Source organism: Haemorhous mexicanus, chromosome 1 (assembly GCF_027477595.1).
Source record: "Haemorhous mexicanus isolate bHaeMex1 chromosome 1, bHaeMex1.pri, whole genome shotgun sequence".
Lineage (NCBI taxonomy): Eukaryota > Metazoa > Chordata > Aves > Passeriformes > Fringillidae > Haemorhous > Haemorhous mexicanus.
In genome coordinates, this window is record NC_082341.1 from 43,298,796 (window position 1) to 43,568,163 (window position 269,368).

The following is a 269,368-nucleotide window of genomic DNA, read 5'->3' on the forward strand; positions in this document are numbered from 1 at the left end:
CACCACACGCGTGTCTAAAACGGGAAAATGGCAGCGGCTGGTGGCGATTATCGCTGGCAAGCAACCCTTAGGCACACCGGGTTGCGGGACAATGGACTCAAAACCTTCCTGCAGGTGTAGAGCAGGTGCCCTCGGGGGTATGGTGGTGCGCGGGAAGAAGCGACTCTGCTGTGTCAAACTTCCTCGGGGTGCCGGGCTTAACCCCTTCAGGGCTTTTCTTCCATGGAAAGGAGCGACAGGGCGAGAGGTCCTGCCAGAGGCAGTTTAGATCGGATATTGGGGAAAATTTCTTCTTGGAAAGGGTAGTCAAGCATTGGAACAGGCTGCTCAGGGAAAGCGGGATCACTGTCCCGGGAGTGTTCACAAAAACATGTAGATGTGGCACATAAGGATGGGGTGATGTGATGCCCTGGCAATGCTGGGATAATGGGTGGAATCGATGATCTTAGAGGCCTTTCCCACCCGGAATGATCCCATCACTCTATGACTGTGTGCTCTGAGCCAGTGGCTGGGCCGTGTGAGGGCGAGCCAGCAGCAGTGTTTATGGGAAGTGGAATTATTAGTGTAGCCAGGGAAAGTTCCTGGTAAAATTAAAATGGATGGGTCAGACAGAGGGTTCTGGGCAGCCTGACACAGGGATGGTACCTGTGACACTGTGGCTTTGGTGTGGTCTGGCTTTCATCAGTATTCAGAATTGATTCACCCTTTTCTGGGCAGGGACCCAGCACAGCCAAGAGTGCACTAGTTAGGATAGTGAAGCGGTATGAACCCAGGATTCCCCTCTGGTTTCAGCAGAAATCCCTTTTGATAAAGACACATGAGCTGTCAGCATGGTCAACTGGAATCTGTCCTTGCTTCTCTTTACCCCACTACTCCCTCTTCTCCCCCACTTTGCTATGTGTGTGTGGGGGTGTTGCACTTGAGGCGTGTAACTGGGCTATTTTGGTGTTCACACCCAAAAGTGTGACCCAGAAACTTACCAGTAGCTTTCACACGCATTCCTTGTCCTGAATTTACTTCTTGTTCTTTCAAGAAGTAGCCACATAGTGTGTCCAGAAATGCATCTCCCAAGTTTACAGTCCTACTGACATTCCCTCTGAAGCTGGGTAGTCATCTCTGCTATCACAGTGATCACTACATCTTTTTGCTCTCTCTCTGGCATCAAGAACAGCATCAGGGATGTTGCAAAATTTCATACAGATGTGTTTTCTAATGGAGTCCATTGTGCTGCTGCTCTGACAGAGACCTTTATAGCAGGAGAGCAGGAGAAACAAAGGGTCTAAAAATGATAAAGGTGTTGGTCCCGATTTCTGAGCACTGTGGCAACCCTGCAGTGGTGCTAACCTGACCAAAAGTCCACAGGAAGTAGCAAAATTCTATTTCCCCCCATTTTAGAGATCTAGAATCAAGGCACATTGTAAGATCAAGTAACTTGCCAAGCCATGGCAGATGTTCCCAACCAGAAAAGAGGACTCCCTTGATCCTAGAGAGCCTTGTTGCTGCAGCATGATGATTTTCTCATGTAGCATCCTGCACAGTTGAGGTGATACAGAATTTCCTGCACCAGGAACTTGAAAGTAATACACGGGGGCACAGATTTCTGGGAGAAAAGTTTCAGTTATGTACTTTTCCCCTTTTTATCATGATGCAAAATCAACCTGTTGTTGTTGTTGCTGTCGTTGTTTTGTTGGGGTTTTTTTAACATTGTTTTTGTTTTGTTTTGTTTTTTTTTTAGTTGCATGCAGCTTGTCATGGTGCTAAAGAGGCATGAACTCCTCAGGTTTGTGTGTGTAAGGGGGAGTGGGTGTAGCAAGGTGGCTGCAGCTCTGAGTGCAATCAGATGGCAGACTGCCTGCTCTAATCAGTGGGACAAGAATTCAAGTGGCTTCTGAACATAGCAGTAAAAGGCTTTCTGCACAGCAGTGGAAATGGCTGCCACTTTTTTTGGAGGAAAGGAAGAGCACCCATTACAAAAAGCTTTCCCACCAGTCTGCTGCCTTGGGTAGTCCTTGGAACTTCAGAAAGTGGAAACACCACTTTTGAACTGTCAGCCTTCACAGAGAGTCACCTGGGTTTCACCTGATCAGTTTGGAGAGAAACTGATCAGGTGAAACTTTGCAATGAAATTGGAAAAAACAAAAAAGAGAGGGTGGGAGTGCAGCCAGCTGATGGTTAGCAGTGAATGCTGCAAGCAAACATGCAGCTGGGCTGACAATTATCATTCATATAGCTCTCTAATTGCTGAAATTGTCTCTGGTGTAGTGCAGCTCCTTTGCTCAGGACTGCAGGTACAAATAAGACCTTGCTGTGAAGGGGGACAGGTGTTGCTATAAACTCTATTTTTCTTGTGGTAAAAGTGGCACTTTCTATAAATAAAAGGGAAAAAAAAGATAATGTGAGAAGTGTAAACTTATCCTAGGAATCTTCCAGCTCATCCTTCCCAAAAAAAAATCCCCCACAAAAAAAACCCAAAACCAAACCAAAACAACAACAAAACCCCAAACAAACAAAAAACCAAACAACCAAAAGCAAACAAACAAACAAAATTAAGTAGAACACTACAGTGTTCATCATGGTAAAATCTTTGTATAGAAAGGTTTTACCTTAGGGTAATAAGCACTTAGCAGTGTATTAGTGCTTTTCTCAAATCTCTTGCAGACTTAGTTTCCACTACAAACTAAAAATGCAACTCATCCCAGTATCTATCTCAAGAATTATAGATGTTAATGTGTTTTGGGCTAATAGGAGTTTTCTGTCACTTTTTTGGTTTTTGAATTGGATTTGAGATAAAAAGCAAGGCAGGGTTGTAGTTGGCAGTAAATACATTTTAGATCATTGGTTATCTCAGAAGGACAAGATGTAATTTATTTTAAAGCAGTTTTCAGAATTTAAAATGATCCATCAAAAGGCATTAGAAGTTAAAATTTGCATAAAAAATCTGCAGGAGAAATTGATGGCAGTTCAGCCTAAAGGCAGAATGGCCTTGCTAAAACCCTAAGTAGATAAAACAGGAGAAAAAAAAAAACATTTCAGAGATATATTCATATATTTAATGAGGTTACCCTGCACAAAGTCCACAGTATTTTATTGCAGAGGGTAGCTTGGAGCAATGAAAATAACATCCAAAGCCTCTTTAGAAAGCCTTTACCATATGGCCAGCTTTGTCATCTGTGCATCCTACACCAACTCATCACACTGGTATGTGTCTTACATGCTGAGATCTGTACATTCTGAAGGAGATTTCCAATTGATTTTTCAATACCATGAAGGTATCTTTCCTAGTACTTGAGGGCTGCTACAGAATTGCTGACTCATATCAACCACTGATAATGATTTGTTTTTAAGTAAGAGCATTTATAATCTGGATTATGTGAAGTAAACAGAAAGATCTGCAGCAGCTGGGGTTCTAAAGACACTTATATAGACCATGTACACACATGAAAATGACTGATGGTTTATATAGCTCAGCATACAAGAGCCTGTGGATCTCTGCATTTTACTTGATGCCACATTATAGAATCACCTTGTAACACCTCTGGAAATGAAGAGCTCTTACTGCCCCATTCTATGGAACCATTAACACTTCAAAAATTAGTTTAGTCAAAGATGACATGTACCAGAAGGACAATTTATCTGATTCCTAATTTTTCTTGCTGAAAGCTTTCTTTTATTCAGTCTGGGAAATTATAAAGAAAAGGCTGAACTTTTCCTCAACTGTGCATGACATCCCTTAATTCAGGTCCCAGAGTGATGTAATACTCTTTACATGGTGAGAGTACCATCATGCCTCTGAGGAAGGATCTCAAATCACTTTTCAAGTAATAAAGTCCCCCAGTACTATTGCAAGATATTTATGATACATGGCAGTGACCTTCATTTTACAGAGGTGCAGACCATTTCAAAATCTTGGGTAAGAAAACAAAATGAGATACTGGAGGAGGAAAGAACACGTAGTCATTGATTTTTCAGTCTTGTGCTTTAACAGCTAGAAAATGCTCCTCCTGAGAACAGGGAAGGAAGAGAATAGGGGGGAAGTGGGAATAAGAAACTAGAGGTGTTGTATGTAAGAATTAAGAGTCATTGGCAGAATGGTGTATGACATAAGGGGAGATCACAGCAGTTTCCAGATGAAATACACTCACAGAGGGAGAGACGTGCAGCCTGACAGGGTAAGCTCTCAAATGAAGTGTCAGCCATTACATGGAAATGTGGATTTGAGATCTATCAGTTTGGACATCTCCAGACAATTTATCCCCATGACCAAGTAATACTGGCTGCTGCTCAGTGTCTGATCAGCTGAAGAAATCTTTACAAGCAAGTGTGAATGATGGCACTGCAGGATAGAGATGGGGCAGAACTGAATGTGCTGGGGAGGCAGCTCCATACATCTTGGCTATCCCACTGCCTTCATTTAAGAGTACAAAATCATAAATCAAAGCTGATCCTATGGAAGTTACCTCTAAAGGAGAATCAGGGAGCTCAACAATGTTACCTGCAAACTCATTTAAAACTACGTATTTCTTAACCAAAACCCCTTGCTCACAGGGGAAGGTTTCCAAAATATTCAGCAATATTTTGGCCCCAAACAGGTTCTTCAGGAACTAGCAACAAGAATGTTTTCAATTCAGTGAGAGTACAACTCATCCAAAGTTGTGCCTTTTGGACAATCCCACAGAGATTATTTTTTGTCAAATTTTCTCCTTAGTTTTTAACAAGTCATATCCTTCAAACACAGAAAATACTGATCTAATTTCTTCACTTACATACTAAATATTTCAATGGACAGTGCAATCCACCACCATTCTGTTCTTGTGCATCTTCTTTTATTTAAAAAAAAAGGTGGCTTCAATATTCTTTTGGTAAAAAACAATTCTATCACACATGGGTGATCTGTGTGAGGATGAAGTTTCAAATAACTGCTTGTCAAAAAATCAGGCCATGCAAAATTTCATTTGGAAAATGTGCCACACAGAGTTGGATACTGCAAGTGAGATTTAAAAACACAAATGAAACAAAATAAGAATTCCCAAACAGAAGAGCTTATAAAATTGAATAGCCAGAATACATCCTGTTTGAAAGCCAGCCAGACATTTTGGATTAAGTTGGCATGTTTTAAGACATGCAGTCCTGATGGATCATGCTCTCCAAGCCAGATCTCTTTACAGCTATGGTCTGAACACTTTGTAACAGCTGGATTTGTCAGGCTTTTCAAAAGTTACTATTACACAGATTGAGTGGGCTTGTTTGGGTGTCCATGTTACATTAGAAATGCCCATGCTTTAGGTCAGGCATCTCTTGAAACACTTTGTTACCCTTCCCTTGGAATATGGAAGTTGAAAGCAGGCAGCCTTGTGGCAGAGAGAGAAATAAAGACAACTGCAAAACTGTGTTGTTTTTATTTTAAACATGCAAAATACAGTTCATGCATCTGCAATTTTGAAAAATCTCTCAGTTCATAGCAGATTAAACCAAAGACATTTTGGCTATCGACTCTCAATAAATATTTCAAAATGCTTTACAGTGTAAATATAAGAAATTTAGCAAAATTTCAACAAACCTGTATAAAAACCAGATACAGATAACTTTTTATTTCAAGGCAACATGCTGTAATGTAAAGAGTTCACTTTTTTTTCTGGATTTTTTTTCTCATAAAAAGGTTTCAACAATACAACTGCTTAACAGATTTAAGCCTTTAGGCTACACATGCAAAAAAAAAAAAAAAGTATTTTAGTTAAAAATCACCAAAACGTGCTATTTTTTTGTTTCATTTTTTAAATACAGTAGTTGTAGACAGTAGCATTTTTCTTTTTTAATTTTGTAAAAGAGTGCAGGCAGGTTCATGGAGCTAGTGTCCTGGAAGACTCGTACTCTGACATACATTTTGGTTTTATCCCTTTGCCATTGTAATAGTCCACGACTTGGTTTGGAACTTCAGCCAAAACGCTTTTTGCTAGAGCAGCTGGGGATGCCTGCAGGAAATGGTAGAAAACACAAGCATTAACCTGGCTCTCTGCTAGAAGTGCCATGGGTTTTAGAGGCATTGGTGCCATGAGAAAGGGAGGAAGTATGGTACAGAAATGGAAGGCAAAAAAGACTTAAAGTGAATCACACAGTTGCTAGAAACTCATTTTATGAGTCAGTTTGGGTATGGAGCTGTAGCTGCCTCAAAGTATGCTAAAGCTAAAAATGCTCTGTGTGACTTCAGGTCCATTTGGACTATTTTCAGTTCAGGGCAACTGAACTTCCCTGCACTCTGGGAGAGCCCCATATCACAGTAAAAAGCTGCAAAGACTTCATTCATCAGTGTTCAGCAAAGGACCCCACAGAACTCCAAGCTGAACATGAATGGACAACACTGTGAAAGGGAGGCCTTCATCACCATTCTGTTCCTCAGAATCTGGCATGATGTTTTAATGGCTGGGAAAGTTTTTAATTCAATAAAAAATACTTTGTGTTTATTGGAATTAAACCATGGTTACAAGAAAGCTTCAATCCTAGGCTTGGTGGAGGCTTTAGAGCTCTTCCTGCAATGTAAAAATGGTAGGTGTCCACCAGACTAAGAACTGATGACCCTGAAAGGTAGGGACAGATATAGAGATGGGCACTGGCTTTCCCCCCAGGCAGGGAGGAGGGCTCCCCCTCAGTGCAATGAGAAACCCTGCCCTCCATCAGCCACACAGAGTCACTGCCTCACACCCTGAAATGCTTCATTTTAAGCAGAGGGGCCTGTGGATGTGGGCAATCATTACCTGCATGTGTTGCATGGACATTCCTCAGCCCCTGAAGTCAGCAGTGACAAAGCTGGACTCATTCTCCCATGCACCCTCTTGCCCCATGTTTTGGATTTTCTTGTTTTTAAGTGTTTGGGTAGAGCTGGTTCCAAGTCCTCAGGAGCCAGACTTCTTGGCCATGTTTCCTTTGAGCCCACCACAGAAATGCAGTAAAAATGCAAACACTTAAATGTCCTTTTGAGAGGTTTGAATTGATATATTTATTTCCAGAGGGTGCAGACTGCATCTCAGATGATGCATGGGAACTCAACTGGTGGCTGGATCACATTTCTTCTGCACATCAAGTACTTTTTCCAAAATTAATGAACACTTTCTGCCTCACTGTCTGTAGTGTTATCAACCAAGTTGCAAAACTCCCATGTCACAAAGCAGTTGTATTGACTATTTTTTTACCTACTCTGTTTCATGGAGTGGCATCCTTATCCTTAGAGAGTCTTAAAATTTGGCTTACATAGAATGTAAATGGTAATCTATTTGCAGACACACTAATCCAAGGGTGAAGAAAACTCCAGACTATTAGAAATTTCAGTATCAAATATTATAATACTTCAAATACAAAGATAATTCTGGCAAAACCAGAAACAGCTGGGGTTTTTTTCCCCCTGTATTGTTGCATTTTGACTCATGTATGGGATTAGTAACAAATAAGATTAACTGCTGTGACATTTATATCAAAATATTTGTGCAGTCAAAAAAGCCTGGAACACTTCTGCATGAACAAACTGGCAAAGCATAGAGCATACTTTTTGTGTCAGTGCAGCAAGTGTTCTAAGGTGTTACACAGTAACAGAACCCATTCACTTTAATCCTGAAAAGGGAAATGCACGGTTTTCCAGAGTTGCCCTATTCTTGCCTAAACCTGTTTTATACAACCATGAAATGATTTGGGTTTGAAGGGACCTTAAAGTTCATCTAGTTCCAACTAAAATAATCAGAAAATACCCCTTGGAATCACACAAATGGCTGATTTCTACAATACTATTGAAAATTACTGTTTTTTTAAATCCCCTTCCCAGTGTGTCAAAGCTGTACATACCTTAGCCTGCCTCTGTGCTATCTTACCAAAAATACAACCCTACAGAGAGGTAAAAACAGGGAGTGTGGGAAGAGCCCTGAGCCAGTGCTGCACATACAAGCTGTAGCAGTCTGGAAACTTCACTCTGCTCTGTCTTTAAAAATGCTGGGCATGAGCATTGCCATCAGCTTCTCTGGATCTGTGTAGTTCACATGGTCTGAACTTTGGGCCAACAGCATTCACTGCATCGTCCTCCCTCCACCACTTCTGTCTTCTGATGCCACATCCATTCCTCCTGAAGGAAGGCTCAGCCCTTCAGAACAGGCTCTGTCCGGGCTCAGATGCACAGCTGAATCACTGCCACTTCAGGAGCTCTCAATTGAAAAGCCTTTTATTGAGGTTCAGACAAAAACATTTACTGTGCCCACATGCTCACAGGCAATATGTGCCCCACCCAGGATTGCCCTGGGGTAGCTGGCTTGACCAGTACTTCAGTCTGAGCATGGGCAACTGTTGCTTTACTGAGTTTCATCATGCCAGTGATGTCTCTTGGTCCTGGGGCTCTTTCTAGCAGGGAATATCCCAAAAATAGGCTTGGGGTTGGTTCCCTCTCTGATGATATGGACCACCTGTACCTTACATACTTTTTGTGGTGGTAAAGCACTCTCATTTGTGAATCACATGGTGCAAAGCAGCATTTTCATCAGTGAGAATTTACACTCAGTAGCTTCTAAGATAAAACACAGACCCAGTTCATCAGTGTTGTGAAAAGATTGCCTTTGCTGGGTCTTTACCACAGATGGGACATTAAATTAATGTTTTACTGTAACATTTTCTCCACTGCTTGAAGAGCATTCTAGCAATAAGCACCTCAGATGAATAGTTATCAATTGGTAGCTGATACACAACAGTCAGATCAGTCTGCAGCAGGAAAACAATCCCCTGTGTTTCCATAATTGGTGTGTATTACAAATGACTGTTGGTTCAGTTCTATAGCTTCACAATGCTTAACCTTTAACTAGAACACATAGTGCAAAACATTGCTCCTTGCAGTGATTATGAGCTCTGTTTTCCACACTCCTTTGTGATGTATGTTATTAAGACACAGCTGTTAACCTTTCTGATTAAATACAAGGCAGAATGGAATACAAGCTACCTGTGGCATCAGATTTGTGCCCAGTAAATATATCATACATCCCAAAGACAGAAAATTTCATTTATTAAAATATGACTGTGAATGCATTGAGGTAGGTGATTCTCTTCAACTGCATTTCAGTGATGGAGCATCACTGTTTTACAGTTTCAGGTGAAGGACACTCACATTACTGGGGTGGGGATGATTACGGAGAGAAAAAAGTCATTTGGAATCAGGGAAAATATGTTTCCTTTGTTTGTAATGTTCCCTTTTAGCAAAGGGCATATGTCACCCACTATACAATGGGACATATTTTAAGTGTTAATAGATACCTTGATTTTATCAAGCCTCTACAATTACAGGATTTGCCAAGTGTCACTACAGTTGCTATTATTATTTTGATGGCTTTAAAGATACTCTTTAAAGAAAGAGTTAAAGAGCTTAGATGTTTTACTGAAGAACTTCTGCTGCACTGTATCGTGTAGGAGATGAAACCCCTATAATAGAGCCTGCTGTCTACACTGAGTCTTAAGCCAGTAAAACATTGATGTGGGTATAAGATTTTAGGTATGTGAATAACTAATTGAAATGTGTTAAATGCCTGTGTTAGTGCTGTGCAAGCTCAGAACCTTCTCTGAAGTCAAACTTATAAAATAAAAGTGATTTGTTCAATAGTTATTTTTACAACTTCTTTCTCCCCCCTTCCATTTTCTCAAAGGGAAAGGTTTTGCACAGATTATTTTTGATCTCTTTGGATAGATATGAGATTTTGAGTTCCAAGCTGACCTGAGAATAGAAGTAATGAGAAAAAATATTGCTTGAGTTGACTCCAGGGGAATTTGGTTTACTCTTCTAGCAAAACAAAAAAATATATGCTCATGCGTAACTTTTTCTTCTCTCCTTTTGTCATTAACATATATAATATGGATTTAGGAATTAATAAATACTTGATTTATCAGAAAAACCTATGAACCTTACACAATTTGATTTTTAATCTTTCTAAAAAGATTTTTCAACTTTTTTTTCTACTTAATAAATTAACACAAGGTACATTGACAAAAGGAATAGGATTTTTACCTAAACATGTATTTTCCATAAAACTGTCAAAAGTAATATGCTGATGTATGTAAATTCTTCTGTTTGGTCAGAGCTGATCTGACAAAAATCTCCCAAATGGGTTAAATCTGCATTTCCTCTGTGGGGAAAAATAAATTTGAATCAAAACATCACACTCATTTCTCCTATGAAAAATTATTTCACTAGCTGATATAGGGTCTTTTGTTAGTGCTAAATAAGCAAGGAAGATGTGAATGTCACTCTGTTGAAAGAGAGATTATTTGGGATATGACAATGAAGAAATTCAACCAGAAGTGACTATTTTTATGAACACCCATCCATTATACTGACATTTTTTGAAAAGCTGAAAGATCACAATAAACAGACTAAATATCAGGTTGCATAAGATATATTAACTTTTCTGATAGAGCAAATACAAATCTATCTCTATACCTATATTATCTTTGCTACTGAAAGAGGGAGAAAAATATCACTATTTAACAGGAAGAATACATAAAGATTGCTTTCCTCTCCCAATACCAGGGAAGTTAATCTAAATCAGCTAAAAAGAATATATACTTATCATTTGACCAGTGCTGGCAATAACAATGCCACAGATTCAGTCACAAGTTAACATCAGGGGCACAATTTATTTAAAGCCCAGAACTGCCACTGTCAGCATTAATCTATTGAATCCAGGATGGTTTTAGCTTCATTATTAAAAAAAAAAAAAAAAAAAAAAAAAGTGAAACTAAAAATAACAAATGTAGCTGGCTTTGCCAGTTCCTTGCAGGAACATGTTTTCACCTAATTAAAAGTAGCTCTCCCACTATCCCATAAATAACTCAGCTCTGGACACTTTTCCAATGACTACAGTGCAGCACTATACACTTGTGATTATATGCTGAAGGAATCAGAAGCTCTGAGGTGGTTGTGCTCATACTTTGATTCAGCACGTAGGTGGCTGTGTGCCCCTGTCAGCACAGAAATGTGAGTGTCTACAACTCAGTAGTCAATCTGCAGCTATGTGGCATGGTGGCACCAAACTAATAGCATGAGTTTTCCCTCCTCTGTGCATCCATGGCTTACATAAAGCTAAAAGGAAAATAAGGAACAAGTTTGTTTCTCTTGCTCCTCAGTAGAGTTTGTGAAAGTAAGAAGTGTGTCTAGATCTAAAGCAAATAGTGCAACATTGCATTTTGAAATCAGAAAAAAAGAACAACCCATGCAAAGAGAAAAATGAAGGTATTTTGAAGTAGCAAACAGAAAAAAAGCTCATGTGGTGACAAAAATCCCAGAAAAACTAAAAGAGAAGCTAAATTTAAAAAGAAATGTAAGTAGTGCGAACCATATGCAGATGAAAACCAGCCCAGAGTTGAGAACTTGGCTGTGACATATCCAAATCTAAGGATCTCTAGTGTATGGGAGCAGATTGAAAAGAGCAATCTCATGAGGAGAATGAGTCAGTTGCACTGTGAGGTAAAGAAATTCTCAAGTTGAATAATGAGGATATCCTTCCTAGACAGAGCAAAAAAACAGCCTTGAGAACCAAATAAATGTAACAGAAGTGAGAGGAAAGAAGAGAGAGAATGATGGAAAAAGAGAAGGAAAGGGATGGGATCAGCGTTGCAGAGGAACATAATGCATGTCTCCACATGCAGGAAAAGGGCTCTGAAAAACCCCTCTGGGTGTGGGAAAGCTCCTTCTGCTGGTGAATGCTGTGCCTACCCTGCTGCTGAAAAGTCCCTGGAACAGATGGTACAGTGTAGGCCAGGTGACTGAGAAGAAAAGTTCATGACCAAAGCTTTACTTTAGATTCGGCAATTTAATGCTGGTTCTGTTCCTTTCTTTCCTACAGAGTGTCTTCTACACCATACTGGCTTCAGTCAGGAACAGCTGGCTGAGGGCAGAGGGAAGCTCCCAGTAATGCCACTTTCTTGCCAGTGTTCTTGTACAGAATTTGGGAAAGGGTTTGGTGGTAACCAGGATGCTGTGGATGGATTGCCCTGCATTTGAGAACTCAGGGACCAAACCTCAATAAAGAAAAAGTCTCCTGGGGAACACTGTGAGGACAAATTCAAAGCCTTTTCATCTGCCTGTGGTAATGAAGGAATGGAAAGCAGAATACAGTAGTCCTAATAGAACAGATGCAAAAGAGAATGGAAAACAGACACCATGAAAAATCAGGCAGGGAAAGTAACCAAATTAAATCAAGGAGGAAGTGGAAGCAAGACTGGCACCACAAAACGCACAGGGATTGTGCCTCATCTTTTCCTTTCCCACCCTCACCAGCTCACTAATGGAGCACATTCTGATTCCTTTTTTTTTCCACTATTTCTGACACAAGAATGCCACAGACTTACTCAACACTTCGCGCATATGCAGAGTTAAGCCCAGCCTCATGAATCATTCACCATACCCATTCACCCTTCTGTGGCAAGGATGGAAAAAACCAGCTTACATGTTTGAAGTTCCTAAACGGCACAAACTGGACAATGTCTCGAAGCACAGGCTCGCCCTTGGGAGACCTCAGGATGCCGTCATCGCCGTCCAGCATCTGCATGTCACTGAAATCAGCGTTGCCCACCCCGACGATGATGACGGACATGGGGAGGTGGGAGGCGTGGACGATGGCCTCTCTGGTGTCAGCCATGTCTGTGATGACGCCGTCCGTCAGGATCAGCAGGATGAAGTATTGCTGAAGGTGTTGGACAAGAAGTGAAAAATTATGGCATTCATTAATAGTCCAAAGCTGCTTAACCTTTGAAGTTAAAAAGTATAAAAGTGTTTCTGGTAACTCACTCATGGATCTTTTTAGAGAGAAAAGAGCCTTTATATTGACTATACAGAATTTTCCATTCCAAGCTCTTCAGCTACTAATTTCTCCTCTGCAGAGTAAAGGGGTCCCTGAGGAGAGCAAGGCAGGAATATATCCATCTTCATACTGAGCCCTGAAGAGAGGTTTTCTCATTCTCTAGTGGACAGCAAGCAATTTGGTAAGCTTGTAATTTCTTTCCCAAATCTCCAAAGCCCACTGAACTGGGAGCATGAGCTATGACATGGTAATGGTGAAGAGTGGCTCTTACTTGGATCCTTTATTAATTGTTGGGCAGCTGGAGTCATTTATAAGAAATTTATAGTGCATTAATAGGAAAAGTGAACAAATCATAGGATTTGGTCACTCTGCATGAACAATACTAACACACTAAACATTAATAATATTTATGTCTATACAGTGGTATAAACTCAAAGTGTTCCAATCATCTTGTCCTGCCACAAATAAAACAAAACATGCAGGGAGAAAACATCTTCTTGAACACTCATACTATAAACTGTTTTTCAGATAGAAAGGGGAAAGCTTAGGTATAAAATAAAAGAACTTATTCAGTAAGGCATATTAGATCAGAAACAGCACTGGGAATAGAGTGAGCCGCTTTATAGGACCTTAACCCACCTTTAGGATTAGATGGGTATGGAAATTCAAACACAGCAATTCCCCATTTTAGGACTGGGACCGTAAATACTATCAAAGTTCTGGAAACAACAGTGGAATCACAGAATCATGGAATGATTTGGACTGGAAGGGACCTTAAAGATCATGTAGGCTGAACAGATGATGAAGGGGACATGTTCCACTAGACCAGGTTGCTCAGAGCTCCATCCAACCTGTCCTTGAACACTTCCAGGGATGGGGTAACGTTAGCTTCTCCAGGCAACCTGTTCCAGTGTCACACCACTCTCACAGTAAAGAGAGTTTTTCTACTATCTAATCTAAAGATGTCCTCTTTCAGTTTGAAGCCATTACGCTTTCTTCTGTCACTACATGCTCTTGTAAATATCAGTCACAAGCCCAGACTCAAGAACAAAAATATTTGGTAGCTGCTGCCCTAATAGGACTTTAAAAAGGCCCTGCACATGAAGAGAGCTTAGAGTAAGCTCTAGGCCAGGTGCTCATGCACATGCCAGTGCACAGCTCTATTCTGTTCTGTACTTTGGCACTTTTTGTGCTGCAGTGCACAGTGTCTCTCTTATATCCTTTAGTCCTTTACAGCTCTGCTTTTGTAAATGGCTCAGACCTACTTGCTCACATATCCCCTCCATTTCTCTTGTTCTAACTTTCTCTCATTCTGTGTCCAAGGCAGGATCAAAATAAACTTTAAGCGTCTAAAGGGTGTACATTTAAAATGTGATCTATATGTAAGTCTTTTAGCCCAAGAAATCTGTCCTGGGGTTTTTATCAGGTGCAGGCTAACAGATTTGTCTTTCATTTTCTAAAAGGCACAAATTACTTCATCAGTAATACCAAGCTGAAAACTGTATCCCTACCATTTTCAAATGAATAGTTGGAAAAGTTCCCTCAGTGAACAGAAAAATTTTAGTACAGCCTGTGCAGATGACATGAAAATGGATAGTCTGAATTGGGAATCATTTGAACTCATTCATGGTACAACCAAGACTTTTAGGGCTTCAATGCTCAATTTTTGTAACCTTAGTAGTGCCATTTCTATTTCCACAGTGAAGAACGGGGTGTGCTACAATGAAGCAGCACTAAAAGCAGGAAATAGATCAGTGGGGAAAGAGTTTAAAGCTGTGACAATCAAAGCTAGAAAGACTGGATACACTGTTCCAGCTGACACAGGTTTAAGCTGCCTTCTGTGAAGGCAGTTAATAAAAACTGTGAAGGCACAATCTGCATTAAAAGACCTTGATAGCCTACAAGAGATCCATCATAAGACAAGGAAAAAGGGCAAACACAGGGGTTTTTTTCCCTTACTGAGGCCTCCTTGGTGTTGGTCTCCTCTGATGCAGATTTTGCCACTTTCTGGATGATGGGAGCAATGTTTGTCGGTCCGTACAGCTGCAGCTTGGGAAGGCAACTCTGATAAGCTTCCACAACACCTTGTATTCCTGGCATGAAAAACCAAAAAAAAAAAAAAAAAGAAAAAGAAATGTGGAGCACATTGCTAATATCAGGCTTGTTCAAAATGTAAATGAAAGGTGGGTTCTTAATGAACAAATTAAAAATACTACATGATAAGCAAGGACCAGAATCTTAAAATAATTTCCAGGAATCTATCTCTAGCTGTCTTAAAGCTAGTTTGTAATATATAATTATTATACCATGCTTTTCCTTCCCAGTAGCTTTTAATGTCTGCTTTTCAGGTATGAGCTTGCAATGCCATAGCTTCCATTCTTCTCGCTTTAAGATATGATAGCTTCCTGATCAACAACTAAAATTCATGATGAAAATCTAAACACACATTAAGAAACACTTCAACAATTCTTTCTCCTCTTCAGATAAATAATTTTGTTTATCATAGCTGTTGCCAACAAATTTATCCTTTGTACTTATGCCCTAAAGCGGTTTAGAAATTCAAAACATCTTTTCACTCTCCTATGCTAAGAAAATAATTTCTCAGGTTTAATTTGCATAATCACTCATAGGTTGAATTTGACTATGACCAAAAGCTGTGAAACTTTGGAAGAAACAGCAGGATGCTTTGCAGCCTACAGAAAAAATGAGCTTCAGCTGAGAAATTTTGATGGAGAACTAGCTATTTTTGGCTTTTTCATTTCAGGATATATAGTCAGACCAGAGAGCAAAGAGTTCTTTGCTGACACACTTGACAGATCACAGAATGGAAATTGGTATTTTCAATCATTGAGAAGAAGGATTTCTTGAAGTGATGCACATTAGCCTCCCCATTCAGAACTCCCAGCTTACCAGACCTAAAGGATTAGTGGTCTAATGTTGGAAAGAAAGCGATAGACTGAAAAGCTGTGCAAAGGATGCTGAGAAATGAAATGGTTTCGGAAAGATCCTAAGCCAGTTTCAGTTTGCACAGAGACTCGCTCACTCATGAGATTTTTTACCCAACCATATTAACAGGATAGATGGGTGCAGACTTTTTGCTAACAAATGACAGGGAGTTGTAATTGTTTTATAATGACACACATACACTCCTATGAGAAAGTGGTGGAGAACACAGTTTTCTCTCTTTGGAGACAGCTACAGATATATTTTTCCATTGCAGTGCCAAAAAAAAAAAAAGTGCCAACAAACAAAAGAACTTGCTCCAATTATAGCCGCATTGGCTGAAATGTAAAATAGTGTTACAAAATGTCTCTTGGTAATTCCAGTGACTAAATTACATATTGCAAAACTGACCTTTTGGTAACTCCCAATTTTAAACTTGCTAAGGATTTCAATACCTGTACATAATGGTGTTGCATGAAGGCCTCATAAATCTTCCCTAAGATGATGACAAGATATACTGTACTTCTTATGCAGTAAAATAATGTAAGATAAACCTTACTCCCTGCATTCCACAGAGATTTAGTGTTGTTCATGTCAGAAAGTTGCTCTCATCTTAGAAAGAGACACATTCTAGAAACATAATTTTTTATTTGATTTCTCAGATTAATATATTTTAGAAATATCTACTGTCCATCCAAACCCAACTCAACAGGATATGTGAGTGGATTACTTTGTAGCTTGACATTCTTGTCCTCCTTTATCTTTGGCACATGTGCACTGTTTTCACAACTCAAATCACATTTTTATTTGGAATCCACTTTCAGCATCTCCAATGAAATACAGTGTATGCATACATATATGGGTTTAAGACAGATGTGCAGAAACCTTCATTCAGACTAGAGGTTTTTGCCTACTTTCTTCCTCAGGTAATAAACTAAGTATTAATTAAAAGACTATAAAAATAATATACTATAAATATACCTAATATAATACTAAAAATACTAAAATTTTCAAGAATGGAAATGGCAACAGGTGAGGATACCAATATTTTATGAATTCTAGTGCTCTTCATCTCAATATACAGTCCCTGTATGTAGAGTGATGCTTCACACTACCTTGTGCCAGCAAAAAATCTGCTTCCACAGAGAAAAGGATTTCATTCCTCATAGGAAAAATAGACACACACTTTTTATATCGCATCCAACAGCTGGTTTTTTGTTTGAAACTAGATACTCTTAAGCAATTGTACTTTATTTGCTGGCAAGTATGCTAGATATTACAAGGTAAAATAGTGTAATCACTAAGCACTTTATCTCCTTCTCACTCTTGCATCCTTTCTCCACATGACTTGCTGATGTTACTGTTCTCTGTGACACCTAATAACAGTGAGAGCATCTAGCAAACATCACAGAACCAACAAGCACCCATGACAGGCAGATGAGCACGCTGCAGCAGACGATTAAACAACACATTTTCTGGTTCGTCTCCTCTTCTTGCTTTCACCCAGGTTGATATAATTTAAAAAGGTATCCTTTAAAACAAACAAGTGCTTTTAACATTTTGCAGATACAGGTGCAAATGCTGCAAAATTTCTTCCCTGGCATTCTTTCATGCTGCAAAGATTTTTTAATGTTTTCTTAGGCCTAGACCTCTTTTCAGGTGATGGGCTAACCTATCAGATAACTGAGTCTTATGCAAAGATACAAAAAAAGTTTAAATTATTAAGTGACATAAGCCAAGCCTCACAGAGCAGCTCCTTCCTGGGTTTTTAACCTGATTTTTTTACCCACTTTCATTTCCATTGTTGCATTTAGTTTTGCACACAGAGTGTGGTTTAGACAGTAAATCCCTTGCTTACAGAGGGCTTTTCTGTCTAAACTCTACTGCTGGCACCAACTAGATGTGGCAGCCTTTTCAATCAATAAAAATCATTATATACCAATGCCAGTGTGATAAAAGAGTTAGCCTTGAACTCAAAAGAAGCAGCAAGGGTGGGGGATAAAAATAAGTGTTCTTTGCATAGACTGCTGGAGCTTTTCTCTGTAGTTTGCAGAGGGTCACAAATATCCTGCAGTTGGATTGAGAAACAAAGCTTTTTTTGAGCACTACACACATAAATATGTTATCACCTAATGCTGACCACTGTTAACTGTTTTAATGACACATTATTAAATCCGATGGTCCAGATGAAATTCTGAGGTCTCTTTGCTTCCCCACCTCATCCCCACACTGAAGTCTCAACATCTGGCTTACAAGCTTACAGGCATTTCTAGATGCATACATGTAACTGCTGCTTCTTTTGTCTCCTTAAAAGCACTGTAAAAAGCTGTGTGAGCACATCAGGCAGCTGTAGGATTTATGCCCAATTGCATCTCAAGTATATGACCTGCAAAGGCCGGGACAGTCCAACAATTCAAGTGCAACAACAAAGCAGGAATGCCAACTGAACCAAAAACAGGTCTTGCATTTAAGATGCATGAACTCTGAATTGTTTTAATGTCTCTTTCCCTTGAATTGCTTGTCCTCTCTTCTTTTCCTCACTTCTTTTCTCTGCATCTTAGTTCTCATCCTGAACATGTTTGCTGCCCATGCCCAAAAGAAAGCCACTAATAAGCCTGAAAAGGGCTAAAAGGAGCAGCTAGAAAATTTGAACAGGAAGAGCATTTTGAAATATCCAGTTCAGTATTTGGATGGAAGCAGAAGGATAAGGGAGAATACCAACCGGTGGATTTTAGTCAGCAATGACCACCCAAGCAAGACTCTTAACTGTTACTGGGTTTAGAGGTCATTTTCCTGTTATTGTCTTTTGAAAAATGTGTGAGTTGTGGCAGGAGATTTTAAAAAGACAGCATCAGTCACTGCAGATCTCACTTGTAAATACAAGACATAGAGCAACATGTGCTACATAAATCTGGCCTCTGATTACCAAGGATTAATGACTTTTGGTAGAACATAGCAATATCTTACACTGTAGCCTCCTGCTACATTTGTTCTCAGGAAAGTAGGTTTCTTTCTACTACAATGGTCATCAGCTGCCTCCCTGCCCTTGACTTGCAGCAGGCTATAGGTCTGGTCAAAGAGTTGGCTCTGAACTGAGGGAATTTTTGATCACAGACGTTCACAGCCTGCTTTTTCATATCCTGTCTTTCTCAGCAGCACAACCTATGATGTTGAGGTAGCTGATGATTTTAAATTAGTCTAGTTCTCAGAAATGCAAGTGATTCCAGGAAGTCCAAGTGCTGAATGTCCACCTACTTTTCAGGAAATTATTGTATGGCACTTTCCAAGATTTCTAAAGTTAAGCTCAGTGGTTTGGAGCCTGTCAGGTCCCCAAATCCTAGCTGCCCTCTTTAATAAAACCCCTTTGAATAATATTCAGGTGATGCAGTAAAAAAATGCACATTTTTTTGCACACAGCAATACTGTCTGTCTGGCAGTCTGTCCTACTGTGTTACCTGCACATTCTGGGTTGTCTTCATTGAAATTGATTGCAAAGTCATGAGAGACCTGCAGACAAATGGAAAGAAGACTGTTGTCAGAAAAATTATTCCAAGAAGACTTGTGGTTAAACACTCTTGACATTTTTTCTGTGCTAAACTGGAAACCTTTCAAGCTTTCAGCCATTAAGTGTGAAATACAGTCCCAGCTGGAGCTCCCTGCAGAACCAAAGTAGCAAAACTGGAATCAAACTTGTCAATAACAACAACAACAAAACAAAAAAAGACACGTTGAAAACCCACCCAAACACATTAAAAAATCCTATAAACATGGTGTTAGGATTGGGCTATCAATGCTGGGCACAGAAGAGGAATCTGTTGCTGAGGCCATTTAAATGCCAGCTCTCCCTGGCTCAGCATCTCAGACTGCAGGAGAGAGAAAGCAGGTTGTGATACAGCAGTGACTGCAGAAACTCAGCTCACTTATGCATCCTGACCTCGCTGTATGAACAGTTCCTCATCTAAGGCCAAGGAATACTGGGAAAGTAATTCTACAGAGAAATCAAGGATCCACTGTGTAATAGTAATGTAAAAAGTGTAAGGAGTCTAACTTGGTTAAAATGTTAGATTAGTCTGGGGCATAATAAATAATAATAAAAAAAAATTCTGAAGACTCTTTGGTTTTCCTTGCATGTGGTGAATATTCTAATCTCTGTCTCTCTCTGTCTCTCAATCTGTCTATCATTAAATCCTACAAAGGTGTTATTTAAAAGAACTCACTGTGAATACAACAAAGTAGCTGATTTTCTAACAAAACAAAGTATTTGTCTTTGGTGCCCTGGGAAAATAACACAAGACTTTTGTATGCCTAAATAATGCTAGGCACTGTAAGTCTCCAGTTCCAGAATTCCTCTTTAAGGTTTATTCTTAAACCTGCATTTTTCTTTTTCAGATTCCTTTTTACCTCTTTCTTTGATCACTGAAAAGTCTTGATTCATTTTAATCTCTTTGGGTCTGAAGCCTAGCCTCTTGATTCTGTTTGTCTTAATTTTTCTTGAATGAAAAAGCTCAGATTTTGCCTCACAATGAATAATATGTGAATATACAAATTTATATATATATATGTATATATGTATTTGACTTGCAAAGAGTGGCTGAGAGTTTAGCAGACAATTTGCATAATTTAAAGTTGAATTTAGGTGCATCATCCCAGATTTAAGAAGGCATTTATATAACTGCAATTATACACATTTAAAGCCTTGTAGATCTCTGTAGGATCTTCAAAAGTGCCAGCAGTCCAAATGATATGGAAAGAAACTTCCTGTACAATGGAGCCAGGATTATTTGCAGGAAGAGATTTAGTTTTTGGATGTTGCTGTTTCATTTGCTAGTTTAGATGTCTTCACAGCAGGGTATGGAAATTGGTCTATGACTAAGGGTCCCATACATCAAATTTGTGATTGCAGAGAAGCATCTGTGGAAGTGAAGTGGTATAAGTTGGCTAATTACTGCCAAAGAGAATTCTTCATGGAGAAATGGAATTTCCCCATCATATGCTAGTCTTGCTTACCACAGTCATGCCTGCCAATTTTAAGAGGTTAAATAAAGCAGTACTTCTACCATAATGGGAAAAGACTGAAGCAAAACCTCACTGAGAAGTCTGCAGTTGCCTCGGCCCAGCCAGGCATTCAGCATGCCTACACCAAGCATCAGTCTTAGAGAGGGTTTTACCTGGTCCATTCAGTCTGTCTTACTTGGCCATGGAAGATAATGCAGGAAGTCACTATTTCTGATCCTCATTGAGCAGCACAGAAGATCAGGGCTGCCAGATACACTTCAGAGGTGCTCCAGAGCCCTTCTGCCTGGCTGCTCTGGATGTCTCTCAGTGCACTTTGCCCAGCTGGCATCTGCCAGTCTTATGACCAGCTGCAGGCCAAAGGTAATCTATTTTCTCATTGATATTTTTTGTTGTTGTTCATTAGCCTTTCTCTTTCCTTTAGGGTTTCAGTATTTTGCATTAACTGAGTTAGAAAAGCAGGAAGCATGTTAATATATTGCAGACTGATTCTTCCAACACTATGCCTCTTCAGTGATTTTATTTCTTTATTCCAAATGCATTTGAAATTATACCTAAAGGAAAATACGAATCTTTTCAAAAGCTATGAATACAGTATGTCAATCTTACATGCAAGCATGATTTGGTTGCTTTTGTTGCCATACCTCTTTCAGAATCACAAAATGCAAACAATTATCTGGTTCAGAGCTATGGCACCCAGGCTATTATTTAACAGACAACAGTTTACACCAATAAGGAAAGCCCAAGTCTAGTCAGAGTGCACAATGATCCAAAAAATAATACTGTCTGAGCATCAGCTGCTATCCCCCTAAAGCAAATGGCCCTCATACATTGTCATCCTGATTCACAGAGGTGTTAAAATGCACCCTGAAGGCAGCACAGGAAACACAATGAATGTGCAGAAGCACTGGCTTGTTTCCTATGCTCTTTGAGTAATATATCACAATTTAAACAAGATTTAAGTAAATGTGAAGGAGAGAAATTTTTTGTGCAGCTCAGTGATGGTTCACAAACAGGAAATCATCACTCAAGGCAAGGCAACAGCAGCTATGTTTTAAGCAGAGCTTCTCCAAGTGCTCAGAACTCATTCCCCACTCTGTTAAGCAAAGCCAAGTGTGCTTCCACCTGCCCCTTTGCAGTCTTCCCTGTGGTGGCCAGAACTCAAGAGTGTCCATACCAGCAGAGACTTCAGACTTATACCATGTACTGAAGGTCTTACTAAACTTGGGCTGCTACCTGATAGGAGTCCATGTAAAGCTCATCCATGTCAAAAGGTGGTTTGGATCAGACATTCAATGCTTTTGCTTTCTAAACAGTGCAAGGTGATGAGTTTCCCTCCCTTTTTTCTTTTTTTTTTCCTCCTTTTTTTTTCTTATCCTAATTAAACATGCAAGGGCTTTGTGACTGAAGGGCAAACCATGCTGATGACAGAGAACCAAAAGCTGGTATACTCAATGGCAATTTTCTGATATTGAATGACACAACCCTTGAATGACCCTCCTAGAACTGATAAACTAATGACAAACAGGAGGCAAAAGTTTGAACACCTAAGATGCTGAAGACTGAGAAATCCTCAGTGGAAAAAAGAAGACACTTGGCTGTTCAGAAGCAGGCATGTTTATATAATTTACTAGGATGGTTTGTAGTGTGGATTGATGTAACAGTCAGGAAATCCTGGAATGTGTCAAGTCACACAAATACAAGAATGGCTGCCTTACATCAGTACCCGGAACAGAGAATTTTGCCAAGAACTGCAGAGCACAATCTGTGGTGGAAATCAGCCTTACATTAAGGAATGTTCTCACAAAACCCTGAGTGTTTTGTGACTGGACTAAGTTTTTGTAACCCTGGACTAAGTTTCAAATATGAAGCTGACCCTCTGCTCAGCCCTCCTCTCCTAACATTGATCCATAAAATCAACCCATAAAAGGGAAGGAGAGAGAAATGCTGAGCTGATTACATGGGATCAGCCTGGTGTTACTTGGGCTGCTGCACAGAACTGCACTCAAAGCCTTTAGCTGAAGACATTCACTTGCACTTGTATGAATCTTTTGCCTCTGCAGGGCTCCAGATACATTCTTTAGCAGATACCATCATGGATGTGGCATTATTAAACTACAGGAACTTCCTACACCAGGAACACACTATTTCACAGGTAACTCCTTCAAGGTTTTTAATAAGCAAATTAACTAGCTCTACCATACATTATGATACAGATTACAGTGACAGCATTTCTGAGGATATGACAATTAAATAAACAGTACAGAATAGTTTTGCTAAGACAGGTTACAGAAATGTTGTTTTTTACCACTGTACAATGCCTCCTCCACTGTCTGTACATTTACAGTGACAAACACCTGCAATTTTCCATCAATGTGATGGCTCCCGTGAGACTCTTGGAAGAATCATAATGATATTTCCACATGCTTATGGCCGCATTTGTAGAAAAAATGACATTGATTTAACATAGCAGGTAACTTGTTTCCCTCATATTGGGATGAGATCAAATTCATCCTCATAGCATGGTCCTTGCTAAAAATGTTCATAATTTAGGCTGAAAGGAAAGGAGATCTTCCTAGTTGATGAGAAGTTTTGAGATTTCCTAAAAAAAATATTTATGAATTCAGATAGAAACCTCAAATCACAAACAAAAATCCTACCTTGGATTCTGAAAAATAATAAATTCCCCAACATTGATAACACAAATTACTGGAAAGCCTTTGAACTATGCAAAGGCATTTTATTTAAGTTTCATTGACACTTGTTATTCTAGTTTGGCCTACACATTTTTTAAACCCTTTTAACTGAATTTCCATTTTTTAAAATAAGAAACTATGGTTTTTATTTTCAAATGCTGAATATGGATGCCTGAATTCTGAAAATTAATAACCCCTTTTCCCCCCCTTCTCTAGATTGTTGAATTCGTTGAAATTAACCTTCATGTCCCAAACAGCTCCAGCTTTTCTCTATGGTGATGGCACTAGGAGTATTTGACAAACAATCTGACAAATTCAGATTTTTAGGAGTGCTTTCTTAAAAATTTAAATAGACATTGTCAAAAATCCATGAACAGTAGATGCATACAAGTGTAAATGCCAAAATACACTATGTTGGACACTTATCTGTGAATAAATTGAATGCTATTAAGCTACTGTCATTCAGAAAACTAAATATGAAATGCCTGCATATTTTGCAGAAGCTTAAGGCACTAATGAATTTCAAGTACTTTTGGTCAAAAGCTATTATTTTCAGAATGCTCATTAATCAAATAGCTTGGGAGCTGGAAAGCTTGTGTTTCTCACTAAGATACATTGTTCATATTTCTGCTTGGCAAAGCTGGGCCATTTATTTCCCTTTATACTTCATTTTTGTACATGCTGCCCAAGTTTCCATGTCTAAATCCAACTTGCATGGATAAGAAGATAATTCTGTTTTGTCCCTTGGTCTGCTACACATCCTTTTTATTTTGTCAGGTTTGCATAGATTTTAGCCATCAATCTCCTGAAAAGGGCAGGAATCATAAAGACCACAGCACTCTCAAGTCCCTCACCTGTCCAACAAACCAGTGCAGGTTAGGGCTGTAAAGATGCTGCCCTGTGTCTGTAACTGCAGTGAGTTTGTCTCCAGCACACATTCACGGCAGAAGCACGGAATGAAGCTTTCACTAAAAATACAGAAATAACCAGGACTCACTTAAAACAAATTGCAAGTTGTTTAGTATCTATTCAGGTGTCAGCTGCAATTCTCCTTCAGGAAACAGGCCTTCATTAGTGGCAATCCACCTGTCAAGGGGCTGACACAATTTGAACTTGCTTTCCATTTTAACAGTAAGTTCTGAGCTGCTGTGTGGTTTTTCATCTCCTTTGAGTCCTGCCTGCTAAGAAGTCAGTGTGTGTGGTCTGTTTTCTTTCCTCTTCTTCACTTTGACCTTTCACAGTCTGAGTCCATATTATCTACCACCTCTTCACTTTACATCAGACTTCTCAGATGCTTCCTTTCATTGCAAAAAAAAAAAACAACCCAAAACCACCAAAACAAAACAAAACAAAACAAATTCTGGAAGTTTGTATGATAGAAACTCACTCTCAAGGGAAATATTTCTCTCAGAGCTTTACTTAGATCAAGGAGCAGGGTGATGTGTTTGTCAGGTCTTGGTGGAAGAAGCTCACATTGTTGAATATTAGATGAAAGATCTCTAGGCTGATGAGGAATGATGTATATGGCATGTCTTGCTTCCTTCACTTCCACAGATTCTTTAGGCCACTAAGAAACTGCTGGTTTTCTACTATCAGCTGAAGTGTGTCATTTGGAGACGAACTGAGGGAAAATAAAGTCAACACAACATAGCAGCGTGCTCTTGAAATGGAAATTCTGTAGAAAACATATATAAAACCAAGATTTAAAGGGATAGAACATCAAGAGATTTATGAAGAGCCTGAAGAGATAGACACTGACATAGCTGAGGAACGAAGCTGTTTTTTAGTTTGTATGGGGGCTCCGTGGTTACTTAGGAACCTTGGCAGTGGGAGTAATTTCTTCCATAGCCCTATTTCAATTGGTTGTCTACTGAAAGAAATAAAAGACCAGATGCTGGAGTGCAGAGACCAACATGCTAAGAGCAGGTTAGATCACTTAATTAGGACTGGAGGCTTGAAAACACACCCTCTAAATTAATGAGAAGCTGGTTTACCCACATGATGAGGTCAGAACTTAGAAGTTCTCATAATGATTCAACTAAAATTTGAAGATGTAAAATTGTTACAGTAGTGGCACTGCTCTCCTTTAGTAAAACAAATGTATGGTATGTATGACTTGTAGTACCTGTGACTGAAAACATGAAAAGGTCATTTGAATAGCACAGGATCTGCACTGTTGCTGTGGTGTCTAGCATGTTGCCATATTTTGCAGCAGGAAATAAGAGATTAAGGAAGAAACTTGGGAGCACTTTTTTTCTACAGTCTCTGTTACTTTTAATTTTATCTGATTCTTCTCCATTTCCTATGCATCTTTGCAATGTTCCACATCAAAACCTAATCATTGTTGGCTTTGAATTTACTTTATACCAGTGTAGACTAAATTACTGAAGGATTTTCACGTTCATTGGTCTTGACTGAATACTGCATCATGATGAAGGTGACTCTTCACTCTTGAAGGACATATCTTTCAATTCAGAAGTGCAGTCAAAACCAAGCAGGGACTCAAAAGTATTGATATAGTTTATTTTAGGAAGGCAGATACTTTTATGGACTATGTAGAGTATCACAGGGAGGGAGGGGTTGAACTTCAGCAGAGATGACTGTTAACTCCTCATGCAGTTCCAGCTGGATGTGCCCATGACAGACACCAAGCTGATTATTGGTCCCCATCTGTGTCACAGAAGAGTAAGTCCCCTGCAAAGTGGTTCTTGTCTTCTTCAAAGTTTCACTATGTTTGTGAGCTGATGTCATGTCATTTTGTCTTTGTCACTTTCTGTCACAAGTTTCCATAGCAGAAATGAAAGATGTTGTTCTGGCCTTCACCTGCATCTCCATTTACTTTGGGACTTGTTTTACTTAGTCACACATATGCAATCCACAGGAAAGCTCACACTACAGGATAAGACTCTTCATTCATTCATGGACTACTAAGTTCAGTGCAGTTCTCTGAGTTTCTTAAGGGCATTTGTCAGGAAATTATCCAAACACTAATTCTGCCAAAGCAGAAAATCAATTGGTGCTTGTGATTGCAGGAACAATTGGTTACACAGACCCCTGAAGTTACTTTTTGGCAAGACATCTGTTTTCCAGCTAGCCCCTGAAATGTGCTCTCACAATCAGGTGAGAAGGATGATACTGGAGTCTAACCAAACTGCTATGTTGCCAATAGGCTCGTGTGACCTGAAGCATCAGTGCTACCAGCTCATCATTTTGGCTGAGAAGAGCAGCTTTGTGCTGGGACCTTTACCTGTCACCAGGAAACCACTGAAAAGACTTCAACTGACACAGTAACACCTTCCTTCAAGCAGTCCTTAGATAAGGATGGCTCTCTATGACTGGGAAATGTGTAAGTTTTCCCCCACACACCGGTGGTCACCTCACAGATGCTGGAACAACCAGGCCCTGACACACAACCTTAAATAACAGTGATGGTTGTCAGCTGCTGCAGTTGGAACAAACATACAATAGACACAGATGTTCTGAGCTCATAATACCACATTAAATGTATATCAAAGCTCTGGAAGACATTTTTGACTTTGGAAAGCACTAACACTGGTGTTACCCTTGAGGAACAAAGCAAGGCAAAACACCTTGCCAGGCACAGACAAGCTGAGAAAGCAATGTTATTAAAACATACATTAACTCACCTTAGACATCTGTTTGCACGACATGTATCAAATTTGCTGTACATCACTACTGTTATTCTTCTGCAGGTATCAAGCCTAAAAGCCGTGAGGAACACACTGGTGCATTTTTTTTCATCTGCTGATTCATGCCTTATAATGCTGAATGCACACAATCCCTCTCAGAAATTCTTACCTGGCTAGTGTTCACCTCCCTACCTCAGCCACAGCCCAGACACACAACCCAGAGCAGGGCACACAGGGACACTGGATGAAGTCTGCATGATTAGGTGGCTGATACTTCTCCTTTTCAGACAGTATCTGAGTTACAGAGTGCCCACCAAGATTTTGGTTACTTATCTATGCTGAACAACTCTTCTGCCCACACAAGCTCTGTGAAACAAAGGATTTGAATTTCTACTTATTTCTTCTTGGGCCTTTCTCCTCAGTTGGATGCTCCTTCTTTTACTTTACTGTCTTCACTCCAAGACTATGATGGCATATTTATGTTCACAATTGCAGCATCACTGCAGATCACTATCTTTTCTTTGTTTGGTTTTCTTTTTGTCTTGTTTATAAATACCACTTCTCTCTAGCATGCCTACATGCTCTTGTATTTCTCTTCCTGGTATTGACTGTGTCCACCATAACATGGAATTTTGCCAAATTCTTCTCAGGTCTTAATTTTCAGGAAGATGTTTGGCAAGGGATGCTCAAAACATCATTTCTCCTCTCAGCATCCACTAACAAAGCTTTGCCAATACCATCAAATATTTTGGGTATCATCAAACAATTATTTTAAGTCTAGCCCTGTCTGATTTCTGGTTTCAGTGAGGCATCACTGGATGAGAAACCCAAATGGAAGAAAACAGGCAGAGGAGTTGTTCCTGTTTGCCACTGCCTTACCTGTCACCATTTCTCCCTTATTTTGTGTCTCATAACTCAAGGAAATTAGAAAATTACACTTAGGCACTTACTTTGTATTCTGGGGGTATTCTTGCTCCAAATCCAAAGGCTGGGAACATTTTGTCACTGGAAAAGAATGAAAAAAATATATAAGTACCCATAGAGAAATATTGTTATAATAAACATTTATTCCTCTGTATGCATTCACGAGAAATGCAAAGCCTCACAACAGCACAGAAGTGGCTTTTAAGTCAAGTGATGGCAGAGTGGAAGGGAAGGGTGGATTGGAGAAGTAGGGTTGTGTACTGAACAGATTAGGGGGAGTGTGTTATGGAAGATTTTTCTGGTGAGCTCCTAGTATTTTTGGGCAGTTAAAATCACTTGGAGAATACTGAGAGATCAGGATTTCTTGTACTACCCCCACAAATGCAATAACAAGTGTTATTACCCACTCCTTTGAATTACCTGGCTGAAACAAGGGAGTTTGTTGACTGAACAGCCTGTAACAACATTTATTTCATATAGATATGGATGTGCTCCCCCAGCTCAGAAAATGAGTCTAACGAAGATAAGACTCAGATTAAAAGTGTTTACAAATTCGGGTTCTCACAGTTGTCCAGTCGCTCTCAAAAGGGACTTCCTAAAATATCAGAAAGGGGCAATTTCATGCTCCCAAACCTGCAGGTTCTGTAAAGCTTTCCACCTGCATCTTTAGCAGTTCCTCTAAAACATGAGATTATTTTAAATAGGCATAGATTGACTGATAACCTGCCAAAATTCCTTGGCATGGTCAGTTTGCTTTCAGACACTACAGCAAGGTTATTTTACCCCAGTTAGACATGCAAGAGAAAAAATACCTGATTCAAAGGACCTGGAAACTTCAAGGCTGTTAATACCCTTTCAGAAATGCAATAATGTCTCACACAGCCCACATGCTGTCAAGCTGCCTCTTCCCAGATGGCAAAGTGGAAAACAACAAGCTGCAAGGAATGTCTTGTCCCTGAGTCAGCAAAGCACTTGATCATACACTTGAGGTTAACAATTCACTCAAACACATGCTTAATTCCAGACATATCCTGAAGTCTCACTGATGTCACTGAACTGTACTCCAGTCCTCTGATGAATCAGACTAACCTTACCCTAGTCTCCCTACAGGGTTTCATGGCCCTTGGAAAAGTTGAGTTCCAACTACCATGACTGGAACTTTTAAAAATTCCCAGGAGAGGCCAGCAGCTTTAATATTTTTGGTGTAGTTCAAGAGATGGCCACTCCAAGTCTCAACTGAATAATTCACATCCCAGACCTACTCCAAAAAGATAATAGCACCCATTAAAGCTGCTCGGTTCTTCTGTCTGGCATAGGCTGTTAAAGGCACCATGATATTTCTGACACAACCTAAAGAAAAGCTTAAAAGAAAGCAGAACTGTATCCCCTCTGCTGCATAAATCTTGGGAGCACAGTTCTGTGTACCATATGTTACACCGTGTGACAGTGGATCTTGGAAAGGAAGACTAGCATCATTTGCATGGTAAGGAAACATTTTTTTTCCCAAGAGATGTCAGAAACGAAGTAGCTGCTGACATTCTATGCTAACCAGCTGCTGATAGCATTCTCTTTGATTAAACACTCCTGGAAGAGGGAAAGCCCTTACAAATGGATGCAGGGAATTCAGGCACACACTTTGAGGGCAAGAAATAAGAAACCATTAGAAAAGAAACTGAGAGGGGGGAAAAAAATCTTGTTTTACATCAATGATTAAGCATGGCTGGATTAGAAAATCAAACTCTGTGGAGCTGCAGTTAATTGATTTGGGGCAAGAACAAACAAGGACTAAAAAAGAATTTTACTTAGAATTTTACTTAGGTAGAACATAAGTGTCTAAGTTCAACTTTGGCAGCAGTTATACAACTGTGAGATGCCTGAACCCATCCAGTGCCTGAATTCTGCTGCAGTGTTTCTGGAGTGTAAACAAGTGTAGGCACTCTTGTACCTACAGTTCCATCTTCTGTTCCACAGCAATAAGTCATTCCTCCAGCAGCCTGGATTCTCCTTCTGGTGGCGAGACTCCCACATTCCCAGTCACACAGTGGCACAGCCCCCACTGTTATTCTGCACCCAGAATACCTTACCTCCACAGTCAGGACACTTGTCTTTATGTTTGAACCTCCCACATCTCCTTTTTGAGTAAGTGGAGCCATTACAATGTGAAAGAGTGAAACAGGATCATGTAGCCCCTCAGGATGGGGCTCCATATGGCTGCTTTTTAGAGTGTCCTGGGGTCTTCTGTGCTTAGTACTTTCTGTTGTCTCAGCCAGAATAGCTCCACACTCTCATTAGGTAGCTCACCAGAATTCAGGTCAGATACCTCAGGTAATCTGATTCAAGCTGCTGGGACCAAGAAGTTAAGTCTCACGTGCTATTGGAGCTTGATTTTTAAGGTAAGAAGGGAAACTTTGGACACTTATGACATCCCTTGCATAAAAAAGATCATCATGTCACCCCCTGGCCACACCTCAAAAATTTAGTCTGATAGCTTTCAGAATAAAAATAAGATTTAAATGTATGTATTTAAATGCACTCCCCTTCTATTACACAAAACAAGGTGTTTAGCTCTCTTTACTCTTTAGAAAATGAGCAGTTTAATGGCTCAGTGGTGTTTTACAATATAACCTCCTCTAGTCTTCCCATCCACCCTTCACTTGATCATATGAGAAACAAATCCAACAGCTAAGCCTGCTGCTCTCATTCTGCTCATCCTGCACTACTGAGACACAGCAGGGAAAAAGTGACCCAGAAGGGCAGACAAGAACTCTCTCACTTCCAGGATAATCCTTTTATGGTGGGACAGAGCTGCTCTAAAAGACCCAGGGCTATCAGGGCAGCATGCACAAGAAAGCAGAGCAGCTTCCCAGCTTCTGGAAGCTATGTCAAGGATTAGGCCATTCAGGGTCTTAAACTACAGCAGAAAATGAAAAGAAGGTTTTCTCCTGCCTCAGGGGTGAATCACATGCATCAGAGACTCCAGCCCTGTTTCCTAGCCTGGCATTTCAGTAGGAAAGGGATCTGCTCTAATGACTTTTCTTTGTAATTTAAACTCACTCAAAAGAAGAAAAGTGAGAACCAGTTTTCTTTTTCTTCACAGTGCTTGCTCAGACATTTGGGTGTCACTTATAGGAAGATATAGGCCTGTGACCCTGGCTGAAGCAATGGGACACAGCCATGTGACAGACATGATCTGTGAGCACCCTCCCTGGTGCAGCACTGGCTCCTGCCAACCAGCACCCCCAGAAACTTCCCAGGGACAATGCTGGGTCTCATACCTCAGACCAAACCTCCGGGTTTTGGCTTTTGCATTTTTCAGACTCCGTGCTGCTTTGGTGTGCAGTTCTGAGCTTCATATTGGGATGGTAAGTTCTCTTTGCAGAGTGGGTGGAAAAAACAATTCCTTCTCTTGCTGGGGAGCAAGGACAACTGATCTGAGTTTCAGGCCCAAGAGCACAAACAGCGGTGGAATGAAGAGAGAAAAACAAGAAGGATGGGACTTCATAATCTAAAGCTATTTTTGGACAATTAACTCCAATTTGCTAATGGACCAGAACTTATAAAAGTGAGAGGCCTTGTGACTGATCATCCCTTTTTGTGACCATTTTGGGTTCATCTTGGGTGTAGCCCTGGCTGGGCTCTTGTACTGCTCAAGCTGTATCCATTGAGGCCTTTTAATAAATCCTTACTTTATTCTTTAACTCTGTCTAGCCTCTGTTCTAGGTCAGCCTTCACAGGGCATCAGGTCCAGCTGTGCCTGACACTGCTCCCAAATGCAGTTTGGGCATCACCAGTCTGTGATGGGAGGAAGAAAGCTGACACACAAGGACATGGGCAGTGTCATGTCCTTGGCCTCAGGCAACCTCAGGACCTTTGACTTGTTTTGTTTAAAGGTGGCCAGGGTGCCCTTGGCACACAAAAGGAAACTGCCTGCACCGCCCTGCTGAGGGCAGATTGATAAAGGGAAAGGACAGGAGAGAAACATGCAACTGGAAAAAAAAGCTGGCTCTATGGAACCTGAAACTTACAGAATCAAGTAAGAAAAAGAGGACTGTGACTTGGCAGAATCTTCACAAAATTATTCCGTCATGTCTACTTCACCTTTTGTATTTTCTTTGTTTTACATAGGTTCCCTTGAAAATTTAAATGTGGCATAACTTTCAAAAAGCTGAAGTACTTGACATGAAGATCAAAAAAGCAAAAGTATCAGATTCTGAATTTTATACCCAGTTATTTAAGGACCATGAGCAGTCATGCAAGCATAGATGTATATGACTTCTGATACTTTTTCAGTCAAACATGCATATATTACTGAAAGGTACCCAAGACTGAGCAGATCTATGGCATTGCTTAAATTGTTTGAATATTTCAAACGATTTCTGTATTTTCTTTGGAACTGCTGTTAATCCCTGTAAGCTGTTATGATTCAGAATTTACTGGCAGCAAGCCCTTGTCAGATAAGTGCTAAATAATATACTCAGAAACATGATTCATTCATATGCTCTAGAAAAGAAACAATTCAGCTTGCAGTCTTCCAGTCAGCCTGAAAGAAAAATCAGGGAGAGGGTTCAGATTCAGTGTTCATATTGATCAATGTAAATAAATGCATACAGAAATTAATTGTCAGGGCTCCAAGGCTGCAGTCTTCTGAACAGAAATACAACCAGCTAGAAAAAAGTTTAGTCAGTAACCTCAACTATAGCATAACACAATAGCAGAAAATAATATCTGAAAATATCCCATATTGTCCTTTTGGGACATTGCTCAGTTTTAAACAGCCATCCTTCAAGCTATCTACTGGAAGCAGAGCAAGAGCAATGACAAATCAAAACACTAATGGGGGCAGAGAGAAGAGAGATTTCAGTGAGCTGTGCTGCACCTACAGGAAAAGAGATGAATAGAGGTTATATGGTTTTGTAAATCAGTAAAAGTGATACAGATAATGATCCTATTTTCTATTTCACTAGGAAGCCTAGTGCTGCAGGAAGGAAAGAAATATGCTTATTATAAAGAGACAAAATAAAGAACATTTCAAAATCCTGTCTCATTAACCACTGGTGCCTTCTGACATGGAGTATCATTGAAACCAGGATATTACTTTTTTTCTGAAAAAGATTTGCTATTCCTATTAATGAGATGGAGAAAAACCTTCTACTAGGTAAAATTAATTAGTCAGACATTAAAGACATTTTGAACCTCCTCAGAAGCCTCAGGGGCAGACGATACTTGAGATATTCAGCAGTGCAGCAATACCTGGATTCAAAAAGGTTGCCAGGACTATGCTCTCTGAAAATCAGTTGCTTTCAAAGATCGAAATTTGGAATCTGGGTTTTTAATTGTATGGAGAAAAGAGGCCTAAGCCATTCTACATTAATTCTGAATTTATTAATTCTGAAAGATTAACTCCTAGCTAGCCACTTGCACAACTTGTTCAGGACTAATTTTATTGGATCCCATTGAAGCCCCTTGGTATGTAGCTACAGCTGTCCTTAAGCTTATTCCCCTGAATTCAATGCAGCATTGGTATGGATGCTACTTAACCGACCTTGGAGACCATCAGCATGAAAACCTGCTCACTCTATGCTAGAACAACACAGTAGCACAAAACAGTACTAATGATGCAGTGAATGGAGGGAAGGAAAAAACATGGAGTGAGGAGAGAGAAACACTAAGAGCTCACTTTTAGTTGCAAATACCTGAGAATCTGAAATTTACAGCTTGCAAGGAGAATACCAGACCTGAATCCCTTGATATTAAGCTGTCAATTGTAATTTTGATCTTAGGTCAGATCAGAACTACCAGGGAGATATTTTAAAAGTACTGGAGGCAGCAAAATCAATTATTATGCCTTTAATTTTCAATTCCAGTCTTAAAAGAATAAACTGTGGATCTTCTCTGCTTGACATACTTTTTTCATTATGAAATCAGATCATTTTCCTCTGTTAGTAAGAAATTTCAAATTGACAAAATTAAAAAGGGAGGTGTGTAACACATGTAATTGAAAAATGTGTGAATGTGAGGAGAGAAGGAAGGAGGGGAAAAGGGCACAGAAAGAGGAAGGGGGAGAACAGCCCAGAAAAGGTAAAGGAAAAGATAGAAGAGAAAACAGCAAACACCACAAACAAAATAGAGCTATCTCTAAACTCAATTAAAATTGTAATCTTTCATGTTCAGGGAGTGAACTGGAAGACTGCAAGCTGAATTGTTTCTTTTCTAAAGCATATGAATGAATCATGTTTCTGAGTATATTATTTAGTACTTATCTGACAAGGGCTTGATGCCAGTAAATTCTGAATCATTACAGCTTACAGGGATTAACAGCAGTTCCAAAGAATACAGAATACAGAAATCATTTGAAATATTCAAACATTTTCAGCTCCTGCTTTGCAAGCAGAGGTGGGCAAATAAAGGACATGATCTGGCATGGGGGTTGGAATGAGATGATCCTTAAGGATCATCCCTTGCAACCCAAGCCATCCCATGATTCTATGATCAAATAGGGCTAAATAAAACCATTTCAGTTGAAGGGACCAGAGCCAATCCATTTCACCACTTGTAGTCTTGCACAGCCACCTGTGCTCCTCCAGGATGCAGATCCAGGTTGTGGTCCAGCGCTCAGCCTGCCCCAGTCAGAATCAGAAAGACCACAGGAGTTCAGCAGTTGCAGTGTTTTCACCCACTGACCTGGATTCTTCCCTAAGGAGTTGCTCGTCTGGTTTGATGCAACCACATCCCTGGTTTTGGCCAGGTTACTGCGTGTTGCATCAAGCTTGCTCTGTGCCTAACACAGCTTGGCATTCAGTCCATAATGCACAGTGATTTCCAGTGGAGTAGCAAGGATGATTATCATACATCTTGGTCACAAAAGAGGTCTGGGAGCATGCAAATCAGTGGTAAATCACTGCAACAGTACATCATTGTCTGGGCTGCCACAGAGATGTTACGTCATTGGGTGCAAAATCCTGACATTAAAATTCACTCACTGTCCTTAATTACAGCTCTCAGGCACATTAGGGGAGCTGGAATCTGCTGAATACTGAGAAATAGATGCTGTCATGTAATTGTGTTTCAAAAATACGAAGCAATGCCTGTCTCACCTGAGGGAGAAATAGTTAATGAAGCAGGGGAATACAAATTCCCTGAAGCTAACCACCAAAAGGCATCAACTCATGAAATAACTAACAAAGCCAAATCCAGGTACAATGGATTTAAACTTCCCCTTCTTAACATTAAAAGAATCGCAAAAGAAGCTTGCAGGGTAAAAATATCAAGTAAACTCAGAAATTCCTAGGTTGGGGAATACACACAGAAAAAAAAAAGTCATTAGAGCTCTAGGGAGGAGTAAGTTAAGCAAAAGGAAATGGCAGCGAGATCTATCACTTGCTAGAAGGGTAGCCTAATAAAATAACATACTCAGGAAGGTGAGACAAAATGTCAAGCTTCCCTGCAAGGTAACAAATAAATTGCAATGACCTGATTTATACCTACATGAATGACCCAATTCAGTAAAATGCATCTTGAAAAAGAAATGAGACTCTACAACTGGAAATAAACTAGGAAAGGAGATGCTGCAAGAGGCTACAACGAGTTGTCTTTAATTTCTCAAACCAGCCAGTTTTCAGACAGTCTTGTATTTTAAGGGATTGGCATATGTCTCTAAACCTTCCAAAACCCTAACTCTATATAGAGTGATTTGGCTTATCTGTGGGATTATGTATAGAAAACTGTACCATCACTGAAAAGGTAATTCTCACACAAACTGTGATCCCAGGAGTTTAAAATCCAACAGGTCTTGAAGGCGACACTGCAGGCAGGAGGCTGAATTCCATCAGGTTATGAAGAGCCCCAGGCTGAGCAGTGAGGGGCCCCTGTCCTCCTGAACCACAAGTGTGGCTTACAGTGCGTACTGCACTAGGCAACCACAAGAACAAAAGCTTTGCCATCATATATGTACATAATTCTGTCCTTTCTTACAAATTACATTGAAAAGGGTTGGTAAGAGATCTTGCTCTGCAACTATTTTATATCAGAAAATATCTGTCCATAAGGGGTGTGCTGGGAAGAGGGGATCCCAGGACAGCAATGGCGCGCATATATATATATATATATATATATATATATATATATATATATATATATGTATATGTATATACAGAGAGCTGTTGGGAGAGGAATTTCTCATCAAATGCTCTCAAGTTACAAATGAACTTTCTAGGATGAGCAGGATAAAACCTTTATAGAGATGATACAGCAACTTAATGTGATCAAATGAGCTCTTGATGTAATTTTACCCAAACTGTAATGATATTAAGTCAAAATGAAGAACACGAAGAAAATAAGTTACAGCAATACCATAACTGAAGTGTACTGATGACTACACACATTCAGCAAGGCATCACGGAATATGCAGGAGGAAATGGGCTACTATCTTCTGTTCATCTGATGATTTGGAATCTCTGACCAAGGTCAATTTCACAATAATTTCGAGGTGATATTAAGACAATAAATGCAACCTAATTCACAAGAATTGTCTAGCTTTAACTGAGATTAATTGGACACATAAAATTTTTAAGGTCAACTCAGGCGTTGTTGAGTGTGTTCATTTACCCCACAGATGGGTTTCCAAATGTGAATAATTCTCAGCTCTACCCTACTATAATGGAGTGGATTACTAAACTAGTTACCTCCTTAACAATGCAAGGAGGGAAGTCATGCTTTCGAAATTGTGGAAAGGATTGCATTGACTAAAGGTGAACTAAATCGATATCAAATGGCATCAGTGAAAATGACAACAGAATTGCTCCTTTACTCATGCATATTTACTTATTGTTTACACAGATGTCTAGCTTCTACAGCAGTAGGTGGAATGCAATGTTTGCAAGGCTTTACATGTCATGTAGTTTTCTTCAGAAAGGACTTCTGACAGAGAAATCCCTACAGTACCAGTTTGCACAACTGCAGAAAAGTGTCAAGTACTGCACTGACCAATGCTCTTCACAGGAGATTTCAAGCTGAGCTGAGAAATAGTACAGCCTGCACAGAAAAGCCATGTAGAAAGTTCAGATTTTCAGGTCTCTACCAGCTGACAGAATGCAGCAGGAGTCTGAAAAGCATTTGGAGGAAGCTGCAGCTAAGCAGTTTCGTAACAAAAGAAACTTTGAAGGGACTGCTTGTGACTGGTGCACTGGCATAGGGACTGAGTTCCTGGAAGAAAAGGCACAAAGAAGAACACTTGGCAATGGGAAAGGCAGAGCTGCAAGAATTGTCAGGATCTGCCCAGATGAGGGCCTGCATGGATGTGTATAAATTTGTGGAGGTGTGTTTAAATACATGCACACACCCCCACCCATCTGCATGTATGCACATCTGCAAAAGAAGCCATTATGAAGTCCTCTTCCTAAATAGTTGGTGTATGAGACTAATTCTCCTGTACTGATTCTTGGGATAAAAGTAGTGATTGTGGAAACTCCTTGGTGATGTGGGAACCCTTATGTGGCAGAAGTCTACAAAGGACAGGTTCCGCAAGGTCAAATACTGAATATATGTTTGCATTCATTATGTAATTGTGCCAGTCTGGGTCCTCAGCTCTTAAATCCAAGGATTTTCACTGCAGTTTGAAAATGGAAACTATCAGTGATTCCTTTTTGCCAGCGCAGTTCTAGACCTGGGTTATCCAAACACTTCAGGATATGTTTACCTGAGCTTGTTGACAAAAATAAATGACAAGTTTTTCTGTATAGGTTACTGTTTCTCAATTCTTCTTTTGTTGTATGTCTATGCAAATTTGGTCCTATTAAAGCACTAAATAAAAAGACTCATATCTTTTCCCTGAAGATTTTTAAACTTGTTTAGATATGCTAATCAGGTTTTTTGCTAAACAGCCTAGAGAAATGTTGTTTCTGTAATTAAAGTGATAAAGAGAGATGCTTAATAATTAAGCATATTTTTATTTATTGATCTGCATGAGTAGATAAAATTTTAACATCTACAGCTCTATGTAGGAGGTTCATGAAATATTTAATGTCAGATATAGTGCCAGTAATTCTAGGCATCATTCTTTTGCCTCAGTTTTAATGAACCACTCTTGTACTACTATCACAATCAAAGCAAGTTGCTGTTCTTCTCTTTGTGTCTGGCAAAATTACCTCAAGTTATTTAAGACAGATCCTTCCAGTTGAGGCAGCTTTCTGAGTCTTCATCCACAAACCCAGACAGCTTCAGGATGAAGTGACCTGTTAAGTGAGTCTTAATAAGGGGGATAAGCTTCTGATTACTAAAGAAAGGCGTAAACTCTGGGATCTCTCTCCACTTAAAGCCTTAATTGTAACCACAGTATTTAAGTATGGAATGATATTTGTATTTGGGACTAATTGCACTTAGATTTACATATGATTTCCATAACATGTACTGTGTTACAAATCCCTTGTTCTCTTTCTCTTCCCTAACTGCCCTCTGCTGGTACCTCAGGAAAAATATTTCTGGGACAGTTGGAACTCCTCAGGCTTGTGTTTTTTTCACTTAGATCTACACCAAAAGCATCATACTGGGCTGGGAACCCTGGTCCTTTTATTTTCTCCTTTCTTTTTTTTTTTCCTTCTAAAATTTGAAGTGTAGTTTACAGAGAAGGAAGGGCTTACATACAGTTTTCAATCATAGTGAACATCCTTGCTCAGGCCTAAACTATGAAAAAGAAACCATAAAGAACAATTTTTGCATTTAATCAGCATCTGCTGCAATTCATTGTTTGCAGAAGGTAATGATCCAACTCAGACTGACTTCAGGAGTTTCATGTCTTTTGTGGAATGTGGCCTGGCTTGTAAATTTTCATTCTTTAAGTATTTTGTAGAGATCTACACATAAATAATTCCTGCCCTTTGCAAGAATAATGTACTCTTTGCTCATTAGTGGTCTTTGGGGAGGGTGCTAGTCAGGTATGTTTTACACCAGCAGTTTATTTGTTAACATATGATCTCAGTGTGAATGTCACTTTCAAGGAGTTACTTGAGGATTGAGAGTTAAGGAGACTATTTGCCTGAATGAAAAGAAAACATTAGTGTCAGGAAACAGAGTTTATCTTCCACGTGTTTCAAGGGATCTTCAAACTGAAGAAAAATCTGCAGTATCTTTAAGAGTGAATGAATTAGCAGAGAGATTTAAAATAATTAAGAATTAAAGACTATTCTGAAATAGATTTTGAATAAAAAGAAGATAAACTTGACAGTATTTTACAAAACTGTGTGGTCGAATACATGGAATCATGCTTTGAGTGCCTAGATAAGAATGGGGATGGACCATCAAGAATGGGAAGTTCCACAAATATCCAGTGCAGTGAATGCTTTTGCATTTGATAATGCAGTAAAAGCATTTGATAAAGTACATCTAATCTTGTCTTTTTCAATGAATGAGTATTGATTTGACCACACAAAAACTGATTCTCCTACTTGTTTGTGAATGATTTTTATTAATCCAATGAAGAATCTGAATGTATGCACAAACATAAGACTAGGTGTAGGAAAAAAAATCAAAAATATCAGCCAGGTAAATGGGAGGCAGTGGGCATTTGTGTGGGGGGCAAACAATTAATAATAAAGTTCAAATTCATAAAACTCTTAATTCCATTTTAGTGCCATCTATACTTTGCATAATACCTCAGGATTTGCTTGAATGAATTCAATGGGATTAGATAATAAGCTTGAGTGTCTTGCTGATTCAGAACAGAAGTTTTAATGCAAAGATAAAATTTAATGTAATTTGATGAGATTCTTAATAAGCACAAGCAAAAGAAAAACTACTAACTGCAGAAATCAGATATCAAAGTGAGGAGCAGATTTGCAAGACCTGCCATGGGCTTCACCCACAATAACATCATTAAAACCTGCAATAATGTAAAATCATTTAGGAAGTATTTCAGCCTTTAGCGTTGTGTACAAGGAAAATATTTATCCTTGCAAACAAGCTATTTACAGTCCCATTCCAGCCCATTTTTCCTTTGATAGAAACAGCAATCACTGCAGAATGAAAGATGAGCTACACTCATGGCTACTTGCTTGTATTCCAGCACCAGTAAAACAAATCATTAAGATCAAAGCACCAGCCATTTTAATAAACTGTGAGCACTGTTGTTATTGTGGCTTATGGCTTTGCTCTGCACAGAGGGAAGATGTAAACAGCACAAAAAACCTTTTTCTTTAACTGAATGGCTCTGTATTAACACAGAATATTGTACATGCATAAGTATATTTAATAGCTCTGTGTTATATGCATACCCATATATTAATATACACACAACTAGATCTCTAGTTTTATTTACAAAGAGGTAGTTCAGGTCCTGACTTGCAGTCAGGACATGGCCAGACGTTATGCTGGGGCAAAAGGGGAAAGCAAATGTTCCCTGATTGCTCAGTTTAGCCATAGGCTTCTCTGGCTTCCAAATAGGCGTTGCTGTTCCATGCCAAGCAGGATGCAGTTTTATCATACAAATTGAAAACTTTGGGGAAAAGCTGCCATGCAGAACAAGACTTATTCAAAATTATTATATAACTTAAGAGAGCTTCATGGCTTTTATAAGATTTTAGTCACAGATACTTTATTTCAATTGTTGAATTCGTTCGCCTTTCCTCATATCTGGGTGTTCAACCAGCAAAGACAGCTGCCACCCACCCTTTGAAAACAGCATTCTCTTCAGGGGGTCTCCACCAGGCTCCAAAACAAATGGGTGGCCAAAACCATTGCTCAAGCAGAGTTGTTGAAGGTTAGAAGCCCTAAGCCAGCACAGAGAGTTGGGTTTAATCCCATCTGCCTTAAGTAAACCTGCTAACTCATTGTGCAAATCATGTAGAGGGAATATACATATATACAGTAGTGAGCAACTGATTTTTCAGGATCCTGGCTAGGCTGGTATTGCTGGTCACCAGAAAACATTTAATTTGACTTCTGATACAGAGAACTCAATACAGGAATTACTGAGGTGAAACAATAAACATTAAATGATACAGAAGCAGATCTTTTAATATTAAGCACTTCAGTGCCCAATGATTTTGTATCATTTTCCATTGTTTTGCTATGATAAAAAAGGTGGACTGGACTTGCAAAATTTCAAGATAAAATCATACCAGTGATGTAACTTTTAATATAAAAGAAAGCTTCTGAAAATATTTAAACAGAAATACGTATTTCTCACTTATTACTTCACGAGGTTGTTTTTAAATATTCATGAGTCATTTATCTTAAAATAAATTCTTCTCCATGAAGCTGTCTGCTTATTTTCAAGTTTTTAATGTGTTTTCCCCCTTTCCAGTATGTCTAACTGCATTTTAGAACCTAATTCCTTAAAACTAATGAATATTTCTCCTTCCTTTATGATCCACTGCTGCTGTTGCTTAGCCACTGGTTATATCACCTGCACACTCTATCTTCACTCTTATGAAAAATGTTGTTGTAGCCTGAAACAATGCTACCATATAGATAAAGTATCAAGTATTTTGTGCAGGTGAATAGCTCTTCCATTTCCCTTATCATGATCAGATTGGCCTATTCCTACAGGACTGCAGCAATTCTACAATCAGGACAATAATCAGTGTCTCTCTCATTCTCTGAATATTGCTGATAAAAGAATGAATTCTATTCTTTCACGCTTAACTATGCAAAACGGTGCTACTCATTTAACTGCTTCAGGAATCTCTGAACCATATGGATGGATAAAAGTGCTCTTGGATGAGCAGGTTTTATTCCACTGTACCTAGAGATGTGAGGCAACACTTAATTTGGAGCATTAATTGCTTAGAGGTGCATTATGTTAGGCTGATATGTACAGAAACCGAGATCATGAGAAGATTTGGCTTGACTGATCGAACTAGCTAGAGTTTATAAAAGAAAAATTTGCATTTTGGGTGTAGCCTCTCTATACATTACTTGCCAATCCAATTCCTCCCAACATACAAATAAATTTCAATGTTTCTAATGAAGAAAGTATTTTAATTAATAACCATCTGGGTTTTTATTTTTACAACTAAAAAAACCAGTCTGCTTATACAAGTAGCAAAAGTACTTAGAATTCTACAACTCTGCTATTGGAATACAAAAAGTATTGCAAAAACCAGATTTTACTTTACTCATCTATTCTTTCATTTGATGCAAATACATTAATCCTGAGACCAAGGTAAAATCACTCTATTTTTCTTGGTTTGGACTGAAATCAGCCAGTTCTGCCTATTGGAGATAATTGATGGGTACAAACTATAAAACTTCACATAAGAGCACTACTATTGTGTGATCTTATATTTTAATCTTAGTAAATACATGCCCCCAAGCAAATGATGACACTCTGGCTCTAAACAGCCCTTAGGTTTAGCAAGTCTGTTTCTTTTTACCTCTGGCTTGTCTTAATATGAAAACAGATGTCCTGCTCCATTATCTGAAGCACAACTGGACTCACTGGAGCAGTTACGGCTCTGTGCCACATTTCAGATTTTTACTGAATTTGCATTTTTTTAACTGCATATACAGAAGATTTCCTTTGTAGATTATATTTGCTCAGATATACAAAGGCGGCAACTTAACAAAAAAAAAGGTCGATACAGAACCTGTAGATCATGTTGCATGAAGACTTGCTCCTCCTAATTTCTTTCCTTCTTTTGAAAAATTTTAAATTCTCTTTTCCAATTTACTGGATTCAAAACGTTCAAGTATAAAGAAAAGGTCCTCACTTAAGATTTTGATCAGAAAGCACTGACCATGTTGAATCAACTTGTCCATGGGAATAAATTCATAGTGCCACAGCCTGAGAACATGTGCAGATCAAACTTGTGCCCAAAAGGTGACATCTACATGGGAAAACAACTGGCTTTTGTTCAGCCCTAGAGCATAACTCATAGACCCTCAGATGTGCTGATTAGCATCAGTAGGCATTTTCTGCAGCACAATAGAACGGAATGATGCTGATGATTTCATTTAAAAAATAACTGCCTGTTTTTTTGGTACCGATTGAAATATACTTATTGAGACAAAAATCCTGATATGGAGTTAATATTTCTGTATAGAAGGGACTGTGCCACTTAACTATTTAATTTTCTAAAAAAACCCCACAACTTAAGTGATAAAATCAAGAATTCTATGTGAATAAATCAGCCCATTTTACGCCTTTCTCTATTTTTCGAAGTTTATCAATGTTCTGAATTATTGCTAGTAATTATTAAATTACTGCATAATCATTGGGGAATTCTCAGCTCACTTAAAATAAAATATTAATTTTCTCAGACTCATTGACTAAATCTGACCATCAAATTCTTACAGAACTCATATGAGAGTAGTATTTTTGTAATTCTTTGAGAAGACATTTCATTACCATGCAAATGGAAGTGCCTCTGAGCAGGCTAGTTGGTATATGCAACAAGTAACATGCAAATCATAGTCTGAAGTCACTCCACAATTTATACAGAAAGTTTAACTCAAATTTGACTGCAAATACCATTGTTTTCTTGAGATCTGGTATTTACATATGGCAAAGTGGTGGGTGGATATATATCAAATGTGCAAATGTTAGAAAGAGCAGCTGTGTAAGGTACTGTGTCTCACCACCAGAGAAAGAACTTTTAAAGGAAATGCACTTGGTAATTCAATTAATAATGGGCAATTAATTTGATAGAAGCAGGCAGCCTATTTGAAAGCAACAGAATTATGTAATGTAATCAAAGCATATTTGGTCCAATTACTTGCATTTGTTTGTTTATTTAAAGGCATGTTGTGTACACACACTACCTTTCAACATTTATTTTAGAAGAGGGTGCAGTGTTCAGTAGGCCAGGAGAACACTGAAAAAAGACCACGGGTTTACTTCTAAAAATAGATATCATCAATAAGCAGTCTAGGCAACTACAAATTCAGTTTCAAAGCCAATGTCTCAGGAACACTTTTCAGTAGAATAGGGCACAGACTCCCAAGTGTATCAGAAAGGATGCTGCCAGCATCTGCAAAACTGGCTCCAAGCTGGTAATCTTGAACACATGAACAATCCACCTTAACATGTAATTTTAACATGCGAATACAAACCTGAAACTTAACACACAAATCAGCCAAACAGCCAAGAACTGTGACTTTCTTTATCGTGAAACTAATCCAAACCCAGAGTCACGCTCAAAAGCAGGTTAAGGTAGACTAATCTTTCTGTCATTCTCCATAAGTGCCTAAACATGGAGCCTCTGCAGCCAGCCGCAGGCAGTCATTAATTTCACACTGTGAAAACACTTTCTAAAGACAACTCTGTAGGCAGACGTGGTTATTTACCTGTCATAGTCTTGGCAAATCTCCCCAACAGCTACCAAAGCTTTCAGGTACTCGTTGGGCTGATAGGGGTGGATGTAGTGCAGCGAGCAGCTGTTCCTGGGGTCGCCGTTGGACGCAGTGAAATCTATAGCTACCTGCAAAAGAAGAGAAGTCAATGCGCTGCAGAGCTCTTCTGAGCATAAACACACCTACAGGAACTATATATCTTTACCAGAAATAATCTGCTGCAGCAAAGAGACAGTGGCCTCACAGCAAAGGTCATTTTACAGCGCACTAAATCAAATTGGAATTAGGATTCTACATGTAAATATATGCAGAAGCAGATGACAGTTTATAAAATAAGAGATAATAGAACGAAAATAGCATAATTGGTAAAAAATTACCTGCATTGCTATTCTATGGGGAAAATTATGTTCTAATACAAATGAATCAAATTAACTATCTCTAGGTTCTCATACTTAATTAAATTATTCCAGCTCAGGTGACATTCAGGACATAAGTGCTTTGCAACAAAAATGTCTGTAGAGAGTTACAAGTCCTACTAAAACCATAAATTAGAATTCCAATTAGGGACATTTCTTAGCTATTTTAATTGTTACTGTGGCCGTAGTAGTAAATATTGCTTGTCTGGTATTTTTTCTCTTCAAAACATCTAAGCATTAAAAATTAACCCTCCCAATTTCACAGTTGATAGCAAGCTTAAACGTGAGCTGCAGGGTAAAAAATAAGGCTTGAATCCTGCAAAGATTTTTTGTTGTTGTTTTGGAAAAACCTTAGAGAAGATTGTGGGCAGTAGTCAATGCAAAAGCAAGCATTAATGAATCATCTTAAAATTATTTTCTCCCTTTTAAAATGCTCTTAATATGTCTCACTGAAGGTAGGCTCTGACATGCATCATCCTTTGTTGTGGATCAGAAAGTCCTCTGCTGAATTCGTGATGCTGCTTTATAGGAATTCCTAAAAGGAGCAACAAGAATCCCAAGGGTTTTACAGAAGGAACAAAGCCATTTATAAAATGTTCATGTGTCCAATAACCTATTTCTCTAAAAAACCCATTACACCTGAATATTCAATAGACAAATGCAGCAAGTTCAGATTTCAGTTTTACAGTGTAGCTCAAAGGTAAGAAAGGGTCTTGATAAAGGCTGCAAAAAGAACTCTGAAGGCACAGCTTGCTTTTGCAAATGTTCAGCTTCCCCAGCTGCAGCCTCTGCTTGGCACAGGGAACACTACTTTATGCAGCTTCAAAATGAAAATGAAACATGACATTTTCATGCTTCCTCTAAAAAAATTACACAGCCCTTCTGAAACTTATTTTTGTTGCTAAAAATTTAAAGGGAAATATACTAGGTCAACCCAACACAGATTTCCTCCATTGCTTCTGATTTTTCACCTCTGTTTTTTAGCTGAAGAAACTAACCTCTAGTAGGCTTGGAAATCCCTTTTTTGCCATGAACCCCTGGCACCTCTCCACATCCAGTCAGGAGAGAGAAGAGCTTTTTGGCTTGCAAGTAAGAGTAATCTTTCAACTCTGCTTCCTACTCACTGCTCAGGCACCGAAGCACTGAGTTTGTTTTCCACATAGATCTTTTTCCAAATATGGTATCTGCATTTAACTTGAATAAATCAATGGAGAGACTCTCATGACTTCACTTTTGAGGGCACATAACTGAGGAACACTACACATATTTAACTGAGGAAGAAAACAACACTAGTGGTTTGTGAAACCCAAGAGAAATCCATGGATGCTTGTATGAACTAGCTTAGTTTTGGGAAATTTTTTGTAAAAAATCTTATTCAAGGTATGCATGTTTTCTTAAAAATAAGTATATTTTCTCTGATAATAATTCAACCTTAATTTGATGACAGAAGGCACAAAAGTGCCACTGTATGACAGGGAAACAAAGAGGATTACTGTAAAATTGTTTAAAGTAGGTGTTTTTACTGACAATCCTAAATACTAAAACACATTAACAAGACTTTAGTGACACCTCAAACAGATAAGTCTCCCTTTATGGCTAACTGCTTTGGAAATGAAATCAAGAATATGGAGTAGGAATAAGGAGTGGGTTTCATAAGCTTGGAAAAAAGCCTGTGGCTAGTGTTTGGGAAAGCAAAAAAAAAACAACTTCCCTGAACAAGCTTCCTTTTGGAAATGGTCCTTGTAGTAGAGGTCTGCTGATAAGTAAAAAAAATATCCTAATTTCCTATGATGAAGAATTTATGAATATTTGTACTTGGAAGCAGCATGCTTCTTGAATTTGATCCAAATCTCTGTTTGACTCCCACAAGGAGGACTTATAAAAGAGATGACCGCTGTAAATTGCCACGATTCCAAAATAACAATGCAGAGCTCTTCTCCTTTAGCATTACCCAACAGGACCAAGGTCTTGTGCAAATACATTGGATAAGGATTTGTAAAAATAAGGTAATATATGACAAAAGTTATGTTAATATCACAATTGAGCTTATCTTTTGGGCAGTAAATTAGGAATCTTTCTTATCGTGTGTGCATTTGATTTTATCAGTGTATCTTTAAATGTATCAGTTCAAGTGTAGCAGTTATCTTCCCTCAGCTAAATAAGAGCATAACAGAGCAATACCTACACTCAGTACCAGCTTCTTTTTTTATCCTCAGACTTGTAAAAGGGTGATTTTCACTACACTCCAAACGTCCTACAGAGCTGGGACCTCCTGCTAGATCTGTCAGCAGCAAATCAGGTTGCCCAACACCGTGACCTGCCTGAGAAAATATCTGTCCAATAAATCTTTCTATTACAGTTCTTTTATGCATGTTACACATGCTTTCTGCTGTATTTCCTGAAGTGATGAAAATGTCTTCTGACTTCAGACCCATTTGCGCTGCCAAGCTCTGAACATTTCTTCTGCAGCAGGGTTCACTGTCTGATAAGAGATACAGTGTTTGGCAATAAAACTGGCATAAAAATAGAGGGCTGGAATCAGCACTATTGATCTCTGTAGATGAAAGCTTCTTAATAACTGGTTGTAAAGCGAAGGAAAAGTTTACTTTCATTGTACAGAGATGTTCTTTCTAACTACAAACCGTGTTTCTACAATCAAGATACAAAGTGTCCCGGGAATGCACAGCATGATGTTACCAAGGCTTCCATTAGTGCCTTAAATTAGCAGGTACATCACACTACAGCTTTTTGTTATCAAATGTGTGCCTAGCATCCCAGTTTCCCTCCCTCAGCAAGGGCCCTTTCAAATCACAATTGTGTCATACTGCCTGTACACAGCCCGAGCTCAACAGAAATGCCATTAATATTGGGACAGTGACAAGAACAATACACGTACCAGGAGAGTTTCAAACAATCCCAAATCTACTACAGTTGGGAAAAAATGGAAATCTGGGAAAGTCCAAGGAATAGGCCTCCTCTGCTTCAGTGGTCTGAATTAATCAGATTAGGACTATGTGAAGAGGAGATTACATGATGCATGCAGAAAGCAAGGGAGAATGGAATATCTCCCCAGCAGGCTGCACCCTTTTGTTTCAGTGACCACTGGAGAATTCATTTTGCCAAACAACAACACATCTCACAACCAGTCTGTGCTGAGGACTGCTGGAAGAAGAGTGGAGGAAAATATGTGGAGATCCAGTTTGTGATGATGCTGAGGTAGAACCACTGGGTTATGCATGCAGACAGCCATAGGTACAGAGATGTCACAGTGGCTTACCCTGGTCCCTGCAGGTCGAAAATTGATAGTGATGAGCTTACACAATACTGTGGATTTACCATTAAGGGCAACAGTAATTCAGGGATCTCTGTGGCTGACAGTATGATGACTCTTCCACTTCTTTTATGTCCTCACTGCCCATCCTTGAAGATGAGCTTACTCAAGCTTTCTGTAACCAATTGTTTGTTTCATTTTAGTAAAATGAAATACAGTAAAACACAGTAGAAGCCACTATCCACTTTAAGCCATTTGCCCTATCACTTTCAAACTTGTGTGTCACAGCCTACTAATAGGAAACCTGTGACAAGTAAATAAAAGACAAGCAAATTGCCATAACCCTTCCTTGTGTTAAGAAATTGCTCTCCCACTGGGAAACAGTTATGAAGAATCAGAGTTTGAAAAGCTGTAACTTAATATGTAAATCCCTAGATACTTTCTAATGGTGGCAGTGCTCCTGTTCTTGAGCTGGAGTTGTGGGAAATGCATATTAACTGGTTTTTGCACGTGCCTAACCAAATGTCCTTATTAGAAAAGGCTTTCAAATGTAACATGAAGGCATTAATGTCTTTCTGATAATGACCTTGAATGCATTTGATAATTGAGTTTTTCCAGTCATATTTTAGGGAGGAAATGTCAGAAAAGATAAGTTAAAGTGGTTTCCAGTGACTGGGAAGTTTCAGAAAAATGTGAAGGAGAAATGTGCATTGCTGGTATGTGGGGATAAAAGAAGAGGTAAGGCAGAGAAGTAATTACACAGTATGCTTTACATGAGAGAAGACAATTATAAAGATCTTAGTCCACTGCAGAAGGTATTTTCTTCAAAACCAAAACAGAGTCCTCAGTTCTGGGTGTTATCCAATGACTTTGTGATGAGTATGGGCAAAGTCCATGTTTAACACTTCAAAAAGCTAATCTGTATACAAGAAGACAATCCACTACTGTCTATAGCTGCTGCTAGAACTTTCTGGTACAATAAAAAAAAAAATTTCTTTTTTGTCAAATCTTTTTGGAAAATGAAGGGTTGTCTGGAAAATGTGAAATGTCAGTAGCATCCAGTTTCTGCTACTTTATATATGGGAGCATAAATAGGGCAGGATGCTACAGGAAAAGAAAAGATCTCCAGAAGAAGAATATTACCTTTGTGCATTAGATTTTAGCCCTTTAACTGGCATAAATTAGAAATCACATAAACCAGACTGGAACTGAGCCACAATCTGTATTTCTATGCTACAGGAAAAACTGATATATTCATTATTACATTATAGTTAATTCATATTACATTATATTAAGTATATTAATTTTTAGATACATGATACAAAAAAAGATCAAACCCACACATCATTTAATGTTTCTAAATTTATTAACTGGAAATACAAGAAACTGTATTTCTGTTTATGAAGAGGCCTGCAAATCCTTGTACACCCTGTTCCTTGAACTGAATAGCTTCTGAGTACACTCTAAATTAGAGCTGTGTCCCCCTGTAGTGCCATCTTACTTGGTAGCTATGGCTGAGATATGAAACACCAGTATTTACCCCAGGCTGACAGAGAAAAGTCCCTGGCTGCATCTCTCTGTGTGTGACTTTCAGTATGGCACCATTTCAGGGGAAACAACTTGCTTTAGCAGAGAACTTATTCTGGAAAAGAAGGCTGGCCCTCAATACATTTTGCAAGAAGAACTTAATAATTTACCAAGGAATGGCATGTAAGAATCATTTCTCTGAAAGTAATGAATTGGTATCTAAGGGGATTCCTTTTCTTCAAAACAAGTTAGAGAAGTAAGACACTTACTGTAAACTGTATTTGGCAGCCTCCCATGATATAATCTAAGAAAGAATGCATCTTGTGTATCTGCAGACAAGAAAGCAAGACATTTAACTTAGCTATGCACTGATAAAACATAGAAGAACTGCCTGAAAAAAATTAAATTGGAAGGAGGATAGGGACCAACTGAAAATAAGGTAAAGGAGGAATCATTAAATACAGTTTGAGACAGAAACAAAGCCATAAACAGAAAAAAAAAGTAAATTCTAAACCTATAGAAAGGAAAGCAAAAAAGAACCAACATCTCAGTGGGAAGTCAGGGAAAATTTTGCTATTTGTTTAGGAGAAACAAGAGCAGTGGTGTAGATATAATGGAAGTATTACAAGGGATACACGCAAAGTTGGAGAGCATTTAGGTGTTAGAGTTTAGTATTGTCTTTTCCGTTGTACAAGGGCAGGGATAGGGCAAGAGGAATGAAACGAGAGTTGAGGACAGTCAACTTGCTTCTGAGATTCGAGTCCTTGCCTTTACTTTTTGTAGGGAATAGTTCCCTTTGCTATTCTACAGGCAGTTCCACAGTGTTTCAAGCACCATTAAATTGTATCACTGAGAGCTTAGTAAAGAAACAGTCAAAGAGCAAAACATATATTTACCTTGCACTGGTTAAGGATGACAATGCCTGAGTTCTTGTAGTTCTTCTTCTTTGCTTTGTACTTGGGGTTAATGCATTCCCATTGTACCTGTGAAAAAAATAGCAGTCATTCTCTGCAGGAAAATTTTATGCACAGATTGAATAATTAACAAAAACTGCACTGCCCAATTTCCACAGTTGACTAAATCATTAACAGATAATGGTGCACAGAGAGGAAAAAAAAAAAAGAAAACTGTTAACTATGTAGAGAATAGTTAATAGAAAAAGGCCCAGGGCAAACATCAGTCTTTGAACATATACATGTGGACATGGCACTGAGGGAGACATCCAGATTAATTTGTTGTCATCTTCCAGTCTTGTAGTTTGAGGTGTTACATAAGTAAGATTGAGGATCTTTTGAGAAAACAAAAAAAAGAAGGAACTTAATACAAATGAAAATACTGGAGAGAGTAACCAGATGCATTGTATTAACTACAAAACTGTTGTCACAGTTACACTGGGTTTTGTGTTAAACTCATGATTATAAAAATTCTGGTCAGCAATCATCTCACTTTCTCCTTTAAGTCTGATAGCAAAATAAAAAGTTTAGCAAACCAGTAAAATGTTCACAAAGATGCAGCTAACTAATGATACATTTGAAATTTATCCCTAAGAATATATTAAAATAGCTTTTTGATTTTTTTCATAGTTTTATTTACAAATAATCAATTTTACAGCACAAGTGCCTTACCTTGTTACTGAAATACATCTCGTTATTCTTATAACATGTCTCAGGTTCTTAATCATTTCCACTTGAAATGCCTTCCTCTGGCATCATTCTTCTTCAGGCAGAGTGATAAGGCCAAGCTTTTAGACCCTCCCCTCTAATGTTACAGAGTTATTCATGCTTGTTACTGCAGGAGTGAAATGTACATTTGTACATGCAAGTGCCTATTGGCATTTGTATATACACATTTTTATCTCTAATATGCTGTTAATGTGGTTAATGACATGACTATTTCCCTTCAGGGAGCTGTTCTCAAGTGTGGAGACAAAGCATGTGATTCTGGGTAACAGAAAGAAATACAATTCCAAAAGGAAGCAGAATGATCTATTATCTAAAAACCTCTATTATGACATTTTGAAATGAAACATGTCTTAAGCGTAACAGTGTTTTGCCTACAATGAAAACCTGCCTTAGTGTTACAATTCTTTGTCTACAGCGATGTACATACGTGATATATTTTAACAAAGTGTTAGAGCACCAAAAACTATTTTTACTTTGTGCTCAGCCCCAGAAATTTCATCAAGCTTCAAACCACTGTCTAACAGCAATTTTTTGGATGTCTCTGAAGTATTCCAGACTCAGAGATTTTGTCAAACATCGAAAAAAAGGAAGGCAAAACATATGGCTTTGGAGCAATATGAGACCATTTCTGCACAGGGGAGGAGAGGTATCTTCATCACTGTGAAATGGAGACAGGTGACAGAGTAAGAATAGGAAAAGACAAAAAAACTGTTCCAACTGCAAGCAGCACATCTGCTTGCTCTCCCAGCTAGCCTACAGCTCAGTTATTTCTCTTGTTGAAACAAGTTTTCCAGCTGAGAAGAAGGGCAGATACTGACCCTCGTGTTCAGGGGGAATCCTCTGTAAACGTTTTTTCTCTGCTCAAGAGAAGCAGTCAGGCTCAAGAAATAAAATCCCTTTTCTCCCAGCAAAGAGAGTGCTCTGTAACACAACACTGGAGTGCAATAAGCTCATATTTGGGTCTGAAAGCAAGGCAAAAACACTGCCTAATCTTGATAGGTTGCTGTCAGGTTTAACACACAGTTGTCTGCACCCTTACTCAGAGCATTTCTACCGAGAAATCATGCTGTCTGTATTTCACAAACTGTAATATATCAAATAGAAAGAAAAAATAGGAGACAGGATTTGCATTCCTCCCTTTGACACTGAAGTACACTGGAGAGGTGCATTAGCTTTCCCCTGAACATCCAAGGTGAACATCCTTAATTCTAGCATCCTCCTCCAAAATGAATATTTTTTCAATGTGCATATTTAAACCAGGCCTGACCTATATCAAGCCATATACTATGCAAATAATTTCTCTTCTTAGGAAAAGAATTACTTAAGCCTGAAAAAAGAAATTTCCATGGTATTTTTATGGAAGAAATTTATAACAAATAATACCAAAGTGGCATAGAACATAACTTTAAGAGAGAAAAGACTATCTCAGGTTCCCTTTGCTAACTGTAAAATGAAATTATGAATGTTCACCTACTTTGCAAAGCATTTTGAGATGTATGGATAATAATCTCAGTAACTACCTAAAGCTCATTAAAATATTCTATGTGCAAGTCACTAACATTATTGGTTTATGTGGATAATGCAGGAAAGGATAGAACAGACCTGAAAATTTACAGAAAGTAGGAAAACAAAAAGAAAGAACAATTTTGCACTTATTAAATCTATTGATGATAGTATAAAGAAAGGAAGGGAAGAAGAGAGGAGAGAGAAGACATTTCCCAGTTCATAGGCTTAAAAAAGCCAGTAAGACTGTTTTACACAAAGCTCAGTCTTCACTTACCCACCAAGACCCATTTCTGGATCCTTGGCAATTCCCACAGTTGAAGCTAAACATTTCCTTCAAATGATGCTAACAAGCATCATTTGAAGGAAATTCCCTATACAGGTCTTACTGTTTATCCAGCTTTTGTAATGAGAACAGAGTTCAGAACACAGCTCTAAGCAGGTAAGTAATAACGAGAAACAATTCTCAAATATTTTGCTTGCACTGTTGAGGCCAACCTCAATTTCCAGTCTGTTCCTACATTCCCAGTATTGATTTGGTATCTGACATTGTTTTTCATCGATCCATTTTTGCTCTTAAATTAACTTTTCAGTGGAGATGAAACTAATGCAATAGTCTGCAATCTGACACTAATGGTAAACATTGTGAAGTTTGGATTCGTCATTCTGAAAGTCACTTAGCATTTCCCTCCAAATGCCTGACAGCTCTGGGCTATGCAAGCTCTCTCCCTATCAAACAACACAGAGAATCCAAAACAGAAAGCAACCTGGTTTTAAACTACCTACTGTTAATTTAAGTAATGTTGCAAATGTTGGGCTACAAGACTAAACTGTGCTGGTGTTTCTTTTATAGACTTAAATTTAAACCACTGTGTGGAGAATTCCTGAGCAAACTCCATTCAGCTATTCTTCACCGTCAGTGAGCTAATGCTGACACTTGGAAGGTCCCAATCCTCTTGTGCCTGTGATGAGGAGACACAGACCCCTCAGTGGGAGATGTTACTCTGCACTGAAGGAAACTGTCTTTCCAAACACCCTTACTCCTTCTCTCACAAAACCTTCAGAAGAGAGAGAAAAGCAAACAATGCAACCACTTATGCCACACACCAGCAAATGGAAGTGGGGCTGGCTAAATGAAGGCAACCATTGTAGAAGCAAAATTTGGAGAGTATGTGGCACAAGCTATTCAGAGAAAGGACTGAAGGTGTCAGGAGAGTTTCATGATCCCCAAGACAAATGACAGCAGATGCTTTCTCTGGGACAGTGCTAGCACACCAGGACATTGGGTAGGCCTGTGAGGAATGGGCTAGAGAGCTTTCATTGCTTGTTGTATGCTTGTGGCATAGCTTGTGCTAGCAGTAAAATGTTTTCTTGCCTTCCCTGCACTTTGGTTTCTCTCTTCTTCCTTCCTGTTCAGCTGCTGCAATGAATTGCACAGTTTGTGAATGACAAAGGAGGCACTGCAGTCTAATGGATGGGGCAAAACCCCCAGTCGATAGCAGGACACATTATATCCTGCACTGTCTCTTTCTGATGCCTCAAAAAACCAAATACTTTTGTGTGAACTGAGTCTCCTCCCACATGGAAGGCTGCTTTATTCCTGCCATCCCTTCAGGCAAGAGGACAAGATTGTTTTGTGGTTTTTTATTTTCTTTTATTTTTTTCTTTTATTTTTATTTACTTTCTGTCTCAGAAATATATCCACCAGGAGGGAAGAGCTACCTTTAATCACTATCAGAGGTTTCCTCTGGAAACTTGCCCCCAAGGAATGAAGTGGAAATTAAAGCATTCCTCGTTTCCCCAGCCAAGCCCCCAGCATCCCCTGTGCTTCTGAGGCCGTACCAATGGTTGCCTCCTCACAGGGATTTGGCAGGTGCCTGGTGTGGCTGCACCCTCTGCTGCCCTGCCTGGGGCCAGGAGCAGCTGCTGATGTTGCAGACAGTCCTGGGTGAACTGGGCTGTCTCCTGGTAAAACTGGAATTGTCCATAGGTGTCCCTAATCTTGGCCCATTACCAAGAGCTTAAAGGTCTCACCATGCAGAGTCATCTGAAGAGCTACCAGATGGAAAAGCCCTCCCAAATAACACCCTGAACCTGTGGGAATGTCAGTGGAGATGAGAAGTACAGCAGGGTTTCTTCCTCCTCTTTCCTTTTGTGTGTGTGCAAATGCACACGTGTCCATTTTTTATGTAATACAGGAACAGATTTTTCCCTTACATAACTCCCGTGCTGCATGGGGATCCAGGTGATTTCTCTGACTTTTTTTCCTCTCAAATCCCTCTGGCTTTATTGCCTTGATTAAAGAAACCCAAAAAAGTGGGTTTTTTTCTCATTAGCAGAGGATTCCTCCTTTCAACTAGGATAAGCTTTAATAGGATTTACATTTATGTAATCTCAAGCTTCTTCTTGTCCTGTTTAGATATGCTTGATAGATTAATAATAAAACACTTTAGAAGCTGCCACTGTACACACATGTTAAAAACATATATTATATGTATTTTTGGAAGAAATCTTAAGACAATATAAACTCAGAGTACCTATTAATATTTTACTTAAAAAGATAAGGATGGGGTTATTCTTACTGTGAGGTTTTTTTATTTCTGTCAAGATTATGGTGAAAGAGTAAATAATAAAGTTTGGAATGGTGGAAAGTGTTAAGAAAAGATCTAGAAACCACACAATTACACATTGGAAAAGACTCTTAAATTCATTGTGTACGACTTTTAACCCAGCACCACCAATTTGAGCATTAAACCGTGGCTCATGCAAGGGATGCTTCAGATGTGCACTTGAACAAGAGGATGTCTTTGTGCCATTTTCTATTGGTGGTCAGTATGAAAACAGGCTAGGTGTCAGAACATAACAGTCTATGACCATAAGGTACAGAAACACATAAAGTTGTTATCCTGAGGTTGTTCATGATTGGAAAGTCTCCTTAAAACAGAAGACCAGTAAGTGTTCCCAGAATTCAGTCCTCTCAGTCATGGAGAAGCAGCTAACACACTGGAGGAGTCGTAATTCAGGATTTTGAAATCTCACCCAAGACATAACATGTTCAGAAAAGAAATTCATAAACAATTTATGCCACTTCTGATCAAAACAAGTGCTCTCATTCAGGTAAGGAATTTTCTCTTCTCTTCACACAATCCTGGTTCAACCACTCAGAAGATACCAGTGCTAGATTCACAGCATTTATCTAAATGATGCCTGGTCTCAGACATGCATTTCTGAGAAATCTCACAGCCAAGGCAGGCCAGTAAGCTCATCTGAGGCTGACACTCAAAACTTGGGATAATCAGTACACAGCCCAGGGATGGAACAGTCTTAGAAGCACCGCCAGCTCCTGTAAGTAAGCAGGTGACACATATCCATTCTGTCCATCTCAAGCAGTTCTGTAGCAGTTGATAGACTGGCTACAAGACAAAAATATCTTTACTTTTAGAGGGGGAGGTTGAAGAATGGGTCAGAATGCTAAGTTCTTTCTGAAGGATGAACTATGTAAAATTAAAAGGCAGCTTCAACATCATTGTCAGCTTCTCCAGAGATGAGGTGAGCTGGTGAAATGGTGAGAAGCACTAGCAGCTCACACCACACAGTCCATGCTGCTCACCAGCATTGTGGTACTCCCACTCTGACTGCTTAATGCATCTGTGACAACTTGTGCTGCTGATTCCAGCCAACACAGACATTGCTGATGGGCAGAGATGGAGATCTGTGCCACTGCTGCAGCCTCCTTCCAAACCACACAGATTCACAGCTGAAGCTTAATCAAAGTTCCTGGATCCCCTATCAGTGATGAATATTCCTTCCAATTCTCTCCAGTTTCCTGGGAAAGTGAAAAACTCTGGCTGACAATCACTAGGGCGTTTTGATCATCTTTTGACAGAACTATAGCAGTGTACTGTAGCTGGCTGTAAAGTCTACTGCACAAAAGAAAATATAACCAGAACAAGAAGCTTCACTGCATCTCCTTAGCAACTCAAATGGGGATGCCAGACCTGAGCCCTACTCTTTACTCTGGCTTCCACAGCATCTGAGAGGAAGTTCCAGGCTTTGGCCCTCATCTTTGACACTAGACGCTCACTGCTGTGATACAATGGGAAAGAATGTCAACACCAGGGGCTGGAGGATGTAGTTTTATTCCTCTGACTGAAGGGAGTACTACGTGGAAAACAATATCTTCTGGTCTGAGGCTATGAAGGTGTCTCTTCTAGGAACAAAGAGCTATGTTCAACCTACTCATCTCCCCACCCACATGTAATTACATTTCTGTGATATGGCCTTCCTTATCAGGAATAGCTAGCAACACATCTGCTCGAAGATGAAATACCTTTCTTCTCTGTAATTTTCTCAAGGTGCACTGTAACCTCTTTGTTCAAAGTAAACACTCCACTGCACATGCTTTTTCTTTAGGGAGGCTAAAACTAAAGAAAAGAACTGACAACTGCTAATCACCGTACTTAATGTTGCACAAAGGATGGTGGCATAAACTATGCACTAAGATGTTTTTATGGGGTCCACAGACAATGGAGTATATTGCCTTTAGCAGCAATAGTTCTTTCTGCAGAATAGAGAAAAATGAGATGGGATGAGGGAGGGACAGTGAGAGAGTGAAAGGGAAATTGCATTCTGGCTCCAGCCAAGTGATGTGGCTTCCCACATGACTGACCTCTCCTGTACAACATGGGATGACAGTATTGTTTTCCATAAGTACCTCATCTCCACCAGGACCTGCTCCAACTCCTACTGCTTGTTCTTGTCTGTTGTGCTATTAGTGCTCACCAAACCCTGACTTCATCAGGGGCAAGAGCCATCTAGCATGTGCATTTATATTTTTTGACCACTACTTATCAGCCACTTGAATGACTAATACTTACTATCTTATCCACTCAGTCTTGTTTTCATCTAGAATAGGCTACAAAACAAGGATTAGCAAAGAGGAGAAAGGAAACTGCATCCCACCTTAGTGGCAACTGTGTCCCGTGAGAATTAGTTATAGCAACAGCAGAGTTTTGCAGGTGCAAGCCCACAGAATAACTTCACAGCCACAACAGAATGAGAGGAACAGGGAAGAAAAAAGGCACAATTCCTAGGGCATGTGCAGGAAGATTGCAGGTGAAAGGCTACAGGTGAAAGACAACCTGCAGAATGGCAAATGGCAGGCCCATAGCAAGAGTAAGATTCAGGCACTTAAATCACAGAGCAAAATTAAAACATTTTGGGACAGCACTCTCATTCTGCAGTGACAACCTAGAACAAGAACTGACAAATGGCTGCATTAACTTCTTATGCCTCTGAAAGAGTAATCATCCTTTTTGCTAGCTGAGGATGAAAAAAAGCATACTACTTCTCCATCATAATAAAGAATACATCTTTTATCTTGCAGAGCCATTCCTGGCATTCTGCTCTGCAAGGCTCTTGTTTTGGCCAACAAGCTGTCTCCTGGGAAGGACCATAATGTGGTTTTAAGAAATTTACATTGAAAATACACACCCTTTACCACTCTCACACAGGTATTTAGGTACCTGAGACAGGTACCCGAAACACAGGTATTTGTATGCAAATTTGGAGTGTTGTCACACCACTGGCCTTTTTGTTTGGTAAAAGTTTTGATCCTCTGACTTGATTTGAGAGAGCAAACAGGGTTTCATCTACACTCAGGTTGTGTTCAGAAGTTATTATAATGGACTAATATATGGCTGATGCATATCAGCAGTATTTTACACACATGAGCACCATTTGCCAGACTTTAGTGTATTCTAAGAATTTCGACAGAAAACATCTAGAAGAGCCACAAATGTTTCTTGACCTATGGCATAGACTGACTGCTTACCACTTATAAAACACCTTCTGCCTCTGTGTTAGATTTTTGCTAACACATTATAAACAGAACCTTAATAAAAAGCCCAGATAAAGCTTATTAGGCATTTGTGTTTGGGGTTGAGATTGCAACAACAGTGGAACAATGAATAAAAATTATCTGCAGGATCGACGTTTTTAACTCCCCCTCAGAGAATTTATCAAAACTAATACCTTTAGAAGTAAGTAATAATATAAAATTACAATTTCTGGAATTAGACATGCCAAATCACTTATCATTTTAAGTAATTACTATCAACTGCAATTTGAAAAGATCAGGCTGACATAAAGAAGTGAAATTATTGATAAGCTAACAATTTAATTTTCCTTCATGGCTGTAAATCACGAAATACTTAGAAAACCAATTAGTTTCATCATGATGGGTTCTAGTTAAAGCTGGCAACAATGAATGCAGCACGTGAGAAATGGAGAAAGATGAAGAATGACATTCACTCAATAGAGGCCTTTAGGCCAGCAGGGAAATGCTTTGAGGAACCAGAATGGGCATTTGCTTTGCAGCACAGCACCTCATGGAAACCATGTGCTTGGGCTCAAAGGAAATAAATCTTAGCAGAAAGGAATGCCTGTGGAATAGGAACTAGGAAAAAAACCTTAAAGTATTTCAGGCATGAACATACAGGAACAAATTATTTTTATGTTTTCAGATTACTGTGCCCAGGTAATGTAAAACCTGTGGGAGAGATCAACACAACTAAATTCTGGGAAATGATGAGGCAATGCCACCGATTTATGACAGGATTGTCTGGGGAAGACTGGTCTACAAAGATTACATACTGAGATTGCTCAGGTGGTTTCCACTTACCTGTCTTCCCTCCATAGCTCCTCGCATTTCCTTGAAAGTCGAGCTAAACTCGCCAATGAAGTCATGCTTTCCATTGGAATCCCAGTCCCAAACTATGCACTGGGGAGACAAAGAGGAACAGAACAAATGAGCACATTTTCCTTCAGACAGAAAAGAGATTTTATTGAAAAACACTGCAGGAGAAAATATGATGTACACTGGGTGGAGTGTTTTATCTAAAACAAAATCACAAGACATATTAAAACCCTATTCTTGATCTAATCAAAATAAAACGGCAAGTGGAATCTCAACACAGCTTGCTGCTGATAGTTCTGTGTTATGGAGTTAGCCTAATGAAGCATGTATTTCAGAAACAAAGGATTTCTTGTCTGCATCATTTTTCTAGGTGTGAAAATACAGGATTATGTGTATTTGCATATTCATGGTCAAATGGTGTCCCAGCTTACCTTGTTGATGTGCTGTACAAACACAAATAAATATTCAAAACCCTGTTTGCCTTGGGCAAACATTACTTTTCTCATTTTTACAGTCAGTGAAGGTGAGACAATAGTTATAGACATCATTTTTTGAAATGGCTTTGAAATTACACACATCAGTGTTTGGCGCCCATATCTTGGCTGTTTCCCAGTGTTGCTCAACAGTGACTATACAAACCAAACCTCACTGGTAGTCTTGCCTAAATTCATGCATAAAGATGAATATCTCAATGAGTTTAGCTTTGAGAATTTTATTTTACAGATTTTTCTAAATACAACTCAGCTAGCCGAGACAGAAGCACATAGCAATAACTACATGCTTTGCTAAATTGCAATTTTAAAACTGCTCCAAGGACAACAAAGGGGCTCACAGCTTTAAAGAACAAAATCCCAAATTCAGCCTTATGTTCTCTCTAGATAAAGGTCACATGCACTGACTGAATCAGGAGGCCTTTACTGAAAATGTCCTGCTAAAAAATACCTTTTAGGGCTTTTTTAAAAGCAGAAATGTGTCAAAGCCATCTGCCCTGTCACATGAGGAGCACGCTGTTTTAGCACTATCAGATGGTTCTGAGGGTAACAACGGTGGGTTTTATCTGCCTTCTTTGTCTCAAAGAGGCTCAGTACTTTTGACCCAGCACTGGTGGTCAGACAACACAAGAGGAAGAGCAAGGTTTGCTCCTCAAAGACCCCTCAAGCCAATTGAAGTTAGCTTGGTCCAAAGGGGTACTGAGTTCATTCAGAAGGAAAGTGAAATCATTGGGTGTCCACTGGATTTTGATTTTTAAATATTTTTTTAAAAAAAACCACTTTATTAAAACAGACTTCCCTGTCTACCAGTTATGCTTTCTAACCAGCCCGAATAATCCAGCCAAGGCTGGTAGGTGGACAGTCCCTTTTGAGGGTGTGGGAAAGACTCTAAAAAGCTTGAGATTTGGACCATCCTATCATCTCCTCACCTCCTATTTTAACTGGCTTATTTTTTTCTTTTTTAAATGCTGGAATACCAGACTAGAGGAAGATCTCCAGATATGTGAAAATATTTTACTCTAAGAATTGGAGATACTTCTTTTAGCAGCTTTGACATTTAGAGGGTGGGTAGATGGAAAAAAAGGGAAGTTCCTGCATGTGTTTGTTTATAGGCTAAATTTCATACAAGAGCAATCAAATGAAAGTGGGTTTCTGATTCTGATAGTGGTAAGAGTGCCTGGAAAAAAACTAGACACAGTATTTTCAACACTAACAGTCCCAGAGTATTTGTTTGGATTAAATCTTCCCTAAAAATTACGCACTGTTTCATATCAACAGAAATTTTTAGATAAGCTGGTAACAAGAAATAAGTCCAAGAAAAACTAGTTTAATTTACAAAAAAAAATCCTGAAACTGATTGTTTCATAGACCCATGAAAATTTCATTTTTTCTGTGAAATTTCTTGATAATATAAAAGGCTTATTTTTTATTGAAATTACTTTATAAATATTCAATAAAGAATGGATTTCACAGGTGAAGTATAACTTAAAATTATTTTTTTCTGTAATGGTTGCAAAAGCTATTTAAGATCTTAGAAGTAATACTAAATAAAAAGATTTGTCAAAATGCCATAGTAAATTGCTATAAATGTGCAAAAAGTGTAGTTTTAGTAATGCTGGGACCTTTGAAAACAGTGTTTTTGAAAAAATTACGATTTCACAAAGAAAAGGAAAAAAAAAGAACCCTTATTATGAAATTATCCAACCAGATTTCTTTTTCAGGTTCTGTCTTTAAACTCAATTGTAGCATAAATACAAGAACGAACCCAAGGTTATTAGAATCCTCCAGGAAAAGGTACTTTGAAAAATTTCTATTAGGGTGCTGACTTTTACAGAGAGGGAGAACTCTGAGTGCTTATTTGTGGTTAGAACTTTGAGTGGAGAAGAGCAAACTTAGATTCCATATAAAATGTCCACTCAACAGGGATCCAACTGCTTTTTCTTTCAAGCTGGAGGTCTTCTAACTTTAGTTTTCAGAAAGCCAGATGGTACTTTAATCTTCATATTGGCTTAATGGAAAAGGCAAACAATTACAGTATTATCTCAGTGCCATTTGTTCAATTACAGCTAAGGGAGAAAGGGGATTCCTGCCTGTACATCCATTATGACTTCTTTTTTTTTCCCCCCAAGTTTCACATCTGGCTTTAGAAATTAATTGCTACTGTCTGAAAAACATGTACACAGTAATGATCCTGCATTTCAAATGTATGTGAAAAGCATTTCTGAAACATAGAAATAATGAGGTCCAGACATTTTTATAAAAATCCACTTAGACAAATCAAATAAGCAGGGAAGGATCTTTGCAAATAATCCATAATCCATAATCAGGTAAAGACCACAGATGATAACCAAAGCATTATTTCCCTATGAAATACTTCAAAGGGTTTTTTGGTCTCTCTTCAAATCAAATCCTCCACAACGTAAATCATACTTTACCTGTAGGCAAACCTTAATGTGTTCTTTGGGTCTCTGCTGCTAGAGGTTGCTTAAGTAGATGATTAACAGTATACCTACACCCTATTAAAAGTCTCATTAACTTAAGGAGGCTTTCCATACACTTAGTTTGAATGCTGGGAAATCAATGTTCAGATAACTGGTGAAAGAATTCAGTCTCCTACCTACAGCTTACAAGCTCAAATACAGAGAATAAAAACCTCTGCTAATGCTGCATGGTGATGGAATAGCACTGACCGGAATTATGAAGAACATCTTTCCAGTCAGTGTATTCCATCATCCTGCCTGATCCTATCTTCCTCCTCAAAATACCCACTGAATGCAGGGAGAGGGAACCCTATGCTATCCTTAATAGAGCTAAGCAATAGACTGAGTTAAAATGACATCAGAGGATCCCTGCTGGGTATCCACATCTTCATTCCTTCAGCTTTTCTCTTAAATAGTGCAAAATGAAAGATTTCTGTCCAGGCTGAAATTGGACCCTTCACTGGAGGAAGGTCCATTTTAAAAAGAAAAAGATATCTCAGGGGGATGCTGACGGAAATTTTCCCTGGTTTAATTTCACATTTTTTACCAAGATTAGATTTTGCCAATACTCTCGCTACAAAGGGCATTCAAGAAAGATTGCATTGGCACTGGAGCTCCAACAGCAGAGGATTCTCTGGCTGATTTTCCTAATGCTTCCCAGTAGATGACAGCTAGAATAATTCCTGCTACCTTTGCATGAGCAAGAACTCACTTGCATGATTTTTGATTTTATTGAGACTTTTCCCAAGTGTTGATACTACAGCCAACAAAATGCCAGTACAATTGTCGTAAAATAATTCTTCCCATAGTCATCATCCCAGCTAGCTTTAACTACAAGAACTAAGTAAGAGAAAAGTCTGGCTACAGTAAGCATGTGCTTGTGTGTCTGCAGAAACTGAGGTTATTTTCCTCATACAGCTTCTGAGAAATGCTTAAAGTGATTTGTCCCCATTGGATTTTCACAATGAGAGAACTATTACATACAGCACCTTTGCGTGGAGAAAGGCAATGGAGAAATGTGGAATTCAACGGTGCAATTTATGAACAAGCCCCAGACATGCTCTGAAGGTTAGTTTCTAAAAGACTGGCAGTGAGTCTCCTGACTAAATCCTAGCAGGAGGCAGCTGACAGCCAGACTGTGGAAATGTACTTGAAAATAATCCATTCAAGTTTCCCTCAGCTAGCCAGACACTTCAGATTATAGCATGCACAAAGCCAGTAAAAAAACCTGAAAATTTTCCATCTTGCCAGCTTGAGTTTCTCCAGCTCTGTGTGTATGTTCAAAGTCCAACTATGAAATGTTAGCGCGGCTTGTGCTGGTACTGCCTTGCCGCTTAGCTGGAGAGGAAGAGTGTTAGACAGCCCTCCTGACAAGCTAAGAGCTTACTTCACTTAAAACACTTGGATAACTTGTGACCGAAAGATACTGGCTTGGGTGGGAGAGAAAACCAAATCCTTGGCCCACTCTCCAGCTGCTCCATGCCAGCAGAAGTGTCAGACAGACAGAAAGGCAGCAGCCTCCAGCAGTCACAGTCAAGTCCCTTGAATAGGAGGCTCCCTACCCTGATCTGGCTCTGATCTAGTTCATCTGTTGCATCAAAAAGGAGACTTTTCGCTGTGTTTTTACTTCAGTATGTGTCCCCTGACCCTCAGTAAGGGGTGGAAGGGATACCTTTCAAGGAAGAAAACTCTCTTTGTCTATTAATTGCCTGTTGTGCCTAGCTACATGTTAGGGTAACAGTTTAGCCACAAAGCGGCTAAAATTCTGAACAGAAACTGCCTTGGATGGCTCTTCCTTGCATTTTTGTGAAACAAGGTGTGTTGTGGCTGGGCAAGAAGGAGAATGCTCGCTGTTGGATTTGAATGGAATGACTTACAGCCCAGTCAGCCCTAAATTTTTTACCAATTAACTCTAAACTAAAATAACACCGCAGTAATTTTTATAGGTAGAGTTTATATGACACTATGTTCCAAAGAAATGAGGTCTTAAGATAACATCAGTGACCTGCTCTACTTCTTGTAGCCTTCTGAACTGCAGGAGGTATGTGGTGGCAAAAGGCTAAAAGCAACTACTTTGGTTCATCCTCTAGTATGAGTGAAAACTTAAAAAAACCAATCCTAACCAAACAGAAACCCAAACACACAAAAAAAACACCCCCCCAAAATGCCCAACCTGCCACCCCACACCCCCCTCCTCCCCTCAAACCCCTCACCAGACAGAGAAGGTGAAAAAAAACTCAGAAAAAAATTTGATTATCAAAATGATCTTTCTGGAACAGTTTGTCTCCAATTAGGGTTATCAGTACTTAATAGTGAAGCAAATATCCTACTGTACCTCCCTAAATTATCCATACCCGACTTGGAAAACTTTAAAAAATGTCTTTTTTGTAGGAATACCTTTATCCACTACTTACCCAGTCTCCCCACCTGGGTATCAGAAGAACTATGTAAAACCTTCAGCATAAAAGAAAACACTTCAAGTTATCCTGTTTGTCTAGTTGTGATGTTCCAAAGCCAAATTCTGCATTATAAATGTCACAGTACAGAAATTTGTTTTTTTCTGATGTATGTGAAATAACCCACTCTTTTCTCCATCCAGGTTGGTCATCACAGTTTTATCTTATCAGTAGTTGGGCTTCTCCAGAAAGTGAAAATAAACTTTTAAAGTCTCATTTACAATTTCCTCTGAAGTTGGCTTCCAGTGAGAATAGAGTGAAGCAACTGAAATGAACCAATGTTTCTTGCGAGTCTCTCACTGGCTGAAATAAAACCTGCTTCAGAGAACTGTAGATAAAATATTTTAATTTTTTCTTCTCAGAGAGATTAGCTCAATTCTTCAAACTAAAGTACTCAAAACCCCCTGAACTAATGGAGGAAAAAAAGTTCATATATTATGCTGCTAGAATACAGAATTCCGTTTAGCTGAAGTAGAAGCAAATTTCCAAGTCTTCTTCTTGACTACAGAGCCCCATTTTTTTTGAAAACCACATCTTCTCTTCTTCTGAGCCAGAATGAACTGACACCAGTTCAGTCCACCAGCACAGCTGAGTTTGCTCCTTAATCATTAGGTGAAACACTGGCTCCATTGCAGGCAATGACACTTTTCATATCATCTTCAACAAGTGCCAAGATTTCATTAACACCTTTGTGCCTCCTGTACATAGATGGTGGCAATTGAGATGTTAAAAGTTTACAGTGTTTATATAGTGCTCTACTGGAGTCAGGTCCTTTGCCTGTTAGACAAGGACACTTGAGACACAAACTCATTGATAGCTTCTTTTTGGTCAATGGCAAGAGATCCTGCACTGCCTTTGACATGCTGCAGTAATTATAGCAGCCAAGACAGACCCAAAGCACAAAGAAAATAATCTGCTTATGTATATAAACACATGGGAAGTTTGATTTTAAAATTATTTGCCTGGAGAGAAGAGTGAAGGGAAGGAGAATTCTTATTTTTCTACGAAACGAGGCAGGTACTCTGACTCAAAATCCAAGTCAGTGAGTCATTTTTGTTGACAGCTGTGATATGACACCTGCCTGAGTCTATTTCTGTTCTTGAAAAGTAAAACCAGAGACCATTTACAGAACCACTTTCACTGAACCAGCCTCTCTACACCAGCACTAGAGGTTTAAGTACATCAGCAGTGGCTCAGCAATGACAGGAATCCTCACAGTTGGATATTGCCCTTTCTTGACAGCTCACAGCACGTAAGGATCATCAGGGTCATTTCCAAACCAATTACTTAAAACCACAGCTTGTTGATTACCCTTATTTGTATTACAAGGGTGCCTAGGAGCCTCAAATACAGATCTTTCAGTGCTGACTAATGAAGCCCACAGATATTTCTCTGAAACAGAAATATGCTACAATAAGTTAAATTATGTGAGGGAGAAGGTATAACTGGATTTTCAGTGACTCTTTAGGTTTTTCATGGTGAAAACAAACAAGCTTCTACTTAACAGTCACAGTTAGGTTTATGCAACAACATCCTCAGTATATTTACAAGCAATCATACAGTAGTTAACAGGTTCAGCATGGACACAAATGCATGCACACTTCCATTTCTGCAGATAAGACCTACATACAGATCTGTGTAATTGTATTACTCTTTCTTTATATTCAAGAATTCCATGTTAATAACAGTTTTTTGAGAATGTCCATCCAAAAACACCCCTAGCAAGTGATTATGCAACACAGAAATTGGGCAAGTTTTTTAGTATCCTGCTTCTGGTCATGAAGACTTAATTGTCCAACAATTGTGAACATGCTGGAGCACTTTTTAAGTAAGTATAAAATGGTGACTTTCCATGTCAATCAACCAGATTTAAGTTTTTGAGACTGTCTTTGGCCACGTAGTCCAAAACATCATGCGCAACATTTTTTTCAGTTATGATAAACAAATAGCAAAAAGTAGCAAGAGCAAAAAACTTCTGCAAATACTCCCCTGAGGCTCCTGTTGTGAGATTATCAACATGCCTCCTGCAGTTTTCTCCATGAATATCCCTTCTTCTAGCTTGCAATCTGTTCTGTCCTTATGCAAAAGAATATTTCTAAACTTTTGTGAGAGATGATAAACTAGCATACTGACTCAGCAGTGCCTCCTCCCATTAGATGTATTTGAGATTTCTGCTCATCAAAGCTACAAACAATTAATTCCCTACATAGCAAAAAAGGGCATTTACTCATTGGCAGCCCTCTCTGGGTTACCTTTTGGAGAAGCTGAAAGCACAGCAGTGAAATTCACCATAATTCATATCTGCATATCTAAAAGCTCTCAGACAGAACAAAATTCTATCCAGTTTCCACTATCTACTTTCAGCTCCTAAAAAAAGCTTGTTAGCTTTATCTTGCCCTCTGAAAAGCAGCAGATAAAAATCAGCCATTGCCTTGTATATCAAGCAGGAAAGGAAGATGGTGATACTTGGCACAAAGAGTACAAAATGCTCTTCCACACCAGAGCAGCATCAACCTGTCCCCAAACACCAGTTGTAATAACGATGAGTGTTTACAGAAAGTAACTGATTACAGTGTTTGTTCTGTTGTCAGTCAGTGGGGGACTTAATGACACATCTCTTGGATATCATTACAAAAGAATGTTTAAACATTCAGGCAAACAGGTTTAATGGCCCAGAACTGGCCACACTATTCAGTGGATGATAACACAGTGGAGGTGGGTCTTCCAGTTATGGGTGGGTTCTAAAATGAAGACCATTAGAGATTTCAAACATAGAAAGTTTTTAGTATAAAGTGGAGAAGAAATCAATTGAGAAACATGAAGCAATTCTAAATGTTTATTAAAATAATATTCTAAACCATGTTTCCTATTGAAAACCAAGAGATATAGTTAGAGACAGAGCACAGGTCATTATAACAGAAATGGGTAAAAAAACCTGAGGGATCAATGTTAAAGGTTAAACCTAAGCTTAATTTAAGGGTAAAGGTCTGAGTATAAAGTTCACAGTTCCTTATCTCATAGTCACATATTTGATTTTTTAAATCCTTGTGAAATTACTAATGAATACTTTGCACTTCTTTTAGCAGTCATCTCCAAGTGTAAAGAGCCTCATTTCTGAGCTGGGTTTCTTTTTTTCATTTGATTTATTTCCTTTTTTTTTTTTTTATTGTCTGTGCTTCAGCTAGTGCTTTCACACAGATGCACTGATGCTCCAAGGTGAGTCCTCCATACAACACCTCGCAATTAGTGCACAGAACACACAGTTAGAAACAAATCCACCAGGCCTTTTCAGCACTGTTTTAGTTTTCTGTCCAGAGTTTTATTTTATTTCCTATGCTGTGTTTAGTGTTAAATTCATCTCCCTGCACTGAAACAATCTCCATGAAGAATCTAAATATCTGCAAAGCCACAAGCACCCAAAGCAATGTATTATCAAAGATTTCCAGTAAAGAGTTAAATTAAGATCATGACATGGTGTCTGGATCTTCCAAAAACATCATGTATCAGCTAAAGAGAAGATATTTTCCTGTTTCTTGGAAGCTTGTGAACCTGCCAAAACTGTAAAATGGCAACAGTTGACAAATGCAGTATTTTTTATGTCACTGCTCACGTTTTTGTGGGATTTTTGTACACAAAAATTTAATAAGCTGGTTTCCTGTTTTGTTCTTGTACTGAGTAGAAAATAACATTTTAACAGAGTACATTAGAATGCCTATTTAAATTTACGCAGACTTCCTTTCCTGTTTGTATTTCCCTTGCATCCATTCAAGTATTTAATAAGTGTTCTCCATAACTACGAGTTCTTAGTAGCTGCTCTATATTTTCCAGGTTTATCTCTTTCCAAAACAATGGATGTGACACTTGGTACAAGCAAGCAAGTTGTATGGGGGGGTGGGAACGTGAGGGTGAGCATCCTGGGAAAACTGGCACAGGAGAAGCATTTGCTCTTGCATTTGTCTATCAGGTTTGTTTCCAACATCTCAGGGAGAAACAGGCTGAAAACCTGAAGTGCTCAGCATCCTGGTTACCCTACATGATTGGCAAACCTGAGGGTGTGGCCATATATGAACACAGCAGCCTCTTCTGTAAGATCATGGTATAAGGATAGAGGCATGGAAGGAAAGGAGAAAAACAGTGGCAGAAAATTTGCTGTGGAAAATAGAACCACTGAGGTTTCCACATGGGTGAAGTGATCTAGAAATCAGATGAAAGCTTAAGCCTAATGAGGTAATTGAGCGCTTTGCTGTAGCATCTAGGGAGGCCAGATTCTTCCCCTATGAAGAAGATGAGGCACTGTGAAATATACATATATACTATAATGTAATATATTATAATTCTATATTAATGAAAGAATATAGAATTATTTTATCAAATATGATATATAGAGAATATTATAGATATTATACCTATACATCTAATATATATAATATATAAATGTATATGTACATATACATGTATATATGCATAAAACATACATATTCTATAATACACATTATAGAATATATAGGCATTCCAAATCAACAATTAAAATAGTACTTTAATCTTGCCTTGTATGAGTCCTTGCTTTTTATGAGTTCCTGCTTTTTATCAAGGAAACATGATGTTTAAACACTGACTCATAAGGAAACTCAGCTACATACATTGGAACTAAAAGAAGGAATCTGACAGCTTTCTGTAGAGCGTAACAATATTACTAAGACACAAATAGTCTGCTGCACGCAGAGTGCCCCAGAAAGTAGTTGCTCTAAATCACTATTGTGATTTTCTTCTGCCCAATATACAAAGCAAAGCATGCACAAACAGTAATTAATTTGATTAATTTTTTCTCCCTTCCTCTTCTGAAACGTCTAAAAACAGATTATGATTTTTTGGTGAAATTATATCTTTATTTGGAAGAGTTTCTATGCTTATCCTGTTTCTAACTCAAGAGCAATATGTTCCGACTTAGGCAAAGGTTTGAAGTTTGGTATTAAACAACCTCAAAAAAGTTCTGACATTTTCACAACACAGCAAAATGAAGAGCCCGAAATGCCCAGAATCATTGATGAGAAGCCCAACATCGAAATTTTCAGGAAGGAAATACTCATTCAAATTCTATTTCTTCGCATGTTTTCCAGTGACAATAAGAGGTGATGTTGTTTAATTTTAGGTTTATTTTTGGGTTTTCTCTTTTTCCATTGCATTATCAGATTTCTAACAGCTATGTGGCAGTTTTGAAAATAAACCTGTATCTAACCACCTTTCATTCCTTCAAAATAAGCAAAGAAAGTGACACATGGCTATCATCAGTGGCATTTGAATAAGGTGGCAGAGATATACCTTCATCCTAGTCCAAAAAGATAGGATTTTGGCAAAAGATACCAGTGAAGTCAGACATTCACTTTACTTGGGTGAATCCTTAGGTAACAGGGTTACAGGGTGGGCTCTCCCGCTCAGGGAAAACCCTCTATGTAGAGGATGGGATCGAAGCTCGCTGCAAAAATTTTCTACTGCAACTCCAAGTGCTGCTGCTGCATCTGTGATGTGCCAGAATACTTTTTTCAAAGGACAAGAGAGCTGACCCTGTTTCCTGGCCTGATTCCAGCAGAAGCAATTAAATTTCTGCCATCTCAACAACCCCTGCAGTTCAGGCTGGCACAGAGTTATTTGCTGCTTCCTGCCCCAAGGTGTTGCCAAGCACTGATGCCAGCTCCTGAGTCAATTCTGCTAAGGGCTGCCCAGCAGCAGCGTGTGAAGCCTTGCTCACGTGCAAGACTTTGCAATTACTGTGTTGAAAGCACCTAAGATCATCCCTGCTTGTTGTTCCACCATCATCTCTCAGCAGCTGAAGAAAATCTAGCTCGTTTTTGTTATTGAAAATGATTAACTATTGAAGAGCAACTTAAAAACCATATACTTCCACGGCATAACAGCATAGAAGCATAGCAGGATAAAATGAAAACATTTGTACAAATCCACCCATATTAAGTTTTCTCCTCTGCATTTCAAATCTGTTCTCAGGGTGTCCAGGAGCAATGAGAATAAATCAAAGAAAATGTCTGATTCCATGAGGAATTCCTGTAAAGATGAACCCCATACATTTCAGTATGCCTGCTCTCAAGTTACAACTACCCACTAACACACCCCAGACTGAAGAACACAAAAAATAGTGGGGTTACCATCCTCGACTATTTTATAGCATATAAACCCAGCAAACAGTTTTGGAAAAAAGCAGCAGTGCCTGTTTCCTGGGTTTAGCAGAGGGCTCCTGTGTTTTGAAGATGCCAAGGAATGCTGCATTTTGGAAAAGCAAGAACTTCCCTAAGAGTGGAGCTGGCACTCTAAACCTAGACTTTCAATAGCGGATCTCTGTGTTTGTACTCCAAATAAGTGGTAGGAAGTAGCAGTGCTCAGCTATGTAAGTAGCTTCTCTGAATACGCAATCAGGATTGCATAATTTACAAAATTATACCAAAAAATAACTGAAGGTGAATAAAAAGAGCTCTGGTTAAAACTGAGCTGGTAATTCATTCCCTAATGTTAACATTATGTCAGATTAATGTGCAATTTCCTTTGCGTTTGGGAAAATCACGTAGGTGCGGACATGCTCTCATTACTCTGCTAGGTGAATTACGAAGCTGTCATTAAAATAATTACCAATGGAAAAAGAAGGGGAATCAAACATTTACTTCAATGTAATTATAAACCCTATTTCCTGCTAATGTGGGTAATTTATCTCACTACTATTAAAGGAAGTAGAGTAAAACATGTGCCTGTATCAATACCCTATTAAACAACGATCACATATCAGTGGAAGAGAGACCCTACACAGAGCAGAATATTCAGGCAGAAAGAAGTGGTTACTCCCTCTGCTCTGCAGATAGTCTCTGAAGACTACCCACAACAAAAAGTAATTCAAAAAAAGATGCAAGTCATAAATACCTTAATTCATCCTATGAAACAACTGCAACAGGAACTAACAGGATTTTCTTATTTTCTCTATTTCACCATGTTTCTTTTCCCAAACAGTGTGGTATGTTTGACCATTGTCTCTGTACAGGTTGCTACTTCTTATTTTCATTTATTTAGGTAAAGCACAAATGCACTTTATTTTTAACAACTATGAAAAGGTGGAAGAAAAACTTATGAAAACCATGTCAAAATCCACATATTAAAAGTAATATTAATAAAGAATTTGTAGCAGAACACTTGGTAGATGGGCACTCTTCCATACTAGGAAATAGGTTTCTCTATAAAACAGGAGAAGAGAAAACAAAATAGATCAGAAAGACACAAGAGAACTACACTAATCAGTTAATCATTCTGATTTTACACCGCTAATAAAAAAATATCTCCCAGATTCAAACTCAGTTTACAGGGTATGAGCTTTCTTTATTGGTGATGTGTGCACAGGGACTGATATTTGCCATGAGGGGTCTTAGCAAGTTCCAGAGAACTTGGTATCATAAAGAGCTACAGAGAATAGTGTACTGAGCTTTACTGGATGCCTCTGACAAGTCACCAGTGCAAAGATTACTGGTGCAGTGACTGCATTTCCAAGGAAAATAGTGGTAAGTTTAAGGTCTTATTATGGTAGCTGAAATAAAGCATCTTTTCTTAAAATGCAATGCCTTCTACAAATAACTGGTGATTGTTATCCTTCCCATTTCTGTGTTTTTCAGTGCTTCATTTCTGTGAGCCACATTATCTCAAACCACTTGTATAAGGCTCTGGACTGCAGGTGGCACCATTATGTCATTATGAAATGAAACAACATCATTCCTGAGACAGGTAGGCAGAACAGAGTCCTCCAACCTAATTAGGGACCTACTCTGTGAATATGAGGTGTGCAATCTAATACTAGTCCTATACACATAAAGGAAAAACAATTCTCTCTAAGGTGAAGATTAGGAGGTATCATCTGATGCACACTGCCAACATTAGCTGAAGTAAATGGAGCTGTATAATTTACACCAGCTGAGAATGTCCCATTGACCTTCAATGGCCTTTGGATAGGGCCCTCGGAAGGAACACTTGAGGGAAAAACCCCAAACTCCAAGCAAAGTAGTGTGAGAACTCTAAAGCAGCTGCTCAGGAGTAAAGCAGATGCTACACTGCAGTAAATTCTGATATGCACTGGATGAAATGAAGAGCAGATATAATGATGGAAAAACCAACCTGTGATACTTTCAAGAATGTTACTGGAATGGAAAATGTTGCTTACATGCTCCTGAGAAAATTGCATAAATTTTATATTCATGTATTCCAAAAGGAGTGAGCAGTGTACCAGGAACCCATCTGGTACACAACTCCCATCCTCCTAGAAGTTAACTCTGTCCTATGAACAGATAACAAGAAGTTTCTGGTGGATCTAGCAGGAAGCCAGAGATTGGCTTCACAGAGCTACTTAGAAAGAGAAGGAACTCTGCAGTCAGAATAGACTTTTCTTTGCCTTTCACATGCATACACAGAAATATTTCCAATTAGTGATGACTCTGCTGTGTACAAAGACACTGATTCCCAGAGGACTTCTGCTGAGCACTCAAAAGATGTTCCTCTTGCTGGTAAGGAGATCAGAATGCAACGTGTAGAGCCCACAAAAGCACTCACTTCCACTAGGTGTGCACCAGCATGTCAGCAATTCACTGCATTGTCTTTCTGCTGTACTATGGGGAAAAGTTTTTAAGTCAGTAATAGCTGTCAATCTCCTGGCAAACTAGCCCCCACCTACCAGTTTGATCAGTTATTCCAAAGCCACACAAACTGTCCCTGGCAGACCTCCTCTGGATGAAGAAAAAGTGTTTCTGCTTAGCAGTCAGTCAGTTAACAGTCAAGATACTGTTGGTGAGGCTGAATAGTCAGTGGGGATTCACAAGTGGAAAGATGAAATCAAGGGTAGAATATCTCAGGAAATACAGAGAGAAATTGGTAAATAACCTTTCATATGAACAGGCCTGAGAGTACTCAAGGCTCAGAGAAATCTGTCTTCCAGGAAAACTAACATTATTTAGGATAGAACTTTCTTCAATATTTGTCATACACTTTGCTTTCTGACTGCACCCAGAGTACTTTTAGGCTTAATTCCAATAGTGTATAAAGAGTTGGCATGGTCATTAATGGAGATTCAAATTATTGAAAAGAGGTCTTGGACTTGAAAGTGGATTTGCTCATTTTTGAAGTCATAATTTCATTTCAGTATTGCACCGTGCAAGTGCGAGCTTGCACTCGCCGACATTTGAACAAAGATGTCAACTTGTTACACATCATTAAATTCTCATCATTATACTGCTGCATTTAGTTGGGAAACATATGTACAAAATGCCTCATATTCTGAAAATTACCTCTGTGTACCTAAGCACAAAGCTCAGTGTCTGGAACTCCTAGAGTAATTTTGGGCCAGGAGTTAACTTCTGTGGATTTGTTCCACTCATCTATTAAAACAAAGTACCAATAATCAGGCTGGCTAGGTACTTTTTCCAGATATGTTAATGAGGGTTCCAAGCAGGACCTGTTGCTCCTCTTAAAGGGATTAATTTTTATTAAGACTTGTTGTATTCTCTGGTATATAATTCTAATTCCTGTCCTTAGACAACAGCCTGGATATCCTGCATATCTCTAAGATCCTGCCTGCTACACCTGTCCTAGTAAATAAGAAAATCTTTTCTAATGAAAGCATGGGAAAAACGTTTTTCTCTCCCTGGAGGATTTTCAGAATTTCAGAAAACTCTCTCCTCCTGTATCAGGACAAACCCAAGACTGCTAATATTTCTTTTAGGGATGGAGGGAAGGAATAGAAGATAGTGTTTCTGGCCGGTGGCTAAGGGTCTTTTACATTTTGAATTCTTGCTCCATCATTTTCCCCACTTTTTAGGCATGGGCTTTATCCACTGTTATAGAAACTATTCCAGGCTTCTGCTCTGTGCTTCTCTCTTGTTCTTCTCTGTTGAAGCTGCTTTGTTTTGCATAAATCTTTAAATATTTATTAAGGCAAGGTTTTGAACCTGAGTTTCCCACTTCAAAGAGAAGCATTTAAATATCATATGATGGCATCAGCCTTTCTCTTGTTCACTCCCCCCCATTTTAATTATACAATGTGGATCTGCTTCAACAGAAAAGACTGGGAAAGCCAGCTTGCAATTAGTCAATAACTGAATGACTTGTATTCAAATGGCTTCTCCACATCTCAGCCAGCTGCTCTGGGCTGGGGACTCTCGCAGTGCTGATTGCTTCCTCCCTTTCTTTCTCTTTGTTATTCTAAACAGAATTTCCCATCCTGCTTAAAATATTTCTCAAGGAAAACTTTTGTCAAAATAGGAGTTTTTCCACGAATTTCCAGATGCAGTTAAATCAATCTTTTCTGGTAAAATTCTCTTAACCTATGGAAAACATCTATTGATGCTTGGCAGCCATCATGAGTGTTAGGCACAAGCGGCAGTGAGCCCTGGTTCTACCACTGATGAAATCTCAGTCAAGTTATTTCTGTACACATTATCGCTCTTCCCATCCACTGGAACTAGGAAAAATATGGACTTAAGGTGCAGAACTGCTTGGCTATGTAACCTGAGTGACAGTGTCCCTGCATTAAACTAGAAATTTGCTGCAACTTGCCCCAAGCATTCTAACATTTTGAACTTGACCTCCTGGAAGTTTAGTCAAATATAGTTTTGTGACTATATCTCAACTGACATATAAAACTGAGTCATTGTATATATGAAACAATTTCAGAACCTGGTCATAAGGTAAGCAATAGTATTTAAAAATGTTATGCTTTTGATTTAGTTCTATAACTTGCTGAGATCTAATTCTTTTTTTTTTTTTTTTTTTGACAAGGGTGCTTTGCAGTGCTACCTGAGTTAAAGACAGGGTTTAGGTTTTGCTTTCTCTAGTTTTGCTCAGGCTGGTCATATTGTATTAAACCAGCTCAAACACCACATATATACAAAATAATTAATTTCAAAATCTTTCAAAGGAATGCTCTGAATAAATGCTCAATATTAAAACTATGAAGTAAATGTGTTATGAAAAGAATTGTTAGTTCCACACATTGGAACTGTCAAATAAAGAAATACATTGAATGAATGCACAATAGAGTAGGAAAGAAGAGGAATGGCTTCTTTCAGTGGTTATAACTATAATCTTCCATTCACTTACAGAAAAATGGCTATTTTTTTATTAGTGTAACATACTAGCAAGAGCTGCAAAACCTAATGCAGTTAACATAATTCTCTTTAAGAGATGTGCTCTTCACTGTGTTAGAAGGTCCTGTCTTTCAGAAGAACTAAAAGACACCATAGGAATTGATCAAACATGGCAATCAACTGGCCCCTACCAGGAAATATGATCTCTGCCTCTGTTTTGTAAAATTTAACAAGTCAGTCAATTTAACAGACAGTTGAGTTCAGAGGGAGCCTAGATGTATATCTAGACAAAATAATAAAGTTGAGATAAAGAACTAACTTCACAAATAAAAAAATTTCATTGGAGACTTGTGATTTTGATTCTTCCAGTTAAGTCTCTTCAAGAGATTTTTCAGAGAAAAGTACTGAGAACAAACCCCCTTGAAAAATCAAATCTTCCTAGACTGCCTCGGGTTAGGTACATAAAAATAATTGGTACTTTTTAAAAATCCCAGGCAAAAATCCCTGGTGAATTTCAGTTAAAAGCACTTGAATCAGGCTTAACGTCACACAGTTTCAGTTTACTTCCAGTTTAGGGACAGGGCTGGAAGATAAAAACTTCTTTCATGTTTACTCTCTAGTTCTACATATTCATCTAAGAGAAATACTGTTGAAAAGGTCTTTTGAATTAAAAATATTAAGGTTCCTTCCAGGCTAAATTTTCCTATGGTTTTGTATCCATCTATGGGCATCTAGATCCAAAACAGCAACAGAAGACCACATCATTGCGCTCACTTTTCCAGGGGTACTCCAGAGGCTTGGGGAGATCTATTATCCAAATACTCAGTACAAACCCAGGCCTGAAGAGCACCTGCAATTTCATTCCACCTCAGAAAGCCTTTCCATGGTTTAAGTCACTACACTGATATGCTTTATTCATGCTATTAATACAGTAGATAAAATATCTAAGGAATTCTAAGGGGCTTTGGAAGTAAATGCAGTGTTAATAAAATCTTGAGGAAAAAATATGCTTAAGGAGTGACAATATCACACTGGCTAACCATGATGTCAGAACTGAAACATGGATAGAAATGGATAGAAAAAATGTTAAGGTATTATTCCTGAGTATTACAATACATTATCATTTTTGGATATCTGATTGTCCTTCTTCAGTTATCAGTGGAGAAACAAAAATAAAACAGCAAGTGATGCTCAGACATGTATTTGCTTTAAAGTAGGTTTGATACATAATTCAATGTAATATAGGAGTAAGGTGAGATAGAGATATTAGAACCAAGTATTTCTTGACAGATCGAATTTCACCTGTCTTTCATTACCTGAGATGTGATAACCATTGTCAACAACTGAGCAATGCATGAAACAATTAACCCCTTTTTGGAAATCACTATGAAGCAATGGAAATGCCAAAGGAAAAGGAGATTCACATCATCTCTCATAAAAAAATAAAAAACACTCGAAAAAGGGAGTCTCGCTGAAATGTCTCTCTCTGTGAGTTACGTATGAGAAAGAGGAAAGAGCAAAGGAAAAGGTGGGCTAAAGAGCACTACAAAATCAAAAACAAAGCTGTAAAATTCTTTTGGTTTAACAGGAAATAACTTGAAAGTATGAGCAAGGATACTGCCTGCTGCTTGAGTGCTGTGTTCAGAGTGAGAGGACTTGCACATTTTCTGTGTTAAAGAGCCTAAAACCAAGGCTTAATCAGAAACATCCCTGAGTTCTGAAACAAATGTCCATCTCTGAGATGCATAAGATTAGCATGGCCAATGAGAACAACTTTTCACTAATTGCAATGCAATTAACAAGCTAGAAAGAAAGCTTATGAAAGAAAAATAGTGACCATTTAATTAAAAGTATGTTTTTTAATTGGAGCAAAGAGGAAAGAGGGAAAATAAGTTGATAGCTTGTTGTTTTGGGTTTTTTTTCCATCAACTACTACATCTTTTTTATAGATATAATCACTCAGGTCTGGAACAGGAAAAGGCACTAAGGAATTATTATTAGCATGGTAATGTCACATGAAAAATTGATTTTCAAGGAGGAGAAGCTTTAGGAAATTTGTTTAGCCTTTACAAAATCAATGTGTAAAAGAGTCAATGTGTAAAAGAAGTCATCTCTTTTTGTAAGCAATCATTTTTATAAACTCCAAGCACAATTAATTTCAATATACCAGCCTGTTCATTGAATAAAATCATTCATGCCTAAATATAGTTATATTTCTCCATTGCAAGAAAAGAAGGTAAATGGAACATGCAGTTGCTCCTTGTAGTGCTGTAACATTCATTTTAGTAACACTCTCCTCTAGATGAAAAGAGTATTTTATCACAAAGCCAATGACTGTGTAACATCTTGACTAATTTTCAGAATTTACAAGGTAATTTAAGATTCCCAGAATATAATCAAGATACATCATTTACAAATTATACAAGGTAGAAAATTGAAATGATTAATCAACAGCCCCTTTTCATACATGACAGCTGGGAGGTGCAGATCTTACTTACATGAAATGTATTCTTCCAAAATATGGTTTTCAGCAAACCATGAGGGGGCTTGGATCAAGCACCTGAACAGCAAAGATGCTGAATTCACACTGCCTGTTCCTCAGGAACATCACCCTGAGCTCAGCACTATCCAGTTTCCTGGAACTGAACTGTGGAAAGTGCTACTTTGACTGGAGGTTGCAAAATATATTTCAGCAAATTGCTCTGTTTGATCCAAACTGATAAAAACAATACATACATAAATATAATAATATTTTTTTTTAAAAAAATAGTAATGGGCTTTAATTCCAGATTTAAAATTTAAAGCAAGAGAAGAAAATTTATCTATGAAATGCTGTCTTGAGTAGCAAAAAATAACATTTTGTTTGGGGGGCACTTCTTTTGATTAAGAGTCTGCTACAATTGTGATAAATTCAAATTGTTTTATGTGAACCAAGCAGCATGTTTTGGGGAAACAAGTTGAGATGAAAATCCTGACCAACTTTAGTCCTCTGTATTTATGCTTGTTTAGCAAGAGGTATCTTCAGCATTAAGACAGTATAACCAGAGGGATGGGTGAAAAAGGGATCTGAAAAAAAGATGGGTAAAAATCTGCCAGTATCCTGAGGTTTTCCTTCAGCACAGCATTATGTTGGCATAAACAGGCTATTCACTGAGTGCCCTTGTGGGATTGCTGTTGCAGGACTCTTACTGCAGACTTGCACAGATGCTTCTCTTTCTCCATGGACAGCAAGTGGAAACATGTGCATCTAAAAGTCACAAAAGGATCCTGGCACCCCTGGATTTCGTGGAAACTTTCCAGGGGTGCAATTCAGGGCAGTATTTTTTAAAAATTATCAGCAATTCTGATTGTTTTTGACAAGCAAAACTTGTGCAATATTGAGCTATTGGAGCAATGGATATCCCAAGGGCAGCAGAAATTAATGGACAGATGAATAAGGAAGGTGAAGGAAGGAAGTCTTTCCTGGCAACAGTTTATGGAATAGTGATTACAAAAAGTGCATATTTTCATTTTTGTTAGTCCTGGAAAACAAATGACTAAGGGAAGCTTTCAGTATGAAAAATATGCCTATATTTTGTAGAAATCACTGGAATCTGTAGTGTTGGGGTTGTGAAGGACCCCTGCACCTGCAATTGGGGGACATATATCCTAAATCTAAAATACCAGAAGAACTGACTTCACTACCAGCATCTGCTAATGCTGCACCCTTTGAAACAGAAATATTGAAAAAGTAAATGAAACAAACAAACAAAACCAAACCAAACCAAAACAACCAAACAACCCCCCCCCACCCTAACAAAACCAAACCTAAAAGAAACCACAGGCAAACTTCTGCATGCCTTTTAAGATGAAAGAGAGCTTAAATGTAATGCCCTGTAGTGAAAACACTTGTTTTTACAAAAAACCTCAGCTTTTTGCCTATGAAGGAATGCTAGTCTATACAAGAACTGACAAATGAGTGTCCTTCTTCAGCTTAATTCTTTTCCCCAAACTTCACTTTTACATCCTAAGCTTCTCTGAATATCCAACCTGCAACTAATCTTCATCTTAAATTTGGTGGCAAGCCTGTCCCTGGGCACAGGGCAGTGACAGTGACAAAGTGGTGATCAGAATGATGGTTTGCCTTCTGTAGGAATGAAGGAAATTAACAGCCAAAGGAATCAGCACAAGAAGCTGTAGAGAAGACAGATCAGGCTCTTATTTCTGTATCATTAAAGATCAAAGGAAAGAACTCAAATGTCAACAACTTTACAAGTACATGCTTAATGCTCTGAGCAGCCAGGAAAATGGGAGCAAGTCAGACTAGGACAGCATGCAGGGAACATCACATTACCAGGATCCTGTATTTTACTTCTGCAGGTCACCTTAAAGCTATGTAGTGTTGAGGATTTAAAGCTCTTAAGGAGATTAAGAGTTCAAGAGCTGTGAACAAACAAATTTAGGCTACTAAAATCACAATTCTATATTTCAAAATGTGCATGAGATGATTATGAGTATGAGTTAGTGATTTTTAATTATTTTGTGCAAGTCTTGCATATTCATAAGTCTGCCTGGAGAAACACACACTGCATTCTGATGAAGAATGCCATTATCTCTCACTCTCAACATAGCCTCAGCATAGCACAAGACAAGGTTTCAGGGGCAGGACATGACACTGCAGCAGGCTCACAGTTTCAAATATCCACAGGAACACGGGGGACTGATCCTTCCCACAGCCTCAGTTCTGACCACGTGTGGCACCTTCTGCTGCCCAGTCTGCTTCACCTCTGTCCTGCCCAGGGCTGGTAGGCTTTCATCTGCCCCAGTTCCTCATTCCCAGCATGGCATGGGGATTGGCTGGAGCCAAACCATGCTTCTGCTTCCCCACCTCAGCCAGCGTCTGCCAAATGTCAGAGCTGGGGCATCCAAGGCTCCCAGGAGAGGGGTGAGGGAGGGAGGAGGTGAGAGCTGTAGCACAGGGATCCCACACTCAGGAGGAAGCTGGAAGGCATTTAGGCTTTGTTACCATGCCCAGGAGAACCAGAAGGTGAAGCCCCCCATGGCTGGATCCTGCCTCTCCCCAGACACCTCAAAGTGGCTTAGAGCACACACCTAGAGAGGAAGGACACACCTTCCACACAGGTATCTCTGTCAGATAATCTGGTTGTGTCCTTTCACCTTTCCTTCTTAGTGGCAGTATCATGAAACATTTGGGTGATAACTTTCAGCACTGCTTGGATCAACATAACTAATTTATTAATAACATTTATCATCAATCTGAAGCAATGTTCACCCAACCCCCCTCTCCCAGTTCCATTTTATTAACGCATAATACTTGAGGTATTATGAAAAAATACTCTTGAAATCTGAAAATTGGCAATATTTTACTCCCGTATTTTATCTTAGTCAAAAACTGAGGACTCATTTCTGGCATGACTCTACTAAAGCATTTTTTTCCAATATTTTGAAGTGCAAGGGTCTGAAACACTACTGTCTGTCTGAGAGGACAATTGGGTCTCCCTAATGTGAGTAGCCTACTTCTCAATTAGCCTGTAAAAATAAACCTGCCTTTCCAGACATTAGTCACCAGACTCTCAGATGTTTTGCTTGCAACTAGAAATGAATTCATTAAAAAAACAGAAGTAGCTGATATCAAACAGGGATTCTGTTGAAGGGCAGTATTTTTATGAAAAATGTATAAGCTGATATGTACAAGAAAGGAAGGCAGCAGAGGGCTGTGCATGTGTAACCAGGGTCACTATTTGAATCAGGATGAGTATTTGAAGGCACACACAGAATTCCCTATTCTACTGCTGCTGCCACAAAATAGTAAAGAACTAGACTGGCTTATCTGGCTTATCTATGTGTTTGTACAAAGCAAATGAGACATAATTCAGTCCTAAATAATCCATTTACCTTCTCATAAAATTTTACTGGAGCAGAAAAAAAAACCTTGCAGCATGACCTACTAGCAGTATGCACATCACCTTGCTATAAATATGCAGTGTCTCAGATAATGAAGCCCTAACCATTTAAAGGTTTTTCAAATGAAAATCAGTGAAAAATTAAGCTTAAATTTCATTTTGAAAGCTACAAGCATTCATCATGAGAAAATAATAAAAGTACGTGGTACCAGTACATCTTTCTGTCAGATGCTAGTGAGCACCCAGAGAAAGGGATATTCCTCTTTACTTCATCACATTTTCACAGTTATTGGCAGTGAACAACTTTGCACTCTTGTGAAGCTGGAAAGAGCATATAATAGATGCTGGTAAAAGCCAGCCAGAAAGCAATAAACACTCATGAATTTGTCTACTCCAATTTTTAGCAGATTGACAGATTTTGGCCTCGCAACATCCTTTGACAAAACATCCTCTGTCCCATCACTGAATTGTGCTGTATAAAAAGAGAAATACCTTTGTGCCTGGTCATAGTGATTTTCACATTCATGCGCCCTGAGGACAAATAATCAAACCATTCCTTCATCATTTCCCCTAAGTCATACATGACTTCAGAGCTACCTCTCTAACTTTTCCTACTATAGGAAAAAAACTGCTATCAGCAAATCCTGGAATTTCTCAGAAATAAAATCAATAAGGAGATGCAATAGCCACTCTAGGCTAGTAATGTAATGGTCAACAGTGTAAGAGGTGATTAGTAGATCTAAACAAACCTTAGGCATTTGATATCTAGAGTTGTTTCAGAGATCAACTGCTGATGCTGCTGCTGTTCCTATACTGTAACTTCAGACCAAGGCAATTTGGAGTGCATGGGGCAGGCCAGCCACAGCCTTTTATAACCTCTCTTCTGAAAGAGGCTAGGAGATCTGACAGCCTTACTGTTACTGCTGAGGAATGATTTCTAGCATCACTCACCTCCTCTTCCACTCAAGGATATATGGGCAATTAATGTGCTTTTCAGAAGAGGAAGGATTAGTATGTTTGTGGAAGGAAACACTGTCACTTTGCTAATCTCAGGCAAAGCAGATACAGTGGCTGTCATGCTCAGGACACGAAACATCTCTATGGTCATAAAGCAGTCTTATGCTCAAAGCAGCTTGCACATCCTTTGAGGTGTTCTGTGGCAGCAATGAGATAAATACACCAAGCTTTGAGCAATTCTGTTGAGCAAAACTTCTATGAATAGCATGGTGGCAACAGCTAAAAGGAAAGGTGTTGGATTCACATTCTCTGAACCTGAGAGAAGCAGTGAGAGAAGCAGAGAAGAGAATGATCAAAGCAATTCCTATCTCACTTGCTGCTCCTGTGTTTGTGCACAAGTGGAATGCATTATGGAAGATGGTTTACCTGAAGGGATTTGGTAATTGGATTCTGGTGTGAGTGTTTTGTTTTCTTGACCAATCTCTGCAAGTTGTGTCCTGATGGTCGGTCAGGAGACAGTCACGAGATTCTGTTCAGTTGAGTTCTTGCTCAGTTTCAGTTTAGACATAGTGAAATATAGTATAGAATAATACAGTATAATAAAGTAATTAATTAGCCTTCTGAATCAATGGAGTCGGATGCATCGTTCTTGCCAGACATTGGGGTCGCCTTGCTTTTCCCATAGAAAGGGGAAAGGATGGCTGCACCTCAGCTGGCAGGTCGGAGAGGGCCCTGAAGAACACAAGAGCTGGGGCTGGCACAGTGGCAGCTCAGCAGAGGAGGGGCCAGGAGAACACCCATCCTCCCAGGCTTCCTGAAGGACACAGCTGAGCCATTGCTCCTGGTGAGCAGGCCATCAAAATAACTCCAGTGTCCCCAGTGAGCAAGCAGCTCTTGATTTCTCTTTGTCTGAGGAGCACTGGGATGGAAGTGTCCCAAAGGAACTTTATCCTAACATCAAATCCTGCTCAAAGCTCTGAGCTAGTGATAGCAAACACTGGCAAAATTTCCCTGGCATGCTTTAGCAGCTGTAACACACTAACAGAGCAACAGCTACCCTTAAACACACTGAAGTCTCTAGTCCCAAGAGCTGTGGTTTCCTCCAGTATTACCAGAAGGAGGGCTGTTTTTTTTTTTTCCATGGAATCCTGTAGAGCCCTGCCATTGAGTAATTTCAAAATTTTTGGGAGAACCAGCACACATGAAACCATGCTTAATTTAGGGTAACTAAATTAGATTTGGTATGGCAGATAAAGCAGTTTTTATTGCAAAACATAACTAGCTATGTCAGGTGCATATACATTATACACGTGTACTCACACATGACAGAATGTGTATAACATCTAGCTGGGAGAAAACATGTTTTGGTAAACTAAAAATGCAGACCTAAATTTTAACAGAATGAGTGTTAGATGAGATCCCTGGGTACAGAAGGGCTAAATACATATTTTTAATGTGAGACTTAGTTCATACTTTTCAAGCAACCACTGTGTAATAAGACATCTTCTAAAATATTTGCATTTAGACACACTTGATACCTATTTCTGCCCTTGTTATGTCTTGAATATCACAAACAACCTATATTTAAGCCCCTGAAGATACTATTTCTAATATTTTTTTAAGAAATGTATTATTTTGCCTAAGATTTGCCTCTGCTAGGTTCTCTGAGATACTAAAATTTAAAATACACATATATTGTTATCTGCACCATGTAGCCATTTTCACATGGCAGTATGTTAACCCATAAACTATCAAATTCAATTTATAGGTAGAATTTTAAGGTAATCTTTCTGTTTAAAGTATGTAGTTCATTGCAACAACTACATTTATTACAAGATTTTACAACAAGGAATTTCTGTGAGTGTCTAATTTCCAATTTACACAGTAAAAAATAAAACTGGAAAGAAACCAAAGGCCTTTGTGAGTTGATTATATGTCAGCCAATGTGAGGCTATAAGAGACTGAAATGAGATTGCCTAGAAATTGCCTTCCCTATTTTTTCAAATCTCAGCAGAAAAAAAAGAAAAAAAAAAGAAAAAAAAAAGAATAAGAAAAACTGGTTAGACTTCCATTTTTAATATCACAGGATGGTGTAAGTCACACAGTAAAATGTCCTGTAGACACAAAGGCATGAAAATGATGGATTTTCTTTAAGATACGCAAGACTTGAAATTCTCTCACTACAGCATTCTGCTGCTTTACAAGGTTACAGCCATGCCCAATCCTGATCTGGTTTAGTGACAGCAGAGCTTCATTCTATTGTTGTAATTCAAAATGGTAACACTTGTTTCTGAACTTTTACAGGAAGCAGCTCTGAGCTAATTCTGGGGTCTGTAAGGATGTTCAGTGCACTGTCCACACAGAGATATGAAAATTGGGAAGAATGTAGAGGTCATTTAATTAATTGGCATCCCATATGCCCACCCTCCAGTATGGAATTGTCCTCATTACCAGGGCTGTGCTTTGTTTCATTTTAAATGGTCCCAGGGATGGGATTTAGTGCTCTATCAGCTATTCCCCTGTGAGGGAACCAGATCCCTGATTTGGATTACAGTCAGCAGCACGCAGAGGAGCCTCTGCTTCATTTCAGAGGATTAAAACTTGGTTTCAAAGATAAAGAACCCTTCAAAATGTTTCTCATACTGATGACTTACATAGAAAAGCTGTAGAAGCCTATATTTATTCATCTTGGGATGGAACCATGGAGGCAGTAGGCAATTTGAAGGAAGCTCACAAGAAATGCAACGTACAAATTATTTTGAGGCAATCCTCTTATTTGTAAAAGAGAAACAGAGAAAACACTCTTCAGATCTCCTAATCCAGACAAACATAGTCACACAATATATTTTTTAATTTTTTGTCATCTCTGCCCTTGTTTCAGACTATGAATTCTTCTTCTAATGTCAGGGGGAAATTTAATTTCTCCCCAAAAGGTCATGGAACTGGTGGTTCTGGTAAGGAACAGGAAGTAAAAATCTCTTCACAGGGTGAACTCTGAAATTTTGTCTGTCAGAGTCATCCAAGGTTGGGAGAAATACTCCTGTCCCTTGCTGCCCTGCCCATTTTATTTAAATATACCAGCTCTTCAGCCTCCTACCAACTTCTGCCACCCTTTTCAGCACCCAGGCCCTTGGAGATGTGAATATCACCTCTTTTCTTTATAACCACAGTGTGTCAGATGATCTCTCCTTGTGCAATTCACTTGGACCCTTAATTATTGCGACAACACTTGTTATTTAGAGAGCTCTTTCATCTTCAAAGCATGTCACAAACATCAATTAACCCATATCTAGATTAATTATTGTGACAATTCATTTGCTATATATCCAGCAATTCACTGGAGTTCACTTCAATGGAGAACAAACTAGTGGCTATTAAAGTCATGGAATGAGTTCACTTGACTCCAATAGATATGGGATCAAGCTCATTTCTTGAGTCTATTTCTCTCTCCTAAATCTTGACTGCAACATGGTATTTTCTTCCCCAACAACTTCAGCTGCTTTATCAAGAATACAACTAAGGAACAGCAAGAGGAAAAAAAAGAATCTGTAAGATGAGATCACACACACATAGAATTAATCAGTTTTGGTTTTGGGGTCATATCAAATCCTTTACTCCACCTGCACAGGGTTTATGAAGATTGATCAGGTCAGTCCTTGACACACGCGGACAATTCAGGGTTCCAAACACACTGCTACAATTAGTGAATTCAGGAGGCACTCATATCATAAGCCAATTGCAGGGTAACCCAAACAGACAACAGGGAGAGTGGCTGCAGCAAATTCCCCACAGTCACTGTAAACCTTAGGAAATAGGCTCCTAAAGTTTTTAATAATCATTGTAGTGTCTGTGGTAGCACTTCTTTCTCTCATGTAGAGAAAGCAAGGGGAATATGAAAGAAAAAGGAAAAGAAACATGCACTAGAAATGAAGGTTTAATGGTATTTATGCAAGGAGGTCTCAGACACTGCCTTTCACAGTGTGTTATTCAATTTTATAACAACTCTCAAAGTAATGCATCATTCTCTCTGAAGACTGTATTAAGACTCCTATGCCCATGAAGCAATATGCACTTAAACAAATATTTCTCTTAGTTTATTAAATATGCACCACATCCTAATATTTAAGCCTAATTTTTTTTTTCTTTTCAGCACCAAGAAGGAACTTTTTACTATCCAAAATTATCAGCTGCACACTTAGCTGTAGAAGAACTTCACTGAAAATTCACATGATAACATCCTTGAAGTGGCTAACAAATAAATAAACAAATAAATATTATTCGGTCTATAAAGAAAGAGTGGTATTCTCCAAGAGTGAGGCAATAATTCTACAGATTCCAGGAAAATGCTTTGACCTAATGAAAAGGAAACAACTTACTGAAAAAGAAATTTGAAGGTATCTTTTGATTCATACTAAAGGCATGTAAAGGTTGAGTCTCCCTTCTTTATTTTTGAACATTTTCTACAAGGACTGCATTTGCAAACACCTCTTCTATAACATCAGGGTAAGCAAGCAAGGAATGATTGGCTCCACTGGCATTAATTTGGTGAGTAAATTGAAGGGAAAATGTAGAACTGCTTAGTTAATCAAGTATGACTGAAATCACCCAATCAAGAAAATAAACAGCAAATCTAGCCTGTGCTGTAATTTGTTCTTGGTGCCACTCTCTTTCTACATGGAATTGAAAGCCCAAATAAAACAGCAACAAGAAATGAGCCTTCTCTTAGGGAACAGTGTAAAATCCTTCAGTTCATGCCTTTCTAATCATCATTTGACACTGCTTGAATTGCCTTTTAAGCCACATGCTTTATAAAAATCCTGCAGAAACTATTGCTGTTGACCACAAACTGTATCTTTCCATACTACTGCTTCAAACACTCTGACAGCTAAACTGTGAAAGAATAAAAGCACTAATGGATATGTCTGACTATATTATTCCTTGTATTTTAAGCTTTACTTGGTCTCCTTCACAGGTTCTGCTCAGTTACTTTCACTGGTGGCTTTCAGAGATGCTGAGGGTTTATTTTACATCTTATAATACACCTATATAAGCAGAGCAGTAGTCAAGTATTAAAAGTCACTGAAAACTTATTGATCTAGAGAACACAGCAGCAAAAATTCAGAGAATATAAAAATATTCACTGCTATTCACTTTTCCTTAGATCATAATGGAGCAGACAATCTATAAGAAGCAATTTCTTCCCCCAATGATCCATCATTTTGCATGAAAGAGTCAACACTTTTAAGAAATCAGAAGGAAACAGAAGGTTACAACTCTCTGAAGAACACCCAACATTCCACCCCCAAAAATGCAATAGCAGACACTGGGGAAGTGATTGTTATATTAAGAACAAATTCTCATGTAATGATTTTAATTAATAAAATGAAAATCAAGTGATTATCTATTTGCATCCAGAACAATGTCAAGATCCTTTTTGTAAGCTGTGGAGCTTCTTCTATTAATATTGTAATGAGGTTTACATTATATAATAGTATCAACAAGGCAGAAACAGCACTGCATAGATTACTAATTTAAGCAAAGTGCAAGTCTCTCAAGAAGACCTTGTTAACAATGACCTACCAACAAAAAAAAGTAGAAAATTCATGGTCTGTGAAAATTCACATTGGAAAGTGACTTATTAAGATCTTAATATGGAAATAAATTGAAAATGACCTTTAAAGTCCTGAGTGCACCTTGCTAGGACTAAGAACATCATAGGTACACCGGGGCTTACAAGCACATGGAAGCAGACTTCTCTGCAGAAACCAAACACTGCCTGTGCTAAGACACAGCTACTCCAACAAATCAGATGGACAGAGCCAAGGGAGTCAAATGGACATTAAAGAAAATAGAGAAGAATGGCAGAAGCAACTTTAACCTCATTAGAAGTGCACAGGAAGAGGCAACCTTCCCATAGTTGCCAAAAGAAAGAAGCAGTACTGTCTGGGGGCTTCAGGCTGCAAAGAGCCCTTGATACACACAGAGAGGCCTCGTAGCCTAGTGTATGGAACAGCCCTGGCAACTGTGGCTGCGTGTCCCACTCACAGCTGCACCAATTTCACTGTGATCAGCACCTGTAGTCTGGGTCACGCAGGGAGGAAGCAGTAAACAAGCTGACAGCAATGATATAATTGCAACAGACAGATTTTTGAAAGGTAGAAAAATATCTAATGGACATGCTTCCTCTGAAAATTTCCCCTATGTAGGTGGAAGATGGAAAGGGCTTTCTATACAGATATGACATGTGCTTCCCACTCTTCTAGCAGCTTATCAGTTCACCTCAGAAACATTTTTATTCCAGTTTTTTTTTTTCCTCAGTTCCTACTTTTCCTTGTGAACAGAACTTTTTTTGAGGAGGTTCTCCATACAACCTCAGCAGGGGGTAGAATTATTGTGTGTCATATGCCCTGTTTGGCCTTTGCCTAACAAGCACCTTGTTAGGAGTTTATTTCCAAGTATTATAGCACCTAATGCCAAAATAAAAAGAGACTACTTTTCTGTATACATTCCCAGGACTTCTCTAGAGAAAGAAGAACCCTGCAACTATTAGAATGGGTGGGCAGTAGATGATCTCTGCCAGAAGGTAGCTACAATACAATCTTGTATTTCAGATAAACCATTGATGGCAACATAACTCACGTGCTGAAACCAGATTTGAATGCCAAAGTTTCACAATTTACAGGACTTTCAGCAGAACAGACTAGGATAAACCTGCCCTCAGAAGGAGTACAATCCTCACTAAGATTTGTCAGTAGTCACTTTTGTGATTTGGAAACCTTTACATATCAGAAAAGCAATGCACTACTTTTGGATCTAAGAGGCATTTTGTTCACTTCAATGCATACACTAATTGTCTGTCCTGTTAGCATTAAAAGAAGGTATGACTGGCACTGAAGCATGACCAGACTTCTTGGATGGTTTCACTGTCTGGGAAGAAAAGCTCAGTAGGTTCATAAATCTAATATATACTTTTCAAAATAAAACCTAGAGCAGCAATAATTGTAATAAAGTTTTACAAGATGTCCTGAGAGGAATAAAATGTTCATTATGCTCTGCACCACAACTAAATAAAGCAAAATTAGTTTTTTTCTTTAAAAGCCCAAAAGGAATTAAAATTAACAGACTTTTAAAGAGTGATAGCAAAAGACTTTTGGCAGACCCTAACTATTGGTTGCTTTGATTTTAGTGACCTTGCTCATCTTATCTTTCTAAACAGACATTTTAAACCAGAAAGTTTCAAATGCTCAGACAGTATAAAGACTGCTTTGTGTGCAAGACTTATGAAGAGCAAACTTCCTGTAAGTTGAATGACTTCCTGTGAGTTGTTTAAGGGTACTTTTCCCATGTTAATCCTCACTCCCCATTTCAAAAATCTGAAAACTAAGCTTAGTAGCCATGTGAATTCAGTGGCAGAGATGAAAGGCCAGGACTTCAGGCTTCCAAACACCCTACAGAGGTAAACCAAAGGCAGGCACAATTGCAAGGTGTCTGCAGCTGAGAATTTCCACAAGCTGACAGCTCCCTCTGAGCCCTTCTGGTGCCTCTTTAAGCCTTAACTCCCATTATGCTTTCAGAGTATGTTAAAAACTAACAGCAGGAAGAGACACCAAACTACCCAGCCTTATGCAATTACTGCTCACAGTGATCAAACAGCCTTGGCAAGAAGCTGGTGCTCAGCAAGGCAGCTGGAATACACTAAATCTCCCCCACGTTAAATAAGGCACAGGGAACTCTTCCAACACTTAGCAGTGACATATTGCTGTATACTTTATGAAGTGAAACAAAAGCAACTGAAGTCAAAATTTCCAAAATATGGTAATGCAAAGAGTGGAATGCTTAGTCAATCAGAGTAAATCAAAGTATAAACATTCATACTGTGCTATAGCAGTCACAGACACTTCATCTCTCTAATTCTTATCATTTTCACTCTTCTGTCCTAGCTGCCATCCAGTTCCTAGGTTATAGACCATCTGAAAAGAAGCAAATAATTATCTGACAAGTATTATATGCTATCTCTCAAATACAAGTGATTTGGGTGGCTGCTCTACCATAACAGTCTTATCTTACACTCACCAAAAGTTATAAAAGGCCTGAATTTGAAATAAGGATCAAGCTTTTTTGTTATTTTACAGCCATAATTAGTTTTTAAATATTCCTGTGCTCATGAATGATCTGATGCACATCTTAGTACTTTTACCTTTTCTGCAAATGGCTGAACTGTAGCCTCAGGCAAATACTCAGATATCTAAAGCAAGGCTGCAAACATTTGCATACACAAACGAAAGCCACGAAAAATTCTCCCAAAAAGAGGGAAAAAAGACTGTCTTGAAAATTCTCAGTAGATTCATAAGACCTGTCTTGCTCTGGTTTTCTTCTTTAGCTATTCTTTCACTGACTTTCCCTGTATCTTCTCTACAGGCAGTCCTAAGGGACTACTCCTGTTCCTCTTCACTTCTCCCATTTCAGCCTGTCCTTTGGCAGCTTGTCTGCAAACAATTTTGGCTACTGTCTCTGCTCATAGCTCAAAAGACCACCTTTATTTCCAGACCCATTTTCTTCTGCCCACACTGAAATCTGAGCCTTTCTTATACCTTCTCCCCTCAATTTCAGAGATAAGAGCATTTTTCTCCCTGCGGAACCTCATTTCTCTACCCTTATGGACTTGCCACTTGTTCTCACATCCTAGACTTCATATTTTGTTTGCTTCTCTTCCTAGGCTTTCTCACCTAAGTGATTTAAAGACCACATGTACACAATGTGATGAAGGCAGTGCTGTGCTAATTCTGCTTTTCATTTCAGTAGCAGAAATCTGATCCATCTCTTGACTCAAATTTATTTGTTGTTCCATAATAACAGGGCTAATTTTGTGAAACCAAGCATTCATAAGACAGCTTTTTTACCCTTTCCACACATCTGTGGAAAGGGTAAAAAAGTTACAGTGAAGATGTGCACTGTAACATATCCTCACCAGCATTTTATTTTTTCCATCTGCACAGTACAACCTGCAGTAAGTAAGGAGTGAAAAATGACAAGACCCATTCTCCAGGGTTTTGCAGCTATAATGATGAAAGAAGAAATGTTTGCAAGGACAAAATAAAATTCTATTAAGTAATTTGATATAGTAAGAAAAAAAAATAGTCATACTTTTGGGTCCAATATCCTTCCATCAGGTCTAAAAGTCTGAATAGACACTGTGCACCAGTGCTCTTTGTTTGATGTTTTTAAATTTAGCATTAGCCTTCAACCTGGTCAGAAGATAAAAACAATTGGATAAAGACTTGATTAAGGCTAAATTAGCCAAAAGATGATTTTTTCTACACAAAGCTCCAGGTTCCCAATTACCTGTCTTTCCGCCAACTAGAAACACTTCCATTACTATGGCACATGTCTTTTTGTGGCCATCCTATTCTTCAAGTATAATAAAAAATCTCCTATTACAGTGTTTCTTTTACAGAAGGCCTCCAGATACAGAAGTGAGGAAATAGTAGTTAAAATTGTGGTCAGGTTGCCTCTTCCCCTGAGCATACTTTCACCAGTTAAATGATGTTGGATTTAAATTATCCAACTGATTGGGAAAAACAGCCCCATATTTTTTGAGGTTACTGTAAGAAATATAGAGCATCATTTACTGATTACAGTGGATTACCACTTCTCTACATCCTTAATTTGATTATGGTAATCATAATGCAGCTGTGTGATCATCTTTTCCATCAAAGAAAAGGCAAGTGCAGAATAGCAATCTACGGTTGAAAAAGAGAGACCAACTTTTGTTTTCTATGAGTAAAACCATTAAAAAAGTAGGAATTACTTCTGACCTTTAGCCTGCGATCCTGGTCTCCACTGCACAGAGAATTTACAGACACTTTAAAAGTCTTCCATGCTGGATTTAAGTTATTCATCACAACCTGTAAGTGAAAAGAAGAAAGAGAAACCTTAACATTTCCACATCTCTCAGCAGAATGCTAACAAGAGCCACAATTCTCAATACAGTACATTCACCAGCAAGAGAAGAAAGCAGAGCTCAGCTGGAGTCTTCAGAACCACATCCAATGAGATATGAGCCCTTGAGCAACTGGCAGTTTCCAACACTCCTCCTCTGCAAAGCCCCTAAAAGGTGCAGGAGTGGGAAGTGGACCCATACACACCCACAGAGGATGCTACAGACATTGCTCCAGCACTGTCACGCCTCAGTGGGAGATAATTGACAAGGGAAAGGGTGCAGAACTGAACTGGAAGCAATGGAAGACATGCAGGACTGGGCAATGGGGATGGGCAACATCAATTTACAGGTAAATTGTTTGCCTTGCTAGGAAAACTCTGTGGAATCCATAAGAGGTTTATAACCCCTAACACCTGCCACAGCTCCATCCTATAAACATAAATGCTGTTTTTTAAGACAGTGCCAGTCATTACCATGGAGCAGTAATGTCACTGGGTGATAAGAAACAAAGCACCCAGACTACATCCCCTGAGAGGATGTGGGGAAGAAGCCACATAGTATTAAGGGGAAAATATGATACAGTCTGTAGCCTGGTTTTGGCTAAATCTAATATTTATATCTCCTGACCTTCCAACAGAGTATCTGCCAGGTTAATTAGGTTTGGACCTTTGGCTTCACCTTCCTTTACTGCAAGTTGCATAAGTCAAGACCTGATACCCATTAGTTAATGACACTAGAGTGTAACACTAAGAAGTGTTTTGTAAGTGTGAGTGTTTGCACACCTACATTTAAAACCACTTCCCTTTGTGACATGAGAAGCATAAACTATGCCTTCTGACAGCCCATCTGTGCCCTTGGAAAGTGAATTCAACTCTATTCCTTACCTCAGTCCTGTGAACAAGTTGTTGGGTTGCATCATCGTTCACCCGAAAAATCTCCAGAAAAGGATCAGATTTGCTGAAAAAATCCTAAAAGAAAATACAGGATAAGTTACTCTTGAGGCTTCTATTTCTTTGAGCTTTTCAGGCACAATACACTGGGTTCTTCCCTGACTGCTAATGAAAAGGAAGAGTAGTTTTAGTGAGACCTCTTGGTGTTTCTCAGCAATACTTCATTCTTGTCCTTGTCTCACAAGGATTCCTGTGGTACTGTTGTTGTTCTCAGTTTGACTATTTAATCATGGCATGCAAAACTGTAAAATGTCATTTAACAACCTCTTCCCTTCTTACAACCAGCCCAGTTTCCTGAGTATTAGCTCTGTCATCAACCTAGCTTGTTTCTTTTTTCCTCCACACCTGTTAGATCTTTTGACACCAGTTTTCTAATGCATTGCACTTTGAAGTACATTCGACACTGGGGTTGAATTTCACACTGTTCACCTACCCTCTCAAACCAGAAATTATTGGCCAAGACATTGTGCTGCTACCAACTAACACAAATAGTGTCACAATGGATTAGAGGTGGTTAGAGAAGCAAGTCCTCCTCAGGGTGTGGTAACATGGTCCATGCTAAGATGACAATCAGAGCAGTGCAATGCAAGAAATAACTTGGTATCTCTAGGCAAATCTGTGACAGACACCAAGGTTCACATTCACACGCTGCAGAACACCTTCTCCTGGTCTTGTATCCAGCTAACAACCCTGAACTTTCTTACACAGACCTAAATTAAGTTGCTTTTTATAGTGCTGCTTCAGTTTGGTCACAGGATCTTTTGTTTCAACATCTCATTTATTCTGGACATGCTGGCTGGGGGGGAGAAGAGTAACTGGCTGCAAACCCAGGAGGGAAAAAACTTCAAATTTCTAACTGTGCTATGCTGAAAAAGTAGGGTTTAAAAGGACTAAGTCCATTTCCTATAGTTTCAAGTCCCCTCTTAATTTTCTTCTTTAAAAGAGTCACATGACTAACTTTGTGCATAGAAATATTATTCTTCCATATAGGCCATATGCAAAACCACAGACCCCATGTCAATTTGGGGAAGTGAGAAAGTCTGTTCAGTATCCAAGTGTTTCTATGATAGTGTAAAAATTATTATATATAATTCTACTAATTTCTCCTCACCAAATGTCCACCATACCTATTTTTTATTAGCTGCAAGGCCATTGGTTTGGGAACAACTTTGGATAAGATGCTAGCCAAAGTCTAGCAAAAATTAAAATTATTTTTTAGGGCATTTTTACAATCCACAAATTCAAAAAAAACAAAGAATTCAGGGCTTTGAAAAGGGACACCTGAATTTGAATGTCTGGAGAAGAAAATGAATTTCTACAGACCACAAAGCCTTGAGCAAGGCTCAAGGAACCTAAAGTCTTGTCATCCCCTAAAAATGACATAATTTTGTGTTGATAGTGTTGTTTTGTCATTGATCTGCTTCTTCACTTTCTAGAGAAAACTTAGTGGCGCATTTAACAGCTGAAACACATGAAGATTTATTTGTCAAATCCTGTCATGGGGAGCATGTAACAACAAAGCTATATGTTTGGCTATTAATTCCAGCTATATAGTAAACATGACATTTTATGTCAAACTCTGTAAAACCAGTGCAAAATTCAACCAAGTAACTCTAGAGTTTGCCTCAAGGCCCTGATGTAGATTTAGTATCTGGACACTACTCAAAATTTGAAACTTCTAGGACATCGGGGGTCTTGGTGATCAAATTCTGCCAGGTTACCAGTGTATAGCAAAGAGAACAAGCAGAGGGAGAGGGTGCTCGTTTAATCATGGCGACACAAAAATCCAGAGTGCATAGGGTTAAAAAAGGCTGAGCTGCCTCTTCTCACACATAAGCATTCTGATGGAAGCTGGGTAAAAGCATAATGTTCAGAGTTTCTTTATCAAACACAAATTGATAAGTTATTTGAAAGAAAGTACCTCAAAATGATACATCCAAAGAATGCACCCTGGTGTGTAAAGAATTCAGAAAGGAAGCCAAGATTTCATTTAAAGCTCAAAGTACAGCATCATTCCTAGCTGAGTATCATAAAGGTACAACAGCACATCAACACAAAGGAAATAATTTCTGGTTTTAACTACCAAGATAATACCACATAAAAGGAAAGATTTTAATGGTGTGGTGGATTGTTTATATTGCTACCCCTCCAATGCAAAAACAAGACCTAATTACTATCAGAATTGAGGTACAAACAAAAAAATCTTTCTGTATTGGAAGTGCTTTGCAATAAGTAGAAAAGATAAGCTGAAGAAACATTTGCTTTCACAATTAACTTTTTTGGGTTGTTATGCTGAATCTAATAGCTTTGCATTATCCCCCAAGAATATCCTCTGAAAGAAGAATAGCTGCAATATATGGTGCTATTTTAATAATATTTAAATGATTAATGTAATACATTTGCTGGTGGTATAATGCACATTGTTCTTTCAGTATGTGTAGCAGTTACACAGTAATAACACAAGTACATGGCCTAGACTTAAAAAAATTAGATATATCTGTTTCTAAGCACCTAGTCTGACACATTTTTAGTAGATTCGTTTTCAGAGCCCAACAATTTTCAAAATTCAGGATTGGGGATCAAGTAAAAGGTCCCTTAAAAAACGGCTGAGGCACCCAAAAGATTAAAATTTTGAATACTATCCACCAGGGCATTTGATGAGAGTTTTTTTGGTAGTAGTTTAATACCAGGGAACTATATAAAAAAGCAATAATAGCTCATATTTTGCAGATATTTGCTGGATAATCTTTCCCAAAGAATGGTAACTGCTTCTCTCAGAACAGGAGAAGCAGTTTCCCTGCCTCAGTGCTCATAATTTATTATAGCTATCATAAAAAATGTAGCTGCTTGTTATAGTAATTGTGACACAGCTATTAATGCAATAAAACCTTTCCAAAAGTTATTGTTCCACAGTGAAGTGTTCTCAGTGGATCTCTTGAAACAAAGATGAGCCATTTGAGCTGACAGGGCTTCAATAAAACATGAAAAAGCAGTTATACCTTCCAAATAAGCACTGTAATAAAAAAATATAACCATTATTTCTGCTAAAGTCAGTTAACTAAAGGAAACTTTCATATCCATAATTTTCCAAATTTTTCACTGAATGTTTCAGCCACTCCAGTAGGAAAAAATTATTAGGCTTTGTTCTGTAGCTTCTCTATAATTCTTGCAGTTTTACGTCAGGAGAGTAATAAACATGCAACAAACATATGCTACTTGTATAAATATTATCAACAAATTCTGTTTAATTTTCCAAAAAGGTGTTGTTCATATTTTTCCTTAGTGTAGGAAATACCTACAGAGGCTTCCTCTCTTTTTCAGGAGACTCCAAAGCCAGTCTCAACCCTCAGTTTTTTTCTCTGATATTACATCTCTACTCAGGTGTTCACTTCTCTGAGTGGGGAGAGGCATGCAAAACCATGCTTGGAATTTTACAAAATTGGTTCTTCTCAATACTTTGATGTTTATTTTCCTTTTTGTCATATCAGAGCACTCATTCTTTTTCACCAATGGCTGAATTGTGAAATTGAAGTAATTTCAAACCTTAAAAATAATTACCAATAGTGCCTTGCATCTAATGATGTCCCAGTTCATGGTAAGCTGTACACTTTTCTTGTAGAGGAAGTAAATCAAGTTTCAGCCAGGTATTGAGCTACATCTTTAGCTGGAGGAAATTGAAAGACTTCTTTCAATGCAATAGATTTCCAGAGATTTTCATCAGTTGAAGACAGGAGTTTGGATTCAGATAAGACATGATGAGTCACTGCTTGACTTGCACACTGCATCATCCAAGAATTCTTTATTAGATGAAGCCCACCTTGACTGTACATGTTAAAATGGCAAGACTGACCACACTGTTGCAATATTTCAGACTGATCCTTCTCACTTTATCCCCATAAAGTGTTTCAATCACTCTCTAAAACTTTTGCTCAGACAACACTGACCTGGCTCAGAATTGCACTCTGGCAGTATCCTTTTAATTAATATCAACAAGAGCTAGAAGCAATCATAATATTTAAAGCAGATTGCATTTTGCATTTGTGGAAAGCAGCAACTAAGTGGAGTCCTATTATGTTGCTTATGTTCTTTCGTTTTTCCTAGATGTGAGAGCATGTGGAACAGGAAGAAACTTTTGTGCAAGTTTGGGAATTACCTCTAAAGATATCTGTCTAAAGAAAGGTTGTTGATTTTACATTTTGACACCTAAATAAATTATGCAACTCAAAACCACTCAGACTCTAGCAACTCTTAAAGAGGAAAGTAATTTATCTTTCAGATGAGAAGCAAATTCAGGTCCTGATCATTTATGATTGTTAATGACCCTGAGCACAGTAAAATTTTTTAGATTTAACAAAGTTTATTTTAAAGTTATGTGCCAGTACTATTCATCTTTCAGTGTACTTTCTGCTTGCCTGAGATTTTCCAGTAGTTTCAAGTGAAAATATTTTTCATAAGTTACAACCCGATTTTTTTAATCTGATGTATCCAAAAGTAGTCTCACTGATTTTATTTTAGGCTACTCTCACATCAGATGTTTACAAGAACACACTTGGGGACTCACCATCCTAAAACTTTTTATAGTTCTGCCATTTCCTTCTAATTAGAAGCACCTTCATGTATAAGAAGGGACTATATACCTCAAAGTATTCTATGCCTGCTGTTACACTGAAATGACAGAGAGTGGTACAAGCAGACATCAGGTTTTCTTGGGCTGTGAGTTGAGATGCTTACTATATGTAAATTGATGAACAATAACAGATATTTTCAGAAAGAGGTATTCCTTAAAATGTTGAATAGTGTTTGAGTCAGTGGGAAATTTTCTTCCTAGAGAAGGAAAAATTTTTAAACAAATAAGTAAGTCTTTTTCTCACGTTCAATATACTTTTTGTTGAACAAAATGTGTATCATGACTGAGCTGTTATGAAGTTTTCTAGCTGTATTTTAGGAAACTTCAATGATAACATCATTGACTACTCACGGAAAGTTCACTTCTCTAAACACTTCTGATCTATGGCATTTTACATAATTAAATTGTCTTGGTTGTAGTGTAATTAACTTGTCTTGATTTTAATTAGATTTCCTTGAGGTTTTTTTTTTAATTACTTGCAACCCGAGGAAAGCCTCATTGTGAGCATCCATCTGAAAACCCTGATGTGTTTAATAACACAGGGTAAAAAAATATCTGCCATGGAAAATCTCATCAAATTATATTTGCAGGCTTTCTTATATCTTTCAGAAAGGTTAATATCGAGCAGCTTACCTTGTCATCCAATTTCCGTGCGCTGAATGAAAGTTCAACGTAGTCATCGTTGCCAGACAATTCCTCAGCGATCACCTAAATGGAAAGCTGCATTTGAGTTGTGCATGGTGTAATGGAAGGGGAGAACTATGCCATTTTTCAGTGTGTGAAGACTGCAGACCCCATTTAGGAAACTGAAGTGCGGAACAAGTTAATGTGTTTCTCTTTGCCGTCAGGAAGGACATCACCTGGGTCAGCCCACAAACCTGATTCATGCAACTGTGCCTTGTCAATCACCTGCCAATGGAAAGACACCCACATCCACCAGGGATCCCTTTCCTCTGAGTGCTCCTCCTCAGAGTGGAAAACAGAGAATTCCACAATCCCCCAGTGTCCAAATGGACAAAAATGCTCTACAAGGGCTGTATTACTTGGGTCTGAAGCCCAATTATTTTTATGCCACTTCAGCATCATTAGGCAAGATAAATGAAAAAAGAAGTGAAGTCACCTGGAATTAGCTGTCATGAAAGACACATTAACAGCAGGAGAGCTCCTCTGATATAACTTTTTTGCAATAGCCACATTAGCAAAACAATTTACCATAGATGGAGTCAGAAGCAAGTAATCCTAATACAATGTAGTCTGATTCTTTAAGATTGTGTAGGCTATATCAATAATGATGCCAGTCACGGGGCTGTGCAATGTTATAAAAAAACCCAACAGAACCAACTAAACCAGTTTCCTAAGTAAGCCATTAAAATGCCTCAGGGGAGAGAAGGCACAAACCAAACATGGCATATTTCACTGAAAAATATTCTCCGAAACAAACCACATTATATTCTATTTGACAGTTTTAAAACTTTTCCCCCAGTGTAAATGTTCTCCCCATCAATTAAATCTTCAAAATAACTTATTTCCTGGGTGTTTCATGTTCATGACCACACACATCGCAGCCATGCCAGCTTCCCAGATTAGCTCTGGCTGTCTCCACCACTTGAAGTCCTTGAGGAGCTGCTGGGAAAACCCAAAAATTTGCCAAACTGGCTTGGCAGCAGCTACTGACTGCACCCCAAAACATCAACCATCAGAGATGCGTATGGGATGCCATATGAATCTTGTGAACCTACGTCAGAAAGGGCAGCAGCTGCCAGAGGCAAGAGACACAAAAGAAGGAGAGGTAGGAGGCCTGCAACACCACCCTAAAGAAGATCCAGGAGGAGGCATGGAGAAGGCCATGCTGTGGGGACACAGCTGGAGATTCACTCAGAAGGAGGTGCTCCGTGCTGGAGGAGGCACCTCTTTGTACATCCTCAGGTAAGACACATCCTGGAGCAGAGATGCCCCTGAAGGGTGTGTGCAAGTCCAGAGCAGAACTAAGAAAATGAGGAAAAAAACCCTCCAAGAGCAGCAAAAAGAATCACTATTTTCTGATCCTGACCTATGTCACTTGGCACCTGATCACAGGGACTGAGCACAACATGAAGCGAAGGCAAAGGGAGTGAAGACTATGAAGGAGGCAGGAGAGGTGTCAGAAGTGGAGTTGAGTACAGGAGAGGGGCAGGAAAAGTATTTTCCCTAGGAGTTTTTTTTTTTTTTAATATTTATTTCTCAGTAGTTAAAAGTTTACTTTGACTGGCAGTTCATTAAATTAAGTAAATTCCCTGAGCTGAGACAATTCTGCCTGTGACACCTCCCAGCAGTGAGCTGTGGTGTTTCTCCAAACAAAATACTCACATGCAGCCACCCAGGGGCACAGATGCTTAACTGGGCATTAAAGTACCATCACACAGGCACATATGTGGTGTGTCACCTCCTCCAGGCAAACATCAGCTTGGTGATGAAATTTGACCCATGGAGTCTGACACATTGCTCTTCCACGTAATTTGATGGCTTCCGAGATCTGGTTAAGCTGTGTGTGACCAACTGTGCTCTGGGATTTGCACACCAAATTTCATAAAGTATTTTTAACTGAAAATAATGAACCTGCCCTTGTAAAGGTTTACAGACCTCCAGCTGGAGAAGCAGAACAATGTTCTGTTTGCTTCCCACAGCCATATTATAAGACTGTGATATTACACAGTCAAAAGGCTAATAAAATTCCAGCAAAACTTGCTAAGATAGGAACTTTCAAAATACTATGAAAAACTCATAATTCACTACACTGAATAAGTTAGGAAACTAGTATTTCTAACTTCCATGCTTGACAGACACCTGGTATGTCCCCAGGTCCAGAAATAATGAACATTAATCAGTTTTTAATTATTCTGTTGAGACAAAAAAACTTTTCACAGACTTTTTTTTGGTCTGGGTTCAGTTTTCTCCCGTTCAAGTCAACTTGCACTTTAGAAATGCTGGACAGGAGCCAAAGCACATAAATAAGGTCCATATTTCATAGTTATAATCCAGTATGAGGCCAGCAGGGACTATTAACTCATTTTCTCTCATCTTCTGTTGATCACAGTGATTTAATTTTTGCCAGAACACTCCCCTAACAAGCCTTATAATTTTAGTTCTACTACAGCATTTGTGTTTTCACAAGACTAAACAACTTTGTGTTCCTCAAAGAAGAACAGAAGGGAGGTCCAGAGCACCACAGGGATGGGTGAGATGAAGTATGCCCAGATCATCTCAGCAGGCAAACCATATGAAGTTATTTAGGGAACAAAACTTTCTCCTGGTCCTATTCAGCCAGATGAGTGGGGAACTCCTTTCCAACCCCAAATCAAAATCAAGTTTACTGTATGCATTTAAGCAAGTCAATTCCCAGCCAAGCACATAGGAAAACATCTAAGAAATCAAACTCCCTGGGCTCTCAAATAACTACCTCAGAGTCTGCTGTCTCTTTTGCAGCTGAAGGCAGAAAAAAAAAAAAATCCAGACAATCAAGCCAGAAGAAAACCATCTGGCAAATCACACATTAAGGAAAAAAGTCCTTCTCAATCTCATGAGGCAACAGAGCAGATACCCCCAAAGCAGAGTATTTTATTATAGCCTTAATGCAGAGCTGCAAAAGTCACATGCCTGCCAGGTTCAGCGCAGACAAGATTGATCTCCCAAGCAAGCCAGCACAGAGAAAGATGAAAGAGAGGTAATACATTGATTTCAAATTTCAAGATACACATGGGGCTATGACAATACAGTCCTTAGCTGCATTACAACACATCTAAAACTAATCTCATCAACCTTTTTTTTTTCCTTGAGAAACTGGAAAAAGCCTAAGGGAAAAGAAAGATGAGGTTCCTTTATGTGTCAAATCAGGTACAAATTAATTTCTGAAGGTTCTAGTCATTCAACTAAAAGTATTCAAGCAGAAGAAGTTACTTGCTGTCATCCAGTGCCCTAAAAGTAGTTGACAGTAAGTATTATGGCTTTTTTACAAATCATACATTATTTGCTGCTTTTTCCTTAAAACAAGCATTTTTCAGAAACAGTGCAAATTGTCAAATAAACAATTGAAATACATTTCTCAATCAAGGGTTGTTCTGGTGGCTTAGCAGCATGCTTTTGAGAGAATAAGCCACTTTAGATATTTCTAAATAACAGGAAAACAAAAGCATGTTTAAGACTCACTTACTGTTATAGATGACTTTCCTGCTGTGTTGCCATGTTTGAGTAAGGACTTGGAGAGCTTCCTCTGAGAAACAATCTGCAGGAAAACAAAAACAAGGGGAAAAATAATTAGAATCTGTAGTAAATACATGGTTTTTTGTGATTTCAGTTTTATGTTGCTTTCTTTTTTCCTTTTATATCAAGGTACTTTCTCAATCCATGATCAGAGTTAACACAGAGTAAGACCACAACCAACAAGAAAGGTCCCCAGGAGGCCTGCACAGGATGCAATGGAAGGACAAGAAAAGCATTTGGAGTCAAGCAGAATGGGGAGGACACAATTCACTGCATTGAACAGAATAATGAGAAACACATAGATTTTCCTCAAGTATTGCAGTGATGGTGACAGAGGACAGAAGCAAGGTTTAACTGGACTAAAAATACAATAAGAAGGGAGCTGTAAACAGCAAATCTATCAGAGACACCTCCAAAACTCAACTCATTAATTTTTATTGGAAACTGAAGTCCATTTACAAGGAGAAGGAATTAATTTTATCTCAACATGTCAGCAACTCTAAATTCAGAGCAGAAGTAAGCAAGCTGTCCCACATTTCAGTTCCAAAATTGTCTCCTTTGCTTACCACATACCAGACCTCCCCTAGAACTCAGCATTATAAATGAACTTGGTCATCAACCAAATTGTAAATATGCTACAAATAAATGGCATCAGAGGGACAATGACAAAAGATTTTATTTGCCATATCAATAATAATGAGCATTCCCTTAAAATTTTGAAACATTTAAAACCAGACCAGTAAAAGTATTAGAAAAGGAAGAAACCTTACAATAATGCAGAACTGCTAAGCTACAGTGATGCTCCAGTGTGTTAGTCACCAGTAAAGTTAATGCTATATTAATTTATTTATTTATGAAGTGGAAACTTCAAAATGTAGACTGATGTAAAGGTAATTCAAACCACTGCTTAGAAGTCATAGTGTTATTTGTAATCTGAAAAAAAAATGTAGTACAGTTGTGCTGTGCAGATGCTGAGCAAAAGATTGTATCCTAAGAAAAACCTAACCTCTTGAATGTGGCCTTTATCCTAGAAGCAGTCCTTTCCACCTTCCACATCCAACAGTACTTGGATAACTTCATCCAAACAGCTGATCTAAATGATCCACAAATAGACATCTTTGGCAAATATGCCAAAATATTAGTTGCAAAAGAAAGGCAGTAACCAAGTGAAAAGGAGAGTTCCAGACTCTTCATGAGCGTCCTGGGCATCATAGAAACTTCAGCAATAAACCACAACAGTAGGTAATGGCCAGAGCTGAAATGCTCTGAGTAATGCAAAGTTGCAGCCAGCCACAAAATGTGCTGTGAGATAGGAGTGAATGGGATGCACATTTTAGCCTAACATCAACATGTTTGTCCTGCCCATCAATTTGCTGAATTGAGCAGAGAATCAAAGCTGCATGTCAGATTATCCTCAGCTACAATTGTAGTAGAAGCAGCAAGACAGAAGAAAGTTTTAAACAGGCTTTAAATGTGAGACAGGAGAACCACCAAATGACAGGACAGCACATCTGGAATCACTGTGACCAGTTTCTTGTTCCTATTGCAGCTATACCTGACAGGGGTATGTCTAATCAGTTCTTAAAGAACTTAAAGTGAAACACTCTCCTCTGGAAATTTATTGTATTAATTATCCTTATGTAAATATATTTTCCTAACAGTTAATCTGATTCTCTGCAGTTTAACTCCGTTATTTCTATCGAATGCACCATGAATAGGTAAAACAATCCTTTTCCCTTTTTCAGGCAATCCTTGTATCTGAAGACTATTACCAACTCCCTACAGTCTGAGTTTGTCCTATCTTTCCTTCTTGACCACATTTCCTAACTCTCAAACTGTTCTCTGTACTCTCTGATGAACCTTCATGGACTTGCTCAAAAACACTTTTAAAATAATGCTCAAAATTGGGCATAATAGCCCTGGTCCTTCCCCTGAGAAGCAAGAAGAGCTTCTCATTGCAAGGCTGAGACACTCCAGAATTACATTTGCCTTATTTTAAGAACACCATGATACTGTTAACTAATGTTCATAATAGGACCATTTCAGATTGCCAGCTGCAGTTTTGCAGCTGGCTATTACTTAAATGAATAATTTAGCACTCCTTTTTGGACTGCTTTCCATAACGCTGTCTCTTGCCAACATCTCACTCAATTTTCCAAACTAACTTTTGGATTTCAACTCTAGTGTTGGTCAGTGGCAACAATAGACAGGACTACAAGTAAGATGACAATATTACTAGCAGCTCTTTTTCTTCCCTAGAATCTTGGAAATGCTGTTTATGGTGACCTTTTAAGTCATCCATACATTTATCTCCTTGCCAGCTAAATAGGGTCAAGCTCAAATCACCGCACTCCTGTGAACTGGGAAGTGCAATTCAAAAAATATTGTTTGAGATTCTCAGATAGGAGGTAATACAGAAATATGACTGATTATTCTTAATATATAATTAAACTATGGGTTCTGTAGCAGCCAGACAATGAATTATGGCAGCTGAGGAGCAGAGCCTATTTATCTCCATGGCCAAAGATGCTCAGGCAACTTTGTAAAATACATTAAGCTAAGAAAACTTTTTGTGTGGTGGTGTTCACAGGGGTCCCAAGAAAAGGGAAGAGACGAGGATCTGAATCCGTGTTTCAGAAGGCTTGATTTATTATTTTATGATATATATAATATTAAAACTATACTAAAAGAAGAAAGGATTTCATCCGAAGGCTTGCAAGCAAAGGAAAAAGAATGGAATAATAACAAAAGCTCATGACTCTGACAGTCCGAACCAGCTGACTGTGATTGGCCATAATTAGAAACAACCACCATGGACCCATCAAAGATGCACCTGTTGCTGTTGCTTTCCACAGCAGCAGATAATCATTGCTTACATTTTGCTCCTGAGGCCTCTCAGCTTCTCAGGAGAAAAAGATCCTAAGGAAAGGATTTTTCATAAAATGTGTCTGTGACACTTTTCAGACTTCTTACATATACACAGCCATGGTATGAGATAGAACTTGGGTGGGAACCTGTCCTAGAGTAGCCTCTTTAGAAACAGCAGGACTTCTACCCCTGAGCTAGCCAAACTTTTCCAGCTCCCTTTGCTGCTTTCTGAAGGGCCACAGCTTTCAGGAGGCATTGCACAGCTCAGGAGCTCCTGTGCAGGTGGCAGATAGACAGCTCGAAGTTCCAGAAAGGATAATTTATTCTGACATGCTCATTAGTAGGCTGCATTAATGATGCTCAATCTCTAAGCCAGAAGCATCATTCTGACCCAGTAAGCACTCTGCATATGTAAATATGTGTATTTGGGTGCAAGTGTTTACCAGTTGTTAATTAAGTGGCCACTAAAACCAATCCTCCATCTGGCAACAATGTGCCAACATCGTTGCTTCAAATTGTAGCTGTAATTGCAATAACCATAAAGGAGCCTGTTTTCCATAGCAGCAATTTGACTCTTTTGTTCATGCACTGTACAAAATGGGTCTCACTGGTTTAAAGAACCACTTCTGTGGAACCTGCCATTAATTACCTATCATATTTTTGTTAATGTCTCAATGGTAATCTTCTTCTGAACATTATTATACAAAGCATTTGCTGACCTGATTTTCAGACAGCAAGTCCTAAACAATGATAACTTGAGGGAATAGCAAGCATTAGTCTTAGTTCAGAGTTACAGAGGCAGCTGCGTTGGCAAAATGTCTTACAAGAAGGTAATTGACCACAGGTCTTTGATTTGTCAGGAGTCTTTGGCTTGACTCCGACTTCAAAACCTTGCAATTTAAAACTTCTGCTTCAGAGAAAATAAAGGGGTTTCCCAAAACTGATGTGAAGAAGTGCAGAAAGTAAATATCTCTCTTCCTTCTAGAACACAAATAATAGAACCTAGTTCAGCCCTAGAAAACCTCGTTGCAATTCGAGAACATGTATTTTCACAACATTTTATTAGAAATATGACCTACCAGTCAGAAAATGGATGTAGAAAACAGTCCTTGTTCATGCTGAAATAGAGTTAATTTTCTTAGTAGCTGATACAGTGCTGTGTTTCAGATTTAGTATGAGAATAATGTTAACACACTGATGTTGTGGTTGTTGCTAAGTAATGCTTACTCCATATCAAGGATTTTCAGTTTCCCATGTTCTGCCAGAGAGGAGGTGCACAAAAAGCCAGCAGGGAAGATAGCCAGGATGGCTGACCTGAACTAGCCAAAAAGATATTTTATAAAACAGACTGCCATGGTCAATATAAAAAACTGGGGAGAGTTGGCTCAGAGCTGCTGATTGCTGCTAAGGGATGGGCTGGGCATCAGTCAGCAGGTGGTAAGTGACTGTACTATGCATCACTTCTTTCTCTTGGGTTTAAAATTTTATTTTGTTTCAATTGTTTAACTGCTTTTATCTCAAGACATGAAGTTAACCTTTTCTTTCTGATTCTCCTCCCCACTGTGGCAGGCACAGGTGTTAGCAAGCAGTTGCATGGTGCTTTAGTTGCCAGCTAGGGTTAAACAACAACAATCCTTTTTAGTGCTCAGTGTGGAGGGCTCATATCTTAGAGGTTTAAAAGGTGAGACACTTAGAGAAGTGAAGTCAAGTTCATTTTCAGCTACATACAAACTATTACCCAGTTCTGGCCTAAGAGCACCACATGTCCAGTAAAAACATCATACTAATGTTTGCACTAGGTGGAAATAAGAACACAAAAGCCACTGCTCTGTTTCTGAGAGAGAGCATATGCACATCAAGTTACTCCTATTAATCAGATATGCAATCATCTCAACAGAACATCATGTCAGCTAGATTTCTGAAGTGATAAGGGATGTCAGCCCTGTTGTAAGATGGGAGCAAGAAATTCCCTTGAAGATGATCCTAATTTTCCTTATTTCATACAAGCCCTTACAGGTTAAGGACAGACGCTCAATATTGTAGAGAAATCTGGACTTACATCGCCATTTGATCCTATTTCCAATTTAAAATATCTAAAATAGGCTTTGCACTTTTTTTTTTCTTCATCATTTTAAAAGTATGAACAGATGCACGTCTCTAGATAAAAGCACCAAGGCGCTGACACCAGCTGTGTACCGAGCACTGCTCAGCAATCACTCAGAGACAAGGACTCTGATGAAGGTTTCCTCTCTCCTGTGCCTGAGTCGTGACTAATCAGCACTGTGTAAGATGAGCTGTGAAATATAATGACTTGTTTTACCTGGCTTGTTTAAGAAACTTTTAAAATGTCTTTCTCTAGGCGGTCCTTTTTTAACCAAATATAGGGATAACTTTTAATAATATCATGCAGAATTCCCTATGCTCATAAATTGAGCCAACAACAAGTTTTCAATATAGGTTTTTAACCAAGTTATTTCAACAGCACTGATTCAGCTTTGCAAGGTGCCACCCTGAGCCAGAGCTCAAGTGTCTCAAATTCTTTATTTGGACTGTCCTCTTCTGCACGTTGGACTTTCTTACATGAACCCCAAGTTTAGCTATTTACACAGAAAGATTAAGCACAAATTTCCCTCAATCACAACAGTATACAACTTGAAGAAGTCTTTGTATCTCTTCCTTGCTAGCAGGGATAGCCTGAGAAAGAACTTTTATTTCCTAGCACCTCTGTGTTAATTCTTCTCCCAGATGTCTTATTCCTCCTACATGTACTTTCATAGTTGTTCTATTTTCTTCTAGCCAACCTAACTTTTTTCAGGACTGCAAAAAGAGCACCTAGTCACAGTTTATTAGCATTCTTCCCTTTATCCAAATGCCTTTTTCACAGACTGAATCTTCATTATCAAATATATTTAAGTGCTGAGCCCTTGGTGGTAAACACACTTCAAGCCTGGAGAAGGAATTTCCCACCAAACAGCAGTGGTACATACAGGAACACAGTATTCTCCAACAACATCCTCTAGAACCATGTTGATATATATCAAGGAAAGAAAAGTAGCCATCATACTTTCAAAAAAAACTTCTCAAATCTTGCACCAGCCCTCGTGCTGTGTCTTAACCCCAGCCAGCAGCCAAGCCCCACACAGTCACTGCTTTACTCCACCCCAGGGAGATTCAAGAGAGAATGAGAAGAGTAAAAGTGGTAAAACTCCCGGGCTGAGACAACAGCAGTTTAATAGGTAACTATTGGAACTAGCAACTGCTATCTTGTCAAGTTTGAGTGGGGATTTTAACATATACAATCAAACTAACTTGACTGTATTCACAAAATCCTTTTAATCCTCAATGCACAGCAAAAGAAGGATCCTGTGGGACATAAACATATCAAAAGTATTTGCCAGTTATGCTACAGGCTCTTTTAAGCTCTTCCCTTCTAGTATAAAAGTAAAACCTTTAAAGCACCTTCTACACTGCTAAAAAGTCTCCCAAAGGAAGGACAGCAATACTTTCATGATATTGCTGTAAGTGGAATGATGCAACCAGAGTGGCAAGACAAACAACTGAAGATTTAACACTTGTAAAATATATTCTGAAGCTTGTAAATTTAAATATTAGTCCATTCAAATCAGATACTGTAAGTTTCTAAACACCCAAAAATATAATGTCAGATCTTAACGGCATTTCACCTGTGCAGGTGAATCATGAATGACCAATTTTAAGGACGGGCAGCAGAAGTATCTCTACCTCACAGTGTAAAAACTCTCTCCCTCTTCACACATTCCTCTTCAGCCGGGTTTGTGTTAAAGCAAGGTTTATACAAATCTGATGTGCTTGTGTTTATCTTGCCATCTATCCCCCAGCTGTTTTTGAGCCCACCTAATAGTTCTCATGAACAGAGTTGCAGATGCACCAAGCACACAACATTTCAACAACGAAGAGAGACCAGACATTATATAAATGTCAGAGACTGTATTCCACTCTCATTGAAAAAAAAAAGGTTTTGGGGAATTGGTCACAGACACTGAGAAATCCCTTCAGGTGATCAAGCTCAGATGTATAAGTCCACAGAGAAGAAAGTTTCATTCTAACTGCTCACAAAATTCTTGTTCCTTCATAGATCCAGTTTTAATGCTATAATCATCCTCTCTGTACATATGATTCTTTCTGTACCAAGCTCATCACTCTTCAAGATTTCTTTTGTTTGCTATAGTATTGTTCAGCTCAGAGTCTATTTACAGCTGAATTATACCTCTCCTTGTCTTTGTTAAAGATCTGTACCTGAAAATAGTCAATCAAAACAGAACACAGAAGAAGAGATATGCCTATCACAAGAGGCATAATGTTATTACAGGAAATATCTTATCAATAGCTTAAAAGGTCTTTGAATTTAATTAGTGTGTAGAGTAGCAGCCCTTTTAGAATTAGTCACAATAATATCTCATTATAATAGCAAACTAAATTCAAATTACTCTTCTAAAGACTGCTACAGTAATTCATACAAAAAGATAAAGCATGTGAAAACAAAGCAGTACAAACTGTACATGAAATTCTATTAACTATGGCAAGATTCATCTAGAAAATCTTACAGCCTCAAAGATCATGCTGCAATGGTAAACCAAGAGTTTCCTGGGGATAACTGAGGTTCTGAAAGGGTTAGGCAAAGTTAGGGAGAGTGCTGCATTCATTATTTGCCGCTGCTCTGAGTCAGCGCTGGTAGAAAATGACATTCACATCTAATAAAGTACATTATTCATCCCACTAATGAATTGAGCAACTTCATTTGGAAGGAATCAAAGACCAAGTATTTAAAGGTACCTAGATACCTAAGGAGGTCCACAGACATCTAATGAGATTCAGGAATTCAAATACCTTGAAAAAAGCTGGTCATATGTCTTTTGAACCACAGAAGCAGTCAACAGTCTATTAAACAAATATTCTCATGCAAACTGTTTCAGTTTAATTAATTCAGGTGCAATCATGACTCTTTTAGCCTTTCTCTAATTCAAGAGCAAGGGGATTTGCAATGGCTGAAATTGAACTAATAATCAGTCAGCTTTTTCAAGTGCATAATCTGCTAATGGCATATATTAAGAAAAACACACGAGAAACAATTATATTCATTACTGAGAAGGAAGATTTTCAATCCAATTTGTACACAAATGTGTGTATGGGTAATATTAAATATCAGAATAATCCTTGAAAATGTTCTTGACACAAAAAGATTTACATCTCTGCAGCTTTCTTCTGCTACTAGTTGAGCAAATAAGAGAGTAACAATATTTTAACAGTTCTATAAATTGAAAGAAACTAAACAAGGGATAAAATCCCAAATTTGAAAATAACAAAGGCCAGCCACAGTAAGTAATAGAAGTAAAGCCACAAAGGCTATTCCCATAAAATATGTCACAGAGAATAACCAACCCACAGAGCTGGGGTGGTTCACAGCATTTAAGAAATCAAAATTTCACTGGCTCCCATAACTTAATGATGTTGCATGAGCAGTAATTGAGAATGTCTTGGCAATGTTTGTTTAGTTATCACCAGAAAATGGTTATTCATTGAAATAGTTGTGAGCTCTTAAAAAACAGACTAAAATTTCTGGGTGAAACTTCAGAGAAAAAAAGTCTTTCTAGGCCAACCCCCTGATAATTACTGTGTGGTTAAGAAATTAACTTTGGTTATTAGAATGTTTGAGCCCTTACTGTACTTTATGATGCAATTTCAATGTTCTATAAAATTTATGGAATATAAATCTGAATTATTCCAATAAGAGAGCTTCAGAAGCTCATGACATATAAAGGCACTAACAAATAAACAGAACAGGACCTGGATTTGGGGTTTTGCTGTCCATTTTAGGTTCATTTTCAACAGCAGCCCTCACAGGTTTGTGCTGTGCATTGGTACCTGGAAAGGTGTGGATAACACACCAGGGTTTGGTGACTGCTGAGCAGGGCAGGCACGGCATCAGCACTGGCTCTCAACATCATCAAGGAGCTGAATGTGGGCAAGGTCCTGAGAGGCCAGCTCACCAAAAAAACCAAATTCCGTACCATGCACCCCAGCCAAGGTCAAATCACCACAAAATCCCAGTTGAAAACCATGAAAATCACACTGTTAAATTTCTGACTGTGCTTTTCCATCTAATAATTTTTCCCCATTGCTTTTTTTCATGTACATGAAACTCTGACCTATTAAACAAAAATCAATCTATCTACTGACACTCAAAACAATTACAGATTTTGTGAGCAACCAAAAAGCAACAGAAGTACAAAACCCTCAGGTACTAGGTGAGGATTGAGTTGGAGATTATTAGTCTCAGAGAGAGGAGGGCATCAACACTTTACCTAGGCACAGGGAAGTGGAAAGAAAAAAAAAAGAGGAAAGAGGGAAGAATCTACTCTCCAAAGTTACAGACATCTGTAAAACCATGACAAGGCACAAACTGATTCACAGCATCTAAAGCACCTGTAAGAAAGTAAGAGGTCACCTCTATAGAGTGGTGGCCCAAGATGGCAATTAAAATATTACTATTTGTGATTTCACTGCTTATCACTACAAAGCTGTTGGATGGGTGCCTCTGCTTGCCAGTGCCTAAGCAAAGAACAGCAACTATTTAGAGTGAATCAAAGAGTTAGAAGATTAGTGGGCAGATGCACAGCCTGATGGAGCATCCCAAGCCATTTCTGCTGGAGCAGAAAACACAATGCCAAACCACTGCTCTACCCCAACATTCCCACTCCAAACAATGAGAGCTGTCATTTACAGCAGCAGCTCAAGAAGCCTGGTATTACTGCCTTCCTCTCTAAGCAAGACCAGCTAAAACTAAGCCATACCTGCTCTGGTTATTTTTCCTTTGTAAATTCAGGCTTTCTTTTGCCACTTGAAGGCTATTAAAAGTAATTGCATATAGGAGTGAGGGTTCACTATACCTCTGCTTATGCGCAGGAAGCCACCACTACTGTGAGGATGCCAAACATTGGGACAAAGCCCAGAGATGCTGTGATAACTCCCTCCTTGGAGACATTCAAGAGTGGACTGGAGAAGCCCCTGAGCAATCTGCTCTAATCTGTTTTGAGCGGCAGATTGAACTGGAGACCCCAGGGATCCCTCCTCACTTAAATTACTTCATGATATGAACAGGAAGAGCACACACTCCCAAATGTCTATCACATTTCCTTGCATGGTACTTCAAGTAAACCCCACTAAGGATTTGCTCCAGAGACACGACCTGGAGCAAAGCATCCAGTTTTGGGTCTCCAGAGGAGGGCCATGAAGAGAGGATCAGAGGGGTGGAACATCTCTGCTTGGGGAGACAGGCTGAGACAGCTGGGGTTGTTCAGCCTGGAGAAGAGAAGGTTCTGAGAAGAGCATACAGCACCTTCCTCTACCTAAAGGGCACCACAAGAGAGCTGCAGAGGGACTATTTACAAGGGCATGGAGTGACAGGACAAGGACTGATGTCTTTAAAGTGAAAGAGGGTAGATTTAGACTAGATGTTAGGATGTAATTTCACTATGTGGGTAGTGAGGCACTTAATAGGTTGCCCAGAGATTGCTGGAAGTGTTCAATGCCAGGCTGGGTGAGGCTTGGAGCAACCTGGTCTAGTAGAAGGTGTCCCTGCCCATGGCATGGGAGTTGGAATTAGATGGTCTTTAAGGACGCTTCCAACCAAACCCTGCTGGGATTCTATGAATCTAATTTCACAAATATGTTTCCAATTAAGAATAATCTTTTTGAGGTTACAAGCAAAACATGGTACAGTTTCCTTGATTAAATAGCTCCTGTATGACTGTAAAACTTAATTGTTGAGCCCTGGTATTAATAGATATTAGCTTTATGCATTTAATTTGAAATTAAACAAAAAATTTAAAATAATGACATATTTTAAAAAATTATAGATTTTATTTTTGCACCTTAGCCTACCATTTAAAATGTCTCTTTATTTAAACAGTACAACACAAACAACTTAACTGCTTGGAGTATGGTACATTCTCTTGATGTGAAGTTCCTTGAAAAACTCTGTTTTATAAACTATGTGCAATTGCATTGCAGACCATATTTTAAGACCATGCTGCTAACTGAGATGAATTTGTTTTCACTTTCAACTTTCCTGCCTTCTCTAATATTTTAGGGTTTGTTTGATCTGGTTATCATTCTGACTGTAGAGAACATACTTGTTAACATTCTGCCAATCTGCACATTACCAGGACACTCAAGAAGCTGGGAAACTGGAATGTAGAAAGAGCCTTTCTCAGTACCAGGAACAGACTTTTAGTTCTTAAAAACACATCAAAAAAATCCCTCCTAAACACCTCACACTAAGCCTGCTCCTGTCAAACCCTTCAAGAGATAATCTGCTATTGTTTTGTCTCGAAGGGAAACTTTTGAGTGTGATGGACAAAACAAATAGCTTTGAGGAAATGTTTCTATTTAGCTTGAAGTTTATGTAATTACACTAATCAGGTACCTACCCACAACTAGTTGTTCTACAATGCTAAAATGTTGTGGCATAAGAAATTCCTGTTGATGAATCTGCTCTTCACATCCAGGTATGACTGACTGCATGCCAGGATGTTGCTAACCACAGTATTTTACCAGGAGAGGCACAGAATTGACTTGTCCTGGCAAGAGCAGTACAAATAAATCTTGCAGAAAATCCAGTGGGATGTCTCTAGACACTATATGGCTCAGATCTAACAGCCTACAAGTCATTGCCCTCATCACTCTCATGGAATACAAAATTATTAGAGCACTTGGAAGGAGATTATGGAAACCTTCCAAAGAAATGCATTTTTTCATCATTCGCATCCAGGACCCCAAATTTGTGACAAACCTGTACCTATTGGGTAGGCTACATGAAATACTGAGATCAGAATAAAGATAAAATTCACTCTCTGTGAGCTTACTGTTTACCCGTGCTATTGTCTTTCCCAGCATTTATTATTCATATTAATTTTGGTTTTGATAGAAGTATTACATGATTTGGGTAAACATGCAGATTTGCCACACATCTAAGTGATGATCTACAAACAGATACAGGTAGCACTGAATCTTAGAGATCAACTATTATCTAGAAGAGAGCAATAGAAGTTGGCACTTGGCACTTCTATGGGGGGGAATGGGATTTCTAGGCATCAGTCTTTCAGACTATGCCTAGAAATCTACAGCCTTCCTGGATGTCTCAGTAAGACCTACTTACACTGGGAAAGTGAGTTGGGAGGCAGACACATACTCTCACACAAAATTCTTTTTTATTCAGGCATTAAAATTATGTAGACAACAAATTAATGCCAAATTGTCTCAAGAAAAGCCATGGGTCTACTATCAGCACAAAAAGAATACTGTAATTACACCATACAGCTAATCAACAGTGTAAGCTCCATGTGTACAGCCTGTGCTGTAGGATTGTTAACTCTGGAGTCTTCATAAAGGCTTGGATGACAATTCCAGTGCTACTATTCTGGAATTTCCTAAATCAGTTTTCAATTCTATAAAGGCAAAAAACTAGAAAAGGGGGAGGAAGGAACACCACCAAAAAAAGACTAAATATGAGATCAGAGTCCTCCAAGCTACATTACTGTGAAGAGAATTCAGTTATTTTTTCTTGGTTACCATTGAAATTACGCTGCAAACAACCCAGCTGTGTGCTATTTATAGCCATCAAATCATTATAAAGACATTTATGCTACAGGCAGCAGCAGTGACATTTTCCCCCCCTTCTTTTTCAAGCCAATTAAGCAAGAAGAACATTATAATAACATTTTGCTTTGTTCCCCATTCCCCTTGGTGTTATAGGATAGCTTATTTTCATTGATCAAAACCACAAGAATTCTGTCAAAAGGAACAGTGCACTGTAAATATCCTAAATACCAACATCTTTATTTTAGCTTCCAATTTAGTAAATGCATATATTTCATATTATTTCTCTTGCAGAGAGGACTTTTCCTCATCCAGCAGGTTAGGCCTAATAGCTGTGGGAAGAAAATCAAAGTGATTCCTGTGTGGTGGGGCTGAGTGAGGAGCAACAAAAGGTGAGAAAACAGGGAACCAAAGCTTTGCAGCATTTTCCATGACACGCTGTCCCATTCATAATACAAACTTATGTGGAAGCACTGCAAAGGAAAATCTAAACAAAAGTACTTCCTGCTCTCGGCACACAGCATGGAGGACAAATTTACACTCAGCTTAGTGAAATTTGGCATTGCCATTATGGAGAGAGCAGAAATCTGTGCTACAAAACCCTGCAAAAACTCTGTCAGTCTGAAATAAACAGTTATGCCTGGAACACTGCAGTGTGCCACCAGTCAGCAGCATGGGAATTCACCACAGAGTTGGCTTTGATGACATCTAGATATCGATCTTATGGGTAGGACTCATCACCCTTAAATTTAGTAATCAGAAAAGTTAAGTATCTCCCCTAAGCCAGCTGTCTAGACTCTCTTGACAATAGATGAGGAAGGACAGGTATCTCCTGAAGACAATTTATCCTAATCTAGGATAGGTGTCTCAGGCAGAATGAATCAATGGTTGGAACTGTCTGTTTCTTTCCATTGAACTTAAGATGGAAATCAGAAGAGTAACTCAGTCTAGACACCTAACTTTTGGATGACTGAGAGTCAGGGAGATGAATCCAACCCTATCTCTCTATTTGCCACATCACCAGGCACTACCCTATGTGAATAAAGTATATTTCTAAATGTTTCTTGGACTTTGAACTTGCTTTAAATCCCATGCAATATTAGGAACAATAACTTTCTCCAAAATCAGTCTATTTTCCAATGCCCAATGAGCATGGGCTTTCAGTGTCCAAGGCCAATCACTGATTTTCTATTGGCTGACTTGAAGCTGCACTACAGCAGTAAAACAAACCAGCAGAAGTTCTCAATTATCCCATTCCAAGCACCAATTAAGAATTTTGCCACAAATCTCGCCTATCAGTCACTCAACAAAGAACATATTTCACATAAATAAAAAAAGGAGCAACAAGGGGGACTAGCACTTACTTGTCCGAGCGTGCACTCCATGCCACCGAGGAAATCTGCTTCCTTCAGCCCATTGTGATTGCTGCTAATGTCATGGACCTCAAACCGCAATCGCTGCACCTCTTCAAAATAGAAGTCCACCGTGAACAGCTTGGAGAAGACGGGATTTATACAGGTTCGGATCACTTCTGTCCTGTCAACCTGCCACATCAAAAAGAGGTCACATGAGCGGCTTCTCTTTCTACCAGTGATGGACAGCCACGAGCTCCTAAAACACACTTTGCTCACTGTCCTGCATTGCCACGCAAATTGTATTCTATTTGCCATCTGTATGGCAGTTGTCTTCTGTTAAGTGGGCAGTTTTCCTTATCTCTTCCATAAACCAATCCTTCCTCTGGGGAGGGGGGGGGGACATCTGCTGATAACAGGCTACTGAATGTCACTGCATGACTGATAAGAACTACAGCATCCCATTGTGAGATGCTCTGCCCAGAGGGAGGAGCCAAGCATTCCTAACTGGATATAATCTTGAGATTCTGGAACACCAGCGTGGCTTCTCCACTGGATTTCCTGGAGGAACAGCTGCCTCTTCAACTGGATCTTCAGAGGAAGACTACACCCGTCTACAGGATCCCTGCTCCAACAGAACCACACCTGACACTCCAGGAGCACTGCAGCCATAATTCCAATTGGACTGCTACCAACACCCTGACCAAAAGGGTGCCAGGTTGTATTCTGACTCTGTCAGTGTTGTTTTGGTTGTTTATTTTGTCTTTTTATTTTCTTCCCTAATAAAGAACTGTTATTTATGCTCCCGTATTTTTGCCTGAGAACCCCTTAGTTTCAAATTTATAACAATTTGGAGGGAGAGGGTTTACATTTTTCCATTTCAGGGGAGGCTCCTGTGTTCCTTAACAGACACCTGTCTTTCCAAACTAAGACACTCATTTACTAGGACTGACAGCGGGGACTCTGGCCATGGACAGTCCTGTTTGTACTGTCAGCAGCAGCTACCCTTTCTGTGCTGGGCTGACCACAAACACAAGACCACCTTCCTTTGCCTCTCCCTTCCAGCAAGTCTTTGGGAGAATAACTGGGAAATAAACTATAGAATAACTACAGAATTTATATCTCCAGCAGTACCCATCCATCACTACAAAACAGCAGCAGAGTGATAACATTTCATCAAACTAAATGGAAAAGAGTGCAACACCACCAGTAATTACTAATTTCAGATAATTTGCGTGATTAAGGAGTGCAGAAATGGATCCAAAGCAACAGCTTTTCTTTAAAATACATAAATTTTTCCATCCTGCTAAGTTGCATCACAAGAATCTGATGGGTTATACACTGTTTATTCCTACCTCTGAGTCTTAAAACTTCTAAAGAAACATCATTAAATCTATATTGCTATTTCTTAAAAAAATTGCTCATAGATTACTTTCTGGTTCTCTTAAGATGTCGTACTTGGGCTTCCTATTTTTGATATAGGCATTTGTTATTTTTCATTATGATGCATCATTGGTGACAACATAAGCAATGAAGCAATTTCCTTTTTTCCACTCTCTTTGCCCTGGCACAGAAAAATCTTAATAATTCTGTAAGATTAAAGGAACTGATCCTGAAATGAAGTAGGACTCGGGCACATCAGTGACTAGATAGGAGTGGCTGGTATGCCATGGAACAGACAAATTAAATTGCTCAGAGGAAGAGTGATGAGATCCTTTGTCTGATTCCTGATCAGGAACATCTGTTGTGCAAAAAATGACAGCCGCTTGCTTCCCTTTTCAGAGTTTACAATGCATTAGCCTTTCTAGTATTTATTGGCAAGGACACAAAGAGTCAAGCAAATCAAAAGCAGGTTAAAAAATGAACAGTTCCTGGTAGAACAGATTTATTTTAGTGCTCATCAAAGGTGTCAGATTGACGGCTCTGACAGCCGAAATCCTTTAGCTAATCATCAAACAGATGCTACCACTCTTGGAATAGATGCAAACCAGTGTTACCATTGCTGCCTCCTCACACAGCTGTGTCAATGTGCTCTGACTATGCCAGGATGAGACCATCACAAAGACGAAAGCAGCCTTACTTGCATAATCATTCTTAATAGATTTGCATAGACTACGTGAATATTATGGGTTTGACATCAATCATGCAGAGAATAATAAGAATAATATAAGGTGAGCCAGGATACCAGCCACCTTCATTCAGATGCTGGTCTATCTCAAATTTTTTTTGTTATCTCCACTAGCAATCAGTATGACTCCAAATCACTATCACTGCTACAAGGAAAAATATTTCTTATGTTGGATAACGATGACTAATCAGTTCACTGAGACATTCCTGAGACCTCTTTTAAGTGAAAAGGGATCTGATTCAGTTCAGAACAGTGGTCGTCTCATGAACTAGTGCTTCAGCAGACCAAATAATCAAAACAATTAAATGAATGGTTTTAAATGTTTTTCATAGTCACAGCAATCTCCTAAACTCATTCCTTGTGTAAAAACTGTTAATTCAATGGCATGATTTTAATTGCATCATTGGTCCAGCAGATCTCAGGCAGTAACTTAAGTTTCTGTTATTGTTTCACCTTATCTCTTCCTTTCTGCTGAAAAGGGCTCTCCACTATGAAATACATCAAGATTTACACTTCCACTAAACACAGGTTAAATATGTGGGTGCTCAAGGGAGTAAAGTGCCTGAAAATGGAGGCACAGGTCTTCACACAGGGACATTAAGAATTTCAGTCTCACACTGAGATGAGACATTGTTTGCTTTTTCCAGCCTGTGATTGACTGACAGCCTTCCCTTGACAGACACTGTACTGAAATACAGCCATTTTACTGAATTTCCCCAGCCGTCCCACATTATTGAGGTGATACATCAAGCCAGCATGTCAGAGCATGGGATTACATGAGAAAAATCTGATGAAAGAAGCAATGCCAACAGCTCCACAAGCAATACAAAATTCTTTGTGCCTCCCTCAGCCATCAGCTATAGCATTAACCCCTATTAGTCTACCTTGCCCCCAGCCTGCTTTGTCAGCATATTTCACAGTTACCCTACTCCTTGGCCAGACAGTCGGGAAGTGCCCTTAGTATGGGAAGCCCGGCTCCATTCCCTGGCTTTGATTACTGTGCAGCAGGGCTGAGCACTGAGAACCAGCTGCAGTGAATCGTGGTGAAGAAGCTCTGGCAAACAGAAAGGCTCAAAAAATTCCCCAACTATCCCGGAACACCTTGGTAAGGAGATGCTGCATAAACACATGGTATAATGTCCGCTTGATTCCTGTCACTTTTTAAAGGCTGTTCTTTCTTTGATATTCTTGCTCTTGTACTGAATCATAAAGCCTTAACACTCTCCATTAGAAATGCTGGATGAGCATGAAACCTTAATGAAAACTGGTGGAAATACTGTTGCCAAGTGCAGTTTTCATGCTGATAACCATCAAAAAGTTCATGATCTACAGGGCTGCAGACACTTACAAAAGCAAAACAAAGCAAAAGAGAAAAAAAAAAAACCCTGACCTGGTTTTGGCCACAAGTCACCCTAATACCTGCAGGACCTGTTTACTGTCAATCAAATTATGGTGTCATCCTCCATGCTGACCCAAAATACAGAGTCATAGCAGTCTGACAAGATATCATCTTCAAGCCATTTGCCCTTAATCCTGCTGTCACCCAAAGTCACTTACAGCACTTTCACTTATATGGATGATGAAGGCTCAAATACTTAATTGCACTGTTTAGCTTTGCCCAGCCTCATTTACTGAGCACTCAGGAAGTTAAAATTTCTCAGCATAAATGTTTTCCAAAACATAATGAAGAGCACTAAATCTGCATTACTTTTGGGAAAGAAAGCTTTAAAGTCCAACAACAGTGTGTTATAAGTGAGTGGAACTTACACTTTTAGTCTTGTTACAGAAAACCCTAATCCTGACAAGACGCAGATTCTTCAACAGGACATGGACAGGGGTCATGCCCACAACTTCAGGATTTGCTGATGCCTGACATATGAGCCATCTGTTATTTTGGGACTTTGCTAGAACAAGGAATTTCTCCAACTCACTGAAGCAGAACAAATTTTCAAAAGAAACAATTGACAGCTACATGCACCTTTGGGCTGTGTCAAGAGTTAAAATTGACCTTAAAAAGAGCAGCGTTCATCTGACACCATGATCCAAACATCTGCTTCATGGTGCAGCTTCATCTGCACTTTCCCTTCAAGGACAATTTCAACAGAGGAAAGGACTTGCATCTTCACCTCCTGGGACGGACTCACACTGCTTTCCCTCTTCATCTCTTTAGGCCCTTGTCACTTCACAGAAGGTGGCACCCTGCTGAGTAGCCAGGATTACTTGGCAGGCCCATCTGGATGCAGCCACCCTGTGAGCTTCCCCTTGGGGAACCATGAATGACATACAAACACCAAAGTTGGCATCCACAGTGCAAAGTGCCACCTCAACAGCAGGAATTAAAATACAGGGAAGAAAATGGGCCTTCTTAATCCTTTGTCAAACTCTCAGGGAGTTGGAAGCTGAGTTTGAAAGCTGTTTTCTCTCTGTACTGTGGACATGCATGGACAATTGTCAGAAATGTTTGCCTGTTTCCCTGTTTGCCCACCATCACTGCTGAAGAACTGCAAAACTGTCTTTGCAGTCAGATAGCATCAAATGACAGAAGGCACAAAGGACAGATGAACAAATACTAAAATTCAGGCTTCTTATGGTGTTCGTATCTTTTGTCTGTGATCTGCTGAAAAGTAGTGAGTTTTGCAGAACTGTGATAAATATGGTATCTTCACTGAGGAAGCAGTTCTTTATCCTAGGAGAAAAAAAAATCACTGACAAAGAAGTAATTCAGTGGTTGAAGTATTGACTAAGGATCTCCACTCCATCTTCCACCATTAGTTGAGAAGTGAAGCCAAGGGAAAAGATCTGGCCCAAGGGGGATTTTTTTAATCTTCTTCTGTCAAAATTAGATGAAGTTTAAGCTATTGCATACATAAGGATGAGCAAAGATTACATGGAAGCTTAGTGTCACCTGGTATCTAGAGCTTTCAAGTGCTCATAAGAACAACTTTCTCATTATATCCTTGGGAATCAGGAAAATGAGGAATTGTCTACAGGACCCAAAGCTCTGCACCTCAAGGCCATGGCTGAGTATTTAGAACAGATCAGTGATGTGGAGAACTCCATGTCCCGCATAGATAATTGGTACCTATCTGCTCTCCACTGTATAGAAATAGACATGAAACTAGCACAAAAGAAACACATTTTCACTGGTTGTTTCTCGGCATCTTTGAGGTGAAGAGCAGCCAAGGGCCATGAAGAACTCACTGTGTTCTCACCAAAAGGACAATTTCGGGGGGGAAATTTTAATCAGGCTCATGAAATGGTGTAGCTTCCTCATGAACTAAGGAAGATCTTTGGTCTACAAAATTATACAGGTGCTGCAGTTCCTTCAGTGTTTGTTGCAAAAACCTAGTTGAAGAGGGAGAAAAATGAAAATTCCACTAGGTAGAGAATGCATGTACCACCAGAATGTGTTTTTTGTGGTTGTTACATTTTTAGCTATGTTTTAGTCCAACAAATTGACCCATTGTTCCTTATACATTTTAGAGGCCAACAAGGGAAAACCAACAAGCTCTATTTTCTGTAGAAGTCATTAAAAAATGCTGATTAAATCTAGTAGAATCACATTTGTCAGCTGAGATGACAAATAGTACAAAGGTGAAGGGGTAGCATTATTTTTAAGTCATCTGAATCTTAACAAGACTGAAAATTTCCATGATACAGTACCTTATGTGAAAATTTGATACCAAGCAGAAAGCAATTTACACTTTGCTTGCTGGTTTCTGAGAAGTTATTAATATATTTTTTATTATTCACAGTGCTTTCACAGCACCACATTTCTATCCCACAAATGATAAATTATTGCAAAGGTCACCATAATTTATAGCCCTTGTTTGCAGTTTAATTGATGATTGAAAACAGTGGAAAGAAATTACTAGATCCTTAATTCTTTTCAGGCTGTAGAGCTCAGGCCTGAGCAAAATCTTCTCAATGTCAGCAGAAACCTTTTGCCACAGGCTGGCTTGAAGAGAAGCATTTAATGTGAATGGTCTTTAAATTATTTGCAATTAATTTCTTTTATTTGTGTATCTATATAAGTATTAGATAGCTTATAACCCTCTAAGTCACAGCCATGAAGACCTGCTTTTCAGCACTCGAAAACTAATACATAGAAACAGCCCAGACAACTGAAATTACAGGAAAACTAGGATTATAATTTCTTAATTGAAAAGTTCCTCATTAAGAAAGCCCATTTCTCTGCTAACAGCCACTGACCAGCCTCTGCTTCATTACTTTTATTTGCTCAGTTACTTCTCATTGCTCTGAAGCAGGAAGCAGAAAATTTATTATACACACTACGTAAAAATTCTGTGAGAAGTTCACAGATGGAGTTGCCTTACATGCTCACAGCTTTTAAAAGAAAAGAGAAATGAGATTGTTGATAGGTACTTGCACGTGGTTTGTCTCATTCACTCAGAAACAGCATTCACAATAGCTCCAACAGTCACTGCACAGCCACTCAGTGCTAAAGTTACCAAGGCAGGGCTCACAGTTCAAACAAAAAAGAAAGTTTGGACTAAATTTCACTCTGAAGCTCTTTGTGAACCTCAAGAACTGGAAATTCTTGGCTCAGTGAAAATAGATTTCTGTACAGTATTTAGTCTTCCTAGGTTGAAACAAAATAAAGATAAAATAATAGATGTAACTTGAGGGCCTATACTGAACCCTGTCAGACTTGAAGCCTGTGGAGGTGTCAGAGTCTCATCTGAGCAACTGCAAGCTCTCACAACAAGAAAATACAAAATAAAACCCTGTGGGTGCAATACAGGTTAATTCTAGTGCCAGGCAAATTGTAGCGACATTGTTAAGGAGGAGAATGGGGAGTTTCATGGGATTGGAAAGAGTGCTGCTCAACCCCCAGCATGATAAAAGAAGGACCTAAATTGGTTGAGAGCCAAGGGAATCACTGGTTTTCTGGAACAAAAGAGATCTCTGAGGAAGCTACAACAGTCCCCTTTAGTTTTCAGACCATGTGCAGTTGTTGTCAGTGATTTCCTTGGTAAGCCTAAGCTTTCTAGGCTGCATAAAAATACTGGAAGGTGCATGGGTATCCCTCCCACTCACTATCCTTTTGGAAAGCTCAAATACAAGAGAAAAAACACAAGAGCTCTGCTAGTGCATTAATGCACAGTCACACTGTTCCTGACTGAACTAGCTACCTGATTTTAGTTTACTCTCCTCTGGAAAGAAACCCTTTCATTTCATTCCAATCGTTCTGGGGGTTAGAGACCACCAAGTCTTCTCAGATTAATGTCATGAAACCCAAATATTTTGGTTCAGAGTGATAATTTTACTCACTGTATGGACTGCTATGAAAGCAAACAGATTAAAATTTTTATCTTGTTGGACTTTAATTTCATTCCCTTGGATTTTTAACTGTTTTCCTGGTAACATGGCTACTGGGACTCCAGCTGCATCACAGGGTGTGAGTTACAGCTGTTGTGTCCTTTAAATAAAGAGATGAACAGGCATATTACAGGGAAAGAGGGTGCAAACATGAACTTGGGTTAAACAAGAACTCAGGTTAAACAGAGGTTTGACAAAAGTTTTGCCTAGAAATGTTTGAAAATAAGACAGCTGCTCCTCCTGGACACCAGACTCTGTCTGCTCTGATTTAGACCAGAAACACAAACTTCCATCCCTCACACCACTGGAGACATCTGAGCCACCAGGCCACTGGTACTTTCACAGGGCTCCCTCCGCATTCTGTTCCCTATACATTATAAAATACTACTTCTCCCAGAGAAACACATTGCAACCATATCCCACCACATGACTTTAACTTTCCTGGCTAAGAACACCTTAAAATGGCAGATCCATTTTCTTGACACGTGAATGAAGTGCCACAGCATGGGGAGCCCCAACAACACCAGTGTCACCACAGGCTGTGGGAGGGCAGGAAGGGACACCGGGACAGCGGCACAGCAGCGCCTCGGGGTCACTCTGTGCTGGGCTCTCAGTGACACACACACACCAGTGACTGACCCCTGACCCAGCCTGGCCTCTGGAGCTCTCTCTGCCCTGGCTCAGCTGCCGGCACCGCTCTGACTCTGCTCCGTCTGCCGGATCTACAGCGGGAAGCACCCATGGGCAGAGAGGTGGTGAACTGCTGAGCTGAGAAGCTTCTTGTCTGGAAAGGAGGAAACCCCAGACTGTGTCATCTGCAAAGGTTTTCTCTCATGGCCCAGCCAGTCCAGGCTCAGGGATGCTGGGGAAAACACGGGAGCCAACTTTAATTCGCCTCCTGTGAATTTAGATTTGACATAAAGCGTGGAATAACAAAGAACTACAGCCCTGACATGTCAACTGAAGAAAAACATAAATGCTGCCACTTCTCTGAGACCAGCTGCAGAACTTCCATGGGGAAAAATTATAAAACATGAAGCTTTTTCCCATCTAATGACCTTGGGCTATAAAGAGCAATGCACCAGCTTCTGCACTTTGAATATTCAAGCCATTGCAGAACATCTCAGTGAACCTGAAAAGCACAGTGTCTCTTTAGAGCACGTCAGTAATGCAGCAGAAATTAAGGTTTTCCCAATGAGCAATGATTAACTGGGCTGAAAAGCGAGAGGACCATGATAAGGTAGAGAGATAGCACTGTCTTTTTCAGAAGATATTTTACATTATCTTACATTTAACATGGGAGAACTTGTAATTCTGAATTTTTTTGAGTAACATTTTGAGTCCTGCTAGAGATAAGAAAGACAAGTTTGAAGAGAGAACGTCAAATCAGGTATGCATAATAGATTTGGGAAACTTCTTGACAGGCAGTAGAAACTCCTGCAAAGCAGTACAAAGATTTAATCTCATGGATTTAGCCTCCAGGATAGGCTCCCCCCAGGGGTTAAAAGGTCTCAGTATTTTGGCCCCCACTATCACTGTAGAGAGTAGTGCTCATGCCTCAGCAGAGAGCCCTTTTTTCCATGTCCCTGCTTAAGCCATGAAGGTTTCTTCAGAATTAGCAATGAGCTATCACTCAGAGGTGACCTGACTGACACAATACCTTCTCGGGTACTGAAAAGTTTAGGCTTACATTTCCAAATAACTAGTTTCTCTTACAGTCTTTTATAAAAAGCTTGAGCATCAGCACATACAGCCTCCTAGTGAGGAAGCCCAGCAAACTCCTTGACTCTCTCTGCACCAGGCCAGCAGCTGCAGGAGCTGATATTCTGGAGGTCACACCTTCCAGAGTGACCATGGCCATGCACCAAGCTGTGTTTTGGAGCAGGTAGCAATAAGAGTGCTGCACCCTTGCCTGCACCAGATTACCTCCTGCAAGGTCATTCAATAGAGACAAGCAATGATTATATCAAAGGCCTTTATCTTATTCTGGCTTTGATTTCTGAGCCTTAACAATCACATAAAATTGACAACTATAGAATTTTTGGGATGAAAGAGTGCATCTTCTGAGGTACTCAATACATCCTGACCTGGCAATGAGCAACACAGAAGGACCAAATAGTAATCACACAGTGGAAGGAGATACCCATGTGCTGTGCTCCCTGCATATTTAACAACTGCTCAGCAAACAGCACAAATGCATAGTGACCTGTATCAACTCATGGCATAAGGTGCTATAACTCACTCAGATGTGATTACACTGGCATAAGCAAGAAGAGAATCAATTTTTCCACTGAAAACTCTTGAATGCTACCTCCAAGCTGAGCCCTGAAGCCTCAATACTAGATCTTTCTTTACTTGATATCCCAGACACAGCCCAGATATTCAAAGGCTATGATGACTGCCATTTACTATTCCACAACCTTCATTTGATGTTAAGAGCTTCAATGAAATCTTAATTTACATGTCACTGAGGACACAAGCTTTCTGTAGAGGACAAAACTGGTCCTTCAAGTGGTAACAAAAATACTCACATATTTTACCATTTTACCACATATTTTACTCCACTTCTAAATTGCCACAAATTGCTAGTGAGCAGTTCAGTGCCAGCCAGCTGTCTGAAGTCAGAGCACTATGCAGCCATTTGGAAGTTCTTCAGCCATATATTCTCACAATTTCCCTCCCAGGTTAGAAAGTGAGCCTTGGGAATACAGGTTTTCACTGAAGCAGTTTCAATTTCATTGTTATTTGATTGCTCTTTTTTAATCTGTTTCTATGGAGAAACACAGTTTTGCTGATTATTTCTGTCCACGAAGGGAGAGTTTTTATGTGTCAAATACTTGGCTGCTTTTCCTTTTCCCCTTACAGATATTTTAATGTCTCCCAATAAGCTAAATGTTAAGGTTTTTACTGTAAAATGAAATATTTTTGAATATTATTTTCATTCACAATACAACAGATGACCTTGTCTGCATTACAGTAACAAAAAGTACAAAAAATGGAGTATGACTCAAAATTTGCTAAGCATCTGATGGTTGAGTTCAAATGCCATTGCTTGGGAATCCTCAGTTCATGAACAGAATACTGTACTCACACAACTAGATTCTGTTATATCATGAGGCTACAAAGAAATTAATTCAAACTTACTCTAACCAGGATGCAAAGCATTTATTTGCTAATTCCACATTTCATTACTCCAAAACTAACTTCCAGTTAGTTAATTTTTAGTAGAGCCAGATAATCTCACATTCAGGGCACCAGGCTTCTACAGCATTTACAGTCATGTGTCTTCTTCTCCTGATGTCCTGGAGGACAAAAGATTTAGCAGATTGACAAATATGTTGTAGTGCCAGCCCATTGGAACAGCAGGGCAGACATTTGCTGTTGCTGAACAGCACTTAAGGCGGCACAGAGACCCTTAGAATTGTTCGTGGTGGCACAGGAATGATCAGGAGAGAAATCCAACATTATACAATTTCTCAGGAATTTACACAAAATTGAGAACAGAGAAACATCAGGTGATGGGATGATCTTTGTTTCTTGAGTATCAGTAGGGCTCATTATACTACATAAGAAGTCTATCTGCTTCAATAATTTGCTCTTTAATTAACTGACTATAAAATTTATTTTGTTAATTTATTTATCTTGAGAAAGATTTCCTGCCTCATACACCCAGGTAAGTTAAGCATAACTAATATAAATTCTTAGATAGGTTAATGAATTATGTCAATTGATATAGGCATTAGAAAATTAATTTTCTAATGAAGCGCTCATAATTAAAGATTTAATAATTTGTTTTTAATGTTGTGTTTCAACTGCTAAATCAATTATGTCATGGAGTCATGAGCAGCAGAAAGGCAATGTACTATTACACAAGGTAGATGGTGCTTTAGCAGTTTTTCCTGAATTCCTATACCAGAATTAACAATTTACAAGGTCTATTTAAACCAGCTTGAGTTGTCGCACACATGGACCATGTACTCGAATGACAGCCTAGAAAATCAACAGATTTGTTGTAACTAAAGTCCATCATAAAGTACTCTCGCTTACTCTCCCTCTTTCTTTCACACATGGATCTTTTGAAGTTTCTCAACAGGATTACTGTTTGCTGAAGCCATGGCATCCCAACTGCTTGGCCCACCAGGCAGGAACATCAGTGGAAGCCTTTCTGTGAACTATTGCAAAATCCAGGAAAATAGAGTAGGGCATTGTTCTTCTCCCCCAATTGTACGGACAAGCACATATTCTGGTATTGAATAGTAAAGAGCTAATTAGAAGCAGAGAGCAAGTTTAGCTGAATTGTATTACAGGCTTGCAGACAACATCCTATCAGACTCCTGACTTGGGACCTGTTTGGTTTGTACGGCAAGGATCTCAGTGAGTTAAGGGTCTTGTAAGTATCTGGTAATATCTAATTCAAAATGGTTTCTGAAAAACAAGAACCTTGCTATCAAGCCTCATATACATGCATGCTATACAAAGATGTATAAGCTCAATCTGAGATGATGACAAACTTCCCTTCCATGAGAATGATTGGTGCATGGGATACACTACATCTGACTTGCCTACACATCCACCACAGGAAATAAGCAGCTAAAGCTTCTTCCTGTAATGGCTTCAGGTCCTCCTGGAAAGTGTTATGACTTTCCAGGAGTTATTTGTAAACAGTATGTCCACATACATCAGATATGTGCAGCACACATACACAATATGTCCCTCTTACATTCACTGTGATTTATAAAATTGGCTGGTACAAGCATAGTCATGCAGAGGTACAAATGCTCAGAGCATACCAAATCCAGCCTGGCACACCTCTTGGCAACAGCAGGGATGCTAAATGTGGACTTTTTTTCAACCAGTGAGCACAAGATCTGATTGTTAAAGACGAGTGTTAGTCTTTCAGTACTTCCATTGAGTAAAAGTAGTCCATGTATCTACTCTTGTTTCCTACTGTCATGCTCTACATGTTGTAAATTCAGTTTTATGGGTGTAAATTATACATGTTTCACCTTGATTTGGTTTGTGTGTATCCCAACATGAGATCTCTCAGCCCTGGCATTCAGGGGTTTTAACTTAGGATGAAACAGCCAAGAAAGAGAGCACAACACCCTGTGGAAGATGCTGCCCTCTAGGAGGGTGATCAATACAGATATACCAGACACCTAAGGCAAAGACATCACAGAACAGCCAGCTCTAAGCAACCTTCAGACAAACCCCATGGAACTCCCAGGAAGCCCAGTGAAACTGCATGTACTACTGGCCACAATGAATAAGCAGTGCCAACAGGAATTGATCTTCCTGTTAGACTTTAAAATTGAGCTATGACTGAAGCTATGAACAAGTAGCCTTGTAGGAAGGCAGGTTTGGATGGAGATTTGTCCATGTGTAGTTCATGGCTTCCCTTCTGAGGCTCGTGTTAAGGATGGCTTTAGGTTCAGACACATGGACATGAAAAAACCAGCTTCAAAATGAAAACACTGCCCAGGCTCCTCTGACTGTGAGAACAGAGACAAAACAGTCAGCACACCCCAGCAGTTCAGCATGCTCAGACCATGAAAGAGGATCCCAGTTCCCACAGTTTGCATGCACAGCCCACCTGGGGTTGCAGCCTGGTGGCTCAGAAGGAGTCAGTCCTGCCCAAGGCTATTCACAGCCCTCACAGCTTCCTGCCCCTGCCTTCTGCTCTGGCAGACCACAGCAGTGGAATATGCCTAATTAGTTACTAATTCATAAGCCATTTTGTCTTTATGCATAGGGTCCTAAAATTTGATATTGCTGATACTGCTGAAAATCTATGAGTTGTGTCAGGGATGAAAGGCATCACCAAGAGATATTTGTGCTCAAATCTCCTGAATTTTACCCTCTTTTTTAAAAAAGAGCAAAAATTAATGCAGCTAAATATGATCATGTATATTTTTGTCCCAAGAGAATGCTATGCTTGACTCACAGAATTACTACATTTGGCAGCAAGGCTCTTCCACTTTTAGGGGCTGTAAAACTGTAATAAGCCACAGAAAGCTTTGATTGGATTTCAGTTCTCTCTCTGTGTATTTGGGGTCTTTTCCTGATACCAGTAATGCTGAAGTCAACAAAACTCAAATATGCAATTTCATGTCTTGCTAAACAATGAAAATGAAAAGCAACAGAAATCAGCAGCACTGCTATTATGTATCTGCAGTGTTAAATATGTTAATTTTCTTTGCATAAAATAGATGTTATTTTATAAATTGGCCTTTCAGCATAGCTAATATATTTCAGCCATGCTTTTTTCAATTTGTTTGTTTGGGCAATTCATCCAATGCTTCCAATAATTATAAAAAAAAAAGGATTTTAATACCCACTCTCCACATATCTCCATTAAAATTCCCTTTGACAAGAATACTTTTCAATACCGTCTCTGTGCATCATGGATTTTCTATTAACAAACTCATATGGAAATGAGAAATGTAAATAACGCTTGATGAAGTTTGTCTTTAGACCTGGAACACTGTAGGAAATTGTTTCTGTTGTAGATGTTTGGGGAGAAAACACACTCTTGCATTCTGCTCCAAATTATGAAACCCAGAGCAATGCACTTATTATTCTTCTGTATCAACAGTCCAACTCCAAAAACTGTAAAGGATGCTCTTGGTAGTAGTTTCGGCTCAGAGCCTTGTGCAGCCTGCAGGCTGGGCTTATTAGGGCTAGATTTAAAAAAGGAAAAGGGTGGGTTCAGGCATGTACCATCAGTGGGGTGTACTTTTCTGAAAACCACCACCAGGCTGCCACCTACCTGCCGTTAGATACACTCTGATATGGTGCGGAAAATCCGTCAGCACCTTATAATGATTGCAAAAGTCAAAAGAAAACTCTCCCTTTAGCAACGGAGTGCAAGAGGGATTTTGGCTGAACCATGCAGTAGAAACGAGGAACAGGATGTCAGGGTGCAGCCTGCATTGATCCTACTGCTGTAAGAGTATAGTCTGCACAGAGATATCACTGAGACAGCCCTTAGGCAAGTTCATCACTGATGGGACACAGGGAGCTTGCAAGCTACGTGTGTAAGAAGTTCAGCCTGTAATCCAATAACTACCAATCTGCCATGTGTTTAGAGCTCCAGGTGACAGCCCTGAAAGGCACATAAACATCCTGCACTAAATGACTCATCCCAACACAGCACTTCAGCCTAAAACATGGAGCCCATTCTTCTTGCACATTGAGAAACAAAAGCGGGACTTCGTTCCTGCAAGGTGGAAGCAGTGGCATTAGTGATCTAGCAGAGTGATGTGCCATGCAATGGGGAGAAGAGCAGGTGAATAACTACCATGGCTAGAGGGGAAAAAAAGCTAGGGAAAAGTGAAAACTCCATTATATAACCAGGAGTGGAGTATTGTTCATCCTACCATCTCATTGCATTCCTGCAGAATAAAAAGATGGCAGTGTGAAAGAAGAATTACCACAGACACACTGATCTCTTCAGCTTCAAATAGAGAGGAACAAGGGCAGTAGATAACAACCATGCCAAAACACGTCAATATTCAGATACAGTAGAGACAGAAGTGGTCTTCAAACATTCTGCATCTCCAGAAGGCCAACTTGTTTTAAATCAAGAACTACCCCTTTTAATAAATTCCTACTGTAATTTTTTGATAGGAGAATCCTCCTGTTTACTCAGAAGAAAGTAGCTCAAGGAGAATACCTTTCTTCATCTAGACACATTGAAAAACAGGAAGAAAACAGTACAAGCAATCAATTATTCATTTGGGTCGAGTCCTATGGTCTTTACCCCTCTTTGTCTACTTCAGACTTCTACCTTTACTTTTATTTTATCAGTGGTAAGGAATGACTTCACATTTCTACTAGCTGGCAGATTTTATTTTGTCTCTAACATCACTTCCTGCATTTGCACAAAGCAAATCTTTTAGGGCTAAATGTATTTAGCAGCGGCCTTTCACTTCAGGCATCTTGGTTTCAGCATCTTCCCATCAAGATCTGTACAGTTTGGTTTTTAGGGCTGCTGTATTCCTGGTGCTCCGACTGATTCCAGCAAGGACTGTAAACACTCAGCACTTCTGAAGGTCAGATACAAAGTGGAATAGCAGGACAGGCACAACCCAGCTTGGAGGTTTCCCACAAGAGAATGTACCTCGTACAAGCCATGGGGAGCACAGGGGATAGAAAAGCAAGAGGATTGCATGAAATTTGTCCCGAGAGTTACACCAAGTTGTGCAGGAAAGCTTCTGAGAGTGATGGAAGATAGGCCAGGGAATTGATAAATGCATGGAAAACTTACTCACATAACCTTCTCCATCCTTTACAGTGTTTCCAACTGCAAGAATCATGAGGTTTGGCACCTCTCATAAAGATCCCCACTGCAAAAATAACCATTTTCTTAATTAATGCTATTTTCTTTGTGTTTTTTGGGAAAAGTCCTGAAATACAAAGAGAATTATCTAGGAATTTGAAAACTGTTTTTAGGTTTTGGTAATAAAAAACTAACATGGTGGTAACATTGATTTTTCTTAATCCTCTTCTTTTTAAATATCTCATAATCTGGGAAAGTTGATGCAGTGCCCTGAAATGTGTGAACTTGGTTTTGTCAAACTTTGTAATTCCTGCTGTAATGCCATGGTTGGTTGGATCACATATAGGGAATAAGGCAAGGACCTAATGCTTTTAGGTTTTGGTATCTCAGGTTTGAAACTCTGGCATAAACTGCCAGAGCATAGCATTCCATTTGGTCCTGTGAGTTACAATATCTTGGATGAGCATGAAACCATTAGTGAAAATTAAAAAACAGAGCTGGCAGCCACTATAGCTACAGAGTCTGGCTGAAAAAGACATATGTATTAGCAACTCCCCATTATAATTCAAATTGATTTAATGCTAGCTACCAAAAAATCTGCTGGAAGTTGCATGCAACCATCAGGATGCCATTAGTAATCTAATCCATAGCAGTCTGATGGTTAATGAGCCTTTTGGAATGTAAATCACTTATCTCAATTTCAGCATCAGTCCTGGTGCAGGGAAGGACAAATCTTCTGCTAATCCAGCTCAGCACTAAAAAAAGTTGGGGTTTTTACATTAACTACTTATTGATGCTGCAGAGAAATCTAAGTGTTAATATAAAATAGTGGAAACATGGCTATACAAGCTGCTGCCACAAAAATTTTAAGGAACAGGTATACCAAAACACAGAGAACAGCTAAGAAGAGAATATTTCAGTCATGATTCCAGTAGGGATAACAAGCTGCAATCCTTATGGTGCAAACAGCTTTGATGAATCAGGTACATTGGATCCACAGCTTTGCAGAATGAATATTTGTATATGCACTGTTTATGAAATAAAAAATCCGCAAAAACAACAAACCAAAAAAATCAACCCACTTTGAATCAAAAACTTTAAAACAAGACACCTGAGTTAGAAACTCTCTCTGTTGCTTCATTTCTCCCCACGATCCCAGCCTTTATTTTGTCTTCCTAACCACAGACTCTTCAAGGCAAGAACTGGCTCTTTTAAGATACGGTGGGGATGTTTCTATAATCTAATTCAGCAGCAGATTATTTCCTCACAGGCACTCATATAACAGGGGTGGAAGATTTAAGGACATCCATGCAGCTGCACCCTTGTCAGCTGATATGGAACTGCAGATCCCACACATCAGTTATAATGGGGCCTGAACTGTTCAAACATGTTTAATACTGCTTCCCTGCCAGTAAATCCATGCTTGATATATCAATATTCAGAACATATATAAATCCACAATGCAGATAGATGGTCTTCCATCATTGCTAAGCTTTTCAGTGCTTCTACAAATACTACAAGAGCAGATTTGCTGTCATGCCTTTTTTCCAAAAATGTCCTTTTTTTTAATTCATAGGCTGCTCTATTTATTCAATGAAAATTTTTTATCAGCACATATATGTAATGCTCCAGACTTTGCAAGGCTTGCCAGAAACTAATTTCCATGGAATAGTAGGTAGTGCTGCTAGTTTAACCCTGATTCAATAATGCATTAATGTGCCCCCTTTCATGCAGGCTCAGAATTCTCCTATTTTAATGGATGAGCAGACTGCTAAAAGGTAATGAAGCACCTGGGCGTTTTGTGAATTGAAGCACTTCATAATACTTTAATTATGTAGCAATGTAACTCTTAAAAGTCTTCTTTTCTAACAGTTACAATACTGCTGTTTAAATTGCATATGAGTCCTGTTTAATTAGCTACTGCTAGGTAAAATTTTGAAAACTTTTCTGAAATGACAAAAACCCAACAATTATTTCAATAGTTTAAATCAAGCTTATTTTTACTTGCCACAGCTTTAATTGGACCTTCCTTTAGTAAAGCTCCACAAAAAAAGCAAAGTATTTTACTAAATGTTTGAGCACTGTTCATTCTAGCTGGAAAGCTTTGCTGCTGCTTGTTTTCACAGATCATTTGGGCTGAAAACTACTGCAGCCAGGCAGGGTGTGTGGACCCCGCTTTAGCACTACAACTAGCATGGTCTGTGAAGCAGAGAAACTCAAAAAGACCTAGGTACTCTCAGCAGGTAGCAGGTCTGCCTTTTTTGGCATTTTTTGAAGGACTTCCATAAACATACTCGCTTATACAAGAAAAAAATTCCACAGATTTCATCAGCAGTAGAGAGTTTTGGTTCTTGACATCTGCTCCTACACCATATGGAGGCAACAGGAATTTTAATCTAATTTTTAACTTTTAAAAATCTCTCACCTGTATTCTAAAAACACTGTAATACCCTCTATGGAATTGTCACCAGGCAGAAGATCTTTCAGCATCTGTCTTAATCATGACAATCACCTTAATGAAAAGGGGCACTGATTTCATTTGCTTATATCCTGTAGGGAACACTTGTATTTTTAATTGTATTGATTTCTTAATTGTAATGTGGCATGGAATTACTGTAAGGCAAAGTCAAAAAACCTCACTTAATTACAAATTTTTTAGAACATGATCTTGGATTTTTCACCCCTGCAATACAAACCCGCACAACACTGTACACTCAAACTCTCAATATATCACAACGTGGCACAGCTATGTAAATGGCTAGTCTCAGAAAATGAAAGGTTGGGGCCAGGTTATTTTTAGAAGGTAACTTATGGAATGAGCTCCAAATGAAAGCGTACATTGCAGTTTTCCTCAGCTCTAAGACCAATCACAGAATGAAAGAAGAAAGGAAAAAGAACCAACATATTTAGAAATATCAGCAAGTTTCTGAAGTGGGTGTTTTTGTCACGCTACTCAGTTCTGAGATGTTCCTGGGTTAAAAACTGAGATCTAAACTTGTGCTGGTGATGTTTGGATGAAGCCCTGGATCCATTAGGGAAAATTGCACAGGGTCTGTCCACTACACATTTCAAAATTAAGTTGAAATGGTGATTAAATACTAATTTCTCTGGCTACAATACCACATAAGTGATTGTTATGGTGAGCCACGCAGAGGCTTGAGAATCAGATGGAAAGGACCACTTTGATGTTACTTGCTGAGACAGACTTCCTAGAGTCACAACAACAAAAACAAGAAACTATACAGTGCCCAAGTTAGATGCCACATAGTCCCTTCTGAGAGATTTTTTGCTTCTGTAGTTACCTATGGAGACAGCAATGCTGGAAATAACAGCATGGAAAAAGTGCCAGAAGATCAAAGGGGCCAAAAAGACTGGAAGGTATTGTTGGCTTGTGATGGTGGCAGACTGCTCCCTGTATACTACAGAAACCTGAAAACCCAAATCTTTCAGGAAAGGTACTGCTCATCTCATGAGAAGGTCTGAAGCCTTTGTGAAATATTCTGAAGGGCAAAACATTCCCAGATGACACATTTCGTTAAGAGAAGTGGGAGTTATTTCAAGGTGGTATAAAGTGCCTTGGAAAGCTTGTCAGGTGGCATATGGAAAATTTAAGCAATGTGTGCAGGAGTGCACATATGGTTGGGAGGCTCTCAGAAGCACTAGCAGAAGTAGCCAACAAGCAGCAAGATGATGTCTCTGACATTGCACTCATCAGTTACAAGAATAGACTGGTTGAACACGGCTTTAGGTGCATCCTGTGACAAACAGCAAAGCAAACCACCAGTGTCACACAGCACTGTCCTGTTCTCAGCAGATGTGCATTGTAACAGGGGTGGCTCAGTGATCGAGTACTCAATCCAGCAAACGCTTCCTGCACGCATACTCTCCTGGATGAATTCAGGAAGGTGCTTTTCAAACCTGGACTGGTTTTGACTGTATTTCATAAAACTCCCAAAGAGCTGGGGGGCTGAACACTCTCCTCCACTAAACAGCTAAACAGCTACCCACACCTTCTGTCAAGTACATCTGTTATTGCCAAACGTATTGTCAACACCTCTATTTACAACTTAACACATTTTTAATTCATGCCACTTCCAAACTGTGTGCAAATACTACTATCCCCACCCGCTCCCCCAAAATTCAACCCCACACAACTAATGGAAGAGTTTCATGTGAAACAGAGAACTGGATTCTTGGGCAGCCTATGATGGACACCACAAAGACTTGGGCTCCTTTATCTGAGGAGGCTGGGTAGCCAAAAGCCAGTTCTCCTCAAGAAATCCAGCCTCTACCTTAGGGGGCCTATAAGTTCCTAAGGAATGGATGCTGAAAAGCCATACAAAAAAAGGATTAAATATTTGCCCAGTGCCCTGTACAGGCCACTGCAGGAGACAAGCAGTTGAACTAGGCTCATCTTTGGTCAGACACTCGTCACTTTTTGTAGGATCTGTTACTGGCATAAAGCTCTGGTATCCAAACATAGCTAACTCTCTTTGGGAAAAGAAAAGCAGAATCTGAGCAAATCCTATCAAATCAGTCTGGTCAGGGGGGCTTTGGGTAGCCCAGAGCCAAAATGGTGTGCATTGATGTTATGGGGGAAGGCTGCTCACACCACAGTTCTCAGCTGCAGGCCTGTGCTGGGCACACACCACGGGCTCTACTTCTCTCCAAGAAGCAATTGCAAAGAGAAGTCAGGAGAGGCAGAAGAGCTGCTGTAAATCCATATGCACATGGAAGCTTATTTAGATGTGTCTCTAGATTTTCACATATGTAGAATTTGCTCCAAAATCTGCTATCCTCAGAGTGAATCTGCTCTGAAATCTGTTCTCCTGAACAACTGCTAACAGAAGTGATATTAGCCATCCAATATAACACTTGCTAATTATACACACTGTTTACTAACATCGCATCCAAACACTGAATTTTTTTCCCATTTTTTTGTTTATTGCCTTGATACTCATCTACTTCAAGAAGTGTCCATGTCATATGAAGGATTTGTAGGAGAGGAAGAGAGGCATTGCAAGATGCTGAAACAAAACCACATCACTCCTCCCTAAAATGTTCAAGAGCAGATGATGACTGTCCTAAAGAAGTGGTAGTAAGCACAAGCCAACCTCCATAGTGTTTAGTGGATATCTAGCCCACTTGCAATAAACCCAAGACCTCCAATTTGTTTTACTTTTTAAATGTCTGTCCCTGCCTTGACATTGCAATAACAGGGACCTTTCTGTTCAATCCTGTGTTTAGGTTCTTTTCTGCTTTAAGTGTCATGGCTTGTCTCTCAGGGATAAGAGGAAAATAAGCCCATCATACACATATTAAGCATACAATAATGAAGTCCATTTCAACAAATTATAAAATATTGCTCATTGCTTTCATTATTCTTCAAGGAAGATGATAAAAAAGATTTACAGAAGTTATTTAGCCACAGTGATTTATTCTGATGTGTATCATCAGTAGGGAAAGAACTGGACCTAGATACAGATATAAACACCATGGGCATCAAGGGACAGCACCAGTATTAAATGGGGTGTTTAATTTTGGATGGAGTAATTAAAACAAAAGCCAGATTTTCTCTAGGGTTATAAAACACTTATGGATAAGCTATACTCCAGGAAATCTGTGGTGTAGCTTCTGTGAGTTTCTGATTGCTCTGCAATGGAATTCCTCTCCATGTGCAGCATGGAGAATTTTGTCTTCAGAATCTTAAAACATGAGTAAGGAGATTGTGAAATACCAAGCAAGAATCATTAGCACTGTAGAGATCCTTTGAGGGAATCTGTCCATACTTTTCCTTTCTCCTCCTGACCTCAAATATTATTCCTCTAAGAAATTTTCCTATGGACAGTTCCTGGTGGACAAGGAGAAATACAAATAAAACCTCTGAATTTCTCAGGAAGCTTTGAGAGAATGGAATATGGAAAGCAGACTCATTTAAGAAAAATGAGGACAGCCTCAGTATTACTCGGGATTACGAGGTTATTGGGCTAGGAAGCTAGTAAATGTAACTGATATTTTCTAGTTTGTACTTATCAAATGATAGTTGAGAGGTGGGGATTTTTATACATCTTAAAAATATATCTCCATATATATATGCTTTTAGAAATACTTTAGTCCTATTTACAAAGGACTTGAGCATTTCAATCAGGGAAGAAAGCTTCTAGTACCCCTGAACCAAACCATACTTAATAATTAATTTTTTTATCCTGGTTAATATTTCTATTTGAAACTATGTTCTTTCTTACAGGGGCAAACCTCACTGCAGGGCCCTTACACAGTGCAGGTTACCAGCTAACACATTTGTCCATTTCAGAGAAATGGACATGAGATGCCAACAGGGTTCCAGATACTGCTCCTCACAGTTAAGTGCACTACCATCCCACCAGGAGAAATTTCCAGGAATTTTCAAATTCATTCAGAGAAATATTCATCTGCTTAAACAACAATTAAGAAGCAACCAAAACACAGAGGGAAGGGGAAAGCCAAGCATTCACAAGGTGCTCAGAACCTTTCACTTATTGTTTTTCATGCCATTATTCATCTCTCATCACTCTTCACATCCCACTCTGAGGGAGAAAAAACACACAGAAATCACAGGTTCACCATGACCACCCCTGTGGGCACGTCCATGTCTGAAGTGAGACTTCAGCTACACAATATTCTCCTCCCACCCTATCACAGCTGAATGCAAAGGACAGCAAGGTAAAACCAAATACATATAAACCTTTTTAGTGTCAAGGAGTTAAAGGCAGGGTGTCAGGAAGAGGAAGGGAGGTATTTGTCCTCACTCTTCCAATCTAGCAAAGGTACTACCTGCCTCCCACAGTGTTTTCACTAGCTGTCAAATATATCTCCCATACGTGACTGTTATAAAAGACCCTACATATCAGCATGTTACCAAATTTCAAGTACTGACTGCTGATTTTTCCATAATAGTAACAGGGGTTTAATGAGAAAGAAATATTCTTGGTATTTAGGTTCTATCTAAATCAGCATTACATTTGTTACTACAGATTTCAAGAGGAAAAATTTCAAGACAAAAGATTTCCCAGTTCTGCAAAAGTGAATGATTGAGAAAAACTAAAATGGGAAATATAATTAAAAGGTTTTGTAAATAAAATTTCTTTTCTGTGAGAGCTAAAGGGAGAACTGTTATTCCTCCTCCTTCCATTCACCTCCCATTGCAGGATGAAATTGATTTAACCTCATTTACTGCTCTCTAGGAAGAAATCATTCAGCCATAAGCCTCCCAGGGAGCTTCCCTTGGCTGAACAAAAGCTCAAAATGTCACTGCATTTACAAATGAACAGAGCCTCTTACTCAAAAGGCTTCAGTGGAGTCACCAGGAAGAGCTGTGGCCTACAAGTCTCTTCCTCTCAGGGTAAATTTATTGGCAGGATAATGTGCATGTTTCTCTCAGCCAGGAGAGGTGCCATGGGCTTGGCACATAAAGCAGTTCCTGGCTTAGGTTCAAATGCATTTATAGCCAGGTATGACTTTACAGTTCTACCTGTGTGACCTGGAGCAGGGTCCATGAGGCTGTGTGTCAATGCAGGGGTCCCCCTGACATGGGAGTAATTAGCACTGACTCCATGATGCAGAAGGCTGGACTATTGCTTTATTCTTCTATACTATAATCTTAAGACTATACTATATTCTTAAGTGACCCATAACCCTTCCCAGCCTGTCCAATACAGCTTTGACCTCACTGGCCAACCAACCAAAACACCACCACGCTTCAGTAAACAAATCTCCATGACACATTCCACATTTGCCTAGCAACAGGTGCAGCAAGGGGAGATAAGAATTGTTTTAATTCTTTCTCTGAGCTTTCTCACAGCTTCTCGCAGCCTTCCCCAGGGAAAATTCCTGGGAAGGCCTGTACCTGCCCTCTGTGGCCAGAGAGCTGCTGCCACAGTTATGTAAGATCAAATGTGCTTGGTCTCAGTATTGTTGGGAGATATTTCTAGCTGCTTGAGCCTTTTCCTAAAACTGCAGCACACTATTCTCAGTCCCCTGCAGTAGTGATGTGGTGGGACCAGGTTATGCAAGAAATCAGGGCACCAAATGGTGCTGAGCTCTTCAATCTTCCCCTGGCTTTGAAAATCAGTTCCAGTGTCTCTATGACAGTGTTAGCCACCAAGAGAGCCGACAAGAATGGATTCCCTTGTCTCACAGACCCATCCCATACACACACTTCCTGCACATCTACTGCCTGCAGACACACTTGGACCTTGTTATCTTTAGTCCCACATAAATGCATGACTGCAAACAATCTCACCTACCTTGAGCCATCTTTTTCACCACTCAGCATCTCCCCCCTTGGTTTATCACTGCCTTCCCCATGCACGCTGCTTCTTGCCACAGAGGCAGACACACAATGCTGTCAACTGAGTGCAACCACAGAATGCTGATGGTGGCTGTTTCCAGCTTGGTCTAGATTCCTATACAGGTGTTTAATTTGTTAGGGGAACAAGGATGTTGTGCACATAGACTGAGACACACACAGAGCTGCTTGAACCTTACTCGGAAAAAAGTTAAATATACCTTTCTGGAAATCTTGATTCTTGTCTCAGACCTTCCTCCCCTGATCCAGGGTTGATGTTCTTTGCCCTGACCTTGTGCTGATTTAGCCCTATCAGGTGTGACCTCCAAGTAACACAGATGTAGCCCAACTTCCACCAAATAAAGTTCTACCAACAAAATTCTTCTTTGCTAATAAGTTATTTTGGAGATTTTCTGGGTTTGCAACGGCTTTGCCAGCCAAGGGGCAGCATTAGCTGTACCCCCTGGAGGATGTTTGATGGTAGAGCTACTCAGGAAAAACACTGGTTACATGGATCTGGCCTGTGCTTGCTCCCTACTGACATTGCTTTGCCTTGAAATGGTTTCTCTAGGGGTGAAGAGCAAACATATGTTACAGCAATATCACTTGCAGCGCTACACAGGTGGCTAAATCCATCATCATATGGCATCCACTGCAGGCAAACTAGCTGTGAAAAGGCACAATGCCAGCCAAAACCACACATGAAGAGACAAATTTTTTAAATAAAAACACGCTACTTAATCCAAGGCCATGAAATAGACAATTCATGAACATATTTATAGTTATGTGAATTAAAGGAAGCAATTGAAGGAGGAGGAGACAGAGCGCTGGGGATGTAAAATTCAAGAAGGTGCTTTTTGCCACTCCCCATTGCAAAATCCCACTGCGTGAAAATAAATGACCTGCCTAAATTGTATTTCTTACTTCATTTTTGCTGTTTTTTTTTTTAATTGTGTATACAGATGCTTGATGAGCATAAAGTGCATATACAGGTATATATTAGAACTGACACACTTGGCAGTTAACTGTGAATTCTCCACAAATTCTTGCATGTACATACATTAATTGTGTGTGCACACTTATGGAGATTTCACTCTTCAGATATCTGTGCCTTTGAAATCTAGGAAGCTATGGGTACTTGATGTTGGGCTGAAAGTAAGTGTGACTGCCAGAGGGAATTGGTTCACATAAAACACAGTGGAAAAAGTAAGAAAAAAATGCTTGCCACAGTCAAACAGGTTCTCACAACAGTACTTCTTAGGTCTCTCTCAGGAGAATAAAGAGAAGATTAAAAATTTAAAAGAAACATAATAGAAAACAAAACGAGGCTTTGCAGCTTCTTCTGTTCAAGTGATTTCTCAGTTGGCTGAGATACAAACATAAACACAGTTCTCTCTTCACACATTCTTCTCCATCAAGTTCCTCAGTACCTGCACAAAGCCATTTTAAAAAGGCAGAGTTCCACTTCTCACCAAAAAAAGGTTGGTACAGCAAAAGCATGAATCTAAGAGATGCTTCCCACCAAACTGAGACCCTTGCTGAAAACCTTCAGTACCAGTCATGAATAGAAATGCAAAATGGTTATGCTTTCATTCGTAAATGATCTAATTTAACATGAAAACATTTTAAAATTGCCGGCTTTCTTATTTACATGCCCTACTCATAGAAACTTTAGTGTAATGACAAGGATACTTAGAACACCTACATTAGCTGATCTCATAATTTGCATTCTTCCATTTCTTTATGAGCAAAGTCTGTCACCTTCCTTCCACAATAATCAAACTGCAGTTCAATTCACTGATATAGAGCACAAATACACTAGAAAACCTATTTAGGCACAGACCACAGTACATAATCTTATTAACAACATAGTATAGGATTGCAGCATGCAAGGACTTTATCCAGCCAAGTTCAGTCTCAAGCACACCCCTAAGTCTGCCTTGATTCTGTACAGCATATATTCAAGCCCAACTGATACTCAGGAGATTTAAATACATACTTAAATTCTTTATGAAAGAAGTTGAGGGGAAAAACATTATTTAATTCTAAAATGAATTATTCTCCAGTTCAGACTGTGTTCTCAGGAATTTGATTGCAATATTTTCCAACTCCATGGTGAAAAAAACCGCAATGCTTTTAACATCAAAAAGCCCCTTCTAGCTGTATTCAAGGAAGTGCTGTTGTTATCTTGGTACACTAGCAGAAACACTGTACATGCTTCAGCAGAAAAACACCATAGGCAGGCCTGCTTTGCATCTCTGCTAGGTGGTTGTGCTCATAAAGCTCTCCTGCCTTACTTGTAGAGCATGGGCTCCACAGGAGTAATTAGGAAGAGCTCAGAATTTCACTTGGCTTTAGCAAAAAAAAAAAAAAAAAAAAAGAAAAAAAAAAAAAAGAGAGAGAGAGAGAGTAATTTGATAAGTTATGAAGAAATTCTGCTCAAAAAAAAAAAATCCGCATGAAAAAAGAGAAAAAAAATCAGCCCCATTCAATCTACATAATGAAAATCTGGATTAGTGCCTTATACAGGAAGTCACAATTGAGCATCTTCTCTCTCAAAGCACCACTGAATACAAACTAAATCAAACTATAAAAGGTTCAGCCGAGTCAGATTTTGAATTTAAATTGATCTTATTTGGTTGGCTTTAGTAATAATTGTTTCTGAGGCAGCCTGGAAAGATATTACCTGAAAGATTTCATATGCATTCATTCCCTTACCTTTTTACTTTTCCAGTTTTCCTAAAGCAAACTCACTTGCTAAATTTATGCTGTGTAACCTCTCTGCTAGGCTTTCACAGCATGCACTTCCCATTAGCCTCAAAGACTCGAATCAAAGATGATGTAAAATGAGCAAGTAACTGCAGCTTTCAGTTCCTTAGATTTTGTTAAGACTGTAGCCTGAAATCAAGACAGAAGCCACTCTAAAATCCCAAATAAATATAATTCAGCTTCTGCTTAAGCCCCAGTTAAACCAGGCTTCTGATTTGCCTTTTAGCGACTTTCCTCAGCAATGCAGTCAGATACATGTTCAGTAATATGGTTACCTCCTGGTAATAATTTAGATAATTCCAAACAAAATAATAGTTATGTGCAAATGAAATCAGTGCAGCTTAAAAAACCAGCAGTTAAAAGTTAGTGCACACTATAGCATTTTACTAAATATAGCTGATTAGCTGAAATAGATTTCTCTTCTAAATGAATACAATTAGGCATATATGTTATTCAGAGGCAGCTTACAGAAGCAGTAGCTATGAAAAGGTCTAGTTTTATAAATATCAACAGCAATGAACTAAATAATTAAAAACATGAGGTACTTTCATTCAGACAGAAGTTAAATCAGTTTCATAATTTTATAGTTCTCTGCATGCTTTTTTCCTTCAAACAACCTCTAATCTAAGAACCTCATAAAACTGTCTTTGCAGAGATTCCATAAATCAAACACTACAGATAGCAAGAGCAGAGATGTATCAAAAAATGTATACCCTGAAAAAGATCTCTGATCCATAACAAAAACCTCTGAAATATTTCTGGAGTGTGAATTTTGGCCAGATGTGCAGAACAGGTGCTCACAGTTTTCTCTGAGCTTCTCTCTTCTCAAATGCCAAATCAAACCAATCAAAAAAGTCTAATTTGGAATCACAGATTTCACTCCAGCACGGCTGAGCACCTTCCAGAACTCTTACAAACTGCATTACTTTTTAATCAATTGAAGATGAAATATTTATTTCATCTTTTCCTAGAGCTGTCAGTGGCACTGAATACCTGCTGGATGACCTGAGACTCAAAGAGATGGTGATACCATATTCTCAGACCTGAAGGCAAAAACTGGCAGGGAGGTGAAGCTGTAGAAATTGTAGCCTTCCCACATTAAAACTAGACATTTCCAAGCAAATGGACACTATGCATTATTCTGTGTGGCACCTGCTGTTCCATTAAAGTCTAATAAAGCCAGTTCAGAGTAGCTTCTGTCTCATGTCACACAGGCTCTCTGACCTGGCACTTTCTAGTACTCAATAATTTAAATACTGTATTAGCACATTTAGTGAATGTTCCCTGAACAGTAGCATGCCACAGATCACTGATTTCAAGAGCAGGCAAGCAAAAATGGTTGTGACTTTATTTTAAGACAACATATCCACAGGATGGGGAAGGGTTCATAGCCCCTACATGAGCAAACACAGCATGCCCCAAGAGCCAAACTTCTAATCTTCAGCTTTCAAAGATTATTTTGATCAGAAGAATTCCATGCCAGGCCCTGGTCAGGAGTCCTTCTGTAATGCATTGGCTGCAGCCCTGAGTGTTCAAGCCTCCAATGACCACCTAAGGTTTGATACCAGTGAAGAATTTCCAAGTGCCAAAGGGTCAGAGAAGCTGCGGAGAAGGGTAGCCTGTTCAGGGGACTGATTTCTACAAACTTTCACATCATAGGATCCTACCAGCTCCTTTTCCCCCTCCCCTTCAGGCCACAGAGCTCCACAAGCCGAGGCAGGTGGGTGAGGGTCAGCTCTCTCTCTGAGAGGATGAAACCCAGACTTGACTGCAATGGAGTGAGCTGTGCCCACAGCCACAATCAGCACCATGGAGAAGAGATTCAAGAGCAGGTCTGAGTTGCTAGTGCATGCTGAAGTCCCTGTCATTCCCTGCAGATTAAAGCTATTGCTGCTAAGCCAGAAAAGCTGTCAGGGAGAGTAGGATTGAAAAATGAGTCTCATTTACACTGGAAAATGAGGGCAGTACACAGACCCAACACTCCACCCTCCAACCTATTGGGTACCCAACCTGAGATGGGTGCAATAGCTCAGGTCTGAAATCTGTAGTGTTGTTCTGAAGTAGTGGGGCTCATTGGCTTGGGTGCCTACCTTGCTTCTTAATCCAATCTGTTTTAAACTTATATGTCTCCATATTACAGGGTAGTTGAACAGAACTGGCAGCTATGTACCATAAGACAGGAGAAATGAGCAAATTATCCCAGCTCTCACAGTTGGCTAGCAGCAAAATGAGAGAAGAAGCCAAAACCCACTGGAGGGCCACTCCCCAGACTGTACTTCCTTCAGGGTAATATTTAAGTGGCATGGTTCTTACAAAAAGAATGCTTTTAGGAATGCAACAAACTGGTGAGTAGATACTATCACACTTGTGGCAAGTGGAGCTAGAGAGAATCAGAAGACCTTTGGAGGATTCAGAAATGGCAAAAAGGTTTCTCTCTGATGTCTGATTACAGCAATATTTTTAGGCAAGCAATTCACAAAAGGCTGGAATACCCTGGGGGTGGTTAAAGTAGGGATGTCTCTGAATTTCACAGTACAACCTAAGTGGAGTGAGGAAAGGTCCAGCATGGTGTTTTGGTACTGGAGACTGCCATATACATTTTACTCTGGACATCACTAAAATCCAAAGGAAACTAAAAAATTCTATCCTGAAATTACCTTAAAAACTAAGCATACTGCCAGCCACAGTGCTTTGGTGCTGAAGGCCTCCAAGTGGAGACCTATCACCCAAGCTCAGAGCTCCAAAGAAGCCTGAGATTTCCTAGGCCCAAGGCTCATGTCAAATCCCATCTGATGAAAATGTCAATCTGAATTATAACTTTTTAATGTGAATCATACTGCATTCCTTTTGAGAGAAGCAAAAAGCTTCTCTGAAACAAGGCTGTCATTCTAAGCCTAATTCCAGGCAGATGCAAAGGCTGTGCTACCCCAAAAACTGTGGTTTTGTGCCAAAATTTAGATGATGCTGGGGGCATTGCACTGCACAGTAAAAACTGATATGAAGGTACCTCATCCCCTTAAGGAAGAGAATGCTTTTATCTGCAATGTCTCTTTAAATTAGTAGTAAGACTTCCAGTTGAGTTAATACTAGGATGGGAGAGAAAAGCATGCAATAAAGTAAAATAGTTCAGGGTAAACACAACCCACCATTGTTGCATAACTCTGCCCTACTGCAATACTTTTCACACAAAGATTTTCCATTACCAACATTAATCAGCAGGATTTGCTCTTGCTTTTAAGTGTACAGAGCTGGAAGGAAGTTATCTGACTGTGATGTAATTTTAATTTCATTAATATGCAGTAAAAGTATGTCCGTGGCAGAAAATGTTATTACTGTACTACTTATTGGTTTAAATATTAAATACAACTCTCTTTTTCAGAGCCCCTCTTCTAATTATGCTTTTTATTTTCCAACATATATTCGTCTTCCTAAATGCATTTTGGAAACTAATGACAACTTTCAGGTTGGCTGGATTCCATTCTTTTTAATACAGCCAAGTGACATTTAATTTGAAATCTGACATCACTTTAAAATATTAATAAGATCAGGGTAGTTTTACAGTGCATATTCATCTCAGTGATTGAAACGAGCTTTATAAAGCTGGTGCAGGCCCACCTTAAAATGTGAAAAATTTGTATCAATATGCAGATGAATCTAAATCTATAGAGACGAAAGAATAACACAGATTAAGCTGAGCGGTTAAAGTGCAAATTTTGTTGCCGATTATTATCAAAGCCAGAAACTCTTTGAAAGCTACCTAAAGGGGGGGCAGTTTCTGGAACTCTCTATGAGAGAGGAAGGATGTTATGTCTTCCCATAGGGAGCCATATAACCCAACTCCTGGAGCAGCTCCACACACATCTACTGCCAACATCACACCTGCAACATCAGCTCCCTTGCTGACAAAAACTGGAGTTGTCCAAGGCATCATTATGGATGCAGTATGTTATCACTTGAACTGCTAGCAACTCTCTTGCTAGGGAAACAGTGACATTTCCAACTGACCTTCCCATTTAAATCACCCCATTTTCATCCAAATTCACTTCAGTTGCTTGGACCATGGTGGACCAGCAACTGAGAAAAAAAATTGTTAAAGTTGTGGCACCATAGCTGTTAAGTCTGAGGAGACATTAAGCTCCTTTTTAGAGCCATGCTAGTTTGAAGAGTGGGAGCCAGGACAAACACAGAGTGTGTGTGCAGGAGCAGCAAGGAGAGGGTGGACAGAGCTCCTCTGAATGGCTGAAAGAAAAGGTAAAAAAGGGGCTTTGCTTTAATGAATCGTGTATGTTAATACTTAATGCCAGAAAACAGTACTGAAACACAGAAAGGGCAGAAGGCCTGGGAAATCCATGGAGGAATGTATGTATCATAACCCCAAGAGGGAAGAGGAGCTGAGACACAGCTTTTTTCCTAGAGTGCCAACACAGAGAGAACTGAGTTTTCAAATCTAAGAGACGAGAAATGCCTCCTGTGTTACAATTCCTAGTGTGACTCATGAGAGCAAGCTTGGCATACATTTTTTTCACAGAAACATGGCCAGATCAAAAATGTACAGCTGACAGATTTACTATTTCCAGAACATCAGGTACCAAAGACATGCAGCCTTAAAGCTGCAATAGCGACAGACAGTGAAATGCATTCAGCGCAAGACAAGAAGGACTGGAATGGCAAGTGCTGAGAAATCCTAAGACTGGCAGAGTCAAAACCCATTTCTATATTCATTATTTTAACCACATACTGTGCCAATCCAAGCCATCCTTGGAGGGGATGGTGCTGCTTAGTGTTACAAAGCAGTATAAAAGTTGTGTTTGGATACATAATCAAACTTGTAGGAGATTGTAGAGACTTCCTTCAGTTTCTGGGGGATGGATATAGCTTCTTTGCCCGAACAAAACAGAATATTGTACTTCTCAGAAGTTCACGAGTTACCACTACAAGTGCACTAGTCTCTCATTACACTTAATTTCAGTCTCATGATTAGCAGCACTGAATTTTCATCTCCCCAGTTCTACACTCCTTGCAACAAGAGGATGAAACATACTCTGAACCTTCACTATGGAGCACTCTGTCATAACCATTGTTTCTGTCTCGTTATTCTGACTCTGCCTCATCTTTGTCACTCAAACAAAAGACAGCAAATTAGTCTGTGTGAAAAAGACTGAAGAAAGTATAACATGGAGCTCATTATTGTCACTGAAAACTGCTGAAGGTGCAACAGTTCTGAAGGAAAACTATTTTGAATGTCAGATTTTCAAGAAAGCAATCAAATCCAGACTTCAAGCTAGCTGAAAGTCCAAGTAGTGTCACATGCAGTGATGACCCAAGGGATCAGAAATTCCAATATAAAACTTATGAAGCCAACAGAATAAGATTAGCAAACTCAGTTCAATCTCATCCTCTTGTGTTGTGGGGGATTTTTCTGTTTGTTTGTTTATTTGGGGTTTCTTATGAGAAGCCATGGGGAAAAATAAAATGGTTGGTTGCCAACTGCTGACACTTGCTGTTTCAAACACACAAATATTTTAGTTACTTTCAGGGTACTAACTGTCTAATTTATTGCACATTTATTATTTTCTTTCTTCTTGAAATAATTCTTGGAGACATTTTCACATAAATGTAAGCACCCTTCAAAAATTTTCATTTATCACTATTTAATTCTTGACATTTTAACCCACTTTATTTGTCAACCTTTTTTGCCTGCCAGAAAAACAGAAAAGGAAACAAGTTCTGGAACAGAAAAACACTTCAGTGGTACCTAATCCTTCTCTGCACAATAAAACTAATTCAGAATTCCCTAACTGCTCAAAGAATGTAAAACCATGAACAGCACATTACTTTTCCCTTGCATCTATAGTTGATTGCCTTAACATATGATAATGTAGCCAACTGCCTTACTGTTTATCAGTGGAAAAGTAAGTCTTCAAAAAAACCCTACCATGAGCATGCTATTGCCACTAGAGGAATGAAAAGAGACAGCACAGATCTCATTAATTTCAACCAGAATAATGGTCAGAATGTGAAAGACTGAGGCTTTATAGAAAGACTGTTACTTGTGCAACCTCCAATTTCACAGTTTTTGCATTAAAAAAAAAAAAAAAGCACAGCTCAGATGATCACACTTAAAACCAGAATACACTAGAGACAGCTAACAGAACACCGGTGATTTAACACCTCAGTCTCTCTGTTCTGTTAACATCAGTAATACTTAATTAATGTTATTTGTTCCGTTTTCACCAAAGCCTTTTACAGATGATTATCAGACAGAAGCAGATAATCAATTTGACATGTCTAGGATGATTTTCAGTTTAGCCCACCGAAGCCAAAGACAGTAGAGCATCCATCGTAAAATGTGACTTAGATTTGTTGCTTTCACATGTATCTCTAAGCATCAGATTATTTTCTATAGAGAACTTGAAAAGGTTAAATCTGCTGACATAAAGGCAGCAAGGATTCTCATCATTCCTTCCACTTGCATTTGCCATTCGCATGACTTTTCTTAGAAGATAAATTCAACTACATATGCTAAGGAGAAAACAGGTTCAACATTGGGGGAAAAAAAAAAAGTGTGTGTTGTCCCATGTATTCATTCAATCTATAAGTGCATTTAAACTTTTTGGTACATTAGAAGTAAATGCTTGTATTCATTGAATATAAATATTCATATTATAAGGAAATTATTTTAAAACAATATTTAAAACTAAATTTGGGTAAACTAGGAAACAATTACAAACACTGGTAAAAAGTACTATAAGATTATGCTTTTACTAGACCCCATCTGGTTACAAAAGTATATATATACAATATAAAAAAAGATATTTTCTCTCTCAGGAATGCCAAGCACCATTCTTCATGAATATGTATAATTAGATGTTCTCTGTGAGTGAGAAGTAGTAATTAATTCAGTGTTAAACATCACAACCTATTACTTGAACTCCATGGCAACCAACACTGCCAAAAGAGAAAATGAAATTTCAAAGCCTATTTTTAAGTTATTACAGTTACACATTTCCCAAAATTTCAAAGCAAGCTTGTGGTGTTTTTGGATACAGACAAGTTAACTTCTCTAATTGAGAAAAGATTGAGGTGACAACTAATGATTTTTGCCTTTATTTTAAAAATAGCTTGATGTCAGTGAAGAGGAAAGTAGCCAATACAGCAGTCACTCTGTGGTATGCACAGCACTCGTAGGGATGTAATTCCAGTGGTTTTCACAGTTTGGGACATCTTGATGTCACTGACTGCTATGAATGAACGAGACCTCTACTGGGGTTTTAGGTTCTGACCTTAAAGCTCCAGCCAGTGATTTTTACCCTTGAACCCACAAAGATGAAGGCAGGCTGAGGAAAGCCTCAGAGAATCAGCATGTCTCCAAAATATGAATAGCCTGGGTTAAATGGTGATGCTTGTACCTTTGTGTTTTCTTCTTTACTGAAACAAAGCCATAAAGGACTACACAGAGTTCAAAATCTTTGGCTTAGGAAGATGGGTACACCAAATTAAAAAGCAATGACATTCAGAAAGGCAAGTTGCAGCACACAGGGAGGTGTGACTACAGCTCCCTAGGAATGCTGGTGTAAAGGAGAAAGGTGGTAAAGAGTGGCATTTCCTCAGAGAAAGCACAATAATGGCAGACATACCAATCCTCCTCTTGGCGGAGGTAAGATAGCATACATAGCTAGAGGACAGATTTGATAATGAATTGAGCACATGCTGTACCTCTAATTCAGGTGTTAAAGAAACAGCAGGTCAGTCTACTGAGGAGAAGTAAAAAGTACAGTATGAGCTGACACTTTTCAAAGCCAGGCAAGATCAGGCCATAGATGCAATTAGCAAAGCATCAGGAATAACAAGAAAGTGTCAGTAAGTATTTTAATACAAGAAGAAAGCCAACAAAAGCATCTGTCTGCTACTCAGTGGAACTGGAACCTTACTTAGCAATTTCACTTAGCAATGTCAGAAAGCTGAAATTGGAATGCCTTTTTTGCACCATCCTTTTATTTAACATCAATTAGCTCTCATACTCAGTATCAGCAATAGATGGTGAGATGTCAGACTTGAATCAGGAAATAAAAGGATTAAAGAATACCATGGTAAATCAGACATTTTCAGTTTGGTCTGGCTTTTTTTGAAGAGCTGCTGGATGAACTGCTGGCATTTATCTTGGAAATCCTTTGGGATACACTGAGTTACCAGAAACTACAAAATGGCAAACAATTAAAGGAGGAGCCACAAACCTGTAAATCCAACACCTTAGCATCAATTCCATGAACTGTAAAAGAATAAATAATCAAACTACTTGTAAATTCCTAAAAAAGAACCCAAGAAAATGAGTAACAGACAGCATGAATTTGTCAGGAAGAAGACTCATCAAACCAATCTAATTTCCTTCTATGACAAGATAATGGCCTTCAGGGAATAGAGAAAAACAGTAGCTGTCCTATTACTTTATTAATGGTTCTGACTTTGATTTCATGTGAAATTCTGTAAAACAAGGTGGAAATATTAAGATGGTCTAGAAATGGTCTGGAAAAGGCTAATAAGAAAACATACTTGGCTCATCATAAGTAAAGAGAGATGCATCCATTCAATGATATTCCACAGGGAAATGTCCTAAGTGTGGACAAATAGAATATTTCTCTTAATGAACTGAAAGATGGCAAAAAAATATTTGTTAAGTAGGACTCAGCTGTGAGGGACTTTAAGTATATTGGAAAGCAGGACTTCAAAATTTCTCAGCAAAGTGGAGAAGAGGCTGAGTTGCATGTGCTGCTTGTGAGCAATACAATGTTCTACACTTCTGCAGAAATAATTAGGTGTATCACTGCAAGTGAGGAAACACATGGCTACAGAGAAAACAGTCTGTAGATCAGAAATGTACACATGACAACTGTTTCATCATACTGTTGGGAAGACTAAAACAATTTTACAGCAGTGTTTGAGGAGAGGAGGAGCTTATGAGATGTACAAAGCAAATCTTTCCACTCAAATTCAAAAAGGTGCTGGAGCAACTGCTCAGTTTGCTCCATTGCATTTCAAAACAGGGATGACCACCTGAAGCAAGCTCACAGGCAGAACAGAAGATCGATCACAGCTCTGGAGGACAAAGACTGAAAAAACTGGGCTTACTGTCTTGAAAAGACTGACAAAAATTTATGAGCAGCAGCTACTTCAAAAAGAAGGGGAAACAGTCTTCATGCTCAGAGGATTTAAGTGCTGAAACTGCACAAAAAAACCCTAAGGTTAGATGTAATGGAAAGTTGAATAAAATGAACTTTAAGAGAAACAGTGCTGGAACAGGATGCCTGGGGAAGCTCTGGCATTTCCATCATGGAAGGTCTTGAGGTACAGGTGAGAGATAAATCAGCTTTTAGAGCACAGAAAGAGAACATGGCCTTAGGACCTTTCAGGTTCTGAGAAGGACAGACAAAAGGATCCTTTGCAATGTATCCAGAACAGAACCAAATCTGGATGACTTTTAGAAACTACTCAGTTTCATGTCTAAACTCATGTCTAAACTATTAGACATCCCTCTGTCCTTACCAGAATGTGGAAGGAATAGGCACAACAGCCCTGCAAAGAGCAGTGCTTTCTTTACAATACAACTAAGGCTAAACCAGGCAGTGCTGGGTATTTTAGTGATTCTTACTGCTACAGTCAAAGCACGTTTTGTGTGTCAGAGATTGGCAGATTAGGTTTCATTTAAGAATCAGACACAGTCAGAGAGGGAAATTTCATTAGACACAGGCAACAGGTGAGTATTTGGATGAATAAAACACTCAGTTACCAGGGAGCTCACACCATCTGCTGGATTGCTGTTTCTGCTTCCTGAGCCAGCCAGCACTGCCTGAGAGTGCAGAAGCTTCTGCCTGAAGTGATCTAAAGATATTAGTAATCCACTTTCAGCCTCAAAAGGCAGCCCTTTGGTCAAGTTCTCATTGCACTTCTGTTCTTTCTGAATTATTTCTCAAGAAAGTCTGAAAGACAATTTTTCTTTTCAAGTCACAAGATGCATTTTATCAGAGAAGAAAAGACTTTTGACAGTAAGTGGACAAGAGCCCAAATTCTCCCAGCAGGCTACTGGATGAGAAAAGAAATCATGGAGCTAAGCAAAGCTTCTGCTGATTTCCCTCTCAGGCAGATCTATGAATAAAGAGTTGCAGTAATTAGTCAGGTAGTTGCATTCTGCTCAAAAGCAAGACTTCACCAATAAATCTTACCAGCTGAGGTTTAAAAGAATGATCAGCATCCTCTCCATTTTCTGAGATGAAGCCATTTGGGGAACCTGGAGTTGGAAGTAATTACATTATGGATGCACTTCATATACCAGTGAAACTACAAAGCTTCCCACTCTGTAACTTGCTGATATTCCAAGGCTGCTCCTCAGCTGATAGAAAATGGCCTGACTCTGCTTGCTGCAGGGAAGCTATGCTAGTTTAAACTGCTGATGATGTGCATTTACATTTTCATTAGACTGCTGAGGAATCTCCGAAGTAAGGGAGTAATCAGTCAAGGAGCACACCTGCTGAATATGCAAGACACTGAAGAGGTTGATATTGTACTGAAAAGGAATGAATGGAACATTCATCCATTTATGCCATTTGTGCCATAAGCAGCATTTTTTAATGCTTTTTAATCTAATATTCTCACAGAGTTTAGGCAATTCGTCCAAAGTGGCTAAGCACTTGATGGGTAATCCCACTGAAAATATTTTCATACAAATGAAATGCACTGCCTTCATTCTGGAGATAACACTAAAATTCACCACCCAAATTGCACCACTCTCATCAAAGTGTAGGAAAAAAAATATCACACACAAAAAAACAGGACAAGGAAATAGAAAATGCTGCTGTGCAGGGCCCAGCAGTGTGCTGGCAGTGGTGGGGAGGGACAAGCATGGCAGGATGAGAACAACACCAGGTGAGGTGAGATGAAACCCGTGGACAAATTGTGAAGGTTTTAACACCACTGCTTCTACTGCTGATTTTTACACACCTACGACTGGCTCAGTAACACTGACCAAACTTTGTTTCCCAAAGCATGCAGAGGCAAGCCTTAAGTACATAACTGGGGAAAAACTGCCACATTCAATAAATAAAGCAGTTTGAGAGTGGCACTCGGTCTCTGAGCTGTGATATTTCTGATCAAAGAGTAGGGCACTCAATGAGAAGCTACCCCTTCCCTGCCATGAACCACTGCTTCCACAAGTGGATCCCTGCTTTCAGTTACCTACCATGAAATGAGGATTTAAATGGTATGGCTCAAGCTAATAAATTTTAAGAGAAGATCTTAGAGCATCCATAAGATGCCCTGCAATAAAAACCACAAACTCGAAAACATAACCAAAATCCCACTCGGTGTTTCCCAATCACATCCATGGCTCTCAAGAATTATTTCTCCTAAATGCTGCTTCAATTTTTACTGCTTATTTTTTACTCACCTGGGCAGCTCAGATGTTTAAGAAGCCTAAACTGTGCTATGTGGTGTGAAAAGCTAAGCTTTTAAATCAAGGAAAGGCCACTGCATGCAGCACAAAGGCAATCAGACCGTACAGCTGAAAGGGTAAGGTCCTTCACTTTTAAGTCAAAAAATTAATTCTGGTTATACCTTTCTTTCTCTTACCATGCTGAAGAAATAACTCCAAATAATTAGAAATAAAAGAGTTTGCAAAAATTGTATATATGAAGGATACAGATAAAAAAAGACAGAAGAAGTAGGTTTAAAAACCTTACTAAAAATATAATTTCTTGAAATACTCCTTTTCTCCATAAAATACAAGGCCACTGCATTTTAATGCATGTCTCTCAAACAGTTCCTGACTTCCTAAATCAGTTTGAGGGCTATTTTAAGGTTAATTTGATATTCTATTGCTATTTAATGACTGCCTGGAAATTGCGCAGAAGCAATTTCTAAGTGTCTAAATGTCTAAAGCAATAAAGCCATGTCTGAATGGAAAATGCAAAAAAAAAAAAAATCAGAATTTGGAGAATGCTCATCAGAAGAAAAATAAAATTGTATTAAGTTTGTTTTCTCCCTTACACTAAAGTCTGTTTGCTGATGGTGTGAGGTATATAATAAGAAGACAGCCATTATCATACCACACATTCTTCAGATTCTCATTTTTGTGTTCTTAAATATCACTCTACAAAGTGTGCAAATAGGCAACAGTTGCTTGAAAAATAACACATCTTCCTGAATCCAGTACTGAGAATACAACAGATAAGGGGAAAATACAACAATTTAAATCCATTTGGAAAGTAATTTTTCAGTTCTTAGTTCCAAAGATGATGCCTCAAGCCACAGAAGTCATGGTTCCTGTGTTTGCAGGAGTAGGATTTATCTCAAGATTGAACATAGTTCAATTTAATGTTTGTGCCAGAGACAGATTTCTAACCACCCCCTCTGGAGAGGCCAGAGAGCCATCACCTGGTGTGTCTCTCCCTTAGAGTGAGACGGATCTGTGTCTCCTTGCTTCCAGGTCTGGAGAAGGCAAGGGAAACAAAGGAGCAGAGTTCAATACAGTCAGAAAAAACCCAAGCCAGACCAGCAAGCAGCTCCACAGGAGCCCCAGGGCCACTCAACACTGTCTCAGCCTTCTCCCTTTCTGCAAGTGCCTCTTGTTCAGCTTTGGTAAGCTTTATCCAAGTTTTAAAGAGGAAGAGAAGTCTTCAAGCCAAGTGACTTCCTACAGGTCTGGTGAAAATTAAAGACTTGAATTAGCTCTCTGAAAGTCCAGGGTAGTAGGGACAGAACTATTTAGTTTTCTTTTTGTTGGTATTTCCATCTGATATGATGCAGAATTAATATTTGCACTCACACAGCAGGAAAAAATTGATGGGAGCACACCGCATATAATGCTCAGCATTTCATGATGTGTAACAATGTTATTGCATATTAATTTTGTTTATGTAGCACTGTCACACAGCTTAAATAGACATACACAAACCTTGCATTAGGAAAGCATTATTGAAGTTATTAGATGAAACAGACTTCTCTGCTTCTCAAGGTTGCCTGTACAACCCTAATTTTGCCCTTTTGTCTACATCCTTTATAATGCAGCCCTCAATTACATGTCCACATCCTTGTTTTTTTAACCTAACCTTTGCATCATTCAGCACACAGAATAGAAGGTGTTCCCTTAATGAACAGCTGTCTTCTTCCTTTCTTCTGGTTGTTCAATATATGACCCTTCATCTAATTCACTGAGGATTATTCAAACTGGGCTTTCAAAGCAGCACTAACAATTTCTTGGGGGTTTGCAAGCTGTATATTCAAGTTCTCTATAATCAGCGACAAGATTATCCACTAAAATCTAATAAATCTTGACTAAACATAAGCTTACTGTTTAGAACATGCTTATAAGTTTTGATTATTAGTTAATAAGGGCACATTTGCCCAGAGACAGTAATGAGTATTCCTTTCACCAAACTGCTGGGGGGAGGCATTGCCCCTACCCAAAAAATCAAAAGCATCTTTGAAGACAGGCAGGACAGAATACTGCGTAATTGGTTCTCCCTAGCAGAAGGTTTGATGAGGGCAGAGCTGTAGGTAAAGTCACTGTGTTGAGGCTGGTGCAGCTAACACCATGGTGTGTGGCTCAGGTCTGATCCTGAATATTGGTTTGGGGATCTGTCCAAAATTTCACACGAAATAATTCCCCAGCAGGCTTATACCTATCTTGTAGCATGGCAACCCAAACAGAAGCAGTTTGGCAAAATCATAAGCAGCTGAGAAGAAGCTTTTAGCATGGAAGCATGAGAAGGTATTCATAGTCCCAGTGGTGATTTTGTTAACAGAGGAGTGTGCTGTTTGCATTCCTGGTGGGCCGAGAAGAGTGAAAAGCACCGTGGTGAACTGAACTGTGACGCCTTCTCAGCACAGAAGCGCTAATATCTAACCCAGGTGGTGTTCATCTTGTCAAACTGGAAATTGAATAGCTGCCACTGACAACAGCAAAGGCAAAGGGAAGTGCAGACCACAGGAAAGCATAATGCTCTGTCAGCTGAGAATGAAAAGGCAAAGCTAAAGTCAGTTCTGGGCAAAGGTGCCAGCTATTGCTAAATACTGCTCAACCTGAACACCAGACAAGTAGGAGCTGAATTTGCCCATCCTTTGCCTTACAAAGCTGTAGTCTGTAAAGAATAAATCGGTCCTTGGAACCTGAAATAGCAACGGTAGCTTCAAAAATTGTGACTTGTTGACTTTGATTTTGTTTTAGAATAGGTACATTGTCCGACAGTTCTAAACTTATGCTGTTTTGTGACCTTATGGATATATTCTCTCCTGCTTTCTCCAAACAAAGTGGAGAAAGAAAAATAATTTTGAAAGTAGACAGTCATTGAGTCACAAAATTAAAGCTGGGCATTAAGAAAAGCAATGTATTTCATGGAATCTTTTCCTGTGGGACTCAAAACATCCTTTTTCTTCATTAGCTGCCCTTTGTTATTAAGTTGGCCTTTGCCTTTCCATACTGTTAGATATGACAGTGATGAGGTTGGTGAAATGCACTGAAAGAAAACTTAGTAGTCATTTCTCCTGACCTCTGGTCTGTTTTCATAAAACTCTGGACTACACATTTGTTACAAAGCAACTTAAAACAGGGGCACAGGCACTGAGGTCCAGCCATTGCACGGACACTGAAGTGGATGTAGTAATCCAGAAACATAGATGCCTTTGAATGTGAATCATTAAAATTCTGCTTGTAGCAGGAATCTCCTACATCAGGAAACATAATCTGGTAGAATTTTGTTTCATATTCATTTAGACTCCAGTAGTTACAGCATTGTATCATGAATTGGCTGTTTTCCAGAGAACACATCCTGGGAAACTGTTCAAGAAGGAACGTCAAATAGATCAGTGAACTTATATTTCCATGTCAGTAAGAGGAAGACAAGTGAGAAATCAGTCTGACAGTATTGCTGGGGTGATAAAAGGGTATTTAATAGCAACCAAGTACAAAACCCAAATTAAGGATTTGAAAGCCAAACAGGAGTCAATTTGACAAATACCAGTATAGCAATGTAAATGCAAAGCATCCATTACTCTCATTTCCTAGGGGACTGAGAGTTTATCAGATTTATGCATCCTCTTGGTAAGACACTGCCAAACAGTAGTTAGGATTTCTAAACAGCCAGAGCTACACATGGCATGACTAATGGCAACAAGGCACTGGACCAGAAGCCCAGAAGTTTGCTACCCACATTACTGCAGCCTGCTTGGTTAAACCAAGCCTCCGACTAGGAGTCCAGAGAAGCACTCTACCCTCGTAAAACAAAAGCAGCTGACTTTACATCACACAGATTATACATCTTTGACAAACTGTCAAAGATGCTTTCTCAAGCTCTTTCAGCACAAAAGAAGCAGCTGTAATGCTCTGGATTTGCACTGAAGATGCAGCTGCTCCACTCCCTCCCTTCCCTCTCTTCTCACAGCACCTCCAGTGTGTGAGCAGTGGCTGTGGCAATCCAAAGTTTTTAAATAATACACATGGTAAAGAAGAGGTTGTGTGTCTGGGGAAACACAAACCGGTCCGTATCTTTCCTGTACTGAGAACTCCAGAGCTGGACTCAGTACTCCAGGTGGGATCTCACCAGAGCAACACAGAGGGGGAGAATTACCTCCCGCACCCCACTGGCCACATTTCTTGTTATGCAGTCCATAGTTGGTCCTGTTGAACCTCACCTTGAGCACACACTGCTGGCTCATGTCCAGCCTCTCACCCCCCAGCACCCCAGGTCTTTCTGCACAGGATTGGTGTCTATCAGGTCATCCCCAGCCTGTGCTGATACCAGGAGCTGCTCCAACCCACATGCAGAACCTTGGCCTTGTTGAACCTCACAAAACCTCACCCACTAGTTGTATATTTTCCCTTAGATAAGTTTAAATGGGTCTTTATTTGCAAAAAAGTCCCTGGCATTTTATTAGGCTGTAGAACCATCTGAATTCCAGTTGATAGGTAAGAAACCACAGCAGCATAAGTACAGTATAATAAAAGGGCAGGAAGCCCAAGTTTGCCACCATCAGCTGCTCCAATTAACTGCTTAACTGACCATAGTCCTCGATTTTCCTTTCCTTGCAATTCCAAACACCAGGCTGCTTTGGTCATTCCATCTGTACACTTACTAGCTCCCAGCTGTGTAGAGGCTTCAGCAGAGGGGATGCCACTAGGTGAACACCACAATATTTTTACCTGTTGATCAGCTTAACTCCAGACAGTGCTGACGTACCAAAGCATGGACCTTTCATAGCACCCAATGGTTATTTTTCTATAGAGAGCACCCTAGAAGCAGGAAGAGAGGTTGTTACCCAATACAGGTGACATTTCATAGCTGCTGGTTGTGTTAGCTGGCCTTGATTCTCCCTGGCCTCAGGACCTGCAACCATCCTGCACCACTGTTCAGAGTCAAAAGACCCCCAGCAAAAGAAGAGCCTGACCCCTCCTGCATGTCTATCTGTCCTGCAAGAGGCATTTCAGCACCTCTGAACTGTCACACTTACAGGTGAGTAAAAACCTTCCCAGAATGACAATGGCAGAGCAGTAGGAAAACACCCTCCTCCTCAGCCAAGTGTCATTCTGCATTGCAATTTTTTCCAGAACAAAATCTACCAATTTCAGATCCTGCCCTTTAACTGACTAGATTCCTTGCAAAGCCTCCAGTCCCTCTCTGCTCAGTTGGCACTGGGAATCAGAAATTAATGTTTGATTACTTTTCTCTAATGCTGAGGGATGGAGGCAGCCCGAGAACCAGAGCTTTTGTATCTATCCAGAAGACTTTTTTATCTATTCAAATGGATGATTAGGAAACTCAAGTGGTACAAAGCCTAAAAATGTAGAAAATACAGAAAGCCAGCAAACTTGATAAGGACACAATTACTTGCACTTGTAACACTACCCCCTCATATTCACACCAATTTTAATTCCCCTTTTAAGATAAAATTCCAATAAGAATTCATGCATACTGTATTTTTTCAGAAAAACTGATAAGAGGTGTTTGAGAGACAAGTACTATTTTGCTCAGAAGCCCATTCCATCATTCATAAAAGTAAATTTTACTCGTTCTATACTTATTTAACAGCCTTCAGGAGACCAGCTCCTTGTTACGTGTTTGGAGAGCAGCATTTCTTTGCTGCCTGTTTTGCTCAATCTCTTTTGAGAAGATAATACAGGGGCGGGGGGGAGTGTGTTTGAAATCACCACTAATTATTTCCATTTCAGTTTGTTTAGTGATTCCCAACTGAGAATTACATGTACAACACACTGCTCTAGAGGCTGAATGTCTTTACAGAAGCAGCATGGAAATGAAAATATCTGGAGCAATGGGCATCTTGGTTTTCCCAATATTTTAAATCATAAAATGGTTTGTGTCATTGCAGTGAGCTTTAAGGGCATTGTAAGAGACTTATTTTTGACAAAAATTGTCCTTCATCATTAAGGCATATTTATGGGAAGGAGACAAACCTTACTCATTGCTTATGCCTGGTTCTCCTTCTGCTCAAAAGTATCTAGTTTAAGGAGTGGGAAGAAAGAAACAACACTACCTCCAAAGATTCCCCCACCCCTGTAACATAGTTTCTTAGAACTTTTAATGGAATTCACACAAGAGAGAAGGATTATGAAAAATTTAACTATATTGGCAGAAAACCTCCACAAAATAAACCTGCCCCTCTAATATTCACTGAGACTAAGTGTGACTGAACTGCATCCTAAAATCAATGGGATTTTTTTCATCTCCCTTGAATTCAGCCAAGGACCCAGAGGTAGTATATGTGGATCAAGGACCCATAAAAGCAGCACATATTGAACTGTCTTTCTCCCTCCTCACTACACTGTATAAAGAGGGGACACAACTGCAGGGAACACGGCTTAGGATACTGCACCTGACAGCTGACATACACCTGAGGTAAAATGAAGGCCTGCACCAATCAGGACTGCAATGGCAAAGAAATTCCTCCAATAATTCTTCATTTTGTGGCAGAATGGTGCACTGAAGTGCATGCCTTGAACTGCTATTTTCAAGTAAAAAGCACTTTTATTCAGCTGTATCACTAACCATATCATGACAAACTTGAGGCACTGCTGTTCATTTCAGTGCCCCAATAACATTTTTGAATTCTGCAACTTGCCTGAAATACTCATGTAAAAGATAGGGCTTAGGAAACAAAAAAGGAAATTTTATAGTAATTATAGCTGAGGACATGTTTAAAGACAACGTTAAAAATTAGATAAGGAATACACTAACTCTTGCAGAATCTGATCCAAAATCACATTCAAGCTTTAGGGTCTGCCTTACTGTAGAATCCTTTTTTCACCCAGGTCAGAAGCAGCTCCTGGAATTCTGGGACAGGTTTGGTGAGCTCATGGAACAGTTTCTGTGGTTACTGGAAACCAATCTACAAATTCTAAGTCTGCTTACAAAGCCCACAAACAGAGGCAGACAGCACTGTTAAGCCACAGGCAGGCTATTCCAGAGCATACAGCACAGGAGGGCAGGTCCAGGGAGCCAGCACAGCAGTGCATGGTTGGCACTCTCAGAAGCCCTGGGTGTCTCTATAAAAATCAGATGTAGCTTGAGTTTTGCCATGAAGAAACCTAATCTGGCCTGTGGATGCCCCCAGAACCTCTCTGCCATTTTTGTCTCTTTCTTTTCTCCTTGGTGATAACACACATAATACCCTGTGGTATTGTGGGGCTGGATTTGGCATCCCATGAAGCCTTCCACTGATTGTGAAGCTTTCCAAAATGACATTTCACAGTATCACATTGGACTTACATTCACTTTGATTCTTATATGCAGAAGGATATGCACATTTACTGAATCCATACTGAAACTCTTGAAAGCAACTCAACATTTGGGCTTCTTGTGGCAGGTGCTTTTTTCGTAGCCATGTGTTTATTTACATCTAAATTTCCAGAGTGAGAGTCACCTGTTCCTTCAGGCCAAAGCAGGCTAAGTTTAGCTGGCATTTGCACTCATGACTCTAATCACAGTGTCAAAATGAACCCATTTCAAATGCCCAGTTCCTGAGTCACTATGAAAAAATATTTAAAAAATACTCTGAAAACATCCTCTAGTTTTACGTCCCCATCATTGCAAGGGCAAACAGTAATGGATATCTGGTTGCCACAGCATATAAATATTAGTTTGTGCCTTCAGCTTAGATCATTTAAGGCCCAGAGAGACATAAATCTGTCCTAAAATACTTTGTGTTTCTAACTTGTGGGTGTGAAAAAAAACCAGCACCCAAAACACATCTTCTTGCTCATACTGTATATATTAGATGTATTTATCCAAACTGCCTTCACCTTACAAAGAAATAAGGGCACTTATAAACTTCAGTATAAAGCTCAACCACTGCAGGATGCTTATTCTAGCAAGTGGAATTCATCTGAGAAATCTTAACTCTAAGGCTAGTAAAAGACTATTATTTCTAAGACACTGGTTGGCACAAAGCCACAGGATTTGCTATTAAAATATGCAAAACCAGAGTGGAATAGTGCTGTGTGTGTAAATTATGCATGTTTCTTATTAAATCCCTTTACCTCCTCCCCTCCTCCACTTATTACACAACTTGTCATCTCTTATTTACATGCCATATGATACACAACCCAAATAGAGAGGGCAAACATCCACAATATGTGCAGAAAAGGGAGATATTAGCATTTAAGAGATGAATATGCATTAGGAGGCAACACATTTAGGATACATATTTTAAAAGTGAGACTGTTTATTTTGACAAGCCTATTGCTAGAAATGCCACTATGTGCTCCCCCATACCTCCCAGCATGGAGTTTGCTCTCTGACTGAATAGGCAACACCCATCCCTAGAAAGAGATCCTGCTAAGCCAGTTTCAAAGCCATGGACTGAAAAGGAAGTCATAACACTGGCAGGTGGAAGCAGGAAATTCTTGGGGAATCACAGGTACAATCTAATTCATTGGATTCACTCTTATATCTCTCTTTTTTTTTTTTTTTTTCCCCTCCTTCTTCTCAATGTAACTTATCTATGAAATCAGAGAATTTCTCTGCTAGAAAAAAGTACCACTTATGAAATCAGCATTGAAAAAGGCTGCTGTTTGCTTCTGAAATCAAAACAGAAAGCCAGCCTTCCAGGGGAAAAAAAAGATAACTCCCTTCTGCCTTTCTTTTTTTCTTTTTTCCTTTTTCTTTTCCCTCTGTTTTTGTCTCTGGCTTTCTCTCGAGCAAATGGGTAAGGCCTAAAAAAAGCCCTAAAAATTTAAGGTTATTACTTGCGATTTAGGTACGTTTTGTACAGTCCCTTTTATTTCATAGATACTTGTATGACCTTGGGCATTCACTTAGATCACCTGTTTTTGGATTCTACATCTATATAAAGAGCACAACAGTGCTGCTAAACCTCACAGAAGTGGAACAAGTATAAATCAACCTGTAAAAAAATGTTCTATGAAGAGATACATAAGCTAGGCAGATAAACAGAGCCTAGCATGGGTCAAGGCACTGAACTCTGGAGCCCAGGCTCTGCCACCAACCAGCCTTAATTCTCAATCCTATTTAATTCTCAGTTCCTCATCCACAGGTACAAAGAGTGATGTTTACCTTCCTCACTGAAATGGCTGAAGGAATTAGACAGTTCAGAGCAAGCTGGCCAAAGCTTAGACAGGATGGAGCATGTCTTGTTTTCGCAAAAGGCAGATGACAATTTTCTCATTGCATTTTTCAAACATTTATATAAAATTGTAAAAAACAGTCAAACACACTTCCAGCCAAAATGCTCTAACATATGGCTGCTTGAGTTTGCCCTTCAAATATTTTAAGACAGCAGCTTCCTCACAAGTCTCTGTCTCCCCCTGTTTAGAGATTTTGCTAATGCTTTGTGAAATGCAGGAAAAAAAAAATATTCTGTTTTCTACTCCTCTATTTTCTTTTTCATTTACTTTGAGCTGATATAAACTTAGAGCTCCCTCTCCTTTCTGCACATCCACATGGGTTTTTTTGCTGCTTTATCCAGAGTTTCTGAGCAGCTGTCTAGAAGCAACAGCTAACAAAGTCAAATATGCACAGTTCTGAGTGATGGGACTTGTGACATTCACCAGAATGAAGGAACTGAAGCTCTTATTCTGCACTACAGCACAGTCTGAGCTGTGCAGTGTGCAGCAACTTTTAATGAGACAACCCCAGAGAAATTGTCAGATCTACAAGAATTTTATAAGGGGTTTGCTGCTCTGTGGGGTTTTTCTGTTTTGTTTTGGTCTTTTTAACCACATACATCACAAATACCCAGGGTGTTTTATGGAAATAAATTGACACGACTGTGTAAGGCTTACAATAGGAGGGGTTTGGTTGGCTGATTTTGTTTATTTTATGCAAAGACAACAAATGTGAGATGTAGAGAAGGGCTGGGACAGAAAAGACATGGTTTGCATAGGAACGTAACTGATGGTTATTTGACATATAACCAACATATTGTTAACAGACATTAAAATATAAAGTCTTACAGGCCTATTGCCTGATCAGGATCCAAAAGATCATATAGAAGATAAATTTATAGAGCCAGAGAATTGTTTTGGCTAGAAAAGATCTTCAGGACCATCAAGTCCAACTATTAACCCAGCACTGCCAAATCCACCGCTAAATCATGTCCATCTACAAGTCTCCTTAATACCTCCAGGGACTCTACCACTTCCCTGGACACCCTGTTCCAATGCTCAGTAAGCACTGTGATGAACAACTTTTTAATAATATCCAATCTAAACTTCCCTGGGTGCAACTTGAGGTCATTTCCTCTTGTCCTAGCAATTGTTACTTGGGAGAACAGCACTCATTTGAACTACTTAAACTTTCTGGACACCAGAAGAGAAATGTTATGCTATATATCCTTAAGAGAATAGCTGAAATTCAGAAAATTTGTATCATGACACAGATTTCACATATCACTTAATGTGTTCTTTGTTGTTGCACTTAAGGAGTTTGAAACCATGTCTGACACTGGGTTTAATTCATCTGAAATTTGCTGATATGTGCTTGCTAAATTCATGATTCAGAACAAAAAGTTTGCAAAGCAGCCAATACCATGGGATTTTCAAATATGTAAAGGCACAAGAGCCAGTACTACCAAACCAGAAAACAACACAACAATTCAGGAACATTTTCTCTGTGTAAGTTATGAATCCACAGAAAATGTCATAGTAGAAGGACATATAAGATGATATCTATTTTGCTTCTTTCTATGACAGAATAAGGAGGGATTGTGCTCGGCAATTCTGTCTACCTACAAAGGTCCTGAGGCCATTATTTTCGATCCAAATCACTGCTGCAGTCTCCTAGTGCTGGAAGTGCCACTGGCAACTGGAAGCAGGAGCAAGGCTCAAAAGCAAGGATGGCTTTGGTGCACTGAGGGATCCACCAGAGCAACAAGAGATATTTAAAACCAAATAGGCAAGACCAGCCTTTGGGAAATAACAGGTCCTGAGCTGAACTAATGATAAGGTCATCTGGGACTGGGCTCCTGATAAGGGCAAAGGAGAGATGCAACTTTATCAAACAGTGGATGGTTTCTGCTTTTCTGGATAGGAAAGGGTATCTGATATGTCTTCACCAAGTTTTCTAGTGCACACAGAATACTCATGGGAGCACCTCAGTTAATTCTGTGGACCAGTAAGTGAATCCACAAAGTGACACAGTCCTACCCTGCAGATACACCACATTCCATTCTTTTTATTTCAGTCTTTTTTGCAGTATCTGCAGTTCTGTATACCACAATAACAGAAATTCTTCCACAGCTTTTGCTGAATCACATATTTTTATGTTACACCCTGTACTGCGTGCCAAAAAAAAGAGATCTGAAATTAACCAAAGTACAATAAAAATAATAAAAAACTCTGTAAGCTTTCAATTCCTTCTGGCCAAGAATAATGAAAACTGTAAACTTTCTTTCACAGTTGAACAGCACAGAATTTACCATTACAGTCAATTAGGCTATCAAACTACACCAAAGCACATCAGTAAATGCTACAAGAGGAAAATCTTCAACATATAGCAGGACTGCCTAAATATGTTGACAGGACCTTCTTTAGCATTAAATTTGCTATCTGCCATATCATCTCAGGATAAGAAATAATTTAACACAAGAGATGAAGAAGGAAAGGAGAACAAGACTCTCAAGGTTACTTTCTCAAAAAACTGGAAGAACCTGAACCTGGTACCATTAGGTACTTAAATGATAAACCACAACAAAATAACCAACAGTAAAACTTATTATAAAAAACAAAACAAAACAAACAAAACACACTAAAACACAAGCAAAACCCAAACCACTCTTCTGGGGAGGAAAAAAGGGGAACAAATGGTAGCATTTATCAGTATCTACAATAATTGCTCAATTTTTTCAAGTTTTTTCACAGGGAAAACCAAAGCTACCTAAACCCTGGCAAGCTTAACCCACCCAGGCCCATTCTTCCACATAGCTCCATCAACTTCCCATCCTCACTTCTCACAGGCTTCAAAAGCTGTGTGCACAGCCACAGCCTGAACCTGCTCCAGGAAACGATCCAGTGTGGCTCACAAGAAAGCAAGAACACAGTTTTCCTCATGGTTACTGCAACTGGGTTGTTTCTCCACAGCAGGAGAAACACAAAGTAGTGGTGTCAAAATAACCTCACAGAGAGGACACAGGAGGGGTAGCCCTTTAGAGACCAAGACAAAAACAGAGCCATATAGGACATGCCACCACCTGGTCATTCATAGCCACTGTCCTTCAAGAACAAGCAATTGCTTAAGGAAGAAAGCAGCCCCTTACAGGAGCATCCCTAAAACACTGGACATGCCACAAGTCATATGGTCACAGAGAAATGCTGCCCACTGCAGAGGCTCAATTTCAGAAAGCCCCTTAGCTAAAGGAGAGCTTCCTTTCCCCACTCAATGGGACGACACTGATTCATGCATGCTGAGCTAAGAGCATGCAAAAATGTTTGCAGGATCAGTACCAAATAACCACATTCCTCTTCAAAAGCTCTCTATATAATCTGCAGGAAGATTCACACCAATTATATATTTCATGACTAATTATTCTAATTAAACTGACTGGTAGCACATTAGTGATTCAGACAGAAAACAAAATATGCAGACTTTACGTTCTCCTCCTCTGCACTCCAGTGAAATCTCTAATATATCTTATGATTTCTTTATCTCAACCCAAAAGCAAAAAATACACAGAGAGTTTTTAAAAAAATCACCAGCTTCCTCCAGCGTTTTACAAGAAATCCGCCCTGTAGAGGGAGACGGTGATGCTGTTTAATGCCACGCTCACTGTTTCGCAGCTCTAGTTTATAAAACCTTTCTGTACAGGTGTACACCTCCCCACACCACCTCTGAGCACCACCACAATTAGTTGTGATCTATTGCCATGAGCTGCCTGTTGGCAGCTTCTCGTATTGCAGCTACTGCATGGTAAAGGTTCTTGCTGACAGTTCACATCTCAGAGCATTTCCAGTGGCTGAATCACTCAGTTCTGTGGCCCCACCTGCCCACAAACCCAACTGTCTTTGCTTATAAGGGGCTGAGTGCCCTATGGAGAGAGGGAACAAAAATCCCCAATCCCTGTATTTAGGAGAGCTCCTAAATCTTGCTGAGAATGGATCTTGCCATGGTTTCATACTTTTGAAAATAAAGCTAAGAAAGGACATGGTTGTCTTGTGTCACTTTATAGGAGTAAAGCACCACTATATCCCTCTATCTGTATAGGGCTTTCCAAAAATATCATCAAGGTGAAGACTTGTGGTTCAAAGCTGAGTGCTCAGAGTAGTAATTTCCAGAATGAAGACAACCTGTGCAGCCACAGTTTCTCCTTTGCCTCTGAATAATGATCACCCTTTGTTACATGATGATTCCCTCCTTCCCTTCACCTCATTCCCACAGGCCTTCTGTCTCACATGGGGCACAGGACAGATCATACTCCCAAATGGAATACTGAATATAACTAAAGCAGCGTTTCTTTCTCCCATACCTCTTTACCCTGGATAAACTAATACACAGAATTTATTGCAGTGCTTATAAATGACATTTTACTGATGAAAATATTTTCTTCAGATGCTGAACAGACATGGTACAATCTTGCTACTTTATGTTTTGTTTTGGTTTTTTTTTTGCAGTATATAAGTGTCTTCCTGTTGACCTAAAGAAGTTCTTCTATGCATAAGCACAAAAGAAAAAAATACATTAAATCAAATGTTTGATAAATCAAAAGAGTCTAGATTCACTTCTTTGTCTGGGTGATATCCTTAAGATGCCTGGCTTTGTAGAATTAAGAGAAAATCATGATCTGCAGCTACATGTGACTGGGAATTGGAAGTACTTCAAAATCTGAAGAGCTCAGCACCGTGCTGTTCAAATCAATTCCTTACCAAGTACTCAAATAAAATAATAAAAAAGAAGAATTTAAATTGCCCTACAAGGTGCTGGCCCAGGGTTCCAATTGCTTCTAAAATAAGATTCAGGTGCTCTTAAAAGTCTAAAGCAGCCTTTTAATTTTAAATTGCTCTTCACTGCATGTGCCATGAATGCTGATCTTTTAAAAGCGTGTCTAAATCAAAACACTCCATATTGCAGGATAATTGCTTATAAAATATAAAAAAAACTGCACAAAGATAGCCCCAGCCAAGTTAAGTGGTAAGCCATGTTTAATATTTTCTCTAAGCAAAAGATAACAAAAAATGACCAAGAGTGTTTTGCTCTCTTTTCAAATAAAAAACTTTCACTCCAAGTAAGTTACTAGCTCATTTCAACTATATAAGACTTACTACTACTCAGAGACCCATTGTTATGATTACTTTATTGCAATGACACCTAGGGACTTTGGAAAGGTTCTTACTATTCTTTGCAAATCAAACAGAAAATGTATTTCTTGTCCCTAAGACCTCATAACTAAGTATTTATAAATACACACAACAGCGTGGCAAGAAATTGGGGACAAAATCATCACCTCAGCAAAAGGACTACTAAAGGTCTGAGTTTGGATAAATATCTTTTTTAGAATAAAACTTCAATTTGGTAAATTAGATAGAAGGTCTCTGGAGAGCATTTCTAAAAGGGGTGGTGAAGAATATGTCCATCACACCTATACCTACTGCAATCTGCTGCATGACACATCTCTCTGCAGACACACCATGACTGACTGGAAGTATTGCCACTTTGGCAAAAAGTATCAACAGCAAGAGCACCTATTCAGGTATAAACTTCAGTAAAGTATGATCCCACCAAGCTACATGCCAAGACTTGAGTCCTATAAGATTATTCCACTGGGAATGAAAACAGGACAGAAGGATAGAATCACCTAGTTTGGAAAATACCTTAAAGACCACCAAGTCAAATCATAAACCCAGCACTGCCAAGTCTACCACTAAACCATAATCTCAGGCATCACATCTAAATAACTTTTAAATAACTACAGGAATGGTGACTCAATCACTTCCCTGAGCAGCCTATTTCAATGTTCAGTAACCACTTTGGTGAAAAATTTTTTCCTAATAACTGACCTAAACCTCTCCTGGTATAACTTGAGGCTATTTCAACTTGTTATCTGGGAGAAGAGACTGACACTCAACTCTCTACAAACTCCTTTCAGGTAGTTGTAGAGAACAATAAGGTGTCCTCTCAGCCTCCTTCTTTCCAGTCTAATCAAGTCCAGTGCCCTCAGCCACTCCTCACAGGACTTGTTCTCTAGAACAGAGTGGCTTTCCAGAAGTCTCTACAGTTGGGAAGCTTTAATGAGACTATTTTGAAGCATTCATAAAGAAGTAAAATGAACAAAATTTTCCTTCCTCACAGGCAAAGATGTACTTCAAAATAATCTCAGATGCAAAAGCCTATTCTCTAGGTTTCTCTTGGAACATCACTCTGCTGCTCTCCAAGCTGTATTTGTTTCCACGCTATTGTTTTCTAGACACAATCTCATTTTGATTCTACATTAGTGTCTCTTCCATCTTGTCTTGCTCTCCACTTTTTCACATTTAAAAATACATACCATGGCCAAATAAAACTAACCCGAGCCCTTCAAGCCAGGTCATCCAAAACTTTCAGTAACTTCCTGCTGGGGAAGAACAAGGATCCCCAGAGCTGTCACACAAGAATGCTGGTCACAAAGTAAGGTGCAGCCTGGGGATTTGAATAGAGTCTGGAGTCAATACAGAGTTGTAAGGAAATCAACAATAATGTTATGAAAAACCTCAATTAACTGCTTTCAGAATAAATAAATCCTTCATAAATACTTCAGTACTGTGTGACACAGACCAGCCCTCCTTTGAATTTCATATAATAGCACCAGCTTCTGGCAGAAAGAGGATTTCTGAATGACAATCACAGTATGTAACTTGGTCAGCAACCAAGTTCTACGTATTACATCACTGCCTTCTTTTCAGCTTTTCCTCTCCACATCTGTAATGAAGGGAAAAGGCAGGCAGATGGTCAGTAAATTATGTATTCTCACCACAAACATCCCCAGGAGTAGCCAAATTATACAAAGCTTCACAAGAGACATTGAGACAAAAGTGTGGGCTCTTTAAATAGACTGACCTCCAACTCCAGCTGAAATCAGCAGAAAAAGCAGAGTGATACAATGAAAAGGAGGAAAAAGTAATTAGCCTGCATCAGCTAGGCTCAATTTAAATGGATAAGAGCATGTGGCTGCTTTGAAAGAGGATATCCAGATGAAAAGATGCACACCATGACAATGTAAACTCTGTGAACTTTACCATTAAGTCAGAATCTTATTTAAAAGTATTCCCAACTGATATAATTAAAATGTATTCAAAACTATGGACTTCCTTGTTTTCAAAATTAATTAAAGATGCATGTATTCCTCATAGTATTACCCTTCTGAAAATAACACAAACATAAATTGCTGATGCCCAGCTTAGGAGAGTATATGTACAGCACCTCTAAATTATAAAAATAATTTTGAATGGTTCCTTAAAGTGTTATAACGTTTTCTTTCATTCTTTAAACCAAACTCTGCAAATTGGAAATGTTTCCATCATAACAGCTCAGAAACCAAAATACTACCAAGCTGGAAGAGTTACACTAAGTTTGTTGTTTTCCATTAAAACTGGAACTTGAAACCACCTTCTTTCCCACAAAAGGCAGGGGCACCTGAAGGTCAGGACATGGCTACTTTAAATCAAGACAACATCAGATCAAACTTGAAAAGCCAAGTCTAAAATATAAATTGAAAAAACAAGCATGCAAGCCCCGTGAACATGTTATTATTGTGTCAATGTAGCAATTCAATGTTCAGCAGCAAATTCAAAACCAAGCAAAATCCGGGAAAAAATCTCCAGAAATTGCAAAAGAGCATTACTTGCAAGGTGAATTCAAAAATAACAGTTTTGGGTGGAATCAGAGTTGTGTGTAGAATTTTAACTTGTCAAGCATAAGTCTCACTCTCCACCACACGGTTAGTTATCACCAACATTTTCCAATATTATCAGAGAATCTCAATAAATTCCCAGGGAAAAATATAAATTATACATATGAAAAAGGAAAATTTGTCTATAACATGTTGAACATGATATCATTGTGGAGCTATAAGGCTAAATATGGCAGAAATCCAAGTAAGTCCCACCAAACTGAGGAAGAAAGAATGGACACCCCTTACCAAATGGCATGAAGTTGAGTTCAGGGAGATTTAGGCTGGATATCAGGAAAACCATTTTTTACCTCAGGGGGTGGCTGGGCACTGAAAGGCTCCCTAAGGAAGTGGTCTCAGCACCAGTCTGACAGAGCTCAAGAAGGGTTTGGAAAATGCTCTCAAGCACTCGGTGTTACTCTTGGGGATGGTTCTGTGCAGGGCCAGGAGTTGGACCTGGTGATCCTTGTTGGTTCCTTCCAACTCAGGGTATCCAATGGCAGCTTTTTTATTAAGAGAAGGAGTAAGACTAATGCAAAGATGGTCAAGGATCCACTTTAGTATTTAAATTAAAGAATCAAGGAAGCAAGCAGGCAAGCACAGGGCCTTCAACAAAATTAGGCACACACGGGACTGTAAAAGAGTACTGAAACATCGGATGACAATGAACATAATGCCAATGATTTCAAACAGAGAAACAAAGGCATGAGAATTTGTCTTGTATATTCCTGTGCAGAATAGGGAAGACACATATATGGCACCTGAAAAGCCCAATATAACCTGGAGAAGTGCAAATACAGTTTTAAAGCAGCAAAAGCCACTGTCAGTGAAAACAGTTCCTGCATCCATGTGGAACCTGAAGGGCAGCCAGGAGAGTAAGGGTGCTGAAGCTAGTCCAGTTCATTTGGCAGTGACACAGCATAAACTTTTAAGTTTACCCCATTTACAAGGCAACAGCAGACTAATCAGCCCTCAAACAGCACTTAAAGTTGAATACAACAAGATACAATGATCAGCCTAATGTTTCTCTGAGGAGGCATGTAGAAGGCATGCAGTGAATCACTTGGTTCTGCACCAGCAGCTGGTTCTACACCAATGGCATACACATGCCAACTGGTGCCATAGCTAAGCCATGAATTTTTACAAATATTTGAAAAACAAAAGCCTCAAACCTCGTATTTTTATTGATGTTTTTAAAAAATTGAAATTGACTTGAAAAAAAACCCTCAGATCCTTCTGATTAAGTTTATCAGGACAAATCCAGATTACCGCAATGGACAGTTTTCTGCTTCAAAATTATGACATTGCAGGTTGGTGGTGTGGAATAAATCTGAGTATCTCACAAAATTATGACATTCACCTCAGATAGTTGCAGTTAACATTTTATGAATTTCAAACAAAAAAGTAGCTGAACAATACACTGTAAGCCTGTAGGCCTTTTGAACACAAAAATTATTCATAGGAAGCTACAGCAATGATTCCAGTTCCAATTACTTACTTGTTCTTCTAGAGGAGAAGAACATGGAAGTCATTTGAGAGAGTTCTGGTTGAACTGCTCAATCAAAGAACTGGCTTGTCAGGTAGTTTTATTCTGCCATCTTTAAGTGTGAGATTTTGAACAAAAGGCGGGTAAATTTATACAGATCACCTACACAACCTACACCCAAGTACTATGGACTTTTTATGGATATTTGACCAAAGTGCCCTAAAATTTTCTTTGCAAATAAGCACCTTTGCAGAGCCAGGGTTGGTACAATTTTGCTTTGCTTTGTCAGCAGCACTGGCATGGTGGTGGTAGCAGCCACTCCAAGCCCTCTGCCACAAACGGGATATTTTCAGCCCTGTGGCTTCATCTTCTTCAGAGACTAGTCTTACTAGTTTACATCTAGGATCTTCTTTTGGAGAAGACTAAGAGTGGCAAAGAAGCAAGAGCAGAAATCACAATTCTGGTAGTTGATGCAATGTCGCTCTGCTTTGATTACCTTTTTTTACAGGAAAAATTGTAAAGTTCTCAAGGGGAGAAAGAAAAAAAATCAATCCACCCCATTTTTGAAAAAAACTTTTTAAAAAATCGGCAAATCCTGGAGTATCTGTTGAGAGAAGAGGTCAGTGCATCTATACAGAAATGTAGCTTGGTGTCCTAGATTGCAGGGCAATGTGTATTCTATTTGCCATCTGTTAGAGGTGTGGCAGTTATCTTCTGTTAATTGGGCAGTTTTCCTTATCTCTTCCATAAACCAATCCTCTCTCCAGGGAGATATCTGCTGATAATGGGCCATTGACTGTCACTGCATGACTGATAAAATTACATCATCCCACTGTGAGATGCTCCACCCAGAGGGAGGAGCCAAGCATTCCTACCTGGATGTAATCTGGGATTTGGGGAGCTTCTCCACTGGATTTCCAGAGGAGCGGCGGAGCAGCTGCCTCTTCCACTGGATCTTCAGAGGAAGACTACACCCTTCTACGGGATCCCTGCTCCAACAGAACCACACCTGACACTCCAGGAGCACTGCAGCCACAATTCCAATTGTACTGCTGCCAGCACTCTGACCAACAGGGTGTCAGGTTGTGTTCTGACTCTGTCAGTGTTGTTTTGATTTACTGCATTGTTGGGGTTTTTTTTGTTTTATTTTTTTTTATTTTTTTATTTTCTTCCCTAATAAAGAACTGTTATTCCTGCCACCATATTTTTGCCTGAGAGCCCCTTAATTTCAAATTTATAACAATTTGGAGGGAGAGGGTTTACATTTTCCATTTCAGGGGAGGCTCCTGCCTTCCTTAGCAGACACTTGTCTTTCCAAACCAAGACACTTGGACATTTCAATTCACATTTCAGGGAGTCTGTATTCTGGCCTGGTTACAACATAACTGGTACAATATATTTTTAAGCTACTACCAAACATGAGGGAATATGGAAAAAGGCAGTTCCAGTTTCCAGGGAAATTGCTTTACTTTCCTTTGCATAAACTTGAACTCCATTAATTTGTGTCAACAGCACATTCCCTTATTATGTAATGGTTTTAAGCCAAACCAGCTAAATGAACTTAGTATCCCTGGTCAATCAATATTTGAATAGAAGTCTTCTCAAAACACATTTGCAGTAGTTTAGACTGCTTTTCTAAATCACTTATTCTCAGAGTTCCATAAGTGCTCCTTTCCTTCAGGAAACAATTTGCGTTAGACCCTGAAACCCCTCAGAGCAAACACAGAAGAGGCTCACGCTGCTGACAATTTCTCAGTTCCATTCTGATGTTACAGGTTAAGAATCAGTGCACTGATTCAATCAAGTGAATTATCTACTAACAAAGCAGCTCCAAAGATTCCTGTTTACTGTAGGTTTATCACAATCTGTCAGACTACTGAAGTCAAACCAGGCTTAAAATCTGTCCTGGAGATGTGTGAAGTTTGTGTATCTGCAAAAATAGCTTTTGAGAGGAAGGCATATTACTGAGGTAATCTGAAGTGTGCATCTGCCTGCCCATGATAAAAGCAGCCCTAGACTCTCCACCCAAGTTTAAAATATTACATATCTGATAGATAATTAAACTGCAGGGAAGAGAGCAAAATAATTTTTTTTTTTAAAATGTAGAGCTGCTGACCGTATAAAATTCCTCCTGTATATATTCCTACCAAACCAGTTATTCAGGGTTAAGAAGGAGTAGGAGCACTGTAGAACCTTCTTTTTCCTGATATTTTCCCTAGGTAATTTTGCAAGCATTTTTAATAGTCTCTTCTTTCTTGTTTTGTTTTTCTTACCCTATTCATACAACAAAACTATAAGGCCTCATGTGGTTAAAAAAAAAGGTAAATATTAGAAAAATCTTGTTTTCTTGCATATGTGTGTTAATATTGTGTGTATATATTTGACTGCATGTGTATATATATATGACTGAGAACGCTGTGTGAGTCACAGCTTTTTTGGAGAACTGTTCTGAGAAAAAGTTGTGAAAAGTTAATGAAGCATGAATTAAGAGCCATCAAATAGACAGCATGGCTAAAGGCAGTATTTAGAAGCACATCTTAGGATGATTAGAAACATTGATGGAAGTATATTAACAACAAAGAAATATCTAAAACTGCATGGGAAGAGGAAATCAGCTGCCCTGTTAATGAGGTAAAAAAGTGCTTTTATTAATGTGAAGTAAAATATTTTGTTGGCCATAGTATTTTGAAATTTTAAATGTCATAAATACAAGGATAGATGAGAACTCCTCTCAGTAGTTCATGTCTGCAATCCAATTACTCAAAAGTTAAGATGAAGGAAAAATTTTCAAATAGCTTAAAATCACTCAAAATGTTTCTACGAGCAACAATACCCAAATGTTTGCAAAGCCATTGAGAAATCTGACACCAGAGCACCCAGCCTGGTTCCTCCACAGGTGCAAAAGGCAAGGTAAGTGCACAGTGCTACCTGCAAACACAGACACACTCTGGCTGAAGACATCTGCTGCAGGAATGGCTACAACGAAATTGTTCACCAGGAGGGAACAGAGTTCTTCAAACATTTCCATAATCCCTGATCCTCTGGACATTGAAATAGGATGTAGACAAGTATGGGTCATTCAGATTTCCCTCTAAGCTAGGGCAGTATTGAACTGATTTTTAAGCATGTAACTATTTCCTAACATAGAAAAATGACTACACGACCCCACATTTCATTTCATGGTTCTCTTAGGGGCTGATTTACCAGGCAGAAGGCTCCTGGAAATCAGCCCCAAAGGAAGATCTTCCTGGGAGAGGATGCTCCAGGCCACAGGTTCTGGGAAAGACCATGTAGCTTTTACGACCTCTCATACATAAGCACGCCCTCCTGACGTCTCAGGAGTACACTTGGTTTTATTCAATTATGTAAACTATGAGAAAAGAGCCCTTCACTCTCCATAGCTTGAGGACAGGGGACCTGAAGAGGTTTAGTTGGACAGAGAAGCCAGCTTTCAGCTCTGGCAAAGAGGAATCATCCACCCAAATTTGACCACTCTCAATAAGAACAAAGACATCTACTTTCTCTCCTTTGCACATGCATTACATTTCACAAACTGCACTACAGAGGCAGAAAATGATGTTTGAGCTAGTGGAATAATATGATATTTCATATATATTGACTCAACATGACAGTATTTGTTTTCAGTTGAGACAATCTGTCTGATTCAAATGAGTTCAAGCTGAAAGACTAGCTGATTAAACAAGACAGGAAAAAAAGCACTGTGGCTGTCTTTAAATGCTGAGGCAAGGAGGAGGCTCAAGAAAAAGCAGCAGTGATGGATGAGATAAAACCAAGAGGGAGTTATTATAAAATGGATTTCAACATTTTAACATTTATAATGGATTCACATTACTACCTGGGGTCTAAAAAGAAAATATCATTAAACCTAATGATGTCCATATTTCTGAACTAGGCACAGGAGGAAAAAAATTTCCAGTACCAGTTTCTTATCAAATGTTTGCCAACACAAGAAAGTTACAGCCTTTAGTTTTCAGACCTCCAACTTTGCATAAGTAGTTTGGAAAGACCTGGGAGAGAGTTGTCTTTCTTTTCAACAAGTAGGGTAATATTAATTACAGTTATAATTACAATTCTAGGTTTTGACCTTACTCATATATATTTGTAAAAATGTACTAAAGGCATCAGGGGCTGAACGGTATATTTTGAATGATGCTCTCTTGGATATGGAGAAAAACTGCATAGCAGATTCCCTCCATGTGAAGAACTTTTCTTTTTCCAGAAAGAGTTAATGACAGGAGGTCTTCAGCAGGCAAACCCCTGGAAGAAAGTGTGCCTCCAAAATATTAAGGCTTGGAAAGGAAGATATCCGACTAGATGGATTCAGGCTGAGAACGGACCAAGATAAAACATTCAATTAGCCTGCAGCCTGACCCTGCAGACTTCCAGGGGTGCTTGAAAAAGATGAGCTGTCTTTGACAGTCACACCATACAAAAAGACTTCAAGGAAATGTACCAGGAACAGAAGGAAGAAGCTAAAAGCAAATCTTGGCAGCAACAGAGGTTACCAAATAGTTTTGAGTAAAGAAACATTCATTAGCATCAACAGAGACTTGATGAAAGAGGAGAAAGAAAAGTATGATATTGAATTATGAGGATGAAATAAACCATAAAGGCATATACACAGGCACAGTGCTATGGTGTAAATAAAATCACAGCTTTCAGTGTGATGAGTGAAAACAAGATAAATCAAATGGCACCTAAAATACTCTTGGGCATCATCTTCTAGGAACATCCCTTGGGAAGTGAATGCAGCAGGACTGCTCTCATTTCTTCCTAGGTCCAAAGCTCACTAATCAAAAGCTGCACTCACAGATCATCACCTGCAAGTTGTGCAGGGCATAGACCTGTGCCCAAACAAGACCAAGTGCTCTGAAGGCCTGAATGATCTGGGCAGGAGGAGCAATCAACTTGACTGCCAGCCCTGAGTCAGGAAAGGTAGGACCTTGACCACTTTGTGGCTTAATTAGAAATAAATCCCATTGTCTTTAATTCCTGATTAAACTCTTGATCATTTCAATTAAAGACTCAGTTCTTCCCCATTGGCTTTTATCAACCATGATCTGCATGAATCCAATTTTACAATAGATCTAGTATTTCATTGAAGACTTTGATCTAAGCTTTGGCCAGAGAACTTGCAGGTAGCATTTCCAATTACCAGCCCACTTCTACATCCAGAAGAGAAAAACTCCCAAATCTGCAAATGAATCAGAAGCTTCCTCACAAAGCGAGGAAGAGCTAATTTCATAATCTCTATTCAGTGAAAGCATCTCCTTGCCACCAAATTTGTCACAATCTGATATAAAACATTTCATCAGAACTTTCTAAGTTCCTTTCTTTGCCAGAGAAATATCTTCCTAAGATGGTATGTTCAACTTACTGTAACCCCTTTACTTACAATTAATTTCATACAGGATGTTTCTTCACCAAGTTAAAATCATAAGAGCGAAATCAGAAAAATAGTATCTAGAATCTGCTCTAGCATTGACTAGAGAATTATTTAAAAAAAAAAAGAAAAACAACTCAAACCCATCAAACTTCCAAAAAAAGCCAGCCCACTGTGAAGCCTTGCATTTCTTTAAAGTAGAGATTAAATCCCAAATCACTGCTCAGAAATCACTGTGGAAATGCAACACTGCATTGCATCTCTGCAATGCTCTGAAATAAACATAGTTCAAATAACTACCCAAACAAATCCATGTTTTGTGAATAGGTTAGGTATGCTCAATCTTCAAAATACAGGATGCCTTTTTATACAGTCATGGACAAATCAGAAGAATAAAATCCCAAAAGGCACTGAGAAAATAAACAGGGATTTTCTGAGTGTCTCCTTTAATAGAGGAAAAAGGATTTAAAAATAATCACCAAGAGGCAAATTCGAAAAATACAGGTAATATTACTTTATTCAACCCCCCCTTAAGCTGCTGATCACTTATGTCCCAGGATATCCTAAAATTTTTTCTTTTATATACAAAACTTCTAAAATTATTTGGACTAACTTATGAAAGTTATTCTACCAACGTTTTTTTTTACAATTACAATGGCATAAGCTCCTGCTTAAGATCTCCCTGAGCTGCAGATCACTGAGAGCTGGAAGAACAAGCTGGAAAGACACTTCTATATTTCTCTGATTCCATATTTCTTCACCGTCACCAACTAGCAATTAGATGTAAGATGGGGTTAGACAGCCTCAAGCCTCAATCTGTATGGCTGCTGGTGGTAGTTCTTCTTTCTGATCATTGAAACTTCAGTTCAGTCCAAATGCTGCATCTGTTACCTGCACATCAAAATGAACTAAAAAGGATGTATTTTTTAGTGTGTGGGGATTTTTGCCTCTTCGCTATTTTTGTATTTATTTTGGAACAGTTTGGTAGAGTCATGGAATTCATCATCCCACAGACTCCCCTATTTCATGGCTTGTTGGCTTCTGCAGTGGGCTGTAACAGCCACAGATGGATAACATGGAAGCTACTTTTGGGTATCTATGGAAACAAAGAGCTGAAGTCTGCCTCAGGGTCTTCTCTTCAGATCCTCCACCCATGCTAGGAAGGGGCAGGGAATTTCCCCCAGTCTCCAATACAGAGGAGAGTGAAACATGGCAACAGGTGCTAGGAATGGAAATGGGGAGCTGAGGTAGGTGAAAAAGCAGAGGAAGGAGAAGGATGCTGGAATTCAGAGATGAAACAAAAGAGAGAGCAGGACTAAGAGGAAAAGCAAATACAGATGGATGTGCAGGTTGATGTGAAAGGAAGAGGAAACACAGAAAACTCAGGTTTGTTTGTTTAGTCCTGCCAAGCTGATCCCTGAAATGTCATGCTGAATTACAAGTTAATAACTTTTATATTAGAATATCAACACATTTTTATCAAAGCTCACTGAGTTTTCTACAAATTGTGATTTCAGAGAACATTTCAACAAAAAAATCTATTTCAGTAAACAAACATCCATTCTAACGATTTCACCCAAGTCCATCAAGATGAATTTTGTCAAGTACAGGTTGTCTTCATTTGCTCTGCAGTTACTAAGGTTTAATAAAAGTTTTGGGTAAAAAGCAAAACCTCCAGTTGGCTGTTCAAATCCACAAGGCAGCAGACACTCTCTGACCTGCTGCTGAAAGACAGAAAAGTGCAACTACAGGAAGCCCTCCCCGATTCCCAAACATGACTACTTGTCTTCCTCAGGTCCTCTTCTCTTTTCATAGCTCCAGACATCACATTCCATCTGGCTAAGTCAGGCTGTGTAACACCTCCTGATCTCATGTAAATCTGGTATGACCAGACACAGCTCTGCAACTTACTCAGCTTTCAAAATAACAAGTACTATGGGTATTTGCCATGTGCAGATCATCTGTGAACAGGCCCAAGACACTTTCTTATAATTAAGGAGTTAATGAGAATGCCAGTGCCAGCACGTCTCAGCTGAGGATCCAATGCTATACATTGGTTAGCAGTTAACATTTATTGCACGTGGACATTCACACTCTAGGTGGGTAAAATAATCATTGGAGCAAAGGAATTTATCACCATGTACCTCAGTCATTCACCATCTGAAACTTAGTACAATATTTAAACTCCTTGAACACATTCAAGTCAAGACGGAAAAACAGACGTTGAATAATTATCTTAAACAAACAGTTCAAGTACAACATTTGGGCAGCCTGCAAGTGCCCAAGCACTTAAAATTATGGCCAGAAGAGCTAAAATTCAGCCCTGGATCAGCAAATTGGCTTTTAGTACATAAATACAGCAGAATTTAAGATTGTGCTGTATCACAACCCTGTCATGTTAGGCTTCATGTGTGAGAAGGAGTAAGCTGCTGATTTTCCTGGGAGACACAACATATAATTTAGATTCTAGCTTGGTGGAGATAGTGCTTTACAGACGGCACCAACATGCACACACAGGGAAATGCAGGGGGGAGGTGTGTGTGCACATTTGTGAGTGTGCCAGTTTGTTTACAGAAAGACATCTACCCAGACAAGAAGAAAAAAGAGCAAGCATATCTGTACCAGAATGAGGGACAGCACCAAGAATTCTTTGAGTATTTGTCCAAGCTCCCCATGGTTTCACTAAGGAATTTTGTGTCCCTTATCAAATCATCTAGGGAACTACAGCCCCAACAACTTCACCTCAGTTCCTGGGAAGTTGGTACAGCACTTAATCCTAGGCACATTAAGGATTAGAAAATCATCATAAGTAGCCAACCAAGGAAAAGTCATGCCTGAGATGAAGTAGGCCTGGTAGATGAAGGAAGAGCAGCAGATATTTTCTACCAGGACCCCAGTAAGGCCTTTGGCACTACCTCCCATAAGATCTTCATAGAGGAGCTGCTGCTGCAGGGAATGGATGAGCAGACAGTGAAAGCTGGCCAGGCTCAGAGGCTGGTTATCAGTGAGACAAATTCTATTTGGATGCTAGAGACTAGCAGTGGGGAACAGGGGTCAGTATGGGATCCTGTTCAAGATATTCATTAATGACCTGGATGATGGGGCAGACTGTACCTTCAGCAAGTTTGTAGATGACAGACCTGGAGCACTCAGGGGACATCTCATCAATGTAATACCTGAAGGAAAGGTCCAAAGACAACAGAGCCAGGCTCCTTTTCACTGGTGGCTAGTGACAGAACCAGAGGTAATGTGCACTAGTTGAAACATAGGAACATTAGGAAACATTTTTTTGCTTGTGACAGTGACCAGGCACTGGCACAGGTTGCCCGGGGAATATGCAGAATCCCCTCCTCAGAGATATTCAAAACCTGTCTGACACAGTCCTGGGCAACTGGCTCTAGGTGTCCCCACCTGAGCAGCACATGGGCCATGTGACCTCTAGAGGTCCCTTCCACCCTCACCAGTTCTGTGTCTGGGAAACAAACAAACAAACAAAACCCCCCAAAACTAAACAAAACAGGAAAACCACAGTAAAAAAAAATTAAAAAGAATACTTAGACGTCATTTCCAATCTCTGGAAACTGCACCTACCCACTCCACAAGAGCATCGACACATTTTCATTCTATATTTACATGTGTGGGTGGCATAATTTACACAAACACACACATATGCACACACAGTATTGCAGAACTGAAAAAAAAAAAAAATCCTCAGCAACAGGCTGACATATTTTATCAAAATTCTGCCAGAGACAAATGTGCACAGATCACTCACTTTCAGGGATTGTCTGCACCTCTAGAGTGGCTTTCTGCCTATGCTCACCATTATTATTGTTTATCTTTTCATAGATAGGACAATCCTATGCTGAATGCTAAAACTCTTGAAAAGAGAGGGATGAATATGCACTCAAAATTAAGTGGATTTAATGAATTCCTAATTTTCTCTTACATACTTTCTATTCTCTTTTTTAAGTCACACCTTTCAGATTGATTAACCACAAACACTCAACTGTAACTTTTAAGTAAAAAAAAACCAACAAGATGTTATAAAAATATTACATTCCATTCCCTTATATATCCCAGTATCTGTAACTTCATGCACAGCGCAATCCCATCAGCCTAAGCCCACATGCTTCTGCTGCATCTGGCCTAAGGGCAGCCATGCAGCCAGCCCTCAGTACTTTCCATGGATTTCAAAAGCACTTCTATGCAAGAGCACAACCCACACAGACCAAACCCTGTATTTTGGACACCTTCAATTCAGCTACTCCTTGCTGACAAAACCTCCACACAACCAGAGGATGTGATCAGTATGTACATTCCAGTCATACTGCATCTTGCTACAGCACCTTTGGATCTCCAAGGGGTTTAAGGTACCTGGAAATTCAAGATAATTTTTGAAGGCACTAAATCCACACTCCTCTTTTCTACTTCTTTCTTTGCCATTTAGTAATTTCTGTGTTGAGTATACTCGTTTTACTGGATTTTATTATTTTTTAATTATTACTTTGTCTGTTTTTTCAGGTCTTGCTGGATCATTGATTGCCATCAGCAGAAGATTCTTCCAGCCAAATTACATCTCCAGCTATACCTGAGTGACTCTGCTCAATTTAGCTCAGCAATAGGAACTTAATTAAAAATTCCCTTAAGAAGGAGCTGGCCAGAAAATACTCATCATGACAGAGGGGCATTCACTTTGCAGCACTGATAGGAATATGAACTAATAAAACCTTTTTTTTTTTTTTAACTACTAAAATGCATTGCCTTGACTCTCACTAGACGGTAGCACCAACTGACATAAGATGAGAATTATATCAGTGGGCAGATCTATTTGTAAGATTTACTCTATTCAGACAATCACTTTGCAAATTAAAAACCACATCAAATAAAGGGAATCTCCATTACTACATCAGAATATATAATTTAAATCTACTTACCCTGCCAGAGAAAAACTGTATGAAAATACACCCAAAGTTATTCAGAAAACTGAGACAGCATGAAAGCTTTCATTGTGTCCTTACCAAACCTGGCCTTTTCATTTATTTTGACCTTTAATCAATTTCTTGAATAATTTCTACTATTTGTGTGATTACACACAGTGCAGCTAAATGCTTTTTTCTACACAGAGAGCTAAAATTATTCTTTTTTAGGCTAACTATTTTATCACCCTAAATTTCAATTACATGGACTCACTGATTTTGTAGCACTAAAAACAATGGTGAGAGTTTTATTTCTTTTCATAGCCTGGTTTCCTACCAGGGATATGTCTAGTGGTTCTACAAGAGCAAACTAAGGAAAGAAGAAGAATACCATCAAAAACCCCTTAACCTTCCTAGGCTATGCTGGCCTGAAATGGAAAAATTTCATACATCAAAACAATTGGAATAAATGGAACGAAGTCTGAAAAACTTTGCTGAAAATGCAAAATTAAAAGACCCCTGAATTTGAGGTTTTGCTTTCTGCATATGCTCACCATTATTATTTTTTATCTTTTCATAGTTAGGACAATCCTATGCTGAATGCTAAAACTCTTGAAAAGAGAAGGATGAAAATGCACTCATAATTAACTGGATTTAATAAATTCCTAATTTTCTCATACTTTCTATTCTCTTTTTAAAGTCACAACTTTCAGCTTGATTAACCACAAACACTCAACTATAATTTTTAAGTAAAACAACCAACAAGATGCCATTAAAAATATTGCATTCCATTCTATGTTCTATAGTAATAATTTGAATTTCTTTAAGACACTGTTTCCAGTTATCAAAGAAATTATTTCCATGATCAGGTAAAATAACACAAAGCAGGATTTTAATCAAACATGCAACCTGCAATACAAGGCAAATTGATAAGGCAAATGCAATAGTTTTATTAACTGCAACAAGGAATCCAACTGTAATGCAGAAAAGTTTCAAATCAAGATATTCTGTCACCAGATCCCTTGCTAATGATAAATCCTCCTCTCTTCCACAGTGTTCCTCTTTATGTTGTAATGCCTCGTGGTCACTATCATTTTCTGTGCTATTATATAGCTTTTATGAAAAATAAGGCCTGAAGGGAAAAGTTTTATGATGCTTCTTTCTTTATTCCTCTTGATTTTTTATCTAGATTCCAAAGAGAAGTTCAAAGTTTCTGATTCAATCTGTGTTAGGGTTAATGGAAAATCTCCCTTCACTCTTGCAACATTACGCCACAGGCTTCAAATTGCTGCTTCTCCTTAGTGCTCTTGCTACTTCAATTTTGCCTCAGCAGTTTGTCTATGCCATCCTAAAGTGCCAGAAGAATCAATTTTATTTTATTAAACACTCACCTCAAACCACTGGCCGTGCGACTGCATTTTAAGGATGACACAAGGGTCTGGTTTTGAGAGGGCATCCCTGTCAGATATGCCTTTGCATGCAACTCGCAACTCCACTTTAGTCAGGCATGGGCTGTTAAAAATTCCCAGGGTGTTGGCTGCTGATTCATAGATGTTGCTCATTTTCTTCATTCCTTGCTCTGAAAGAGAGAAAAGGTCTATTAAGGATGGTGCACACAAGGTACAGCCCCTCCTTCCACACAGTGACAGTGAATGAGAACCAGAGCATGAGGGGAAAGAATAAAATCAAAGGAATACCTATAGGAAAAAGAAATAATCATCTCATATGTTTATAAGTAAGCCAAGTTCAGAATGGTATTTTCCATCATGCCTCTGAACTCTGGGGTGAACTGTGACCTAAACTTCCAGCTCTGCTCCTGCTTATAGAGCCACATTTCCCCAGGCCAAAGGATAGACAGACCGGATGGTAATTCTGTATTTCTTAGGACAACACATTGACAAGGGTAAATTAAATTTGTTCAGCACTCCTCCAATCTGCTTTTATTTCCCTCTATTCCTTCTAAAGAGTACGCACTTCTTGCATAAACTTTTGGCATAAATGCCACAGAAGGCCCCTTTCACACCGACCTTAAATTCCAAAATACATTTCACTGTTTCCACACATACTGAAGTAGATTACCTGCCTCCATTCCTAAGCAAGTAGCCAAGATTAATGTTTTGTACAGAAGGGCAGGATATTTATGCTGCCACGACTTGTTGTAGAGTGTTTGCTCTTTTGGGTCAGGAATCAGAGTTACATGAGCACAGATAGCTGGAATAACAGGGACCTCCAACCCCTACTTCATTATGAACACCACCACCACCAATCTTGAAGCTCAAGAATTTCTCTCAACGGAAGCAACAAAAACATTTTAACGCAAAGCTTACCAAAAATCCCTACACGATCATTTCTGCATCAATAAAGAATTCAGGAACACTCTTAGTGGCACATTTGCTGTGAGCTTCACAGCCTAACTCTTTAAAACTTTGCTTCCTGTACATGGATTAGTGCCTTCATCACTTTACCCCATAACAGCCACAAAAAAGGAATCTCATACTTCTAGCAGGCAGATTTGTCTTGCCATTTAATCAGCAAGACATTTTAACTGTCTGTTTCAAATCTTTTCACTGTCTATACCACAACACCCTGTTCTCAGAGCTTAATGATTTTTGAGAATTTTTTTGATAAAAATTGCATTTCAGAGATATGGAAAGGAAAGTGAAGGTTTTTTTCCCCCAAATCTGCCAAGTTAAAAATAAAATAACCTGCAAATCATGCCTATCCAATTTTACTATGAATAAGAGAGGTAAAATTAAAAAGGTATTTCTCAATACAGAGTAAGGGGAGTTGGCAATAGAGTTGCATTCACAGGAATGTATGTCTGAGTGATGAGGCAGATTATCTACTCCCCTGGCAGAAGGGATAAAAGCTTGTTAACAACTTACAATTCTTCAAATCTATACAACAACTTACTATGTGAACATTGACCTGCTGTGACTACCCCATTCCGATATAAGGGAAGGGAGCTCGAGTGGACCCCAACCACTCTCTGTACCTCAGGGATATTTGAAATGTGAGCCACACCAGAAGCATAGTGCCTGACACCCTAAGATCAAAACAATCACCTTCAGCCCCTCCCAGTCACTTGTAAATATTGTCAGCTAAACTACTGCTCCTTGGACTTACTGCTAGGAAAGAAACATGACTGAGAAAATGGGCAAAACTGAACAACACATGGAAAAGGCAATGATATTGGGCTGTGTTATGAGGCCAGGGACTGGAGAGACTGTTGTCTAATTATTCATCATTTTGTAATCCCATCTCCTGCAGAAAGCTGCTCAACAAGCTCATCCCACACATTTACAAGACATTTTTACATGTTGCCCTTTCCAAGTTGAAATCCATTTGAAAACTGGGTTAATTCTGTCTCATACACATCATACATCATTAATAAAATGTCATCCTTTGTGCAGAAATAGGCTGGTGATTTAATTAAACTGGATGATTTCAACACTGAAGAGAAAAGGAAAAAGTAGCAGAGTGAGGGGGAGAGATGTATTTTTCTTCCTCCTACAATAATTATACATTGGTTTTTCATAACAGCAGGAAAGTATAAAAATTATATTTCTTTTTATCACTACAACTATTATTTCAGCTTTTGCAAGTTCTAAATTTATCAATGGAAAAGATCAAGGCACAGCCTTATTCTTTTGTCTCATTATATTCTTCTTTTAATATAATCACCAGCTTGAGCTGTTGTGCTGATGTCACATCACCAGGAAGCTGGAGGCCTGGAAAATAGATTTTGAGCCCACTGAAACTGGCTAAAAATGGTATTGTTTTGCACAAACACAGAGAAGTTAGATTGCATAAGAATTTTTTTGTCAATTAACTATGTACATTATTGATGGAGGAAAAAAATATTCATTTTTCTTTGCTACAAACTCTTCCTTTTTCAGTTCATTAGAACCTTCTTATTCCTTCAATAAGTTTTGATAGTCACTGAACAAGAGCTGTGGCCAGTAGAGGAAAGCAATAGAAAACATTCAAAAAGTAAGTGACAGGTCACATATTTGTAAAGTTTTCATTTCATCGTTGCATACATTCTCTCTCATTTCCCCAGGAAAACAGGAAAGTGGTGGATCACATGCTTCCCACACAAACTTATTAGCCAGTGCTAGACTGAAGCAAAGACAGGCCTTCTGTTTTCACCTCTCCATGGTGAAACAACAAGAAAACAGTACCAAGTGGAAAAAAATTAAAACTGCACTATGCTGCAATTGAAATGTACTAGGCTACAAAGAAAACCCCAAAAAACAAATAACCAAAAAAAAAAAAATCCACCAAAGGAAAACAAAAAAACAACAAAAAAAAAACCAAACCCAAACCAAACAAAACAAAAAAAACCCACTAAAGGATGTGTTGGCTACAAAGAAAAAGTGAGAACCTTCAAGACAGTTCTCTCTCTTCAGTCTCTCAAACATGTTCTTTATCTGGCATACTTAGAGCTCATTTACTAGAAATTAACATGCTCTTTTGACCTTTTTAAAGAGATTCAAGGCTCAAAGTGATCTTACTGACACATAGGAAGAGATGGGGAAACATGAAGCCAAATTCTTGTCAGTAGTGCCCAGTGACAGGACAAGAGGCAACTGGCACAGACTGAAATTCAGGAAATTCTGATTAAAGAAAAGGAAATTTTTCACTATAAGTTTTGTTCAACACTGCAACATGCTTCTCAGAGAACTTGGAGTCTTCATCTTTAGAGAAACTTGTCTGGACACAGACAACTTTGAGCACAGGCTTAGAACAGATGATCTGCAGAGGTCCTTTATAACCTCTTCTACTCTGTGACTAAGCAGCAAACAATCAAATTATAAACTTTTCAGGATACAGATTGTCTCTGTGATATGTTGTTGAACTAACTGATTATTTGAGGCCCTTGGCTCCAAAGCCATGCAGAAATCAAAATATATACATAAGCCCAGCATTTCTGGTACAAAGAAGTGCTACAAAGACTCTTGTGTGTAGGTATTGCATTAAAAGCACACGAGTTCAGAAAGTTGTGCCTGCCTGGATAACTGGATTACAATGAAAATCAGTATTACACATTTGACAGCTACATCTTTCTCTATTCAGGAGGACTAAATGGCTAAAAAATGTTCAGTTGTCTAGTGCCTGCAGAAATAAGGATCTTTGTGACACAGAACACAACCAGTACATGCCTCTCTCTGGGAGTTAAGAGACTTGAATTCAGCTCACCCAACTAGATCCAACTCTTTACAAAATGGTGATCCACATAACCTCACCACAAACTCAGACCCAGGCTCCTTAGATTCACCATAAAATAAATCTAAGATGCTATCTGAATTCTGATTTCAAGTTCACCCCTTCGCCCACGGTGTCATTTTGCCCTCCTACACACGCACAATGTCCAAAAAGCTTTTCTGCAAGTTGTCTGTGTGAAAAACAAAGAGATTGCTGTCTACAGCCCCTTGTGAAGAATCAGGGGAACGTTCACACTCAGCCTCACCTTCAGTTCAGGTAATAAGTGAGCAGCAGATGAGAAAGATGCTGAGATTAAAAGCAGTAACCAATGTGGTCTGCATTTAGAGAAAGGTCTTGTTATTTAGAAACCTGTACTCCAGACCAAACTACACACAAATGAATTTGGGGGTTGTAGGCTTCCCATCACCATATGTTGAGAGCTGTGTCTGAATTATTTTACTGCCACTCAGGTCATGAAATGAAAATGAGCTAATAGCATCTGTCTGCTTCTACAGAAGTAAACAGCAAGACTCTGCTCCTGGAAAGGTAAATTATGTTTGTAGTATGTGCACATGGTGGGAAATACTAATAGTAGAGTTACATGAAATAGGAGCTGTGAATAAGTACCTCCAAAAGAGAGCAGCCCTAAAAGCACTGGTTGTTGTGGCACTAGCTGCTCCCTACATATTTTCACTTATAAATTATAAATGGGAGAGACATTTAGTATTCAAAACACATGAACAGCTTAACTCTCTAGACAGAGAGCTTTGTACCTACAGTTTCTGGACCTTCCAGGGTTTAAAGTCTAATAAAAGGAAGTATGAAAACCAAGTCTACTTAGAAGCTTAAAATTATAAAACTCAGATCAAGTTAAACAAAATACAGTAAGAGCAAGATTTATAGAAAAGGCTGAAATTAGGCTGGCTGTTCAGGTGGAAGAGTTTTTAAAAGTCCCTCTGTTCAGTAACTTGTTCAGCTCCAGCAGAATGCAGGCCATGCACTGCTTCAGGGAATGATAGTAATTGAGATAAGTAATTATTTTTCTTTAAGAAATTTCATGTAATTGGGAATTCCCAGTCTCTAATAATTATTGCACCAGCTGTTGGCACCAAGGATTCCTTGGTTGTGAAAAGCAAATCCATTCCTGCACACTCAGCTGTAAATAGGTTTCGTACAAATGAGGAAAGGTGGAAATTCATCAGAAGTTCCTGATTCAGCAAGTTCATTAAATTAATATTCCATGTGCTTAATCAGAAGCTCACTAAGGCACCTGGCTTGCCCAGGTCTGAACCGAGATCCCAGTGTGACAGGGAAAGCAGACCTATCTTCATTATGACATGCATTAAGGTGTTTTCATTACGTCTCATCTTTGTTGCTGCTGTGGGCCCTTGCCTTGGCCTTTCTCTGTGCATCTCTGAAAACTGCTCATGAACAACCAGTGCTATCTTAAAGAGAGTCATTCAATTACTTATCTTGGACCACGTTCCTAGACTCCTGGTTTTCAGCCATACCTCAAATCACTGCACAAGATTCTCCTCCTGTTGGCATTAAAAATTATCCTGGTCAACATCAATCATATTATAAAATGCTACAGAATTTTAAATTATCATAGATAATACAGACAAAATGCAAGCTGCCAAGATTAATTTGAATATGAATTATTATGTAATGGAAAGTCAATAGGTTTGCTAGACCCCTCCACAGGATAGTTTGTGCAATTAAAAATACAATTTTTCCTCCTTCACTTTGATTATCTGACAACTATTAACAAAGATTTATTTAAAGTTACACCTACCAGAGTTTGACAAAGGCCTTTGAAAAATGAGCAACAAACTCAGCAAGGAAGGGGGATCTGGAGAATCCACAGCAATGCTATTGTGAACAATGAGACAGATCTGATAATGCAAGTAATCTATTTGGACAGAAGGGGAGAAGGTTCAGAACAAAGTGCCAGCGGTGTAAATGGAAATATACACACACTGACAGTTCAAAGGGACTCATTACCATGGAACCAGCTGTTTCAATTATAAGGGGAAAAGGGAAAGTCACTGGAAAGAAACTGAGACATCAAATGCATGACAAAACTTTGTACAGAAGTGTGCTGCACCTGTACAAATAACCCCCTTTCAGTTAAGAGAAGGAACATCCCCACGATAACTGGAGCACTGGGAGATGCTCAAATGTGCCCAGTTCTGGATGCTCTGCGTGGCTCCCACTGAAGTCAGACTCAGTGCAATGCAAAGCACCTGTAGGAGTCAGTGCTAGAATACATATATTTTATTCTCCTCCACTGGAAGAGAAAATCTAGGATTTGCCCTGGCTCTTAAGCCTGTAGCTAATGCCATGAGTCACCTCTTACTCCACAGTTCCCATGGTCTTCCTTCTTACAATGCTGTAAAACATGCAGGGGAAGAGAAATCAAAAATTCAGTAATACAAAACCCAGGAGATTGAACAAATAAAAGATAAAAAAACCCTTCCTAGGGATAAATGCAGACAACTCCCCTACTGGAAAGCAGTCTCAATGCTTTTTATTGGAAATGCAGCAGAGATTTTTTTTTTTTCCCTCACAGAATCAACCAAGGTCTGCTTCACTTACGTTCCCTGGATTTGTACCAGTCACAAAGGAGTCTGCCTCTCCCACAGCGAGGCTGGCTCTCAGGCTGGCTCCAGAGGGAGAGTGCTTGGTCTTGCTTATAAAATGGCACCTTCTAAAACAGTGTGTTGGTTTAATAGGATAACAGAATGTATTTTATTTGGAACAGTGTAGAAGCTAGGGAGAAAACAAACTGGCTCATCTATATGCTGAGACACAGTAACACACAAAGATGTCCTCTTATCCAGTCTTGTTTCCTTAAATATGCCTGCCTATCCAAAGCCTTCACTTGCAATTCAATACTTTCAAGCAAAAGCATTAAATAGTCCCAATGTTCCTCTTCCAAATCATGAAAATGGCATATTTTTCCTTTGAAAACATGAACGAAAGTGGGTTTGCCCTTCATGCATTTCTATTTACAAAGCAACTAGAACGGATGTTCTACAGCCCTTTCTCACCATTATAAAAGCTAAAAATATATTTTTAAAGCAAGAGAAAGAAATGCCAGCAAAGTTCACACTGTTCTATACCATCACTCCTGGAGCTGATGATTTAGAGGCAGGACTGAGTAACATGAAACCCCAGCAAAATTCAGGCTTCCATAAGTAAATGATTTGCCTGCTGGTTTGGGTATTGCTTCTCAGAGTCTGGCTTAAGTCTGTGCTACTCGAGAGAGTACTTGAAGCATAGGCAGCTGTAAGTGCAGGGATTAAGCATTGATACATGGAAAAGCTCAGGACCATTGAATTCACTTCAAACACCACACTGAGGAGTTACACACAAAAACCCCAAACCTACACTATGAAAGCAGTTTGCAAATATAAGTGACACATAAGCCTCTCTAGTAAATCAGAGAAATGTAATTGAACCTCTCTAACCAAAAATTTCAAAGCTACTACCATGTGATACTTATTTGACTGCTTATCACTAAAAGCCATTACAATTTTCTCAGGCTTGTCATCTCAGTTTGCTGCTTGCACTAAGTGATATATCAAATGAAACACAAGAACAAAAGTATATTCACTATGAGGATATGTGTTTGCTGCTTTTTAAAAATTGGTTTTCCCAGTTAGGTATTAGAGGGAAAGTAAAAGTGTCTTAGCAAGAAACAAAGCTTTACAACATAGCTACTTATGCAAGAATCCTAAATAATTGGATATTTTGCTATACTTCAAAGAAAGATAAGCCTGGAACAAAATCAAGTAATCCCAGCACTCTAAGGTGCAGCAGTAAAAATTCTGATATCAAATAAATCCAACTGAGAACCTTCAGAACATCTTTGAGGCAAAATAATTCTTGAAATAATTAGACAATTCTGAACAACAAGATAGATGTATATTCTACTACATTAATCCTTGCCTTATCATCTGCACTTGAATAAATCCATTTGAAAATAAAATTACCCTTTATCCACCCTGCAAAAGCATGCTGTCTATCATCTAGAGGAGAATCATAGAATTGTTTACCTTGAAAACACCCCTAGAGATGGAGTCCAGCCATTAACCTAGCACTGCCAAGTCAACCACTAATCCATGTCCCTAAGCACCACATCTACACATCTCTAAAGTATCTGCAAGGATGCTGAATCAACCACTTTCCTGGGTAGCCTGTTCTGGTCCTTTACAACCCTTTTGGTGAAGAATTTTTCTCCTCCTATCCATTCTAAACCTCCTCTAGTGCAATTTGAGGCCATTTCCTCTCGTGGTATGGCTCGTGTCTTGGGAATGAAACAGCAAGTTGTGTTCCTCAGCTATACTCAATTACACCAGAGTATGTATATAAACACACATAATGCCTGGAAGAGTTTATACATTTACAGATGTAACATATTGCAAACTGCTAATTTTCCTCAACAGATGGCTATAGCGGCTCTTCCTGCAGCATGAAAATGATTCTACAAGAGAAGCTGCTTCTTGCTCCTGATCCAAAGACAAGCACATCGAGAGGAGCAGTGAGGAAGGACTTCCCATTTACTGTTTAGCTATTGCATTTGCAACACAGCCAGAAGGTAACCTGCTGTAAGCTGGCTCAGTTTCCTAGCTGCGTGAGGAAAACTGAATTGATCAATTACAGGGTTGAGCCCAAAACTGGGACAGCAAAGTCAAGTTGCTCTGTCAGGTAGGGCAGGAGGAGAAGAAAGGGAGCAATGGATAATGCTGCAAGCAGTTGCTCTCTCACTTCATAGCTGCTGCCCCAATATGCTTGGCCCCTTCCTCAGCAACAAGCAGAACTCCTATGGCCTCCCAGGACTCTGACAGACAAGGAGCAGCCTGCCCACCCTCAGGGGTAATGAACACCTTTACCTGATGGCTGGAGCCAGTCCTGAGTTCATTCCCTTTGCAACAGAGGTTCAGGGACAACACACTGGGGTTTGTACCACTAGTTAAAGCAGACCCTGAGCCTTTCCTGCCTTCTTGTCATTTATTTACTTTCTATTTTCTTTCTAAAATCTTTGATCAAATATTTGAAGAGTCACCCATGAAACTTAGGCCAAGCACATATTGCCACTGCCTCAGCTAAATTGGCAAGGAATACAATCACATTGCAGCTCCAATTGCAGGAATGAGAAGAACAATGACAGCCAAATTATATTTATATAGAGAGTGGTAATTTCTTTCCTAGTTTAATTTCTACTAGTTTATTCTGACTTTCCTCTAGGAAGCTATGTCCTACTCCATATTGGGAGTGTTTTGTAATCACAGTACCACCACACCATGATAGACTCAGTCTCTGAAAAAGCCAGTAGCTATTTTTGGTATCAAATTGATTCACAAAGGAATTGCAGCATGCTGTCAGCAAAAAGTCCTACCAGTGCCAAATGTACCGCTGGTGCCAGTGCCGTGCCATTCCTCTGCTGGCGTGTCCATGCTCCCCAGGATCTGTGCTCTACTGAGCTACCAAAGATGGGTTCTAACGCGTCAGGACACAGCGCAGCCTCACAGAGATCCTAACCTGGGCCTGGAAGCAACAGAGCTTTGTCAGCAATGTTATAGGAGACCTACTTCCTTCTGACACAGTGCCAAGACTTTGGCTAAATAACACTTTCAAAAACAAGCTCTAGAAATCCAAGCCACCAAGAATTCTCAAGAGTTTCTCTCCCTCGGGAATTCTTGAGGTGTGAGAAATAGCTAGGTTGTCAACCAGTAATAAAGATGAGAAGAAGCAAAATACCTGGAATGCCTTTTATAAAACTTTGTCTGACATGAGGTTGTCCCTTAAGCACCTCTAAAAGGAACCTATGAGCATACCAAAAAGTTATGTCATGTCTTTCTTCTGAAATCTGCAAGTCCCCATCAGTCTTTGACAGCATAAACTGACAACAAAAGGGCAAAATGAACAATTCAGCTCCTAAAGTGATTACAGAGTTAGAGGCAGAGGGAAGGGGTTCTCAGTTCCTAAAATGATGCATACAAAAAAATGAAGCCACATAATCAATATTCATGGAAGTCCTACTGCCACACACAAAAAACACTGGAACACCTGCCAGTCTTGACATCACAGCCTGGTAGGAGAACATTTTATGAAATTCACATTAGGCAAGTAATACCCCTAAGATTTGGGCACATATTGCACAGGACTTCACCAGCACTCATGTGTCTTTAAAGGACAAATTTATACAAGGTGCAATAATGTCCACGAAGCACCCACTGTTAAGAGAGAAAGGAATGTCTATAAGTGCCTATAATGCCTATAAGCAGTGATGGCACTCAAGGGAGAAGAGACACAAGAGGCTGGTATTGAAGTCCCAGACAGATGTTTCCACTTCACAAATGCAATTTGACTATGGTCAAATTATCTAAGGCATAGTTATGTATTAGATGGGAGTTGAAAACCATTTCCAGGCTTTCTCTCCAGACCTGTGAAACTCTTAATTCCTTCCCTCACCTGTCCTCTGCTGAGTATGATTGCTCTCCAAACAGAAATTTATCTACTCTCTTACTGTTGAAGGACAGTTGCAAAGCATCAGGGACATAAGGAATTGTAAGGCAGAGTCACCATGCTATTTCCTAAGAGCACAGAAGAGTAGAACTAGCCTCTGTAGATACCTCATCATACCAAAAAGGGGCGTTGATAACTAAACTGCATCCCAAATATTCCATGAGAGATGCCACCAAATTTAGAACATGCTAAAACCTTATTGTTGCTCAGAGCACAAAGCAATGCCTTCCTTGTTCAAGTATTTATATCTCCCTTAACTCTAAATGGATAGCCATTGGGCTCCTTTATAACCTGCATCTATTTAGAATTAGGAAAATGCATGTTGGCAGCAACCAAAATGCAACTGTACCAACAAAAAAAATTTCAAATTGATATTTTACTTCTTCAGTGATATAAGGCATTTCCCATGCACTGTGTGTTTATCTAAGTCTTATCCCTGATCTGCAGTGATCCAGTGCAAATAGATCCAATAGTCAAAAATATCTTTCATAACTTAGAATAATAATTTCATAATTTCATACAATTACTGGTCTAATGCATGAACATGTTTTAGTGTACACAAGTATAGGGTAGCTCCAAAATGAAGAGATTGAAAAGGCTTTCATAAGTATGGAAACCAAGATCTTCATTTTTGTTCCTCTAAACTAGTAGAAGATTGTGCTTTTATTTTCTTCTCTAGTGTCAGCAACTGCCTTAGGTAAAGGTGCTTGGAGAGGAAAAGAAGCAAAAACCCCATAGAAATTAATAATAGAGAACATGGGTTATAGCCAATGCATGTCCTCACAAATCAGCCCACCCAATGCATGTGCATCAAAATTTCAGTGACAGATGCCTTTGTAACTTCTTTATGGTATCAAATCCACCCTTGGAAATCTGTGGAAAAGATGTAGTAAACATTTCTAAAACATTTTGAAAAGATATGCACTTTCACAAGAATTTTGCTGTTTCAGTCATAAGCATTATTTTCCAATTACAAAGATTACAGCAATTCAGATCTGACCCAGTGAATGATGGATGACACTCTTTAGGCTCTGAAGTCAACATGTAAATTTTACCTATAATTTCTGCCCTCTACAAAAATTGGGTTATACAATAATGAGGTGCTTGACTGCTGTTGCATTAAGTCTGTAATGAGACTGAATGCACAGTCACACCATTTAGCGTTTTAAATTGCTTCAACTTCAGAGTAAATACATCAACAAAGACCGAGCTGGGATATTAAGTGTAGAGCAGTACATCAAAATAGGATGTTAACTTGCTGATGCTACATGAAAATTATTTCCATATTTCACCGAAGAATTCTTCAAATCATTCACTTGTGTAATATGTTATTAAATGAAGCACACAGAGGCATCTTAAACATTAACTTAATTGAAGGTAGGAATAACACAGGAAAATATTTAATACTTGCTGTAGGAAAATGCCAGTTCTTCTCATGAGATTTTTACTACAAGCTAGAAAGCCTGACATCAATTAAATTCCCTACCCATGCTGGCTTTTAATTTCACCTTTTACAAGAACATGGGCATTTTACAACATGCAAAGAAAACTGTTTCAGTCAAATGATTACTGCATCATTTCTTATTTAGCTACTTCCAGTGTGAAGTTTCAGCTTGCTTTTTCCATTCCTCCCCTTTTTTGGCCTCCAAGCAGCCATGTTTTTCCACCTGTAGTAAGTAACCTATGGCCATTTCAGACCTCTGCCAAGATTATGCTTTCACGGGAAATAGGCTGCCCAAGGAAATTCTCAGAGCAGTTGGAATATACCTACATCATGTTTCCCAGTGATGCCACAAAGGAGTTCTTTAGTTCTGTCACTTCAACATCTGACAAGTGCTGCAGTCAAATTGCACTGAGTCCTCAGTACAGCCAACACAGGCCAGTTGTCTAGTAAGAGTAATTTAGGTTGAGAGGGATCTCTGGGAATTTCTATTTCCCACTCTTAGCTCAAAGCAGATCTTGTTCAGGTAGTCAGAGCTCTAGCAGTCTCCAATGATGAAGACCCCACTACCTCTCTGGGCCTCTCTTCCAGCCCTTGACCACCATCGTTGACAATTTTTGTTAGTTTTCCTGGTTACAGCTTATGTCTGCTGCCAAACATCCTACCACTGCTCCTCCAAGAGAACCCTGGCTGCATCTTCTCAGATGACAGCATTAAGATCACATTCCCTTAACCTTCTCCTTTTAACACTGAACAAAGCCAGGATCCTTCCAAGACTCCCTGCATTGACTTAGTTAGCTAGTGTGTCAGAAAGTCTGGTTAACTCACTTAAAATAATTTAGGACTAAAAAGGAAAAATATCACTGCAATTTCCTGCATATTATGGGCAGAAGGCAACGTGTAGAAGACCATAGTTCCATTAAACAAGCAGCATATTCCAACTGGGACCTACATCCGTAACTGGCTTTTCAGAAAGCCATTTGCAATGACAACTTTGGCTGGTCAAACTCTACCAACAAAAATGCAAGCTCTTGAACACCTCACTTGCACACTGCCTACAGAGTAACTATTAATACAGAGACAAACATCTTTAATGGGGGTGTAGTACTTCCCATGCATTCCTTCAAGGGACACTCAGGAAAGGTTATACAAATTATTGCAAGTTTAGTCTCGTTGTTATAATGATGTGTCAGAGCAGAAAGGTGGCTTAATAGAATACAGTGATAAACAGGGAGGACTGTTTAAAACCTTATCTTTCACTCCTTGGCATTTTGAATTCCTGAATAAGTCCTTTCAGTCAGTGAACACATTTTGAACTCAGACAAATGGTATTTTAAGATTTTTTTTCTCCCCTCAGAATTTGTTCAAAGATTGTACTGAGAAAATTAAATATTAAATGTTGCTTTTACTTCCTGACTGTTCAAAATGGATTCTAATTTCTGTCTGTCATATTTTCAAATTAAAGTTTTAATTAAAATTGCTGTCCAATTTTAATGGTACTAACCTTTTTTGTTTCCTCAGCTTATCTATCTGCTGTCCAGTACAATCAGTATTTTTTATTATGTGAAATTTAGCAGTCTGCTAGAAAAATTTCTGTCTTAGCTTCAACCTGCTGTCCAAAATGAAAACACTTCATATCTGCCCATTACATGAAATTGTCTAGGAAAATTAAAAGTAGTTTGGTGACAAACTCATTGAAACAGACTCTGGTAAAGCCTCTTAGTCTGTTATCAATATAATGGGTTTCTTAATTGCCACAGATATAGCAGTTTTTAACTTTGCTGGATTTTTTGTTTTCTGTTGGATGCTGTCCTTGCCTTTCCCCAGTATTTAAAGCAATAACCAAAGAGACAGCTCACAGAAGAAGCTGTATTTTCTATTGCCTCATTTCCAATATTTTCATCTTCAGTTTCTTATCCTTAAAAATTGCCTCATGTTTTGTACTTTTCAAAACAATAGCCTCAAACTCCCCTAACACTAAGATAAAAGCTCCAAGACATCAAAACCTCATTTTGTTGTCCCCATCTAAAAGCAGAGAATACAATCCTTAGAATTAGACAGAGGATCACACAAAAGATTTCTGTCAAAGAAAAAAACAGAAAATGATACCTCAAAAACAGCTTTAAGTAAAAAAAAAAAAAAAAAAAAAAAAGTTCTGATTATGCTATGTTTAGTCTAGAAAAGGTTAAAGGCAACAAAATCATCTTTTTAATCTGGCTGCATGAAAACTCAAAATATTTTGCTCAAATATCACTCCATTTCTCACCCACTACTTAGGCATTTTGATTTTTGCCTTGTATAAAATATTTTTATTTAAGCTGTGCTATTTGCAGTGGTGTGTTTCAGGAAATGTTCACCCTTCATTTATAATGACCTCAAGTCAGGGAACCCTTGATATTGTCCCTCAAGCACCTACAGGCTGAAAACTCCTAAGCCGACACAGCCCAGACCCCAAGTGGGAGGAGCTCATCCCTGTTCTGTCACTCCAATATCTTCCTCATTTACAGTAAAATACACATTAGTGTGTAAAAATACCAAGCAAATGTGTAAAACTGCATTGTTTACCTAACAGCCAGCAGTCAGCCAGCTTCCATGAGAGCAAACTCAACCCTACACAGGACACAAGAAACCATTTCAGTCTAGCCTGGCTTAGCCAGCTGACATGATCCTACCCAGTACTGAACTGGCAAGTACCTATCACCGCTGTGTCAGCAAAATCAGGACCTGACATCAGAGAAACTGAGCACTTCTTTGCATTTGAATAACAAAATGTGTTTTGTTCTAAGAGGGGGAAAGAGACTACCCAAAGGGTAAGCTGATTGAAACTACCCCAGTGCAGAATGCCAAGCTGCACCTCAGCTTCTCAACCTCCAACCTCTGTGTCCAAGGACCTGACATTTCCAAACAGCAAATAACTCAAAGACCACACTGTTCTTCACTTTTCCTACCTGTAAATAAGGAAGGAGTGGTCCTGCTTCTATCCTAGTCTGATGGAAGACTAGGCTGAGGAAACCACTGATGGATGCTACACTTTGTCATGTCTTTCTAGTCTCTGCCCTTTCTAGTTGTAAGCTTTCTGCCTTGTTTTCCTTTACCACTCATCTCAAATATCCCACACAGCTGTCACTCAAGGTCAAACCACACAGAGACAGGCAAATCCCTCAGATAATTAAGTTTTGGCTTCATATAGCACTATGCCTATCAGAATTCAAACATTTGGGTAATGCAATTTATGGTGGAAAGGGTGTGGAAAATAGGAGAAATATATTAGCTGGTGGTTTGTTGCACTACAAAACTATTAGCACTCAACTGTGCCTGTCCAGTTCATTCCTACCACTGCTCAGATCAGTTCACAAATTTCACAAATGCCCATATACCCCTGTCTGATTACAGGCAAACCACAAATATGCCTGTAAATACCAGTGACCCAGAGAGAGAGAGCAGCACCTCTGGCCAGCTGTTTCCTGCAGATCAAGGGGAGTCTACAATCTACATTTTAAAATAAGGGAAAATATCATCAGGTGGAAGGCAAATTCCACATTGTCCTTCATGCAGTCTGTGCTTACCCAAACAACCTGTAGGATTTCCTATACTCTTCCACCTTAGATGAGGAAATTTTTAGGTACAAATTACTGCACTGGATCCCACTTGACAAATTCTAATTCAAAGCAGTCCCCACACAAAGTAATGAAGCTCACTCATCAGCCTGTTGCCTGAGGGACTCAGAGATGACCTCCAAATAATCACAAGATAGACAATGACCCTGCCTAGTCAAAAACAGAACAGTCTTTACAAACCTCACAAAAGGTGAGATTAAAGCCAGTTTTCCCTTTTTACCTCAAAATAAAAGATCCAAACCAAAACCACACACGACTCTTCAGAGAGGATATGAAGTCTAAATACACAGTTGCTGTGACTGAACAAGTTCCTGTGAAACTGTAGAGGAGCTATTGTTTTTCCAGTAGCCAATGGTCTTTCCCAAGGAGAAGATTTGGAATACTCATTTTAACCTCTACTGCCAACACAGCAGCTGTACCCACATGCTCTTTGGTTAAAAAAAAGAGTTATTTGGCACACCAGCTCATCTTGCCAACTATCAAAAGAGACCAACTGCTTCCCTTTTGGAGTGAAAGTGAGGTTGGAGTGGCTGGGATTTCCACAGCCACACTGACCACAGTCAAAATCCTTGTCACTTCCAGAGCCAAAAGCTTAGATCTGATACAGGCAGTATTTTCCCAAAGGTATATTGCTCTAGAAAAGCACAAACTACCCAAAATGCACCTTTTAAATCCCCTAGACCAGTTATTCCATGATTATTGACACTGTGGAAAGAGCATGGTCAAAAGGGACCACAAAAGCCATGAGAGAGGTAAGAAAAGGACACAGACCATTAGAGATTAATTAGAAAATAGCAAGGTTTTACCATCCCCAACACCTCTCTAGTGGGAGCTCAGACATGTAACATGCAGTATTGAAGCTCTTGACAAGCCAGAAGCCAGCGTTCCCCTCAACAAAGCACAGTAAGCAATGGTTTCTCATTAAACACTTTTAGAAAGAGTCTGCCTCTGACTTTGCTTTTCTATTTATTTTTCTTTGCCAAACTTATCAGTCCTTCTGTCCCAGCTGCACCTTGGCCAGCTTCCCAACCTTTTTTGACAGTGCTGCAATGTCACTCCTACTGCCAGCTACGGACAGCAGAGTCTGCTGGTCTAGAATGACTTACTAGAAGAGAGGTGGAATGAAGAGAACGCATGCACGGTGTAGCCTTAATATTCTCTCTCTCCAATACAAATAAGAAGGTAGATCGGGACTGCTGAGTCCTGTAAATTTCCCTGGACAGAGTCCGCATCTGCTCCAAAAAGGGTGATGAATACCAGAGATGACCATAACTATACCAGGCCCACCTGTCTTCACTCAAAAAAGAGAATAAATGTCTTCGTATTTTCCCTGAAGAGCAGCAAGTAACAGAACTTTAAAACAGGTATTTTCTGTGCCAGTCTAAGAGAAAACCCTCTTTCCATGAGATTTTGGCCATATGAGGTCAAACCAGAAAGAAGAAATAACACCCACTGGCTAGTCACAAGTACACAATAAAAATGGAAATCAATGTTTATGGAAGAATGTTTTTTGCTGCTTAAATTTTGTTGAACAGCAAATACACTGAGCACATTATCACTTTCTTCATGGGCATTCTGCAAACACAGGGAGAGACATCACATAAAGCATCCATTCAAAACTATTTGCTCAGTTAATATAATTTTATGGCTATGGAGGAGAATTTCTTCAATGTTCCTGCAGGATTCTAGTGCCTCTCCAAAACAGAGTTTTTCCTCATATATCAAGGTGTTCCAGTGATTTATGTGAGAGCCCTATCCCCAGCACATGTGCTGTGCTGCTTTGAGCTGGGATTAAGCTAATTTTCCTCACATGGGGCTATGTTTTGTTTTGCAAAAACAGTGTTGATAATACCAGGGAAGTTTTTTTTTTTTATTGCTGAGCAGGGCTTACACAGAGTCAAGGCCTTTTCTGCTCCTCACACTACCCCACTGGCAAATGGGCTGGGATTCACATGGAGCTGGGAGGGAACACAGCCAGGAGAGCTGACCTCCACTGACCAAAGGGATAACCCATGCCATATGGCATCATGCTCAGCATATAAAGCAGGGACAAGAAGAAGGAAGGTGAAGGCATTTGGAGTGATGGGATTCCTTTTCCCAAGCAACCATTACATGTGATGGAGCCTTGCATTCCTGGGGATGGCTGAACGCCTGCCTGCCCATGGTAAATGGATTCCTTATTTTGCTTTGCTTGTCTGTGCAGCTTTCACTTTACCCATTAAACTGTCTTCTCAAATCGTGAGTTTTACTCACTCTACTCTTCCAATTCTCTCTCCCATCCCACTGGGGTGAGCAGCTGTGCTAGTGCTTAGCTGCCAGCTGGGGTTAAACCATGACAGCTGCTGCACACCGAGAAGGCAGATCAGACCCTTACTGTGAGTTTGGAGCACACATATGGAAGCAGTAAGCACGTGTCAGAGGAAAGACTCTCCTGAAGCAACTGTTTATAAAAAGCTCAGAATAACTTTATGCTTCTTTTTACACCAATAATGTTTGAAATAAACTATAAAGATTTCCAAGATCCTCAACATTCTCTCAAGTGATATCCTAAGGCGTAAATATTGTGAATCTTCCATCACAATTACACACAGCTTATACTACTTACCTAATGCTTTGTTCCTTGCAATTCCCTTGATTATAAAAGGAATTGATTTTTTTTTACCTAATTTTAGATCCTTTACATCACTTTAAATTGCATTACTAGATTGGAACATAAATCTTTACTGTTTGTGGGGTTTTTTCACCTAAAAAAAAGTCTAATAATTACACCAAAAAACAACGAAGCATCCAAATGCTTTAAAAAAACCAAAACATGAGATTTTAAAATAACATATTTTAATATAATACTTTATATTACCTAATGTCTGAAAAAAAATACAAGAAAAAATGTCTGAAACTAGGCGAGCTGTGCTGAAATCCTTTTTCTATGTGTCTTCCTATCAATGAAGTCATTGGAAAAGGAAAAAATTCAAGTCCAAATTTTGTCTGAATTTGAAGCCCACTCTGTGCCAGTCTAAGAGAAAACCCTCTACTGAAGACAATGTAGAGACGTCATTCACATCACAGGCTGAGGAGTCCCTGTATTCTCTTGCTTTTGCAGCATTTGACCTTTCCTACAGGCAAATTAAGGAGTCACCCACAAATCCATTTGCCCTCAAAAAGAGTGGTAGAATTGCCACCAAAGATGGCAAAGACTCTCCTGTTTCAGTACAGTCACAGGAAGGCATGTGAACACTTCATAAAAACCAGTGTCATAACACACACAAACTAGAAGGCTCAATGAAGTAATTAATACAGTATATTTTGTTCTGGCATTTCCTGACCCTCAAGGGCTTGGCTTTGCTTTTCAAAGCAGGGAGCTACCACGTGAAATATGCCAGAGTTATTCAGAAAGCCAACCACAAGCAGACAATCCATCCAACAAACACTTGGTGGTACAAAACACAGGCATCAAAAAGACAGAGTGGTTTTTATCCCCCAGATACCTCCTGCTCATGGTGAAGTGGAGCCTCACAGCCGCAATAGACTTTCCTGTCTGCTATAGGCCATAGCCAAGTAAAGGCTGTGCCAAAACACACTCTATGGCAGTGGGATCTGTACAAAGGAGCTTTGTCCATCCACTCTCAGTTCCTGTCAGGAGAGAAGTTACTCCCAGACAATGGCTGCTGGCACGGGCATACAGTACTCAGACCTGTGCAGCAAATATAATTAATGCAAAAGCTCTTCTGCCAGAAAGCACAGCAAGAGCAGCAGAGGTGACAGGAGGCAAGCATTTCATTAGCAAAGGGTTTGTTCATTGGTAACTCTGCTATGAATTATAGATGAAGAGCAATACAAAGAAAAAAAAAAAAGAAACCTCAGGTCCTATTCCAGAGTGTAGCACAGCTATACACTGCTCATTTATGAATCCTTCCTGTCTGCTGCCTACCCTGTCTCCTTTCTACTCTTAGCTCAGTTTCCATTTCTGCTCTATATTTGAGCTAACATCACCAGTCTTCTACCAAATTTTCTTTTACAAGTAGCTTCCAGTCTTGAGTGCTTCTCAGCTCAATCTACTCTCTCCCACAATGGTTCTTTTGTTACAGTTTGGGGTTTGTTTGATTTTTTTTGGGGGGGTGGAGTTTTGGGAGGAAGGAGAACAACACACTGGTTGGCTTGTTTCAAAAAGAAACCCTTCCTTGCCTTTTGCTCCTGTCATCCAAATCATCTTGATCAGGAGGATCCCTATCATCATCCCATCTAACCCTTTAGAATTCTATTTAATGAATCTGAGCTCAGACCTCATCCTTACCACAGTACCAATCTCTTCTGTGTTCTCACCTACACATCCAAGCTCTTTCCAAATACAACCAAAATGTTGCCTAGCCCTTCCAACTTCCTTGCCTAGTGTACAGCTCCCCTTTTCCCAGAAGTTAATCTGTTAGTTTCTCTTCTCAAACACAGCCCTCACGCCTTTATGCCAAAAAAGACAAAAACATGAACTAATGTAACAACAGACAAGGAGAAAACTGAGGAATTCAACTTTTATTTGTCCAAGTCTTCATTGGAAGTCTGTTCCTGTATCTCTAACATGGATGGCCTGCAAGACAGAGATTGAGGGAGCAAAGTGCCTCCCACTCTTAGAGGAGATCAGGTTTGTGGCCACCTGAGGAACCTGAACATACATAAGTCTGTGGGAGCTGAAAGATGCATCTCAGAGTCCTGAGGGAATTGGCTGATGTAGCTGCCAAGCCCCTCTCCACGATATTTGAAAAGTCATGGCAATCAGATGAAGTCCCAGGTGACTGGAAAAAGGGTAACATTGTACTCATCATTAAAAAGGGTAGAAAGGAGGACCTTGAGACCTATCAACCTGTCAGCCTCACCCTTCTGCCTGGGAAGATCTTGGAACAGACCATCCTAGGAGATGTGCTAAGGCACAGGGAGAACAGGGAGCTGATTCAGGACAGCAGCACAGCCTCACCAGGGGCAGGTCCTGCCTGACCAACCCAGTGGCCTCCTGTGACTGCAAGAGTGGGCAAGGGAAATATCTACGGACATCAACTGGAGTACTGCAAGACTTTTGTCAGGGGTCCCCAAACATCCTTCTCTCTAAATTGGAGAGATACAGATTTGATTGATGGACTGTTTTGTGGATGAGGAATTGGCCAGATGGTCACATCCAGACAGTAGTGACCACAGCTCGAGGTCCAGATGGAAATGAGTGACAAATGGTGTCCCTCAGGGGTCACAATTTGGACAGAGGCATTCATAGGAATGGAACACCTCTCCTGTGAAAAAAGGCTGAGGAAATTCCCTCACCTACAGCACAGAGAACCTACTCTTGTTCAAAGACAAGACCATTGTATTTTATTTTAAAAGTATAAAAATGTCACTTTCTTGGAACCTTACTTCAGCAATGTTTGGGCTTTCCTTTGCAGTTAGGAATACAAATTCCAGCATAAAAGATTTTTAAGTCAGTATGCAATTCTGAATGGAGCAATGTACTGTGAAGTGTCAGAAGAACTTAATAATAACTTTAGTGTATCTTTACTGTAAAGTGATACAAAACAGCATCCCAGCTTCATTCATATCTTAGGTGCTGAAGACAATGTTGTGAAACCTGCAGCAAGGCAAGCACAAATGTTTTCTGAAGAAAATAAATTAAGTTTTAGGTTAACATCAGATTATGCCTTTATTAAGAGAGGCGTTTGTGTCTCCCACCCAATACCTCAGAAGAAAACCAACTCCTTGGAGCTTATCAGTGCTTTCATTCTTTAAAATAACATTTATACTTGCTTTCACTATCCACCAAGATGAACTTCTGCTGGCATTACTGACTGAAATAATTTCATGTGACTCATCAATTTGCACAGGACTTTGTAAAGGTTCTCCATATTCTGAAGAAATGAACCTCTAAATTCAATGCCCATATCTTTCTCTGAGTTTTCTTAATTACTCATTTATCCACAAAAACAGAAGGTTGCATGTCTAGAGTTATGCATAAACATAGAAGCAGAGGACTGGAAAGAAGTCACTTGCCCATGTTTGCTTATTTTGTTGGGAAAACTTAACACTTGCATGAAGTGAGAAAGCTGTTAAGATGCTATTTTTCCCATCCCCTAACTAAAAGTCCAAACCACACACATTCACAAACAAACAAAAAAACAAAAACAAAAAACACCCAACCAAGAAATAACTTGGTAAATAACTTGACCTACTCAGTCAAGCAATCACACTGTATAAGACCACAGGATCACCTAATGTTGGAATTGTCCCAAGTTTCTGTAATGGCACCTGGCCACTCAATCAGTACCACTCAGTCCAGCTCACACACTTATCTACTGATAAGCAGCAAATGATCAATCAGTCCCAGTGGGGCACACATCAGATCAAATGATGGTGATAAAAGCTATCTGAAACCTTCACAATCACAGCATATCTCAATAAATCTTTTTAGTGTTAAAGTATTTGACAGTTTGGCTTCTTTACAAAGGTAAAGGGGAAGCAGCTCATCCAAATAGTTTAATCATGGAGGTTTGGCCCTGGCAACATCCTCCCTGTTAAAGAGCTGGCCAAGAGGACAGAGATCTTAATCCTTCACAAATATTCAATGAGCTGTAATATTCGTTCTCAAAGGTGTATTGCAGCATCCTTCAAAGAGCCGGTGACAAGAGGAGATTTAAAAGAAAAGCGTGATTTGTTTGTTAGATGCTGTGTTATTTTTTTCCCCTTAATATTACATTTCAACCACTGCATTCATCAATAAACTTAGCAGGACGCTGGCTGACATTTCAAAATATGCAATCAATTATGAAAAGTCATGCTGTTTTAGAAAATTTTTTCCCATACTGAAAATATGTATTTAGTGACTCCCCAAGCTTTTAAGCTAATCTTATTATCCACATAATAATGTCCAGGGGCATAATAGTCTCCAGAGGCACCAGGCCATTGTGTTAGTCACAGTGGAGTAAGTCTATAGAAAAAAAATAATTGCCTTGACCTTATCTAAAGTATTCTGATGGAAACATCTGAAATACAGCTTTTCAGCCACAAGTGTTTGTTTGCATCCTTTTTACAGTGGCTGAAGGACAAGTGGGATTCTGGTGCCTGCTCTCAAGTCCACTCCTACCAAACTGTAAACCCACAGAATTTGCGTGGACTACCAAGGCCAGTCTCTTCACACAAATTAAAGAAAGCATGTCCTTGGATGATCTGGATCTTCTTTCTAATATCTGTGACTTCTATACTAAGAGAAGATTAGTTATTATTTTAAATTATGTGCAAAGAGCAGTGAAAAAAATCATGGTTATAAGTGTAGCCCTGCACCCAGGTGCACCCATCCTTGCTCTATCTTATTTCAAAATATCAGCTGTTTTATATGTGAAAGTGTAGGCAGCTCCTTTCATCTGAAGTGAAAAGAGCCTTACCAGCACTCCTGTGACCAGGTTTAAACATTTATGCAAATAAGTCTTGCTTAGAAGAGCCTAATGCCAATCTCCTTATTGCTCACCTAAGGCATTTGTTGCACTTGATAGGCTGTGAAGCAGAACAGCCACATTGATCCCACGATTGTGGGATTGAAACTAGTGGGAACTGTTATAAAATTTTAATGTATGTCATCTTCCAGACAAAAGGAGACTCCAGGGAGAGCTGACCTTTGAGTGAAGAAACCTTGATAACATGTCAACAGTGGGGTTACATTTTCAATACAAAAACAAATGACAAAATTGGGGAGATTGCACTACAGTTGTGCAGTCTAGAAACAAGAAGGTTTCTGCTAGGCTTAAGTGAATTTGTGGGTTATATAAATTGAAATAATATGAAAAAACATAAAGACAAAAAAATGCTGATGTAGTTGCCATTGATTTCAAGCAAATCTGTGCCAAACAACAGTTCATAGTTGATGCAAGTGTTATCTCATCTTAACTTCTGACTATACACCCACAGTGTTGACACTGTTTTTAGCAGTCCTCCTTCAACTTGTACCTTTCCATTCACACTCATTATTATTACGAGGGAGGAAAGAGCGACCGCCTGCTCAAAATAAGCAGCATATTCCCCACGAACAGAACCTCATGGAAAACAAAACTATTTGAAATTAAATTTAACAAATATTTTTGCCCAGTGGAAAAAAGATGAAGAGTCAGTCAAAACTTTGAGGGAGTTCAGGAGATCATCTAGTCAGACCCAAAGGATGGAATATTTAAAAAGCCTAAAAACCTAGTTTTAAAATTTCAGAATAATTTTGCAGGTGAAACACTCTGTAACTGATGGCATGCTTTTTTTTTTTTTAGTATTTGCCTTTAAAAACATGCTAAGAAAATTGCCTTTAAAAACATGCTCCTTTCAAACTGATTCTACCCTATTCTATCCCAATTACTCTGTGCAGGAAACCTTTGGCAACATTATTCATCTTTTCCCAACATCTCTTGATTATGGGGCTCTACCCAGACTTATATCCCCTTTTTTCAGTAATTAACAGCCTTACATCCCCTTATTATATTATCAGCCTTAATTCCTTCCACAACAAATTTCAATCAGTAGGAAAGGTATTTAAAAAAAGAAACAAACAAAAACCCCCAACAAAGTAAACAAAATGAAACAAATGCCATGATTCTAAAAAGTATTGTTCAAGAAGAAATTCAGTGTCTTCAGAGGAATAGCATTGAAGAAATTGGTCTGCTTCAGAATGATCAATAGTTCCTTTCATAATTTCTTATCTAGCTGCTCTACAGAATAATGTTCCATAGCACCGCACTGTACTCCCAATGTTTTTTATTAAAAATTCAGACTATAATATGACAAGTTTATTGATTCTTTTCCTGATGTTTGAATTTCCTACGACCATGTCTGCCACCCACCAAGAAGGAGCTGACAACTGACCTCTGGTAAGAAGGGAATTACACAAGCATATGTAAAGCAAAGGCTGTGACCACCATATATTTAATTTAATATTGTCCTGGAAAATACTTAATGCATTAGACCTACAAATAATAACTGGAATACTCAGCCCTTTGCTACAAAATCACACCAAGAAAACATTACTGAGAAAAGTGCTTTCACTGTAGTCAAGCTTAGACACATTCCTGAAGAAGCAGTGGAAAGAGAATATATGTGTTTATACACAGCTTTAGAGCAAAGCCATGTACTTCGCTGGTTTTACCAGCTTTGCACTGGTTGTCACGAGATGACAATGATCCTACACAAAGTCTGCACAGCAGAGATACTTCTGTCTTTGCTCTGCAAAGGCAGAGGTTTCCTATTTACTTTCCTGATCAATTATTCAGTCACATATGTCTGTACAAAATGAGAGGTTTTAAAGCAAACAAAGCCCAATTATTGTCCTAGGCTAAATAATTAAACTAGGATGGCCATAATGTTCTTCTGGCTATTTTCATCCAAGGAGGACTGCTGGACAACCAGCAAACCCCAAATATTGTGCACATAAAAGCATTTTCAGGAAGGATAATGGTATTAATTTTCAGGACCCAATACTCTTCCAGTTCTGCAAGCTCTCTCCTGCCAGATCTCACAGTGAAAAGTGAGAAAATCATGATAAGCCTTTGTCACACAATGGGCATCAGGAAGGTGATTTCTGCCAGCTCTGTTTCAAGTACTCTAGAGAGGGATGTGACTTGTGTGTTCATGATGAGAATAAGCAAGAACTAGAGCTTAGGCAGGCTTAAATAGAAATATTAATATAGGTGTTTTATTCATTAAACTCTTGTTAAAAAGTTATTACTTTAACTGATCGATCTATCAAGACCACAGAACTAGGACTGTACACTCCACAGCAGGTTTAAGTAGAGCTCCTCCATGTTTTATGTGTTCTTTTGTTGAGGGGTTGCTAAAAGGATTTTTGTATCCACCAACCCAAAACCACCTCCTGATGTAATTAATTTCATTTTCCCTTTCTGATCTGGGATGTCTGGAAGTTCTAGACTATTTTAAGCCTTCCAAAACAGGTACAGTCCCCCAAAAGAATGGCAGTCTTCAAGATGAAACAATTCTAAGGAGCCATGGAGACAAACTGTGTGTCATTTGCAATTGTTCACATTTGTCCTCCAAGTTAAATAAGAAATGACATCCTCTGATAGAAGTAAAAATTACAGTTAAGGTACTTTGCTCCTGTACCTGCTTCTCACCTCCTCTTAGGGTCACAGCACAAGGTGCACTGATGAATACCTCAATGCTGGTGGAAGTTTGATGCAATCAGCTTCAGGTGACTGCTATATTTTTTTTTATTTCTCAAATTAAGGACAAGACTTACTAAAGAGTTAGGGACAGCCCCAAACCATTGGTTGCCTAGCTTCTCACTAACTCCTGGTGGGTTTTTTTTTTGTTGTTGTTGTTCTCTACTCTGTACACTATACTGTGCTTGTTGGATTCAGTCAAACTGCAGACTTTATTTTAGTTTCTACCTGTTGTTTTCTCACATGACACTTTTGACATCTATCTTCCTTTATAAAAATACTCAAATTGAACTCTAGGAGCCCTGTTTTTCCCAGCTAAAAGTAGATTTTATCTCAACAGGAATAGCAGCACAGTATGTAAGACCACATAGGAGTGTAGCTGTAAAAGCTTTTTCATTACCTTTTTTTTCTGTTCTTTTTGTTCCCCCTTAAGAAGAACTGCAAGCCCATTGTGAAGTAGCAGCAATTTGGAATGCTTATTTAAAATAATTTCCTAAAATTCCCAATTCTTTCATAATTTAATTTTTCTGTACATGAAATACGTTACAAAAATCTGTAAGCTTTTTAGTAGAAGATCTCTTGGCAAAACAATCTCAACTTAATAGTATATCAAAAAAGGAAAATATGAACTAATGTTATAAAATGATTATGAACAGCTAGGCACACCCAATAAGCCCAAGCCTTACTGTGTTTGCTTCAATAGGGAGAATATGTAACCTTTAGATGTACTTACTATGGATGCAATGAGCTCATTGTCATTTTAAGTTGCATCATAATTTCTGTCTTTTTAAAGTTTGTCCTTTGACTCAATGATAAATCATAGGCTCACTTCTGAACCTCAGTGATTCTGATGCAGAATAACAGACTTCTTGGACACAGTGGCCTATTCTGTCCTTAAGGCCAGGGCTGGGTGCTGGATCAGCACTCCAAGTTGCTGTCTTTTACAGGGGGAGGGCAGTCATTGCATGTTGAGTGTTACATTTGTTATACTGCACTCCCCTAGTTGAAAAAGATCTGGATTTTGGTGTCATTAATGCACCTCCAGTTTTTCACAGGCTAAACCTGACTTTTGCAGCTCATGGGAGAAAATTAAGCGGCTGAATGAGAAGCTCAGTACATGGCAGCGCTTAGGTATTAGACTAAGGAAGATCTGATGATATAGTAACAATGACTTATAAGAAACCAGAAAAAGACTTCTACAGTGATTAATTTTCTCATTTCTGGGAGCCAGAGAAACAGATCCAAGAGCCTGTATCTCTAGTTACTGCGTCTAGAGAAAATTGGATAAGATGATGGGAAAACAGATCTCACCTATAGACTACTAGTTTGTAAACTGGCAAGAGATTTTTGGATAGATGTAAATGTATGTATCTATTTCCTCCCTGTTTTCTGGATGCTTTACTTCAGAAGAGTTTCTGCAACTCTTCTCCACTCCTCTTGCTTTGCTGGTTACAGAAAGTAACCAGCAAAGAAAGTCAAGTGTGACTACCTGAGAGTCAGCATTCTGTTTACAGGTCCGTGCCACACACATGCTACAGGGAAGATAGAAGTGCAAAAGGAATCTCAGTTAAAGGTTTCCAAAGCATTGTGAAAACAAATGTGTTTAAATCAGGTCTTCTCGAGGGTGTGTTGTGGTGAGGGTGGGGAAGGGCAGTAACTACTTGTTCACAGTGTTATCTGTGGCAATAGTGTCCCATTTTAGACTTCTCCTGGCCTGAATCTGTCATCTGTAAGAAAAGGCTGTTTAAAAGAGCATGGAGTCCAAAGAATGTTTTTCCCAGCCTCTCCTGTACATTTAATTCTCCTTTACATTAATGGATGTAAGTAAAATCCAAACAGTATGCAAACAGTAGTAGCTGAATTAATGTTATGACTGGTGGGTGTTTTAAAAGGAAAAAGCAGTTTTAGGAAGGGCTGTTTTTAATTTTCAAGATTATGGTTTGCCAGTTTTAGTGAGTATCCTAGACCCATCAGATGCTGTTCATGAATCAGAAATGGAGATGGGAGAGCTGTTAAAAGGCCTAATTCTAAAAGACAGAATACATGCAAAATGAATTTTTAATGACGAGGCAGAGCTCTGCTTCAGGTCACTGATGCTTACATGAGGGCTCATCAGTGTTGTGCACTGGAGGGAATTTGCTGGTGCCAGGAGTTCCCCGTGCATTTGTGCAAGGGGCTGCAGCATGTGTGCTGGCTGTCAGCAGGCAGAGCTGGGCACACAGCTGCCCCCAGGGCTTTTCACTGGGGCTATGTGGGACAGCCAGTGGCATACAGGGAGGTGCTGCAATGCGGGGCATGTAAAGAACTGCAACTCAGCAATCTTGCAGTGAAACACTAAGGAAGCGTAGGGCTTTGCTATATATTTTAAAAAACCCCAAACCAACTAAATAAAAGGCAGAAATTACTCCTCCAAGTCTGAAAAATGTCCATGTTTTCCCACAACTATTTCTATCTGCCTTCATCCCTGGTTCTTGCTTTGGCCTATGGTCCAGCAGGACTGCTACAGAAGAGGTGGGTGCAAAAGACCAGTGGCTGTCCTTTGATGACTCTGTCAGCATGGAACATGAATGCCCACTGCATGTCAAAAACCCCTTCCTGAGCTCTGTGCAGTATTTGGATGGCACTCTCTGAATGCCTCAAGTGCTGGTATCACATCTCATTTAAGGCATATCTAGATAATGATGATGGGATATTATGTGACTAGTCTAGTAAATGTTGTTACTAATGCACTGTTCCTAATACTAGGGAATTGCACTGCCTCTAGAATAACAACAGGGAGAATTGCTTCTAATTCCCACAGTAACATGAATGGCAACGTGGTCATGCTTGAATTGATATTTTTTTGGTTCTGGAAAGGCACTGATTGATTACTTTGCAGCCTTTTTATCAGGGCATTGTGAATAGAAACTGGAAATATTAAGTGGGTGATGTGAAAATGGGGGTCTGAAAACACTGATGTGAATACTTGAAAATGGTAGAGCAGAAGGAAGTTCCCAGAAAGTCCTAGTATTGACCCTGTTTCCCTCCAAAAGAGATGCCCCTGAAGTGCTGATATGATGGGCATGCCAGCACACATAGCCCTTTTAAAGGAGAGCAAGAACATTATCCTTGCTGCTCAATCTATGTGCTTGCTTTCTCAGTTCAAGTTCAGGCACCTCTAACTCACTCATGCAAGTCCTTTTGATTAGTTAATTTATTGCCCTTATTGAATGTCATTCTGAAATTAAAAGGCTGGTGCATGAAAACCTCAACACAGGACCTTTGCAGGGCCTATTTGTTGAGCAGCCCAGTCCTTTTAATCAAGTTACTGAATTGCTCTGTTCCATCAGGCATGGTCTGGTCTCCTGAGCCTCAAGGAATTTGGATGCAGGAAGAGGTAAATGTTAAACCTATTCTAATTTAATGATCTATATTCAGAAAAGGGTAAAATTGCTATTTAGCTAAGTAGATAATGAGAAACCAATTTTTAAAGGAATTACTAGGTCTGGAAATATGCATTGGCAATTTTTCATGGCAAATTGAAGTATTAAAGTAATGCACCTCTCAGGGATTTGACTTATATGGCTGATTTTACAGCTCTGCATTACTCTGTAGAATGGGGTAGAATGCTGTGCAAAAGTCATCCTGGGAGGTTTATTTGTGGTACGAGCTAAGACAGCACTCCCAGCCCAATAGTCTCTGTACTACAGAGGCTGTGTACCCTTCTAGAGACGAAGGGGAACATCTTGTTTGGTACTGTGCAAAATGGAAAAAATTAATCCTGAAACTGCTAGACCATATAAAGAATGGATGTCACCCCAGGACACTAGGATAAAAATTCATTAATATAACACACACAAAAGACTGCAAAACACTATAAGGTCTCAGACCTCACTTGTGTTCACACCCTTTCATAGACACATACTGAAAACTGACTGGATAATTGGTCACTGTGGCTAAAGTTATTGCTGTCATACAATACTGGGTGGGAAATACCACTTGACTGAGAGGTCAAGTGGTAAACTTATATGTGGTCTCCAAAAAAGAAGATCCAAAATTAAGGACCATCTTTTCAACATGTCACTTGAAGGATGTGTTTTATCCCTCACCACGGGTTTTAATCATCAGGGTGATTAAAAAAACATAGCAACAAAAAAGCCTCAAACAGAACCCACCAACAGGATAGGGTGATTAGCTGGAGCTCTGCTGGAGAGATTAAATTTGAGTTTCTCAAGTCCTGTTCCATTGACCTATCATTCTCACTTCTTGCTGTAATTTAACTTTTTTTATAATATATTTCATATATACAAAAATGAAATTATGAAACAACTAGGAATTTTATGAAATTATTTGAAATAAACATTCCAAATAGCTGCTGTTTTACAATGTAGTAAAGTATTAATTTATACTTTATAAGGGGGAGGATGAAGAGGGGAAAAAATAAAAAGAAAAACCTTTTACAGCTATACTCCTATGTGGCATTAAATGCTGTGCCACTGATTCCCGTTGAGATAAAAAATTACTTTAAGCTGGGAAAATAGGGCTCCTAGGGCTCCTATAAAATATTCAATTTGAGTATTTTATAAAGTAAGAATGCAAAAGCATCATGTGAGAAAACATGTGACAAATGTAACATGTAACAAATAAAATAAAATCTGCATTTTGAAGTGCAAACTGCAGTTTGACTGCCAGAATTCAGCAAGGACAAACACAGAAACCCACCAGCAATTAGCAGTTTCTCAAGCCATGGTCCCAAACAAGCTTGGCTGGGCTTGGGGGATGGTTTTACAGAGATAAATCTCTCACATAGATTTGCATGCTTGAAAATAGCTTTAAATTTGTTAACCTGGACCCAGAATAGCAACCTAATGCTACATTACTTGATAAGGGGAGATTCTTATTAAGCAGGTGTTTCTAAAATAATCAAAGCTAGATGAGGTGGAGCAATCAACACTGTGCCTTTATCTACAATGAAAAGACTTTGCTGGGACACTAAATTTAAAAAATCCTTTTCCATGGTCATAACAGGTATAAGTCAAACCAGACTTGCCAGCAGAGTTGGGACCAACTTGAGCTTTTACACATTTTAACCTCTTCATCCTGTATGGATGCAAGATACATGAACTGGCAAAAAAAATCACAGGCTCTACCAAGATATCTTCTGTAGATGGCTGTGCTATCTGTCATTGTCCCTTCCCTATGGCTCTGATGATAAAAAGCACTCCCTCATCTCCTTCCAGCAAAGCCAGTGAGCTAATTCAAACCCATTTCCCCATGCAAAGCAGGTTAAATGAGTCTAACAGATATAGACTGAAGCAGACTCGAATAATCCAACACATCTGCCCTGCTTGCAGACCTGTACAGAAACATGGTGCTGGTGGGTACCTGCAGATGACATCAACTTCAAATAGTGCAAAAAAGGAATAATGTTTCTGCAGCCAAAGATTTTTTGTTGGAGTTAGTTTAGTCAGACAAATTAGAAGCTCAGAGCTTAATCAGGGAGACGTAGTTTGGCTAACCTGAGTCACAGTAAGTTGAGAGCCCTCCTTGACCCAGAGTTTAGATCCTGGTATTGGTTACTTGAATCCCCTTCCCGTGCTTGGCAAGAGCTGATTAGGAGGAGGCTGGGAAGGGACCCACTGAAGTACAGGTAAATACTGCCTTTAATGGACAACGGTTGCAGCTAAAAGAGCAAAGAATCCATGCACAAAGTCTCAAAATTGTATTTTTGGTTTTGCCTCTTTAAAACACCCTCATAAAAAAAAAAAAAATAATGCTAGGACATTACAGAGGAATACCCAATCTCTTAAAATCTTTGTATAATCTCATAGAAAAATACAGTAGAGACTAAGGAAAAAATCCTCCCAGATTTCACTGGGCTGTTGTTCCATTCCTTGATACCTCCACACCACCGCCACTTATTGACCTATCCCTGAACACCTGGGAACACCCAAAGGAACAGTGAAGTTCAGTTTGCAGAGAGAGGGATAATGGTACCGGGGTGAGGTTAGGAGACCCCAGAACCCACTCTCCACCCACACCCAACCCAGAACATGACTCCATCCCTCCCATTTCCCACCAATGCCCACACCTCCAGGCAGGTCTCACCTGCATCACCCTCCTTCCTACCCCCACAAGCTTTCAGCTCAGCAGCATCTTTTCTCTTACCTTCAACCCAAGGCAGCTGCTTGTCCTCTCAGAGAGTCATCAAATGCGATGCTAATTCTCAGACATCACCCACTGCTGCAGGCACAATGTTTTAAAATAGGATACAGTATTTGAAGTAAATACCACGCAGGCTCACTGTGTGTTGCAACATGATTTAAGTCACTGTCTTCAGCATTGCTCTACTCATCCATTTGGCTGCCAGGATGGAAAATGCCAAAGCTCTAAAGACTATTGTTTATGACAATGGGAGTGTGAAAGTTTGCAGTCATAATAACATACAAAACTCTAAAGAGAAGAAAATTGAAGACATCATTCCAAAACCCCCTTACACAGAAAAGATTTGACTGTCCCTTTATGCAGCTGACAAAGGAGCTTTCTCCCTCCTTCCCTACTATCTCATAAAAAAAAAAAAGAAAATCTCAAAGTTTCATAAAGACTGAAAGGAGCAGGAAAAATAATTATATGGATTTTTTTCTACATGCATTACACAGAGCAATTTCTAGCCTAGAAAGAGGTATTGCAGTTTACCTAAATTGACTCTTGAGGGTATTGTACTTAGAATGAATGTTTAATAGATGTTAGTTCAGTTGAAGTAGTAAATAGCTCATGGAAGAGAAATAGCTCTAAATCTTTCCATAAACAGTAACTTTTCCTCAAGGGCCTCTGCATGGGCTAAAAGAATATCTGCACTACTAATATATCACAGGCAACAATTTCTGCCTGTCAATTTATTTGAATAGAAATTAATCAAAAGTTTGAGATCAAGCTTTCTGCTCTTTTTGTCCTATATGCAGAAAATACTGAAAAATGCCTTTTTAGCATTTTGTGTCAGCATGTGTGCTGGGCTGGAAGACCAGACATTCCTCTTCTGGCGCCTCACTGCCACAGGTCTCTAGTATGCTTACAAACAAATCCCATAACCCTGCTGCCCCTCAGTTCCCAGTCAGCAGAGCTGGAGCAGCATTACTTCCCTTCTTTACACAGATTTGAAAAGGCACAGCAGCAATGCTTCTGAGTCATTCACCACAGCACAGAGGAGCCAGACTTATGCAACGGTTGTAGGAATTCAGGGGCTGGTTCAAAGTGTGACTTCAAAGGCAGTTTTTCTTTTTAATCTTCCCTTCCTTTTCTTCCTGTTTCAACCTTTCATACTGGCTCTTCCTTCCCAGGGGGTTAAAACCAGCTCCCAAATACACACCTCAGGTAAGCAAGACCATGTCAGGGAGATCTGCCACCTGGCATTGCTGCCCAGATGTACCTCATACCTGAGCCTTGCTTTCCCAGAATACCCTACAGTAGCAAGAGCAAAAGAAGCTGAAAGTCACCACTTCCTTTGGCAGCTGGCAATACCCTGCACAATAGTAAGAGGTTCCCAAACAATTGGATGGGGTAAGAACTACCAAAAATGTTTATTCAGATAAACAACCCAATATCCCAGAGCTTCGGTTCCTCTGATACACCAAGTTATTAATCATTTCCACTCACTTTGCTAAATCTCTTCAACAAAAAAATTGAGTAACAATTCTGTTCCAAACACCAGTGCTATTAATGCAGTTAACTGATGCTGCCTCAGGCAGTGTGCCCCTGCCAGTGATGCAGATCAGCAGCACATGAAACCAGGCTGAAGTAGAGGCGCTGCACCTCCTCTCCCTGCTGCAGCCAGCTGAGCAGGGAATCCAGGCAGTTCTCTTGTCCTCTGGCCCAGCTCCAAGTACAAACATTTTACAGAAAAAGGAAAGTTTCAATTTACCCACAGAAAGTCCTCTAACCACTGGCCCATACACTTAAGGACCAGCAATCCTTGCTGTTGACTTTTAAGGCCACCTATGTGTTCTGCTGCCATGAAAGATACTTCAGAAAATAAATTTTTTTCTTCAGGAAAGGAATATTTAATTTGACCCTCCCAAATCTTAAAAAAAAAAAAAATTGTTCTTTGAAAATAACTAGTTAGATGAAGATTTCTATACAATATACAAGTTGTACATTTTAAAAGCAAGCATTTATGGTTACTTGGTTCAGTGGCCAATTAAAAATCAAATACTTTATTCACCTGACCCTGCAAGAAAAGACAAATGTTTCCTGACAAATGAAAGCCAGAAAGCACATCTGCTTCAATCCAGGTCAATGGTTTAGGAGTATAAATCAGGCTTCTCATATCTCTTAGTCCCTGAACCTCTAGGCTGGGTTTGGGGGTAGCAATGTTCCTCCCACTGTAAGAAAAGAGCAGGTTTGGGACCACTTGATGGAACTGAATAGACACAAGTTCCCAGGGCCTGATGAGATGCATCCCAAAGTCCTGGGGGAACTAGATTATGTTGTTGGCAAGCCCCTCTTCATCATATTTGAAAAGTCATGGCAGTCAGGTGAAGTTCCTGGTGACTGGAAAAAGGGAAACTACTCCTGCTTTTAAAAAGGGAAGAAAGAACACTACCAGTCAACCTACCTCTGTGCCTGGGAAGATCATGGAGCAGATCCCCTTGAAAAAATGTTAGGGCACATACAAGACAAAAAGAGGTGATCCAAGACAGCCAGCACACCTTTACTGAGACCAAATCATGCCTGACCAATCTTATGGCCTTCCATGATGAAGTGATGGCAACAGTCCACAAGGGAAGGCATCATTGCAATCTACCTGGACTTCTCTAAAGCCTTTGACACAGTCCTAAATGACGTCCTTATCTCCAAACTGAAGAAACATGGGTTTGAAGTACGGACTATTTTTTGGATGAAGAAGTGGCTGGACTGATTCAGCCAGAGTTGTGGTCAGTGGCTCCATGGCCAAGTGGAGGCTGATGGCAAGGGGAGCTCCTCAGGGCTCTGTCTTGGGATCTCAGCCCTATCACAGCTTTATCAATGACATAAACAGCAAGACTGAGTGCACCCTCAGCAAGTTAGGACATGACACCAAGCCGAGCATTGCAGTTGATGCAGAGAAAGAAAAGGATGGGATGCCATCCAAAAGGACCTGGACAAGCCTGAAAAGTCGGCCCATGAGAAGAACCTCATGAAGAAGTTCAACAAACCAAGTTGTTCAGCCTGGAGAAAACAAAGCTCCATGGAGACCTAATTGTGGCCTTTCAGTATAGCAGGTTTTTACATGGGCAGAGAGTGGTAGGACAAGGGGGATGGGTTTTTAACCTAAATCTATGCTCTTTCAGATATTAGGAAGAAATTCTCTGCTGTGAAGGTGGTGAGGCACTGGAACAGGTTATCCAGAGAAGCTGTGGATGCCCCATCACTGTAAGTGTTCAAGGCCAGGCTGGATAGGGACCTCAGCAATCAGACCTACTAGATGATGTTCCTGGTCATGGAGAGGTTGGAACTAGGCTATATCTCAGATCCCTTACAACACAAACTGTTTCATGATTCTATGATAATTTTAAAATTAGAAAAAATAAGAGTTATTACACAAATATGAAATAATTATAAGAAAGTTTGGGGTTTTTAAAAGTTTTTTTATGTTAACAATAAGGTTAAAGAGAACCATTAACTCCCTAAAGTCTGTTTTAGAAAAGCCTAACAGTAAGAGCTGAGTAGAACCAAGAGCTAGTTATTTAATGAGTACTAAAAGCCTGTTCTCTATCTCTGAATAAAACACAAAAAATACTCAGTTGAAAATCTTTACCCATCATTTGTTTAAATAGAACACACAAAAACAATCTGAACATTTTTAGATGTTTACATTTGATTTTGAGACACTGATCACAACTTGCTTTATCATTTTCACCACTAACAAGAAAACAAGATGACAAAACAATGTAAAATATTAAACTGTATCACTGTAGTTTGTTTGGTTTGCTTTCTTTTTTCATATTCTACCCAACTCGGTGTTGTTTTGTGCTTTGTGAGCATTTTTTATGATGGAAAAAACCCAGTAAAGTCACAAAACTGGGCTCTGCAAATGCTGTAATTCTGTAATAACAAACCCCGAGGGAAAAAACATAGTAGAAAATAGTATTTCCTGTCCCACTTTCCATTTTCAAAGCATCCCAGATGCATGAAATCCTTAAACCCCACACCCTACAAGAAAGAATTAATGAAGAAAACCCTCTCAGCATTTTTTGCCTAATGTTTCTTCTTCACGAGCTGTCATGAAAACATGGAGTGGGGCTAATGCTTCAAGTTGTTTCCCTGAGATTGTTTGGTTTGATTTTTAAGCATCTTTTCTTCTTACTTGCAATAGGGAAATGTTCTGATCGTCTCCTTTCTGAAAAGTCACCAAACCAGTGCTCTGAGACCCCACAGCCTTCCTTTGTGTTCCCTTAAAATGTGGGTGGTGACTAATGCAGCACAGAGAGAGGGCCAAGGGACAGCTGGAGAAACCTATGCTGCTAAATCATGCTGATGCTTAAAGCTTATTTAATCTTCTCTGTTTAAAGTCTGGGTGCATCTCTGAAAACATACATGGATGCTTGCAAGCACAAATATGATTTAGCAAACTATTTAAACCAGGCATGGCCAGCCTTCCTTGTCACCAGAGCCTCACACCAGCATCCTCACACAGCATTGACCCACACCACTTAAAGAGAAAGAGAGATCATCCAACAGGAAAGGGATGACATGAGCTCTCATGAATCACACCCTGGTAACACAAGTGATTTCACCATGGGAGCTGTTACAAGGGGCCATTTCAGGTGTTCATCATCTACGTAAGCCCAACTGTACAGGCAAGTAGGGATTAACAGACAATTCCAGCAAGACTTCCTGCAAAGCGCTCAGCAGCTCCATCCATCTCCACCCTTATCAACCAAAAAAGTTATCAACAGCTTTCAGTTCTTCTGCTCCAAAGCTGCTCACTCACTGTTTCTTCTGCAGAGGAATCCTGGCGAGCCACTCTCTGTGGTGGGTGGCAAACAAAGCAAACCAAATGTGACTGCCTCGCTCTTTACAAGGCTCACAAGACATTTTACACTGACAGCTAATGCATTGCCTTTTCCACAGAGGTCATCTTCTGTGTTTTCCTCCTAACAAGTGGCTAATAAGAGCATTTAACACCCATCACTGGCTCATTCATAAGCTTTTAGCTGCACACTAATTTTTCCTTCACTTGAACACAAGTGACATGACCTTCTACCTTATTTTCCACCTGCAAGTCCACTGGGTGTTCTCCATCTGCTTACAGCATCCATAATCAATTCAAAACAAATACACAACAAACAAAAAAAACCCAAAACAAAATTCATACTACAAAAATTCTTCACTAATAGAGCCAGGGATAAGTCACATGAGAGCCACTTCAGAGAAACTGAATTTGTGGTCTAAGGTATATATCTTCACTAAGCCAAGGAAACCACAATCAATAACAGGTTATGTTCAACCGGAGTTTCTTGGCAACAGCTGCATGAAAAATGTTAGGGCTTCTCTCTCCTTTGTTTTCCCATATCTTTCAGAAACCACTGGTCACTGCCACTTCTACAGAACTTGTGCTCTGCTGGAGACCTACACACTGGTCATCTGTGAAAACCTCTGGAGCGCAGCTCATATTTTGTCTGTGAATTTAAGGAGATCAGTTACACTGCAAGTCACTTGCTGCATCCATCTTCCCTAATTGTCTTGAACTGCAGGAGAAATGGACCATTTCAAATTGATCAAATCCTCAACATTCTCTCTTTGCTATTTCATTCAACCCCAGCTTAGCCTCCAGTCACAGTTAAAAACAGCACTCTTTAAAAAAATTCACATCAGACAATGGATGGTCATAGAGAAATGGATGCAACAGCATGAAAGAATTATTCACCTGCTAATTGGGTGGTTAAACATCACTATTTCATAATAAAACACCACCAAGTCATAAGTGCAAGTAAGGAAATTAACTCTGGGTACTCACTTTAGAGAATGATTACAGACTAACTGCCCACAGTGAAAGGAGTTATAGGAAGGAAGGTAGTAAAATTCAAGTCATGCAAAACTCTGCTTTATACACATTACCATCCTAAATTCCTACAGAATATCTTTATTTGGCTTCACTTGTATAAGTCATGCTTCATCTTAAACTTACACTGTACAAACCAAGTTTGGGCCTTCTTAATGCCATGTAGGTAGTGTTTAGGAAAGAAAACTGTCAGGAACAGATTTATTCCAGTAAAAGAAGGACCAGCATAGTTTATTAGGACAGGAAAACAAATCAATGCATTAACATCATGAGTATCAAGGTGCAGAAATTAAAGATTTGTTTATGGCAGGAAACAAACATCTTCACAGTGAAACTGGTTTTTGTGAGCACCAGCTAAACATTGGTTCAAAGCAAATCCATATCCATTGCAGATTAGAATAGCTAATTTTTAAATCTCCTCCAGTCAGCCATTCTGAGAGTCACTGCTTGCCTTCAAGTACACTTCTTTGAGCAGTTAACTCCAAAAAGTTTAAAGAATGCTTCTTCAAAAGAGGTTTTAGAGAACTTCAAAACAAATTGTATCTGATATTCTGACTATTTTTAAACAAACCAATCAAACCCATTTACTTAACTGACAAATTCAACCCCTAATTTGAGAAACACCTGGAAAGAACAATGCTGTAAGAAATTTCAACTGGATACAAGAATCCCTGCATATTTTCGTTTTGCTACAGCAGGAAGTAAAGACCATGGATGGGGAAAAGTCATTCTTCAGCATCACATCCTAATGTAAAAGAGAATTTTAGCATACATACAGTCTTGTCATCCAATTGGTTGATTGCTTTGAAAAACAAAACTAGCAGAAATCATCCTGTAAAGACATCTTCAATTTAACTGCTCTCAAACTGAACACTTCACAAAAAAAGCAACCAAGCCACAACCAAAATAAAGCAACAAATCACACAACTGCCACCACCACATACAACCGCCACCACTCCAGTGCATAAAATAATCCTTAATGAAGCAGAAAGTAGAGGATGACTGATGTGCCAGTCCCTTTGACAACACCTGATGAATGCTTATGCCAGCATGTCTGAAGCTTTAAGTGGCATCTCTTTGAGGAAGCTACCACAGCATCTGTCCCTCTTCATAAAGAGCCGTGGGAAGTCACTCACATCACACTTTACACACCTCCAGCAGCAAGAGGGGTGGGTGACACTTTTCCAAGGTGTCAAACTACCACTTGACTAGCAAGCCACAGAGGCCACTTCAAGCAGTCAAATATCTAAATTGCAACAGCAAATAGATTAAAAAAAGCATTAATAAATAGCCAGTTTACAAAATAGGACCATTACCAGCTGCACACTGTCAGAACTCTTAGTTCAAGGAAAAAACCAACATCAAAACAAACCCCATTATTTTCAGTTTGTTAACTTGTGTGATTTTCTGTCAGAAACATGTTGGCTTCCTTCATGTACTGCATAGATACTAACAATTTAAGAAAGCTACGCCTCTGGTGTAGAAAGGATCAAACAAATCTGAAAGCCTACTTCTGGAAGATTTCATAAAATCATAAAGGATGTGGCTGAAATACCATTTTGTCCCCAAAACTGAATTAACTGTATCTGAAAACTTCACAGCAGAAGTTTACTCTCTGCTCTTCAAACCTTCAAGGGAATGAAATCTCAATTATTTCAGAATTTTTTTCTGCTGCACTGCTGTTCCAATGAGAAAGTTTTTCCCAGTGTTTGACCTGATTTTCCACTGCAGATAACAGAAGTTCCAAGTCTGAAAACTTACAAATACAAGAAAACATTTAGTTCCTTTCCTGGTACTCTCTTCCTTTCGTGACATTCAAGACAGGAATAATTCTAGCACCAGTGAATGCAATATAAGTTTTGCTTTGCATTTTAAGAAAGTGAGAACTTTACTAGCTGTTTTTCATTAAAACACACTTGTAATGTTTGATCCTTCTATCCCTTGGGAAATACTAAAAGTATCATCTTGTCTCTTCATAAAACTTGTTGTTATTTTTAACTTCTTCTAATTTTACTTACTGCACCACCCTTTCCTGCATGTAACACAGCAGGAACATAGCCTGATTCTCACCCTCAGTCCATCACTCCTTTACAACTTGTGTCAACATCTTGAGCTTCACCTTCCTCTATTTCCTCTTTTTAATAGTTTTTGTGCTTTTTTTTTTTTTAGAATTATAGAATAACTTATGTTGAAAAAGACCTTTAAGATCACTGAGTCCAACAATTAATCTAACACTACCAATTGCACCACTAAACCCTGTCCTTAAGTACACACCTATGAATCTCTTAAATGCTTCCAGGAGTGGTGGCACTACCAGTTCCCTGGGCAGCCTGTTCCAGAGCTTGACAACCTTTTCAGTGAAGAAACTTTTCCTAATATTTAACATAAACCTTTTCTGGCACGAAAATAAGAGTTTTCCTGACCATAGGCAATCCACATCAGCACCACTTGTCTCTGTCTAGGACCAGGCAAAGAGCCAATTACAAACCACATTAGTGCCAGAAACACATACAAAAATCACACTGACAGGTAAAAGTCCAGCACAGAGAAGGCTTAAGTTACAAGGCTTCTCCAGCCAACATCGAGTTATTTTGAAAGTAGTTCAAATAACCTTGCAGCTACGATTCACTGTGTGTCCTCCTAAGGGAATTGGCACAGCACAGCTCATACTGATTTCACACCTCAGCTTTGTGTGAATCCTCCTCCTAGGGGTTCAGCTATCTGTGACTCAAGGCCTAGTTTTGACACAGCTGAACTGCATAACCTTGAATGAAACTTCTAAGGAAACTGCCAGCTTGCAAGAAAGCTGTGCAACAATACTCAGACTAGAGCCATGAGAGACAGCAATGGTAAATCTGCAGATAGACATAAGATCCTTGAAAGAACATAGGCTGTTAACAGTTCAAGGACTCAGAAAACCCAAAAACTAAAAAAAAAAAAACCAAAAAACAAAAAAAAAACCCACCAAAAAAACTAAACCAAAAAAAAAACCCCAACAAACAAACAACCAAACCCAAAAATGACCCACAAAAAGCTGTGGAAAAAAACCCAGCAATACTGAGGATCAGTCCATCCAAGGCACAATAGAAGTGAACTTTCCCCAGTACCAATGACTGCCAGGCCAGCAATGGTGCCAGGATGAGTGTGGCCACACCTGGAGATGTGGGTTCCTCAGTGAAAGAACAGCATGGACGCACTGGAGAGAGACCAGCAAAGGGCCACAGGGATAATGAAGGGATGGGAGCACCTCACATAAGAGGAAGAACTGTTCAGCCTTGAGAACAGAAGGCTCAGAGGGGAAATTACTAACATACACAAATATTTGAAGAGAGGGCACACAAAGCATGCAGCTGGCCTCTTTCCAGTCATGCCCAGTGACTAGACCAGATGTGAAAGGCACAACATGAAGCACAGTGAAACACATCCTTCTGAGGATCAGAAAACACTTTTTGCACTGTGAGGGTGGCCAAGCACTGGCACAAGTTGCCCAGGGAAGTGGCAGTTTCCCTCCCTGGGGAAATTCAGAAACCACCTAGACACAGTTCTGGGTGACTGGATCTAAGCGGCCATGCTTGAAAAGGGGAATTGGACCAAATGACTTCCAGAATGACTTCCAGAGGTGCCTTCCAGCCTTGGCTGTCCTGTGAGGTTGTGAAGCAGGTGCCTTAGAATGGTATGTCAGTGCTTTGCCTGGTTGCTAGTCACCTACCACACTTCTCAGTTGGTAAATAACAGTTTTAAAATTACGTGTATCTTGTTTTCATAGTCTCTTTGTGCACACACTCTTTGTTCACTTTGTGAACAAAGTGGCCAAGGGAACAGCTAAATGCATTAGTTTCTCCCCACAGGGGTGGCTAACAGGAGCTCCATCCAACAGAATCCACACTGCCAACCAAATTCACTGAATAGTTAAAAAAAGTCTATGGTTATGAATGCACTGATGAAATCAGAAAGTTCATAATAAATCCCAATGAACCAGACATTTTAGCTTTGAGTGCAAAAACTGAAATATCATTTCCCTTACTAGTCCATGGAAAACATTTAAGAATTAATCACCTGAAGAGTACTTTTCCAATTAACTTATCCTTGCAATCTATTTTATTTAATGTTGCAGTTTTTATTATAAACTGTTTTGAGTTGATGGGGAAGCATTGCATCAGCTTATTCAGGTATCTCTTCCTTGAGTCCACAGTTGAACATAACTTATAAACAGGACTATTAAAATTCAACTCACACAAAAAATATTTTCTTGTATAATCAGTCACTTTCATATCATTATTTGCACCTAAAATAATTACAGAAGCGAGACAATGTTTAATTCAATACTAAGGGATAATCTCATAAAAATATTTAAATATTTTCATGCCTTTTTGTGTATAGCTTATTTTAAATCAGCCACTTATCACAATTCTGTGTTCAGCGATCAAGTTTTAGTCTCCTGTATTTAATTATAAGCTGCTTCTGACATTTCAAACTGCAGTTACAACCTGCATATAATGAACATTTATTCTGCTTCATCTCCCAGTCCTTGACAGAGACACAGAGTATCTCATCTTGCGAAGAAAAAGTGACTTTCTAACAGAGTTCACCAGTCTCTTCATTTCTGACTACTCTGCAGTCCTAACCTAATTTTTTTCTTACAGAAGACAAGATTTTGATGGTTAGGAAAAGGAAGGCATTTTCCTTACAAGTTGCAAATGATCTTTTAAGATATAAAATCAAAACTAACAGAAATATTTCTTTGGAATCCCTAGTGAAGTTAGCATGACTGCTTATGTCACAAAGAGAAGCAAAATCAAAACTACAAATAGTCAGGCACCACTTAACTTAGATGAAGGGCCAAATGGACTTTTCCTAAATTCAGAGAAAATTATAGGTGCCTTAAAGGTTTCTGCTTGATCTTTATTGACTTCACTGTGGCCACCTAAAGCATTTACTGTCATCCCAAACAAAGAGCTGACGTTGTATTTTGTACATCTCCAAAATCACACACGCACGCACAAAAAATTTTAAATTAAACTTTAGTACAGCATTTTTTTTCCAGTCTTTTCCACACAAGTGAAGCTGTGCCTCAGCCCAGATCTTTAATGCAAGCTTAAAACTGAAAGCTTTCTGTGAGTTTAAAAAGAACACCCCAAGCAGTTACAAGCTGCCTGCAAGCCCTCACAGAGGACTGGACCCTACTTAAAACATTCTGACAGGCAGGCTACTCCAATTTTCTATTTTCCCTTCCCTCTTCTCCTTCATCTACACACTCATTCCAAATAAATAATTTCATGGATTTTTACAGATTTTCTTTTCTTCCTGCTTTCTTTGATCACTATGGAAAGATGAGCCTGCCTGGCCAAATGTCTGGCAAGATCCCCAAGTCATTTTCTATCTTTTTCAGTGAACTCTAATGATCCCATAAAACTTGCACCATAAATTAAAAGCCAAGTAAAAGCATCTGCTTTTATCAACACATGATGTACCAGGGCACCATTTGCACCAGGAGCATACAAATGATGTGAAATGCTATCAACTCACAAATGCAATGGTAACAGCAGCAGCAATTAGTGTAAAACCAAATAAGAAACAGCTGTCTACATTACTTAGCACACTGTTAGCTGCAGGTTATTCATTTGTCCACATTTCTGAAGATTTTACTGGCAACGACTTCAAAGTGCCAGTCACAGTCCTCACATAATGGTACACTTATTACCTTACTGCAGATATGGTACAAGATATTTTTAATTCAACAAGCCAGTTCTGCCTTTTTCACGATATTCAGTTGATTTCGGCAGAGTTCTTCTAAATGGCAACTAACATTAGCAATCCCAGTCCTTCACATTATGCTGAGCCAGAGTGGCAAGCATTACTAAAGACAACAATCTTGCTAGAAGGCTCTGGACAACATAATGCAAAAGGAGAAACTCTCAAGTAAACAGCTTTAAAAGAGTCAGAAATGAATTCTGGGACTGTCCCTGTCTGAGCTGCAACCCACAGCCAAATTATTGGCTTTTTCCACCTGTGAGGAGGGTGCCTTGCCCTCTCCAGATACACAGTGAATGTCTACCTTGCTGCCTGATGACTGACAATCCAAGTAACTTTTAGTGATCAATTCACAGGAGGAAATTACACAAGGCAGTAGGTTAGAAAATCATGGATTAATTGCCCTAGCAGCTCCCCAGCTCAGTCTTATACACAAACTTTTCTTACTTAGGGCTCACCTGCTTTCCATTTGTCCCCTGTTCAACTAAAGGGAATCTTACTCGGTAATACTCCTGCTCTCTGTAAGAGCCACTGACCTCAGGCTTTGCTGAGCCACTTTGCAGTCACTAGCAAATAAAAGTGTGGGTATTCCCCCTGGGTCAATCACACAATATTGACAAGAAACGAGAAATCACAGTTCACACAGCCGGGAATCGCTGCTTTAGCCATAAAAGGTTGGTCTAGGCAAGAATCCTCTTAGTGCCCCATCCCGAGGTGCTTCTTGCACTGCCTTCAGTCAGGCTACCAAAGAAGCTGGCAGACAATTTCATTTCCAGCTTTGGAGAGCCTGGGCTGGCAAAGGTTAGTGGAAACAATAGGGCGGGGGGAGGGCAGCGAGCTAAGTTAGGAGAGGAATCTCCTTCTGCTCAGACCAGCTCCTATACATGACGAGGCTCACAAGGAAAGGAAGGGCTTTGATGGTCGCAGGACACCACAGTATGACCCAGGTAAAGCTGGTGATCGCTGCGAACGGGAGGGAGCGCAGGATGTGCCGCAACAGGGGAGCGGAACAAGTGCCCTGGGATGCGCATCCCGCGGGGAGGATGCCCCTCACCGGGGGAGCGGCTCGGGTGTCTCGGGACGCGCGTCCCGCCCCGCACATCCTCCGGCATCCCGGGTGTCTCGGGACGCGCGTCCCGCCCCGCACACCCTCCGGCATCCCGAGTGTCTCGGGATGCGCCGGGATCCCCGCGAGCTCCGCCGGTCCTCGGGCGCCCCCCGGCGGCTCTGCTCCGCCCGCCGGGACGGGAGCGCCGGGAGCGCCCAGCCCCGCTCCCAGACCCCCGGCCCCGCTCCCCGCCCGCAGCGTCACCGCCGCCCGCGGAGGTCGCGGATGGGTTAATGGGACCAAGACCGGCTCGGTACCGGGATTTGCACACTTAGCGCTGGTACCGCGTATGGAATCAGTTAACAGGGACTGACACAGAAACGTCATTATTGGGTAAATTCCACCGTTTCTGCAGGCTGCAGGTGGAGCTGCCAAGGCAGCTTGCTTAGACACACCCTTCACATGATCGTTTTCTTATGGAAATCAATGGGAATTGGGTTTTTACTGCACCAGTTTTCACTCAGCGCTTGAGTATCAGACTGAAAGGGAAAGTACCAGTAAAATTTCCCAGTAAAGCGACTCGCAATGTAACATTTCCATTCCTGTCTGTGGAAGGTACAGCCCCAGTCCTGGTTAATTTTTGCTGTCCGGATAGTATCCAAGCACCTGCCCTAAAATTCACTCCAAGCGCTGCACTCAGCCACAGCAGACACTAGAGGTTTAGTATTTCTGCACCCTCACAGCTGTGATTCAGCAAAGCATTCCAGCTTATTCACCAAAACACTTGGGCATGTGCTAGTTTTTAAGCATGCATGTAGCTCCCCTAATCTCTGTGTAGCTTTTTCTAGGCCACAAATGCCACTTTCAGACCTTTCTCTGAGAATCCAGGCTGTTTGAGGACTGCACACCACTTGGAAGAAGAACGTGTCCTGAGTCAAAGGTAGATGGCAACTTCACAGCTGTGTAGCATTTGCAGCATAAAAGGGCAAGCAGGAGCAAATTAACACAACTTTATTTGCTCAAATACAGTAACTACAGTTGGCTGATTAATGGGAAACAACATGAGTGTCTTTAGTGACTCAAATGTGAATATAAACTGAATAAAAACCTCTCTCTACCAATAACTGGCATCACTGGCAACTGCACCAGCAAAGGACACTTCAGTTCTAAGGGCAGACAAAAGCAGAACTCCTCAGACTAGTTACTTTGCAGGTTTTGCTGTCAGGCATCTTGCAAAAAGACTGAAAATACTTAGGCACCCTAAAGTTTTACACTGCAGTTTTTAGGAGCAAAAATGGACTTACACTTTTGAGTCACAAATGTTTAAACCCCAAGTTACCATTTCACATCAGCCTTGGCATAGCTCTTTGTAGGCATGTATCCTTCATCCTCCAGTCAGAACTTCCTGCTTACCTAAAGTCACTTTTCCAATGAGATTCCCTACAGCGGATGATATTAAATTTTAGATTGGATATTTATGTGAAGTGCTGCTGACTAATGGTGGCACAGGAACCATAATGCTGACCACTGGCTATCTCACATTCAAATTTCACCATTCTAACCATCCATTAACAGTGCTATTTTTACATGGAGTCTAATAGAAGATTTTAAAGCATCAAAATAATAAACCCAGGAAAAGGGAAGCTATGACAGCATGATAAACCACCAGTGTCTACCAAATACCATGTGCATGTGTAGAGATAGAAAGGAATGTAATAGAAAAACACTTCAGACTTTGAATGTTGTCAGCCAACCATTGAATGCAATACCTAGAAAGAGCTGCTCAAACAATCTATAGCAAACAAGGCAGACAAGCCAGATCAAACTGCCAGTCTAGACCTTTTTCAATCTGGCCTCAATGTTTTGCTCTTTCAAACTCAGCAAGGCACCTAATCTCTTCATATCCACAACACTTTTTAGCCCACCTCATGAAGGCAAATCAACAATTGTGATATACAAGTGATAGCTGCCATAGAAAAGTCTCCTTTAAACCAACACTGAACATGGAACACCACAATGTGCATCCCATTAGATTCTCTGTGTAGGGAGAGCTCCAGGCTTTGGCACACTGCTAAGAGAATGGTTTTTCTGTTCAAGGTTCAAATATCCAATCTCTTGAGCTGAATTAGTTTACCACAACTCACCTTATTTCAGTGCTTCAAACTGCGGTACCTTTAAGCACCCTGGTTTAGAAAAATCCCTGCCCAAAGAGTAGGAGATGGACAGTTAAGCATGATAGCTCAGCTGGATGCTGGCTACTGAGCTCCACAAACTCATAATGCTCTTCACATGCATATTAAGGATCTCCTTTTGAATGTTATTTACAGCTTTCCTGAATACTTTTAACTTCAGTGATACACAATTTGTTTTCCGTTGCCCTAGCTCTGGAAAGCTGCTCATCTCACCCCTGAGTTTTTTCCATAGACTTATCCTTAAAGATATTAGGTATCCAACCTCCAATGAGGTTAGCAATACCAACACATGTATCTGCAGACACTGACTTTACATGCAAAGGATTCATACTGGATTGTGGTCTCAGTTTGGGAACACCAGTGCTGAATACCAAAGCTTACAGAGATACACCCTGTTTCAGAAACACTCCCTATTCTTTTAAATGGAAATGCAATTGTCCCAAACATAGCAAATACACCTGCTCCACTAAAGACTAGTTTAAGGCTATTTGAATCTTTCCAGTAACATGCATTTGCACCCCACAGACCACAATACCTTTTCCTCATTTGAATAGCTAGATCAATCAGACCTACACCACCTGAAATTTCAAGGAACCAAGAACAAACTTGAGATGTACCATCCCAAAGGAGTTTTTCTCATCTGAAAGTACTTACAACCCCAAAGAAAAATGTTGGGTTTTGTTTGTTCTACCTCCCCCAAGTCTGGTTCTATGGTGCTGCTACTTGAAGGGTAAGGAAGTTCCCATTTTATTCTACCTACTGTCCTGACTTATTTAAAAAAAAAAAAAAAAAAGCAATTTCACATAAACTCTTGCAGTTGCAGCAAAAAGAAAAGTTCTACAACCAAGTGACTGGATTCTGTAAACTGCTTACTGTCAGGTATTTCGGCAGGATAGAAAAAACAGAACAGCAGTAACTGAATAGTCAGCTCACATGTGTGGAAATTGAAACCTCCAGGCTATTCTGGGAGCAATGCTCTGTTTTCTGTAACATTTCTGCATAATCATACCAGAAAGCATGCTCTTTGCTGGAGAGACTATGATTACATGCATGTCTGTACACCTTTTGGTACAGCTGAGTCCCTGGTTATTAAACAGAGCATCTAAGGCTCAACTGCAACACAAGCAAAATAAAACACGTTCAGGATGAAAGCAGTTAACCTGCCACTGCCCGTAAAACACATGGAGCATTTCTAAATTGCAATCGTTATCTCTCCAAAGGATGTCACCAGCTTCCCTGTTTGCCCAACACGTTTACTCTTCAAGGCAGGTAAAAAGAGTCCTCTCCCTACTTTGTACACGTCGATCAGAGAGGGCTTAAAGCAGAGAAATGAAAAGAATTTGACTTGAAAGTACTTCAGCTGGACCAGTGAAAATGAGATCCAGTTGCAAAGTTACCTAACTGAGCCCGTACTGCACAACTACAGCCAGTTGTGTAACAAACCTCAGGACAATTTTACAGCTCTTAATCAGGCAAAACTCCCCGCTGATTTCCACGAGGGAGCTCTAATCAATCAAAAGCTCTGAGAACTGATTCCGGTTTTCTCCTTTTTAATGAAAAGGTTTATTTTGAGCTATGAGAACATCAGATTATATGAACTCGGCAAACCCATAGCGCTCACTTGAACAGCGTAAGGAATTCGTCCTGTGTTTTAATCTATCAATTGTATTTGTTAGCGTACAGGGGGAAAAGTAACAACACCGGAACTGACAAAGAATAATTTCACAAATAACGGACCTGTTCTCCTGACAGGCAAAAGACGGAATAGACAGCGGAAGATCCGCAGCTCTTTAATTAAACACCATCCCCTTTGAGCGAACGGGGAAGACCAGCGTCCCCGCCCGGGTTCCTCCCTGAAGTTGCGCCGCTCCCCGCGGCAGCTGGGAAGAGAATCCCCCCGCGATGAGCCCGCAAGTGACCGGCGGGAGTCCCGCGAGCATCCCGAAATCGCGCAGGGAAGACCCTGCCGGAGCGGCGGCACCGAGGGTCGGAGGGAGGCGGGCGGGATGCAAGGTGCCCGCTCCACGTGCGCTACCTCCGCTCCCGCACCGCCGGCCGGGGCGTCAGAGCCCGGCGCGCCCGTCCTGCCGCCGCCCGCCCGCTCCCCGAGTCCCCTCAGGTGCGCCACCCGCCCGCCCCTACCTGCCCGCCGGCGGCAGCAGCGACGAGCCCCCTTCTCCCACGCCGGGTCCCTGTCAGCGGTCGGCGGGAGAGCAGGAGCGCCGTCCCGCCGGCAGGGCAAGCCCCATGTGAAGAGGAGCGAGGGAGCCCGGCGGCTCCACCGGCGCGGCCGAGGGGAGGGGACGCGGGGAGGAGGCGGGAGGGCGGGACGCGCCCGGCGCTGCCCCCGCGCGGAGCCGCCCCGGCCCCGGCCGCGCCTGAGGCGCCGAGCCCGGCAGCGCCCCCTGCGGGGAGCGGCGGGCACCGACGGGCGCCGGGCACCCTCCGGGGCTCCCGCGCACCTCCCTGCCCTCCCTGCGGGGAGCCCCGAGCTCTTCTCGAGGGCCCCTTCAGCACACCAGATGCCGTTTGCTTGAACTGCTGAGGGGCCAACCAATGTTTCCAGTGAGTTAAACATTGTGGTAAGTTCGGGCTGTAACATCCACGTGCCGGCAGAATTGAAAATGCATTGGGGCCCACAAGGTAAGGAGGCAGCAGTGCCAGCCTGAAAGAATGAAACAAGCTTGGATGGCTGCTGTGGGACCATGGCTTCTCCTGGCATCGGGGCTCTTGCTGACTCTGCAGTGCCTCCCTAAATGTCCTAACGGCGAGAAGGGAGAGGATGGCCCCAACCAAGGAAAAAGAGAGTTCTTACTGCTAAAACACAGCACAAGGACTTGGGATATCAGGATTCACTGTTTGACTTTGCCCACCCATGTCAGCCGCTCAGTTCTTGATCTACCAAGCAACTGTGGTGATGCTGAAGTGAGTTCTTGTTAAAAGTTTGGCTGGCTTCCCAGAAATCCTCAGATCACGCAGGGAATTGGATTCATACTTGTCAGTTAAACAAGTGCCCAAATATTTGCAGAATATGGCATCTTTGTGCCATAGCTCCCCATCTCTATTATCAAATCCCCCTCCCTACCTCACAAGAATCCGATGAAGACCTATCTGAGGCACAATGATTTCACAATGACAGAGCTCCCGAAGCATATCCACTAAGAGATAGATGGTGCAGTTTCATACCACTCTCCTCCAAAAAGGCATAAAGATAAAAACATAAAATATTTTCAAAAGAAGGTATCTCCAGGGATGCAAATTTTTCAGGAAAGGAAAGGAGTGAGAGACAGAAACAAGTCAGTGTGTGCTGTGAATTTGATGCCAGGTTTTGCTGAGCTGGCAAACCCTGGACTACTGCCCCTGACACTGTGAGGTGTGAAACACAGAACAGGCAGGCAAGCACAATTGCTAGCCCAAACCAGGAACACACATCACAAGACGTCCAAATTAAAAATTTTAAGAGTCACCTCTTGGGATATAGCTGAAGTCCTCTGTCAGAACATCATGACTCTCTATTAGGGACTTCAACATGATACTGGTGCAAATGTTGAAACTATACACAGTAAACCTGATCTTTTTTCAAGTTGCTGATTAAGTGCAACAAAAAGCAGCATTTTACTGAGGATATTATGCAAAAAATCCTGCTGATCAGTAATTTGTTCACGGCATTAAAATCAAAAGTCATTCTATTTATGCACTCACAGAAATAAACTTATATTACTTTTATGGTACTGTGAGAGCTATACGTCTAAATTCATTTAAATATAATAAACAGTATGATTTCCCTTGTCTTTTCTGCTTACCACTTCTCTTTTAATGTTCTGTAAGACTGATTTTTTTTTTCCTTATGTACCAGTACTTAATAGCATAACCATGAAGGTAATCAAGTTCTCCAGGAAGCCAAGATTTCCCTTAATTTTACTTGGATCTCACAATTCTTTAGCTTAATAGCAGCAGGACCATATTGCACAGATCTGCATAGGTGAAGCCTCCAGGGAAAATCTGTGGATTAATACAAAGGCAGGTTGTGCTACCCCAGGATAACTGCTGGGCGAGGCTGCTTGGCTCCCAGGCTCTGCATGCTGTGTCATGGCTGGGAGCTGTGACAGCACCCTGGCACTGCTTCCTGCCAGTGGGACACAGCCTCTTGCACATCAGGGTGCTGGATGTTGTGCTCAGCTCTCTAGAAAACAGCCAGAAACACAGGATGCCCTGCAGGAATGAGGGAGACCTCATGCATCTGTGGCTTTGGCAGGATTCTCACAGAACAGATTTGTGGTCTAGCTGTAGGCTGGAGCCTACCCCTGGGGTAACCTGCAGCAGGGGGCTGTGAGAAGGAAGGAGCAGGGTCTAACCTCCATCTGTGTTTGTCTGAGTCCAGATGAACACGAAGAGGGAGCTTTCTGTTCTCTATCTTACACTCCAGCACTAAAATAATACTTCTCATTCTGAGGCACAGATCAAATAAGGGCTTTGAATATCACCCTGTAGCTATGTGCCCACACAGCTACATGCCTCGACGTCCCCTCTGCTTGCTAATATTACCGGCTTGTTTTGCTAAATCACCCTTAAAAGGGCAGAGAGCTGCTGTAAATTAGGACAGAACTGCTGAAAGTACCTGAGTTGTCCTGCGGGTGGCATCAGAATGTCTTCAGTGGACCAAGGCCTGCCGAGGAAAGAGGAGAGGGATGATACTCCTGCTTGCCAACTGCCAGAATCATTACAGTGCGAGTGCTGCTAAGAAGTTCGCATAAATCAGCAGATCTTTAAATAAAAAGGATGATTTAAAGTAGTAAGAATTAACATCATTCCATCAGCCCTTTTAATTCTGACAAACCTTTATTATACCTCAGAGGAGGATGCATATGCATGGTTTAAACTAACAGCTTCTACAGCTTCAGCAAAATGGGAACTTTATCACCACCAAAAGTACTTTCATACTTCTTCATGTAAGCCTCAAGGTGTCAGCTACAAATTGATGAACACAAATGAATCACGGCAGTTGCCCAACAGGATGCAGAAGGGTTAAGTGTAGCCAGGATAACAAAGGCTACAGATGCAACCAGAGCAGCCTTGTTCACTGTTTTTAAACAGTTTGTTACAATTTTTGTGCTTGTTTCTAGTACCTATATGGATCAGGAAAGACCTTATCACACTGAGACAGGTCAGTGTGTACTCCCAAGCCAATATATATTTTGGAAACATTCAAGTGCTGTGGGTCTAACTACTGAGGAAATGACTGCCTTACCTGCAGAGTACTTTGTGCTCATTATAGAACACATTTTTTCAGAATGTGATCATGCCTTGTACTGCTCAGTTGCCCATATGACTAAATTGCACTGCCCAAGTCCATTTTCATAGCAAAGAGTCAACTTGGGTCCGGCAGCCACCATCAGTTGTAAAACAAGGAAAGCATGACCTCCAAAAACACATCAGGAAAAATGTTTCTTTCTTTTTTGTCTTATTTTTTTCTTCCTCTGCTTTGAAAACATTTTAGATGATCTAAGTTGGTGTTTGTTGCCGCAAGCATTGATCTGCTCACCTGACATTTACATCTGACTTTCTTGCCAGAAAATGTGATTTTGCTTAGGAACTTCATTAATGCTGTTCCTTGCAAAATTCCTGGATTAATTTAATTAGAGACTGAATACTTGATCTCTACAACAACTAGTGAGGTGGGACCATTTTGTTTATTAAAGTTTAGGTATGCGAAGAAAGTCTGAAGTTCAAATCATCTGCCTTCTGAAAAACTGGGTTCTTTCAGAGTATTTCCAAGAAAACAAATCCCATATGCTGCCCTAAAACTCATTTCTGATTTGTATTGATAGAGGATCAATTCCAGTCTACCATTTCCTTTCATTAATTTATTCTTAACAAAGTTACTATTGAAAAAAAGCAAGATTTATTCTCATGACATTTAGAGTTGTGAGTCTGTATGTACAACAGTCATCACAGAGAATGAGTGGGTTTTTTTCTTGTCAGCAGTGATGCTATTCTTAGTTTTGTATGTGGTCCTTATGAGTGTCATAGATAGGCACAATAGATACACACTGGCAGCTTTGATCATATTCAGAGATGGGCTGATCTCCCAGTCCAGGAAATTATCCTAAAACGCTCATCATGTTGGCAGCAGAATTTTAACCAACAGTCCCCAAGAGCCTCTGCCAGCATATTGTTGCCTTTAGAGGATCCAGAGCTACTAAACATATTAGAGGAAATGAGAAAGATGCAGGAATTCTATATTAAAAAACCCAAACCCACAACAACAACAACAAAATCTACTTGGGCTACAGCTATAACTTTGAATCCCAGAGGTTTGAGAAATCATTCAGGCAGATGTGTGATATGTGGCGCTATCTGAACCCTCACACTGGACTCTTGGCTTCGATCCATGATCACCCAGTGGTCCCTTAGCACAGCTTTGTGGCACTGAAGAGCAATAAATGTGGCACCACTGCTGACACTAGGATGTGGCATTGAGTAGTGTGACAAGGCAAAGTACACATTAGCCTGAAGGCAGGGCTGTGCCTTGTAGCAAAAGAAAGCTAAGTGGCACAATCTTTACTGCCTGCCACTGCTGGGTCACAGTCACTCATGCCATGGCATGACTGTAGGGAGCCTGAGTAGTGCCCAGAAGCTTCCATGAAACAAGAGATATCCCAAGCAAGACAATCATAAGCAATAACTTCTGCAGAAACTGATTCCAGCAACTTTTCAAGACTGTGTTATCTCCAGTGCCACCTGCTGAGCTATCTGACATCTCTGAGAATTGACACCAAGTGAAAGAATGTGAAAAAGACAAAGATATCTTTGTTTCTCTAAAAGATTCCCTTCTTGAAGAAAATTCATTTAAAAGGAAAATAATCAAAGAAAGTGATAAGGTTGAAGATTCTGAGGCACACAGAACCACCTCACCTTTACCTACCCAGCTTGCTAGGGGAACCTCATGCCATTTTACCATGGGTGGTACTGTTTGCCTTCCCCAATATAACCATCCCTTTTGTGCAATCTCACAGCCCTGCTTAGTGACATCAAATTGATCAACAGGGAAAATAGCAAAAAATAACCCTACCTCCAAATAAAAACATTTATCACTGCCCAAAACTTAAAAAAGGAAGACTGAATCCTCCCTTGTCCTCTCTAGAAAAGTCACAGGGGACTTCTCATGGCAGGTGACAGTGGCCAGCAGTGATGCCAGAGAACATCCTGTAGCAATGCGATGCAACTATAAATGAAGTGCAATGTGGAGCTTTATGGCAGTTGTGTTTCCACCTGTGGGGTTTAGGTCCTTCTGATTTCAGTACTTGTCTATCTCTGGCTTTACTTGCTGGTTAATTTTTGAAGAACCACGAAGCTCAGCAGAAATCAGAGTAAGCAGCCAGTCATTCACTCGGCTCAACTTGCAGGATTTGTAGCCATGTTCAGACTAAGTACTGCCTGAAAGAAAGGAGTCCATCACAGAAGGGGACCTGTAGCTTCCCTATAGGCTCTGTAGTCAAAATATGTTCAGCAACAGCTAGGGCATATCACAGAGAGACAATGTTAAGGACTCGCCTAACTGCAAGTCCCATAGTGCCACACCTCCCACATTTCATGAGCCTTCATGTCATCAGACAAGTAGCTAGGGGAGGCTGTTCCTCCCTGTCCAACAGGATCACAATTTCAGCTCCATTTACCCCTACATGGATCTTCAAGCTCAATACAGGCAGCCAAAATAGTCTTTCAGTGGCCAATGGTGTGGTGATGCAAGGCCTACCCAACAAGTATGATGCTGCCATTGTAAACTGGCATTGGTCAGGGTGCCATAACCAAATTTCCACCAAATTGTGGGAAGGGATGGAGGGTACGAGTTTACAGTGTGCAGAAGGAAGCTGTTAGCTGGTTTTTGGTCATGCCTGAACCTAATGTGTGGGAATTTAAAAGACAGTTAAAAAGGTAATCTAGCTGGCTAAAAGTTGTGGGAAAATGAAGACAGATCACATCTAGATCACATCAGCATCTAGAGAGAGATATAAAGCTTTAAAATGGTATTGCCTTATTGAATAAAATTTTCCTTATAGCAATGGTGAAAATGGGACAAAATTTGGTAGGACTTACCTAATATTCTTTAGTGATAATTTTGCAAGGATATGTAAATATCTTTTTCCCGTTACCAGCCTTTTTTGTTCTTTGGCAGCCCATAATTCTTTTTTTGTGCCCTCTCCACTGGCCCCAGAGCAGAGCTGAAAATGAGAAAAGGTTCCAACCTAAACCAAGCTGAGAATAATCGGCCCATCGTAACATTTTTTTCTGAATGAAACATGAAGTTTTACCTAGAAACAAAGATTCAATTTACTCTGTTTTTTGGCCCGTTAGTTAATAAAGGGTAAGTATTACACTTTGGCCAGGCTGTTGCCCACATGTGCTTGGCCGTTTGCCATTCTGGCTGTTTCTGGACAGATTTTTAGCTGCAGTGTAGCATGTGCATTTCTATCACTCTGTCAAATAGCAATTGATTACGCCAGCCTCACGCTGTTTGCCTTGGAACAAAAAACTCTAAAGCTTGTTGAGCAGTAAGAGTCTGTCGCTTTCTCTCAACAATTGTCTGAGAGAGAAAAAGCATCTTTTGTTACAAATGGTTTGCTTAAAAACACCCAGTTCCCTTTGTGCTGAAGTTTCAAACACAGCAGGAGACTATCTGTGTTTCAGTCATAAAATCTCTATTTTACAGTCTCTACTGTCAAGGTCAGAGGTGGGGTTTTGCTAGGCACCATGGTTCCTGGCAGCACTTAAAGCCCTGATATCATAGAAGATATTTAATATCCCTTATTCCCTTTATCCTACAGATGGTGATTTTTATTGGCTTTTAGGAGAATATGAATAAGGAGGTACTGAACCAAATGGGAATTTACCAATAGAAGTACATTTAGAGCCCTTAAATAGCTTGTTATCTTCACCATTTAAAGACATCACTAAGCCTGTCCTCTATTATAGGGTAATACTATATGAAGGCAAAAATCAGCTTTTCACCATCACAACGGAAAATTCCTCTTCACATATCCTCTTAGTATCCTCTTAGCAAGAAACAGAGGAAAAACATAATTTCAGTATCTTCTGATGCAAAGCTGACTCCTAATTGCTCTGTACAGCTTTTAATAGAAAAAGGAGACACCTTAATGCACCTTAATGACAAATTCCAGTTTTATTTATAAGATTCTTTAGTATTTTACCATAGGAAAAAAAAAAGTTAACTTATTTAATTTGTTCCTACACTCTCTTAGTATTTTTTTTAGACATCAAATGCAGCTTTTCTAGGCCAAAATGACCTCTACTGCAACTCTCTTCTAGTCATGCAATTGAGCAATGCCATCTTTTTAGCAGAAATGATTATGGAAACCATTGCTTCCATCTTCTTGCTATGGAAAGCCAGTTGTGACGTCCAGGGCAAACAAAGACAGGCCACAAAGATGGGACTCTGAACAGGAAAATATTTGGCTTCAACTGGAAGAGAAGGACAAATATCCTGCAGTATTTTCTCTTTTTCATTGTCAAATTTAGAAAGCCTTTGAGAATCCCTGCAAAGTAGCTGGGGACAAATGTAGAGAAGAGCATAATTTTAACCCCAACCCTTGCAACTAGCAAATCAGAGCTAAAATCACCAATGGCTGGCAGGAAGCATTCCCAGACTAGTCACAATGACATGATTTCCTGCTCCTTTCAGTAGCTGACTCAGAAGCAGCTACAGTCTGGTTTTCATTTCCGTACTGTGCAGTGGCATTAGTCTGGTCATCTGAAGTGTTATTATTACACATGCTTCAGCTCTTTGCTCCTCACTTTTTAAAGAGACTGCAGGTGTCCAGGAACAGGTAAGAGAAGGCAGATTTCCAAAGAAGAAGCTGCTGAAAGGGCAGCTTCCAGAGCTCATAGATAAATGCATTAGAAAGAATTATGTGAGAAATTCAAGACTAATGAAAAATTAATTTTCTCTCTCTTATAATATCAGATTTAATTCTGCTAAACTTGAGGTTCAAGTTTTATTATTGCAGAAGCTGGCCTGGACACCAATCCACTTCTGCAAAGCATAAATTGGTAAAATTAATTGCTGAAGCCAGGGAACCCAGCTGAAATGGAAGCCCCCTTTGCTGGGGCTTTACAGGAATAAAATAAGCAGCTTGTGCCTAAGAAGATGACTAGAGAAGGTGGAAGTGAGAGGGAAAACAGTGGCATGATTAAAAATGTGAAAGAATTTGTTAACAAACCAGTGTCAGAGCCAACAGGAGACCCATAACTTCTGATAATAACCTTCCCAGATCATCACCTGGTGTACAAAAACTCCACAAACAACCAAGTGGTCTCAACTCACCCAGAGGTTTTGAGCCTGGGGAAGTATTTACTATTACGCAGCTGTTTCTTATTCAAGGAAAGGATAAACTTTTTGCATTTTGAAGTGTATAGTGATCCCAGTGAACATTTCAGGCAATATGAGCAAGATGGCTTGGGATAAGCCCCAGATTTTCAGAAAAGAGGCAGAGAATTACCAAAAAAAATGTGTGTGTACACAACATATTTTCCACAACTGGTTACTAAAAGCTGTAGCAAGGGCAGTGTGAGGAGGTGTCAGATGTTTACAGGGAGGCCTGAACCATTCTGCCAGCTGCTCTGGCTAGTTCTAAGAGAAATAATTACCACAGTGACCAGGGTGGAAGAGGCCTTTGGGGGTGATGAAAATATACACCAAAAACATTTTTCACAAAAGGATGCTCAAAATGTGTTATTTGCAGTTATTTTAACTACTAACATGTGAAGCAGGATGCAGACCATTCTCTCTCTTGTTTCTGCTCTCCCAGCAACAGAATGTTTTAACAAGTGTGAGCCACAGAAATTCAAACAGAAAATAAAATATGCTGAGGGAAACCAGAATAAGGTGATCCTTACAGGGAGATTCCTGCCTTGTCAGATTAAAAGGATGAATTCAATGCAGAATTTGATAGGGATCAGTCACAGCAAATCACATTAAAAGACAAGGACTTGAAAAAACCCCACCCACTATATTTGTAACTGCATTTTTTAGAACTTATAACTGTTTTAAAGTCTACTTGTTTAAGAGTGCAACTTTTCATACAGCTCAGCAAATCCCAAACCTTCTCTGATAAGATTAGGAAGAAATTCTGCCTATGCACAGGTTATTATACACTAATCACCTGCCCACCAAGGCACTGGTAGCCTTCTTCAAAGATAAGATGTCAGAACAAGATGAAGCATTGGTCTGATTCAGCATGAAAAGTTCTCACATGCTGGCGCTTAAGGTTTTCCCCAAAGTGCTGACTTTTATCCTCACTGACTATAGTTCATCCACAAGTGTATTAAACAGAAAAAGAAAGATTGTCATCATCCTTTCTTCAGGCTGCTGTGCATGCATGTGCTTTTTTCAGCCTACAACAGGGTTTCCAAAAATGGGGTCTGTGATATTTCAATGTTTCGGCCATTTTGCATCATAAATAAAAGGGTTGAGGAATCCTTAGATTTCCTACAGAAAGGTTTTCTTTTGTACTGTGACTAACACTGCTGGGCTGATATTTTTCTGCATATTTGCTGAAGATGGAGGTTAAAGGTAATGAGAAGAACTTCAAGGGCACTGTGATTTATACCTGAGTTTTAATGAGAACAAGTTATCTCCTGTTGTGTCACTTTTCAACTTTTTTTTTTCAAGTTAACAAAATATTTCCAAGAATTTCCCCTGACTGACCTGAACTGTTACCTGTGAAGACATTCACCTATCTGCTAAAATCATTTCTATATGGCACCTTGCTTAAATCAAAAATGTTAGCTGAAGTTCTAATTCATGACCAAAGGGAAAGGGCTAGTGCACATCCCTGCCTCAGAACAGTTCTCATGCTCTATGCAGGAACTCTGAAAAAAAATCGGAAATTCGTGGGTTTATCCTTTCTAGGATCCTTTTTTATCTTCTCTGTGTGTATCCTGCCACTCTTCATGAATCTTACCTCTGGCACATTATTTGGGCTTCCACTTTTTTATTTTTCTCTTTCCTCACCCCCCTGCTACAGACTCTTCCAGTTCTGTTTCACTGACCTTAGGCTTGGGTTTATTTTCCTTTCTAGCCAATATTCAGGACTATCAAAATTATTATTAATGACATATTTTATCATTTTATTAACAATCTTTCGTATGCATCTGCTGTACTGAGGAAGCCAATTAGAAAAATAATTACTTTCCTGTGCCTGAGCAGAAAATTGGCTTAGCTCCAAAAAAAGTGTTCTCCAGGAAGGTTCCCATTAAAATGTAGCTTACGACATGCAGGAACTACAGAACACTATTGATTCTATTTACTGACTCCTACCTAGGCACAGTGTTTATTTCCCATAGCAAACACATCAGTGATGAATAAGTGGGTTCAGTAGCTCCTGTCCAAAGATTTGCACTTGCTTACTGGAGGGAATCCTGCATCATCTCTTATCCACACGCTGCCCTCAAGGGTCATCATTAGCTAGGAATGAGCCTGTTATTTCTCGTATGCCATTCTCTAGACACACTCACGTCAGCTGCTGAAGTTTTTCTGGGTTCTTGGAGGCCACCCACTGTAACAGCCAGGCCCTGAGGGCATCACCAGCCTTGGCTGTCTCTCTCTGACTGTGACCCCTGCCCAGCATGCCCAGGACCATCAGAATCAGACCCTTCTCAGCAGTGAAGCACAGAGCCGGTCTCTGGCATCCCACAGCTCTGGCTGGCCAAGGGCCCCACTGAGTTGGGCCCACATGCCCTCCCATCCCATCCCATCCCATCCCATCCCATCCCATCCCATCCCATCCCATCCCATCCCATCCCATCCCATCCCATCCCATCCCATCCCATCCCATCCCATCCCATCCCATCCCATCCCATCCCATCCCATCCCTGCTGCCTCACTTCTGGGAAGGCAGGATGGACCCCTACTTGTGAGGTCCTGTCCTGCTGCCTTGGGAAGGAAGTACCCTCAGGTCCTTGTCCTCTAGGGAGTGTCTGGCATTTCTGCATGCTGACAGTAACCAAGATAAAATCTTAATACATCAGACTCATTGGAAGAGTTGGTAACACTGATATTGAGGGGCTAAGTATAAAATCCTACTATTTATGAATGTTGAGAACTAGAGATTTTCTTTTCAAGGAGGAGTTGGTAAGTGAAGCATTTGCCCAAGCTATGGGCAGAAACAAATATAGGTCACTAGAAGGAAATAAAAGGGGCCAGGATAACAGCAGCATGAAGATACTGCAGCCATCATCTCTTCTCCTGCTCCTGTTTGGTCCAGTTTTTATTCTTGACTCCACCTTGTCCTCCCTCTGTGGATGTGACAGTCTGGTCAGAAAGTGAGAAAATGAGATTAGTTTTCTCACAGTGGACTTGTGAGACTTTTTAGGGAGTTGTAGAGAAACGATGATAACTTGTTATTATAAACAACCTGCAGGTGGTGTTTTCCTACTCTGTTTTTCTGTCCTTCTCAAGGATTGTTTGTGAGAAAGGAGTTTTTTTTAATTAGCCAATCAAGTGGAATGTATTGGAACAGTCTATAAAAGAGTTTCTCCTATTAAAGCGCAGTTGTGCAAACCAGCCTTCTTGGAGTCCGTGCTGCTTTGTTACTCAGTAGCGACAAGTCCTCCCAAGTCCTCCCTCTAAAGTCCCCACTTCCTCACTGCAAGGGCAACAGGACAGAGGTCTCTGTAAGAGCCCTGACAGCCATACAGAACCAGATGATCCGCTATTTGGTGGTTTTACAACTGCAAATATTCCAATACAGTTTGCTGCATCTGTTCCGCAGCCCAGACCACTGTCTGTCCTGATTCATGAAGGATTTGCCCCTCAGCTGGAACATGCCTGCTGTCCACGAGAGGGAAAGAGCACATCCACCACACCAGCCACATCTGTGATGTAGTCCCCACTTTGGCTGACCATGTCAAACCCTGGCTCCAAGAACCCTCTGGATTTCAGTGTGACCAACAACTGACACAAGCTGTTTACACAGGAGATCCCAGGCTCTGCTCAGCTGTGTGAAATCAGAAGGCAGCACATTCCTACCTGCGCTGGAGCTCTCCTCCCCAGGTCATCCATCTTTTGCTTTCTTTTCTGTGACTCATCCCAAGAGACTGGAGTCGCAGGGTCTTTCATCTCCAGTGTACTGCCCATCAGTCACATTCCCAGACATGCTTTTTTGGCCTTCCTTCCAGCCTGCTGGCCTGCTAACAGGAGCCATTTTATACCAGTGTTACACAGCATGTTGGGAAAGGTGAGCCTTCCATACCCCTGCCAAGCTGTCCCTCACAGCTTTCCATCCGAGTGGGCTCTCTGCTCTCTGCAGCCTGCCCGTGCTTGGAGAGCACCCACTTAGGGTGGCAGCAGGCAAGTACTTACCACCTCTGAATGAAGCACTTTTAGCTGTTGCTTTCAAGTTTTATTAATGTTTATTAATTCCTGTTGATATCTTGCCAGAAGCATGTTTTGGAAAATGGCAAAACAGTTAGAAGGTATCCACAGTCTTCTTTTTTATTTTTTTTTCCTGGATGTTGCACAAATTGATTATTAGAGAAAGACTAATTCATTATCTACAAATAGTTCATAACCCAAATGCACTGCCACCTGAACAATTTTGTTTTCAGCTGAAGTATCCTTTTCTGTTGAGGTATGTTGCTTCAGAAATTCCTTCACTTCTGAAGCATGACAACAAGAAATTACTGTGCAAATCTGGGGGCAGAGGACGACTAACCCTTAACCCCACCACTTGGAAAGGTGACAGGTCTGTATTTATTTTATTTACTAGTTCCAGCATAGCAAGTGAAGAGTTTACTTCCTTCAGTCTGAGTTTTCAGCAGGAACACTTGGACAACACTCTGCATTTCTAAAGGACTTTAGACAGTAATACTTTAAGCCTCACAATTTCTCAAATAAGGGTAACAACAGGAAAGAAAACTAAAGCAACTTGCCATTGAGAAATCACTCAAACCACTATAACCTTCAGGAGCTCAAAATGTATCACACTTTTGTTTTTACAGTCTCCCAGTAGCCCAGATAATGCATTTATTGTCTTTTTCATTCTCCATATGGATAGGCACCTCATCTGCAAGCAAAAAGGATACTTAAATTCTAACAAGGAATCTGGAAGAACACGTCCCAAGAAACAAAGACATGGCCAAGTACCAATGTAAGAAAACACACAACAGAGTATAAAGAACAAAGCTGAGACCATGAGCCACAGTCTGTCTGTAGCTGTCAGAATGGAGAGGCATCTACCACCCTGTAGTAGATATTTTAAACATGCACACTGCGGATGGGAGCTGGAATATAGATCTCAAGGTAACTCTGAAATATCCTTATTTTTATATTTCTTTTTCACTACTAACCAAAGTATTTACTTATTCATTAGACTCAGGCCAGAGTGTACAAAGCAATTTCCATTCTCAGAGCTACAGAAATCTAAATAGAAAACCCTCATGTCTTCATTTTAACCCTAAAAAAGGTTGCTATAAAAGGACTCGACTCAGAGACAAATTTCTGGTGAAGAAGTAACAAGTCTCCCATCTCCTCACACGACATTAGATAATGACCTGCTAGCTCTTCCTGGCTGGACTTACACACTGGCATTGTCACACCCCCAGCTCTGTCCTGATTGCCCATTGCTGTTGTCCCAGGGCATGCCTAACTGGTGGAAGTGAGCAGCAGTGGCACAGCTCCCTCAGGATGGTGACCTCTGTGCAGAACACTTCAAGGTACATATCCCCTTTCTCACAACCATCATGTCTCTCCATCTATGGGGAAATAGATATTCTGAGATACTGCAACCTTTATCCAGAGGGTTCACACAGAGCAGTGTTCCAGTACTACCATAAAGGAGTAATTCATGCCAGTTCTGCTGGGAAGGTCTTAACCCTCCTGTAAACTCATCAGACAGTTTTGCAATCAGAAAGGAAATGTAAGATACTGTTAGTAAGTGGAAAACCTTTCACATCAGCTCTCTGGCACAAAAGCAACACTTTTGAGTCTGTCCAGAAAACAAATCTAGAGACACAAAGCAGTAGTAAAGCATGACATGGTTGTGCTGTCTTACTATTCACTAACAAACCTTTTCATGCTGACAGTAAACCTCTGCTGCATGCTCTCCAAAAATCAACAGGACACAACAGCAAATCTTCACTTCCCAGAAGCAGAGAGGAGGATGAATAAGCACAGAGAATATGTTTTCTCTCAAGTTGACAATCATAATTTCTTAATTCTACAATGATGCCAAGTTTCAATTACCTTGAAGTTTCATTTTTTAAAACAAGAAGTCCCTTTTCTTGGCCATTCCCAAACAAAAATGGGCTGTTCAATTAGTAAATTATTGAGGTTTAGTCAAGTTACTTAGAACATTAGTTTTAAATTATCTGATGCCAACCAGATCATTAAACTCTGGCAGTATTCAGTGGCATGGCAACACCACAAATGTTTATTGTAACTCCAGGATGGAGCTATGCAACTCAGAGGGCTTTCCTGTATTCTGTAACATATACAGGGTAAATTCCATTTATTTCAGTTCCATAGACTAACTTCAAAGATGAGGGGAAAAGCAACAACATAATGTCATTGGTTGCAAATGCAAAGCTGTTACGTGCAAAGATTTGTTTTTTTTAACCTTTTTTTTATCTTCTTATTTTAAAGGACTGTGTCCCAAAGGTTTCAGAGACACAGACAAAAAGTGTCTAGGAAGGAAAACTACGGCAACATAGAGGAACTGTCTTTTATTCAAGGTTTCACAGCAAGCCAAAAGCATCACCAGTAATAGCAGAACTTTCCAATTCACAGTGCAGGGCTTACCTGGGTTTTGGAGACTACAGTGACTACAGAAAAGAAATTTATTGTTATGAGCCCTGAAAAACCTCTACCATTCCACACTATGCAGCTGCAAGATGACCAGAAATCACTCTGCATACGTTATGTGTCTGCTGGCAAACACGGTGTCAACAAGATACTTTTTTTTAACTGAAGAAAAAGCAGGCAATATACAGATAATGTACTAATATTAAAGGAGAATAAAAGTTCAGAAGAATGAAAGTTCTAAATTTCCTGCTCCATGGCACATTTCTGTTAACATGTTTCAGTCTTCTGAGCAATGCAGGTAAGAGGGACATCCTCAGAGGATCTCTGATGTCAGATCCTCACTGAGGGACATTTTAAGCACCCCTGGAATTGATGGTAAAATTGAACTCAGAGCCCACAGGGATATGCCCCTGCCCTGTAACAAATATCAGAGTACTGGTGACCTCATCACCACCCTATCAGAGCAAAAATTAGAAAAAAATCACTTGCAAAGTAAGGATATGCAAAGAATGAATGCAGTAAATTTAAGGTTTTTCAAAAGGAAACATTTTTACTTGCACAGAAGTGCTTAAATTGATACCTTTCTAGGACTAAAGTGCACTTTGGGTCTTGTTGAGCAAAAGATAGTAATTGAGGTGTTGCCCCCAATAATAGTACTGTGACCTGCAGACAGTCCTGTACTGCCTGAGATGGAAATGATATTAGTGTGGTTGATGAAAAGGTGCAGCTCATTTTCATACTTCACAACTTGGTCAGCTTCTCTGAAGAGTGAGCAGAGGAAGGAAAAGGAATATTCAGTTCCCTACTGCTATCCTGCCTGCTGAAACATCTGTAGATGCTGCACTTCTACTAGCTCCACAATCCAGACAATTTTGAAGAAAGCAAAATCTGCCCTCAAGAGCTGGCACAATTTTCCCAATTCATTTCTGTGCAAATGCTAAATAACTTTCCTGGACTGGAGGAGAGCACTTCAGAATGATGTTGGGGCCCAGAATTGTAACCCATGATTTTTATGGCTTCCCTTCAGCACTGATTTTTGCTTAGTGTTAAAGTCTGATCTTGAGTCATTAATGGAGGCTTTGAGCTTATATAACAACTGGGCAATATTCTCTAGGGGATGGAGTGAGTACCTAGTGTATTGATTCACATCATTTCTCTGTGGGCATTTCCCAAACCTACCTCCTCAGAGTATCTAAGTAGTCTAATGTATCTTCCTATTCTATTGTTCAAAATGGCTAAAAATGCTTAGTAACTTCATTACAAGTTTCTGCTAATGAGGCTCTGTTTTTTTGATGTAAAATGATCATGTGTCAATACTTCATAACTGAGATGTGTTGGAGAGGTTTTCTTCCTTTAGCCAGATATTTAAAATAGCTAGTGATGTGTGATGTATATTTTTAGAGGCTGTCAGGCAATGCTATTTTTGATGACACAATATGTCTGTTTTTCCTTACCACACAGGAAGGCAGTGATGGTGGACTGAACATGTTTTTCTCCCCAAATAGCATGTCTTTGGGGAAATATCAGAGAAGTGACAATACGTAAACAAGACAAGCAGCATGATTTAACAGTCCCTGCCTAAGACCCATTATTTATTTATTGAAAGAAAGAAAATCTTTAGTGGTAGACTTTTTTTTCAAAGGAAATTAATTTCTTATCAACCTTAAACCTACTCCTGCCCTCCCTGAATTCAGTAGAAGAATTGAAATGTGTTCAGTCAGACCCAAGGCAATGCACTTATTAGTGTGGCTGCTGTTAGTGGATTAGAGAGAAGAGTCTGCTAATAAGTCAGCATTCTAATAGCAGGATCAGTATCACAAAGTAGCAGAGAGAGGCTGTAATTTGTGAGCTGGTTTGTGGTGAGATAGCTGTAGGTGTGTGCAGTAGGAGTATAATACAGGCACCAGGACTGTGTTGTGATTCATGTTATAGATCTTAATATAAACCAAGAAAGAAAACACATGTATTAAGGACTACAGTGTGCCTACCCCTTGCAGGGGCACACAGAAGTAGAGGAGGAGTGTGGTTTCTCTACCCAGTGGTCTTGGGATTGGCAACTAATGCCGTGCCAAAGGTGTTCATGGCAGGTCTGCCTTTGTTGCTTAAGACTAGATGCAGTAGACAGTTAAGTTCAGCTTTGCCCTTTGCAAACACAAATGTAATTATTCTGCAATTAAAAAAAAAAGCCAAAACAACCTGAACAAAACCCCAAACAACAAAAAACAACCCATAGAATTTACTAGGAGACTTCTAGTAAAATGAAATAAAATCCCAGAAGGACATCACTACAAGATGGATGCTAACATCTGTGAGAGCAATAACTGCCACAGGCTGAAGACCTCTCAATTTCTTCAGTAAAAGGAAAGAGCAGAATCTGCCCATGACATAAAAGTCCTTCTGAGTAACAGTGCTGGTTCAAACCCTGCTTAAACTGTGATGGTCTGTAGAAAGCAAGTAGCTCTTTGTGACCTGATTGGCTTCTACAGGGCTGAGCATTTGCACCACAAGCCAGTCTACTGCCCTCGAATCTCATCCTCTAACAAAACAATTGGCTAAACCACTGTTCTGACAGCAAAAGAATGAGCCTTGGCAGGCACATGACACCTAGCAAAGTACTCCAATTCTGAATGCTGAAGTTAATATATTGTTCCTAATTAACCCCAACAAAACCTTCACAGACACCCTGGAGCTAAAATAAAAATGAGTTTTGCCCATTGTGGGGAAAACCAATAGAACCCAGAAGTCAGATGAAAAATTGCTCCAGGCTGGTGGCAAGTAATGAATCAGGGCTCCTCCCATAAGAAGCACACATAATTACAAACCTTCTGGGACACCAACACTGCTGTTTCCTGGCATAAAAATCTGCTTTTGAATAGGGGGTTTCAGAAAAAATAATTGCAAAATAAGTCATAGGGTTATTTCATAATCTGAATATGAACAATGTCAAGGGTCAAAACATTATAAACCTATACTCCTTATGAAAACATAAGAGTCTGGATTTCTGTAGCTGATCCTTACCACACATAATATGACCATACTAAGCTGGACCTTGCCTGATGTCATTTTGGATAAAAATACATCCTACAGATGACTAGAACTGAGTATAGCAAAAAGTCACAAAGGATCCCTGTCTTTTCTCTCTATTTCTTGGTACTCAGAGTTCCAGGTTTTCATCCAACTGATGGGAGAAGAGAGACTAGAGCAGAGGATTTGCTTCCGGCTGTGTGAGCTGTAGGACTGACTTCTGGCCCAGCAAATGAGCCACCTCTGTCTTCCCTGTGTCAATAGTCTACTTGTGTACCACCAGGGATCTTATGGTCATATTCAAATCCAAGGTCCTGTGTGTTGGACTCTTCAAAAATACTGAAAGACCTTACCCAGGGCCTTGAAGCCTAAAATGAGAAATCAGCAATATTTAAGTGATGCCTCCACACTCAGTTTCTTTGTTATACATGACTGAAACTGAGACATGCTTGCCAAATATAATTTAAGTTTGAATTAGACGAGATGTTTTTATTCCGTGGTTGTTCCTCACTAAAGATATGACCCAAACTGAGTTAATTACAAGAGAAGGCTCTGATATTTTGCCCAGGTATCCTCACAACTCAGAAAAGGGTGCATGATTTTCCCCAGGAAAAGCAAGAGCATTTGGTCCAGATGCACTGAGGACGCAGGAACAAAGAGCTACAGGTATGTGGAAGGGACATATAAGTTATAATGCACCCCAGAAGGGTGACTGCAGATGCAAAAATTTCCAGTCTCCTTCACCAAAAGAAAATTTTTCCTGCAAAAATTTCCAGTCTCCTTCACCAAAAGAAAATTTCACAAGTTGAGTTTGCTACTAGGAAGTTGCCAAGATCATAATGCCTTAGGGTGGCTTGGTACAGAAAGTCCTACAAGACTAACTGAAATTCCTCCCAGGGAAATAAATTCCTAACTTTTTAAAAGCAGCTGATCTGCCTTGGCCCCTGATTTATCTTGCAGAGCTGCAGTATGGTAAACTGCCAACTGCTGGAGAGCAGCATCATGCTGCTGCCAAAGCAGAAGGTAAAGAAGCTGCAGTGAGGAATGACCTGCAGCTTGTATTTAATTCCTTTTTTTTTGTTTCTGCACTGGGTGGAAACAGCATTAGGGGTCTGAGATGAGTAGGAGAGAAGAGCTGGAGAAAGCATGAAGGATTAATTCCTGGAGCAAGGAGAAAGTGCTGGGGTGGAAGTGATGCTTCCACTTCACACAAAGGGGAAGGATTGGCAAAAATTTTGTGAAGAAGTGATGCAATATGGCTGCAAATATTTCCAGAGTGCAATAGATATATTTGGGCAGTTCCATAACTTGCAAAGTACCTCCTGAATGTACCTTTTCCCCACAGAAGAGTGAAAAATTTTCACTGTGTGTAAAGTTATAGAGGAGCAATTTAATAACTGACCCAATAAACCAGCTTCTGCAATTCTACATCTACCTTTCCTTTCCTTCTGTAGAAGTAGAGTTTATACTTTGTGTGTATGTGGTAATAATTTCTTTTGTAAACTTCCTTGGACAGTAAGTATCTCAGATGTATTTGAAATGATAAATGATCCTACATTCAAACTTTCTGAATGATGTGCTGCACAAAGCCATCTTCCCAGACCACTTTCTGTCAATGTGGTTACTGTCAACATGGAGCAGGCATGAGAAATTCAGCAATCACAGGCTCATGCAGCCCAGCACACACACTTTATACTTCACACAATTGCTTACAAAATCTGATTCTCCAACAGGCAACTTTCCACATTAGCTGTTTTATTTTATTATTGCTTCATAAATGAGTTTCTTTCTGTTTATTTAAGTGAGCTTTCATTATTAATTTTTATAGGAGAGTTAGCTGACTGCAGTTATGTTCCCTTATTAGATAATCTATTCAACCCACTGTACCTTACAGGATTAGTCAGGAAACAGGAGAGCACCCACTATTGAATTCTGGGCTTTGAATCTCTCATGTGGAGCTCAGATCACTAAAAGGGCATCTACAACTTAATTACTCACTAAAATCAAGAAGACAAGTGCTGAGCAGTGATGAGCCACATTTTTTCCCAAAGTCCCCACCAGCAGTCAGCATCTGTTTGGAAGTGCTTTATTGGTTCTTTTTCTGGCAAGGAGTAAGTTGCATCACAACATTTTAACGTCCAAAGTACTTTTGTTCGACACCCCCAAATCCCTCATCATTTTAAAGTGAGTGAAAACTTAATTTGTCTCAGTAAGCAAGCATCAAACAGCCACCTGCAACCTTCCTTCTATATCCTGCCATAAGTACCTACACACACATAAAACATTTCTTTTCAGTTGTTCTGAAGTCAAATGGGACACAAGCATTTGTTTTAGGCAGTATATCTGATAGAGCTGTGGTTCTGGAAATTTCTAGCAGCCATTCTCAGATATCTGGACTCTTGTGTAATAAATATTTCTAGGACACTGAAATTACCAAATTTATATCTGATATGCCCAGTTATCTCGTTGGAATGATATAAAAGATGATGCTCACTTTTTCCCATTAGCAGTCCCATGGAAAGTCTTAGAGGAAAGAAGAAGCTACAAGTTCATTGCTGTATCTTAAAGCAGTGGACAAACTTAGCATGATGGGTGGCATTTCCACCCTTAGCACTCACACAAGGTCCATATAAGCTGGTTGTTTTGCCAGCTTCTTCTTCAAATACTAATCTTTTCCATGAACAGAACTGGTTTGAGCAGTGACCACCATGACGAGGATGCAACACATTCTCCTGGAAATGCCAGTCTTGTCTTCACTGCTGAATCTCATAGTCCAACAATAAATATATCTAATGCAATTCTAATCTTTGTCTGACCATCAGCAAAGTAAACATTTAGCACAGTTCCATGTAAATATTAAACCTCATTTGCTCTTCATAGCCATTGTTACAAACAAATCCTGTTACAAACACATCCTTTATTATTGTTTTCAATAATTCTCATCTCCCTGCAACTCTACCTCCCTCTGGCAGAGGAACTTTGATGCTGCTCAAGCTTCGCATGTAACATTGACTCATGGGAATCACAGCTTTACTTCTAGGCATTTAAGAAGAAATTATTTCATTTAGCCTTCTAATATTAATTAACTGATATTAACTCCTACCCTTCCCATGGCAGAGTGCCCCAGTCACCTTAGAAACCACATATTCCACACTGACTTGCAGAAGAATGAACTTTCACCCTCAGCTTGCAGACCACCCAGGATCAAGCAATGAATGACATTAGTGTGGTCTCTGCCTCCCGCAGCCTTATCAGAAAATTCATCTGGAGCTTTTCTTGTCAGAGTGAACTCAATATTAGAAAAATTCTGGGCTCTCAGAACAGACTGCTAGGGGAAGGCTCTGACCTCGTATTTTTATTTCTTCTAAACTACATTTCTATTTCCAGATGTTTGTTTTAAAAATTAAGTTTGTGCTCTTCAAAATGTGACAGACTCATAGTAGAGAAGTGAAATTTTTCTGTCCACAGAAGTCTTACCTGTCGAGGCTCATCATCACAAAAGCAGAGAAGATATATCCATGCTGTTGATTAACTGCAGTGCAAAATCCCAAGGGTAAAACATTTCAGCCCCCATAATTCCTTCAGACAGGAGTGTTTGCTCTTTCTCAGGACCTCCTCAAAGTGTTTAAGTTGATATTCTCATATCAGGACCTAGACTTGCACTCCTATCTTAAAACTGCTCAAAGTTCAGCCACCTGAGAGTTTGTGAAAGGGATTTATCAACACCTGAATGCAATACATGGTTCTTCTTAAAAATTACCAGGACTATCCTTTTTCTGTGTGAATCAAGAGGATCCATTTGAATGACATGATCACAGTCCAGGTTTTGGGGGAACTTGTTTTAGGATCTTGTTAAGAAGTAGAATACCTGCATAAGAGTCATCATCTTACCAATCAAAGTTTGAGTAGGACTTTTCTCTCATATAATTATAGCAGGCAAATTCTTTCCCTTTTTTTCTTTTCTTTTTTTTTTTTTTTAATTATTCACCAGTCAGTCAAGTTCACACATAGAGTAGCACTTCAAAAAGAATAACTTGATCTTGGGCATGAAATGTTTTCTGACCTTTACAAACCCTTGCATGGAATGTCTTGTGGATTTAAATGTTGCTGCCAGAGTTTGTTTTTCAACCTTTGTCACTTAAGACTGGGACAGATTATCTGCAAAATCAAAACCTGCTAACCATACAAATATATTTATTTGCTTCTTTCTCCCAGGATGCAGTATTTCAGTGAACAACCTCATAAACTTTTAAAGAAAGCTGAATGCAGATGAAGCTTCCACTGCATCACTGTGTGTCATAATGCAGATTCTCAGATGAACATTACTGCTCCAAGCAGTAAATAAGCAGAATTTTCTGGTCCTCATTATTTCAACCCCAATCATATACCAGGAATGTGAAGTTGTCCCTACAATAACAAAACAAAATAACAAAAAACCTCCCAAACCCCCCACCCCCAAACCAAAAACACCATCACAAAAACACCAAACAAAACCCAAAAAATGCATAAGAAAAAAAATAATACCACAAAAAAACCAACTGAAACTCAACAAAAAAACCTCTATGCTCACCTGTGCCCAAATAAGAGACATAATAATTTATTAAAGTAAAAAGTACATCTTACACCACCTCTTCTCTACCTACAGATTTTTTCATAAATACACAGTGCAGCTCAGGACCAATCTAATGCAGTCTTAATATTAGAAGGAAATCTGCAGCTTGGGAGAATATCTGTTTCTAATTTATCTTGATTAAAATTTGCCCATATTTCAAATTCTCTATGTTGGAGCAAATATTTGCAACCCCCTCCTCCTCCCCCACCTTAATTTATTTGTAAAAGAAGAAGTAGAATCAATTTATCTATACACTAGACACTTAAAACTTCAAGATAAAACTCATGTTTTGTGCCATTAGATGCCAAAATAAATTCAGATTTCATTAAACAGAATTGATTTTGTTTTAGAGAAAGCCAAATTAATGAAGATATTCGTATGTAAAACATGGGAATATGAAACAATGTTCATTTTAACAAACACACTCAACAAATCCATTTAAACCAAAGCTATGTATTAGTTTTCAGCAGTATCCCATAGGAAAAAGATTGAACAGATAAAGATAAAACCGGTAATTTTGATTTCTGCTTACCCTAGAGAGTAGGACAAACATTCATTGACTTCAGTTTACAGGTATTCACTCCTGTATTACACACCAAAGGAATACATCCTGCCAAACAGGACAGGCACAAAGCAGTCAAGAGAAAGCAAAACCACTGGCAGTCAATATAGGAAGAAAACAAACCAGACTCTGCAACAAGGGCTAAAGAGTGCATACTTTTAAAATCAATAAAGAGTTTCTCTGCAAGGGCCTTGCAAGAAGAGGTGGAAGAAAACAGATAAGATGCAGGAAATTAGCCAGCCTCGCAAAATTTCCTCCCACCAGACTGAAGAAACATAGAAAGCTGAAGAGATGGCAGCCTTAGTTATACTCTTTGGACTTAGAGGCCAAATTTAACATAAACATTCAGTTCAGAGATCATCTCAATCCATCTTGCAGAAGCACTCTATTCTACAGTCACACATTAATTAGCATCAACTTCTTATGCAAGTACGGTCATGCCAAGTTTAAGCAGGTGAATTTTTATTTTTTTTTTCCTAACAGTGTTACTCATGGAACCTAAAAGGTACACTTGCACATATGTGTGTGTGTGTGTATATATATATATATATATTTTGAACTCTGGTCTACCTTAAATCCAGCCCTTCCCCTTGCATATAGGAGAGAAAGTTCCTAACCAACAACTAGAAAAGGGTAGTATGAAAAAAAGTTAAGGTAAATAACTGTTTGAAACTACCTTTGGCTGTCAAATAGCAATATTTCATAAGTATGGAGTCAGCTGGACAACTTAGAGGAAGCCCTCTCAAAACTCTTATGTCTTCATTCAATTTTCAATGCTAGGTTCAACAGTGTCTCAAAATTTTATGAAAAAATATTCATCTTCCCTTCACCCACAAGGTCAGCAACCCAGATATGGCCTGGTGATACTGACAAGGAGATGAGAAGTTACAAGATGATCTATTAGGATATATTTTAGCACTAAAAATAATGAAACACATTTCTACACATAACAGAATACAGTGATAGAAATGTCTTCAGTGGTGAGAAACAGCTGTTCTCTACTGCTAAGTACCTTCATTAGGAATTTGGATTTCCATCTTCAGAGCTCATTTGGGAAGGAGCAGAACAGTGATTTGAGAAGCCAGCACAGGTGTCCACATACAGGTCTTTTCTACTTCTTCCAGAGAATCTCCTGAAAAATTAGGAGAGAGAGATTTGTGGAGGGTGCCTGAAGAAGGATACTGAACTCAGAAGACCTGAAACAGTTAATAGCAGCTGAGACACAGATTTTCTCCCAGTTTTCAGAGTCCACCCTTTTTCTTCGTCTTAAGCATGGAATTTCCCACAGAATTAACATCTCTACTAAAGGCAAATGAATTACCCAACCAAACAGTCCATGGAAGCAGTGAAAGGAACATTTCACAAGACAAAAGGAAAGGAGAGAACAGTTCCCCTTCCTGTCTCATTGCTCACACCAGGTTTCCCTTGAACTGTGGTGAGAAGCCAGCTCTATAATTCTAAGTGTGCTGTAATTGTCTGCTGTGTACGTTTAACATCTGCCTGTGCCACAGCAATCAATAGCAGTTAACTTTGTTTTCCTTTTCCCCCTTCGTGTGATAAGTGCTGTTTCTTTCCAGCTTGTGTCACAGTTTGTATTATCTTTGCTGACAGCCCAGCTTGCAAGGGAGTCCCTCCTCAGTGTTATGTTAATAATTTTAGAAGGGAAATACACAGTGCTAATTCCTAAAAACCAGGGAAATGAAACACCACTGTGTACCTGGCTGCAGCCCTAAACCTGGAATGACAGAGCTATTTTGTCTGAGTGCAATGGCACTGATCTCTTTCCTTCCATAAAATTATCATAACCACTGCATACATCAAAGCAGTGGTTCCATTATTTGAACAAACAAAACTGGACATTGTGTCCTGCAACCTAAATGTCTGCTGTATGGACACCTACACTAAATGTTTGGCTGCTGACAGACCATCTGCAAGACATGTCACTATAAATTGATTTATGGGGGACAGAAGGTAAAATTCTCTGGAGACAGAGAGTAAGTTACACTTGCAATTTCAGATTTTCCTCCTTAACTACTGCAGTAATACAGAAGATTGGCAAGAAAAAGCAAACACAGATGTTCCTCAGTTTTGGCTGGTGCTTGGTGATTGGCAAACTACAAAAGTCCCAAATCTGCCTTTGGTAAAAGTCCGTGAGAACTCTGGGTCCTTGTCTAAGTTTTAAAGGTGATTCCAATAAAACTTCCATTCCAACAAAATATTTTCCCAGATTGTTCTTACATGGAGAAATAAGCTGAAACATTAAAAGAACAAGCACAAAGTGGTCTGTATAATTTTTTTACGTTTGAGTGAAGCAGGGACAGCCTCCAAATTTTTATCTATGAAACATAGCATTTAAAATGTCTTTTAAAATCTCCCATAAAGAATATAGAGTGCATAAATTATTAATTACCAGTGAAATCAAAAGTTTTTCTCCAAACTTAACAGTGAACTAATACTGCATTACATACTTTGGTATCCCTGTTTTCCATAGGATAAAAGTATTGAAATATTGAAAGGTTCTACTCAAGATAGTCTTTGTTGAACAAAACTCAAGAAGTTTATAAAGATCTATTTCCAGTTAATGGAGTTTGAAGAAGTTTAAGTCAAGGCATCTAGTCTCCTAAATATTTTTTTAAATCAAAGCTCTGAGCCATGACAGGTAAAAGCATTCAAGAGTATAAACTATATTAAAAAAACCCAAACAACCAAAGCCAGTGGGTAAAATATAAAGGCTATGTGACATCCTGTAGTTATCTATGACAGCTTAATAGCATTTCAGGGATATAACAAATACAGCAAAGATTTCTCCAGAACATTAATTCTTGGCCATAATAGCTCAAAAATAAAATGAAATATTTGATATTGATACCTACAGAAAAAAATTACAGCCTTTTCCTCTTGTCATAAACATTACACATCTTCCTTACAGGAATATCCTTAACAGCCTCATCCTCTCAAGTACCACTTTAGAAAAAAAATTACCAGAGGGTTGGAATACAGCCTGTGTTATCCATCCATGCAACTCCAACTTCTGACATGAATGTTCATGGGAACTAGCAGAAAAGAACAGTTATAGAAGACCATGAATGTGAGAACATATAGCACATATTTTTCTGTTCTGTCTTTTTGATCCCTTTGCTTCTTGGATTTTTGTAGTTATATAGTGTTTTGCTATGTTAGGAGAATGGCATGACAATCCTTTTAGTGTATTTCTTCATTCTCACACAAAACTAGCTTGAGAGGCTAGCTAACTATACAAAACCTAACTCGGAGATAAAAATGGAGAAGGTGAGGAGGAATACTTTTCCTTAAATAGTTGAGCTCAAAATAAAGTCTTCAATAGCTCTTCTCTACAGTGTAATGTTCACCTTCATAGCTTTGTGTACCTCCTTGTTCAACACCAAGCTAGAAACACACACTGAGAAAACCATGGTGGTTTCACCACACTTACAATGTCTATGTCTACAACTAAAATAAAGAATTCTGAAGGGAAAGTATCAGAGTATTTACATTAGTTAAATTCACTGCTGCCAGAAACTGTGACTACAAATTTGTTAAATAGAATTTAGTAAGAGAAACAAAAGCTGTTACAACCAATTCAGAAATGAGCAAGCACTCCAACTGACTCTTTAAAATACTAAGTCATAAACCCTCAGAAATAAAAGATAATTGAACAGACACCATGAAGGAAAGGTTGCAGGCTATGAATGGCTGCAGGAACCAAAAAAAAGAAAAACTTTGTGAAAAACACTGCAAGGGTAAAGGCTGTACTGCAGATACAGCCAGGCTTAATTAAACACATCAAAGGGTAAAATATTTTGGGGACAAGCTCAGTGTTAAATGTACGATTCTTGTGAGAAGCTGCAGGTGACAAAATCCAGATGGCAGCAAATCATGACTGTAACAGAAAAGGGGCTTTATACATTTATCATTTTGATCATTACCACTGTTACTATATGTGGTAATAAGCATCACCCTTACAAGTGAGCAACATTAGGCTGAGATTCATGCACAGTAGACCACTACCCCTACCTCCCTAAGAGCACAGCACTCTGCAGCCTTTAAGATAGATGTGGTACAAAAACCAGGTGGCCTCTTGTGCAATGTGCCATAACAATGTACTGACTTCCATTTAGGTCAGGCTTTTAGAGACAGTCAAAACTCTTAAGAAGGATAAAGATTTATTTCAGGCTGCTTATATTGATAGGCTTCCTTGGGAAGAACCCTGCTGGAGGGCTTGTCCCAACGTGCTTCTCTCAGAACCATTCTCTCTGGAGGCTGCTACCCAAATGCAGAATTCCCACAGAAAAGCCCAATGGATTACTGCTAAGGAGCTTTTTTGTTTCAGCTTTGTGCCAGGCCTGCTGTTGTAATCACCAACTCAAACTATATCACACTCTACCTATAACTTTAGTCCTCACCAACCAAAATTGCCAGTTTCAGATATTAAGCCTAAAATTTCAGTGTAACAAAATTGCTTCAGAGAGAATTGTCATCAACTCAAAGGGAGCTAAGTGAGGACAGAGAGTCATCCTAGTCACCACACAGATTTCTCCTGGAGGATGTGGGCTGGATTGTTAATTCATCACACAGAAAGCAAGGGAGTAATTAAGATGTCTCACATAAAGAGTAGTTGAGAACCTTAGTCCTGGCTATGATTCCCTGTCTCTGCCCTGACACACCAATGCTATTTTCTATCCCCTCCTCACTTACCAAATGCTGAAACCTCCCAGCCTTTTCTTTGCCTATAACTAATCATTACTGGCAACTGGCCACAAAGTTAAACACATCCAGTGGCAGTGTTACATGTAGTTTTCAGAAAAAAAAAACAAACCTTCTTAAAAATGATATGGTGAAACACCAGGATACAAAGAATAAGGATCATATTTTTGACTCTGGGATCCATGCTGTCATTTCACAGTACCATGTTACTGCCTTGTACATGTTACTGTATGTATCTAGACAGGTATTTACAATTTGCAGGGCCAGATCTGGACACAGAAACTACAACCTTTCAAAGAAGGACAACAAGAAGAAAAGCTTTCTTCTAAACACTCAAAGTAATTTACTTGAACCTTTCATTTCTTTTTCATGTATTAGCATTTGGAGTGCAGGGCACAAAATGGGTCTTGATTTTGAAGGGCTTACTTATCTCTGATGTGTATAGTATTTCATATGGAAATAAGACAGTATTTCTTCCCTTGAACAAATCCCAAGTTCAGTTTATTCAAAAAATCTTGATTTACATACCCAGAAGAAATATTATCCCCCATTTATTTTCAAGCTCATTTTGAAGCACAATCCAAATTCTGGTGACAAAGAGACTGACCCACAAACACTTACCATTTGTCCAAGTTTACCCAGCTTTGGCAAACCTTCTTTGCCTGCTCTTCCAGGATTTTTGCATGTTGTTTGGACAGAAGCTCACTCAAAAGCGTTGCTTCAAATCAGCAGTGCACAGCTGGTGTTTTTCGTGGGTTTTCTATACAAAACCTGGAATTCCCAAAGTTTTTGGCTTTCCACACATTGTGAAGATACAATGTTGATTTAACAGCCCGGAATTGCCCAAACCATTCACTTCTGTGAGAAGAATGAGTAGACAGTAGCACATCAGGACAAACTAGCAACATCTATGCCAAAATTCACAGCATTTACATTTGCTTAGCACCTAAACTTTGTCCCTAACGTCCTGATCCAAATGAGAATTAGATCTGAGATTGTTCTAGCTCAAGCCACCCACTGGTAGCCTTTCAGAAACATATAAAACACATTCAGGTCAGCTTTCTGTACTATGAATGTTTAATCCTAGACACATTAATTCAGCAGCAAAATTTTAGCTGCTTTCTATGGTATTGAATGGAAATACTCTGAAGTAAATGGAAATTTTTTACTTACTACAAGGTAGCATTTTAACACAATAACTGACACAGATTATTAACATAATATTAAGTTTCTGACCTTTAGGCTCAGTATTGGAAACAAAGACTATTATTTCTCACACAGCATTTTTAGCATCAGTTAAATATAATCTAGAACAGGGAGAGTCCTGGGCTAGACTGGGGAAGGTGGGATGGATATCTCTCAGAAGCCTGCTTTGCCCAGACCTAAAAAGAGAAGACTTGAGGAGTCCTTCCCTACAGCTGTTGGATGGGAGAGGTTAGAGAAATGTTGAGACTCTACAGTGGGTAGAGGAGAAACAGTAGACACAAGCTGCAACTTAGGAAACTTCCACTAAAAAAAATATATATATTGCCAGAGTGATCAAACACTTTGCCTTTGCAGTGTACAGCACTTCAGATCTCGCTGTAAAAGTTTATGCATGCTATGATTTTGATGATTGTATTTGTAATTCTTGCTCTGGGTAACACTTAGAAGGCAGTGCTACACTCAGAAAATATTTTTTTAAGATGCTATATATGTATTTTTGCCAAGGACATCTGAAATTTTACAAGCTATTTATTTTTTCAGAAGTGTCTGATCCTTTCATTTATTCCCCACCTGAAATCATCCTGAGGTGCATAATCATTCCTGCAGGAACCAATTGATTTCACAGAGTATTCTTTCAGTTGAGAAATAAGCAGATGATGAAACCTGCAGGGAAAAAAGCATTCTTGAAAACTTTCCCCTCTCCCAACCTAAAAAACCAGAATAGCAGGGAAACTATACATGTAACAATATCCAAACATTTTTTCCTGAGAAACAAGTAGACAAATGATAGTCCTAATTCAGCAAAGTAATGAGGTATCTGGACAACCTATGAATCATGAGTGTTGGCTAAGAAGATACCTCTCTGAGCTTGAGCCAATGTTGAGTTACATTGCATCCTCTCCTTTTCTCATTTCCCTTGACCAAAGGATTCCTTCCTGTGTGGCAGATAGATCAGAAGAGCTAAGGAGGCTTCACAGGTACCAGCAACTGGTGAGTGCCACTCACAAATGAAGTGTTAGTATAACTCCATGTAGCTCTGCACGGCAGCTGAGTTAGGCCAGTTCTAACACCTCCAGAATGCCATTTAACCCAGCACTCCATGGGAATAAAGCTGGATTATAGCCCTCTCCACACATCTTCATCAAGTAATGGAGGAACCTGAGGCAGAGTCTCTTCCAGTATTACATCCCTTCTCTAGTTCCTCTGCTTCCCAGAGTAAGACATCACAGTCTCTTACTAGATACAATCCTGCCCATTACACTGACTGAATCAAAAATACAAAGAGCAGGTGCTTCGTAGCTACAGCCAAATGCAATGGCTCTGAAATTCTATGTGCCTCTTTCATACAAGGTCAATTGCACCTATAATTAATTTATACAAGCTGAACTCTCAGCTGCTACCTCACACAGCCTTACAAATGCACAGGCTGCACAAAACTATATTGGTAATTAATTTGTCAAGCAAATGCTAGGGAAGAACAACACTGGTAATTTATACCATAGATATTCAAATGAAACATCTCGCCTGAGTAATTTCATGTCAGTGAGTAGGAGAGCTGCAAAGCAGAACAAAGAATTGGAGTCCTCCACCAGCTATTTCTTGAAGGGGCATTACTGTGATGTGTTATGAGCCAATTTCAGACACAGTAGACACACAAGCTTCTTCACTGAACTATTCTGCACAGCTTTTGGCGTTAGAAATGGCTGTAAAATTATAGATAAACATCCTATGGAGAGTGACGAGGATGACAGAGGACAATAGAAGTCAATCACAAAAGACTTGTATGGAAGACACTCTGTGTTACCCTGAGAAAGGAAGGGTTAGCTATGGAAAATGTACGCTGCGTTCTAATTCTTAGCAAAAAAAAAATTTAAAAAAAGGTGGAGAACTGACACCTCTACCACTCTTAGTATATTAATTGTTGTAATGTTACTTTTTGTGTGTATGTAATAGAATTTCACTTTAAAAAAAAATGTTGGGGCAATACTGCAGGGCTTTGCCAGGATATCCTGGATTCACTGGACTTCAGGAAAACTAAAAGTGGGATTCCCTGGTTTTGTGACTGCGCGATGGACTTCCATGTACGATGGAATGACCTAGTATTGGAAATGCTTGTCGTGCTAGAGGACTGTGTCTGAGACACTCAGAAGCTTCAATTTCAACTTGGCCAGCACTTCATCCCTGCTGCAGCAACTTTGGGAGCCTTGGTGAGAATTGTATGATCTTGAATAAAAGATGAGATCTGAATCTTTCTGATCTTTCTGATCTTGAATAAAAACCTATGTCTAATCCTGGTGTTCCACAGTTCCACCCTGTTAAGTGACTTCCTCAAATATTCTACCAACACATTTTAGAGGTCTAGACCAGCTGACTTAAAGAAACTAAAATATCCCAGTCCAGAATCCCACACCGTGTTTCTTGGTTTCTATTGCCTGGAAAACTCTCATCTCAGCAGTCAAGAAGAAGGGAAGAAGAGGGAATTCTTCCTGGTGGCAGAAGTTAGGTAAAGCATTTCAAACCTTGTTGACAATAGAATATTTTATAATTTAAACTGTAAGAAACGTATTTTTAGATGCATTCACAACAGATGATGGGGAAAATTACACTTCTATGTAAAAATAATTAATATGCAGTACAAAAGAGCCCCTTCATTTTCTGGGAGTATTGCCAGTTAAGATATTACAGCCATCTGAAACAGGCGTCCTTTGCACCAAGATGATCCATTTTCCTGACCTGTGTGTCTTAGGATGATTTAGTGGGATAAACAAGGGTATATCTGAAAGAGCCACGGTAGAGCAAGCAAAACTACACAAAAAAAAAAAAAATCCCCTTAGCTGTCTGTCTGGTTATGAAACCGTGAAGAGAAGTAGGTCCTTTGGGGAAAATATGAGAGCAAAGAAGGATAATTTGGAAATTGCCTGATCACTGTTAAAACCTCTCTCTCCAAGCAAAATTTGTTGCCAGTCTTGAAAAAAGTTGTGTTAATATAGGTCTGACTGTGGGATTTGCCCCTTGATTTTTTACACAAGCCATTTGACAATAAGGCATATCACTGCTAGATTTTAATCTGGCTGTACTTTACTCTCAGCAATATTTCTGAAATATATCCTGCTGAACAGAACATGATGAAACAAATGACAAATGGGATGTAGAAGCAAGAGGAATATTTTAAAAGAGGCGGGTAGGAAATATAATTCATATAGAGTTGAAAAGTCTTCAAAAAAAGTCAGAGGAGATGAGGGGAGCTCTGCATACAACTTCTGCAAAAGCACAATTAGTGGATCTCCTATGTGATAAAAATATCACTGTTCACAGGCGCTCCAGGTGTGCTTCAGCCATACAAAAGAGAACAAAGGAGCTGTATCTCGAGCAGTGTGGAGATATATATGTAAAAGTCAAAAACAACAAACAGAAACCCCACAAGATCAGCTGGAAACAGTCTGAGGAACTGCTCAGGGGGATGCAGCTATCATTGTTTAGAGGGTAAAAATTAATTCAGTCAAACAGTTTGACAGTCAAAGTAACCAAGCTAAAAAATACAGCATGGATGAGATGTAATCATGAGTAACACATTCAGAGTATTATAAAATAACTATAAAGCAGTGGACATATCTCATTATTGAAATATCACTCAACTTTTTGGCCTCTCTCTGGTGCCATCAAAGGACTGAAAACAAGTCATGTTCCCAGCAAGTGAAAATACGGGTAGCTTTAAAAGGGAAAAATGTGGTATAAAAAAATATACCAGCTTCCACAACACAGGCTTTATCATGGGAGAGAGAGCTGAGAGCCAGATCTGTGGGCTTTGAAATCCCACCTTTTTTATTCATCTCCTGGGAATCCATGAAAAAAATCACCTCTTCTCTTGCCTTCATTTTCTTCTGAAGAACTGGAACTGATGCATGTCTGATGGGAATTTGACAATCCTGATGTGATCATCACTTGAAAACCTTTTTAAAATGTAATATGGGAATGTTGGAGAAATGCTGCAGTTGTACCCCCTCCAGGGTTTCTACTCACAGGTGTATGAGGGGGAGGACCAACCTGGTTTTCTTCTAATTAAAATTGTATTTACTTACAACCTGGATTAATTATTTCTGCTCTCAAGAGAGAAAGTTTGAGTTACTAGGGGTTGGGAAGTTTGAAAATTATATCAGTGGCCATTAAATCCAGCTCCATGTCCATTACAATATTGCCTTATGAGAAATGCAGTGTAGGCACTCCAATTCACCAGCTGACTAATGCTTCACACCCAAGGACAAATAGTGATTACAATTCACTAGAACAGGAGAGCATTTCTGTAGCACAGTAATCTCCACATAGTAATTGTTTGATGGGTTTCAGCTGGAAAAAAATATGCTAATAGGATCAATAAACAAAGAGAAAAAAGCTTAGAAACAGTGATGAATACAAATAAAACAGCTCAGAGAAACAGAGATATTTCCAGATGGCAGCCAAGCATGAGCTAGGAAGCATTGCAGTGTCTTTTCTGAATGCAAAGAAAGAAGCCAATGCTCAGAAATAGACCCTAAAGTTGTACTTAGATAGGGAGAAAAACTCAGTATTGGTTAGGGGTAAGGATTGTGAGGTTGAAGCAGACAGATCTGTATCATCTCAGCTCACTTACAGACACTAAATATCTTTTTTTTTCTTTTGACACTTTGGCCAGAAGTGTTGACTATCCTGCTTTTAAAAAGGACTGTGGTCTGACATGGTGGCCACCTTTTCTGGGTGCTGTACTTCATTATTTGTCTGGGTATCTTCATTTCACATTTTTTGTTGAAATCTTAAAAAATTCTTTGGGAACTGTCATTATTCCGACTGAGTTTCCCTGAGTAATTCCGTTCCCATTTGGAGATTAACAATAAAAATTTGCTCAGCTCTCTCTGGGTTCTCATCAAATGCTGCCTGAAATACACTACAGTGCTATTCCACCCATTCTTTCTGCCCTCAAGTTATCAACCAATATTGCTGACCAGAAATAGCCCCACAGATGGCATGATATGAGAATTTATATTCTAAGGCTGAGAAAGAGCAATGGCACGGTGTCTGTTGTGGTTCAGTGTGGTGCTTGAATAATACTTAGCTTCATTTCATGTGAAAACCTTACCTGTTGAGTGCATCAGCTGTGAAACCAAAGGCATGAACCAGAAGTGTCATGGCATTAAATTGTAAAACAATTTACAGAGCTTGCCAAGAGTAGTAAAACAGAAGAGAGGATCTGTTCCTTAATTTTTTTTTTCACCAGAAAATCAGACTGGCCATGTAATGCCATTGAGTTGTACAAAGTAAACATCCTGATTCAATCTTATCAGACCACTCTGGCTTGCAGAGTTACTGCACAGGCAATTCCATCTTTCAGAGTGTGTAATGGAAAGCTGGCAATGCAAAAATTGCAAAGGTGGGTCCTTTTGTATCCAATGGATTTCAAAAGAGGGATGGTTTGAGGAACAACAGCTTGGATGCTTTTCCTAATGTGGTGTAATTTTTATTGCACAAACACAAGTTTGTTGCTTTCAGTCACAATTCAGAGCTGATGTGAAAAGTGCAAAGGTCTTGGTGTGGATAAAAGGACCATGTACGTGTCCAGCAGACAGCCACTGAGGTTATTTTGTTTACCTTCTGGAAACTGCACGTTTCATTTTGATAGAACATTTGTCTGAAAAGCAATCACAGGTTGAGCTGGTGCTTTGAGATGTGAATTGTACTAACACAGAATAGGCTACAAAAAGCTGAAAATTACTACAGAGGTGCTGTGAAAAAGATGAGATTGTTGGATGGGTCCCATTTGACACAGGGAAAAGTGGTCACATACAGCATGAAATCACAAAGGTTCAACTGCAAGGACTTCAGAAAGGGGCAGCACTCAAGAGAGATTAGTACTTTCTCATTTTTTGTAGTTTTTGGGTTTTTTTGGTGGGGTTATTTTGTGAAAAGAAGGAGGGTTGAGTAGTTTGCTATATGGAAGGCTGCTGTTACTTCAGACAGCAATTTCTATAGTGCAAGGACCTGTCAGGTACTTTGCCGTAGTCAGGAAGGGCACTACCCTTGAAAAGAAAAGAAATAATTTAGAAAATAAACACCAGTTCAATTATAGGACCAACATAAACAGTTTTCAAAATATTATTGACATGTGGATTTTCAATCTGGCCTGCAGTAAGAGTTAAAAAAAAGTCGTCCTAGTAGTAGTTTTTCATCCAAATACTACAGTACCAGAGAATTTGGTTCTTCACTGTCTCCTCCCTCACAGACTGTCTCATACCAGTCATTTCCATTTCCTCAGCAGTAACACAGTTGACAAGCTGGAGCTCCATGTAAGAAATTCAAAACATTCCATCAAATAATCACTGTTACATATTATACTACAAGTATGTACTTCTGCTGTCCTCTTCAGGTTTCCCTAGATGTACTTCTATTTTATGCTGACAAATTCAAAGAAAGATTTTCTCCCAGAGTAACCCTCATCATTTATATGCAGCATATATTATGGACAAAACAGAAATCCTAATATTTTTCCTTTAAAAATCATGAAAAGAAGAAGATTGTTTGGATCAAATAGTGGCGCACTATATAATTTATCCAAATTATTTTAATCACTGAGGTCCACATATCTTCTTTTATAAATTAGTACAGAATATTTCATGTAATTTAAACACTGACAGGAATTCTAGGCTTGCTTGCTCTTCTTTTCATTATTTGAATGTTAATACTGGAAAATAATTCTAAAAACCTGAACAGTTTGTTGACTTTGCAATATTTTTTAATACTGCAAAGAGGAGACAACTACATGTAATTTAATAATGCAGAGTGTAAAAGACCAAAAGGGTAAAATCAGATGAAGATCTTTTTGTTAATGGGTTGCATTTGTTTGCTCCTTAAGGCAGGAAATACACCTGCTTTCATAATTGTATGTGTCCTGTGAAGATATTCTAGGCCTAAAAATACCTTTAAGGCAGTACATCAGAATATGCATGCTT

General features: G+C 39.5%; 1 protein-coding gene across 2 annotated transcripts; it reads right to left on the minus strand.

Moving 5' to 3' along the window:
- Positions 1-5,377: 5,377 nt before the first annotated feature.
- On the minus strand, positions 5,378-233,732 carry CPNE4 (copine 4). Of its 2 annotated transcripts, none has more exons than XM_059847547.1 (16): positions 233,589-233,732; positions 184,853-185,040; positions 116,444-116,623; positions 102,526-102,597; positions 98,973-99,047; positions 93,647-93,730; positions 92,638-92,727; positions 59,404-59,502; positions 50,433-50,519; positions 49,806-49,865; positions 44,317-44,450; positions 28,065-28,119; positions 19,211-19,262; positions 14,772-14,905; positions 12,459-12,695; positions 5,378-5,969 (listed from the first exon to the last, which is right to left on the minus strand). In XM_059847547.1, the coding sequence occupies exons 2-16, from the start codon at positions 185,030-185,032 to the stop codon at positions 5,838-5,840; spliced, it is 1,671 nt and encodes a 556-aa protein (XP_059703530.1). In that variant the 5' UTR covers positions 185,033-185,040; positions 233,589-233,732; the 3' UTR covers positions 5,378-5,837. The 2 variants fall into 2 exon arrangements, with proteins under 2 accessions (XP_059703530.1, XP_059703522.1); XM_059847539.1 differs by lacking the exon at positions 233,589-233,732 and adding an exon at positions 194,074-194,216.
- Between the last annotated feature and the right edge of the window lie 35,636 nt (positions 233,733-269,368).

Bases quoted from the DNA above. Each gene is read 5' to 3' on its own strand.
- CPNE4 (XM_059847539.1), bottom strand. From the start codon at position 194,131: ATGGACACGCCAGCAGAGGAATGGCACGGCACTGGCACCAGCGGTACA. The intron at 99,048-102,525 runs GTAAGTGAGTCT...CTTTCCATTTAG, and splicing joins CAGGAAAGTCATCTATAACA to GTGATCGCTGAGGAATTGTC. The intron at 5,970-12,458 runs GTAAGCTGGTTT...CATTTCCTGCAG, and splicing joins CGTTTAGGAACTTCAAACAT to GCATCCCCAGCTGCTCTAGC.